The sequence below is a fragment of the Plectropomus leopardus genome, chromosome 19 (genome assembly GCF_026936395.1).
Source record: "Plectropomus leopardus strain MGB_pleo_1.0 chromosome 19, ASM2693639v1, whole genome shotgun sequence".
Classification (NCBI taxonomy): domain Eukaryota; kingdom Metazoa; phylum Chordata; class Actinopteri; order Perciformes; family Serranidae; genus Plectropomus; species Plectropomus leopardus.
In genome coordinates, this window is record NC_142194.1 from 20126791 (window position 1) to 20356119 (window position 229329).

General features: G+C 39.4%; 15 protein-coding genes and 1 long non-coding RNA gene across 27 annotated transcripts; 4 read left to right on the forward strand and 12 right to left on the reverse strand.

The window, feature by feature from the left end:
• Positions 1 to 30526: 30526 nt before the first annotated feature.
• bsk146 (brain specific kinase 146) lies at positions 30527 to 51814 on the reverse strand. Its single transcript, XM_042508666.2, has 5 exons — positions 49378 to 51814; positions 36902 to 37166; positions 36585 to 36787; positions 35796 to 35987; positions 30527 to 34257 (listed from the first exon to the last, which is right to left on the reverse strand). The coding sequence occupies exons 2-5, from the start codon at positions 37071 to 37073 to the stop codon at positions 33505 to 33507; spliced, it is 1320 nt and encodes a 439-aa protein (XP_042364600.1). The 5' UTR covers positions 37074 to 37166; positions 49378 to 51814; the 3' UTR covers positions 30527 to 33504.
• A 1914-nt stretch (positions 51815 to 53728) lies between these two features.
• rab3gap1 (RAB3 GTPase activating protein subunit 1) lies at positions 53729 to 75503 on the reverse strand. 3 transcript variants are annotated; one of them, XM_088069655.1, is made up of 25 exons: positions 75341 to 75499; positions 75179 to 75234; positions 73580 to 73658; positions 73340 to 73472; positions 72193 to 72271; positions 71058 to 71177; positions 70720 to 70885; positions 70028 to 70127; positions 69401 to 69482; positions 68852 to 68920; positions 67860 to 67933; positions 66271 to 66363; positions 65831 to 66003; positions 65236 to 65343; positions 64231 to 64403; positions 63417 to 63471; positions 62294 to 62662; positions 61160 to 61297; positions 60568 to 60795; positions 59070 to 59166; positions 58456 to 58559; positions 57763 to 57878; positions 57035 to 57137; positions 56185 to 56208; positions 53729 to 54372 (listed from the first exon to the last, which is right to left on the reverse strand). In XM_088069655.1, the coding sequence occupies exons 1-25, from the start codon at positions 75356 to 75358 to the stop codon at positions 54139 to 54141; spliced, it is 2991 nt and encodes a 996-aa protein (XP_087925781.1). In that variant the 5' UTR covers positions 75359 to 75499; the 3' UTR covers positions 53729 to 54138. The 3 variants fall into 3 exon arrangements, with proteins under 3 accessions (XP_087925781.1, XP_042363424.2, XP_087925782.1); XM_088069656.1 differs by lacking the exon at positions 53729 to 54372 and adding an exon at positions 54660 to 55797 and having other exon boundaries at positions 75341 to 75503; XM_042507490.2 differs by lacking the exon at positions 56185 to 56208 and having other exon boundaries at positions 75341 to 75493.
• Positions 75504 to 76115: 612 nt separating this feature from the next.
• On the reverse strand, positions 76116 to 81206 carry pts (6-pyruvoyltetrahydropterin synthase). Its single transcript, XM_042507491.2, has 6 exons — positions 80994 to 81206; positions 79401 to 79480; positions 79272 to 79294; positions 77487 to 77543; positions 76669 to 76739; positions 76116 to 76576 (listed from the first exon to the last, which is right to left on the reverse strand). The coding sequence occupies exons 1-6, from the start codon at positions 81083 to 81085 to the stop codon at positions 76453 to 76455; spliced, it is 447 nt and encodes a 148-aa protein (XP_042363425.1). The 5' UTR covers positions 81086 to 81206; the 3' UTR covers positions 76116 to 76452.
• Positions 81207 to 81929: 723 nt separating this feature from the next.
• glp2r (glucagon-like peptide 2 receptor) lies at positions 81930 to 94005 on the reverse strand. Its single transcript, XM_042507492.2, has 14 exons — positions 93963 to 94005; positions 92497 to 93136; positions 88314 to 88422; positions 88126 to 88230; positions 87641 to 87762; positions 87431 to 87537; positions 86356 to 86512; positions 86080 to 86239; positions 85931 to 85991; positions 85770 to 85836; positions 85374 to 85462; positions 84345 to 84483; positions 84222 to 84263; positions 81930 to 83506 (listed from the first exon to the last, which is right to left on the reverse strand). The coding sequence occupies exons 2-14, from the start codon at positions 92572 to 92574 to the stop codon at positions 83138 to 83140; spliced, it is 1605 nt and encodes a 534-aa protein (XP_042363426.2). The 5' UTR covers positions 92575 to 93136; positions 93963 to 94005; the 3' UTR covers positions 81930 to 83137.
• A 12080-nt stretch (positions 94006 to 106085) lies between these two features.
• rac1a (Rac family small GTPase 1a) lies at positions 106086 to 112361 on the reverse strand. Its single transcript, XM_042507447.2, has 6 exons — positions 112052 to 112361; positions 110953 to 111024; positions 110739 to 110856; positions 109085 to 109147; positions 108058 to 108217; positions 106086 to 107317 (listed from the first exon to the last, which is right to left on the reverse strand). The coding sequence occupies exons 1-6, from the start codon at positions 112084 to 112086 to the stop codon at positions 107187 to 107189; spliced, it is 579 nt and encodes a 192-aa protein (XP_042363381.1). The 5' UTR covers positions 112087 to 112361; the 3' UTR covers positions 106086 to 107186.
• Positions 112362 to 123026: 10665 nt separating this feature from the next.
• Positions 123027 to 154807, forward strand: cyth3a (cytohesin 3a). Of its 2 annotated transcripts, XR_015775004.1 has the most exons (14): positions 123027 to 123367; positions 137873 to 137955; positions 138889 to 138953; positions 139153 to 139219; positions 139720 to 139838; positions 142425 to 142505; positions 142604 to 142716; positions 144833 to 144981; positions 145072 to 145183; positions 149006 to 149082; positions 150764 to 150835; positions 150929 to 151083; positions 153488 to 153642; positions 153681 to 154807. XR_015775004.1 is itself a non-coding variant. In XM_042508262.2 (13 exons), the coding sequence occupies exons 1-13, from the start codon at positions 123349 to 123351 to the stop codon at positions 153558 to 153560; spliced, it is 1185 nt and encodes a 394-aa protein (XP_042364196.1). In that variant the 5' UTR covers positions 123027 to 123348; the 3' UTR covers positions 153561 to 154807. The 2 variants fall into 2 exon arrangements, 1 of the variants encoding a protein (XP_042364196.1); XM_042508262.2 differs by having other exon boundaries at positions 153488 to 154807.
• Positions 154808 to 154939: 132 nt separating this feature from the next.
• Positions 154940 to 165781, reverse strand: usp42 (ubiquitin specific peptidase 42). 5 transcript variants are annotated; one of them, XM_088070126.1, is made up of 16 exons: positions 165560 to 165781; positions 162965 to 163214; positions 162316 to 162522; positions 162103 to 162213; positions 161802 to 161901; positions 160959 to 161026; positions 160785 to 160855; positions 160609 to 160691; positions 160405 to 160516; positions 160170 to 160310; positions 159824 to 159924; positions 159576 to 159744; positions 158805 to 159470; positions 158531 to 158616; positions 157098 to 158414; positions 154940 to 156518 (listed from the first exon to the last, which is right to left on the reverse strand). In XM_088070126.1, the coding sequence occupies exons 2-16, from the start codon at positions 163203 to 163205 to the stop codon at positions 156197 to 156199; spliced, it is 3795 nt and encodes a 1264-aa protein (XP_087926252.1). In that variant the 5' UTR covers positions 163206 to 163214; positions 165560 to 165781; the 3' UTR covers positions 154940 to 156196. The 5 variants fall into 5 exon arrangements, with proteins under 5 accessions (XP_087926252.1, XP_042364194.2, XP_042364195.2 ...); XM_042508260.2 differs by having other exon boundaries at positions 158796 to 159470; XM_042508261.2 differs by having other exon boundaries at positions 157098 to 158417; positions 165560 to 165780.
• Positions 165782 to 166236: 455 nt separating this feature from the next.
• Positions 166237 to 177169, reverse strand: eif2ak1 (eukaryotic translation initiation factor 2-alpha kinase 1). Of its 3 annotated transcripts, none has more exons than XM_042508063.2 (15): positions 176720 to 177169; positions 174313 to 174480; positions 173830 to 173966; positions 173647 to 173690; positions 172886 to 172985; positions 172714 to 172794; positions 172483 to 172579; positions 172335 to 172383; positions 171709 to 172069; positions 170775 to 170877; positions 170567 to 170673; positions 167759 to 167873; positions 167589 to 167668; positions 166838 to 167071; positions 166237 to 166573 (listed from the first exon to the last, which is right to left on the reverse strand). In XM_042508063.2, exons 1-15 carry the CDS (start codon positions 176940 to 176942, stop codon positions 166454 to 166456), a joined length of 2019 nt encoding a protein of 672 aa, XP_042363997.2. In that variant the 5' UTR covers positions 176943 to 177169; the 3' UTR covers positions 166237 to 166453. The 3 variants fall into 3 exon arrangements, with proteins under 3 accessions (XP_042363997.2, XP_042363996.2, XP_042364000.2); XM_042508062.2 differs by having other exon boundaries at positions 171709 to 172072; XM_042508066.2 differs by lacking the exon at positions 176720 to 177169 and adding an exon at positions 174649 to 174806 and having other exon boundaries at positions 171709 to 172072.
• LOC121958897 (ankyrin repeat domain-containing protein 61-like) lies at positions 168295 to 172266 on the forward strand. Its single transcript, XM_042508067.2, has 5 exons — positions 168295 to 168569; positions 168882 to 168976; positions 169256 to 169427; positions 169568 to 169765; positions 169859 to 172266. The coding sequence occupies exons 1-5, from the start codon at positions 168387 to 168389 to the stop codon at positions 170483 to 170485; spliced, it is 1275 nt and encodes a 424-aa protein (XP_042364001.2). The 5' UTR covers positions 168295 to 168386; the 3' UTR covers positions 170486 to 172266.
• A 306-nt stretch (positions 177170 to 177475) lies between the features above and the next one.
• pms2 (PMS1 homolog 2, mismatch repair system component) lies at positions 177476 to 184081 on the forward strand. The gene is made up of 15 exons (XM_042507920.2): positions 177476 to 177756; positions 178603 to 178742; positions 178946 to 179032; positions 179152 to 179254; positions 179334 to 179517; positions 180551 to 180718; positions 180888 to 180985; positions 181062 to 181161; positions 181339 to 181423; positions 181503 to 181682; positions 181764 to 182616; positions 182694 to 182861; positions 182956 to 183056; positions 183140 to 183309; positions 183536 to 184081. The coding sequence occupies exons 1-15, from the start codon at positions 177743 to 177745 to the stop codon at positions 183677 to 183679; spliced, it is 2595 nt and encodes an 864-aa protein (XP_042363854.2). The 5' UTR covers positions 177476 to 177742; the 3' UTR covers positions 183680 to 184081.
• Positions 184082 to 184674: 593 nt separating this feature from the next.
• rsph10b (radial spoke head 10 homolog B) lies at positions 184675 to 191505 on the forward strand. Its single transcript, XM_042508270.2, has 19 exons — positions 184675 to 184856; positions 184940 to 185018; positions 185908 to 185976; positions 186473 to 186646; positions 186771 to 186856; positions 186951 to 187071; positions 187269 to 187445; positions 187596 to 187686; positions 187763 to 187854; positions 188140 to 188329; positions 188414 to 188522; positions 188877 to 188956; positions 189252 to 189382; positions 189550 to 189654; positions 189757 to 189930; positions 190060 to 190101; positions 190651 to 190729; positions 190810 to 191011; positions 191377 to 191505. Exons 1-19 carry the CDS (start codon positions 184681 to 184683, stop codon positions 191456 to 191458), a joined length of 2259 nt encoding a protein of 752 aa, XP_042364204.2. The 5' UTR covers positions 184675 to 184680; the 3' UTR covers positions 191459 to 191505.
• On the reverse strand, positions 188387 to 190356 carry LOC148186351 (uncharacterized). The gene is made up of 4 exons (XR_015775005.1): positions 190223 to 190356; positions 189712 to 189900; positions 189303 to 189390; positions 188387 to 188517 (listed from the first exon to the last, which is right to left on the reverse strand). It is a non-coding gene; the product is annotated as an uncharacterized LOC148186351 (long non-coding RNA).
• Positions 191506 to 191510: 5 nt separating the features above from the next.
• Positions 191511 to 199809, reverse strand: dlgap5 (discs, large (Drosophila) homolog-associated protein 5). 2 transcript variants are annotated; one of them, XM_042507793.2, is made up of 19 exons: positions 199667 to 199809; positions 198474 to 198721; positions 198203 to 198390; positions 197993 to 198070; positions 197856 to 197895; positions 197686 to 197772; positions 197462 to 197560; positions 197276 to 197341; positions 196502 to 196539; positions 196188 to 196405; positions 195893 to 196069; positions 195719 to 195807; positions 195470 to 195630; positions 195283 to 195384; positions 194171 to 194438; positions 193519 to 194069; positions 192795 to 192957; positions 191893 to 191936; positions 191520 to 191782 (listed from the first exon to the last, which is right to left on the reverse strand). In XM_042507793.2, exons 2-19 carry the CDS (start codon positions 198709 to 198711, stop codon positions 191675 to 191677), a joined length of 2715 nt encoding a protein of 904 aa, XP_042363727.2. In that variant the 5' UTR covers positions 198712 to 198721; positions 199667 to 199809; the 3' UTR covers positions 191520 to 191674. The 2 variants fall into 2 exon arrangements, with proteins under 2 accessions (XP_042363726.2, XP_042363727.2); XM_042507792.2 differs by lacking the exon at positions 191893 to 191936 and having other exon boundaries at positions 191511 to 191782.
• Positions 199810 to 200480: 671 nt separating this feature from the next.
• Positions 200481 to 214470, reverse strand: ccz1 (CCZ1 vacuolar protein trafficking and biogenesis associated). Of its 2 annotated transcripts, XM_042507923.2 has the most exons (18): positions 214312 to 214470; positions 212800 to 212871; positions 212619 to 212715; positions 212414 to 212511; positions 212030 to 212123; positions 211843 to 211923; positions 211701 to 211748; positions 209770 to 209853; positions 209363 to 209437; positions 209055 to 209230; positions 207871 to 207952; positions 206989 to 207050; positions 204997 to 205108; positions 204729 to 204762; positions 204460 to 204577; positions 202481 to 202639; positions 201055 to 201182; positions 200481 to 200961 (listed from the first exon to the last, which is right to left on the reverse strand). In XM_042507923.2, the coding sequence occupies exons 2-18, from the start codon at positions 212811 to 212813 to the stop codon at positions 200906 to 200908; spliced, it is 1518 nt and encodes a 505-aa protein (XP_042363857.1). In that variant the 5' UTR covers positions 212814 to 212871; positions 214312 to 214470; the 3' UTR covers positions 200481 to 200905. The 2 variants fall into 2 exon arrangements, with proteins under 2 accessions (XP_042363857.1, XP_042363858.1); XM_042507924.2 differs by lacking the exon at positions 209363 to 209437.
• Positions 214471 to 215411: 941 nt separating this feature from the next.
• pvalb9 (parvalbumin 9) lies at positions 215412 to 220460 on the reverse strand. The gene is made up of 5 exons (XM_042507925.2): positions 220243 to 220460; positions 218380 to 218447; positions 217773 to 217905; positions 216907 to 217016; positions 215412 to 215624 (listed from the first exon to the last, which is right to left on the reverse strand). The coding sequence occupies exons 2-5, from the start codon at positions 218438 to 218440 to the stop codon at positions 215599 to 215601; spliced, it is 330 nt and encodes a 109-aa protein (XP_042363859.1). The 5' UTR covers positions 218441 to 218447; positions 220243 to 220460; the 3' UTR covers positions 215412 to 215598.
• A 2254-nt stretch (positions 220461 to 222714) lies between these two features.
• Positions 222715 to 226015, reverse strand: LOC121958638 (parvalbumin beta-like). Its single transcript, XM_042507704.2, has 5 exons — positions 225873 to 226015; positions 225402 to 225468; positions 224299 to 224431; positions 223194 to 223303; positions 222715 to 223106 (listed from the first exon to the last, which is right to left on the reverse strand). Exons 2-5 carry the CDS (start codon positions 225460 to 225462, stop codon positions 223081 to 223083), a joined length of 330 nt encoding a protein of 109 aa, XP_042363638.1. The 5' UTR covers positions 225463 to 225468; positions 225873 to 226015; the 3' UTR covers positions 222715 to 223080.
• Positions 226016 to 229329: the final 3314 nt, after the last annotated feature.

The window sequence follows — 229329 nt, forward strand, 5'->3', positions numbered from 1 at the left end:
AAGGCTATAGTATGGCCAAAAATGTCAAAATTTGACATGTCCAAAAAACAGCTGAAAACCACTCAGTATAGGATATAGAGGTGTGTTATTGCATACAGTGTTGAAAATACTTCATAATAAGGCCCAAAAACCCATAAAATAGCATGTTGAAAAATGACCAAAAAGGCAAGGCTATAGTATGGCGAAAATGTCAAAATTTGACATGTCCAAAAACAGCTGAAAACCACTTAGTATAGCATAAAGAGGCGTGTTATTGCATATAGTGTTGAAAAAACTCCATAGTAAGGCCCAAAAACCCATAAAATAGCATGTTGAAAAAATGACCAAAAAGGCAAGGCTATAGTATGGCGAAAATGTCAAAATTTGACATGTCAGAAAAACAGCTGAAAACCAATCACTATAGCAAATAGAGGCGTGTTATTGCATACCATGCTGAAATAACTTAATAGTAAGGCCGAAAAACCCATAAAATAGCATGTTGAAAAAATGACCAAAAAGGCAAGGCTATAGTATGGCGAAAATGTCAAAATTTGACATGTCAGAAAAACAGCTTAAAACGACTTAGTATAGCATATAGAACTGTGTTATTGCATACAGTGTTGAAAAAACTTCATAGTAAGGCCCAAAAACCCATAAAATAGCATGTTGAAAAAATGACCAAAAAGGCAAGGCTATAGTATGGCGAAAATGTCAAAATTTGACATGTCCAAAAAACAGCTGAAAACCACTCAGTATAGGATATAGAGGTGTGTTATTGCATACAATGTTGAAAATACTTCATAATAAGGCCCAAAACCCATAAAATAGCATGTTGAAAAATGACCAAAAGGCAAGGCTATAGTATGGCGAAAATGTCAAAATTTGACATGTCCAAAAAACAGCTGAAAACCACTTAGTATAGCATAAAGAGGCGTGTTGTTGCATATAGTGTTGAAAAAACTTCATAGTAAGGCCCAAAAACCCATAAAATAGCATGTTGAAAAAATGACAAAAAAGGCAAGGCTATAGTATGGCAAAAATGTCAAAATTTGAAATGTCCAAAAAACAGCTGAAAACCACTCAGTATAGGATATAGAGGTGTGTTATTGCATACAATGTTGAAAAAACTTCATAATAAGGCCCAAAAACCCATAAAATAGCATGTTGAAAAAAATGACCAAAAAGGCAAGGCTATAGTATGGCGAAAATGTCAAAATTTGACATGTCCAAAAAACAGCTGAAAACCACTTAGTATAGCATAAAGAACCGTGTTATTGCATACCATGTTGAAAAAACTTCATAGTAAGGCCCAAAAACCCATAAATTGCATGTTGAAAAAATGACCAAAAAGGCAAGGCTATAGTATGGCGAAAATGTCAAAATTTGACATGTCAGAAAAATAGCTTAAAACCACTTAGTATAGCATATAGAAATGTGTTATTGCATACAGTGTTGAAAAAACTTCATAGTAAGGCCGAAAAACCCATAAAATAGCATGTTGAAAAAATGACCAAAAAGGCAAGGCTATAGTATGGCCAAAAATGTCAAAATTTGACATGTCCAAAAAACAGCTGAAAACCACTCAGTATAGGATATAGAGGTGTGTTATTGCATACAGTGTTGAAAATACTTCATAATAAGGCCCAAAAACCCATAAAATAGCATGTTGAAAAAATGACCAAAAAGGCAAGGCTATAGTATGGCGAAAATGTCAAAATTTGACATGTCCAAAAAACAGCTGAAAACCACTTAGTATAGCATAAAGAGGCGTGTTATTGCATATAGTGTTGAAAAAACTCCATAGTAAGGCCCAAAAACCCATAAAATAGCATGTTGAAAAAATGACCAAAAAGGCAAGGCTATAGTATGGCGAAAATGTCAAAATTTGACATGTCAGAAAAACAGCTGAAAACCAATCACTATAGCAAATAGAGGCGTGTTATTGCATACCATGCTGAAATAACTTAATAGTAAGGCCGAAAAACCCATAAAATAGCATGTTGAAAAAATGACCAAAAAGGCAAGGCTATAGTATGGCGAAAATGTCAAAATTTGACATGTCCAAAAAACAGCTGAAAACCACTTAGTATAGCATAAAGAGGCGTGTTATTGCATACCATGTTGGAAAAACTTCATAATAAGGCCCAAAAACCCATAAAATAGCATGTTGAAAAAATAACCAAAAAGGCAAGGCTATAGTATGGCGAAAATGTCAAAATTTGACATGTCAGAAAAACAGCTGAAAACCACTCAGTATAGGATATAGAGGTGTGTTATTGCATACAATGTTGAAAAAACTTCATAATAAGGCCCAAAAACCCATAAAATAGCATGTTGAAAAAATGACCAAAAAGGCAAGGCTATAGTATGGCGAAAATGTCAAAATTTGACATGTCCAAAAAACAGCTGAAAACCACTTAGTATAGCATAAAGAGGCGTGTTGTTGCATATAGTGTTGAAAAAACTTCATAGTAAGGCCCAAAAACCCATAAAATAGCATGTTGAAAAAATGACCAAAAAGGCAAGGCTATAGAATGGCGAAAATGTCAAAATTTGACATGTCAGAAAAATAGCTTAAAACCACTTAGTATAGCATATAGAAATGTGTTATTGCATACAGTGTTGAAAAAACTTCATAGTAAGGCCGAAAAACCCATAAAATAGCATGTTGAAAAAATGACCAAAAAGGCAAGGCTATAGTATGGCCAAAAATGTCAAAATTTGACATGTCCAAAAAACAGCTGAAAACCACTCAGTATAGGATATAGAGGTGTGTTATTGCATACAGTGTTGAAAATACTTCATAATAAGGCCCAAAAACCCATAAAATAGCATGTTGAAAAAATGACCAAAAAGGCAAGGCTATAGTATGGCGAAAATGTCAAAATTTGACATGTCCAAAAAACAGCTGAAAACCACTTAGTATAGCATAAAGAGGCGTGTTGTTGCATATAGTGTTGAAAAAACTTCATAGTAAGGCCCAAAAACCCATAAAATAGCATGTTGAAAAAATGACAAAAAAGGCAAGGCTATAGTATGGCAAAAATGTCAAAATTTGAAATGTCCAAAAAACAGCTGAAAACCACTCAGTAGAGGATATAGAGGTGTGTTATTGCATACAATGTTGAAAAAACTTCATAATAAGGCCCAAAAACCCATAAAATAGCATGTTGAAGAAATGACCAAAAAGGCAAGGCTATAGTATGGCGAAAATGTCAAAATTTGAAATGTCCAAAAAACAGCTGAAAACCACTTAGTATAGCATAAAGAACCGTGTTATTGCATATAGTGTTGAAAAAACTTCATAGTAAGGCCCAAAAACCCATAAAATAGCATGTTGAAAAAATGACAAAAAAGGCAAGGCTATAGTATGGCGAAAATGTCAAAATTTGACATGTCAGAAAAACAGCTTAAAACCACTTAGTATAGCATAAAGAAGCGTATTATTGCATACCATGTTGAAATAACTTAATAGTAAGGCCGAAAAACCCATAAATTAGCATGTTGAAAAAATGACCAAAAAGGCAAGGCTATAGTATGGCGAAAATGTCAAAATTTGAAATGTCCAAAAAACAGCTGAAAACCACTTAGTATAGCATAAAGAGGCGTGTTATTGCATACAGTGTTGAAAAAACTTCATAATAAGGCCCAAAAACCCATAAAATAGCATGTTGAAAAAATGACCAAAAAGGCAAGGCTATAGTATGGCGAAAATGTCAAAATTTGACATGTCAGAAAAACAGGTGAAAACCACTTAGTATAGCATAAAGAACCGTGTTATTGCATACCATGTTGAAAAAACTTCATAGTAAGGCCCAAAAACCCATAAAATAGCATGTTGAAAAAATGACCAAAAAGGCAAGGCTATAGTATGGCGAAAATGTCAAAATTTGACATGTCAGAAAAACAGGTGAAAACCACTTAGTATAGCATAAAGAACCGTGTTATTGCATACCATGTTGAAAAAACTTCATAGTAAGGCCCAAAAACCCATAAAATAGCATGTTGAAAAAATGACCAAAAAGGCAAGGCTATAGTATGGCGAAATTGTCAAAATTTGACATGTCCAAAAAACAGCTGAAAACCACTTAGTATAGCATAAAGAGGCGTGTTATTGCATACCATGTTGAAAAAACTTCATAGTAAGGCCCAAAAACCCATAAAATAGCATGTTGAAGAAATGACCAAAAAGGCAAGGCTATAGTATGGCGAAAATGTCAAAATTTGACATGTCAGAAAAACAGCTTAAAACCACTTAGTATAGCATATAGAAATGTGTTATTGCATACAGTGTTGAAAAAACTTCATAGTAAGGCCCAAAAACCCATAAAATAGCATGTTGAAAAAATGACAAAAAAGGCAAGGCTATAGTATGGCGAAAATGTCAAAATTTGACATGTCCAAAAAACAGCTGAAAACCACTCAGTAGAGGATATAGAGGTGTGTTATTGCATACAATGTTGAAAATACTTCATAATAAGGCCCAAAACCCCATAAAATAGCATGTTGAAAAAATGACCAAAAAGGCAAGGCTATAGTATGGCGAAAATGTCAAAATTTGACATGTCCAAAAAACAGCTGAAAACCACTTAGTATAGCATAAAGAGGCGTGTTGTTGCATACCATGTTGAAAAAAACTTCATAGTAAGGCCCAAAAACCCATAAATTAGCATGTTGAAAAAATGACCAAAAAGGCAAGGCTATAGTATGGCGAAAATGTCAAAATTTGACATGTCCAAAAAACAGCTGAAAACCACTTAGTATAGCATAAAGAGGCGTGTTATTGCATACAGTGTTGAAAAAACTTCATAATAAGGCCCAAAAACCCATAAAATAGCATGTTGAAAAAATGACCAAAAAGGCAAGGCTATAGTATGGCGAAAATGTCAAAATTTGACATGTCCAAAAAACAGCTGAAAACCACTTAGTATAGCATAAAGAGGCGTGTTATTGCATACCATGTTGGAAAAACTTCATAATAAGGCCCAAAAACCCATAAAATAGCATGTTGAAAAAATGACCAAAAAGGCAAGGCTATAGTATGGCGAAAATGTCAAAATTTGACATGTCAGAAAAACAGGTGAAAACCACTTAGTATAGCATAAAGAACCGTGTTATTGCATACCATGTTGAAAAAACTTCATAGTAAGGCCCAAAACCCCATAAAATAGCATGTTGAAAAAATGACCAAAAAGGCAAGGCTATAGTATGGCGAAAATGTCAAAATTTGACATGTCAGAAAAACAGCTTAAAACCACTTAGTATAGCATATAGAAATGTGTTATTGCATACAGTGTTGAAAAAACTTCATAGTAAGGCCCAAAAACCCATAAAATAGCATGTTGAAAAAATGACAAAAAAGGCAAGGCTATAGTATGGCGAAAATGTCAAAATTTGACATGTCAGAAAAACAGCTGAAAACCAATCACTATAGCAAATAGAGGCGTGTTATTGCATACAGTGTTGAAAAAACTTCATAATAAGGCCCAAAAACCCATAAAATAGCATGTTGAAAAAATGACCAAAAAGGCAAGGCTATAGTATGGCGAAAATGTCAAAATTTGACATGTCCAAAAAACAGCTGAAAACCACTCAGTATAGCATAAAGAGGCGTGTTGTTGCATATAGTGTTGAAAAAACTTCATAGTAAGGCCCAAAAACCCATAAAATAGCATGTTGAAAAAATGACAAAAAAGGCAAGGCTATAGTATGGCAAAAATGTCAAAATTTGAAATGTCCAAAAAACAGCTGAAAACCACTCAGTATAGGATATAGAGGTGTGTTATTGCATACAATGTTGAAAAAACTTCATAATAAGGCCCAAAAACCCATAAAATAGCATGTTGAAGAAATGACCAAAAAGGCAAGGCTATAGTATGGCGAAAATGTCAAAATTTGACATGTCCAAAAAACAGCTGAAAACCACTTAGTATAGCATAAAGAACCGTGTTATTGCATACCATGTTGAAAAAACTTCATAGTAAGGCCGAAAAACCCATAAAATAGCATGTTGAAAAAATGACAAAAAAGGCAAGGCTATAGTATGGCGAAAATGTCAAAATTTGACATGTCCAAAAAAAAGGTGAAAACCACTTAGTATAGCATAAAGAAGCATATTATTGCATACCATGTTGAAATAACTTAATAGTAAGGCCGAAAAACCCATAAATTAGCATGTTGAAAAAATGACCAAAAAGGCAAGGCTATAGTATGGCAAAAATGTCAAAATTTGACATGTCCAAAAAACAGCTAAACACCACTCAGTATAGCATATAGAGGTGTGTTATTTCATACAGTGTTGAAAAAACTTCATAGTAAGGCCCAAAAACCTTTAAAATAGCATGTTGAAAAAATGACCAAAAAGGCAAGGCTATAGTATGGCGAAAATGTCAAAATTTGACATGTCAGAAAAACAGCTGAAAACCAATCACTATAGCAAATAGAGGTGTGTTATTGCATACAGTGTTGAAAATACTTCATTATAAGGCCCAAAAACCCATAAAATAGCATGTTGAAAAAATGACCAAACAGGCAAGGCTATAGTATGGCGAAAATGTCAAAATTTGACATGTCAGAAAAACAGCTGAAAACCAATCACTATAGCAAATAGAGGCGTGTTATTGCATATAGTGTTGAAAAAACTTAATAGTAAGGCCCAAAAACCCATAAAATAGCATGTTGAAAAAATGACCAAAAAGGCAAGGCTATAGTATGGCGAAAATGTCAAAATTTGAAATGTCCAAAAAACAGCTGAAAACCACTCAGTATAGGATATAGAGGTGTGTTATTGCATACAGTGTTGAAAAAACTTCATAATAAGGCCCAAAAACGCATAAATTAGCATGTTGAAAAAATGACCAAAAAGACAAGGCTATAGTATGACGAAAATGTCAAAATTTGACATGTCAGAAAAACAGGTGAAAACCACTTAGTATAGCATAAAGAACCGTGTTATTGCATACAGTGTTGAAAAAACTTCATAATAAGGCCCAAAAACCCATAAAATAGCATCTTGAAAAAATGACCAAAAAGGCAAGGCTATAGTATGGCGAAAATGTCAAAATTTGACATGTCCAAAAAACAGCTGAAAACCACTTAGTATAGCATAAAGAGGTGTGTTATTGCATACCATGTTGAAAAAACTTCATAGTAAGGCCCAAAAACCCATGAAATAGCATGTTGAAAAAATGACCAAAAAGGCACGGCTATAGTATGGCGAAAATGTCAAAATTTGACATGTCAGAAAAACAGCTGAAAACCACTCAGTATAGGATATAGAGGTGTGTTATTGCATACAGTGTTGAAAAAACTTCATAATAAGGCCCAAAAACCCATAAAATAGCATGTTGAAAAAATGACCAAAAAGGCAAGGCTATAGTATGGCGAAAATGTCAAAATTTGACATGTCCAAAAAACAGCTGAAAACCACTCAGTATAGGATATAGAGGTGTGTTATTGCATACAGTGTTGAAAAAACTTCATAATAAGGCCCAAAAACCCATAAAATAGCATGTTGAAAAAATGACCAAAAAGGCAAGGCTATAGTATGGCGAAAATGTCAAAATTTGACATGTCCAAAAAACAGCTGAAAACCACTCAGTATAGCATAAAGAGGCGTATTATTGCATACCATGTTGAAAAAACTTCATAGTAAGGCCCAAAAACCCATAAAATAGCATGTTGAAAAAATGACCAAAAAGGCAAGGCTATAGTATGGCAAAAATGTCAAAATTTGACATGTCCAAAAAACAGCTGAAAACCACTTAGTATAGCATAAAGAACCGTGTTATTGCATATAGTGTTGAAAAAACTTCATAGTAAGGCCGAAAAACCCATAAAATAGCATGTTGAAAAAATGACAAAAAAGGCAAGGCTATAGTATGGCGAAAATGTCAAAATTTGACATGTCCAAAAAACAGCTGAAAACCACTTAGTATAGCATAAAGAAGCATATTATTGCATACCATGTTGAAATAACTTAATAGTAAGGCCGAAAAACCCATAAATTAGCATGTTGAAAAAATGACCAAAAAGGCAAGGCTATAGTATGGCGAAAATGTCAAAATTTGACATGTCCAAAAAACAGCTGAAAACCACTCAGTATAGCATAAAGAGGTGTATTATTGCATACCATGTTGAAAAAACTTCATAGTAAGGCCCAAAAACCCATAAAATAGCATGTTGAAAAAATGACCAAAAAGGCAAGGCTATAGTATGGCGAAAATGTCAAAATTTGTCATGTCAGAAAAACAGCTTTAAACCACTTAGTATAGCATAAAGAAGCGTATTATTGCATACCATGCTGAAATAACTTAATAGTAAGGCCGAAAAACCCATAAATTAGCATGTTGAAAAAATGACCAAAAAGGCAAGGCTATAGTATGGCGAAAATGTCAAAATTTGTCATGTCAGAAAAACAGCTTTAAACCACTTACTATAGCATAAAGAAGCGTATTATTGCATACCATGCTGAAATAACTTCATAGTAAGGCCCAAAAACCTATAAAATAGCATGTTGAAAAAATGACCAAAAAGGCAAGGCTATAGTATGGCGAAAATGTCAAAATTTGACATGTCCAAAAAACAGCTGAAAACCACTCAGTATAGGATATAGAGGTGTGTTATTGCATACAGTGTTGAAAAAACTTCATAGTAAGGCCCAAAAACCCATAAAATAGCATGTTGAAAAAATGACCAAAAAGGCAAGGCTATAGTATGGCGAAAATGTCAAAATTTGACATGTCCAAAAAACAGCTGAAAACCACTTAGTATAGCATAAAGAGGCGTGTTATTGCATACCATGTTGGAAATACTTCATAGTAAGGCCAAAAACCCATGAAATAGCATGTTGAAAAAATGACCAAAAAGGCAAGGCTATAGTATGGCGGAAATGTCAAAATTTGACATGTCCAAAAAAACAGCTGAAAACCACTTAGTATAGCATAAAGAGGCGTGTTATTATGCACTATGTTGAAAAAACTTCATAATAAGGCCCAAAACCCATAAAATAGCATGTTGAAAAAATGACAAAAAAGGCAAGGCTATAGTATGGCGAAAATGTCAAAATTTGACATGTCCAAAAAACAGCTGAAAACCACTCAGTAGAGGATATAGAGGTGTGTTATTGCATACAATGTTGAAAATACTTCATAATAAGGCCCAAAACCCATAAAATAGCATGTTGAAAAATGACCAAAAAGGCAAGGCTATAGTATGGCGAAAATGTCAAAATTTGACATGTCCAAAAAACAGCTGAAAACCACTTAGTATAGCATAAAGAGGCGTGTTGTTGCATACCATGTTGAAAAAAACTTCATAGTAAGGCCCAAAAACCCATAAATTAGCATGTTGAAAAAATGACCAAAAAGGCAAGGCTATAGTATGGCGAAAATGTCAAAATTTGACATGTCCAAAAAACAGCTGAAAACCACTTAGTATAGCATAAAGAACCGTGTTATTGCATACAGTGTTGAAAATACTTCATAATAAGGCCCAAAAACCCATAAAATAGCATGTTGAAAAAATGACCAAAAAGGCAAGGCTATAGTATGGCGAAAATGTCAAAATTTGACATGTCAGAAAAACAGGTGAAAACCACTTAGTATAGCATAAAGAACCGTGTTATTGCATATAGTGTTGAAAAAACTTCATAGTAAGGCCCAAAAACCCATAAAATAGCATGTTGAAAAAATGACAAAAAAGGCAAGGCTATAGTATGGCAAAAATGTCAAAATTTGAAATGTCCAAAAAACAGCTGAAAACCACTCAGTATAGGATATAGAGGTGTGTTATTGCATACAGTGTTGAAAAAACTTCATAGTAAGGCCCAAAAACCCATAAAATAGCATGTTGAAGAGATGACCAAAAAGGCAAGGCTATAGTATGGCGAAAATGTCAAAATTTGACATGTCCAAAAAACAGCTGAAAACCACTTAGTATAGCATAAAGAGGCGTGTTATTGCATACCATGTTGGAAAAACTTCATAATAAGGCCCAAAAACCCATAAAATAGCATGTTGAAAAAATGACCAAAAAGGCAAGGCTATAGTATGGCGAAAATGTCAAAATTTGACATGTCCAAAAAACAGCTGAAAACCACTCAGTATAGCATAAAGAGGCGTATTATTGCATACCATGTTGAAAAAACTTCATAGTAAGGCCCAAAAACCCATAAAATAGCATGTTGAAAAAATGACCAAAAAGGCAAGGCTATAGTATGGCAAAAATGTCAAAATTTGACATGTCCAAAAAACAGCTGAAAACCACTTAGTATAGCATAAAGAACCGTGTTATTGCATATAGTGTTGAAAAAACTTCATAGTAAGGCCGAAAAACCCATAAAATAGCATGTTGAAAAAATGACAAAAAAGGCAAGGCTATAGTATGGCGAAAATGTCAAAATTTGACATGTCCAAAAAACAGCTGAAAACCACTTAGTATAGCATAAAGAAGCATATTATTGCATACCATGTTGAAATAACTTAATAGTAAGGCCGAAAAACCCATAAATTAGCATGTTGAAAAAATGACCAAAAAGGCAAGGCTATAGTATGGCGAAAATGTCAAAATTTGACGTGTCCAAAAAACAGCTGAAAACCACTCAGTATAGCATAAAGAGGTGTATTATTGCATACCATGTTGAAAAAACTTCATAGTAAGGCCAAAAACCCATAAAATAGCATGTTGAAAAAATGACCAAAAAGGCAAGGCTATAGTATGGTGAAAATGTCAAAATTTGTCATGTCAGAAAAACAGCTTTAAACCACTTAGTATAGCATAAAGAAGCGTATTATTGCATACCATGCTGAAATAACTTAATAGTAAGGCCGAAAAACCCATAAATTAGCATGTTGAAAAAATGACCAAAAAGGCAAGGCTATAGTATGGCGAAAATGTCAAAATTTGTCATGTCAGAAAAACAGCTTTAAACCACTTACTATAGCATAAAGAAGCGTATTATTGCATACCATGCTGAAATAACTTCATAGTAAGGCCCAAAAACCTATAAAATAGCATGTTGAAAAAATGACAAAAAAGGCAAGGCTATAGTATGGCGAAAATGTCAAAATTTGACATGTCCAAAAAACAGCTGAAAACCACTCAGTATAGGATATAGAGGTGTGTTATTGCATACAGTGTTGAAAATACTTCATAGTAAGGCCCAAAAACCCATAAAATAGCATGTTGAAAAAATGACCAAAAAGGCAAGGCTATAGTATGGCGAAAATGTCAAAATTTGACATGTCCAAAAAACAGCTGAAAACCACTTAGTATAGCATAAAGAGGCGTGTTATTGCATACCATGTTGGAAATACTTCATAGTAAGGCCAAAACCCATGAAATAGCATGTTGAAAAAATGACCAAAAAGGCAAGGCTATAGTATGGCGGAAATGTCAAAATTTGACATGTCCAAAAAAACAGCTGAAAACCACTTAGTATAGCATAAAGAGGCGTGTTATTGCGTACCATGTTGAAAAAACTTCATAATAAGGCCCAAAAACCCATAAAATAGCATGTTGAAAAAATGACAAAAAAGGCAAGGCTATAGTATGGCGAAAATGTCAAAATTTGACATGTCCAAAAAACAGCTGAAAACCACTCAGTAGAGGATATAGAGGTGTGTTATTGCATACAATGTTGAAAATACTTCATAATAAGGCCCAAAACCCCATAAAATAGCATGTTGAAAAAATGACCAAAAAGGCAAGGCTATAGTATGGCGAAAATGTCAAAATTTGACATGTCCAAAAAACAGCTGAAAACCACTTAGTATAGCATAAAGAGGCGTGTTGTTGCATATCATGTTGAAAAAAACTTCATAGTAAGGCCCAAAAACCCATAAATTAGCATGTTGAAAAATGACCAAAAGGCAAGGCTATAGTATGGCGAAAATGTCAAAATTTGACATGTCCAAAAACAGCTGAAAACCACTTAGTATAGCATAAAGAACCGTGTTATTGCATACAGTGTTGAAAATACTTCATAATAAGGCCCAAAAACCCATAAAATAGCATGTTGAAAAAATGACCAAAAAGGCAAGGCTATAGTATGGCGAAAATGTCAAAATTTGACATGTCAGAAAAACAGGTGAAAACCACTTAGTATAGCATAAAGAACCGTGTTATTGCATATAGTGTTGAAAAAACTTCATAGTAAGGCCCAAAAACCCAAAAAATAGCATGTTGAAAAAATGACAAAAAAGGCAAGGCTATAGTATGGCAAAAATGTCAAAATTTGAAATGTCCAAAAAACAGCTGAAAACCACTCAGTATAGGATATAGAGGTGTGTTATTGCATACAGTGTTGAAAAAACTTCATAGTAAGGCCCAAAAACCCATAAAATAGCATGTTGAAGAAATGACCAAAAAGGCAAGGCTATAGTATGGCGAAAATGTCAAAATTTGACATGTCCAAAAAACAGCTGAAAACCACTTAGTATAGCATAAAGAGGCGTGTTATTGCATACCATGTTGAAAAAACTTCATAGTAAGGCCCAAAAACCCATAAAATAGCATGTTGAAAAAATGACCAAAAAGGCAAGGCTATAGTATGGCGAAATTGTCAAAATTTGACATGTCCAAAAAACAGCTGAAAACCACTTAGTATAGCATAAAGAGGCGTGTTATTGCATACCATGTTGAAAAAACTTCATAGTAAGGCCCAAAAACCCATAAAATAGCATGTTGAAGAAATGACCAAAAAGGCAAGGCTATAGTATGGCGAAAATGTCAAAATTTGACATGTCAGAAAAACAGGTGAAAACCACTTAGTATAGCATAAAGAACCGTGTTATTGCATATAGTGTTGAAAAAACTTCATAGTAAGGCCCAAAAACCCATAAAATAGCATGTTGAAAAAATGACAAAAAAGGCAAGGCTATAGTATGGCGAAAATGTCAAAATTTGACATGTCCAAAAAACAGCTGAAAACCACTTAGTATAGCATAAAGAGGCGTATTATTGCATACAGTGTTGGAAACACTTCATAATAAGGCCCAAAAACCCATAAAATAGCATGTTGAAAAAATGACCAAAAAGGCAAGGCTATAGTATGGCGAAAATGTCAAAATTTGACATGTCAGAAAAACAGCTGAAAACCAATCACTATAGCACATAGAGGCGTGTTATTGCATACAGTGTTGAAAAAACTTCATAATAAGGCCCAAAAACCCATAAAATAGCATGTTGAAAAAATGACCAAAAAGGCAAGGCTATAGTGTGGCGAAAATGTCAAAATTTGACATGTCCAAAAAACAGCTGAAAACCACTTAGTATAGCATAAAGAACCGTGTTATTGCATACAGTGTTGAAAAAACTTCATAGTAAGGCCCAAAACCCCATAAAATAGCATGTTGAAAAAATGACAAAAAAGGCAAGGCTATAGTATGGCAAAAATGTCAAAATTTGAAATGTCCAAAAAACAGCTGAAAACCACTCAGTATAGGATATAGAGGTGTGTTATTGCATACAGTGTTGGAAAAACTTCATAATAAGGCCCAAAAACCCATAAAATAGCATGTTGAAAAAATGACCAAAAAGGCAAGGCTATAGTATGGCGAAAATGTCAAAATTTGACATGTCCAAAAAACAGCTGAAAACCACTTAGTATAGCATAAAGAGGCGTATTATTGCATACAGTGTTGAAAAAACTTCATAGTAAGGCCCAAAAACCTTTCAAATAGCATGTTGAAAAAATGACCAAAAAGGCAAGGCTATAGTATGGCGAAAATGTCAAAATTTGACATGTCAGAAAAACAGCTGAAAACCAATCACTATAGCAAATAGAGGCGTGTTATTGCATACAGTGTTGAAAAAACTTCATAATAAGGCCCAAAAACCCATAAAATAGCATGTTGAAAAAATGACCAAAAAGGCAAGGCTATAGTATGGCGAAAATGTCAAAATTTGACATGTCAGAAAAACAGTTTAAAACCACTTAGTATAGCATATAGAAATGTGTTATTGCATACAGTGTTGAAAAAACTTCATAATAAGGCCCAAAACCCCATAAAATAGCATGTTGAAAAAATGACCAAAAAGGCAAGGCTATAGTATGGCGAAAATGTCAAAATTTGAAATGTCCAAAAAACAGCTGAAAACCACTCAGTATAGGATATAGAGGTGTGTTATTGCATACAATGTTGAAAAAACTTCATAATAAGGCCCAAAAACCCATAAAATAGCATGTTGAAGAAATGACCAAAAAGGCAAGGCTATAGTATGGCGAAAATGTCAAAATTTGACATGTCCAAAAAACAGCTGAAAACCACTTAGTATAGCATAAAGAACCGTGTTATTGCATACAGTGTTGAAAATACTTCATAATAAGGCCCAAAAACCCATAAAATAGCATGTTGAAGAAATGACCAAAAAGGAAAGGCTATAGTATGGCGAAAATGTCAAAATTTGACATGTCCAAAAAACAGCTGAAAACCACTCAGTATAGCATAAAGAGGCGTGTTGTTGCATATAGTGTTGAAAAAACTTCATAGTAAGGCCCAAAAACCCATAAAATAGCATGTTGAAAAAATGACAAAAAAGGCAAGGCTATAGTATGGCAAAAATGTCAAAATTTGAAATGTCCAAAAAACAGCTGAAAACCACTCAGTATAGGATATAGAGGTGTGTTATTGCATACAATGTTGAAAAAACTTCATAATAAGGCCCAAAAACCCATAAAATAGCATGTTGAAGAAATGACCAAAAAGGCAAGGCTATAGTATGGCGAAAATGTCAAAATTTGACATGTCCAAAAAACAGCTGAAAACCACTTAGTATAGCATAAAGAACCGTGTTATTGCATACCATGTTGAAAAAACTTCATAGTAAGGCCGAAAAACCCATAAAATAGCATGTTGAAAAAATGACAAAAAAGGCAAGGCTATAGTATGGCAAAAATGTCAAAATTTGAAATGTCCAAAAAACAGCTGAAAACCACTCAGTATAGGATATAGAGGTGTGTTATTGCATACAATGTTGAAAAAACTTCATAATAAGGCCCAAAAACCCATAAAATAGCATGTTGAAGAAATGACCAAAAAGGCAAGGCTATAGTATGGCGAAAATGTCAAAATTTGACATGTCCAAAAAACAGCTGAAAACCACTTAGTATAGCATAAAGAGGTGTGTTATTGCATACCATGTTGAAAAAACTTCATAGTAAGGCCCAAAAACCCATGAAATAGCATGTTGAAAAAATGACCAAAAAGGCAAGGCTATAGTATGGCGAAAATGTCAAAATTTGACATGTCAGAAAAACAGCTGAAAACCACTCAGTATAGGATATAGAGGTGTGTTATTGCATACAGTGTTGAAAAAACTTCATAATAAGGCCCCAAAACCCATAAAATAGCATGTTGAAAAAATGACCAAAAAGGCAAGGCTATAGTATGGCGAAAATGTCAAAATTTGACATGTCCAAAAAACAGCTGAAAACCACTCAGTATAGGATATAGAGGTGTGTTATTGCATACAGTGTTGAAAAAACTTCATAGTAAGGCCCAAAAACCCATAAAATAGCATGTTGAAAAAATGACAAAAAAGGCAAGGCTATAGTATGGCAAAAATGTCAAAATTTGAAATGTCCAAAAAACAGCTGAAAACCACTCAGTATAGGATATAGAGGTGTGTTATTGCATACAGTGTTGGAAAAACTTCATAATAAGGCCCAAAAACCCATAAAATAGCATGTTGAAAAAATGACCAAAAAGGCAAGGCTATAGTATGGCGAAAATGTCAAAATTTGACATGTCCAAAAAACAGCTGAAAACCACTTAGTATAGCATAAAGAGGCGTATTATTGCATACAGTGTTGAAAAAACTTCATAGTAAGGCCCAAAAACCTTTCAAATAGCATGTTGAAAAAATGACCAAAAAGGCAAGGCTATAGTATGGCGAAAATGTCAAAATTTGACATGTCAGAAAAACAGCTGAAAACCAATCACTATAGCAAATAGAGGCGTGTTATTGCATACAGTGTTGAAAAAACTTCATAATAAGGCCCAAAAACCCATAAAATAGCATGTTGAAAAAATGACCAAAAAGGCAAGGCTATAGTATGGCGAAAATGTCAAAATTTGACATGTCAGAAAAACAGTTTAAAACCACTTAGTATAGCATATAGAAATGTGTTATTGCATACAGTGTTGAAAAAACTTCATAATAAGGCCCAAAACCCCATAAAATAGCATGTTGAAAAAATGACCAAAAAGGCAAGGCTATAGTATGGCGAAAATGTCAAAATTTGAAATGTCCAAAAAACAGCTGAAAACCACTCAGTATAGGATATAGAGGTGTGTTATTGCATACAATGTTGAAAAAACTTCATAATAAGGCCCAAAAACCCATAAAATAGCATGTTGAAGAAATGACCAAAAAGGCAAGGCTATAGTATGGCGAAAATGTCAAAATTTGACATGTCCAAAAAACAGCTGAAAACCACTTAGTATAGCATAAAGAGGTGTGTTATTGCATACCATGTTGAAAAAACTTCATAATAAAGGCCAAAAACCCATAAAATAGCATGTTGAAGAAATGACCAAAAGGAAAGGCTATAGTATGGCGAAAATGTCAAAATTTGACATGTCAAAAAAAAGCTGAACACCACTCAGTATAGCATAAAGAGGCGTGTTATTGCATACAGTGTTGAAAAAACTTCATAGTAAGGCCCAAAAACCCATAAAATAGCATGTTGAAAAAATGACAAAAAAGGCAAGGCTATAGTATGGCAAAATGTCAAAATTTGACATGTCAGAAAAAACAGCTGAAAACCACTCAGTATAGGATATAGAGGTGTGTTATTGCATACAGTGTTGAAAAACTTCATAATAAGGCCCAAAACCCATAAAATAGCATGTTGAAAAATGACCAAAAGGCAAGGCTATAGTATGGCGAAATTGTCAAAATTTGACATGTCCAAAAAACAGCTGAAAACCACTCAGTATAGGATATAGAGGTGTGTTATTGCATACAGTGTTGAAAAAACTTCATAATAAGGCCCCAAAACCCATAAAATAGCATGTTGAAAAAATGACCAAAAAGGCAAGGCTATAGTATGGCGAAAATGTCAAAATTTGACATGTCAGAAAAACAGCTGAAAACCACTTAGTATAGCATAAAGAGGCGTGTTATTGCATACCATGTTGAAATAACTTCATAGTAAGGCCCAAAACCCATAAAATAGCATGTTGAAAAAATGACCAAAAAGGCAAGGCTATAGTATGGCGAAAATGTCAAAATTTGACATGTCCAAAAAACAGCTGAAAACCACTCAGTATAGGATATAGAGGTGTGTTATTGCATACCATGTTGAAAAAACTTCATAATAAGGCCCAAAACCCCATAAAATAGCATGTTGAAAAAATGACCAAAAAGGCAAGGCTATAGTATGGCGAAAATGTCAAAATTTGACATGTCCAAAAAACAGCTGAAAACCACTTAGTATAGCATAAAGAGGCGTGTTATTGCATACAATGTTGAAAAAACTTCATAGTAAGGCCCAAAAACCCATAAAATAGCATGTTGAAAAAATGACCAAAAAGGCAAGGCTATAGTATGGCGAAAATGTCAAAATTTGACATGTCAGAAAAACAGCTGAAAACCACTTAGTATAGCATAAAGAGGCGTGTTATTGCATACAGTGTTGAAAAAACTTCATAGTAAGGCCCAAAAACCCATAAAATAGCATGTTGAAAAAATGACCAAAAAGGCAAGGCTATAGTATGGCGAAAATGTCAAAATTTGACATGTCAGAAAAACAGCTGAAAACCACTTAGTATAGCATAAAGAAATGTGTTATTGCATACAGTGTTGAAAAAACTTCATAGTAAGGCCGAAAAACCCATAAAATAGCATGTTGAAAAAATGACAAAAAAGGCAAGGCTATAGTATGGCAAAAATGTCAAAATTTGAAATGTCCAAAAAACAGCTGAAAACCACTCAGTATAGGATATAGAGGTGTGTTATTGCATACAGTGTTGAAAAAACTTCATAGTAAGGCCCAAAAACCCATAAAATAGCATGTTGAAGAAATGACCAAAAAGGCAAGGCTATAGTATGGCTTAAAATGTCAAAATTTGACATGTCCAAAAACAGCTGAAAACCACTTAGTATAGCATAAAGAGGCGTGTTATTGCATACCATGTTGAAAATACTTCATAGTAAGGCCCAAAAACCCATAAAATAGCATGTTGAAAAAATGACCAAAAAGGCAAGGCTATAGTATGGCGAAAATGTCAAAATTTGACATGTCCAAAAAACAGCTAAACACCACTCAGTATAGCATAAAGAGGCGTGTTATTGCATACCATGTTGAAAAAACTTCATAATAAGGCCCCAAAACCCATAAAATAGCATGTTGAAAAAATGACCAAAAAGGCAAGGCTATAGTATGGCGAAAATGTCAAAATTTGACATGTCCAAAAAACAGCTGAAAACCACTTAGTATAGCATAAAGAACCGTGTTATTGCATACAGTGTTGAAAAAACTTCATAGTAAGGCCCAAAAACCCATAAAATAGCATGTTGAAAAAATGACAAAAAAGGCAAGGCTATAGTATGGCAAAAATGTCAAAATTTGAAATGTCAAAAAACAGCTGAAAACCACTCAGTATAGGATATAGAGGTGTGTTATTGCATACAGTGTTGAAAAACTTCATAATAAGGCCCAAAACCCATAAAATAGCATGTTGAAAAATGACCAAAAGGCAAGGCTATAGTATGGCGAAAATGTCAAAATTTGACATGTCCAAAAACAGCTGAAAACCACTTAGTATAGCATAAAGAGGCGTGTTATTGCATACAGTGTTGAAAAACTTCATAGTAAGGCCCAAAAACCCAAATAGCATGTTGAAAAAATGACCAAAAAGGCAAGGCTATAGTATGTATGGCGAAAATGTCAAAATTTGACATGTCAGAAAAACAGCTGAAAACCAATCACTATAGCAAATAGAGGCGTGTTATTGCATACAGTGTTGAAAAAACTTCATAATAAGGCCCAAAAACCCATAAAATAGCATGTTGAAAAAATGACCAAAAAGGCAAGGCTATAGTATGGCGAAAATGTCAAAATTTGACATGTCCAAAAAACAGCTGAATACCACTTAGTATAGCATAAAGAGGCGTGTTATTGCATACAGTGTTGAAAAAACTTCATAATAAGGCCCAAAAACCCATAAAATAGCATGTTGAAAAAATGACCAAAAAGGCAAGGCTATAGTATGGCGAAAATGTCAAAATTTGACATGTCCAAAAACAGCTGAAAACCACTTAGTATAGCATAAAGAGGCGTGTTATTGCATACAGTGTTGAAAATACTTCATAGTAAGGCCCAAAAACCCATAAAATAGCATGTTGAAAAAATGACCAAAAAGGCAAGGCTATAGTATGGCGAAAATGTCAAAATTTGACATGTCAAAAAAACAGCTGAAAACCACTTAGTATAGCATAAAGAGGCGTGTTATTGCATACAGTGTTGAAAAACTTCATAGTAAGGCCCAAAACCCATAAATTAGCATGTTGAAAAAATGACCAAAAAGGCAAGGCTATAGTATGGCGAAAATGTCAAAATTTGACATGTCAGAAAAACAGCTAAACACCACTCAGTATAGCATATAGAGGCGTGTTATTTCATACAGTGTTGAAAAAACTTCATAATAAGGCCCAAAAACCCATAAAATAGCATGTTGAAAAAATGACCAAAAAGGCAAGGCTATAGTATGGCGAAAATGTCAAAATTTGACATGTCAGAAAAACAGCTTAAAACCACTTAGTATAGCATATAGAAATGTGTTATTGCATACAGTGTTGAAAAAACTTCATAATAAGGCCCAAAAACCCATAAAATAGCATGTTGAAAAAATGACCAAAAAGGCAAGGCTATAGAATGGCGAAAAGGTAAAAATTTGAAATGTCAAAAAAACAGTTGAAAACCACTCAGTATAGGATATAGAGGTGTGTTATTGCATACAATGTTGAAAAACTTCATAATAAGGCCCAAAACCCATAAAATAGCATGTTGAAGAAATGACCAAAAGGCAAGGCTATAGTATGGCGAAAATGTCAAAATTTGACATGTCCAAAAAACAGCTGAAAACCACTTAGTATAGCATAAAGAACCGTGTTATTGCATACAGTGTTGAAAAAACTTCATAATAAGGCCCAAAAACCCATAAAATAGCATGTTGAAAAAATGACCAAAAAGGCAAGGCTATAGTATGGCGAAAATGTCAAAATTTGACATGTCCAAAAAACAGCTGAAAACCACTCAGTATAGCATAAAGAGGCGTGTTGTTGCATATAGTGTTGAAAAACTTCATAATAAGGCCCAAAACCCATAAAATAGCATGTTGAAAAATGACCAAAAAGGCAAGGCTATAGGATGGCAAAAATGTCAAAATTTGAAATGTCCAAAAAACAGCCGAAAACCACTCAGTATAGGATATAGAGGTGTGTTATTGCATACAATGTTGAAAAAACTTCATAATAAGGCCCAAAAACCCATAAAATAGCATGTTGAAGAAATGACCAAAAAGGCAAGGCTATAGTATGGCGAAAATGTCAAAATTTGACATGTCCAAAAAACAGCTGAAAACCACTTAGTATAGCATAAAGAACGTTATTGCATACCATGTTGAAAAAACTTCATAGTAAGGCCGAAAAACCCATAAAATAGCATGTTGAAAAAATGACAAAAAAGGCAAGGCTATAGTATGGCAAAAATGTCAAAATTTGAAATGTCCAAAAAACAGCTGAAAACCACTCAGTATAGGATATAGAGGTGTGTTATTGCATACAATGTTGAAAAAACTTCATAATAAGGCCCAAAAACCCATAAAATAGCATGTTGAAGAAATGACCAAAAAGGCAAGGCTATAGTATGGCGAAAATGTCAAAATTTGACATGTCCAAAAAACAGCTGAAAACCACTTAGTATAGCATAAAGAGGTGTGTTATTGCATACCATGTTGAAAAAACTTCATAGTAAGGCCCAAAAACCCATGAAATAGCATGTTGAAAAATGACCAAAAAGGCAAGGCTATAGTATGGCGAAAATGTCAAAATTTGACATGTCAGAAAAACAGCTGAAAACCACTCAGTATAGGATATAGAGGTGTGTTATTGCATACAGTGTTGAAAAAACTTCATAATAAGGCCCAAAAACCCATAAAATAGCATGTTGAAAAAATGACCAAAAAGGCAAGGCTATAGTATGGCGAAAATGTCAAAATTTGACATGTCCAAAAAACAGCTGAAAACCACTCAGTATAGGATATAGAGGTGTGTTATTGCATACAGTGTTGAAAAAACTTCATAATAAGGCCCAAAAACCCATAAAATAGCATGTTGAAAAAATGACCAAAAAGGCAAGGCTATAGTATGGCGAAAATGTCAAAATTTGACATGTCCAAAAAACAGCTGAAAACCACTCAGTATAGCATAAAGAGGCGTATTATTGCATACCATGTTGAAAAAACTTCATAGTAAGGCCCAAAACCCCATAAAATAGCATGTTGAAAAAATGACCAAAAAGGCAAGGCTATAGTATGGCAAAAATGTCAAAATTTGTCATGTCAGAAAAACAGCTTTAAACCACTTAGTATAGCATAAAGAAGCGTATTATTGCATACCATGCTGAAATAACTTAATAGTAAGGCCGAAAAACCCATAAATTAGCATATTTAAAAAATGACCAAAAAGGCAAGGCTATAGTATGGCGAAAATGTCAAAATTTGACATGTCCAAAAAACAGCTGAAAACCACTCAGTATAGGATATAGAGGTGTGTTATTGCATACAGTGTTGAAAAAACTTCATAATAAGGCCCCAAAACCCATAAAATAGCATGTTGAAAAAATGACCAAAAAGGCAAGGCTATAGTATGGCGAAAATGTCAAAATTTGACATGTCCAAAAAACAGCTTAAAACCACTTAGTATAGCATATAGAAATGTGTTATTGCATACAGTGTTGAAAAAACTTCATAGTAAGGCCCAAAAACCCATAAAATAGCATGTTGAAAAAATGACCAAAAAGGCAAGGCTATAGTATGGCGAAAATGTCAAAATTTGACATGTCCAAAAAACAGCTGAAAACCACTCAGTATAGCAAAAAGAGGCATATTATTGCATACCATGTTGAAAATACTTCATAATAAGGCCCAAAAACCCATAAAATAGCATGTTGAAAAAATGACCAAAAAGGCAAGGCTATAGTATGGCGAAAATGTCAAAATTTGACATGTCCAAAAAACAGCTGAAAACCACTTAGTATAGCATAAAGAGGTGTGTTATTGCATACCATGTTGAAAAACTTCATAGTAAGGCCCAAAACCCATAAAATAGCATGTTGAAAAAATGACAAAAAGGCAAGGCTATAGTATGGCAAAATGTCAAAATTTGAAATGTCCAAAAACAGCTGAAAACCAATCAGTATAGCATATAGAGGTGTGTTATTGCATACAATGTTGAAAAAACTTCATAGTAAGGCCCAAAAACCCATAAAATAGCACGTTGAAAAAATGACAAAAAAGGCAAGGCTATAGTATGGCGAAAATGTCAAAATTTGACATGTCAGAAAAACAGCTGAAAACCACTCAGTACAGCAAATAGAGGCGTGTTATTGCATACCATGTTGAAAAAACTTCATAATAAGGCCCAAAACCCATAAAATAGCATGTTGAAAAATGACCAAAAAGGCAAGGCTATAGTATGGCAAAATGTCAAAATTTGACATGTCCAAAAACAGCTGAAAACCACTTATTATAGGATATAGAGGTGTGTTATTGCATACAATGTTGAAAAAACTTCATAATAAGGCCCAAAAACCCATAAAATAGCATGTTGAAGAAATGACCAAAAAGGCAAGGCTATAGTATGGCGAAAATGTCAAAATTTGACATGTCCAAAAAACAGCTGAAAACCACTTAGTATAGCATAAAGAGGTGTGTTATTGCATACCATGTTGAAAAAACTTCATAGTAAGGCCGAAAAACCCATAAAATAGCATGTTGAAAAAATGACAAAAAAGGCAAGGCTATAGTATGGCGAAAATGTCAAAATTTGACATGTCAGAAAAACAGCTGAAAACCAATCACTATAGCAAATAGAGGCGTGTTATTGCATACAGTGTTGAAAAAACTTCATAATAAGGCCCAAAAACCCATAAAATAGCATGTTGAAAAAATGACCAAAAAGGCAAGGCTATAGTATGGCGAAAATGTCAAAATTTGACATGTCCAAAAAACAGCTGAAAACCACTCAGTATAGGATATAGAGGTGTGTTATTGCATACAGTGTTGAAAAACTTCATAATAAGGCCCAAACCCCATAAAATAGCATGTTGAAAAAATGACCAAAAAGGCAAGGCTATAGTATGGCGAAAATGTCAAAATTTGACATGTCCAAAAAACAGCTGAAAACCACTCAGTATAGCATAAAGAGGCGTATTATTGCATACCATGTTGAAAAAACTTCATAGTAAGGCCCAAAACCCCATAAAATAGCATGTTGAAAAAATGACCAAAAAGGCAAGGCTATAGTATGGCGAAAATGTCAAAATTTGACATGTCCAAAAAACAGCTGAAAACCACTCAGTATAGCATAAAGAAGCGTGTTATTGCATACCATGTTGAAATAACTTAATAGTAAGGCCGAAAAACGCATAAATTAGCATGTTGAAAAAATGACCAAAAAGGCAAGGCTATAGTATGGCGAAAATGTCAAAATTTGACATGTCCAAAAAACAGCTGAAAACCACTCAGTATAGGATATAGAGGTGTGTTATTGCATACAGTGTTGAAAAAACTTCATAGTAAGGCCCAAAAACCCATAAAATAGCATGTTGAAAAAATGACCAAAAAGGCAAGGCTATAGTATGGCGAAAATGTCAAAATTTGACATGTCCAAAAAACAGCTTAAAACCACTTAGTATAGCATATAGAAATGTGTTATTGCATACAGTGTTGAAAAAACTTCATAGTAAGGCCCAAAAACCCATAAAATAGCATGTTGAAAAAATGACCAAAAAGGCAAGGCTATAGTATGGCGAAAATGTCAAAATTTGACATGTCCAAAAAACAGCTGAAAACCACTCAGTATAGCAAAAAGAGGCATATTATTGCATACCATGTTGAAAATACTTCATAATAAGGCCCAAAAACCCATAAAATAGCATGTTGAAAAAATGACCAAAAAGGCAAGGCTATAGTATGGCGAAAATGTCAAAATTTGACATGTCCAAAAAACAGCTGAAAACCACTTAGTATAGCATAAAGAGGTGTGTTATTGCATACCATGTTGAAAAAACTTCATAGTAAGGCCCAAAAACCCATGAAATAGCATGTTGAAAAAATGACCAAAAAGGCAAGGCTATAGTATGGCGAAAATGTCAAAATTTGACATGTCAGAAAAACAGCTGAAAACCACTCAGTATAGGATATAGAGGTGTGTTATTGCATACAGTGTTGAAAAAACTTCATAATAAGGCCCCAAAACCCATAAAATAGCATGTTGAAAAAATGACCAAAAAGGCAAGGCTATAGTATGGCGAAAATGTCAAAATTTGACATGTCCAAAAAACAGCTGAAAACCACTCAGTATAGGATATAGAGGTGTGTTATTGCATACAGTGTTGAAAAAACTTCATAATAAGGCCCAAAAACCCATAAAATAGCATGTTGAAAAAATGACCAAAAAGGCAAGGCTATAGTATGGCGAAAATGTCAAAATTTGACATGTCCAAAAAACAGCTGAAAACCACTCAGTATAGCATAAAGAGGCGTATTATTGCATACCATGTTGAAAAAACTTCATAGTAAGGCCCAAAAACCCATAAAATAGCATGTTGAAAAAAATGACCAAAAAGGCAAGGCTATAGTATGGCAAAAATGTCAAAATTTGTCATGTCAGAAAAACAGCTTTAAACCACTTAGTATAGCATAAAGAAGCGTATTATTGCATACCATGCTGAAATAACTTAATAGTAAGGCCGAAAAACCCATAAATTAGCATGTTGAAAAAATGACCAAAAAGGCAAGGCTATAGTATGGCGAAAATGTCAAAATTTGACATGTCCAAAAAACAGCTGAAAACCACTCAGTATAGGATATAGAGGTGTGTTATTGCATACAGTGTTGAAAAAACTTCATAGTAAGGCCCAAAACCCCATAAAATAGCATGTTGAAAAAATGACCAAAAAGGCAAGGCTATAGTATGGCGAAAATGTCAAAATTTGACATGTCCAAAAAACAGCTGAAAACCACTTAGTATAGCATAAAGAGGCGTGTTGTTGCATATAGTGTTGAAAAAACTTCATAGTAAGGCCCAAAAACCCATAAAATAGCATGTTGAAAAAATGACAAAAAAGGCAAGGCTATAGTATGGCGAAAAAATCAAAATTTGACATGTCCAAAAAACAGCTGAAAACCACTCAGTTTAGGATATAGACGTGTGTTATTGCATACAGTGTTGAAAAAACTTCATAATAAGGCCCAAAAACCCATAAAATAGCATGTTGAAAAAATGACCAAAAAGGCAAGACTATAGTATGGCGAAAATGTCAAAATTTGACATGTCCAAAGAACAGCTGAAAACCACTCAGTATAGCATAAAGAAGCGTGTTATTGCATACCATGTTGAAATAACTTAATAGTAAGGCCGAAAAACGCATAAATTAGCATGTTGAAAAAATGACCAAAAAGGCAAGGCTATAGTATGGCGAAAATGTCAAAATTTGACATGTCCAAAAAACAGCTGAAAACCACTCAGTATAGCATATAGAAGTGTGTTATTGCATACAGTGTTGAAATAACTTCATAATAAGGCCCAAAACCCCATAAAATAGCATGTTGAAAAAATGACCAAAAAGGCAAGGCTATAGTATGGCGAAAATGTCAAAATTTGACGTGTCCAAAAAACAGCTGAAAACCACTCAGTATAGCATAAAGAGGTGTATTATTGCATACCATGTTGAAAAAACTTCATAGTAAGGCCCAAAAACCCATAAAATAGCATGTTGAAAAAATGACCAAAAAGGCAAGGCTATAGTATGGCGAAAATGTCAAAATTTGTCATGTCAGAAAAACAGCTTTAAACCACTTAGTATAGCATAAAGAAGCGTATTATTGCATACCATGCTGAAATAACTTAATAGTAAGGCCGAAAAACCCATAAATTAGCATGTTGAAAAAATGACCAAAAAGGCAAGGCTATAGTATGGCGAAAATGTCAAAATTTGTCATGTCAGAAAAACAGCTTTAAACCACTTAGTATAGCATAAAGAAGCGTATTATTGCATACCATGCTGAAATAACCTAATAGTAAGGCCCAAAAACCTATAAAATAGCATGTTGAAAAAATGACCAAAAAGGCAAGGCTATAGTATGGCGAAAATGTCAAAATTTGACATGTCCAAAAAACAGCTGAAAACCACTCAGTATAGGATATAGAGGTGTGTTATTGCATACAGTGTTGAAAATACTTCATAGTAAGGCCCAAAAACCCATAAAATAGCATGTTGAAAAAATGACCAAAAAGGCAAGGCTATAGTATGGCGAAAATGTCAAAATTTGACATGTCCAAAAAACAGCTGAAAACCACTTAGTATAGCATAAAGAGGCGTGTTATTGCATACCATGTTGGAAATACTTCATAGTAAGGCCAAAAACCCATGAAATAGCATGTTGAAAAAATGACCAAAAAGGCAAGGCTATAGTATGGCGGAAATGTCAAAATTTGACATGTCCAAAAAAACAGCTGAAAACCACTTAGTATAGCATAAAGAGGCGTGTTATTGCATACCATGTTGAAAAAACTTCATAATAAGGCCCAAAAACCCATAAAATAGCATGTTGAAAAAATGACCAAAAAGGCAAGGCTATAGTATGGCGAAAATGTCAAAATTTGACATGTCAGAAAAACAGCTGAAAACCACTTAGTATAGCATAAAGAGGCGTGTTATTGCATACCATGTTGGAAATACTTCATAGTAAGGCCAAAAACCCATGAAATAGCATGTTGAAAAAATGACCAAAAAGGCAAGGCTATAGTATGGCGAAAATGTCAAAATTTGACATGTCCAAAAAACAGCTAAACACCACTCAGTATAGCATATAGAGGTGTGTTATTTCATACAGTGTTGAAAAAACTTCATAATAAGGCCCAAAAACCCATAAAATAGCATGTTGAAAAAATGACCAAAAAGGCAAGGCTATAGTATGGCGAAAATGTCAAAATTTGACATGTCCAAAAAACAGGTGAAAACCACTTATTATAGCATATAGAGGTGTGTAATTTCATACAGTGTTGAAAAAACTTCATAATAAGGCCGAAAAACCCATGAAATAGCATGTTGAAAAAATGACAAAAAAGGCAAGGCTATAGTATGGCGGAAATGTCAAAATTTGACATGTCCAAAAAACAGCTGAAAACCACTTAGTATAGCATAAAGAGGCGTGTTATTGCATACCATGTTGAAAAAACTTCATAATAAGGCCCCAAAACCCATATAATAGCATGTTGTAAAAATGACCAAAAAGGCAAGGCTATAGTATGGTGGTGAAAATGTCAAAATTTGATATGTCAGAAAAACAGCTTAAAACCACTAAGTATAGCATAAAGAAGCGTATTATTGCATACCATGTTGAAATAACTTAATAGTAAGGCCGAAAAACCCATAAATTAGCATGTTGAAAAAATGACCAAAAAGGCAAGGCTATAGTATGGCGAAAATGTCAAAATTTGACATGTCCAAAAAACAGCTAAACACCACTCAGTATAGCATATAGAGGCGTGTAATTTCATACAGTGTTGAAAAAACTTCATAATAAGGCCGAAAAACCCATGAAATAGCATGTTGAAAAAATGACCAAAAAGGCAAGGCTATAGTATGGCGAAAATGTCAAAATTTGACATGTGAGAAAAACAGCTTAAAACCACTTAGTATAGCATAAAGAACCGTGTTATTGCATATAGTGTTGAAAAAACTTCATAATAAGGCCCCAAAACCCATAAAATAGCATGTTGAAAAAATGACCAAAAAGGCAAGGCTATAGTATTGCAAAAATGTCAAAATTTGACATGTCCAAAAAACAGCTGAAAACCAATCAGTATAGCATATAGAGGTGTGTTATTGCATACAGTGTTGAAAAAACTTCATAGTAAGGCCCAAAAACCCATAAAATAGCATGTTGAAAAAATGACCAAAAAGGCAAGGCTATAGTATGGCAAAAATGTCAAAATTTGACATGTCCAAAAAACAGCTTAAAACCACTCAGTATAGCATAAAGAGGCGTATTATTGCATACCATGTTGAAAAAACTTCATAATAAGGCCCAAAAACCCATAAAATAGCATGTTGAAAAAATGACCAAAAAGGCAAGGCTATAGTATGGCGAAAATGTCAAAATTTGACATGTCCAAAAAACAGCTGAAAACCAATCAGTATAGCATAAAGAAGCGTGTTATTGCATACCATGTTGAAATAACTTAATAGTAAGGCCGAAAAACGCATAAATTAGCATGTTGAAAAAATGACCAAAAAGGCAAGGCTATAGTATGGCGAAAATGTCAAAATTTGACGTGTCCAAAAAACAGCTGAAAACCACTTAGTATAGCATAAAGAGGCATGTTATTGCATACCATGTTGAAAAAACTTCATAATAAGGCCGAAAAACCCATAAAATAGCATGTTGAAAAAATGACCAAAAAGGCAAGGCTATAGTATGGCGAAAATGTCAAAATTTGACATGTCAGAAAAACAGCTGAAAACCACTTAGTATAACATAAAGAAGCGTATTATTGCATACCATGCTGAAATAACTTAATAGTAAGGCCCAAAAACCCATAAAATAGCATGTTGAAGAAATGACCAAAAAGGCAAGGCTATAGTATGGCAGAATGTCAAAATTTGACATGTCCAAAAAACAGCTAAACACCAATCAGTATAGCATATAGAGATGTGTTATTGCATACAGTGTTGAAAAAACTTCATAGTCAGGCCGAAAAACCCATGAAATAGCATGTTGAAAAAATGACCAAAAGGGCAAGGCTATAGTATGGCGAAAATGTCAGAATTTGACATGTCCAAAAAACAGCTGAAAACCACTTAGTATAGCATAAAGAGGCGTGTTATTGCATACCATGTTGAAAAAACTTCATACTAAGGCCCAAAAACCCATAAAATAGCATGTTGAAAAAATGACCAAAAAGGCAAGGCTATAGTATGGCGAAAATGTCAAAATTTGACATGTCCAGAAAACAGCTGAAAACCTCTCAGTTTAGCATATAGAAGTGTGTTATTGCATACAGTGTTGAAAATACTTCATAATGAGGCCCAAATCCATAAAATAGCATGTTGACAAAAGGACAAAAAAGGCAAGGCTATAGTATGGCGAAAATGTCAAAATTTCAAATGTCCAAAAAACAGCTGAAAACCACTTAGTATAGCATAAAGAGGTGTGTTATTGCATACAGTGTTGAAAAAACTTCATAATAAGACCCAAAAACCTATAAAATAGCATGTTGAAAAAATGACCAAAAAGGCAAGGCTATAGTATGGCGAAAATGTCAAAATTTGACATGTCCAAAAAACAGCTGAAAACCACTCAGTATAGGATATAGAGGTGTGTGATTGCATACCATGTTGAAAACACTTCATAGTAACGCCCAAAAACCTTTCAAATAGCATGTTGAAAAAATGACCAAAAAGGCAAGGCTATAGTATGGCGAAAATGTCAAAATTTGACATGTCAGAAAAACAGCTGAAAACCACTTAGTATAGCATAAAGAGGTGTTATTGCATACCATGTTGAAAACACTTCATAGTAACGCCCAAAAACCTTTCAAATAGCATGTTGAAATAATGACCAAAAAGGCAAGGCTATAGTATGGCGAAAATGTCAAAATTTGACATGTCCAAAAAACAGCTGAAAACCAATCACTATAGCATATAGAGGCGTGTTTTTGCATACAGTGTTGAAAAAACTTCATAGTAAGGCCCAAAAACCCATAAAATAGCATGTTGAAAAATTACCAAAAAGCAATATGGCAAAAAATGTCGACAAATGACAATGTTCCAAAAATAGCTGAAAACCACATAAAATGGCACGCTGAAACATGTTATACGAAAGGATGTCGCTTAATAAGTCAAAATCACCATAAGATAGCATGTTGATTAAAAAAAACAGAAAATGCCATACTAAAGTATGTAACTTCATGTAAGTTTCCAATGCCTGTTTTATTAGTAGTCACCTCAAGCAAATAAAAAGAACATAGGACTTCTACTGTGCTGTGTTAATAGTTCTACTATTAATAGTTAGTACTGGTAGTTTTCCTTACTTCAAGTTTTTGAGTAAGGCTACTTCTATCACCAGCATTACTATCACTTCCAATCACAGAAAAGGTGAGAATTAAGTAAAAAGTATTTTTTCTTGGGAAAAAATTCAAAAACATTTTTTTGTCCTGGCGACACAATGTGTACCATAAAAGTCAAATTAACTTCACTCCTGCTTTGTCCTAATGCATTATTCAGGGACAAAAAAGGTACCAAAGATCATTCCAACAGGAATTCTTCTTTTATTGACTAAATCTCAGCTTACAGGAAGACAGTTGTATTGCAAAGACAGAACCGGGTACGAGTTCTAGTGCTGTGGTCATCTACTCACTAAGACTTCACCAAAATCATGATGCTTTGAAATATGTCACTGTACAGAAAGACACTGGAACTCTGTTACAACACATTATGTGATGGATAAGGTGATGAGGCAGCAGCAACTGACTCAGACGTAGTACGGTAGAAAAGGGAAGGTGTCTTGTGACAAAAGCACAATTCCCTTCATGTCTAGTTTAGTGTGACTCATCCTTCCTCCCAGGTCAGGTTTTTAGCAAATGCTTTAAACTGGGCTATGAAGCTGCTAAAATGAAATAGGCTATGCCAAAATTAGGTATTTTTTGCTCAGCAAAAAAAGATGACCGCAACAGAATCAATGTGAAAATATATATATTGTAAGCATAACCTAAAGCAGTGGAGGCACATATCTTTATGATTACACTATGTTTTGTGTTCTTAATAATTTGAACGATTGACATGTTAATTTTCCGTTTATTTTATTTACTTATTATTATTGTTATTGCTATTTTTTTTTTTTTTCAAAAAGTCTGATTCATTTTTGTTTTTCAAAAAATGATTTTTGGAATTTCTCATTTGAATTATAATGTATCTTATGGTTTTCTGGATACGACAGGGTAGAGAGTTCTTCTAAGGAGAAAACTGCAGAAAATAAAGACCTCGTCTTCATACAGTCATGTGAGATGCCTCCCCAGTTAAATGTGATGTGCTATAAACGCTGCAGAGTAAGTGCTGCTTGCAGCTGGCCTATAGAGAGCAACCAGCTATAGAAAACACCACAGCTACAGTATCTGTATCAGGACTGTCCTTTGTTCTGAGTCAGAAGGCTGCCAATGAGGTCAGAGATTGTCACAAGATGTAGTAATTTCCATACTCGCCTGCTGATCTGGGAGCAGCAAACGGTTTCTTTAAGGGCAGAACAGAGTTTGAGCTGATCCGAGCTGGGGCTACCGACCCTCCCAAGATAAAGAAACATGTTGTTTTCAGCTACACTACATCTACACAGTACTACAGCTTGTGACAGGAGAAAAACACTAGGTTTTCACAACAGAGCTATAGCACATACAAGTTCATGCAGGCTCGTGTCTGGAAAGCAACACACAAAATGCCCATTCCTATGCATAATCCACTGCTTTTTTTCTTTTCAAATTTAGGTATAATAAAGGGTAGTAATTGGATATTTATGGAGGCAATTATTTCAGTAATGTTTAGTCAAAGAAAGTAATGGATAATTTTTTCCCTGGTGATTCTATCATAGTAAAAAAACAAAAAAAAATTTACATCACATTACTATTCTAAAGGTGGCAATTTAGAAATAAAAAATTAAATCATTTAATTCCCTACCTGTGATTTGAATTCAAGCCTCTCACTCTATGTCCTCATGCTTTGCTTTTTTTTTCTGCTCCTGAAGGTGGTGAGATGAGTACACAGCATTAATAGCAATACAAATAGCATTACAAATACAACACACAGAATATTGTTCAGATTTTTTTTTTAGCCCTAGGATGTCTCAAGAGATCATGACAGCAATATTCACTCAGGGACATAATGCAGGAAATTGTGCTACGGCAAAAAATTCACATCACGACATTATACGTTTCTTTTTATCCTTTTTTTTCTCCGTATTTTTTGTAAAGCTGGTTCAAATTCTTCATAAAGATAACTTTGAGCTACTGGTCATGCAAATTTATAAAAGGCGACTCTTCTGATATCTTCTGTGTTTTTTTTTCCTTCAGATTGAGTTGAAAATGCTAAGTGATCTCTTCTCTTTTCTTTTCAGACAATACATTTTGCTTAAGGATTCGAGGAAAACAAGCAATTACAAACAGAATTATTCTGAAAAACGTTTCAAAGAAAACAGAAGCCATACAAACAGATTTTTGAGAGTGAGTAGAAAATAGTCTTTCACCAGTGAAGTAGATATGTTTGACATGGAGAACAGAGACGTTATTTGCTTTCTCTCAGTCTGTCGCTCAGGGACGTACTGGTTTACAGACGATAGCCGTGAAATATTCCGCCGGTCAAACCTCAGACACGATATGTAGCTATTCATACCAATATGTACAGCAGCCAAGCAAATGTGTTGCACATTTGTTACAGCTGTGAGAATTTGGCACAGTGATGCCAGAACACCAAAATACAATGTAAAGTCTAATGAAAAAGAAAGAAAGCTGTGTTACAAAAAAAACAATAGAAAAAATAGAGTGTGTAGTCTTTTTAGATTCAAACGAATAATAAAATTCTCAAAGCAAAAATAAATACGCTTCTTTTGGATTTAAAACACGCACAGTGGTACACACAACAAACACACTCACGCGTTCACATTTTTTGTTACACATGATACGACACCGCGATTCAGTCGTTCTTATCTTACAAGGTATTTCCTTGAACTCTGTTTTGAGTCTTCTCCAAAAATACAAATTCTTTGTCCCTTGGCTTCATTCAAAAATGACAGCGGTCACGTCCTGAAGAGATCACACAGCACTCTCCCCCTTTGTGTCTCATTTTGCTTTTTTTTGCTTCAAGTATTGCTTTAAGAAATACATTTTGGTCTTCTTTTCAGATAGTCTCATTGACAGAATCTCTATTGGAAGCAATTTTTTTCATTTTTCCTCTGGGTTTCACGAAACTGCTTTTGCACACAACATCGGAATCAAAGTATAAATGGGGCTTCTCACGGAGTCTTTTGACTCCATTGTGACCAAAAACTCTACCTCATGATGAATGTACGCACTCTTCAAATACTTTCTGGTAAGTCTTCCGTGTCTGCCCTTCCTTTCGTTTAGAACAGGATATGTGTTAGTACTTGTTGTCAGTTTGTTTCTTTTTCCGAGCATGCACATCTATGTGGTTGGATGAGAGGTATAAAAGTGTGTACCAGTGAGTCCGTGACAACATTAATGCAGTCAAACGCAGATTTCAATAGGTGTAGCCACCAGCATGCGACCACCAGGTGAACTGTTTTCCCGTGGCATTCGATCGTAGCTGTTGGTGGACGACACAGAGCTGTTAGTGGAGACGGACACAAAATGGTGGCCGCCGCCCGGTTCCATCATCCCGCCCTTCGCGCCACCACCGCTCGCCCTCTCCACTGCCCCGGGAGACATGGGAGAGAGAGGCGACAGTGGGGAGAGAGTCTGTTGCTTCATCCTCTCCACAAGGAGTTCCTCGTCTTCCTCCCCGGACGAAGATGAAGAGATAACACCGTCCACCTCTCCCCTCACCCCTCCTCCTCCTGCTCCTCCTCCTCCTCCTCCACCGACAACCCTCTCTCCACCACCTCCACTGTTGCCATTGCAATTTTTGTTGTTGTTCTCTGCGTCCAGCATCCAAGAATGGCTGAAATAGCCAAAGACCTCTTTGACGGAGCAGCGGCGGTCCTGTTCCACAGAGAGCAGCCGGCGGAACATGCGGAGGGCCTGCTCAGTGAAGCGCCTCCACTGGGACGGCACCGTGTTCGTCCTCCTCCTCTGCCAGCGGATGAACTCCTGGTAGAAGGAGTCAGAAGGCAGTGCCTTCTCCCAGGGGAAGTTGCCAGTCAGCATGCAGAAGAGAAGCACACCGAAGGCCCAAACGTCAGTGCTGTAGTCCACAGAGAAACCCTCGTGGCGGGACACGTCACAAAGCTCTGGGGCTGTGTAGGGGATGGTGCCACTCACCTGGAGGGGAAACTCAACAGGTCAACACCATGGTTGAAACAAGACAGAATTAAGCTGCTTGTCCATTAAAAAGCTTTTTGTATAGCACCTTTGAAACACCAATGAACGGGCACCTAGACCCTAGATCTGTTCAGCGTTTCCACTGCAGACAGTGCTCTTAGGGCCTGTGTCGACGTAGCGTTTTTTCTCAGCGCCAGTGTCTTTTTTTCAAATTGTTCCCAATGAGGAACGGGTGACGTCTGCATGCAGCCGCCTGGAGAAAAGCCTGTCAATAAAAGTGCCACGCTCTGCATCTTTTTTTGAGATCTCCACCTTTTTGGTGCGATCGCTCCGAGCTCCTCTGGTTGCCCATTTGTGGGTGAAGATTGCCTGGCGGACACTTGATGTTGCTGATGTGCGTTGTCCTTTTATCAACTTTCCGTATTGAGCTTGTTGTTTACTGTGTCGTCAGCCCTCTTAATGAGGCGGCACATTAGCTTACTTGCTAATGTTAATGTTTGGTTGTAGTTGTCATAGTAACAAAACCAACATGCGGGACATCATTAAAAAAAGCTCTGGGAGCAGTTCTTTTCTTTTCTTTTTTTTTTTTTTGAAGTGCTGGATTAACGCTCCCCAGCGTTCTGCCAATGCTTTTCTGCTGAAGAAAAACACCATGTGGACACAGGCCCTTACATGTAGGCGGGGTTGTTGTCACTCACTGCTCCGTCCAGCAGCACTCTCAGCATTTCATGTTCACCAATGATACAGAGTGAAGTCTGCATCCCGTATATCGTCCATAGAATGGGCTGCACGCTGACATTTTCAAGAACAGGCTAGAGTGAGAGTCTCTCTCTATGTGACATTTTTAAAAAGCGGGTTTGTGCATTAACTCCTTGCAGGCAAGAGCAGAGTGCACTAGAATAATGGACGCTCCGCCAAGTATTTTTTTTTCTCCAAGTGAGTATTAGCATATATACAGTTCACATAATCCAGTTGCAATTAATATACATTTTTAAATGCTTAAAGTGTTAAACTCATTACTAAAAGTATATGTCATCCAAGAGAGACCATAAAAACAAATGGAAAGGTCAAAGTTGTCATCTTGAAATTTAAGGTGTTAGAATGGATTCCTGTTGTCAACTTATGCATTGAGTAACATGACAGGTAAACATACAGCCTTAAAAGTTGCCCGAACAGTTGGCACAGTGAATTAAATTATTTTCTCTCAGTCTTCAGCTGCTGCTAAAGGCTGCAAAACAGTCTTTTATCTCGTAGTTACAGTTAACTAATGCGTGAAAAATTTGTCACAGTATGTACATTCATTAAACTAGCAGATCGCTGATTCTCTACTGACCAATCAATGGACTGCTGCATTTCTAGCTCTACCTTTTAGTACCGCATCTGTGTGCTAAATAGGGACGTTTCAAAAGGTACCAAGGATACCATTCATACCTTTTCACAGTGGAAACACAAAAAAATGCATAACGAACTGCACTGAACTGAACCAACCAGCTGGTGGAAACGCACCATTATAGGTCATAGAGAAAGATGTTACTCACTCTTTTCACAGGGGAGCCAGCTCGGCGGGTCATGCCGAAATCCGACAGCTTGACCTTGCGGCACTCCCGGTCAAAGATCAGGATATTTTCAGGCTTGATATCCCTGTGGACCAGCTTCTTACAGTGCAGGTAATCCAAGGCAATGGCTACTTGGTGCACACAGCGCTTTGCAACTGCCTCAGGAAGACCAACCTGAAGGAACAGACCGAGGGAGATCAGACAGTAGCATAAAAACCAATAAAACAATACATCATTGTATTGACAGCTTTCTTCACTGATTTAACACACTCAACTTCTTAAAAAACTTGTCAGGATGAATATTTTTGTTAACTGTTGAACCCTGAAAAATCTGTTTGATTTCTCTTTAAAGGGGGGAAAGGCAATGAGCAACTAGGCAAAAAATGTCTCGAAATGTGCAATAAATTAGTAAAAGGTGACAAGAAAGCTACCAGAAAATTAGTTTTTAAAAATAACAAATTAATTAATTACATTCATAATAATTATGTATTTAGAATGATGTTACAGAAATTAAATTTTAATAATTTAATTTTCAGCACTTTGGCTTGTTTGTTTATTTTATTTTTGTGCTTATTTTCTTTCTCAATTTTATTGGTCTTTTTTTTTTACTAATTTCTTGCTACTTTTTTTGGCCATGTTGTGTTAAGTTGCTTATTGTCTCCCTATCTCTTTGAAAGTTATCAAACCATTTTGCTCAGGTTTCACAGGGTTAAAGTCCAAAAGCAACAATGCAAAGAAGCAATAACTAGAATAAAAAATCACGACGACTACCTGTGGAGGAATGATATCAAAGAGGTCTCCTGCCAGAGCATACTCTTGGGCGAACACATAGTAGTCGTCTGTCTCGAAGGCGATGCCGAACATGTTAATGATGAAAGGGCACGGAGACAGGTAGAGTGAGATGCTATATTCCCGCAAGAATGACTTCAGCTTGGTTGTCTTCTTCTTCAGGAACTTCAGTGCCATTTTTGTACCTTATATGTTGAAATGGAGGAAGATTAAGCACACAGACATTTGTGGGTTTGTTTTTTGCTTATTTAAAGCAGCAGGTTATTGGTTATGTGTATTGATGTGAATGCGTCCTTCACCTCTGATCTTATGGATGACCAGGTCCACCTTGCCGTAGGTGCCCTTGCCCAGCTCCCTGATCACCTCATAATATTTGTTGACTTCCACTCTCTCCAGATTCTGGGCTGCGATCAGCTGCAGCTCATCCAGGATGTCCACGTTGGCTCGAGACACTAGCGGAGAGGAACTCATGCTGCGGACTGTTTTTGGGGATGGACCAGGAGAAAGAACTGGGGAAAAGATGCTCAGGTGGGACAGAGCAGCAGCAGCTAACAGCTGGCGTCACTGTGAAGAAACAAGAGAGGACACACAGTTTTTATTTGGCATCTAAGGATAGTTTTTATTCTTATCTATTTTTTAAATTATTGTTAATAAATGACTTTACAGTTCATAGAAATTGCAGTATTGTTTTGGAACTGCAATAGATAAGATCATTTTACAACAGGTTAAAGATTTTTATCATCATCTTCATCCTCTGGTAGGCTTATTTAGTGTATATCCAACGAACTTACAACTATAGATGCCAGAAAATGTTTGCAAATGTGAGATTTTTATTCATCACAAAATTACTCACTAAAATTAGAAATAATCCCCATTATAATTATTTGCAAGTGGATCACAAAGGTTGCAAAAACCACAAATAAAAAGCTAATAAATAACTAAATACAGTTACATTCATTGATTTAATTTTAAATTTATAATATGTAAAAATCATTTTCACATTTATCATATGAAGTATAAGAAAGCCACAACAAATTTTTACTTCAAAATAGTTTTCCATGTGTAAAATCACATATCAAATATATTTTATATCTCATTCCCATTGAGGTGTATGTGGTTTACTGGTCATTTTGCATCCAAAAACGACTAAATACAATAATTGTTATTAAAAAATAAATAAAACAAGATATGAGATTTGTTCGAGAGGTTGGCTGTGTCATGCGTGGCCTTGTCAGTTACAATCATTTGTTGGAAAGGAAGCAGCTTCATTACATCCCCCTTTTTTATTTGATAAAAAGGGATGGACACAGAACAAACAAACAATTTACACATCTGGGTTGTAAAAAGGAGAGCGCGTTTGTGATATTTCTGTTGGTTTTCAAGGTCGAAGATAGACAACACGTCTTCACTGCTGAAGCTCGAAGTCTGCTGCTCTGATCTGCAGTGTGATAGTCACTGAAAATGCTAATTATCCGCAGTGAAGGCTTAAGTAATTCCAAATGCTATTTGCCAAGGGGAATGCCAGAGCAGAGTTGTGTCACACATGCACACAAACACACACACACGCACACAGAGTCAAACAGTCCTTTTTAGCAAATCCATTCCTTGCTGCAGTGTGATTATTTTTAGTGATTGCTTTCTTTTTTTTGTCTGAGGCGCCTGCCAAGTCCTGAACCTCACCGATGCTTGCACATGTGTAACAAATGGAGTTTGCACACACATATACATATACGTATCCATAAACACACACACACACACACACACACACACACACACACACACACAAATACACACTCGTTACATAACCCGACTCCATCCCTGAGCAGACACTTAGATTTCTGTCATCGCTTATTCTGACAAACCAGCAGCTCTTGGACTGCTGTCATTTTTACAGCACCTACTTTATGATCAACACATATCAATCATACAGAAATAACATTCATCTGATAATCTTCCCAAATCCTTCAAAGGGCGAACTCTCTTCCACCATCTAGGTGCAGAAAATAACATTGTTTTATGGGCAGAGCAGCTGTCATTACCTGCTTAATCACATATTAAGTCACCAGCTATGTGACAGAACAACACGCTAGACCTCCACAGGCCTGTGTTCCTCTGTGGGAGTGTGATCTCTTTTGTGTGAAGTGGACAGGAAGAGTAGTTGACACCAGCAGGTGAAGGGGGATGAGTCAGTTTGGGTGATAAATGGCAGTGCAGAGAGGATGTACTGTACCTCTCTCCTTCTATAAAAAAAAAAAAAAAGCTCTCAGGCACATGCAAAAATTCTCTCTCTCTCTCTCTCACACACACACACACACACACACACACACAGACAGAAGGGAGTTGTAAACAGAGAAGGCCATTTGTTTCTGCCCAGGACCAGAAGTGCTTATCGTGGCACTGCAGGATGTGTGACTGTGTGTGTGTGTGTGTGTGTGTGTGTGTGTGTTGGTTCTGTAAAATAAAACAAGTGTATAATTATCCTTATATCTTGTCTGATTTCAGAATCGTGTTTCTACATCATTACTATAACTTCGACATCAACTTATCGTCCAGGGGAATGTGAAACCTCAGAGTAAATATTTACTTGGTTGCTGTTTTCCTTTGAATTTCTCTATCTGCATTTTGATTTCATTTGCATTTACTTTTATGTGCAGTATTTTACATTATTTATTTTTTACTGGCTTGTTCAGTTTTGATACTCATACACATAAGTGCACATGTTTCTATTTTAATATAGTGGCCTTTTATACTTTATACACTATTTTATACAGATTTTCAGGGCTATGTGATGAGTGATTGCCATGCATTGTGTTTACTGTCTAGTAGCTTGTTACAACAATTGAATTACTTAGTTTAAAGTTTAGGTTACCTTGCATAACACAAACATATATATATATATATATATATATATATATATATATATATATATATATATATATATATATATATATATATTTATCATGCCTTGAGTGGGCATGTTCAGGGGCACACATGGTCATACTACATCTGTGGAATATCATGTGAATGTCATTGTAAATGCCATAAACTGGAATTATACTACACATCAAGGGGTATAGCGAACACTAACAATACAGCCTTCACATGTAACCACTGTAGCTACATCGTAGCTGACATACGTCTCCTTAAAATTGCTAAATGTAGCTAAAAGGTATCAAAGACATTGCAAGAATTGTGAATGATCTGCCTGTGGGCTCCTACAAGTCTCTGGTGCTGCTGGGATTGCTGGGATTAGTTACAGTGAAAAAAAGGAGGGATATTAACAGATTTTTTTCCTAATTTTTAGCACAAATCTCTATTTGCTGTGACTGGTTCTCCCTTTGATTAAGTGAATAAAAAAATAATAACTTTGGCAAATAATGATATCTATACTCTCCTATTCAGAAGCTACAGGTTGGACAAGGCAGACAAAGTCACATAAAAATGTAACTTTGCATTGGATAACTGTATAAACAAAGCATGATAATATATATAATATCAAAACAAAGTTAAAAAAAATATTACTACACCAGAGCAAAAAGGACATGATTGGGCATACATCTGCCACACCTGGACTCATGTAGTCAGTATGTTGACATGACGTAAGAAGAAGTTAAATTATTAAAATTGGACTTTGAAAATACATGTTAACATGTTAGTTCCAATGAAAATGTACCAAGTTAAATTTCTCAAAGTCGGACTAACACACCTCGGTAATTATGTTGGGAATCCAGCTAATATTTTATGTATATGCTTCGATCAGACTTGAAGCGGCCGAGGCATACTGCGCACGCTCCATAGTACTCGCACCAGGCGTTGACCCGAAAGTCGAAAAGCATTCATTTGTAGAAGAAATTCGGGAAAAACAAAAGAAGAAGAAGGTACCAAGTAAAGTGTAGAGTAAGTACGAAATGTGCAGTTGAAAACTTATCTATGTTATCATCGTTCAAGATGCAAACCATTTGTTGCTTGCTAACTTGTTTGGTATGTGACGTAAATGGTCAACCAAAAAAAGGCCCAATCGCAACCCACTGTGGACATACTTTCATCAATAAATCAACTCTCCCCCGGTGATTATATACTAGGGCAAGGACATTAGTCCAATTAAATGGCCTAATTGAGCTACAACCGTAGCTCGAATTTACTGTGCATGTAAACGTACGTCCCCAGTTCACTGCTATATGTCTGAGGTGGCGACACCACCCATGTTCGGGAGAGCGGGAGAACGATCATGCATGCCACAACTGGTGCAGAATATTTTTGTGCATTTTTCAGTTATATAAACATCTTGAGCAGGAGAGACGACATTGAAAATAAAAATCCACATTTCATATTTGCTGAAAATCTGTAATGAGTTCTGTAAACTACAATATTATTTAGGAAACGTTTCATCATTAAAGGGGCTCTTGGTGAAACTCAGGTCATGTGAGTTATATGGACAGCGTTAAACAATGGGACAGTGCTGACAGAACTAGTGGGGGAAACTAGAGGGCGAGTACTACGTCTCTGCAATGTCGCCGTTCCCATATCAGTGGTAACCATAGTAGGAGCACAGTGCAAAGCGCTGGCAAAGAGCTTGCCAGTGGTACACACACACACACATACACAAGCTTAGATTACGAAACACACTGAGGGAACATGACTTCATTCTCTGCTTAGTACGCCATTAATCCATTATATCTTTATATAGCATAAAATAGTTTGCTGATATAGTAATGCTCTGAATGTTGCACACAGAACCTGTTACTGTTGAGCATACAGAGCAGGTTTACAGGTTTACGTTATATGATGGTACAAGGAAGTGCGACCCCCTACAGAGGACAGAGGACTTTGTGCTGAGGTGGAGGGAAGACAAGTAGTGGTAGCGACAGCCAAGAGGAGAAAGCATCCGTAGCCACAGGACTAAAGGCAACTATGCTGATGGTTGTGTGTGTATGTCTAAAAAAGACACATAGGCGCCCTCGCTTTACCTAAGCCTCCTCTTATGCCTTCAGCTCTGATGAACTTCCATGTGTGTGGCAGCCTGTGCGAGTGTATTTGTGATTGCCACACAGAGAGCTGCACCTGTATTTTTACAGAGGCAGCATTATAGCCGAATGACTCATCAGGTCAGAACAAATGTTGACTCTCCATGTTGAGAGGAAGTCTGTTGTCTCAGCATGAGCTGTGATGGTGTAGCATCAATATGTCTATTCACGAGTGTTGCCATTTCTCTCATCACAATTTGAAATGAATACTTCAACAAAAAAGTCCCACTTCAGCTGCAGCCATCTTGGTTGTTTTCAAAAATGCCTAAACAGCACTCTAATTCACTAAACTAGGTTTAGGCTCACTGTAGTGTCCCCGGCACAAGAGTGCACAAACCAAAAATGATATCATAACATACTTTGCATAAAGAGGCTCCACACTGTTGTAAAGTTGTCAGTTGTCGTCTGAAACACGACTTACATTAGCCCTCCAGACTGGATGGAAATCTATGTGAGCAGGAGGGGGACCAGATACATCTGCCTGGGAAAATAAAACATGAACTTGCCGATTTGACTGGTTTCCAGCAAAAAAGTTTGATTCTAAAAGAAAAACATCTTTAAAAAAAATACACTCCCCCGACCCTATGCAAAACAAAGCATTTTGCCAAAAGTAACTACAAACTACTGAAACTCCCAAACAAAAGCAGACACACGAAGAATGTATGCATGCCCAATGGCCCTATAGTTAGAGTCCCCAGGGAAGCCTTCCCAAAACCAACCATGAAGACAATTTCATTCACAAATTTGGACTAGTATTAAAATCCACTTTCCATAAGCAAGCTGGCAGAATAAATTAAGACCAAACAGTCACAAACACTGGCACTGGACTGTAAATAACAGTTAAAGGCAGCAAAGAAAGACTCCCCCAAAACACAAATCAATGGTTTACAAATAAATGGATATTTGACGTTATGTTGTTGCAATAATAAATAAGTAAATAAATAAAAAGTGGCCAGGTAGTTGGTCCTGTCGTACAATTATAGGGCAGTACACAAAAACTCATTTCACAAAATAAAAAAAATAAGGTGGCAGCTGGCTGAGGAAGCTAAAGTTTCTGGTACATACTCAGTAATAATCAGCAATAACCCTGACCCATTCTACCACAAAATTATATATATATATATATTAGCAAAACATCAACAAATATAAATAAATAATATAGTTAATAATAATTATAATTATCCTGACTTACTATTATTAATGTTTACTTATTTCTCTCTCTTTATAATTTCCATATTTTTATATTAATTTTCAAGGCGTTTTTCTTTTCACCTTTTAGTAATTTCTTGCAATTTGTTAGACATGTCTTGCCAAGTTGCTTGTTGCCTTTTCAGCCATGTTTTCAAAAGAAATCAAATCAATTAGCTCAGGTTTTGCAAGGCTTAAATGCTTGTCAAAGGAATCCGAGCGCATTACAAGAAAAGTGATGCCATTCCAGGTCTTAAGGATTAAAATAGACACTGTACACATTATATATTATAACAAAATCAAAGCACACTCTATATTGTCATATCCATACAGTGGATTTGTTACAGAATGATAAATCATGGCCCCTATCCACCTCAAAGCAATCATTCTATATTTATTCCAGTACCACAAATCCAGTCCTCCCCTCCTCTCTGCCTCCTCTCTCAATACTGACACTCCATGTCACCATGTTTAACACTCTGTGGAAACAGAGCAGCGGCCAGAGGCAGCAGCTGACTAAATCCCAGGCTGCTTATGCAACCAGCGAGCAGAACTGATCGGCCGAGCACCGTCAGTGAGCCAAGGCAATGAACACAGCCATAACCTTCGATTTTCCTGAAACACGAGCCGTAAACACATCCCTGCTTCCCGTGAAGAGTAACTGAGCACAAATAATAATAAAAAAATAACCCGTTCAATTTAATATCTTATAATAGGATTTTGCGTCTGTTTAAAAAAAGACGGTATTACCACGGCCGTATTTCAAAATAACACAATAACATTCTATTCAGGGTTGTCCATTAAGTTATCATTTAGGCCTTTAAATATATTTATTAAGCTTTAATCTGACAGGGAGAAAAACACAAGGGCCAGCAAGTGAAGATGAAAAATAAGACATTTTGATTAAAGATAAAGAAATATGATCGTGAGCTCAGAATCTGATCCAATAATAATGTGGTTGATGATTTGTACTTGAACAGGCAAGGAGGTTAAAAATCAGTATTTTTAATCCTTAGACATCTATTTGGACCTCTCAACAGCACAAAGTGGCTTTATTTCACTACTTCAATGAATTTAAATTTAAAGACACTCACTAAAATGCTGCTAAAACATGTTCCAACTATACACCGATTATTTAAAAAACTCACTTTCAAACTACATTCTACAGCTGCGTCACAATCCTGCTCACCCCAAAAATATTCACATATAATATCCAATATAAAAATCATGTGACGTCAGTGCAATAACATCATGAGTGATAGAGAGAATTATTCACTGATCGTGCATATCTAAAGCTTCATACGATATTCATATATGTACTATTTAAAATGAGATCTTACATTATGTGCAATAAATATTTTAGTGGAACTGCTCTGACAAACTGACAGTTGTCAGAGCAGTTGACAGTCACAGTGTTACAAAAACAAAAAAGAATTTCCAACCAACTGGGTTATATTTAAATGTAAGGAGAAAAATCTCCTCAACGCTTTGAAACCTGAGCAAATTGGCTTGACTTGTTTCAAAACATGGGAAGAGGCCAATAAAATAACAAGAAATTTAAAAAAAAGTAAAAGAAAGCTAACTGAAAATTAGCTATAAAAAGAGTAAAACAACAAGAAAATAATCTGGAAAAGGTACTTGAAAATGATAAGAATTCTGCAATATAATCTTAAACAGGCCTATGTGATTATGATAATTATAAACAGTATTTCCTTAGTTCTTAAAAACATTCCTTAGAGATTCCTGACAGCTACAAAGCACTCCCACGCTCACTTTGGCCTGTCAGATCATATCTCTCTGCTCATTCTGCCAGGTTAAAAAAGAATGGTTATACGCACATTGTGTAGGTGCAAAGCTTTTGAAAAACTTGAATAAAGAAGAAGGTAACGCCTGCACACTTACTCCATGCCACACAAATTTATTCAAGACAACGTTTCGATCCTATTTGGAGGTTCGTCAGGTCCTGACTCTCTGCTCTCTGCTCCTTCTGTCGACATATTGTCAGCTGATAAAAAAGGGTCAAACCAACAGTTAAAACTGTTAAAGTGTGGACAGACGAAGCCACTGCAGCTCTACAGGACTGTTTTGAGCACACTGATTGGCAAATATTCAAAGATGCTGCCATTCAAGATAACAAGATCAATCTTGAAGAATATGCATCTTCTGTGACATCATATATCAGCAAATGTGTTGATGACGTGGTGATCACAAAGACGGTGAAATCATTCCCCAACCAGAAAGCCTGGATGAATGCGGAGGTGAAGACTCCTCTCAGAGCAAAAAAAGCTGCCTTTCAGTCAGGGGACAAGGAGGCATACATCATCACCAAAGCACAACTGGGAGCTGGCATCAAGGAGGCTAAGAGTGGACATCAGCAGAGACTGGAGAGAGACCTCAACAGCAACTAAAGATATGTGGCAGGGGGTTCAAAATGTCACAGGCTACAAAAGCAGGAGCGCCCCCATCATATGTGAGGCCACGCTGCCAGACAAGTTGAACACATTTTATGCTCACTTTGACCTCCTCAATAAGGACTCAGCTGTGAAGTCTACTCTACCTCCAGAGGACCGGCCACTCTCAGTGACCACAGCACATGTGACAAAACTCCTTCTGAGAGTGAATATAAACAAGTCCGCCGGCCCTGACAACATTCCTGGATGTGTACTAAAAACTTGTGCTGATCAGCTTGTTAATGTTATAACTGATATTTTTAACATCTCACTCTAACAAGAGACTGTTCTCTCCTGCCTCAAGACAGCCATCATCGCTCCTGTACCTAAAAAGGACTGCCTCCCTGTGGCTCTTACCCTCATCCTAATGAAGTGCTTTGAGAAACTGGTTCTCCAGCACATCAAAAACAACATCCCTACCTGCCTGGACCCTCACCAGTATGCTTTCAGAGCCAACAGATCCACAGAGGATGCCATACCTACTGCTCTTAATCAGTCTTCACTCACCTAAAGAGTAAGAACAGTTACATCAGGATGCTGTTTGTTGACTTTAGCTCAGCATTCAACACAACCTCTCCCATGAAGCTGATTGGAAAACGTAACACTTTGAGCTTTAGTACAACACTCTGGATACTGGACTTCCTCACATACATACCCCAGAGAGTTCAGACTGGCAGGCACACCTCCTGTACAATAGTGCTCAACATCGGAGCCCCCCAGGGCTGTGTGCTCAGCCCCCTCCAGTTCACACCGTACACCCATGACTGCACTCCCAGACATCAGGAGAACTCTCTTGTGAAGTATGCGGACCACACCACCATCATAGGCCGTATTACAAACAACAATGAGAGAACAACCTACTGCCCAAGGTCAGTAAAACCAAGGAGCTGATTTTAGAAAGACAGAGTCAAAGACACACACCTCTGTCTACATCAGTGGAGCTGAGGTGGAGCAGGTTAACAGCTATATCCTCCTTGGAATCACTATCACTGAGAACCTGTCTTGGTCATCACACATCCCCTCCCAGGTTAAAAAAAGCACAGAAAAGGCTCTACTTCCTACGGAAACTTAGGAAGGCTAAATTCCAGAGTAAGATCCTGGTTAACTTCTACAAAGGAGCAATAGAAAGCATACTAACTGGAAACATGATGAACTGGCATGGTTCGTGCACGGCCCAGGACAGAAAGGCTCTACAGCGGGTGATTAAACCTGCCCAGAACATCACTGGTTCCCATCTGCAGAGCATCAGTGACCTCGGTGAAGTGAGGTGTCTGCACAGAGCACAAAGGATACTGAAAGACAGCAGCCACCCCAGCCACAGTCTCTTCACCCTGCTGCCATCTGGAAAAAGATACACAAGTATCCGCTGCCGAACCACCAGAATACGGAGCAGCTTCTTTCCCCAGGCTGTGAGACTCCTCACCTCCTCAAAAGATGTAGCAGGATTTAGGATCAGCTTCAACTTCATTTCTTCTTACACCACATTTAAGATAAATAACAATAAATCTGCCTTGTACCTTGTAGATATTTCTCTCTTGCTTTTTTAAAATAGTTTTTAAAATCTACTAATTCATTGCTATTTGTGGAACATTTCTTACCAAGTTACTCATTGCCTTTTATCCTGTTTTTGGAAGAAATAGCACCAAGAGTTAAAAGGTTTAAATACTTGAGAAAGGCATTGAAAAAGCACAAGAAAAGTGATGTCCATCCAGGTTTCAAAGGGTTAAAGATACTACTGACAGCACATAAAAGCAGTCACTTCAGATCATCCTGAATACCCAAAATCCAAGCAGGATTTAGATTCTGACATGCAGCACTTCTCCACTTATTACTTCACCTGATAAGCTTCTTGATACCAACAGAATCAAAGTGGGGATGTAGAGAGAGACAAACTCAGGGTTTGTTGAAGAAGACCTGCCAATGAGCACGTTGGGTTCACAGAGTCAGTCACCACAGTAACTGACCGAGACTGTAAGTCATCAGGGCCTAGAGGTGACTGCTGCACACACATAATCAAAGTGTTTGTGTGTGTGGCCATGCATTGACAAGGAGTGGTTTATGGGTGAAGAAATAATGAGGAGAGAGAGGGAGAATAGCACACAATGACAAGGACCACTAAAAAACAAAGCACCAGCAAGTATTTGTTTGTGTGTGTGTGTGTGTGTGTGTGTGTGTGTGTGTGTGTGTGTGTGTGTGTTTCGTGGTGACATACCACTCAAATCCCTCATGTAGCAAATTTTTTACCACATTTGACCAAATTTGTCTAAATGTCAGGCCAATAATAATTCTTACCTCACCCCTCTGTACCTAACCTCTGACCTTATTGTAATTAAAAAGTGAGTGTTTTTGGGAGTGTCTGTACTCTACTTGAGTTTTTACATTTCTGTCAGCTTTCACTTATACTACACTACATTTCCTAAATAAAATATATATTTTTACTTTTACATCTTAAATACTAACTACAAAATAGGAAAGAAAAGGAAGAAGGAAAGAGGAAGGGACAGATGGACAAATGATGGAATGAGAGTGAAAGGACAAGTGAAAGGAAAACATAAAAATTCTTACCAAAATTAAAGAGAATGAGCATACTTCTTAAAATGTTTAGCTATTAAAGTTATACAGTGACTCACTGAAAATGTCAAGGATTATCCACATGAATTATACTTCTATAGCATTATCACAAATCACAATCATATCTAATTTAACTGATACTGGCTAGATTATTTTGATGCTCTCTAAACACGGCTCAAAATGTGACATTTGTATGTTTTGCACATAGACTGTATATGAAGATAAATGTGCAGTCTTTGGTTTTGTTTGATAAAGTTTAGATTTGGGAATTTGTTGAACTTTCATATACATTTTCAACATAAATGACTGTAACCATAATTACAACCATTTAACATAACACTACAATTTGTTAAAAAATTACAACAAATACAAATACAATACAAATTTCATTGGTGACTTACAACATTAAAAACCTATGAAGACCACTGCATTTTTTAAAATTCATTGTGCATATGCTATCTATTGTCTGGGGTCTATTTTAGCAGTGCTAACCTAAAGCAGAAAGACATTAAAACTGTATACTTTTATATTTGTTATTTTAACATGAGTCATTTATTCATCGCAATATTCAACAACACAATCACATATCGCATGCTTTCCAGATATCGTGCAGCCCTACCGGACTGTCTATGTGACCTACATTGTTATCCGTGACTCATCATGCTGGAGTGTATCTTGCGTGTGTGTTGGTGTCTGCTTTTACGTGCCGTCAAGGAGCTTAAGCCCACTTTGATCAGCTGCACTTCTGGCTCAAATCATAAACAGACACACACACATATAACCAGACATCCTCTCACAGTGACTCAGAACACGTAAAGCAACAGAATATTACTCAATAACAGGGAATTAATTACAAGTTGGTTCACTCCTACATTAATGGATGACAATAATGCAGCATAATGGGTGCAAAAACATTGTCACAACACTTAATTCTCATAAGGAAGGCTCAAAAACAAATCACGGCACTTTGGCCCAGTGAGGACTAAAACCAGCATGGGCATGGAGGCAGTCTGGATGTAAACATCATGGTCTATTCCAGACATCCTCAGCTTCAGCACTCTGTGGGGCAACATCATGTTGGTTGCCACCTGCAGTACGTCCTCAAACTACACTGACTCTGAGGAAAATCAATTTCACTTAGTGAAACAGAGCTCAGACCTGAGTGACACACACAGACACAGACACAGACAGACACACACACACAGACACTGCTGCAGATACCTGGCTGCCCCCAAAAGGTGCATGGTGGTAACATAATTATAATCCCACTTTACAGAAACATTGCATACAATCTAAAATGCAGCATTTTTGTTGTTTGCTGAAGATCATGGAATAACACTCACATATACACACACCATTAGAACCACAGCATTGTTTCCAGTGTATGCTGCTGCACAGAGCAGGCCTAATCGATGATGCAGCGAATACAAGAAAACACCGTGTACTTATCATAATGATTGCTGTATAACGTATTGAGTCAGACACGGGTTAGTTAGGGTGTAGGTGAGGACAGCGTCATTCCGGTTATATTTCGGCACTCACCCTTCAGTTGGTTCCCATATGGAGGCTGTGGAGTCTGCCCTGTCAGCCCAGGCTGCTGGTAAACACACGGGATAATCTGATCGCATAAGAGGGCCAGGTGAGCCAGGAGAAAAGCCTGATATCCTGTGAAAAGCCTCCGTGCAGCCGTGTGACGGTGGATGTGGCGCCGAGCATCCTTCAGACTCCTTCGGCTCTGCGTCCTATTGTCTCCGCATCGCTCTGTCCTCTAGGATGGGAGGAGAGGAGAGGAGAGGGGAAAGCAGCAGAAGAGGGAAACAACACCAGTAGTGAGGCGAGGAGGGGGGGAGAAAAACCCTCCCCCCTCTCCGCTCTGGCCAATCGCAGCGCTGCTCCGCAGGGAGCCGCCGCTGCTCTCTGTCTCCGTACAGACTAGGCATTCAAGGGCAGTGGGAAATATCAAAGGGATGCAGGGCCGTCAGTTCATGAAATTCTACACTGGTATAGGTCTTCTTTTCTCTCTTTTCCTGCATAACATTGAGTAACTGTGACAAATTTCTAGGGCAAAGTGACTTAAGTTAACATGGTTATAAATTCATTGTCTTTTGGTTGTTTTTTTGTCAAGTCAAGATTAACTTTAAGATTTAAGCTTGGCAACTACTACTCCTTGAAATGTTACCTATTTGACATGTTGGAAAAATACATACATACACACAAAGAAAGGAATAACTATGCATTATATTTACTAAATTTACAAGAGGGGAAAAATTACTAAGAAATTGCCATACAATAGTACTTCACAGAGTTTATTATAAGAGTACCCCAACCCAGCAACTCCAGAAACGCTGCAAATTTTAAGGGAGTCTGATACTTTCTCCCAGGGTGACAAAGGCATGTATTGTGGTTATTGTTTTCTTTAGATTGTGCCCCAAACACACCGCACTGTGTTTGCATCTATGAAGAAACATGAGTAGCTTGCTCTTCTTAGGAGATGAAATCCTCACTGAAACTGCAACATCACTGCTGCATGGAACAAAACATAATGCAAACCAGGATGGAAGGACTGTTTAAATACCAGACAGCCTACTTCAAGGTCCAATGACATGTATAATAATTACCCATGTGCTTCTGTTTGTTTTAGAAACAATGGAAGATTCAAAATCAAGAAAGGTAAAACATCTCAAAGTAGATTAATTTCATCATCAATCTGACTTGGAAATTTTGTTTAAATTTTAATATCCCATGTTTTTACTGGTTACACATGACAATGATCTGAGGGTAAAGGATTTTGTTGTTGTTGGGCTGTCTTAGCTGACAAGCTTTTTCAGTGTTGCGTTGAGATCAGGGACTGTGCCTGTGGAGTGGCAGACCAGGGTGGTGGTTCCCATTTTTAAAAAAGGGGGACCGAAGGGTATTCTCCAATTATCCAGATATAACACTGCTCAGCCTCCCTGGGAAAGTTTACTCCAGGGTGCTGGAAGAGAGATTCTGACCGACTGTCAATCCTCGGATCCAGGAGAAGCAATGTGGACTCCATCCTGGCTATGGACCAGTGGACTGGCTCCTTACTTGCAAAGCTGTTGGAGGGGTTGTAGGAGTTTGCCCATCCAGTCTAAATTAGCTTTATAAAATTAGAGAAGGCTTGTGACTGTCCTGTGGGGTGAGGGTGGGGTTAGCCATTCAGTCCCCGTACGACCTAAGTGAGAGCTGTGTCTGCATACTCGGCATATGGTCAAATACCTTTTTAAGAGGGTGTTGTCCTGTTTGTAGTATTCATGGAAAGAATCCTGAGGCGCAGCTGGGGGAGGAAGCGGTTCAGTTTGAGGACCTCAGAATTGCATATTTACTTTTTGCAGATGATGTGGCTCTGTTTGCTTCATCACACCGTGACCTTCATCATGCATTGGGGCTGTTTGCAGCTGAGTGTGAAGCAGTCGAGATGAGAGTCAGCACTTCCAAATCTAAGGCCATTGTTCTCTACTGGAAAATGGTGGATTGCCCCCTTTGGGTTGGAAGAGAGTTACTGCCCCAAGCGAAGGAGTTCAAGTATCTCAGGGTCATGGCGTCATCAGTGATGCGGTGCTCAACGGACTGTTATCGTCAAGTGGGACCTGAGACTGAAGGCAAAGCTTTCAATTTACTAGTCCATCTATGTCCTGACCCTCAACTATAGTCACAAGCTTTGGGTAGCAAGAGAAAGAATGAGATTGCGAATACAAGCAGTGGAGATGAGTTTCTTCCGTAGGGTGGCTGGGCTTAGAGACAGGGAGAGCCTTAGAGATGGGGAAATCCTGTCTCAGACATCCGGAGGGAGCTCAGAGTAGAGCTGCTGTTCCTTCATGTCAAAAGGGGCCAGCTGAGGTGGTTCAGGCTTCTGATCAAGGTGCCTACTGGGTGCTTCCCATAAGAGGTGTTTCGGGCACATTCGACTGGTAGGAGGCCCCAGGGCCAACCAAGAACATGCTAGAGGTATTATGTATCTCATTTGGCCTGGGAACACATAGGGGTCCCCTGGGAGGAGCATTAGGGAGCTAGGGAAAGGGCTGTCTGGAGTACTTTGGTGAGCCTGTTGCCCCAGCGACCAGGCCGGAATAAGCAGACACCAATTGATGGATAGACGGATGGACAAAGGATGTGATTTATTTCATTTTATTTGATTATTATAATTCCTTATTCATTTCCTTTTTCTATTTATCTCTATGGTGCACAGAGGATTTGATACCTAACAAGCCTCCTAACTGTTAACACTGTAGACTATGCCTGATGGTGCACACGGCCAAGCCAGAATGATTAATTCAGACAGGAGAACAGTGTTTATTTTTAGATTAGAGGACTTTATGGACCAGCATTGACATGTACTGTACACTGTATATTTTTCCATTATTAAGTTTGTAACTGTACTTCAGAGCAGGATCTATTCCTGTGGATTGCACTTATGTGTTATCAGCAAGTATTCCAATCTAAAATACTTGTTTTAGGTATCAGCAACTTTTTCAGCCTATAAACCTGTGCTGAAATGCCACTGGCACATAAACAAGTAGGATCAAGAAACCCTTACTGCACACAACAACACAAGGATAGAAGAATATTATGAAGTTATGCTAACCACTTGGCATGTGTTCAATAATGGGATTCCAAAACAATGCCATTTTGGAAGTTTCTTTTGCCCAGTCACATCACAACACAAGAGCAACATCTTATGTGGACAAAATGCTTACAGTATTTTGGCAAGGCCAAAGCTGAGAGAAAAAAAAAGGGGCCTGAATGTACTATTTGGGTGAGGGTGCAGTGCGTCACCAATATGGAGATGAAAAGATGTTAATCCAAACCCCCTCACTTGTAATTGCAGTACTTGCATCTTTTAGCTCAGTCTTAAGCCGCCCACTCATCTACAGATGAAATCTGGTGACACTTCATTTTAAATTCCCTCTTTATAAAAACGCTTGATATTTGAAATCATGCACAGTGAGTCTGTAGTACATGAAATCTGGATGTGCCTACTACCTGAGTGATACAGATATTTTAGTAAGTAACCACAATGTAATGCAATACCATTAGGACCAAATTGAGCAACACAAAGTGATCTCTTTGAAATTTCATTCAGCAATGCTCATCAGTTTGTTGGAGATATATAGCCAACACAGATATGTCTCTCCTGACTAAAAACTGGGGATGTCCTGATCCCATCTTGTACAATGTTATCGAGGCCAATCAAGGCATTTTTTGATTGATCGGGACCGGGAATATTTATCTTAGTCTGAGCTGATCTTTTGTTTTACGTCAGCTATCACACAGGTGTTTTACTTTCATGCACAAAAACATCGAGTGCAACCTTTGTCATCTCTCCTCTAATCAGCTGTCTCTGCCCTCTGTCAAACTCCATACGCCTCTGAAAGCAGTGGCTGAGCCCAGCCCGCCTCAAAACACCACACACCTTAAACAAAAATGCAGTAAGAGGCTGTTTATTTACATTACTTACCAAAGTTATGAGCAATTTTGAAATGTCAGCTCAGTGTCAAAGTCTAGCATTTCGCCTTCAACTGACGCATGCTGTTTCTCCATCCTGCTTCGAGGAGAGAGGAGGAGAGCAAAGCTGTGGGGAGCTTACTACAACTTCACTCACCACTGTAAGTATGCCAACACGAGCAAAAAGCCAACATGACTTATGTGTTGATGAAGCCTAATCCGCCACAAGACGTGAGGACAACAAAAATAAACATTCAAGGGAATACAGTTCAATCAGGTAACTGAGACACAAACTGCATCAAAGCAACAAACACAGGGGCATTTAGAGGGAATCTCCTCAGACAGGCCAAAAAGATTAAAGGGAAGGTTTATCATTTCATGCTTTATTTTGCGAAATAAATTAATAATAATAATGATATGGCTAATGCACTGCAGAGCTGTTCATTTATTCATACTGTCAAGCATAGGCCATACATTGGATTGATTTTAATAACTTTAAAGAAGCCTTCTTAAAGTGTGCACTGTGCAGATGTATTATCTAGAAAAACAGAAGTATCGGATCAGGACTCCGTATCAGCAGATACTAAACATTAGATGACTTGGATTGGGAATGGGGGCAAAAAAATGTTATCGGGACATCCCCAATAATAACATTCACTGAACAAGCATTTGTACCCACAAACTCATTAACCAACAGAGGACCAACAAAGAAACAACCATTTTACTATGCCATCCCTTGACATTCAACGCTCTTCCAGTTCTGGCTTCAAGGTGTTAATCATCGTGAGCTACTGGCGCAAGGTTTCAGATAAAATACTGTGTAATAGGCATTTGGTCTTAGAAGAAGGAAGTGTCTGAAGAGAAGGCCCCTGCCAGCCTAAACTCCTCCCTCAACAACACACAGAATAGCCGCTGAGGCAGAGCTTTGGAGTACGGTGCTGGCCGAGGGACACATGTACGCAACAGAATTTCCCTGCCTGCTGGAGAAGGGAAGTCAGGCACTTTATGACTTCCTCCACTCAACTTCCTGTCATGCTCCAAGTCTTCATCCAGCGGTGCCAAGAGGGCAGCCTGAGGGTGGAGAAAAGATGAGATGTTACTCACCAGCAATAAAAGGATAAAAACTACAGTCTGATACTATTGTTAAAAGGTAAAAACACAGGTGAGCTGGTTCAAATTTATATTTTCAGAATGAATAAACTTAAAGTTTCAGTAATATAGCATGTCTCTGAATACTTCCTGACTTCCCTTACCTGTCTGTGGCACTCAGCCCCAAGACTATTGGTTTCTACAAAAGGCTTAACTCAAAAAAGCTCACAAATACATAGCTTTTATACAACAAACTCAAAAAAGCTCACAAATACATAGCTTTTATACAACAAACTCAGTATAATTACGAGTATCCGATCTTTTTAAGGTAGGATAAATTAATTTCCCAGAGGAGCAGCATAGATAGAAATAAGTGCAGATAAATAGAGAAGTAAAAAATAAAAACGAGAATAAGTAGAAGCTACAAATAATTAGTATGTGAGGGGAAGTAAATACAGACAAACCAGGAAAAGCAGAAACTTCCAAGATTCTCCTTTACGTAACATACATAACATGCTGTCATTTGAAGACATTACTGTAGATGGAAGCAGGAACATAGATGGGGCATTTTTAAAGTTACTTCAGCTTAGTAATTTCATTAGAGTAACCCAACATAATGAACTAACTAAACCTGGATTGTTATTAAATTCAATGGCAACCAAATTCTCACTGAGATTATAACTTAATGCTCACAACATAAATCCCTTTTAGATATGCACCTCTTTACATTAAATAGATACCATTTTAAAAAGTATAACCAATGTTTGAATAAATTGGCAATCTAAACAGCAATCATTTTATTCTCTCTTTTCTGTTAGCATTTTCTCTTTAATTTGGCAGATGAAAGAGAGGACTGGAAACAGGTGGAGAGGGAGGGGAATGACATACAACAAAGGAGCCATTGAAGAATCAAACTTGTGAAGTTGCAGAAATGTGGCATACGCTGTGACACTGGATTTTCCCGATAAAAGCCCACAAACGGTAATGGGAGTTTTCTAGGGGGGGCTGTGCAAAACATTTCTTTTTTAGCAGTTTTGTTAATTTCAATGTCCATCTATGACAGTATAATAGTTTAGCTTCAAGCTTTTCAAGTACTTCAGTTTCCAATTCTGCCAGTACTACAACTCAGTGTTGAGATTTTTCAGCAGCAGAATGAAAAAGGGAAGCTAAATAAAATGACTCCTCAAACCTCCTAAATCTGAAGACTGTAAAGGGAGGAGAAACAATGTATAGTGACTTTAAGTGATCTGGTTCTATGTGCCCATTGGTTGATATTGGTAGTTGAGCTGGAGCTACAGGACATCAAACCACAGCTTTCTAACACTGCGACAAAGGACCAACAAGACTAAAGCTACCACAGGTATAATATTTTGATTTTCAAACCTCCATGTCATCAAATATTCCTTGCTTTAAAAGCAGGTCACATCGGAGAAATATAAAAGAAAATGAACATAAAACACATACATTTCTGTTAAGATGTACTGGTGTATTTGGGCTTTAGAAAGGTCTTGAGGGGTTTCATTTGCTCGAAGGGTTGTCATCTATGGAACTGACTGAAGCTTTGAAGGAGAGGCTGTGTGTCTGTGTCTCTGTGTGCTTGACTGTGAATTTGCAAATAAATAAATATTCAAAAACTGTATGTTTGTCTTCATGGTCAATTAACATTAGGGTCCAAAACTCTGATTCTGAACTTGTATAACTGTGTGTGTGTGTTTGCTGAAAGTTACTGAGGGACTATTTAAGGGTAGAGGTAAACTGGTATTTGGGGGGAAAAGTCTCATTGCTTGTGGTTACCTCGTCACTGGTGAAGTCAGCCAGCTTCACGTAAGCAGCGGGGGAAGAAACAACACAAAAATACAGTCGGATGGAGAAAAAGAAAATGTACAACAAAAAAGAAAAAGCACATATTTGTGTCTCAAGAGGGTCCAAGGACTGCACATTACCTCACAAGCACACACATACATATATATCGTTATGCTAAGGGGCAGCACATATAACTTGAAATGGAAATTAAAAAGCTGTGAGTTGCATCATCTACTCAGAGAGGACTTGATTCCCCTCTATTTGCTGTGTTTTGACCTTTCATGGCAACTTAAATCTGCAGATAAATAAAGGAGGTTTTTGCTTTCAACATATTTGGTTTCTTTTAGCTTTCTTCAAAACAAATGTTGTTTACTTCTGACTGAAATAATGTGCCAAGAATGAGCACAAGAACTCAGTGAGAGCTGGAATGAAAGAAAAGGATAACAATTAGGATTAGGTGACCTTTTATTTAAAAAAAGAAGACTTTTTTGTAGACAGTCTGTGGATGATACTGCCAGCAAAAAGAACTTTGAATACTTATGTTTTTTTTAAAAGCAAGAACCCCAGTACTTTAACGTAAGTAATAATTTGACTCAGCAACTTTCACTTGTATTGGAGTAATATTTGACCCAGAGTATTTATACTTTGACTCCAGTTACAGGGCAGTGAACTTTGTCCAAACACTGTTAATGTTATTAGCCTCCAATTTTGCTCCTATTTTCAAACATGAAATGAAACCCAGTTACATGAAAATCTTAACATATATTACAATAAACCATATAATGAGATAACCACCCCTGATGAACTGTGTGACAGGAAGCAGGAACGTGTGACTGCTTACCCTCTGAGAGTTGACGAACAGTCTGTGGATGATGCTGCCAGCCGGCCCCTGGCCAGCTCCAATCACAAGCACCTCTGGTTCTTCCAGCAGGGAGGTGACAAACCTGAGAAAGACATCATGATTCCAGGAGCGCTGGTGTAGTCAGTAATACTGTCCAGTGGCACTAGGCAGGTAATTGGTCACAGCTTGATTTAGCTTCGGTAACGGTTTCTCCTAATATCGCTGTTAGGCTTCGCAAATAAGTCAGTGCAACTGATGTGCATATATGGACTAAGTTATGATATAAACTCTTTCATTCACAGCTGTGCAGCTCAGCTGACTAGAAACATTCAATAATATTCATGCGGGTGCACAGCCATGATAAAACATTGTTCAAGGTCCCTCAACCACTCCACCATCGTCCTCTTGACATCTAATGTTCATGCATATATAGGGTTTTTTTTAAGGTGAAAGGTCATAGAAAATGACTTTTTAACTCCTCTTTACACAGAATTTGAATAGTCTACAGTGGACTTTATTCTTTAATACTTGTGCTTCAGTTGTGTAGCCTGTGATACAAAAGTTTTAACCTCTGCAGTGTCAGTGATATGTGCAAAATAAGTTAACGTATCTGTACCATGTACTCTATTCCCCTTCAAATCACTCCTTCAGGACAGCTGATCTACTGTAAATGATGTCGCCCTGTGTCACACTGACATGATGTTCAGACAAAGCTGTGTGGAACATACTTCTCTAGATCTTCTGTGTGCTCTCCCTTCCCGCCCTCACAAACCGCAAACTTGGCCTTGAGCGAGCGAGCTCGGGTGATGGCCGTCTCCATGGCCATCAACTGGTTGATGAAATCCTACAGAGAAAGTTCACACATACATGTAGTCAGAGCAGAAGCTGGAGGAACTTCACATGAAATAAGCTTTGAGTCAAGCACATTAACAAGTAGAGTGTGGTCCAGACATGTAAGATTGTTTTAGTTTTCTTCCACTCCTTGGATTGAAATTTAAAAACAATAGCTACAATGTTGAAATCAAGTTTTTTGGTATATTGCTCATGATCTTTCTATTGGTACTTAAAGTCAAACAAAATGCTACAATTAATTATAGTTACAACTGCATAAGTAACACCCCTCCACCACCACCACCACCACCACCACCACCATCTGCACATAAATAAATTCAAACCAATTCAATGTAACAAAAATTGTAGAGTAGACACAAAAAATGAAATAAATCATATTTTAAAAAGTGCACTTGACATTTAAAAAAAAGAGTAAAAACAAAAACAAAAAAAACAAAATGCCTTCAGCATATTTTCAGTGAGTAAAACACAATATTATTAGTGAGAAAAGACAATACTCTATTTCATCAGAGATGTGCCAGATGTGAACAGTATGTGGAGTTCATTTCAGGGCCCCGTCTGTCACTGACCTCTAACTTCTTATAGTCATGGTTGACGGGCTGCAGCAGCTTGCTGGCTTGACTTGTAGCTTGCTGAATACTTTTTCTGACTGATGGCAGGTCTTCAACCGATTCTGTTAGCAAGCGGATCAAAAGAGAGACGGGGGGGTAGAGAAGAAAACACAATGACGAGGCTGTTAAAATAGACAGCTGATTAAAGCAGAGAGAATTATGAATGAGCTGTCCGTGTGTTATATCCCACTCTAAAATATTGTTCCAGCAGAGTATACTACATTATTATAACACGATTCCCTCGCGCCTTTTTTTACATTAAATTTGACTAATTTACTTTAATGACAGATTTCTTACAGCAACCAAACACAGCTTTATTGCAAATATGAGGTCAAGCAGGAATTCTTCTCTTCTTCTCATTCTGTCTATGAAACGCAACAGCTCTGCATGCAAAGGTCTTTCTTGGTGCATGTCTACAAAGTGTTTGATTGTCCTGCCATCCTAAAGGGAATGAAAGAAATGCAAAGTGACCTTGCTTGAATCACCAATATTGTGTTAATTTGAAAGAGAGAGATTGAGGAGAAGCCATGGCCCTTTTTTAGAAAGAAAAAAACAAAACTATCTTGACTCACCTTCCTCCTTTAACTTCAAAATAGCTGCATGGAGAATGCAAGGCAGGAGGTGGCAGGTCACATCTGCAGGTTTCTGCACAGCCAAATAGTGGAGAACCTGAAAAAGACAGTAAATAAAAAACAGGTTTAGTTTTCACCATTTACGTATCTGCACTGTTTTGCTATTTGCAGCTCTCTCCCAGTTACATTTGGGGCCTGTTCCATAAAGCGTGTTTACCAAATAACCCAGACTTATTTCGGTTAGTCTGGCACATTTTCAGTTTATTTAGGTCCATAAAGCAAAATAATCATAGTTCAAGCTCAGTCATTGAGACAACTTATGACGGGACACTGACCTGATCAGGGGCAGGCTGACTGTCAGACTAAGCCTAATTCCTACAGGAATGACTCAACAAAGAGTAATGATTTTAATACAGACTATCTGTTATGCTGTCATAGGATTTATTATTTCATTTTATTTAAATTACAATATAGATCTTTATTAATCACGTTCAGTCAAAAATTAATAGGTTTATAGAGAATCAACTTCAATAAATTCAATAAATTACACATTTTGTACTTCATTATATGATACATGTTATGAAACCTGTGGGTCTATGCTCTAAATTTAATTATTACTTATGAAAAGTTAACAGTGCATTTGTAAATGTAAAATCAAACAAAAATTTGGCATCTAAATCCATGTGTGTCTATCCTATATTTTCACAATGGGAAACTATGTTTAAAAATATTATTGTGGCTTCTAAGTTTGAAATAGCGGCATACAGACGTTGAAAATGATCCAGGTGCTGTCTTTGGTATGCGATCACTGTTGTGTTTGATATGGTGGGGCTCTGGCTCAGCGTTTAATATAATGATCTCGCACCGGGCGAGTTTGGGCTTTAACTTATGCGGGTCAGGTTGGGTCGGTTCGTGTTGTAATTTCTTTGGCCCGTTGAGAACTCTACCACTGCCTGCGGGTTGTAAATTGAGTGTCACTGACCTAGGTTATCTGTTCTCACTGTTTGAATGTATTGTGCTCAATATTTAATTAAACTGTATAAAAATATTTCATTAAATTTTAACTTTGTTGCTACTTATGCATTCATCTGATCAGCAGTTTCTCACCAGCCTTTCTCTCTGGTTTATCTCTGGCAGCTGTATTACTGTAATACCTTTTTTTGGTAATAAGATGTTCTCTGTTTACCACTGCTGTGTGCCATGGAATATCAGGTTCGATTCATGTTTGACCTCCCGGGCTGTTTAAGAATAGCGTGCTCACACAATCATCTTGACTACTTGAACATGACTCCAGTCAGTCTGGCTCAGCGAACTTGAACTGACCTTTATAGAACTGCTGTAGCCTCCGGTGATTTGTTAGGTCCCTTTATTCAGGTGTTGGACTTAAATCCTCCCTTTTATGAGCATGCTTTATGAAACAGGCCTCTGGTAAACTTACTTGAGTCACTGACTTTTGATGTCAGTTGTAGGTGTACTGTGCAGCTGTACTGAAAATTACCTTTTCGGCCTCCTTAGTGTCGTCAAACAGTCTTCTCTGGCGGCGTGCAGGTGTTACCCTGGCTGCCTCCCAAGCCTCTACCCACATGTTTCCTGGAATCTTCATCCTGGCACTGAGCTCACCTTTCACCACCGTGTTACCCTTCTCATCGACCACCTCCTCCTCCACATAATCTCTGGGTGAGTACCAGCGCACAAAGTCCTCCAGAACACAACCTGGGTTGGCTGCCTTTGGAAAGCGAGGAAACAAGTTTTATTAAACTGATCTGAAATACATCCATGTCTTTGAAAAAGGTTGCTCTCTGGTGGGGAGACAAAAATGTTGCCAAAAAAGAAAAAAAAGAAAGGTTCAAGGCGGTTTACCATTTACACATACTACCCACACTGTAATGATACAAAACTGGTTGGAAATCTGCAAAGTACCCTCTGGAGGGCACTTGAGGACTTGAGGATTGAACACCCAGCCTTCTGATTAATGGACAACATGCTCTTAAACACTCAAATATAAAAATAAATTGAGTGCGCAGGACATACATGTGGACAGTAAATGTGTGTACAAGTACAGATGAATATGTGTATGTCTGCTTATTCACCTTAAAGGACTCCATGTCAGAGAGAAGACAGGCACTCTGCATCCTGGCACGAAGGTGGGTACCTTCAGCTGATGTGCCCAGTTTGGCCAGTACCTCAGACTGCTCCTCTAACAGATCCTCAGTCATGGGAGCAGGTTCCTGAAAATCCAGCACAGACACACAGCAACATCAATGTATTTCCATTCACTTAAAGCGTTGCCTCATTTGCACAAGAGTTTTTGTTCATTTGTGGTTTGAGCGCAAAACTTTAACTGATCTAAAGAATTGTTTTCCATACCTCATATGGCCGCATGTAATAGATTTACTTGATCAAATACTGAAAATGAATATCTGATATTTCTAGACTTTCAAAGGGCATTTGGCACAGTATGCAAAGATAAAATCTATTTTACTTACTGTGTGTCTTTTGTTCAAAGATTTTCTCATAAAAGAATACGTTTGCGTATCTTTAAGTCTCTCTTTAACCCTTTTGAAACTTGAGAATGACCTTGAATGAACTTGGCAATGAACAACTTAAAAAGAAATGACCCATAAAAGAGCAAGAAATGTGTGGAAAAATAAATAAATGAACAAGAATATTTACTAAAAAAATACATTAAAATTCAAACCAATTCAAAATTATACATGGTTTTTTTTTTTAAAACTTATTAATAGTGTATCTTTTTAATTGACCAGCTTCCTGTGTCTGTCTATGATCTGCAGGTTCCACTCACTGGCTGGGAAATAAAACTGATAAATCAATAAATATTAACACTCTTGATTGCTTCCCATGACATGATAACTATTTAACCCTATGACTTATTAACAAATGTAACTCATGTTACAAAAAGGTTTTCTTTCTTCTTTTATCATTATATTATTCTTTGTATAGCCCTGACCCTTTATTAACACTTCTATGTAACTAATAATTTTCTCTCAATATATATTTTATTTTGAATAAAATACAGTAATGTGATGATATGGACATAGTACAACAATTAATAAAAGTTCAAGTAAAAACAGATTAGATCAATATGATACAGAAATAATAAATAATACAATAAAATAATGACTAATACATATACATTTAAACTAAAAGACTTTGTGAATATGTATGAAAATGAGTGAAAGAGACAGAAACAGAAACATTCTGACCTGTGTGACAGGAACGTAGAGAGGCTCTGTAGAGTTGAGCAGAGTCATGTTGTTATGAGGATGTAGCCTACCCTCTGCTTTTCTTTTACTGCCATCCTTCTCTGCCTCAGCATGCGGAGCCTCCATCTCCCCCTGGTCACTCAGGCACTCAAAGAACTCGTCCTCGCTGTCGCTATACGAGTCCCAGGATTTCCCCGGAGACACCTCCCTTGCTGAGGTGGATGCAGTCACTGTTGCTGTTGCAGACTCTGGTACTGGGCGGCCGTTCTGGGAGCCAGCAGATCCCCTACCCTCTCTCCCTCTGCTGCCCTCCAGCACCTTGCGGGCTTCATCTCTGGCCCTCTTCCGCTCAATGCAGCAGTTCAGCATCTATGCAGAAACATAAAACCTTTTCAGACATGGGAGTCTTAACAACGCTGTCGTCATCTCTCTGTTAGAGCGATGGCTTGATGTCATACAGGCATTAGTGTTACTTAAAACTTTATTCAGACAGGACACAACCGTTACAGAAAGAGCAAGTGGGATTAATGAAACTGCAGAAACAGGACAATTAATTGTCCTTCTGATTTATGCTTATAAAGTTAGATTTAAAGTTAGGGAATCCTGTTCCCTCTAAATAATCCAAAATTCACCAAAAAAAAATACATGGTGTCAGTAGGACTATTACAAACAGTTCTATAACAGTCTAGCTCAGTGATACCCAATTTAAGGCCCGTCGGCTAAATCTGGCCCCTGACAGAGTGACAGAGCCCCCCAACCATTTTCTAATTAGCAATAAAAATAAAGTGATTCAGACTGAGAATTTTTTTGGGGACTTTTGGTTTAATTAAGGTGCCAGAGTGCATAAAACAGCATAATAATAGAGCTGGTTTAAAAAAAAAAAAAAATCCTAAAATCAGGCATATAATCCTAGAAATATCCTAAAATCATAGAAATGTCCACAAAATCCCAGAAACATCCTTAAATCTGAGAAATGCCCTAAAATCCAACATTCTCTCCCAGTGTCACGTCTCCTCACTGGAGATGGCAATAGCCACTGCTTAATTTGCTGTGCATTGTGAATTAATTTGATCTATCATTTTAGCTCAAAAACACACTGTATTCCTTTTATACAAATAGCTACCTGGAGCTTCTGATGCATAAGACAACAGCGAAGATCTGGAGGTCCACCAGCCAGTCTGCAGTGTAGGAAACACAGAGAAGAGAAGAAGTGAGTGCATAGCAGCAAACATGACTGTTTTAATACACTGAGCAATTACATCAACTACTTTTTTTAACTGTTTTGACTTTTTTCTTTAACAATCAGCAGTAAAATTAATGCAAAATAAAGATATTTAAAGTTGTACGCCTCTCTCCTAAAGCCACATGCTTACAAATTATTTGACATGCTGAATGGGCGCACATGAAAGGAGAGACAAAACGTGGAGAGAAAATGGAGAAACTTTTGTGTTGAACAACCAAAACGTTGTCACACTCTGACACATATTTGAGCTACGTTACATCATCAGCTACAGAAACCATTATGTTATCATTATGTTACATCAGTGTCATTTATTACATTAGATACAAAAATTTCCAAGACTTTTCCAAACTTTCAGTGATTTGAACTAGTCCCATTAATTTTCTGGGCCTGGAAAATGTGATTGTGAAATTCAATGACTTTTCTAGGTTTTCCATGTCTGTGGGCACCCTGTTAATATTGTAACAGATCATTTGCCCTGTTGATGCTTTGCCGGGAACTGCGTGTGGTTGAGGCATGACCCCTACTCTGCGCCTGATTGGATCAACTTAACCCAACCAATCTCACTCCTCACATCTAAACCTAACCAATCCAACCAACGAAGGCAACGAGTACAAGCTCAAAAAACTCAAGCATCATGCTCACGCAGGCAGTGTGTCTCAGACATGAGAGCAGCCCAGGTGTGTGTTGTACCCACCCGTAGATGAGGTAGTTGTTTTCCCAGCGGTAACGTAACTCTAAAACAAACTCCTGCCAGAGGTGAGCCACAGCACGAAGCCCGCCATGGTTATAGTTGACCAGACATGCACATAGCGCCAGCCGGTAAGTCAGACTGTCGCTTGGCGCTGATTTCAGATGGAGGAAAAGGTTCTGTACACAGAGAGATGGAAAGCATGTTAAACATGTATATTTAGCTATGAAAAATTTAATTCAGATCAGGAATTGAGTGTGGAAATTAATTTAATGTGAACTAAACACAGGGAATGCAGCTAAGGTTTGCACGGCATCTTGCTTTTTCCATTTAAGCGTTGCTTTTTTCCCCTTTTTCTTTGAAAGGCCATTTTAAAATGATAGTTATGGTTCTGCAATGATTATAGCTCTTTTCACAATTTTCCAGTGTTTAAATGTGTTTGCTACATGTACAATTTCTTATTTAAAACATGCATTAATGACCCTAAAACCTGACTTGATTTAAACCAGGGATGCACAATATTTGATTTTTATATAATATCCAATATACTGATACATAACAACTCAACAACCAATGATGACATAGATATATCCACTTTTTTTTTTCAATATAATTTTAGTGATCAAGTCTCTTCTGTATGGAATTAACATCAGATTATACATACTCTTATCATGATGCCCCACCAGCAGATGGAGACATAAAATACAATGCTTTTTGATGTATATAATATTTGTTCACTGTGCAAAATAGGAAACATACTTTAACTTAGGGTGGATGTGTTGTACATGTTCACTTTGACAATTAAAAAAAAGATAAATAAAAATATTAGTTGTGATATCAGCAGATATCAGCATGTTGGCCGATACTGATATTTCATCGTAAAACCAATATCATCCCTCACCAATGACGTGTCAATATTATCGTGCATCCCTAATTTAAACCTTACATGTCACCTGTCTGGCGCCCCACTCCTTTTTTCACAGTGTGAAAGTGTTTAAGTGTCAAACCTACATCGTCATTGTTTTTGTCTTGCTTTGCTTTCACACCGGCGTTTGACTGGGCAGTTTTGCTCTTGCTGTTCTCTGACGACTTCTCCACAGCAGCATCTGGGAAGAGATACTGAGACATGCAAGGGAAAAAAACACAAATATTTAAATAGAAAAGTGCAATTTGATATACATTACCATAAAACTGATCCCCCAGTTTCAAAGCCTATTGCCTGTCATACACGTTTGCCCAAGCCTAATCCTGTCGTTGCACTAAATTGGCATAAATGCTTCACAGTGTTCAAAGGTTACATTTCTGTATTAATTTTAGGTGTACCAAGGCACTCAAATATTGAGATGCTACTTTCATCAATTTTGCAGTTCTGAATTGTTAGACTGAATAAGATGGATAAGAGTCAAGATCTCAAGGCCCATGCTTGTTTAAATGCTTTCTTTTATTTTGTGCACACTGTGCACACTGGAATTTTCTGATTTATTTCTCCTGCACATCGTATTTTAAATCTGTGATCAGAGAATGTTTCTAAGCTGTAGTTTCTGTTGTCATGTTTGTCTTTATGAAACAATATCCATATAAAACAGTCAGCATGAATGGCTCTTACGAGAAGGATGGAATTGAGGATATCGTTGCTGAGTGGTGACTCATCAATGCGTTGGCGGCGGCGGATGTGCTTTCGGGCACTGTGCACCATATTGGAGACAGACAGCTTGGAAATTGGCACTGTTGCTGCTGGCTCTGTCAGCTTCGATAAAGCAGAGGTGATGTCACTATTTTCTGCGGGGGGGAAAAAAGGATTTAAAATCACACTGCAGTTATTATCTAATATTCAATACTGTATAAATAATGTATACTGTATAACTGAGGGAACATCAGTACTTAGAGTTGTAGAGGTGAGTAATAGAAGACTATGCAAACATTTCACAACCAGTAAATGATGCACTAGTTTCCATTATTTATACTACGGTTAGCGTAGTGACTTTATAGTGAAAAACAATTAACGAGTGTAGTTCCAGTGTTAAACAATACAGCCGGTGAGCTGACCTTTGCCCTCCTCTTCAGCCAATCCTCGTCCCAGAACATCCTCTGTAGACTCCTTTCTAGAGCAGAGCTTAAAGAACTCTGTCAGAAAGTCACCTGTGTGGGAAGAGAAAAAGAGGTTTTTTTTTCTAACACTGATTAAACTGCCCCCCCAAAATTATTTATCTTGCTGAAGTTATTGGGCTTCACCAATATCTTAAGTTTTTTCTTAAATTTGTTCTTAGGAAAAGTCTACGTCTTTTTCAGGACATGTTCTTAAAACCCAGAATTGTTCATCGCTGTGTTTTTAAATGATGAATCCCATGTCTGCAAACTATGTGTAATTATAGTAGCACAGCTGTTAGGACAGAGGACAAAGACAAATGCTGCAGCGCTGTGTAAGGAGTACATGTGCGTATTCAGAGAGAGAAAGAGAGAGCGGGACAGAGGGTGAAGAGAGACCATTTTCTGTAACTGAACGCTGCCTCTTCACTTTTTGTCCCGCCCGTCTGACCCACTTATGATATTTTCTAGCTTGATCAATGACTGTTATTTGGCATGGTTCCTATTAACATAACTGATGTGAACTGAAGTATTATTGGGAATTTTTATCTTTTTCTTAAATCATGAAAATATTGTTAAAAAATACAATAAATTATAAAAAATGTTGTTGTAATATAAATCCTAAAATATTATATAATTGTAGAATTGGAGAAAACACAATAATTCATTATTCTGTACAAACATGTCAGCACAACATGCGGGCTAAAGCTTCCCCGTGTGCTTAGATTCTGTTCCTACCTCAGAACAAATCCCAATACAAAAACATTGGTGAATGTCAGATTCTTCGTATAAACTGCTTAAGTGGGTTTTAAGAAGAAATTTCTTCTTAAGAGCTCGATGAATGATGCCCATTGTTACAAATACCGTACAAAATCATGCAATTATTTGCTTTTAAGGGTAATATGGACCCTATTAGGCATTAACAGTCTCTTGTTTTGCTTTTCAACAAAGACATATTGAACATCAATGCGCATCAATAGTTTTGGTGTCTGGTCTAGTTTTTCCGCAAGTCACGAGTGAATCTAACAGGAAAACACATTAAATACTCTCATATGAGCGATACAAAGGATATATTGGATATGATGTGAATGATTTAATCATGATAAATGATAAAATATGCATCCAGTTCTTCCACAACAATGCCTTACAGTTGTGTCTAAACAGAGGAAGAGAGACACACATGCTCACAGACACAGTTACACAGAGGCAAGCAGGGACAGAGCCCTCTGTGATTAGAAGACAGCAGAGCAGAGACGGAGAATCGCTGCTGAAAGTTGCAAAGAAATGAACTCCTGGTGTGAACGACCACGCGACTATGGACCGGAGGCTGTGTAATAATTAATCTAACAGGTCGCCTCCGCGTTAAGCTCTCAAAAGTTTGACTGTTTCAGTATTTGTGTATCAGCAAAGGTTGCACTGGAGCTATCAATGGTTTGGAGAAGTTCCTGCAAGAAGATGCGACCCACACACAGTTTGAAAAGCTCAAAAAGAAGAACTGAATTGTGGTTATGCTTTGTAATGTCCACTGGACACCAATGGATTAACCTTACCCAGTAAACACTGAGGGTTTTCAGCTGTCCTGACTCGGACTGACCAGTGAGGAGCTTGGAGAGGATCGAGGTCACTGCCGAGTCATAAAAAAAGAGAGTGTATATTTGGTTAAATCATAAAGCATGCTGCTGGTCCAAATTTCTGTTCAGATTATGGTCAACAGACTAAATCTGAGAAAACACTACTGAGGTCACAAATATTATTTATTTACTGTTATCTATTAAAAATCATGTAAATTCAGTTTCATAGCAATTTATTTATTTATTTATTTATTCATTTAAATGAAGAAAAGGTCAAATCACAAATCAAAATCTTTCAATATTCTAAGTGAAAGGGCCAGTGTTTGAGCTGGCAGGGGTACTAAGGCGCAGTGTTAACAAAACTCTGCTAATAACTGTAGCTTACCATTTCTAAACAACAATGCATCCTGACACAAATCAGCTCTTAGGTATTTTGGGGTTGTTTGCTAGCAGACGTTAATGATACGGAGTTACAAAGAGGGCCAGAGCTGACTCTACTTCCCATGGAAGTTAAGAGGCTTTGACGTCTGCAACAAGATGCTACAAAAGTTGCATTAGTCTGAGATGACCAGCGCTATCTTTTATGCTGCGGTGTGTTGGGGATGGAACAGGACGGCCATAGACATAGATTAAAAAGACCAGCTGAGGAGCTGAGCTGGACTCTCTGGAGGCTGTGATGAAGACGAGGATGCTGTTTTGCACCCTGTTAGTACCTGTGTTTGGCATTTGTTTTAGCATACATCTTTGTGCACTGCTGCTGTGTAATGGCATGAATAAGTTTCCATCTAGCTATTTTTTAAATCATGCTTTTTATTGTTTCCCTAAGAAAAATGATGTTTACAGCAACCTGTAAACATTCATATCATAAACAAAAAAGAACAAATAAAAGTTTTAAAAAATCTTAATGAGTAAACAAAATACACTGCCATCTAACCATTTATGAAAGCTCTGCAAATCCAGGAAACTCTTACCTGTAGACATCATTATCCACAACTATCCCTTCTGTCAGCTGAGGCCAAGTGGTTGCAAGATGAAGCTCACTGCAACATCCAAAAACAGACACTAAATAATTTTGCTTTCTTAAGAGATAAAAACATTCACTGTGTAACATTTTTTACAGTTTTAGCTCAACTGTTTTTATTTTTATGCAAACACAGCAAAACAGCAACAAAAAAAACCCAAACATACAAAAACAAAAGATACAATCTCCTCCCACCTCCCACCTGCCCACATGATGAAAAAAGGTTGAGAGAAACTTAAGTCTGTGGAGGACGGAGAAAATGGACCCTGAAAAGAAAAATATGTTCTGTTCTGAAGTGGAGGTATTTCTGCAGAAAGTGAATGCAACTAAAAAAACACATAAACAAACAGAAACAAAAAGATACAACCTCCCTCATGCACCAAAATATTGAGCTGGGATCTCACATACATCAGTACTAAAGACAAAACAATTTCAGCTTGGTTTGTAGTGTACTGCAAGTTTTTGAAATGTGTTGTCATCTGAGTTGCAATGCCCTTACCTGATTGGCTCCTCACAGGCTCCAAATGGAAGCTTCCCAAACTCGACTCCTCCCACCTCACCTCCAAGGAGTGTGTCAAAGTCTGCCAGAAAGCCAAACAAAATATACAAGGCGGTAAATCTGTCATCAAAAACAAAATATTTATGTACGGCATGCCCCATCCAGGAAGTCAACCAAAAGGTTATGACGCATTTACAGGAGCTACAGCATTCAATGGACGAGACAGGAGACACCCTCTACATCTGTCATCTTTCCCAATCGATACCAACTGCACATAAATTCACTTTCAGACATTTTCAGTGTCACTGGTGGAAAATATGTGAAACATGTCTGTATGTATGTATTTTGAATATTTGTACATCAATGTGTAACCACCTTTGACATAATTTAATGACATTTATTGCAAAACCCTAATGATATTGCATTTAAAACGGTTAGATTTTTTAATCACAATAATATATTATTGTACTCTGATATCAAGCAGGATTTCCCATACATGCATTTATCTGTGGCTGTCTGCAATAATATCAACACTGCTTTCCATCGATTCCCCCAGATGTGATAAAAGACATTTATTATTTAATCATAATGTGTAACTACATCAGCCTCTGTTTTGTATTTACCTACCTGGAGGTTGCTGTGGCCACGAATGCTGCTGCCAGTCCTGGAGAATGTAGGTAAAACGGATGGCAATGTTGATGGGAGGTAGAGGGGAAAGGTTACAACCCTGAGGGGAAAATAAAAACAAAAGACAAGATGATTAAGCTCTTTCTGACCAAACTGTTAAAGAAACTTTGGAACCAAAGAAACAATACACCCAGGAACCATTAGTCATCAGTATTATCCACAAAGGTCTCCTCCTCTCCAAAACAAACACAACTGGTAACTTAAACTGGTAAAAAAAAAGAAAAAAGAAAACCAAACAAAACAAAAGTTCTTGTGGTGGAACAGCTAACTACGGTGGATGAGGCAAAAACACAAATGGTCCTTTCTAAAGCCAGTGTTTGGTTTGTCCTTTTGGGGCTACTGTAGAAATATGGCGGTTAACATGACGATCTCCGTAGACGAGGACCTGCTCCCTAAATAGGCATAAATGGCTCATTCTAAGGTAACAACACAAAGATTCCTATTTTCAGGTGATATATACACAAAAAACATATTTATTAATTCAATTTCTGCTATTTTATCACCCTAAATCCTTTAAGTGATTCTGCATATGGGTGGGTGTGTGTGTGTGTGTGTGTGTGTGTGTGTGTGTGTGTGTGTGTGTGCGCGTGCGTGTGTGCGTGTGTTAATGTGTCTTATTCCTTAGCACTTACTATCTTAGACTTGAAGATGTCAAGCAGGCCAGACAGGTGGTTGTACTGGCTCGGCACCTTGCGGAGGTGGACCATTTCAAAGTCAGTGCGCACACCCGGGCCCTGGCACTCTCCAGAATACACCCGCCTCCACTTCTGCTGGATCTGCACGAACATCGGCACCTGGCTGAGTGCACAAGACAGAGAGGAGGAGGCATTACAATGAGGACGTTAATGTAATGGTATATGGTAAATGGATCTGCACACATTTACATATAATCACACAGATGAAACAGCCATCGGGAGGAATTTGGGGTTCAGAGAAAAGCCCGCTGCCTTCAGTGTGGAAAGCAACTCACCAGCCGCTGTTGGCCAGAGCGATGGAGACTGAGCTGAGGAGCAGGTTGCACTTTGACTCGCTGATGATAGCCTCGCAGTTGGCTCCAGGGTTGATGACCACAAACTCTCGTATACCGTACCTGTCGCCACAGATACAGCAGAACATTTAACATCAGCATCACATTCTCTTCCACTTCGCTCTCAATCCACACCAGTTTGCATTTCTGAGGCAGTATATTCCCAGGATTCAATGCTTTTTTTTTTCATATGCAGGGTCAGACAAGTGAGTTAGAAATCTTTGTGCCCAAAGTCAGTCAAACTTCAAACAATGCAGACTGTTTTATTGATCTGTGGCTATCAAACAACAACAAAGACTAAAGATAACTGTCACGTTCAATCGTTGATGAAGTAAATGAATCAGAACAAAGACAGTGCGTCCTAAAAGGGAAGCCAAAAACATTCTCGCATTTTGAAAGTAATATCTCCCAATTTATTTCCCAAGTCTTCTCGAGTCTTACTTAAAGGTTTGAATGAAAAAGGAGAGAATAAAATTCCTTGTGACAGCAAGAAGGGAAAAAAATATCACAGAGAAGGTAAATGAATACATCGCTTTGAACAACCAGCCCATCGCTGTGGCAGAAAATGCAGGTTTTTGCAGCCTTTGGAGCTTTTGGAGTATGACACTCAACATTTCAGAGAATGCCCTACCAGAGCTTTACAAAAAGGTAAGTGACCACCTACGTACCACTTTTGTCAGATGCAACTGCTATTGCAAACATTTGGAGTTCTGGTGTTAGCGAAATGTCACTGCTTGGCCTCACTGCACACTGGATTGACTCCACTTTTGTTTTAAAGCGTGCAGTGCAGCATGCTCATCAGTTTTGCAGATCTCACAGAGCAGAGCGTGTAAAACAGGCACTCGAGGAGATGCTGAACATTCAGGAAACGGACAAGCAATGAGTCCTCGTCACTTATTCTGAGCATGTTCCAAAAAAAGTTGGGACAGGGGCAAGAAAAGACTGCAAAAGCTGTGACATGCTCAAAAATAACACCCGGAACATTCTGCGGGTAAACAGGTAAACAAACACCTTTTCACACAGTTATCAGCACAACCTGATTTCTTTTTGCATGAAAACATAATGAATGATAACTCACCATCTGACCAGGCAGTGGGCTCGAGGAGGGAAGTCGTTGTTCATACACAGAAGGTCCTGCATTGCCACGGGGAAGGCATCTGGACACACGGAGAGTTGTGTTCAACATCAGGTAATAAAGGGCTGAATTGTACTGTCTGTGCATTCTTTCACCTGTCAAATTTTGCCTTCTTTTATTAACAAATGTCTTCAGGCAACATTCCCTATGATCTATGCATAAGGGAAATTAGAAATGAACAGGGAATGTTATGTGGAGAAAATAGGGGAAAATATAAATTGTGAATTGTGAGGACCAAGAAATAGAAAATTGTTTGGTTTTTTTTTTAATGGTAAAGGGGGAAAACTGCTGAATCTTTTGATTTCTTATTATAATCAATTATACTTATTTAACAAGCAGCAGTATTTATTGATTGAATTAAGTATTTTTTCACTTGTCTAATAACCTTTCAGTGCCATTTAAGATTTTAAGACTCAGTAAGTCTCTTTCAAAGAGAGTGACGCAGTCAGTTTCTTTAAACACAACGTTTTAGGCTTTAGGACTTTACTGTAGAAAATGAATATGCCGCAAAGCAACACATACACACAAATGTAACAAAAAAAGCACACACAAATACAATACCGTAAATATTAAGTTAATCCTTTAAAACTTACGCAAATTGGTTTGATTACTTTCAAAAACATGGATAGAATTCATTGAGCAATGAAAAGAGAAATTACCCCAAAAATAGCAAGAAATTAGCAAAACACACAAGAAAATTACATTAAAATTAGTTTTAAAATAAAAAACAAGAAAAAGAAAGCATAAAAACAAAATTACCTTGAAAGTTGCTTAAGAAATGATAATAATTATGTAACACAATTTTTAATATATAATTATAATGATTATAAATATAGTTTTTCCATAGCTTTATAAAAAGATTTTCTAAATCTATTAATTTCTTGCAATTTGTGGAACCTTTCTTACCAGGTTTCCCATTGCCTTTTTCTCATGTTTCTCAAAAGACATCATGTTAATTTGCTCAGGGTTCAAAGATTTATATACTTGTTAAAGGTGCACAGGAAAAGTGATGTTGCTCCATGTTTCAAGAGGTTAAAGTGAGACTGCTAAAATATTGCTATTAACTTAACACATGCAAACATAACTGTACCTTCCTCAGGCTTGTCCTTCCCATTGTCCTTCTCACATTCTTGTTTCAGAAAGTAATGAGTTATGTAGAACTTAAAGTCTGCAAAATTAATATCCTGAGACTTCTCCCCCCAGGTGCCGCTGGTGTATTCACCCTGTGATAAAATAATGACGCATCGTAAGAGAGTGAAGATTAATGGCAGCGCCCTGCTCACTGGTGTTATTCGGCTGAATAATTGAAGGCTTGTGAGGACACATTTACCTTCTCAGGAGGCGAAAGTCCTGCTGAGTTCCCCATCAGCTTCCAGTCATTTAGTAATTCTTCAACTCTGGACACAAACCTTCAAGTAGATCAAAGTTTAACTGTCAGCAACAGGGTTTGGCTGGATATACACAGTTCCCTAATGCATTTTCACCATTTGCCATAGTTGTTTTTAAACATCTTTGTAACGTAAAAATGCTCCCTGTGTTGTGTCGACATACATTTCCTCATTGATGAGTTTCTCTCCTGTTGATATAACGCCTCGCTCGGTGGTTAGGGGCTGTTCATTATTGAGAAGATGGCAAGGTGTGGTGCAAAACAGGTCAGGCATTTTAAAACATAAGCTTTTATTTTGACTTAGGTGAAGGACATACAATCTTAAATAGCATCATTTTGTATTTATTTTAAATAATCTCTGAACCCCAAATCCCACAAGCCGGTTTGAAAAGCATGTTTTCTATAAAAATCTGCAAAATCACACCAATTATCACAGTTGGGACACGTAAAAACGAAAGCAAAGTCTTCAACGGTCCTTTATTTTTAGGAGGATTTGCATATTGCTTAAGAAATTAAATGTTTGTTCTGATGATTGTTTGGATGCTTTTTGCACTGGCTCCTATACAACATAGATGTGGTGTGAATACAAAAAAAAGAAGTTATTTATGGTGGAAGGAGAGTGACTGATTGGGAAAAACATTAAGAGCTTTTTTTTGGGGGGGGGGGTGAAAAAAAAGTAACATCCCAGCCACTCCTCTCCTCTGATAAATAAAATACAGTCCCTTGGAGGGTCTGAGTAAGGTTGATGTAGGAGTAACACATATTGATGAGGAAAAAGTCTTCAACACTACACTGACTGCCTTAAAAACTGGAAGTAAACATAACTATTATATCTAATTCTTAACTTGACTTAAACTGTAGTTACATTTACTAGATTTTGTGCAGTTGTTGCAACTTAAAAATGAAAAGTTTAATTAAATCAGTCTTTCTAAATTTTAGCAACTTCAGTGAAGCAGGTTTACTGTGCTATATATGTGTATTCAACTGAAGGCAAAGCAGACTAACTTGGTTTACTTGAGTTTCTAGCACTTAGAAAGAACAAAATAGTTTCACTTGTCATTTTTAAATTGCGACAACGTCACAAATTTAAGTAAATGCAGCTAATCTTTGAGTAAACTTAATAGTTAGCACAAGTTTCTTGTGTTTTAGGTGAACTTTCCTTTTTCAGGGAAATCAGTTTCCAAAATTATGATTATTATAAGATCAACTTGCCAGATATCTAATACAGCAAACATGACGGTAGGAGTCATTAAACCCCAAACCAGACAGTTTCAGGTAGAAGCTGCCAGCTGGATGCTGAACACAGACACAAGAGTCGAGCACCGAGCAGGGCTGAAAATCAGCTGCAGCCACCAAACTAATGTCCGGTGCGTGTCTGCGCGGTGACGTTACAGCCGCGCTGAAGCGGACGGATCCGGGCCCGGAGAAAACCACTATGTGGACGTGTCACTGTGGCGGCGAGGCGCTGCGGTAGCTGCTGAATATGACTAATATTTACATCTCAATGTGCAGTGTTTGTCTTGAGAGAGATGCGTCTCTTACCGCTCCCACTCTGACGCGGTGGTGAAGTCGGTGATCTCAAACACCTCCGACTCTGGCTGCAAGAGACGCAAACACATTTGACATGAATTCACTTGCTGTTGTGTGACGCTCGTTTGGAAAACTGCGCTGTTCTTAACGAAGCTACTGAAAGAAGAAACTCACATCACTGTCGGCGGCCATGTCGATCTCTTGGTGTTGTTGTTTTTCTTCTTCTTCACTTGTTCTTCTGCCTCCACTTCCGACATCCGGTAGTACCTTCTTCTTCTACTGACGTTCCGGCCGGCTGTACACTGTGAAGTGTTCTGCTGCCCTCCACAGTCTGGAGTAGGTGCTTAACTCACAGCCTGGAGTACAGACCTGCGCCCGGGTATTTAAGAGGCGCCTCAGCAACAGGTTGAAAGTTTGAAACAGAGGAAAACATCGACTTAAAGGAGAAAGACGAGAGTCCCACATCCGTGGGTCTATTTTAAATCGGGATAGTTCCCGTAAAGGCTGTTGTCTTTACTTATTTGTTCCCAATTGTTGTGGACAATAGCAAGGACGCTGTCTTTCTGTTTGGTTACTTTGGTTACTAAATTTTGTGTACCTACATCCAAGAATATGAAGGATGATAAGTTTAGTGTGTTTAGTTTTGTGTATACACACACACACACACACACACATATATATATATGTACAATTTTTGTATCAACCCAAAAAATGAGACATTATTGAGTGAGGTCATTTTTAGAAAGCAAATTCATTTTTGAAAATCAATAAATTTTAGGAATGTGAAGACATTTATAGTATACCAAGTCATTTAGGACAAATGAATTCAATTTGAAAACTAAATTCTTCCTAGAAAGGGGAAATTATTCTTAAATAATTAAGATACTTTGGCAAGGCTTTTCTTTTTTTTTATTGAGGTCATTTTTGAAAAAATCTTTGGGAGGGAAAATTCTTCTTTTTGAAAATTTTTATTTTTGAAAAGTGAGGGTATTTTTCAAAAATGATGTCATTTGTCATTTTGTTTAAAAGAAAAACAAGTTGCATTTATTGTAAGAAACTATTTCATCACTGCACTGGAAAAACTACATACAATAAGGTTTGATGCATCAACCTGAAAGGTGCACACTGTAACAGCACTAGATGTCAATAACCCCCCAGCTAATAAGGTATCTGTCTCTGAGAATGACCAGTTTGCAATAAGCAACAGGAATCATGACGCTCTACCCCAAGACATTAATGCACGAAAAAGGCGAGGGGTGGACTAGGACTAAATCTATATCAACACTCTACTCTCCTCGATATATGACAACATTCTTATCAGTCTCATGAATCTTAATCTCGTAGAGCAGGCCGGGCGGCAGCACCATCAACATGTTGTCCCAGATGTAAACAGCCACATTCTCGGTTGTGCTAAATGGACAAAGACAAACAAAAAAGTAATCAGAGTAACGTGGAAACAATCTGTGGCAGCTGCTGTGAAAGCAGCTGAGAAGGAGAGTCACCTGACAACATCTGCAAAGTATGGGACGTCCTTATCCAGGTTTTTATGGTCCAGTGGAGTCATGATGACGTCCTGCACGAGACAATCAAATCAGTCATTAAATCAGTCAACAAAAAGTTGCAGACTGAAACATTAAGCTAAACAAACTCTGTTAGCGCTGATCTCCTGAAGGATATTTGATCTTGTGAAGTTATTATATTAACTTATTATTGTTTATTAATGATTGTTTGACTTTATGGTCTATGGATGCATTGCTGCATGTGTTTAACTGTCTTGCAAGGTGTCCTTGAGTGATTTAAAACGCTCATATAAATGAATTATTATTATTATTATTATTATTATTATAATATCTGAGTAGAACTTATAATGCCCCACAGTACAGTTAATTCTGACAAATAAAAAACAGAGATGTTTTTCACAGAAAATATCTATTGAGTGCATTAAAATGTCTCAGATCTTCAACTTACACCTGAGAAACATGGGAGCATGTTGCCTTTAAATTTGTGTTCAGTGTGTCTGGATACATTTTCTATGCAGTTGATTTGTATCTGTGTTCTACTTCGGCCACAGCATGTGGAAAACGTTTTGTGTAATTCAACATCTACTATTAGTGCACCTTTCACATGTCCATGGACGGATTAAATATCTTTAAGCTGCACAAAATAAAAGCTCAGCACTGTTGCTCGAGGACAATCATTGAGGAAACAGTGTACGCTGATGCATGTGTGTCGGTCCTGTTTGTGCATGGTGTATATTTCGGGTCGTTTTCCCCCCTGAGGGATTAATAAAGTAAACATCTGCTTGTTTAGATGATCTTACCTCAATGCACCTCTTCAGGTCTGTCAGGTTCATGACCATGCCGGTGAGACGGTTGATCTGTAGACAGTGACACGATGAAGGTTAAATATTAAATGTTTACTGTGTCTCGTACAGTACAGGATGTTTGTTTGTTTGTCTAGTTTTATTTTTTATTGTTTTATTCATTTGCACATTAAGATAAAGAAAATAAAACTGTTTATATGTGCAGGTGAGGTCGAAACCCACAATGAGCTTCTCTAAGGATCTCACATAAAGAGAGGAATAAAATCTACAAACATTTAAAAATACAAGACAATGCAAAGTATAATATGAATATAAATACATATCTTCCAAACCAATCATCACTAGTGAGAAGAAATAAATATAACACCAAATAAATCAGCACTGTGCAGAAACACAGCTATGATCTATACAGTTAAAATTCTTTTTGACATGAAACCACTTTTAAGTTTCTCCTTATACCCGGACAAAGACAAAGAATTGGTTAAAAAGGTCAAGTTCATGTTCCATAATTTGGCTCTGCGGTATTTCAAATAGTATCATCCTCTAGATGCACAATATACTGATAAAAGGTAAAAATATATTTATTTGTCTGGTAGGTTAACAACTAACCCTGAGAATTGTAGATTTAAAAAAATCATTAAAGTTTTATGCTAAGTCTGTTTATATACATCACTTTAAAAATAAAAATACATTTTTGGAGACTGTTAATATCATAAATGGTCAATATATTATATTTCAAGATAAGGGCGAAGTTGAAGCACATAGCTTGGAGAAAGATGTTATTCTAATCATTCTAATTTATGACCTTATGTATGTATGTATGTATGTGATCATATAGCTCTACATTTCAACACCGTCAAACAGGTTTCATCCTTTTCTGATTTAGTTTCATATTAGTAAATAATTTCAGTCCTCTGTTTTATTTTTGCACTGCTTTGAAGTACTGCTTATTATTATTATTATTATTATTATTATTATTATTATTATTATTATTATCATTTTTTTCTCTATCTACTGCACTTTTTTCTTTTCCTAAATAACAATGTAAATACATTGCACATAGAATATTGCATAGAAATTTCTTTTTGTATAAAATGGAAGCAAAGAATTTTATTTTTCAATAACTGATGGAGAAGAGGTGGGATTTAATGCGTTTTCACTTCCTCCCTATTCAGATATGTTCGTATGTTTGTGTATAACTATATTATATTCTTATTGTATTTCATTCTATTTTTTTAACATATACTAAATGAATAAAGTTCAAATCAAATCAAACATTTAAGCACCGCCCCCTCACAGTAAGAGGGTTCAGGGTTCAAACCCGCTGCCGGCTGGATCCTCTCTGTGTGGCATTAACGTGTTCTCCTTGTGTCAGCGTCAGTTCTCTTCAGGTTTTCCGACAGTCCAAACAAATGCAGGTAAACTGGTGACTCTAAATTGGCTGTAGGTGTGAATGGTTGTCTGTCTCCTCCTGCAGAACCCTCCAGGATCAGTGGTTACAGGAAACGGATAAATAAATGTAGATATAAGCCAAAAAATAATGACGTGCATACATTCTGGTCCTCCATAGTGCCTGAATTTACTCCTTGATTCTTTATCAGACACTGAGCCTAAACACATTTTCATCAGCCTATAAAAAATCATAGAAATGTATTTCAGTTCACTGAACCCCAAATTAAAAAACAAAAAGATGAAGGAAGAGCTGGTCGGTGATGAAGTGATGAAGTTTTTAAAAAAATGTCTCAGTGAGTAAAAGAACATTGTGATCAGATAGATACTGACCTTTCCACGCACTGTCACCTCCACTGTGGACAGAAATGAGAGTACTGAATAAACGAGGGACGTTTTTAAAGGTGCAGCGTTGCATGTAATGTGTTACACAACAGGAGTGTATGAGAGAGTGTGACAAACCTGTGTAGTTGTGTCCATGACCGTTGGGATTGTTGCATTTTCCATAAACTCTTTTGTTCTCTTCATCACTCAAGTGGATGCTGGAACACAGTTGGGGTAACACTTTATTAAAAACCTGCTGCGCAGATAATGATAACGTCTTTCTGTTTTCAATCATGTTTGTGTGACAAAGAAAAGGGTTTTTTGATACGTGCTGCCTCCAGGTGAAACTCATACGCTCAGACTTGTGTAGTAAGTAAGTGTAGCGTTGTTATAGCCTTAATTGTAAAAAAAAAATCTCATTCAAAAATGAATAGAGACAAAATGAGGAATCAGTTTCTCAACAGAAGCCATTAAACATTATCCTATGCGAGGAAATTATAGAGACATTTGTGTTGACTTTGCCTTTAAATTTCTCATAAAATGCTCCGTAAAATCACATGAAATTTGACAAGGACACAGTCAGTCACCCTGAACAATAATCCATTGAAGGGTTCATAGAACCCATTTAAAAAACTGTGACAGGATCAAGATGATTATTTGATGTAATTTTGACTTTGGAGCTCCCCTTAAAAAGAGAGCTGTAGAATAATTTCTAATGCTCTTATAGTTAGTTAGTTAGTTAGTTTAGTAGTTTTTATTTCTGTGTCATTCCATTTCTGGCCGATCCCACATGGGATTACAAGACACCATTACAATGCAAAGCATGTGTCATCTTCCAGTTATACAGATATCAGCAAAAAAGAAAAAGTAGGTAGTCAAAATAAATTAAGTTACAAAATAACATATGACCAATATTCTTGCAAAAAAAATGAATTGTACAGTGAATTGTACAGTGAAAAATAGATTTTAATTTTTTTTACAAATCTGGGCCCTAAAGTTTATCTTGACAAACAGCTTGTTTTCTCATCTCCCATGCTTTTTTCTCCAGATAATGAACTAATATAGATGTTTCATATGTAAATAACCACTTTAATCTTTGTGCATCATCCATATACACTAAATCAATATCTATTTTTATGTTACTAAACAAAAATTTGCACAGTTCCACATAAAAGGGCCCTAGAAAACAAAATGAAACTTGTTTTCTATATCAGCCAAACAACACATACCAAAAAGCTGCATGTCTTTCTCGAAATTCATATACGTCCAGTTTCATCCATCAGTGGTAAAATAACTGATCTAAACTGAGCACATAGGGATCTTTGCTTTTCAGTTAAATTATATAAAATATCATTCTCAATACCATATTGATAGCTGAATTTATCATCCTAAATCTTCACAGTTTTGGTTCAGTCCATATATCACCAGCCCATTTCTATTTATACTGAGTAAGAACAGAATTTACGCTTACAATTTTTTGGCAGCTCTAAGCCCCCGTACCATAATATAACTAATAGACACGCATCAAAATCAAAATCCGCGCGGCTGCTGGTTTGACTGGCTCACTTATCATCCGTAAAATAAACTGTTTCTTCACATAATAATAATCTTCACAACCTGCTCCTCCATGTGCATGAGCCAGGATCAATGTTGCAGACAGGTTTAGGAAATATTATCCATCTCTGATAATAATCTGTCGGCAGATAATAAAAAAAAAAAGACGGAGAGTACCTGTGGAGTCTGTGACAGGCGCTGAAGCTCTGGATCCGGGTGATGTATCCGACACGCTCCGCTCCGCTGCGGCTCTCCGGGATTCCGGACATGATCACTTGCTGACCGGGAGTGATGGATGATGGTCACCGGCTAGAGGAAAACCGGGGATTGATCATAGATTTATAATCTGCTGGGAGTCCCGGAAGTAGCTGTATGAGAAGCCCCAGCCCCCTGTGACTCGCGCTGCCATCCTATTGGCTCAAATCAGGGCGTAAATACGACTCACATGTCCCACATCAGGTCTGAACGGGTTTTAATAAAGACACTCTGTAACAATGATCAGTGGTTCAAGCCACAGTGAATCGGATACACTCTGTTATTTGTTTTTGTATTGTGACTTACATTTTATGTTAGGGCGCAACAGTTCTGATATACACTCAAGTATAAACCAGAAAGGTCAAAAGAGATTATAACAATCATTTATTTATTATCAAATAAATATTTGCACTTTTAAATGAAAAATGTTCAATTGTCTTTGTGTCACAAGCAGTGGTGGATAAAATACCTAAAAGCCACACTTGGGTAAAAGTACAGATATCTCTTACCATAAAATAATAAAAATACTACTACTACTACTACTACCACTACTACTAATAATAATAATAGTTTGCATTACAAAAAAGAAATTATGCACCACGTGCTTCACATGAATAGACATAGAAGTATAAAGACACAGTAAAACCCACATGTAAAAATAAGATCAGATCAGAAAATGACTTTGGTAGAAGTTTAAGTCACCTATTAGAATGTTACTCGAGTAAAGTCTTTAAGTATCTGATATTTACTGTACTTAAGTATCAACAGTAATTTATGATAATACACATGCTTCGGTACTGGAAATAAAAGTAATTGCTGTTGATTTAAAAAAAATGACAAAAAAAAAAGCAGCCAGAATTTTGAGAATTATTAGGTTTATTTCTTCATAACATACAGCACTTTAAAAATAGCACATAACTTACACTTGAAGAGAAACAGATAATATTATTGAACTGTTTATTAATTTCTTGTTAATTTTGGGGTCATTTCTTTTTTATTGCCTTCCTCCAACATTTTTGAAAGAAATCAAGCAAGTCTGCTCAGGTTTCAAAGGGTTAATATCAGTTATTAGTAATTTCCTTACAAGTTCATATGAGACTTCAGCTCCTGACTGACTGTTGGGCTGACTCTCTGTGTCTCAGTTCTACTGTCAGAAGTATTTTTTTTAGTTTCAATTCTATATTTTAATGTCATTTATTTTTTTGGTTGCAGTACAGGAATCTGCCGAAAACCAGTTTTACTGCAACAAACGATGTTTCCTTTATAAATGATAGTAAATTAAAGCCGTCAGGTCCATTTCAAACTGGAGGACAAAAGAAGACAATCTCATCAGTCTAACTGCTGTTTAATCTGTACACATTAATTGTTGTCAGACTAGAAGTACAAATAGTGTGTGATAGTTTCACCTGTACAACAAATAAAAGCATGTAATACATTTTAAGTTTCATTAGAATAGAAAACTGTAAAACCCGCTGCACAGAGTGTCTTTGAATTATTCACATTCAGAGAACAAATGGTGTTTTTACATGAATATACACATTTCAGTCCAGATTTTGTGATGTGTAGATGTTTCTGACTGGTCTGTCACAGTAAAATATTTTACATGGTAAATAAAACAGTGAAAATGTGTTTGTATAGTACAAGGTCCTCTATGAGGTTCACTATGTGTATAAATATGAAAAGCGAACATTGTAATGCATTCAATTGTCGGTAAGGGTACGTTTATTCTTTGACTGCAGAGCACTCAGAGATAAAGGTTTATAACTTCTGAATTATGCTTTTAGGTAACCAGCCTGGATTAAAATTTAAAGCTGCAGCACAGATGTAGCCTTTCTGCATGGGATGCCGGCTCTACCAGGCGAGCAACCAGGTGCCCCCCTTCAATCATAATTTCCTAAGAGCCTCTAATAAAATCTGAACCTTTAAAATGAACACAATGTTTATTTCAGATTTATGATTTAAAAAGGACACCGTTGAGCTGCTTTCTGCCTTTGAACATGGTTATATGGTGAGTCTCAGAGGGTTAAATGATGCGACATCATCCCACCAGCGACCAGTGAAAGTGCTCAGAACTCACTCTCCTCCAGAATCTCCTCCATTGTCTCTCCGTGCGTCATCTCTCCGTCACTACTGGACAGGCTCTTCCTGGTGAGAAAGTCAAGCCCTGTTGTGCCGCAGCCCTGTGACCGCTGACCTTTGACCTCGCTTCGTCCGAACCCCCCACCTTCTCCGTGTACGGCCACCTGAAGCAGGTGAGGTTGTGTTGAGAAGGTGCCGTCCTCGTCGTAGAAGTCACTCTGCCGAGAGCCGTGTGTGCGGCGCCGTCCGGTGAACTTCCACAGGTGTTTGAGGGGCGCGCTCCGGAAACAGCTCCTGACCTGGAAGTGGTTGGTGAACAGGAAGAGCTGCCAGCGCTTCTTCAGTTCAGCCTGGACCTGAGTCCAGTATAAAGACAAGTTTTACCAGTTAGCAACCTGTAGGTAATTTAACTACTTTATCAAAGTAATGTTTAAAACAAGACAGAGAAAAAAACTGTCCGTATACAAGCTGTGACAAAAGAAAACAGAGAACAAATGTTTAAATCTACGTAAACTTCTTAGCTAAAACAATATATTTAGATTTAACTCCTATGTAATCACCAACATATTATTAGTATCTGCAGTTTAATGCCTTTTTTCAGTAACTGTAACTCATTTTTATTTAATTATTTAATTAAATATTTAATTTAATTAATTTATTTGTTTATTTTTATTTAATTTAATTTAGTTTTAATCTATGGCCAGCACGCATGTTTGTTTTAGCATAATATTTTTGACTTTATTTTTCTGACTTTTAAGCTGCTAAACGCTCCACTATGTCTATCGGCTTTTGCTAACTCGGTCTGCCATCTGCTGCTGGGCAGGTGTCATTCAGATGGTTTATATGAATGTTTCTGCTAAAAACAACTAAATGCTGCCAGTTTGTGGTCTAAAAACAAAACAATGAGATAAAAGAGGCAAAAACGTTCTGGGGCTAATTATACAAGGATGGATGATATGTATTTTTGAATGACATTCAAACACCACAATCATTTGAACCATCGTTAATATAAAATATCACTTTGCACAGCTTTAAAGTAAAAATGAGAGATCACATACAGAGGAGCTTTACCTCTCCGTTAGCGAAACAGTAGAGCACAGCCACCAAGAACCCCTGAAATAGGATTCACATCAAAGATGATGGTTAATGTGGTTTTAGGACAACATGACATGTAATCACCTGTACAGGTATTACCTGAAAGGAGCTGAGGGTGAGGTTTATAAAGGTCTTTGCATAGCGACTGCTGCCCTCCACACATTCATCGACCAGCACTGTGAAGACCACCTCATGGATTCCCAGCAGAGGAATCAGAACCAGTGTGGCTCTGGCCAAACTGACGGACAGGAACAAAAACACACAGCGGAGCATCATTACACACCGTCAGGAGAGGCTAAAACATAAACATATACTGGCACAGACGGAGAGGGCAGAAAGGGGAGCTCTTTACATGTATAATTACAGTCATAACAAAATAAAGAGACCTGACACTGAAAGTTGCGCTGGTTGTTTTTCAGATTTTAAACCAGGAACCTTTTGCACTGTTTATTGTTTACTGTACTGTTTATTGTACTGTTTATTGTACTGTTCACTCTACTGTTTTTTTGTACCGTTAACTGTACTATTTATTGTACTGTTTACTATACTGTTTTTTTTTTAACTGTTAACTGTACTGTTTATTGTACTGTTTACTGTACTGTTTATTGTATTGTTTACTATACTGTTTTTTGTACTGTTGACTGTACAGTCTATTTTACTGTTTACTGTACTGCTTATTGTTTACTGTATTTATTATACTGTATACTGTACTGTTGACAGTATACTGTACTGTTTACATTTACTGTACTATTTATTGTAAGTTACTGTACTGTTTACTGTTTATTGTACTGTTCCCCATTTACTGTACTGTTTATTATACTGTGTACTGTACTGTTTACTGCACTGTTTACCATTTACTGTACTGTTTATTGTATGTTACTGTATTGTTTAATGTTTATTGTACTGCTGACCATTTACTTTACTGTTTATTATACTGTATACTGTACTGTTTCCTGTTTATTGTACTGTTTACTATTTACTATACTGTCGATTGTACTGTTTACTGTTGTGTTTACTGTTTATTATATTATTTACGATACTTTTTACTGTTTATTGTACTGTTTACTGTACTATTTAAAGAGAGCACTTGGGAATCAAACATGTTTGCTGGCAGTTGTTGAAAGTCACCTGTATCTGTAGTCTGTAAATTTCACCTGATCTGCCTTCAGTTTGGAGAGCAGCAGCATCAGGATCTTGATGAATATGAAGAAAATCACCTGAAACACAGAATCCAGACTTTGAGGAAACTGATGAGACTACATTTGTATAAGAATGTGCATGTTGTGATGTTTCTGTCAATGCGAATTTATTCACTGAGACATTAGTGATCAGTCATGCTTGTGACTACTAAACTATATAGCAGCTTCTATATCACATGTCTGCACGAGACAGGAGGCGTGAAACGCAGCATGAACTCAGGGAGACATTTACTGGACGGCCAGCAGCAGAGGGATAAGATGAACATCTGTATCATGAACGTCGGGCTCTTAGATCATCTTTCTAAGATTCAGACTCCTCACTCACCAGCACTGACAAAGTAATCGGGCCTCTTATTATCCACCAGAACCATCTGTTCACCATCAACCAGCATCTAATGACGAAAAAAGAGGTTAAAACGTCAAACAACGGGGACTGTTTGAATACATTTCGTTGACTAATTGTGAAGTCTGTAATAAAACACTCACTCTGTGTTTTCATATAAAATCTTGACCACCATCCATGGTGTTACAAATAAAACAGGCGTTCCTAAAACAGGCAACATTTTACTGTCAAAACATTATTCTTATAAAATTTAAACATATAAACAGACACACACAAAACAAAAAGGGCTTACCCCATCCCAGCAGCATGTATTTCTTGAGCAGACATCTCTTGGTCAGCACGGCTGTGAAGAGTAGCGTGTGGAGGAAGATGGCCTCCACCAGGAGCCAGAAATAGTTACAGGCCACAAAGTATTCCATGCACACTTTGGAGAATTTACACACCAACGCAATCTGCAGTCAAAGAAATACCCTCAATTAGTGTTAAAAACAGTTTGGTTCATTCACAGCTCTGCTTCAGGACTCCAGTATCAGCTAATGTGTGAATAATAAGGCAGAGCTTTCAGTACCGAAGAGCTCGAGTAGGAGTTCCATCCCGAGTCGTCTTTTGGAAGTTTAGAGTACATGATGTGTAAAATGATTTCCTTGGAGATGACGGCCACGGCTCTCAGGATGAACGACACAAACAGATTCATGTGGATGTAGTTCCTGGTGCAGTGGAGCTTCCTGGAGAACACATACAGGAAGGCACTGATCCACACTTCAAGTAAAATAATCACTGTGTGCATTATGTCAGAAGAGGTATTAAAAATGATCCTGCAGCTACATTGAAATGATTCCTGGTTTTTATACAGTAATTTATAAGGACTGCTCATCTTCATACCCCTGTAAATATCTCTCCTGCCTCCTGGGTTATCGCTTTAAATTATTAGTTAAAGTTAGTGAATCTGTGCCATATGGAGGACAGAAGCTACTGAAATAAAAAAAACCCTAACTAAATAAATACATTACATATGCCATTATACATATAAATAAATATTAAAAATAAAAGTATAATTAATTAATTGATAAAATGTGACATAAACTGATATTTTTGTTTTAAGCTTTATTTACCTTTTTTGTTTGGTGTTTGGTTTTACATTTTATCTATTTATTTATTCATTATAAAATGCATTTATTTCAATTTCTCAAATATTATTATCAATGTTAAAATCGATTTATTTATACATTTATTCATTAATTCATATATCATTTTTAGCATTTAGCATAGCATTTTTATGCACATCTTCTTGCAATGCAAAAGAGTTGAGACAGGCCCCGCCGTCTTGTGCTGTGATTGTCTAGAGCTTAAAATGTTGTTCATTCAACAAACCACTAGATGGTCTTGCATGTATGTGTGTGTGTGTGTGTGTGTGTGTGTGTGTGTGTGTGTGTGTGTGTGTGCATGTGCGTGCATACGTGGTCTATATGGCTACAGCGGTCACAGGTAATGTTGTTGTTGTTTTGTTCTCAGATCTCAGTAAAAACTTTGGTGTATCATGTTACCATCACTGTGAGATATCAGGACCAGGGCTTTGTTATTTGTTCTTTCTCCATAGAAAATGTTCCATAACCACCAGAAGTCCCATGTTCCCCTCCACTGACCTCAACATGGCCATCAGGAGCGTAGCCAGGGTGAGCGAGGTCAGGGACAGGGAATAGCCAATGACAGAGATGAGCCTGAGGGCCGTGTGGCGAAGCATTTCATCCTCCTGGACACACACACATACACAAGTAGACAACACCTCTTCAGATGCTTCCAATAAAGGGAGGGCAACAGTAAGCGGTAGCAGAAACTGTCCCCCTCATAATCACCTTGTCTTTGAAGTAATGGTCCTCCTTACATTCAGAGTCATCCCTCCACGGCTCTGAGGAATTCTCCCTCCGTCGCCATCTCCCGTTTTCTAAACATTCTCGGTGTGCCCTCCTGGAGCCGTCTGCAGGATATTTAAGACAAACTGATATCAGAATGTTTTCTTTTTGTCAATACAGACAGATGAGGAGAGTAATAATTTCTTGATTTTTGACGGTGCCCCATCGTTGCCCTTTAACCAACTGACTACTTTGTGTTTGGGGCGTAGGGAGGTGCTGTGGATCAAGAGGCAGCACAACAGGGTGACTGCGTTCGTTTTAGCTGCCCTCCCAGCCCAGCACGTTTTTGAGCCTTTTTTCACATTCAAACATTCAAGCCAAAATTAGGGGGTTTAGTGACTCTTTGAGTGGTAAAATATGGTGTGACCCTTGCTGATCCTTGGTAAGTCATACATTAGTTGTTTTTAAGTGGTAAAAGTTAACGTTACCCTCACTGATCCATGGTAAGTAAGAAGGGCAGGGGACGGACACGTTTCCAGGAGATGAATGGGGCCAACACAAAAATGTGTCAAAAGTTCCTTTACAGTAGATTCCTGTGAAAGAGCAATAATCTAGTTGTCACAAGGAAAATAATAACTGAGATAATTAACATAAGAACAGCTGACAGGAGGCTCACCAGTTTCTGAGAGAGCACTGGTTTCCAGAGTTGTGTTGCAGTTCTCCCAGTATTCAGTCCGTTTGGCAATCAGGCTCTCGAGCACTGAGGCTGTTACCTGCACATAGATCTAAACAGAGAGAGAAAGGTTATTATTTCAATAAAAAGTTACATTCAAAAAAATGCAGGTTTCAACCCTTTAACTTCCTGCTCAACCGTTCAGTAGAGCACATTTTGAGTCACTTTATCTTAATGAAAAATGTGTTGAATTCAAATCAACCTGACTGAGCCATCTCTACCACTCAGTTAGGCTAAAAAATGTACAGGATATCAACGTGTGTTTACATAGTACATCTGCAGTCCGCCTCCTAGAGTATGCTCTACCAAACGGTTCATTTGACTTTTTATGGTAAAGGTAGTGAAGTTAAGCTAATTACATTAAAATTGACTATTTGCTAATTACATTAAAATGAACTTCTGATCATTCATTGTTATTTAAAACACATTTGATGTTATCCATTATGTATAAGGTGAAAAACATTGGTGGATGGCCAATCGTTGAGTTGGCCTTTTTTTGGTAGTGATGCTAAGAGATTAATTAACATTTTTTATGAAAAAAAGGATGACTATTCACTGTTGTCAATACCATATATTTAATGTTAGATCATTATATAACTGGTGAAAGAAATTATGTCAATATGATTTTATTTTTTTTTGTATTGGTAAATATGCGTTGATATAATAGTAGTACTGGTAATAATACTAATTCCATGGTCACAAATTGATATATGTTGGTATTCTAACATATCACAAGCATTTGTGGTTGTTGTCTCCAGTGCCATCTTCTTCGCTGCTGTTTGTTGGGGTAGCAGCATCAGAGCCAGTGACACCAACAGACTTAATAAAATCATTAAGAAAGCTGGCTCTGTGGTGGGTTTCAGGCTGGAGACCGCGGAGACGGTGGTGGAGAGGAGGACACTTAAAAAAACTGCTCGCCATCATGAACAATGCTGAGCACCCCCTCCACCGCACACTGGACCGACAGCGGAGCACCTTCTCCAACAGACTGATTCAGCTTCGCTGTCGAAAGGACAGATACAGGAAATCTTTCCTGCCACAAGCCATCCACCTGTACAATAACTCACCTCTGTCTGCGCTTTAAACTCCGGTCTTAGCTCCATGTCACTCTGCACTGCTGACTTTATTTCTATTTATATTTATTCAGATACTGTTCCACATTTTACACATGTATATATGTAGATATGTACAGTCTCTTAGTTTTTTTAAGCATATTCCTTTATATTCTATTAATGATGTGTGCTCTTTATTCTCTGTTCTTACAGTATGGCGCTGCTACATCCCAATTTCTCAGTTTTGAGATCAATAAAGTATATCTATCTATCTATCTATCTATTGTAACAGTAAATGATCTGTAAATTTGATGTTTTCTTTCTTTCTGTTTTACCATTACAATGAATGGCCATCTCAATTGTTTGGTAAAGGCCTGTATTTTCAAAAATTATAGAGTATATTAAAAAAAATAATAAAAAAGATTTTTTGTGATTATAGCCCTAAGAACACAGAAAATTGCAAAGAAACATTTTTTCCAATTCTTTTTTTTCTTGGTGAGGACTTTAAGAGGTTAAATGAATTCTACAAAACAGTTATCAATCAGATAATAATTTTATTTTCCATTCCTACCCAAAGACAAATACAGCTCTGTGCTACCTGTATCATAGCTTATCATTTTTACAGTTAACCCACTGACATATTCTCAATTTATGAAGCTGTAACAGCAGACAGTTTTCTATATTCACACCCAGCTGACATGAAACCTCCCCACAAACTGAAGTGGCTAGTTGGGGAAAAAAGGATGGGAACTGGGAGGTTTGTTTGGTTCATTCAGATGCACATGAGTCATTTGAGATGCTTGTACAAAAATACACTAAAAAGCCTCCACTGAGTAAGTAAGTCATAATAATCATCATTTTAAGTGATGAGGTTGGAACTTGTGGTCCTAATTTCACAATGATTCTGTTAACAACATAATGATCGACTCGAGAATTATTAAAACTGTAATGATCTCCAATGATATGCATTGGTATTTGTAGCATCTGAAAGGATATGGTGAGCTGTGGATGATGCAATATTTGTATTCACCCACTTGGTGGGAGTAAGCACCACAGTTTCACCTGTGTGTAATCTGGAATTACAGATTCAGTCAGTCGAGTCTGAAGCAAAGCAAACAGACCTCTTTGTCCCTGATGTCAGCCTGTGAGTGTGTCCCCCACTAAAGGTTTTTATTATCATTATTAATAATAATAATAATAATAATAAATTGAAACCTGGATCACTTTTCTTATGCTGCATTCAGACACCTCTCCCAAGTATTGAAACTAGGGCTGTCAGCATTAACGTGTTAACTGCAATACGATTAAGGCCTGTAATTAATGTGTGAATTTGTTTTTTTATTATCGCATTAATCGCTGTCCTACATTCCTGTCTTTAAGAGGCTGTACCGGGCTGAGTTTTAAAGCTAGATGATACTAGAATCATATGAAACTAGAAGACTTTAGGAACTGATATTAACCATGTCATGCTAGCTTCTCAGTAAGGGGGCGGAATAATGCCCCAAAGTTAGGCAAAATGTTGGTGATGGAAAAACAGCATGGCCATTTCCCAGGGGTCCCTTGACCTCTGACCTCCAGGTATGTGTGAAAATGGGTTAAGTGGGTACCCATGAGTCTCCTCTTTACAGACATGCCCACTTTATGCTAGTCCTATGCAGTTTTTTGCTGTTATTTGATTCCTAATCAAGACAATCTGGTCAGATATGCTTTACCTCGTCAATATGGATTTCAAAACTGTTTTTAAATTTAAAATAATGGAATTGAAAAAAAATAATTAATTGCACATAACTATTGTAAGATTAATTGTGAATTTAACAAAAAATCATTTGACAGCCCTAAGTTAAACCTTTGAACCCTGAAAAAAAAAACGTGTTATTTCTCTCAAAAACAGAACAGAAAAGACAGTGAGCAAAATGGCAAGAAATGTTTCTCAAACTGCAAGAAATTGGCAGATTTAGAAAATTATTTTTCAGAAAACTAGGGAAACGTCCATAGAGCTACACTTCAAATTATCATAATTATCAATTTAAAATTATTTTACAGAATCATTTCAATAAGCAGTTTTTGTTATGTAATTCCCCTATTTTTTGTTGTTGTTTGTTTACCTTTTTGTTTGTTTGTTAATTTTCTTTTAATTTTACTAAATTCTCTACTATTTCTGGGTCATTTCCTTTTAGGTTTCTAACTGCCCTCTTCCCATATTTCTGAAAGAACAAAAGCCAATTTGTCCAGGTCTTAAAGGGTTAACTCAAATTATGATCCTCTCTTAATTTGATGTCAGCCCTGAAACAAATCAGCATTTTCTCTATGTAAGAATTAAACCTAAGATCACAGCTGCCGTCTTTGTCCATTCAGTATCAGGACAGAAGCTTCAGACTGCAGTGAGAAACAGCTCAGCTCAGTCTGCTGAGGACTCAACCATCACCTGAGACACAGCGTTCTCACCTCAGCAGGCTGACAGAAGACAATGTCCCTGTCTACAGCAGGACAACCACGGAAGGGAAGAAGACAGGAGCCGTCTTCTCTGTTGTCGCCCATGACACTAAACCTGCTTCAAATCCAGAAACTGACTCTTAATGAGAATTTACTGTGTAATAATGAAGAGGAAACTCTGTGAACTGTCTTATTTTTTACGTTTCTTTGCGTTATTTCCCTTAAATTCTCAAAGAAATCCAACTACTCATTTGATTTCCTATATACCACGTTGTTTTTACTTTCAGGCGATGATTTTAGAGGTAGATATTTCAGAGCATGTTAATGAGTATTGGGACCTCTGTGGTCTAAACGCCATGAAAAATGACTCATTAAAGAAAAATTTAAAGAATCTGCTACAGTCGTGTGTCATCAGGGTGTCTGCTGTGTTTCATGAGAAACACCATGTTCTATATTTCCTCATGCAGTACATCAGGCAGAAAAAAAATTAAATCTGATATGAAAACATTTAATATAAATATTAAAAATTTAGAGACGTAGACCACGTGGCAGCAGGTTTGATGTGACTCACTGTAAAATCACAGCTAAATATAACTAGTGCATGTGTGTGTGTAGGTGTGTATGTGTGTGTGTTCATTTACGTGGTGGGTGAAGATGACACAGAGCAGGAGTGTGTGTCTTGCTGTGGTCCTCCAGCCTGGCAGCAGCAGCGTTGGCATGGCGCCGTGTGTTTACATTGACAGCAGCAGGTTTCTGGGTTCTTTGGTGGTTTTCCACCTCAAACCTCACGAGGCTATTCACTCATCCTCCTTTTACATCACGGAGTCCAATCAACACGGCGCTCCTCGCCTCGACACACCAGGTAGATCCACAATTATCAGAATGAGTTGGATGATTTCTTTTTGTTTAAGTTAGTTGAGTGTTTTGCAACAACATGAATTCTTCCTCTCCAGTTTGTGATGCTCGTTGTTGGCTTTTCACAGGTTTCCTTTAGTTCCTCACAATTTTCATGTTTCCAACAATTTCCCAAGAATCCAAGCTACTTCCTGGTTCTTCCATTAAACTGACATTGACATGTCTTCTAATGATTTCATGAGGTGGGTTATCCTTGTAGAAGAAGTCCTCGGCTTTATTCCTCTTGTCCATGAGGACCTCTGCGGCTGTGACGGAGGTGATCAGCTTGTACTCCCCAAAGACAGAGTGCCACTGAGAGCGCCTGTGGAGCCTCACCGACTGATCGCCTCTCCCACCCCGTCCTCCCCCAACCAATCAAGATAAGACCTGTGGAGAGCCGGAGACAGAACTCAACTCACTGTGGTGTGCTTAGAAACTGATGGTCACGCTGGTTTAAAGGTACCAACAGCTATGATGACCACAGACACATAAATACAAGCTTAGACATCCAAAATCCTAAATTACACACACACACACACACACACACACACACACACACACACACACACACACACACACACACACACACACACACACACACACACACACACACACACACACACACACACACACAGCCCCCTCCCTCTCTGTTTAGTTCCCTCTCACAGTAACGGAGCATCAGTAGTGTTTCACTAATGGGGAACTAAAGTAAATGATCAGCACTGAGGACAAACAAAGAGAGCTGATGAGAGAGCAGAGAGACAAATCTGCACGATGCCTGTCTCACTACGTGTTTCAGGCAAAACTATCTCACAGAATTCAATGGACGGCATATTGGCTGATGGCTTCAATTTTTTGTTTTTAAAGCAGCAGCATCATTTTTTTGGTTGACCTTCTAAAACTGTGTGACATTTTTATTATGGCTGTACCCGACTCAGAATTATGCCAGTCGCATCAGATTTGGCTTAATACAAATACAAATACAAATTTTCGATGATTCCTTTTATTTTCCATGCAAAGTTTTAAAGTTTGAACAAGCTCCGTGGGACATTCAGTGTGACAGCAGCATTCATGTAATGGAGTATATATAAAAAAAAAAAAAGCTAACTGCACTAACCAGGGGTTATAAATTTTTATACATTTTTTGCAGACACTAGACACAAACAAAAGCCAGAGACTGTGTCGTATTAGTTGCTGCGAGTTGCAAACTCACCACTTCTAAGAAGAAAGGTCTCTCCTCCTCTGTGCCACTGCCTGCAAGTCCACTGCTACCTGTGCCAAAGAGTAGGATGAAAGTCAAGAGCACTCACTCCACAGCAAAATCTGGGAACCTAAACCTCCCCAAAATTACACAAAAAAAACCCAACTGTTTGATCGGAAGCAGTCTGACCAAAGGGTCTCCGTCTGATGATGTGAATTTCCAACTTTCAAGGGACAGCCCTACGCTTCATCATCATGCGATTGGATAGGTTGATATGTGCTGGGAAACCTTTGTGTGCTGACACACCAGCAACATCTATTGAATCTAAGTCCAATATTCTCTCTACTTTAAGCTCTTTAACTGGCTAAAATCTTCTCCACAAGGATGGGACATATCTCTTTTTACACAGAAAAAAAACAAAAAGATTTGAAGAGAAAGAAAAAAATCTAAATCATCACGCAATTTGAAGACACATCCTTTCAAACTGGAGGAGCAACCCTCAGAGATTCACTGTGTGGAATTTTTTTTTCATTAGATGGTGATTGTGGCCTCCCTCTTTGTCACATATACTGAGCCAGGTTATCACAAGATAAAGGTTTCAGTGGTATAAATGTGACAGATTTCATTTCAGTGAAAATATATAGAGCTCATAATGCACAGGCCATGCTGTTGTGTGACTGCGATGCATGAATGAACCAAAGAAATAAATCATTCCAGCTCCATAAGCATGAGAATGTGTTTCCACAACTAACAGACAGTGAGATGAGATTTTGTGCATGAAGAAAATACATTCATCAAACATTTGGATTGCACTTTAAAAAGACCTGGATGGCAGTAATGCAGTTTGAAGCAGACACGGCCTCAGGCTGTTGGTGGGATTCTCATTTAAAGCTGCACAGGAAGTGAAGAGGACGTAATGTGACAGTTCAAGTGTGTCCATTTGAAACCCACTGAATGGTTGTGATGGTTGAAACCTCTTCAACGAGAGCAAACACTGAAGCCTGCAGCTCAGTTGTCTTTACAGCTGCTCTAATCAGCATTTTTGTAATGAAACACATGACTGTGAATGAATGTGTGATTTGACTAAACCACAGAGAATTAGTTTTCTGTTTCTCAGCTCTACAGAGTGTTTTACCATCTTTTAGCTCATTATTTTGGTTCACAGTTTTGGATCTGTCAGGCAGCTCTCATCAATCATCAAGCAGCTTGTTTCAGCAGTTTTCTTTGTATCATATAGTCACTGTCAGACCCTGGCTGTATTTGAATAGCTGAAACTTTTCTTTTCCGAACAAATCTGACCTCTATATGAGGAAAGACTTTGGAAAAGACTGAGGGACTCGGACTGCACACTCGACTCTGTAATTATGACTCAGTGGATGTTATTAATGTGGTTCCACTGAAAATGGCAGCGGACCCAATCAGCATTACAATCAGCATTCACACCCAAGTGAAATGGCTCTGCAGTCACAAGTATTTATCAACTCCAATCAGCAGTGATGGAAATCTAGCGCCCAGGTGAACCGATAATTTTACCCCCTTTACTGGAACTATGTAATCACAGGAAACCACAAAGCAGCGGTTAAACAAGCGCTTGAAGGTTTAGACTTCACCACATTTGAAAGAGAGACTAAATCAGCAAGAGAAATACAGAAGAAGTAACCACTGTAACATTTTCACAGGCCTCCATGCTGCTTTTCACTGTTCACTAACTTATTTTCAGCTCATCTGTGACATTGGACGTGACATGCCAGAAAAAAATAAACAGAAAGACATGATAGTCTGCTGCAGAGCTGTGTACACAGCTCTGCTCTACTGACAATGAAAGGAGTCTGATTTTTAGTGGCTTTTAAGCTGTTGAAAAAGCACAAATGCTAATTTTGGTGGAAAGTGGGTATAAAAGAGAGGAAGGGGGTAGTCTAGTAGAAACCCAAAATATATGTACATATGAACCTGGAAATTAGCAGAAGACAGAATATATAAGTCATCCATTTGTAAAAGCTGAAACTTACAATGGACTCGGCAGGGGATTTACTGCCTGCATATGGAAGTCCACATTCAGTTTCAGTTTGTTATAAATCATCTGTGATATTCATTCCAGGGGTCAGGGTTAGGTGGATTGTGTTACCACATCTATTTCCCAGAAAGAGTTTTGACATTCCACAAACGAGGGTTAAAAACTTCTAATCAATTTTACATCAATGGACACACAGGCTCAAAAATGTAATGGCTTATTCAGCTTGTTTTTCAACACATCAATGAAATGTCATTTTTCTCTGGCTGCATTGCACTCTAGTCTGTTTGGGGATTAGTACGTGGGTTTCCATTACAGATTACATAAAACTTAAGTGATATTTTTGAAATGTCGATAAAACAACAATGCGAGATGACTGCTTTTCCACTTAGCGATGTTATGCAACTTCTCTTGCGATGTTATGCGGATTCTCATCTGGAGATAACATTCCAAGAAGCATGGTGATGGATGCTAAAACATCAGCAGTTTATTTCTATTTCAGCCGCCACACTAGCCATCATTACTTCCAATCGAACACGATGTAGGTGTGTTATGTGAGCAATAAAGGAAAGGCAAGCCCCTTACATGTGGAAGCAGCCAAGTATGGGGGATTTCTGAAAGGTGACAGAAGTTATGCGATGCAATAACACCTCTTGTTGCGCCTGCTGCATCATGTCCGAGGGAGCCAGTTCGTACCAACACTTTTTGTTGTACATCAAGGGACCTTTAAAAGTGAACAAAAGTCTTTCCATTGCAGTTTTGTGAAATACGGCTTTTTTGAATCATCAAAAATACCTCCTCACACAAGTGAAGAAAACATTTTTGCTATAAATGGGAGTTTTTTCGAAATTGACGTGTTTCCATTAGGCGTATTTTATATTCTCAACTTCAATTTGTGCAATTTGATGGTTAATGGAAACCCGCCTAGTGCCAGTGAAGGAATGGGTATCCATGCCTTCCACCTGTGTGTTTCTTGAGAGCACTGAAATATACTTGGTGTTTTAGACCACTCACAGTGAGGTGATGCTGACCTTTATGAAACAGCAGCAGGTGAAATGTTCATAAAGTTGCAGGATAAGGAATTTCTTCTCCTTCTGTTGTGAATGTGTTGGGTAAATTTCCCATCAGTCCACACAAACAGTCATCAATTCAGGAGTGAGTTTGCAGTGAAAGTTGAAAGAGGTCATCTGTATCAACGTGCCTGTGTGGATCCGTCCTCAGCTCAAGCGGCGGGTGGATTTCTTTCAGGTAAACACAACACTGCAGATGTTTACGATCTCCTGTTAATGGGTGTTTGGCGGATAGGACAGGTGCTCTGTGGAAGCTTAAACAGATTGTAGTGTCGATGTGTAAACTGTTTGGATCTCTGCTGAGTTCAGGAGCCTCGACATTTTTTAGGTGAAGAGTTCAAATATTTCTCTGTAATCTGGTGAAGGCGTTAGGTGGCTACAGATCATATGTGTGAATACAGGACAGTTACGTGAATGAATATTACATCATTACAGTCGGCCAGTGTCAGTACGGTGGAATCAGGAGATTAAACTTTAATCCAGGTGCAGAATGATTCCAATAATCCTGTTTTAAATGTTCACTTTTTCAACATCTGCTCTTGTGTGTTTAGTGTTTGTACACGTATACACAAACATGCATGCAGCACATACAGAACATGTGCATGTATCCTCATGTGTTTACATTCTTGCTGAGGCAGAGTGATGGCCGGGGGGGTGGGAGGTGGCAGCGTTCAGCCAGAAAAACAAACAGGTCGAGGACCATGGAACATCCTGTCCACCAAACACAGCTCCAGGCACCGCATCGCTCCATCACCAAATAACAACGTCAAACCAACATAAAAGTGGTGAACGACCCCTAAGGCCTCGAGGTCGTTCAAGAAGGAAATCACTTTTTTATTTTCTAAGAAAACTGAAACCGAGACATTTAAGTGTCATCATCTACTCTTCAGGTTAAGAAAAGCTCTGCGGCTGCATGAGATCCTACAGATCTTCATTTTTACAAAGTTGTTACAGTGAGCATATTTACACACTTAAGGAGCGCTCCGATGATGTAACACTGCACATTTATATAAAGTGAGGGAACACGTGAGAGGCAGAACAAAACTGAAGTTGCAAGGCCAAGATATCTGACTTTTGGTCTCTGGTGCGAGTCAAACGTCAGAACCACTGGATCCTACAATTCCCATAATGCAACTGACAGGGTTTTCTACAGATGGCCTGCTGAAACAAATTCAAGGCTGGGAATCACCTGAATCAGTGGAAAGCAGAAGTACAGCTCAGAGTTTAGAAAACTTCCCTGCACACCAGATTGTCCCACCTGCTGCAGTCGGAGCGCCGCTCAGACTAAACGATTCAGTGAACAAATCTTCTGAATGAATCTTTTTACCGAATAGATCCTAATGATTCAGTGAACAGAGCTGCACTGCCCATCATCTGTGCATCATTATCAAGGTGAAACTGCTCAGTTTCATTTCTCACTGCCTGTTGACTCCAACACTATGTTTTTCCCATGTTTTTGAAAGAACTCAAAGCAATTTTCTCATTTTTCAGAAGTTTAAATACTTGTGAAAGCTGTCAGAATGCAACGCAAAAAAAACTTTTGTCAATCCAGGTGTTAAAGGGTTAATACAGGTAAACAGATGATTTGTGATAATTAATATTTGACAGAAAGACTTTGGCACTGAGACTCTACAGGAAGGCTTAGTGATTGAGGAAAGTCTGACCTGAGCAGCAGAAGAATCCCCTCATGAAATCCTCGCCACTGGTGGAGGTGTTGGTGACTCTGCTGAGACGGATGAATCTGATGAAATGATGAAACTGTGGAGTGGAGGAGGTGATGGGGAGGTGGAGGCCGAACACAACTGCAAGATGCACGTACCAAAGGCTGAAAGAGAACCACATTTAAACGTGATCAGCTTATGTTTCAATTTGCCGAAACATTACAACTCATTTGGCTAATAACTGATATGATCATCAAGTTTCTTCTGTAGTGGAATTAACATCAGTTAACATCATATCATGTATAAATTTTATCATGATAGCCCACCAGCAGATGGAGACATGAAATACAGTGCTTTTTAACCCTTGGAACCCTGAACAAATAGGTCAGATTTTGTTTTTTAAATACACAGGAAGAAGGCAATGAGCAATCAAATGTGTAAAATAATAATACTAATACTACTTCTACTACTACTACATTTTTAAAAGTACAAGAAAGATGAACTGAAAAAATTAGTACAAAAAAAGTAATAATTTTTTTGTAATTTTAAATATGTAATTATAATAATTTTAAATATGGTTTTTCCTTCTTTCTTTTTTTTAGCTTTTTGACATTTCTCCTCGGCATTTTTTGAATAATTTTCCAAATTTTGATAATTTCTTGCAATTTGTAGGACATTTATTTCCAAATGCTCATTGCCTTTTTCTCTTTTTGAAAGAAATCACTCCAGTTTGCTCAGGGTTCGAAGGTTTTAATACTGTGAAAGGCATCTGAAAGTGCTGCAGGAAAAGTGATGTCGCTCCATGTATGTAATATATTTTTATTGTGCAAAATAAGTAAAATATTGCAACTTATGTATGATGTTTTGAACATGTTTATTTTGTCAATTAAAATAAATAAAAACATTACTTTGTCATATTGGCAGAAACCAGCATATTGGCCAATTCTGATATTTCATTTTACAATATCTGCTGATATTATTGTGCATTCCTTGTTTCAATTGACAGTCAAAGACAGCAAAAGAGTCTGTCCTCGGGTGAGAAGTGAACAGCAGATGGTGAGAAATGAATCAGAAGTATTGTCTCCCTGACTGAACGTTTCTTTCTTTAAAAAGGTGAAACAACATGAGCATCACATGGAGGAGTCCTACAGCAGAACTACAAGAACTGATGCAGTCGCCTTGAGAAGAAAGGCTAAGCAAACAGAGAAATCCTTGACGAGTAGAAGTGATGAGACATTTCCTGGTCTGACTCATTAGAGACACAGTAAATATAGAGCATACTGAGAGGAACGAGGAAGATCTAAATATACGCCGCAGATCTGTTGGTACTTTTCCTACACTGATGTAAATCATTCAGTTGCAATTTGGTGGTTAAATTTGGTTTTCTCAACAACTTATGGATTGATTCACTTAAACCTGGATCAACATCATTTTCAGGAGTATTTAAATCTTTGAACCCTGAGCAAATTTGTATAATTTTATTTTTATGGGGAAATAAGGTGCCCAGTAGCTCAGTTGGTAGAGTACAGAGGTTATGTCCTTGCTGCAGTGGCCGCAGGTTTAATTCCAGCGTTGGCCCTTTGCAGCATGTCATCTCCTCCATTTCTCTTTCCCTCTTTCATGCTTAAGCTGTCCTGTTAAATAAAGGCAAAAAGACAGAAGAAAATCATATTTAAAAAAAGGGCAATAGGCAACTTGGTAAGAAATGGCCCACAAATTGCAAGAAATTAGTACATTTTTAAACAGTTTTTTAAATTTTTTTATTAAAGATAAGGAAAAATGTCCAGGGAACTATATTTCTAATTACTATAATTACATACTTGATATTATTTGATGGAGTTATTTTAATTTTTAAGCTTTTTTTCAGTTAATTTCCCTTTTTTTATTTGTTGTTTTTTATTTTCTCATTTATCTTAAATTATTTATGGTTTGTTTGGGGTTTATTGTTTTTTGTGTGCTACTTTTAAGGTAATTTTCTTGTACCTTTTTCTAATTTCTTGCTAATTTTTGGGTCATTTCTTCTTTTCTAGTTGATCATTGCCCTTTTTACATGTCTTTGAAAGAAATCAAGCCATATTTTGAACTGACTATCTAAAGGAGCTTTACAGTGACAGCCTCAGTGGGACGTAACGTTGGACACTGAGGGCGTTAACAGGGCCGTGACACGGAGCTCAACCCTCTAATGTCCTTTAACAGCTCCACATGTCCTCGGGCTCAGAGATGCCTCTAACCCTGCGCACCATCTCAACCCACCCCCACGCCTAAACCCCGCTCTCTTCTTCAATTCTTTGTTTTTATTTTCTTTTAACCATGTTTCACTCACATGTGATGGAGCTTCATTTTATCAACACATGCGTGTTCTGTGGAGGAGGCGTGCAGCGGGAAATGGAGAGAAAGATTAGCTCTGGTATGGGAAAACAGAGAGAGAAGGGGGGAGTCCGTCAGCTCAGCACCCAAAAGATTTATCATCCATTTACACAGCAAGCAGCTCAGTCTAAACACAGAGGCTCCTCGAGAACCTCACATGGTCACATGATCACATCTCATTTTGTCACGTATGACTGAATCTGTGTAGGAAATAGAGATTTTTTATATTTATAAAGAAGTTAAAAAGGAATCTGGAAGTAAATGAAAAAAGCATTATTGATGATTTATGGCCAATGATTGTAATCTAACTTGTTTATCCAGTTTGCTAGTTTATATTTAGAAGAGGGGTCATGAAGAGTTGGTGACATGTTTTGTAGACAAAAGATAATGAGGACAAGTTAAAGCAGGTGAGAGAAAGAGGACATGTTGCGGTGAGGCTCCTCGAGGCCGTTGAGCAATCGGCAATTTCTCATCAACTTATGTGGAACTTTTAGTGAAAGTTTTCACTAAAGAAATGACATTGGTAATGATTATCTGTGCTGATGCTTTTTGTGAGACTAGTTTCTCTGGAGTCTGTCTCATCCTCCCTCTGTCAGTGAGCTTTCACATTGTTTGGCTCTGGCTGCTGATAACGATCATATAATCAATAATTCAAACGTTTATCAGCTTGTCGTGGCAGCTCTGTATACAAACACTGCGGACTGCTGGCTGCTGTTTCTTTACTAAAAATTTTGTTTGTTCTTGAAGCCAGAGATAAAAACAGTCACAGCAGAGCACGAAAAATGCAACACAACAACACAACACTGCTGCTGAATGTCAAACATCACATTAAACCATAACTGATTGTGCTGATCACTGTGGATATGATGGGCTCTATGACATATATCAGGTCTTCTATTTCTGTGAATGGAGATATTAATATGATCAGAGGTGCTGTTGGCCCCAGTTGATCACACAATATCTCCAACTCTCTGCAAGTGCATGTACTGACAACTAATTTATTTTTGCTAAATGAGCAGCCTGCTCTTCTTAAGCTCCTCTTCAGTGGCTACCAGTGGTTTTGAAAAAAATTGTGAAAGTATCAAATAATCACCAATAGCTCACTGTAGAGGAGCCGCTTAGTGTCAAATAAAGGCTCATTTACACCTGTCGGTAATGTTGAAATCAGAGCTAGGTTGTGTTACCTTCATTATGTGTCGCTGCTCGGGAAAGAGTGTTTTGGATAGTGATGGATGGGGGCTTGGCTTTGTGGCTCTGTGAGATAATACAGTATAATACAAGAGGTTGGAGATGGTTAGCCTACCTTGGCGTAAAGACCAGAATCAGGAACACAAAGCTGAGCTAGATTTGTCCAAAGTTAAACTTAACAACTTAATACATTTTTTTAATCCATACAAAAAATGAGTTATGTTTGGATCACTGGATTCATGTTTTGGCGCTGCTTAGGAGGAGATGGACGGTAATTAGTGACAGCGCATCATTGCATCTTGCCAGTTGAGGAGCTGAAATTAGGGTGTTCACCTCGGTTTTGTGTTCCCATCAATTTTAATCGGAGCTAGAGACGATAAATACCCGTGTCTACTGCAGAATCATTTGGCTCCAGTGTGAATGTCGAACGTACACATTCCCATTGCATTAAAAATCCAGATGTTAGCGAGTGTAAACAGGGTTTTTATGCATTGGGAATGAGGGTCTATAAAACTTACACCTGGCTTTTTAATGCAATGGGAATGTACAATCAGCATTCACAATTGGGTCATATGACTGCAATAGTCGTGTTTTTACCGGCTTTAATTGGGTTTAATTTCAGCTTCTTAACCTGTATGTAATAACAAACCAATATTGATTAATGTCTCCCCCTGAGCAGCACTAAAATCTTGATCAAGTCATTGTGCACCAAGTTTGAAAGAGAAACTGAATAACTCAGAGACATATTAAGAGAAGTAACCACCGTAAAGTTTTCAGACTATTATCCATGCAGCCTTCTACTGTTTACCTGTTCTCCAGTCCACCGATGGCATCTGACGGACACACAAAACACCACACACACACACATTTACACACACACTTCTTTGCTGAAAAGCCGCATATACAACTCTGCTCTACTGTCAATGGAAAAGCAGCCTATAGCCTATTTTTAGCAGGTTTACCCATGTTCAAGAAGCCCAAATGTATGTACTAATTTTGGTGGGAAAGGGGTATAAGAAAGTTACCAATTACTTTTTCACATATTGTTTTGGGTTTTTTTTAAGTGTGGAAGATAAAAATTCAGACACATAAAAATGAAACTGTCATGATGACCCAGCAAATCAATGTAGCTATGTGGGAAACAGGTTTTCTATGATAGACATGACCTGATCCTTCAATAAAGCCGCCTCTCTTTCTCAATGTCTCATGTAGTGTCATGTTATTATCTGGGTCATGTGACAGCCTCCCAAATGTAGGTGAAGCCATTGACCATTACAGCCATTACAGCCATTACAGTAATAATATTTCCTTCCTCACTGATTTAGTTCTCATTTCTTCATATATATACATATATTCATAGAGACCCTGGATCGACTTCTTGTTTATCCTGTTTTTGATCTCTGTTTGATTCCACAGAGTAACAAGACGTCTCTCTGTGATGGTGGCGGGCTTTTGGCCTCTGTGTCGGTCGCTCTCGTTTGATTAGCTTTCCAGTGGTGTCACTGAGATGGATTCAACACGCTGTGAAAAACACTTCATGACAAATGTTGATACAAATCAATACACATCCTGTGTCCTCTCTGAATTTCCCTGCCATGAATTCCTGAACATAAACACCATCAATTCTGTCTCTGGTTTCAGGCTGAGGTCCAGACCCCACGGCTGAGTTTGTCCCATCCTGCCCAGATTTGGACACAAGTGTCTCCCACTTGGAAACAGGAAGACGGCCTCTTTTTCTTTGGTTTGTCCCAGAACTTGACCCCGACTGCAGACATGACGAAGGACGTGTTTGCTCGCAGGAATCCCTCCACTAGGACGGGAGGGTGGGGACAAGCTCCAGCTGACTCCACATTCTTTCTCCTGGAGTGATTACAGATGACGGGCCTCTTCCCATTACATAAAGGAGATAAGATCCCACGGCTAAATTTACGCGTGTTCACAAAGACAATGTGCAGACCTGCAGTGTGTCAAACTGTCCCTCACTGCTGGGCTGCATCAGCCAGCATCAATGCTGAAGAGCCGCGCTGTAGGTCTCGCTGTTTGTTCTGACCTCGACCCCAAGGCTCTGAGAGTCACGCCCCCCCACTAAAGCAGAAGATTGATGTCCCTGGATTTGGAACAAGATCTTCAGCAGGATGTAATGTTCAGGTGTCCACATAGTTTTGTTGTTATAAATTTCATTGTGCAGACAACCTTTCTTCTTCTCTCGCTGTATATCTGATTCTGTCTTTCTGCACTTGTACAGCTCCTATTTTGTGTTTCGTCTTTTCAGTTTGAAGAGAGGACTATCACCTCAAAGTGTCTCCACAACATATTGATGAGAATAAACTTAATTTAGAAATAATTTTGTATGGTACGTCGCTAGATTGTGTCCAAATTACACATTGATTCCTAAAGTTCTCAAAGGAAACGTTGACACAGACTGAGTTTACTGAAGCTGGTCCACCTGCTGCTCTCATTGCAGTCATCACATTATAGTCATGATTTGCAAAAAGCTTCCTTTGAAAAACAGATCCAATGAGTCTTAACACACAGCAGGTAGAGAAGGGATGTATTTTCAAGATAAGCCGAGTGATTTGTGTGAAAGGTTTTTTTCTATTTAAAAAAAAAATCTCAGCAGGGATACTCGTCTTGCTCTGCTTAGGGGCTACTTTTGCATAATGACAGAAGGCTAAAGGACAGTCGCAGCAGCACCATACATGTTGCTAGGATTTTAGGAAATTTCTAGTACTAAAGGACATTTTAAGGATTTTAGGACATTTCAAGGATTTTTGGAGGTTTGTAGGATTTAAGGACATTTGGGGGGGGTGGGCATTTCTAGGATTGCTGGATTGTTTCAAAGAGTTCTGGACATTTCTGGGATTTTAAGACATTTCTGGGGTTGTAGGACATTTCTAGAATTTTAGGACATATCTAGGATTTTAGGACGTTTGTAGGATTTTAAGACATTTCTGGGAAATGTCGTCACTAGGAGCAACTCTTTGTACTGGAAAGCTTTGAGAAAATGACTCCAGATCTCTGGACTTCATAATTCAAACAAGGTACAATAACACCCTCTGCTGGAGACATCAGTCAACCCGCTTGGTACAAGCCTTTACCAGTTAAACCCATGTTATACCGTCTGTGGGCAAATCCACTCAGCACAAACACTGTAGTTAAAGGTGAAGCTCATTGATGATCCTGCAATCAGCAGTTCTCTCTCCTCTTACTAAATCAAACACTCGAAATACTGACATTATAGAGATATGACAATATTTAAGAGTACACTTAGCTCTCATGGTGGGTGAGACCCTCTCTGAGCTGGAGACTCTGTCCAGTTTCCCGAGGATCGGCTTCTCATCTGTCAGTGTGTCTCCAGGTGGACAGGCCACGACACGAGGAGCCTTAACTCGGCAGATCCCCCTCACACCGGAACAGCTAAAACTCTCTAAATGTTGTAGTCTTACCACAGAGCAATAAGCTGCAGTATCAACACACTCCAAACACCGACTGCTGTCTCTCAGGATTCTACTTCCTGCACCCGCGATCACACACACACCTGTTAGTTCAGGTAATCAGTCCCTCCGCCCATTTACATTTCAATCAGGCACGTGATTGGCTGATTACACCTGCACATATTTACATATGCATAGACATATTTAATTTTATAAACATACATTATTAAAGTGGATATATATATACATATATGTGTGTGTGTGTGTGTGTCTGTGTGTGCGTGTGTGTTATTGGTCTCGGAGAACTGCGATGGGTGTTTTATTATAGACTGAATTGAAAAAAAAGTAACTTTAAGTCTTACTTAAATCCAGTTGCTGAACAGAAAATATAACATACAGCCGAGCATTTTCAATGAATTTATTTTGCTTTTTAAAAAAAATCAGGACATGAATTTGTGAAAATAGAAGTCAATCCCAGTGTGCAGCTTCACTGCACCACTGAAACACTGATAACATGAGCTCAGATTTACAGCCATGCACTTTGATCTTTGCTCCTTTCAAAATAAAATGTGCTGCTGAGTGGTTCCTTCTCATTTCAAAATAAAATGTGCCGCTGAATAGTTCCTTCTCATATTTCACAACAAAAACATTAAAATCAGCTGCAACCTCTGAATGCTGATACACTGGCTCACAGACTTCATAAAAACAAAATGAGAAATGATGAAAATCGTTACAGAACATCAACAGCGGCTGCTCCGCACCTTCACGTCATCAGTCAGTCATCAAATACTGTGTTTGACACAGAGCCAGAAGAGAGCAATGAATTCATTTAAGAAGCTTTTAGGAACTAAACTTTTAGCTCAGACTGTGTCTGAAATGAGTCATTATAACACCTGTTAGAAGTCATTTAAGGGTTAAACTGTTTGACTACATATTGCTAAAACTAAATTAAAGAAAGAGACGTGTTAGTGTTCAGACTACAGAGTGAAGACGGCTGACTGAGTTTTGGCGACAGCTCAGTCGGGTCAGATGACACATGTAAACAAAACGCTCTGTCGACCACAGCTGACGACAACAGGACAAATTAGAGCTTCTAAAAACATTTGTTTCCTCATTAAAGTAAAATTTCATCAAGGCAGCAGGAATCTCTTCATGTTTCGGGGAAAGAGTGCAGAGTTACATCTATGGTCAGTTCATGATCAAATCACATTCAAGTAGTGTTTCTTCTTCACAATGTCTGCGAAATATGAAATGAATGGTTGTGTCTTCTTAATCACCCCTTTATCACCACCACCCCCCTCCCTCCCAAGGCCTTACGGAGGTCACTTCCTTCCTTTGGATCTGAAAAGACTCAACAGACGGAAGCAAACAGAAAACCTTCAGCTTCAGTCTGTGGAGTATTTTCAGACGGAGCTCTGATCAACCTCAGCTCCTACTGAAGCAAGGACACAGGGGGTGAATACAGATCATCATCTTCCTCCTAATCTACTCCCTGTGGTTCTCCATTACAATATCCTGCACTTCCTCTTCCTCTTCTTGATGGGCGGGGGGCACAGCACTGCCCTGATGGCTTCATCAAACACCGTCTTCAGGCCACGCTGCGTCAGAGCCGAGCACTCCAGATACTTCACTGCACCTGGAGACCAGAGACGAGGAGGGTGAGCAGAGCAGCTGGTTTCTGTTTGCTTCAGCATACGTTTACATATAAATGTTGTATGCAGATCAGTTTAACAGCATGACTGGACACTATAACATCCCAAATCACTCAGGCTGCAGGGGTTGTGTTTTTAACTCCCAATAAATGGATTTCCAGGGTTCTCACACAACGGCATGGACAAAACTTTTCCTCGACTTTTCAAGGGCCAAATTTTTTTTGCCCCACTTTCCCAGCATTTTTCAAATATATAACATTCAAACTCTACTCAAATGTAATTTCGGCATCCAACATGATGTGTTTAAGGATTGTCAGACATTTGAAAATCCAACAAGATTTTCTGGTTTCACAGTTTCTGGCTGTGATAAATGATGCCATTTTGCCAAATGTTTGTGTTTCTTTTTATGTTAAAAGGAAAAAAAGCAAAAACTTGTTAAGGAAAATATGCCTTCCAAACCCCTTTTCCCTTCTCCAATTTTTAATTTTTCCATTAAAAACTGTCAAAAATACAAAAAGGGAGGGGGTTCCTCATTTTACAGTTCATCAATATCAAAAGAGAAGTTTCAGTTACAAAACCTGTCCACTAGATGTCACTAAATTATCTGCACTAAACTTTTAAGAAAGATAAAAGAAAAAAAAAAGATAATCTAAGGATGAAGGATCAGTAAATATCCTGCACTAAAAAATGAGTGTGTTTGTGTGCATGTGGTGTTATAACTGACTGATTTCTTTAGCCATGGCCAGGCCCTGAGGGTAGATGATGGGGGACAGTTTCTTCTCCTTCAGTTTCTCGATGGTGTCCTTGTCGTCTCTCAGGTCCAGCTTGGTGCCCACCAGGATGATGGGCGTGTTGGGACAGTGGTGTCTCACTTCAGGGTACCACTGGGGGAGGACAAAGGAGGTGAGGACAGATGGGGGCAGTCAGGTGATCAGCATGGCAGACAAAGAAGAGATTTATTTTGGAAGGTCAACATGATGTGACCTTTAAAAAGATAAAAACATCTAACCCTAACTTCTGAAGTACTCTTGGACATGGATACACACATCATCTATATCTGATAAACATGGCTTCATATGAATTTGTTAAAGCAAGAAGTTACTCAAAGGTCACCTTAAACTTTTTCTTTAGCTTGAGTATAGATACAACTACAAGATTATTTTGTTGTGGTTTTTCCTGTTACACCTGAATGTATTCTGTAACCTGTGGGTCGGAGGTGGGGTGTGGGGCATTTGGGGGGCTTCAGGGTTATTACACATCAAAGTCAAGGACTTCTTTTAAGGATTGTCCTGGTCCTATTCCCCCCAATTCAATGACAAAACACAGCATGGTATTAGACATGGAGCAAGGATCATTACTGTTACAACACTGAAAAGTATCAGGCTTCAGTTAAAGGGAGAGGGGCGTGAACAACTGTCAGCTGTGCTGCACCTCCATTTCAATTTCTGCACAAAATATGTAAATCCAAGCCCTGTGAATGACATGTCTATTCATGTCTATTCTCAACACTTTCAAGGCCTAGATTTTTTCCCTCAAATTTACAAACTTTTAAGGATTTCAAGGACCTTCGGGAACCCTGACAGTGAAGTAAAATGTTTTGTATCTTTTACTATTTTGAGATAAAAACTTTCAAATTCCATCAGATATATTTTTCAAACCCTTGATCTGACTCTCCTGTTCCTCCGCCAGCATAGATCTGACTGTGACATTCCTGACATGACCATTATTGTTAGAGAGCAGGCGGTTCTCACCTTGGCACGGACGTTTTCAAAGGAGGCAGGACTGACAAGTGAAAAACAGATGAGGAAAACATCCTGAGGAGACATTAAAAAACATGTTTCTGTCACAACATTGGACCAGAATAAACACATCTTCACATTCAAGTTTGTTAACACTGATGCTGAAAAGAAACAGAGAGATCCCAAATGTTCTGACATTAGGGTTCAGTAATACCCCTTTTTCACCTAAATTAGTGCATGTACGCAGGTTTTTCAAACACAGGTAAACCCATTAAAAAGGGGTATACACTCCTTTCCCATTGCCAGTAGAGCAGAGCCATGCACACAGCTCCACAGCAGTTTTTTTGTTGATTTTTTGGTGTGTCACGCTCAACGTCATGGACAGAACTGAGAACAGTTTAACAGTCGTCAGCAGCATGGAGACTAAAGAAATCTTCACGGTGGTTTATTCTTTTATATCTCTTACTGATATAGTCTCTCCTTTAAACTCGGTGTGAACTACTTTGTATCGTTGTTTGAGCTGTTTGGATGGAGACAGATAGTATTTAGGGTGTGTTCTGAAACGCATATTTTTTCTTTTTACTTTTAGTAGATACTGCGGCTCCCCCTACAATTTATGTACTGCTGCATGCAGTATGCATACAATCGAGACGCACTACTTCCTCATTACTCTGAAATTTGACCCTCTTCCTCATATATTTGTTACTGTGGAGATAAAACAAAATGCTTTTCTCCTAACTCGCCAGAGGCAGTGATGTTTAACTTTTAAGTCATAACTACATACATTATGGATTCTAAGATTTTATATCCATCAAATAATCCTACATAAGCATTTCTCCAACATTATTTTCATTTTTTTTTGCTGATGATCTCTATTATTTTGTACAATTCATAATCCTAATATTACCATTCAACTAGTCATCAGTCGCTTGAATGCACTGTCATCCATCATTGTGGCTTCTGACAGCCGTCAAACAGCTGTTAAGATGTGACATATCTGCTGCTGCATAGAGTATTGTGGGTAAGAATAGCCAGAAAAGTATGATAGCTAGCTGTAAAATCTGACCAGATGTAAAAGATCATCCTGGTATTTGCACACTACATTTGACATGTTATGTATTGTTACATACAAAATCTTTTTTGCCTACTGCATTGTATAACAGTATGAGTATTGAAACGCACAGTTAGTGTCACCTCATTAATGCATCTCGCCACTGAATGTTGTATTTCCATCAATGCCGATCAGAGCTGTCGGTGATAAATACCCATAACTACTGCAAAGTCATTTGACACAGGTGTGAATGCCAATTGTAATCTTTCCTATTATATTAAAAAGCCAAATGTTAGCTTTTTGTTTATGTAGTAGAAAAGGGGCTTAAACTTAACATATAAATTGAATCCCACTGTCAGTTGCCTGTGAGTCTCTGGCTCACACTGAGGCCAGTTTATCTTCAGGACAAAGAGTGCACACAAACAACGGCTCCATTCACTTCCTACAGACTGTCTATAGGTACTGAGGATACAACGCTCCACTCTGCTGAGTAACAGCACTGCAGACTCAGTGAATAACTCCTAATCACACTGTCTGTGCACGGCTGTGGTCTGACACAAGCAGTTATTCCTGCTGTGCATGAATACATGAATGTATGAATGCATGAATACGTACAGTCTGTGGGTAGGACAGAGGCCGTAGGCGGTCGTAGTCTTCCTGTCCTGCTGTGTCCCACAGGCCCAGGTTCACTGGTTTCCCATCAACCATCACATTGGCCGAGTAGTTGTCAAAGCTGGGGGAAGCAGGTGAAAGGATTTCGTCAAGATAAACAAGGTTTCATTATATTGCTGTACAGTGAAAAGGTGTGTATCTGGTGTGTGTTACTCACACAGTGGGGATGTACTCTCCAGGGAAGGCATTGGTGGTGTAGCTGATGAGAAGACATGTTTTACCCACAGCCCTAAGATCAGATTTTAACAGAGAAAATACAAAGGTGAGAAGTGAATGCTGCAGTCTGATTTACTCTCAAAGTCTGTGGGGTTTTTTTGTTTTGTTTAAACTTTTTTTTCAGTTTTCGTGTATTCTTCAGTGGCATTAAGGTGAGAGCAGTATCCTGTTTCCTGCCTTGAAGAGCCATTGTTGTCAGAGAAGTTAAAATGAGAGTGTTTTCTTTTGCTATCATTAAATAAATATATCTGACTATGAGCAGACAGAGGATGTGCATACATATACATACACACACCCACACACAAAGTGAACATGGCATGTACAAAATAAGCCTAAATTTAGGGGTTTTTTTCTTATTTTGCACAATGAATAAATATTACATAGACCAACATTAAAAAGCATTAATTGTATTTCTCCATGATGGGCGATCACAATAACAGTATGCATACACAATAATGGTAAATCCACAACAGAAGACGCTTGATGATCATGTAAAAAGGTGGATAGGGAGAAAGTGAATATATCAACATCAATATTGCAAATAAAAAAAAACCATATCGTGCATCCTTAATAAACAGATTAGACAACCGATCCAACATTAGTTCAACATAATAAAGACAAGGAGATAAAAACTAGCTGCGTCATGTGTGACAAACGACATGCTGTGACCCGTTCAGTCCACCTAACGTTAAGCGTTAACGGAAGCCGTTAGCATATGTATAAATCTGTACCGTAAACGGGAGCCTGTATGAATATGAGCCGTTACCGGGAGCAGGTGTATAAATCTGTGTGACCCCGTCCTGTCTAACGTTAACCGGAGCATATAGACTGTGTATAAATCAGTGACCCAGCTGGACCGGAGAACAACACCAGCTGTCGCTCGGCTGTTAGCCGACAGACAACTGTTGGTAACTGGGTCACCGAGAACCTCCGTTACGGTGGCTTCTTCAAGGCGGAACCGTTGGCTTCTGTGAGGTGTATAAGTTACAATGGGACATTTTAGTTGTTCAAATAAAGATACTACCGGTGTTTAAACTTACCCATCCCCGACCACCACACACTTTATGGCCTGCATCGACCCTCTGTTAGCTTACAGCTAACGGCAGCTAACGGCGGCTAAAATTAAACCGGACCAAAGTAACGTTACACCGGGAAAAAAGTGTGAGAGTCTCGAACAAAAAGGTGATGGATGTGGTCGTTCAAACAATCCTCCGGTTTGTCTTTTCTTGTCGGTAGCAGACGGCGAAACTCCAAAGTTATTATCCCGGAATCCAAACAGGCAACACCCAGGAAAAACTCTGCAGACAAGACTGAGGGAATAAAACACGCACAGCTTCCCAGATCCATGAGAGGCACATCCGGTCAAACTCTGCCGTCTGCTGGCTGCTGGTTCATTGGAAATCTACTGGTCACACAGACTGGAAGGCTATTGGTATAAATGGACTGGTCAGAACAGAAGAACCAGTTTATCAAAGGCATTGGTGGAAGAAGTATTCACATGTCCTCACTGAAATAGATTAGCCTATATAATAATAAAACCCTCATATGTTTGCCAGATACAATGCATGAGAACAATCCTAATTTTACGTCATTTTACAATTATAAGGATGAATTTTAATGATGCAGCTGGTCGAGAAGGAGACTACAGCTGATAGATAAATACAGTAAAATATTTTGGTTTCCTCTGAAATGTGGTGGAGTGAAGCACAAGGCAGAAAAATGGAAAAAAGAAAAAAAAAAACTGATATCTTTATAAGGAAAAAGAATAGTGTCTCAAACAAATGCTCTGGTTATACCACTTCCACTCAAAAACGTTTCAGGAGGACACCACTGGATTTAAATGTTTACGACTACAGTTAGTGGTTAGCCTATTCTGTAAATTTAGATTTTAGATGAAATTATAGTAAACTACTCACAGTATATAAAGTGATTATGACAAACTGTAGCATTAACTATATATGTATTAATATATCTCAATAAAATGACGATTAAAAAAACTCTGAAAAGAGCAAATTCGTAGGTTATTTTACTTTCCATACTTTTAGTCTTTCTTGTTAAAAAAAAACAAAAAACCTTAAATGAGTAGATTTTTTTATGTACTACTTTAACTTGTCACAGAGTTTTCGTACAGTGTGGTAGCCTGCTTTTACTTCAGTCAAAGATATTAATACCATTGATATATAATGAACGGTTTCCTCTTCTTTTGACATGAAGTTCTCCAAAAACAATAAAACAATCACCCTGCGGTTTTACATAAGAACATGGGAGGGCAGCATTTTACTGTATTACTGTTGCTCTGTGAAACTGCAGCCCAAAAAAATATGAAACACACGCTCTGTATGTTTCCTCATAGTTTTTCTCCTTGTGCAACATCTCCAACTGCACACACAGTCACACAGTCACACACACACACACACACATACACACACACACACACACACACACACACATTAGGAACATTGAGCATGCAGATTAAGTTATTGGTGGATTTTTGCAGCCAGCGACACATTAACATGATCAGCAGCATTAAAAGGAGGGGGGTTAAAGTCAGAGCAAAGAGATTAATGAAGATAAACTGGAACATCAGAGAGTCCCACTGAGGGACTGAGGGACAGACTTAACCCAGAGGCAGCACTTACACGTCTACAGATAAATAAACACAAAATATTTCAGAATTTAGTATGTGTGAAACTGACCTTTTCGCAGAGCTTGCTCATATCAGCCTGCTGCACATATCGGTTGCATCCAGTTCAGCAGTAAATCCATGAACAAATCACTGCTGGTAAGTATCACTTTGTGACTAGTTCCTCGTGTCACTGCAGCATGTCTGTTTGTTGTCATTATTTTCTGTTCTGCTGACAGATTAATTCATTCAGCAGGTTTTTCTGCAGATGATTTGTTGTCTGTGGAGCTCTGTTGTTACAGTGACTGAAATCTGTTTATTGTGCATGGAAACAAACATCAGACTGCCTCTGCCAAACCACTTTTAGAACAAAATATACTACTTTAACTGACTTTAAGTAATATATTGATTTATCTGTCAATAATGAATTGTGAATTTACAGAGGCCTTTAGGTGACAAATAAACATGAATGTCCCCGACATGTTTTCATCCCAAGTTGTTTCATATCGCCGCTTTGCAGTGGACTTCCACATTTACATATTACACTCGAGGTATCCCTCTGAGTCTGCTGTTGACATTCCCGGGTGCCGCTATCAGGATGTCAACACAGGCACATGCTGGGATTAGGCTGCATGTGGTTGTGTTTAGGCAACAAAAGCACATGACAAACAATGCCAGGATGTCAACAGATGTACATGTTGCCATTAATGATTAGGATTAGGCAAGAAGGGCACAGGAGGTTAGGATTAGGTGCCCTTGCGCTCCTTTTATGATGTCGTGATCTGTAACATTTCAACCTCACACTGTTCTGTAGCATTTCAAGTGGACACGAGAGGTTCCGTCCGGCCGCGTGCTCCAGTGATGCTGCCTGTGTGAAAATCAGGCTGCCATACGGCCATCCGGCACCAAGTGATAGTACTGAAACCAATTCTGTCCAGCTGCGTTCTCAGCTGATGCTGTCCAGGAGCATGTCATATGGATGCTAAAGGTAGCTTTTGGCATCAGGATTGTACACCGAAAGCACTTTCAAAGAGGCGGTATTTGACAACTCTGGAAAGAGAATGGGCTGATGTCCCTCTCCAGAGCTAGTGATATGGAAGAAGACCCACTCCCTACTTTGGGTTGGTGATTATACACAAGTGAAAACAATATTATGAAAGCTGTATTCCATTTCTATTAATAGATCCCCCTAAATCCTACAGACTGCTCCTTTAATCTTGTTTTTTCATCTCATGTCTGTGGTTTTTCTTCAGCTGACTGAAGAACTGAGGAAGATCATATAAAACTCTCATCTGACACTCAGTGATACTGAATCACTGATAGAACAGATATTTAATGGAGTAATTTCATTAAATTACAGATGAATTTTTATGTACTTAAGAAGAACTGCTGGAGTTGTGTTTCTGTGCTCTCTTGTATAACAACAAAAGTTGGTACCAGAGCCTCACAGCATAGAACTCCTATTAAAGAGAACTTTATATTGTGCGTTGTCACACTCAGCTCTCCTCCTGTTTCCCTGCTGCTCTCAGTCTGCATGCAGAGTCATTTTATCGGATCATTATGTTCAATCATTAACTCTCTAAATAATCACCAAGGTGTAATGACCCCTGTCACGGTGCTCTCATTAGCATAGGAGTCATAGTGACTGTCTGCGGCCAATCAGAACTGAAATAGCAGAATGAGCTCTGAGTCCACGGGGCGCCTGCTGTCGCTGCTCTGTGCAGAGTCAACCTCTCTAATGGAGTGAAAAATGACAGATTTCATCATTTCAGCTGAACTGAGCGCTCAAAGCAGATGGATGAACCATTTGTGCTGCTGCTGCTACTATTTCCCGTTCCCATAGTACAGGTAAAAAGCACAGTATCTCACTCTATATTCTTGAGTAAAGAAGCAGAAAATGGAAATCCTCACGTTAAGTGCAAAACATGTCATAAATGCACTTAAGTAGATTACTAGAAGACTAATTTTCAGGTTTTTGTTTTTTTATTTATTTGGAGGCCAAATTGTGTTCAAACCAATTTGTCCCTAGATGTTTTGTTTGACTGCATGCTGAGCTGACACAGGAGGCTTCACAGTGGTGATATTTATCTTAAAGCCCATGGGCCAAAAATGGCCCCTGATAGGGTGCTGGGTGCCACCTAACCATTTTCTGATTGTCAGTAAAAACTAAAGTGATTAACACTGGGATTATGTTTGTACTTTTAGTATACATAAGGTGCCAGAGTGCATAAACAGCATTAAAACTGAGTTGATCAAAATTTTCCTAAAATCCTAAAAACGTCCCGAAATCCTATAAACGTCCTAAAATCCTAGAAACTACTTAAAATCCTAGAAATATTCTGGATCCCACAAACGTGCTAAGAATTAAAAAATGTCCCAAAATACAAGAAACGTCTTAAAACTCTGCAAACGTGTATCAGGCTGCTGTGACTGGCCCCTGGCCTACTGTCGTTTTGCAAAAGTCACCCCAAAAGCAGGATGAGTATCACTGATGTACAGTTTTGGTTTGTGCAGATTGTTTCTGATCCAGTGGCAGGCTGATTTGGGTGCTCCCTAAAAATAAACATAAGATGTGACATGCAGCATACGGCAAGCTTTAGTCATCAGATGAGAGTGGACTTCTGTGAGATGACTTGTGTCCAGTCCCATCACCTCGATAAGCTACATGCTAACAATCAGCCATGAGTCATTTCTGTGATCAGATTCAATCAGCTGGAGCAGTGAAGGACTGAATGAATCACATGCTGCTGTGCATGTGATGGGAAGTTAAAGATGTCTCTCCACGTTTCATTTGTCCTCCTCTCATTCTCTCTCTCTCTCTCCAGTTTCTTTTCCGTTCTTTATCGGCTGCTTCACTCTCTCCACCGCGGTGAGAAAGGAAATGTGTCACAGTGTGTGTTTGCATTAGCAGGAATGTGTGTAGGACGTCTGCAGATGGTTTTCACAGGATTCAGGAATTTCTCAGAAGCCAGCAGGCTGAGACAGAAATGAACTTTCCTCTGGAGAACCAGCTTTGAGTATAAAAAAATCTATTCACAGGAAACCTGAAGGTATTGCACACAATCAGATTCAACCTCAGTAGTTGACTTATTGCTGAACAGAATCCAGATAAATGCAGCATGTTATTTCAAACATCGCTACAGATTCCATTATGTGCCAAACAGACATGTCGGAGGACTGAGCTGAATAATCCAAAATAAATGCGACTCTGATGCAGATGACTGAAACTCTGCAGCCTCATTATAACAGCACGGGTCATGAAGCAAGTTAGTTGCTCGCAACATTGCTGCCGAACTACTGCAGCCCAGAGATGCTCTGGATGAATCCACTCCCACACAACACAGGGTCATTCCCTTCATGAGTGTGACTGAAGTTCAGAGCAGGAAATTTAGCCCGAGCCTGTTTGGTTTGGAGCACAAACTGCAGAGGAGGAACTGTGCAGAGACTCTCCACTGTTTTGAGTCCTTGTCTGCTTTTGTTCTTTGAGATTCCAGTTTGGATGAATTGTTGTAACTTATACTGTCTTTCAAGATTTGTGATCTCCCATAATTCCCAGAAAACCTGTCTTTAACCTCCAGAGAGATGAATTTGTTGCAGTAAAGATAAAGCAAGACTCCACATGTCTTCAGCTCTTCCCATGAGCCTCAGCTGTGGCCCAGTCAATGTTTCATCATACATCAGACTGTATGATTCCCCACAAATGACGTTACGTACTTCACATAAGGTTCATTACTGGCCAAAGTAAAAAGCCTAAAGGTGTGTAGTTGAGATTATGATGACAGCCGAGTTTGAAGATGAGTGGGGTCAGAGCGAGGGGTTTAGAAGAAGGGAAGAGGCCACTCTATGCCCCTGGCTGACATTCACTGTGATGGATCACTGCATACTGTAAAATCTGACAAGTTGATTTACTTTTAAAAAAATTCTAGGCAACACATTGCCTTGAAAAATGTAAGTAAAGACAAATATTAATCTTAATGTATGTAAACTTTATATCTAATTGTTAAGTTTACTTAAATTTACTTATATGTACTTAATGTTGTGAAGTTGTTGCAACTTAAAAATGTTTTGATCAAATCAATGTGTTTTAGCAACTTCAGTAAACCAAGTTTACTGAGCTATATATCAGTATTCTGCTGGCTGCAAACTAGTCAGTCATATTTGTATCTTCTTAAATATGTTAACGACACAGAAATTGCAAATCTTATTAGTCCATCATTGGAAAAATAACTAACTTGTTTATTGAAGTTGATAACACTTAAAAAAGAACAAGGTAATTTCCCTTCAAAAAATTAAGTAAATGCAGCTAAATTATAAGTAAACTTGAAATTTTAGATACAAAGTAAACATAAATTAAGATTTAAAGTTATATTTATTTTCCTTTTTCATGGCAGTCAGTTTCCAAGATTACTTTCAGTAAAATCAGCTTGTCAGATTATTTCAGTGCATGGTGGCAGGATGATGGTCCGGCAGTTGTCACATGTATGCATCAATTTTGTGTGTGTGCCGAGCTGTAAAGACTGCAGCACATGGTCACCCAGCAGGCTGGAGGTCAGTCCACCCACTTCCTGTTCCTGCACATCAGATGTTTTATTGTGGCTGACAGACGCTGCCTCGGAGGAACCCCATTCCAGTGAAATATGGAGTTCATCCAAAGTTTTTAAGTTTTTATCTGTTGCATTGTAAGTTGATGTCAGACTGAGGCTGAGGTTATGGGTCAAACATGAATCAGAGAAGCTGAGCAGAGCAGAGGATGACTCCTCTGACTCCTCTATTGGAACATGTGTCTGTTCATTTGGAGACAAAATGTTCCTAATCCACTAAATACTGTGCATCTTGTGACCAGCAGATATTAATGCACTCTGGCATTTCATAGATTAAAGGGAAATAATTGAATTGTGGCATGGAGTGAGGGAGAGCGAGCTCTGCTGGACTCCACCCTGTTTGGTTTCACAGAAACTGGAAATGGAGCCTCTTCCTGCTCTGCTCCAGACATCTGAACCAACACACGATCATTCCCAAATCTGACAGCCTTCACTCCCCTCACACTCTTCATGTTGAAATAATACAGAAGAGAAAAGGAGAGATGATAATGAAGATGTTTCTCAGTAAAGATGAAACTCGCTCTGTTTGGTTGGTGGCTATAGGCTGCAGCAGAAACCTCTGAGGGGGTGTGAGAAGGGATTTATGGGGAACATGCTGTAATTACTGCCAAAGCAGTGAGTATTTGTTTATGCCCGGAGCTTTTGAGTAAAAAACATGTGAAACCATTTCATTTCTATTTTAGGGACAGAACATATCATCTGACATTTAGTGTTCATGTTAACGATCCTGCAGAGAGCAGCAGCAGTTTGTATCAGTGCCATGTGATCAGATCAGAAGACTGACTGAACTAATTAATACTTTAAGGTCATTAAACCATTATGGCTCATTGGTCATTGTTACATGCTGATGAATCACTCTACTGTAGTTTACTAGTAAATATTCATAACATGTAGTGCAGCGAAACTCAGTTTACAGCTCATGAGCCAAATCTGGCGCCCAATAGGGGGCCGCATGACCACGCCATCCATTTTCTGATTCACAGTAAAAGTAAAGTGTTTCACGCTGGGAATTGTTTTTGTACTTTCAGCAAAAGTGCCAGTGGAGGATCCACGCACCCTCAGCAGAGGCCCTAGCAAAGCAACTAAAGTCCTAGAAAAATCCTAAAATCCAAGAAATGTCCTAAAATCCTAGAAAATCCAAATCCTTGAAATGCTCCTATATCCTGGAAATCCTTGATACATCCTAAAATCACAGAAATTTCCTGAAATCCTAAAAACATCCGAAAATTCTATAAGTGTCCTAAAGTCTTGGAAATGTCCTTAATTCCTATAAATGTCCTAAAATCCTAGAAATGTCTTGAAATCCTTAAAATATCCCAAAATTCTAGATATGTCCTAAAGTCCTGGAAATGTCCTCAGATCCTATAAATGTCCTCAGATCCTATAAATGTCCTAAAATCCTGGAAATATCCTATCCTATGAATGTCCTGAAAATCCCAGAAATGTTCTAGAAATGTCCTAAAATCCCCCAAATGTCCTAAAACCTAAGAAACATATCTAGGACTGACTGGTCTTTAGCCTCCTGTCATTTTGCAAAACTGTCCCCCAAGCAAAGTAAGTTGAGTGTCCCCGACACAGTCACCTGTCTCTCCAAGCAACTGTCTGCTCAAAGAGAGAAGAGAAAAGAAAATACATCACTTTTACATTTTCTCTCGTTCAAAAAAAACTTTCACATGTTCTGTACTATAACAGAAGCAAATCTGCACTGATTGGAAATGTGTGTATATTTCATTTTATTACAGTAACTCTGAGGTCAGTCCTGATGGATCAAACAATGGAGTCACATTCTGTCTGCAGGGCTGTTTACTGCCAAACAGGAGAGGTGGACTCAGATTTGTACCACTGACAGGAAAGTCAGGGTGGGACAGTCAAGTCAGGGACCAGTTTCCATACTGGTCACATCATTGTTCAGGCTTTTCATGAACCAGTTTAACACTCACTGTGTCATTCACATCTGTGATCAACCTGTCTATGTTAGGGGGTCGACAGATTATCAGCCTGGTCAATTATTGGGGCAGATATTTGGCATTTTGCCAATTATTTTGCATATTATCTATATCTATAAAAGTATTAAGTAAATAGTACAAAAAAAGGTCAGCATCAGAGAAACTTATGATGAAACTAATGTTGCAGCTCACTGAGGAGGATGTTGTTAATGCTGACTGTGAGTAGATGCAAGCTTCCTCCTGCGCTGTGATACATTTGATGGTTGTAGTTTGGTAGAAAAAAAATTGTTCCTCCATAAAACTACTTACAAAAAGGTGTGTGGATTATCTTGAGTAACTGAGTCATGATTACTGCTGTTGAGTTTTTCTTTTCTTTTTTTTTTTTGAAGTGCCATCTACTGTAGTTCCATTATATTGGAGAGAAAGCAGACATTTCTACAGTCACTTTCTTTAATACTCTGCAGCTCACGGATTAACAGACGTACAGGGGAGAGGAGACATGTTGTTTGGATTTTGGGCTGATTAACAACTTCTAATATTGTAGTATATATTGTGTTTTTCTTGATGAAGTTTGTTTGAATTAAACTCAGTGGAGTAAAAAGTGGATTATCATAGAGTGTAAGTATCAAGGAGCATTGCTGTGGAAATAGGTGAAGTGAAAGTACCTGAGTAAATGTAGTCCAGCGCTGGTGCTGAGGTGACACAGGTCAGATTTCATCATATAGTGAGGATGGAGGAAATGGATGGAGGCGGGTCAATGACATCATTTCCTGTTCTGTAACTTTCTTCCATTGTAGAGAGAGCAGCACAATGAGTCCTGAGCACAACTCCCTTCCTGAACTCTGTTGCATGCGCTGTGTCCTGTCGTCATCATCCTCCCTCCATCTTCCTCCCTGCTGCTGTGGTTTGGATCTTCCCTGGAAAAGCCGCAGTGGGGACCGAGATCTCATGGGCAGGGACAGACGGGAGATGTGTGAGCTTCCTGCGTCACTAATGAGGAAAGTTTGGTGGATGAGGTCACAATCAGAGAATCACCACTGACACATCTTTAGAGGTGTAGTTAAAACAGGGTTCCCTGCACATCATCCAACATCATGTGACTAAATCAGGTGCTTCTCAGCTCAATGACTTTCTGAGGGAGAAGAAAGAGACTGGAGCGCACTGATCAGTTTACAGCCTTTAACTGTGCATGCAGACTATACTGTGTCTTCATCCAAGTTAAAGAGGGCAAAGACAAACAGGCTCATATATAATCAACCTACACCATGTGAGCAGTTCACATCGGATAATTGATTGGTCAGGATTTCAAATCTATTGGACAATACACAAGTGGGAGTTGCAGTTGTAAATGTCACACCCCATGCACCACAAGCTCCAAAGAATAAAGAGACACAGATATCTCTAAAAGTTACAAAATACACATATAATTAGTACAAAAGGTACAGCTCCAACAATCACCTGTAACAGATCACAGGAAACATGACAAATTCAATTCCTCATTTTAGCCTAAGGGCTCACCTGTGTTCACAGTGTGAAGCCTCTCTGCAGACCAGTGAGTTCACACTCATTACATTTACATGCGCAGTTAAGTCGAGCTACGATTATAGCTTGATTAGGCTATTTAATTAAAATACTGTCTTTGTCCCGGTATACAAAGTATGAGGGGTGAATCAGTTTATTGATGGAAGTATGTCTGACTCCGCCAAGGTAGGTGGAGATATATAGATGGAGATATTTGAGTTTTTATTTACGAGTATAAGATACATTTAAGTGAAGAAAATATTCCTGAGAATTTCAAGACTTACTTTAAAAAAAATTCACAGGTTCATTCTTATTACCCAACTCAGTCTTCAAATCTTCATCATCCCAAATGATTTAAATCCAGGGGTCAATTTTCAATAAGATTCAGGGGTGCCAAATTATGGAATGGTGTTTCCTGCCTGGTGAAAAACTGTTCCTTTTTAAAAGGGTATAAAAGATGCTTAAAAGACAATTTAGCTTCTGTCTTTTATCTACTCTTCTCCTAGTATTTCTAATGTTTTCATGTTTATTTGTTTTATCTCTCAGAGACATGTAGCCGAAAACTGCTTTTGTTGAGGTCTGAGTCCATAAAACCAATGTCCTTCTCATAATGTCCTACTTATAATGCCATGCATATGCACATTAATGCAAACAGACACATTTACACACATGCTTACATAGATTTTCTTTTGCACATTACACATTTAAAGTTTCCTACATTTAATCACTTTTTTTTACCATTTATTATTGTTGTTGTTATTTTATATATAGGTTATATAAACCATTGTGAAATTTTAACCTTTTTTGGGGTGGGGGCTTCAAAAAAGCCATTTTTGCCACTCTCTGCACTGTATACTGTATACTGTGTTGTTGTTTTTTTAAAAATTTATTTATTTTGTGTATTTTTTAACTGCAAAAAAAAATCTAAATCTAAAAATCTTAATGCAGCACAAGAAAAATAATGTCAATCAAGGTGTTAAATTATGCCATTCACAGGAACAGGTGATGTCTTCTCTAATGGTCTCATTTGCTTCTGTGGCTGTAGGTCATTTAAAGACATCAGTATTAAACTGAGACTGGTTCAGAACCATTTAAAACCTCAGGTGCAAATCCTTCCTGCTGTTCCAGCAGTGTTTCTCTGACTATAATCAAACAATGTTCAAACTGAAGTCTGGTTGGTTTTTTATTATAGTGTTTTTAAATTGAACCACTTTTACTATGTGTGTGTGTGTGTGTGTGTGTGTGTGTGTGTGCGAGTGTGTAGTGTGGGGGGTGTTATTGCCAGGGGCGGGGCCTGGTGACGTCACGGCGGTTGCAGTGTATCTAATGAGCGTGCAGACGGAGCAGAGGAGGATGGAGCTCAGATCACTCATCTCACATATCATCCTCCTGTACAGATTAATTTAGAGCCAGCCTGCGGATTCTCTCTCTGTCTGTCCTTATTTCATTTCCGTTTTCTGAGATCTTCGGACGTGTCCCTCCTCTTCATCTGTCCGTCACCAGCCGCTTTCCTCTGACTGTCAGCGGGGACAGAGGAGAATAAATCCCGCTGAAAAACACTCATTTTCACCGAGCTTTGATCCGGATAGACAGAAAGACACACCTTCCCTCTGGATCACCCGGTCACTAAAGGTACTGCCGTCAACATGGATGAAGACAATCACGGTAAGACTGATTTTCTCTGTCCTCACACTGGTTTCTGTCTTCAGCCCGTGTGCATAGACGGATGGATGGATGGATGTACGGACGGACGGATGGATGGATAGAAGGATGGATGGATGGATGTGTCTGAGGAGAGGCGGATGTATTTCAGGATGCTGTGGTTTTTATTTTGCAGACCTGCCCACAATAACAACAGTCTGTTGTGATGATTTGTCACTGAGGGATCATTCCTCAGAAACACGCGGTTGATGTCCTGCACAGAAACATGTTAAAACATGGTAATAAAGACATGTTATCCTGCATGTACCTCCTCCCCGTGTGTGATGTGTCGCTGTGAGACTTTGAAGTTGCTCTCGTTATCTGGTTGCACCGTTTGAAACCTTTGAAGTGCTGGAAACTGATTAGATATCAGACTGTCAGACTTCCATCTGGATCAGAGACCTTTCTGCATCCCTTCAATACATGAATCAAGAATAACAGGTTACTACAGGAGATTGTGCAGAACAAAACAACATTATAGATGAAGAAAAAAAATCACTTTAAATGCACTGATTAGAAATGTATACACGAGTGCCTTTAAAGGGACAGTTCACTCCAAAATCAAAGTATGTTTGCGCAGGCCCTGAGGGTCAAAACAATACAACATTTCATTTTTGGTTGAAAATGTTATAGTGTTTTTGGAAATTTAGTTATTTGGAAAATGTTGCAGTGTTCTGGGAAATACTGTTTTGTTTTGGTAAATGTAAAGTGATTTGGGAAATGTAGTGTTTTCAGAAATGTTGAAGTGTTTTGACCCTCAGGGCTACTGTACTGTAGTTCTTTTTGTCAACATAGATACTTTTGGTGTGAGTTGTCAAGTATTTGAGATATCGGCTGTAGACATGTCTACCTTCTCCAAAATAATGGAACTAGATGGCACTCAATAAATAAATAAATAAAACCATTAAAAAAACTGTAACTCAGAAATCATAACCAGGTTACTCAAGATAATCCACACAGCTTGTTGGGAGCAGTTTCATGGAGGAACTATTTTCTTTCTACTGAACTACACCCACCAACTGTGTCACTGTGCAGAAGGAAGCGAGCATCTACTCATAGACGAGAGCCTTGTGACAGTCAGTACATTTAGATGCACAGTTTAGGTACGGTTATAGCTTTATTAGGCCATTTAATTAGACTGCTGTCCTTGTTCCAGTATACAAGCACCGAAGGACAGTGGATTTATTGATGGAAGTGTGTCCGACTCTGCTATGGTAGATGGTGATATATGTTGCCATTAGACCTTCTTCCTGTTGACATCTTACGTCACATACCAAACATGTTAGCAAGCGGCAAACGGGTTGCATGTCAAACGGTGGCAACATGGATAACTTTTTAGCGTTGTACATTTCGCACATACTCTTTGCTTAACTTGGTACATTCATCTTGATTTGTTTTCTCCCCTTTTTATTCTTTGGTTTTTCCTGGCTTTCCTTTATAAATTTATGATGTTCAACTTCGGGCTCAAAGCTCGATACAGGGACTAAGCATGTGCATAGCGCCTAGGCCAGTTCGGGCCCAGTTTGGACGTAGATGTGAAAAAAGTAAATTGACCCCCAGCCACATTATCGAGGCATGATAGTCCAAATTCAAGAAATTCAGCTTAGTACAATTTTCATCAGACTAACATGTCCACATGTATTTAGAAATTCCAGTTTTAGTGAAACATAGAAATGTCTGCCACGCGTCCTCGGCTGAGCTGTAATGTGGTGCTGGGTGAGCGAGCAGTAGATGCACGCTTCCTTCTGCGTGGTGATACAGTCAGCTGCCCTCTTAAGGAAAACAAGGGAATACAATAATTGAGTTGCATAGAAACGCCCACTACTGTAGGTGGAGGTGAATGTATGATAAAATCATATTAGACTCACACTAAAGCAGCGACAGAAGGAGGAGATTAACCGATATATAATGTGCATATTTGGAGCCACAGAGCTGAGCGGTGTAGTGATGAAGCTGAATGATGTCTCTGCAGGATTGCTGCTCACATGGCAGCTGCAGCTTGACGTTAGCTGTATGATATGCGTGTGTTCTGACAGAAATGTGCAGGAAGCTTGTGAGCAGATAATCCGAGCGAGGGCAGTTTGGTAAAAACAAACTCTGATAACAGTTTGTCAGTTAAACTGTGAGAGATTAGCATGAGCTGAGAGAGACACCAGCATCTGGACTTCCACTTTTCTTTCTCACGTTATTCTCATATCTGAACAGACTAAATGGACCCAGACCAGGAGGTGGGGGTCGCCCTGTTTGACCATTTTCACTGACCTTCAGTTATAATGATGCATACAGGAGCTGTGGTGTATGTGTGTCTATATAATCCTACTCTTCACCTGGGCTGGATATCCTGTTAAGGATTACAATACTTTTAACCTTTTGAAACCTGGAGTGACAACACTTTTCTTGTGCTGCTCTCAGACACCTTTTATTGTTACATAAACCTTTAAACCTTGAGCAAATTGGTGTGATTTCTTGCAAAAACATGGGGAAAGGGGCAATGAAAAACTTGGTAAGAAATGTTTCACTAATTACAATAAATGTGTACTTGGAAAAATGTCTAGGGGAAAAAAAAAAAGTTAGGGAAAAATCATCATAATTACATATTTAAAATCATTGTACAGAATTAATTATATGCTAAGCACTTTTCCAGGCCTTGTTTGCTTTTTTTTGGGCTTTGTTGTTTTTCTTTAATGTTTTTTCTTTTTCTTTCTTTATTTTCTTCAACTTATTTTCAGGTAATTTTCTTGTGCTTTGCACTAATTTGTTGCAAAGTTTTGGGTCATTTCTTCTTTCTTTACTCATTGCATTCGTCCAATGATTTTGAAAGAAACCAAGCCAATTTGCTTGGTTTCAAAGGATTTAAGGTATGGGATGCTGATACTCTTCATGTCCTTACATTATATTCTCAATATATTTGGGGGATTTTGTGTTCATGCTCCCTAGTGGTCCCAAGAATTTCCACTGCTGCCAACTTTGAGCAGACCCTGTAAAAAATGCATCTCAAAGTCTAATGAAACTATTTCACCCTATATATTTTTGAGACGTTATGAACTTTACTCCATTAAAAGTCTAACATCTCATTCATGTGTCTGCTTCAGGGGAGACATTTCAGTGTGTCACTGTGGTCTGAATGTTGTTTCAGAGGCTTTTTGAAACTAATATTATTCTGAAACCACTCTTTGTTACTTTAACCAGGCTACAGACCATCGTCTGCTGAACACTGAGTCAGTCACATGTTCCAGCAGTCATAGATGAGGTCGATGAGTCATGTGACAGGATGTCAGAGAGCACAGAGGCTCTGTGATATAACTGGAAACATACGACACGAACCAGACCAGAGAGATGATTTAAATAACTTACCTTAAATGTTGAAGTCATTAAGAGCTCTCTTCGCTGCCTCACTTAACATTGTTCACACGCACACCTCAATATGCGGCTGGTGTCGCAGCTCAAACACTCAGTGCTGCTAAATCTGACTCAGAGTTACACCTTCATCACCAGACAGAGAGTTCAAAATAACACTTTGATAAACTGTAATGACAGAAAAGATTCGAATCAGGACCTCCAGTGTTTTGACTGAGAGCTAAATCATGAGACTGTAACCATATGATGTCATTTGTAGTTTTCAGCACGGTGAATACATCTAATGTTCAATTGCTTTATATTGCATGCCAACAAATGTGCACATTACCCTCATGTGTGCATTAGTGTCTACGCCTGCATGTACGGTGTGCGTGCAAATGTCAAACTGCACAACATATGTTCATAGCCGAAGCTTTAATTTGTTCTGAACCAGTGAACAAAACAGATTCCATGATACTCTTAATATATATATATTGTGTGTGTGTCTGTTTGGTCGAAATAAATCCTTGATTCACCAAGTTAGATATAAAAATATATATATAGCTATAAAAATATTGCCATTATTTATAGTCCTGTACATTATCCTTCCATCTCCAGGTGTTACAGTGTCTTTTAGCTCAGCTGCCTGCTCCAGCAGTACAGACCGCAGACTGAGCTCTAGTGGTGCATGCTGTGCACTACATACAATGGTTTTAATAGAGAGAGGAGCACCTGTATTTATAACGGTACTGAAAAACATAGCTTCAGGATTTCTACATTCCCTGGTATACCATGACACTGTGAAACCACCTTAGCCTAGTTGGGACCAACATGCCCACAGGTCCATATTTTATCTCCACACTGAGTGAAACTGAACAGAGCCACCGTGCGTTATTGGCGGGCCTCAGCTGCAGCCCTGGTTTCATTAGTGCATGTTTACTGCGCTCACTAACCAGAGCTGGCGCTTTTCTGCTCCGTTTCTGTACCACAGAGCAGACAGACAGACAGGGCCCAGCCGCCTCAAAACTACGTGTTTTTATTACTCACGCATCTATTTTTATCCTCACGGTATAGCTGGATGGAGAAGTGGAAAGAGCTGGATGGAAGCCATGAATCCTTGTGTTTTCTCCTCTTTACAGCCGCTCTGTGACGCTGCTGCAGTTGGGGGATTAATACGGGCTGCTGAGGAGAGTTCAGGGGATTAAAACAGTGAATAGATCCACCTTTTTAAAGGGTTTCCACCTGAAGAAAAGTATCTGTGACGACTGAAGAAAATGTGTTTGCTAAAGGGGTTTCCTTGACCATATTTCCTCTGTGAGTGTCATGATAAACTCGCTGTGTCCATCAGCACTTCCCTGTCTATCTGACCGTGGGAACAGTAACATGGAAAAAGCCTTTCCTTCAATTCTTCTCTTTAGACTGACTGTGTGAAAGTTCGCTGAAATAACAAATGGTATCTGACTGTCTGCGGGGGCCTGTTTAATGGTGCACACATGGCAGCCGTGCATGATTGGAAATATCTCTGTAAGAGAGAAAAGCACTGCCTTTCTTCTCTGCACTTTTTGTAATCATCTCCTCAAACTTTTGTTTTGATGACTGTCTGCAGTTATTTCATATCACATTCAGCCCAGCAGGCTGGGAGTCAGTGGGATGGAGTTGTGGAAGTGAGGGGGGATTAGCCGGTTAGAAGTTGGTGTGATTAGGGTTTGGTCTTTGTTGTGGCTGCAGGCTGAGTGTGTGGGAGGACATCAGACAGTCAGTCGGGGCAAACTGCTCTCCAGCTAAATTTCGCCCAGAGAGGCGGGCTGGTGTATTGTAAGTGTTTGGTGCAGAACAGAGCTCAGCTGTCTCGCTGGAGATGTGCTGCAGGTGGATAATAGGTAAAATGCATCAGAGCTGAAACGAGTAGTTGATCGACAGAAAATTAATCTGAATTATTTTGCAAAAAATGATGAGGAGTTAACTTCAGCCTTCAAATGTGAATATTTCTAGGCCCATGCTACACCGCTCCACCAAGTCTCAGGAAAATTGGGCTGGACAAATTGAACCAAAAACAGAACCTGCAGTATATAGCACCAGGGATGCAAAATAATGTTGGCACATCATTGTTATCGGCAGATATTGGCTTTAAAATGAAATATCAGAACAAGCCAATATGCTGATTTCTGCCGATATTACAAACCAATATTTTTTTTAATGACAAAGTGAACGTATATGAAATATCAACTCTAAGCTGATTGTTTTTCTCATTTTGCACAATGAATGAATACAACATACACAGAAAAGCAATGTATTTTATGCTGCTGGTGGACCATCACAATAAGAGTATGTATAATATGATGTTAATTCCACTACAGCAGAGACTTTATGATCACAAAAAAAAGTTAAAATTATTAAAATGTGGATATATCATTATCAGTATCAGTTATGGACCATATGAGTTATTATATATCAGAATATTGGATATCAACAAAAAAAAATCCAGTATTGTGCATCCCTATATAGCAGCAATAGTACACGATCTTTAGCTATAAACCATTTTTAAACCCATCACATGTGTTTTATTCACCTGGCTGCAGAAAGAATTCCCCCTCCGGTCTACAAACACTGAGCTGGATTGAATTTGCCTCTTTAAATTTCCTGCAGCAGCCAAGCGGCCTGAAATGACCGTCTGCATGTTTCACACTAAACGTGTCTCCTCTGTGTGTCGATGCTGTCACCACAGAAATGTGCTAAAACGCTCTCTTTATCTTTACAGCGTCGCTGGTCGACCCGGCGGGCTGCTGTGCTGTTTAAAGGCTTAACGAGAGATTTAGAGAGAACAGAAACTCATTTGACTGCCAAGATTATTATGGTTCTGTGGGGCAACATCAGAGGATTAAACATACAGTGTATTATAGCCCATGCAACAACACAATCACAATAAGACATACACACACACACACACACACACACACACACACACACACACACACACACACACACATACTGAGCTGCAGCTTTAACAAACTGCACAACTTCAGTGTGGAGAGAAGAAGAAGAATGCATATGGACCTGATTATAAGAGAGAGGCTTCCCCTCATGTTCCCGTCACCATGGCACTGAGTGTGTGTGTGTGTGTGTGTGTGTGTGTGTGTGTGTGTGTGTGTGTGTGTGTGTGTGTGTGTGTGCGCCTGGAGTTATGGCTCGTAGCTGTGGAGCTCTTTAAGCGTCAGACAGAGAACAGATGGAGACAAAAGCAACGGCAGATTAAATGAGCCAGAGGTACACAGACGGACAGGCAAACCAATGGACATGAAGGACAGCAGAGACGGGCCATAAATGTGTTTGAGTTTTAGTGGACGGAGGGTTCTTCAGAGAACACAAGCCGACCATACAGACAGGATGAGGAGGGGCTGTTCAGAGAGAAAGGATGGAGGACGGTCGTGTGTTTTTTGGCTTCTCGGCTCGTTCTCACCTTCAGAGTGTGTTCTGGCTCTCTCTCATTTCATTTCCTGCTCCGTTTATTTCCACCATCAAGTTTATTTTCTCTTCTCTCCTGTTTCTAATAGACTTGGTGAGGACAGAGATGTCTTTGATCCAGCAGGTAGCCGAGGGACGTGGTGATTTTTAACATGATCTGTCTATAAGGAGCCAGTTATTTCAGCTTAGTGGGTGGTTTCTGTTGTTCCCATCAAAGGTTCTTCTGGTGTCACTGTGAGCAGGATCACGGCGCGCCGCCAGAGTCGGTGTTTTTGCAGGCAGGCTCACAAACATCACATGAACATCCTGAAACTCCAACACAGACACAGAGCTCCATGTCCGCCAAAAGGTCTGAAATTAGTATCAATCATCAAGTTTAACACTCTCCCTGCTGCTGTCTGCACATCATCAGCGTCACCGCAGACGTCAACACATATTTACACTATTTACACTTCATTCTTTTGTAAAGAATGAAAAGCACTCGATACAGCTTTTGATATCAGTATCTATCACAGTGATGGTGGTGAGCGTGTTCATATCAGATAAAGCGTTACATTCGTTCTGCTTCCTGTTAGCCACCTTACACTCACAGGAAGTAATAACAGTGTCTGTCAGTATAAAAAATAAATGTCGCCTATGTCACAGCCATGTCATCTGTTCCTTGTTTGTTGAGACCAGGATTAAGTCAGCTATGACCCTGTGAAGCTTAAATTTTACAATAATCAAAGCAAACTATTGACAAAACAGTCGACAGAAAGGTATGGTACAACAGCTGACATCAGGTATTGACTGAAATAACCCAGGACTGAGTGGTATGGAAACATCGCCAGTCAAATAATAACTGCATTCAAGATAGGGCTGTACCCAATTCACCCAGTCTAATCACATTTGGCTGTTCAATATGTAATAATATCTTTGATGATTTGTTTAGTTTTCCATGAAGTTTGATCGGACTCCGCGGGATGCTCAGTGTGACAGTGACATTCATGTAATATAGTAAATAAGCTAATCACGCTAATGATGGGTCATAAATGTGCAACAACATTTTGTGCTAACACAAGATATCAAACAAAAGCCAGAGACTGTATCGTAACAAGTTGCTGTGAGCAAATTGACCACTTCTAGGCACAAGGTTTCTCCTTCTCTTCTCTCCCCCCTCTGTGCCACTGCCTGCATGTCCACATCTCCCTGTACCAAAGAGTAGCCTGAAATTCAAGAGCACTCACTCCACAGCAAAATCTACACAGTTAGCCTGTCACTGTGCGTGTGTGGTCGGACACAGAGCTCACACTCCTGCAGCAGCTACAATCCAAACAGTCAGAGGTGAAGTCGAGCACTGTGAGATGGCCGAGATGCCGCCAAAATGTTTCTTCTGGGTATTCACTGAAGCGCTAATATATAACAGCAATGTTAGTATGAAGCTAATTTTAAGGTACGTTGAAGGGTGTGTTAGCATGATTGCTAATGAACCAGAAACATATAAGGAGATTCTCCAGCAGCGTGAGAGAATATCAGTGAAATATATTAACTTGGACTTTATAGGCTAAACTTTTACAGCTTTCCTCTACAGTTCTAAAACCTGGGGGATCATGTGAGATCTGAGAGTGAGCAGGGAGCCCTCATCCTGCCAAGAGAAACAGCATCCATCTGATTCACTCTGAGGCCGATCAGATCATTAGATTATGGTTACTCTGGCCTTCAGCAGCAGCATATGGTGGATGGATCCCCTCAGATTGAATCAAATATTGACACAGTGCTGCTGATGCTGAGCAGATGTGTGATAGAAGGAGGACGGGGTCTGCGGACCACCTCCAATGCATTAAATGCACTCCCAGCAGGAGGGCTCTCTCCCAAAAAACTGCAGATTAACCAGCGGAGCAATCAGCTCTACAGCCCCCCAAACCCCACATTCTTCCCTCCTCACCCCACGTGTAGTTAAAACACATAATAGCTCCCCAAATCTGTCTTCTCACGCAACCAGTAGCACTGATGATACTGATGTTAGTACTGAACAGGCTGCATCACTGTACCAACACTACAACACTAACAACCGAAGGCAGTCTACTACCTCATAATGTGCAGGAAAAGTCTCTGATGTTTCACAGTTTTGCTTTATACCTCATTGATTTATCACAATAATGACTCAGCAAACACATTAGCTCCTGTTTTCAGATTTGGTCTGACCCTCTTCTGTCTCTCTGCCCTGTGAAACACTCAAACGACTCGTCAGTTCATCAAATTTTTGATGAACAGAACAAAAATTTATTTTGAGAATCAAATATACATATTTTTTAGTTTTCTGCTGGCCAGCTGTGAGGATTTGCTATGTTTCTGTATAAGACTTGAATGTAATTTTAATATCTTTAGATCACTTTTTTATTCCAGGTCAGAGCAGGGAAACAGCAAAATGAAGAGCTCACAACCAAATTAACTGAACTGAAAACCAGGACTTAAATACAAACTAGACTGATGAGGGGATGAAGTGCAGCTGGAAAAAAAGGGCAGAGAAGCTCAGGTGAGGGGAATAAAGGTGATGAAGAAGAAGAGCAGGCAGGGAGCTGATTGGCTGGAAGAAACTGAAGGACTATGAGGCTGATGAGGACAGGTGTGTAGCTGGGCAAAACTCAGCAAACTGAAACCAAAAAAACACAATCTTCTTAATAATAAACCAACCAAGTGAAAACGCAGACGGCCTCACTAATACAGGCAGCTCAAATAAGTCTGATACACTCAGTTCAATCTTTCCTAAAGTCTGAAGGCCTCAGGACACAGCAGGCTCTGACAACTTTCTGGTATTCTGTGGACCAAACAATAAATAATCTGCAGATGACACAATTCTGAAAATAAAATGCTTTTTCAGCAGCATCAGCAGTTTGAATCAAATTGAAATCACAAAGAGAAACTGAATTATTAGGAGCTGTAGGCATCACGGCTGAAACGCAGAAACTTAAACAGTTTGCATAATAAACAAAACATTCCTCATGATGTACTCCACCAACCGGCTTCTGTATATCAGCGAAACCTCTCACTCAGCTCTTCTTTCAACTGTCTCTCTGAAAAATCAAATTTCCATTTTCCAAGATATAGACCATCTGTCGCAGCACTTGCAAAATCAAAGAGCAATGACCATTAAACAAACTACAGCTCCCATGGGCACTTGCATGTGATCAGCAAGGTTTCTTCCATGATGAGCTTTCTTAATGTTTTAGCTGTAATCTAGTTTTGTTCTGTCCTGGTTATAAAATGGACACATTGAAGCTGTTCTAATGCACCTTTCATACATACACCCACCAAAAGTGATGCAACTGAATTTTATATATGACCTATACATAATCATGAGCCACTAACTGGTGCACACGCAACACAGTCATGAAAGTTGCAGTCAGGTTACCAATGTGACTTTCACCCAGGAGATCAGTGTTTGTGTCCTGTGTGTAAGGGACATCATTGTGTTTTTTTTCCCAAACCCACCCTTCATTACTTTCCTAAATCTAACCTACATAACTTAACGTGCCTTAACCTATGTAACTTTACATTACGTACGTAACACGATGACGGCATTAGTAGGGAGGGTTTATTTGTTAGATATCATACAAACAGTTGTGTGATGGTAAGTTGACATATTCAGTGAGTAACAATAAAACACCGTATGGAAATTACAAACGTGATGGAAAAGTACTGTTTAAGTTTTATCAATAAGTAACAAATGAAAATTTTTAAAATGATGTTTTCAGTGTCATTTCCTGTCCGTTGCTACATGGCAGCATGTGTTTCGCATGTTGACTCCTGTGTGCACGCTGACCTTTCACCTTCTGCATCGTGACCTCCTTCGCCTCCTCTCATTGGCCTTTGTGCCAGCGTCCCAGAGTTCCCGCTCTGTGTCTCTGCTGCACAAACTGTCCCATCATGTCACCTCTGAGACAAAGTAGGTTAAAGGCAGCAGCAACATCTGTATGCGTTCATACATCACGCTTCCTGTCTGACACACTATCGGGTTTACAGAGCGCCGTGTGGGATCAGTGCCAGCTGGACTCAGTGTGTGTGTTCTCATGTCTGTGTGTTTGTATGACCCAGGCTTTAATGCAGAGTATGTCTTCGTCTGTCTGTGTGTATGACCCAGAGCATTCCTGTTAGAGGGATTGGGGCTGGTGTGCTTCAGATTAGGGGATGTTTCCCTCGGTGCGTGTGTCCCTGTGTGCTGCAGGGCAGAGCGGGGTAACAGGGTTATCTGTTTTTAAAGCTCATCCACTTTAAGAGACATCACAGCCGCTAAAGTCTCCAGTTTAAACACAAATCCTCTCTCTCTCAAACCACTCTGTGAAAACTGAGACCACAGACAGTGTGTGAAGCAAGCGTGGGTTTTTCACTCAGAGCGAGTCCTTGAATCACTTCTCAAGGCCTCGTTTCTTTGAAACAAACGGCTGTGACATATGAAATAAACCTGGTGAGAGTCGTGAGGGTGGGAGCAGACAGTTGTGGGTCTGTGCATTAGTGTAAATCACAGTTGGTGGTTTCAGAGGGCGGTCAGGGACAGTTGTTAGATTTGGGTGTGAACAGCAGCAGCAGGGGATTAACTCCTCAAAGTAGATTTGGAGAGATTTAGTTTTTAGGGGGGAAATGATGGAGCCTCTTGTTCTGGACTTTAAACCCTTTGGACCCTCTCAACCCATCGCTCTGTACGCTGCATCTCTGAGCTCTCACCATTTCTTTTTTTCAGAATTCAAATTTTTATTGATTTTTAAATGGGTTGGTACATGACAGGTAAACATGTCAGTTGAGACATCCCAGCTAGCAGGGAACGTTCCCACAACATCGGATAACGTTACCTACAAGTTGCAATAGTGTTTGAAAGAAATATTTTAATCTAATGTTCAAGGAATGTTTTAAGGATGTTTATCATTTCAAATAATGCCCCTACAAGGTTAAATAATGATTAAGAAGTAATGTTATATAACGGCAACATTCTGAGGATGTTTTGGTGAGGTTGAGAGGTGACAGATATAAAATGTTCCCGCAATGCTATATGAGAACAAAGGAAGAACATTTTAAAAGCAACATTCAGAACATGTTGAGGACTGAGACTATTTTTTTCTGAAAATGTAATGTAATGTGATATATTAACAATAGAAATACAAAACATTTTTAACATTTTTTTGATGTTATAACTAAAACTATATAACTAAAAGAAAACTTGCCACTGAAAACGTCACTAAAACGTTGCATTGGTTGCACTGTACCATTCTCAGAATGTTTTTAGAACCAAAAATTGCTAGCTGGGACTCCCTTGGCAACAATAAAGATAAAATGGCTACAGAATAACGGAGATCGATACAAGAGAGGGCGCAACAGAGTCAAAATCTCCCTGAAAAATAAAGGATTCAAGGATCCGTTATTTTATTCCAGCCATGCAGTACATGAAAAGAATGAAATGAAGTCCTCAGGTCTCTGTCATCATTCACTGAGTGCTGGAGAAGCTGCTGCTCTGCTGCCACTATCTTACAAACAAATCAATAACTTGAGATAAAATTAGGTAAATACAATAGAAATTAAATAATGAATAAACAGAAGAAAGCAGACGGATAGTCATATTTCACGGTTTTCAGACAGCTAACAGAGCACATTTCATTGCTGAAGGTTCATTTTCTCTCAGATAAACTGAACTCAGCGTCTCACCGGTCTGACCCTCCCAGGTCGACTGTTTACTACCAAACAGTGACTCACTCCATCAGCGATTTCAGTGGAGTACCATTGAAGAGTAGCTGTGTTATGTTTGAGTCAATGTTGAGGCAGCGAGCCCCCAACCCCCCCCCCCCCGTGTTCGCTGAAGACGCTAAACTCATTTCCTGAATGAGTCACAGAGGGTCACAGGGGAAGAGGGGGGGTGTTAATCATATAATTGGTGGACCACCTCTGCAGAACACTAAACAAGATTATATGCTGGAGCAGAGACCTCAGCCTGGGATTTATGTGACATACATCAAAGCATAGCCTATAATATACATTACATTATGATCTGTAATATATATATTACAGTATATATGTTACAGGCAGAGAGAGCTAGACCGGAGGATGATGGTCGTGCTTTTGTGAGCAGTCTGTTTTTTTCATTAGATTTGTGATGAATCCAGATTGTAATCGTTGTTTCAACCTGCAGACGGTCTCTCCGTGAGCTGATGACCGATTAAGGGCTGAAACTTCTTCCTGTTAGCAACATGTTCACAAAGGATCACAATATCAGGGTTCTCTTTTTTTGACCCCAAGAAGAAAAGCTGTGCTTCTGGGGATCCTAACAAATAAGCAAACTCAAGAAAGATCAACTGCCACGAATGAATTTACTGGAGTCTTCCTCATGTTTGGGTCCATACAGCAGACGCACAAGGCTGAGCTGCTAACTTCTGTTTTAGCACGCCGCTAACTTAAATGGGGATAAAATGATTTAATCTTGCGGCTCCTCTAGAATTTCCAAAAGTTATCAGATTGAATGCATCAGTCTCTTTCAATGTAAGTCAATTTAAAGAAAAAAGTCTTTTTGAGCTGCAAGGCATCACATGATGGACCAGGAAGTTGTCATTCCACATTTGGCCATAATGTAAAATTGGCTCCAGAGCGCAGCACACTTCCTGAGGGCTGGTTTCTATCGTGTGAACGTCTGCTGTGTTTAAGTTGTTGTGTAGGGAACATGGAATCCTCTAGCAGGAGGATAAAGATTTGTAAAAAAAAATAAAATAAAAAAAAAAAAAAAAAACTTTTCAGAGCTCTCAGTTGCAGCTAGAGGTCAACATTTTAATTTCCATCTGCTCATTCATTATGCATGTACATACCCCCCCCCAGCTTCACTGAGGAATCCCCTCAGCTGTTTACCTGACCATCATCATCATCATCATCACCATCATGCTGCTTCATGATTACATAACTAGGTTGGGAATCACCTTCTGCCTCGGTGTTGAACGCCGTCTGAAACAAAACTCTTTTACAAGCTGTTGAATCAAAGATCTTCCTGTTGAGCCCACTGACCTTGTTTAAGTTTAATTGGTGCAGCTTCCTGTCTGCCAGCAAAATAACAAGCAATGTTTTTTTTTTAATGTTTCTCCTCTGGCAACGTGTCGACACAAAGCTGTGATATGAGATGAGCCATTTTCCAGTTCAGAGATTTGTGTTTTCTGCCTCTGAGCTGGTTTAATGAAGCCACATCGCTGCAGAAAGATGAAGAAATAATACAGTGTGTGTTGGAGAGAGAGGGGGCGGGATAAAAGATAGAAAAATAAGATTGAGAAGAAGTTAAGAGGAGGGGAGAGGAAACACTGAACAGAGAGCGAGTCATCCTCCCCTCTCTCTGCCCGCAGCTCTGAACCCTCACAGCTGCTGCGTTAAATTAGCAGATTCACTCTTAATGACTGAAAACTTAATCTGGAGTGGTTTTATTAATAGAATTTCACCCCGAGGGAGGAGGAGACAGAGGGAGTGGAATAATTAAGAGCCATGGCCTCCTCTCTGTCTCTGGTTAATGAGGACCAGCAGGCAGCTTCTTCTTGATACGTGTAACTGCAGCTGAATCAGCTGTCAGCAGTGAACTCCTGCAGAACTTCTGCTCCTCTCTCTGCTGCACTGAGCTCAGGGGGTAAAGTGATGTGACATTAATGTCTGCTATGTTTTGTCCATCATGTGTTTCAGTTCCTGAGGATCTGTCTCTGGAGGAGAGGGATGAGCTGTCCAACATCCGACGCAGGAAGAGAGAGCTGCTGGACGATATCGAGGTGTGTGTGTGTGTTTGAGCATATGTGCTGCAGATATGACACAAATGTGTGAGCTGCATCTCTGCAGCTGAAGCCTCCGGGCATTGTAACATTTTATGGCTCTGTGTTGGCGATAGCATCGGAGTGGACTCAACAAAGAGCTGTTTATAATTTGGTGTTTTAAGGTTGATCTCGCTGTGACTTTGCGCTCTCAGTTTCATTAAAACAATATCTGATGAAGGCTTTGAGGGAGTTTCCTCTAATTTGGCTCAAACGTCCGCTTGACACGTTAACTTGACTTTAGCAAGTGGTTATTATTAGCAAAGTGTGTAATGTCAACAGTTGAAGTAGCATTTCAGAAATTTGTCACAAGCTGATGTACTTTCACATACTTCAGCCTCATTATTCGAAATTAATTTCTGTGTTTCTGTAAACTCATTGGTAAACTTTGATTTGATATCAATATCTGACACTGTTATGTTATATATGACCAAAAAAAAGGTTAACCCTTTGATAGCTGAGAAAATTGGCTTTATCTCTTTCAAAAACATGGGTAAAAGGCAACGTCAAGAAAATGACCCACAAAAAAAATTACTATCATTTTAAATATATAATTATGAATATAGTTTTTTGGTCATTCTTGCCTGTTTTCAAAAGAAATCAAGCCAACCTTCTCAGGGTTTAAAGGGTTAAACAGATCAGGTCCCCTTTAATGTGACACAGGAGTACAGTATGAACACTTGCCAGTTATTTGTTTCTGACCATTTAACTGTTTTTGCCTATCTGCTTCATACAGCAGGTATATTTGCATGTTGTCATAATGCAAACAGACCCACGAAGAGAGCAGCATGTTCCTCTGCTGACAGTACGGTTCAGTCGCAGTTCTCTTCATGCCTCAAAGCTTTTCTTTCTAAATACTTCATCCTGTTTCTGTCTCACCGTTTTCCTCCTCAGAGGTTAAAGTTTGAGATCGCAGAGGTGATGACGGAGATCGAGCAGCTGACGTGTGTCGGAGAAAGGTCAGTAACTCAAGTCTAGATGCTGTGTCGCACTGCAGCGTCATGGTTACATCTCTGATAGACTGATGACATTTATCAGCTATTTTTACATATATCGGCATGTGAAAGGGGAGATCAACTAAACATCATAACAGATATTGGAAATATTTGAAAGTATTAATATAAAGTGTAAGTGAGCTGATTAAATTTTGTGTTGCAGTAAAACCTCCCAGAGAAACAAACAGATCGCCATGGGCAGGAAGAAGTTCAACATGGACCCAAAAAAGGTACAAACTGTGTAAACTGAAAACTATCCTGCAGGATGGATCTCATTCACTGTCGCTGGAGCCTTGAAAGGAAGGATTTTTTTCTCTGAACAAGGTTTTGGAAAAGTCATGGGATTTTGTGGTGCGTAATGAAACTGTTAGAAAAATTTTCCGTGGATAACCGTCCACCAAATTTGAAGTAAAGACAGAGTTAATTTCTGTAGCTAATGACATTACATCGCTCTAATATGAATTGATTTGTGACGTTTTGTTTAACATCACGCACGTTTCTTCATCTTATCCTCGTGCTCTGCCTCTTCCTTCATGTATGCCAGCTGGCTGACATTATGCTTGAGTAGAGTTTGTATCTGATATGTTTAAAAAATGCCAGGCAAATGAGGCAAAAATATTTTTTTATTGTAAGTCCTTGAAAAATTATGGAAAAGTTTTGAAATTTTGAAAATGAGCAGGAACCCTGTGTGAGCCATTAAACCTTGACGTTTTCTCGTACTCCTCTGCAGGGAATCCAGTTCCTGCTGGAGAACGACCTCCTCCAGAACACCCCCGAAGACATCGCCCAGTTCCTCTACAAAGGCGAGGGCCTCAACAAGACCGTCATCGGAGACTACCTGGGCGAGCGGTGAGACAGAGTCCTTCTTACATTTAGAGATTTATGCTCCCACCGGGATTAGAGGGAGAGGTTTATTGATTAATGACGCAGAACATGATGCCCCCTCCCAACGTGAGGGGGCATCAAAGGCAATGAGTCTCTGAGTCAGTGTGTGCGTCGTCTCTGTCCACCCACGCTGACTTATAGCTGGTAATAAAAGACCATCCAGCCCCTCATGTCTGCAGTCAGACTGCTGGATAACGAAGACGAGGGGAAGAGATGGACGGTGTTCTCAAAGGTGACATTAAACTGTTAACCCTTTGAAACCTGGATTGAAGTCACTTTTCTTGTGCTGCATTGAGTAACCTTTCGCAAGTACTTAAACCTTTTAATAATGAGCACATGTTTTTTTTTTTTTTAAACATAAAGAAAAGGGCAATGAGCACCCTGGCAAGAAATGCCCAGGAAGAAATTTGTAATTTTGGAAATTATTTTTTAAAAACTTAGGGAAACATTTCTAAAACTGAACTGTATTAATAATTGTCATAGTTGTTGTATTTGACATTATTTCAGAGAATTATTCCAATTTTTTCAGGTCATTTCCTTTTTTTCTAATTTTCAGGTAATTTTTGGTACTTTTTACTAGTTTTTTGCTGATGTTTTGGTGATTTCTCCTTAAGTTGCTCATTGCCTTCTTTTCATTATTTATAAAAAATCAAGCCTATTTTCCCAGGTTTCAAAGGGTTAAACATGCGGTATGAAGCATTCAGGGATCAAAACTCGGTAAAGTCGTTCTAATCAAATATGTTTTGTGATTTCTTACATCTGCCCATTTTACTCCCTATCATCCTCAGATGATGAAACACAACAACAGCAACAGTTCAATCCAGAATCAGTTCAAACTGTTATCATTTCTTCTCACTCACTGTTCTCAACACTCACGAGCAAATTTACTAAAAGACTTTGCAACACAAATAAGACAAAAAAACACCCCCAGAGACCGAAATGCACCCTGAAATGTGCTGCCAAGCAAACACCATCACAGTGCTCCCATGCATGCACCTAAATGAGGTAATATATTCACATATTTGCAGCAAAATTGTCCCATTTCTCTGCAAACAAGCCTCACTGCCAAAAAGGCCCAGTTCACAAAGATCACTTATTACCCTCCGTTTCCACATAAGCAGCGCTAAAACATTGATCCAAATTAATCTGCTCTGAGTTTGAAAGACAGACTGAATAAGGAGGAGATATATATAGAGAAGTAAACACTGTAAAGTTTTCAAAGACTTCTGTCCCTGCTGCTGTCTATGGTTTACCTGTTCTCCGGTCGAATGGCTACACCAAAACAACCCACAGACACACCAGTCTGCTGGAGAGCCGTGTACACAGCTGTGGTCTACTGGCAATGAGAAAGCTGCCTATTTTTAGTGCTTTGGCAGAATTTGAAAGACTCAATTTTGGTGGGAAAGCAGTAATAGATGGTTGAAGATGGAGGAGATGACTCTTGAACCAGACCTTTTTCATTGTTCAGTTCTGTTTGTCATCTCGAACGCACTCACTGTTATCACTCTGAGACACATAGATGCAATTTCAATTTTTAGTTTCTCTGTAATAAATGTACCTATAGCAGTAAACTCGTATATAAAACCCCCACAGGACAGGATTCATTTGATGTGGCAGCAGATGCCTGTGTAGAGTACCTTATAGTCATCGCCCACATAATCCAGCACTGTTTTGTGTTTCCTGCGAGCAGACAGACTCTGTCGCCTCAGCATTTCCACTAAGTCTGTCCACAAAACATTCCCAGCTTCATTTGAACAATACACAACACAGGATCTTTCCAGGATCAGGATCAACAAACCTGATCATAGCAGCTGTTGACTTTTCCTCTGATTGGTCAAACAAGTCTCTGTCAAAGAGCAGTCTGTGTAGGTTTGGTTTCTGCAGCATGTCCCCCCTCAGGGTGCAGAAACTCTCAGCATCAGCCAGCTGTTTAAATTGCTTCCAGACTTCACGCTCAGCACTCTCCATGAATAACAGCACAAATATGACAGGAATGCTAAGAAACACGAGTTCAGGTGAAGGAAGATAGTTTACTGCAGACTATCTTCCCTTAGTTTTCTTATTATTATCTTCCTCTTCTTTGGTTTAACCCTTTGAAACCTGGGCAAATTGGTTTGTTTTCTTTTAAAAACATGGGGGGTGGCATTGTGCAGCTTCACAAGACATGGCCCAAAAATTAACAAGAAATTAGTAAAAGTAAAAAAGAAAGAAAATGACCTGAAATAAGCAAAAAAGAAAAGCAAAAAATTAAAACAACTTACAAAAAGGACCCAAAAAAAGTGCAGAAGATTATTCTTTTTTGTTGTTGTTTTTTTATTGTACACATTTTTCTGTGACATCATTTTAAATATAAAAATATCGTAATTATAATAAAACCAGTTTGGTCATTTTCTTGTCACATTTTACCATGTATTTTTCAAAGAAATCAAACCAATTTCAGAGGGTTAAATAGCTTGTGAAAGGCATCTTAACAGCACAAGAAAACTGATGTCGATTTAGGTTTCAAAGGGTTTAAGATATTAAACATCTGTATTTTTTTTCTACCACCAGGGACGACTTCAACATCAGGGTGCTGCAGGCATTTGTGGAGCTTCACGAGTTTGCAGACCTGAATCTGGTTCAGGCGTTACGGTCAGAAGAGTCATTAACACAAAAATATATCAGCGATGTCACATGGCCCCTGACTGTGACATCACAGTTTTAACCCCCTCTTCTCCTCTCTGCTTTAGGCAGTTTCTGTGGAGTTTCCGTCTGCCAGGTGAAGCTCAGAAAATCGACCGTATGATGGAGGCGTTTGCGTCGCGGTACTGCCAGTGTAACCCCGGAGTCTTCCAGTCCACAGGTCAGATACACAGCAGCGTATTGTTAACCAGGTGTCCCAAAAATCCCCCCACAGGCTGGTCTAATGATTTCATCCACATGCTGCGCTCACAGTGTCCATTAAACTGCAGTACTTTTTGCATGCAATTGAACATTTTATGTTTTAGTCAGTTCGGTCAAGTTAGCGTTTGTACTCCAACTGCTTTACTTTTATTATCTGTAACTTAGATACTGTATCCATAGATTATACACTATTTTAGTTATTACAACCTTTACCAAACTATTTTAGGGCTGCAACTAATGATTTTCTCAACTAATCAATTAAATGTTTTTGTCAATAAAGTGTTATGAGACTGATATTTATCGAAGAAAAGGAAGATATCTGTCGTCTGTGATTCCCCATTACATGACATGCAGACATGTGGAATTTGTTGATCTCAGAGTGCAGCCACTTGGGCACTTGGGAACAGTTGCGTGCTACCACAGAATGGCTCTCGCTTTTGGGCACTATTTCCACACAGCTTTATTAACATTAATGGATTTGAGGTGCAGAAAACATGGCATGTGTCCTTATCCAACCAACAGTCCAAACATCCAGAGCTGTTCACTTTTATGACAAATAAAACTTTTAAGGAGCATGAAACCAGCAAACATTTAGCTGTTTTACTTTTGAAAAATACTATAATGATATGGAAAATACTTGTCAATCAATATTCTGCCAATAGACTAATCCATTAATGGGCTTGTCCTTGAAGCTCTGAAGAGTTAAGACTACTACCTCGTTTTTATTTAGTCTGAGTTGCCACGTGTCAATGTCACAACTGACTCAATGCAAATAAGAGCTTCAGTTTAAAAAAAAAAATTGAAAAATTATGAGTTAAGTTAATCTTTCCACGTATCTCTTGGAAACTGCATACGAACCCGGAGGGAGGGACATGAGAGCGGAGTGTGAAATCCAAAGTCAATGCACTGATGCAGTGATTGTCAGTGGAGCCTGATGTGCCAACAGAAGTGCTGCCCCGAGGGTCCACAGTGCATTTAGCAGTGGCCCGTTTTCATTAATGCATTCCAGTCATTAAGCCATCAGAGTTACTGTAAGTAAAGCTCAGAGAGGATTAACTACACATCACCAGGTCACAGGAAACAAGCAGCATCAAACAGGAGACATCCATAATTCACAAAGAGTCAACCTGAGTGATACAGGCTCTACATGGTGATAAACAGAGCTACAACACTTACTTAATAATTCAAGACCAGCTGTTTTAGACTGTAAGGAGGGAATACTCTGAGTTTTACGTGTTGGTGGCAGCAGAACAGCAGCTTCGCTCCAAGTGAACTGAACCGAGCCCATAAACATGTGAAATGATGGAAGATCTTTAATCTCCATCTTTCTCTGAGCTTCATCCAGCTCATTTTTCTTTTGATTTCACCGACATTCATCTCTCAGTTAGCACCTCCTCCTGCCCCACATTACACGCTGTACTGAGAGAGTGTTAGTGAGCAGACAAAAGGCAGCGCAGGAGCAAAGTGTGTCAGTGAATGAGGCTGACAGACAGATAGACAGACGAGAATGAATGATTCATTTACAGGCAGCCAGTGGCCCGTGTCTGTCTGAACATTCACTCACAGTAGAGTTTTTCACTTATACCTCACACACACACACACACACACTCACACACATTTTTCAAATGCAGCACAAATTATAAAATAAAAAATCCTGTACATGACGGTCCACAGTCACAGCTCATGATGGCTCAGCTCCATCCCCTTTGCTCTCTATAATAATAATATAAAAAGCTGCTATATATGGAAGAAGAAACAGAAACACAAAATATCACTATATGCTGATGACATCCTATTGTATGTAATGAAACCTGAAAATGTTATAGCATGCATAGGCCCTTAAAACACATCACCTTATTTCAGCATATACTAAATGATTTAATAAAAAACTAAAGAATACTTAATTATTAATTTCAAGAGCATAACATTGCAGTAATCTAAGTAAATCATTTAAAATGTTTTACATTGACTTCTCTTTTGGAAAAAGGGAATAGATACCTGTTCCGGCAGGATCCTGCACAAGTTAAGCCCTGGTTATGTGCTAACCCGCGTGATTGCCTTCGTGTCTCTCTCAGATACGTGCTACGTGCTGTCCTTCGCCATCATCATGCTGAACACCAGCCTCCATAACCCTAACGTCAGAGACAAGCCTCCCGTGGAGCGCTTTATCTCCATGAACAGAGGCATCAACGAGGGAGGAGATCTGCCCGAAGAGCTACTCAGGGTGAGGACTCGTCTCTAAGAAGTTTGACTGTTCTCTTCTCCATACCACTGTTCCTCTCTCTGATGAACAATTTTCCTCTCCTGATTGCAGAACCTCTACGAAAGCATCAAAAACGAGCCCTTTAAGATCCCAGAGGATGATGGGAACGACCTGACGCACACGTTCTTCAACCCCGACAGAGAAGGCTGGCTCCTAAAGCTCGGTAAGTAACCTTTATTATGTTGATTCATCATTTTCATTTTATGTCCCTGCAGATGAGTGTTGTGTTGTTGCACTTCGCTTGTTTATGATGTAGGAGGCTGGCGGCTGACGGGAAACGAAACAGCTGATTGTGTCTTTGTTTGTCCGAGTATGCTACACTTTTACTAACAGGAAATATGCTAACACCAATTTCACCTGTAAATACTTAGCATGTAGCTTTTAAACCTATTGATCATCCCAGTTACTCCAGCATTTATAATAGTGTTCAAATATATGAAATATACAGACTTAATGTTAGGGGAACTGCAAAGGGTTCAGTGCAGGTTAACTTTGAATCATAGGTTGTAATAATGATGGACGACATGACAGCTATAATGTGAAGCCAAAACATCTGGATCGCCCCCTGGTGGCTGGCCGCAGTGCCGGTCATAAGCCCCACCCCCTCCATGTTAGTGGATGGGCCAAACTAAAAAACTCATTTGTCATTTTGGGTTGTTCTTATCACCCTGATTTTTGTTCAAACGCTTGTTTTTCTAATAAGTTTGGTTTTATTTCGTTATTTGATGCTATAAAAATGGGAGTTGACATCATGACTGACAGCTGTGTGAGCCAATCTGTGTGCTCAAACTCAATAGCGTTGCTAACGATTAGTACGACTGATTTATGTGTGGGAACTTGATATTAAAGGGATCGCTCAGCCCGTTTTCATTCGGAACTTGTCAATAGCTCCGCTCTGTCAGTGCTTTTGCTGTAAGTACGCCACGCCAAAAGGCACTTTTCGTGTGAGCATGGGACACCTTCGGAGGGCGTCAGGTAAGAACAGGGGGCGGAGTTATTATACACCAACGGATGGCTGGGTGGCAAAATCCATGCACCTGTCGCACCTCTCACATGCACCTGAAACACATCAGGACGAGCTGGTAACGACGAAATATAAGGAGCATACGGGCGTATATAGGGTGAGACGGAGGGGAAGTGGATTGGTCCCACAAACCTGGACTTTAATGTGGTAGTCCAGTGTTTGCTTCCTGTCTGAATGTGATGTTTTTTTCTACACCTAACCATGTGCCTCCTTTCCCTGATCCTAACCATCTGTGACTTTGTCGCCTGAGCCTAACCATCCGTTCTGTTGTTGCATGTGTTGTTGTTGCTTAAACACAAACACATGCCACGTCATCCCACCATGAGTATTTGTTGACATCATGGTAGCTGCATCCTGGAACGTAACAACCAACGCGGAGGGAAGCCTAACTCGAAATACGTAGACACAGAAGCCCACTGACAGAGCTGCAACATGTCACGAGTTTGGATGATGTTGAATCGCTACTGCGCAGACTCTGGCTCCAAATGATGTCACCAGAGCAAAATGGCAGTGCCATATCCAATATTTTAGCTTCACTCTTTTTCAGCCGGAGGAAGGGGAGACGCATTGTTCATTGAACCAACTGCATGCTGTCGTGATAGCGCTGACTTTTGAGGAGATGGACAAAATTTCAGAGTCTAAGATGGAGATATCTATCCGTTAGTGGCATTGCACCACTAAATCTGACTTTAACTCAGGCCTCCTGCTGGCTCATTTTTGCTCGAACCCTGTCCCTCTTCATGATGGATGAGGTTACTGCAAAGGGTTTTTTCTGTCCTCATCATTCATCTGGTGTCCTCTCCTCTTGGTTTATTCTCTCCTGTCCTTTAAAGCATGCTCCTTTTAATGATTTCTGTCCTCATCATTCATCTGCTGTCCTCTCCTCTTGGTTGTGTCTCATATTCAGAGCATGCTCTCTTCTGTGATTTTCTGTGCTGGTTCTGTGTGTTTTCTGTCCCTCAGTCGGTCTCTCTAACCCTCCAGCCTCTCGTTGTGCTCTCTCATTCTGTTCTGTGATCTCTGTGTCAGGAGGTAGGTAACGCTGCTTCCTCCTCTTCATCACACATTATGGGCCGCTCAACATGCTTATTGGCTGATTGTATCGGAGCTGTTATTGGGCGCATAAGAAAAGCATGGTGAGGTGATAATGGGTGATTTCAGCGAGCTATCATTCTGCATGGGGATTGGCTGAATTCCTCTGTGGAGGAGGCTGGATGATGCACAGGGCTCATTTCATGATGGTGCACACACAAAGCACAAACCTTTAATTCAAGTAGCCTTCGCATAAACCTCATTAAAACACAGTCATGCTTGTACTTTTTGTCTTCAAAGCTGCATTCACAACATTTTTATGAGTACCCCTAAAAAAAATCAGCGAGAATCCAAAATAAACCACTGCATGCTCTGGAATCTAAGGTGCATTGCTCTGATGTGAATGGCGGGTCAGCTGAACAAGTCACCTGATGCTCTTCACCCATCAGAGACGGCCCCGTGCGTCGCACAGCTCCTGCAACACACACTCATCTCCAGCTTCAGTGATCGAGCTGTTTCAGTCTGCTCTTTGAAGGAATTTGAAGCTGCCGCTGTGTGGCTGCTCGTGCCATGAGGAGACCCCTTTGTTCCTCGGAACCCCTCCCAAACACTTCCTGTACAGACCCCCCCCCCCCAACCAGCTGCACCCTTCACTTTATTTAAGGTCCAGTTTCTCCCCATTAGTGAATTCCGGACTAATTTTAGCTCCATCCGAGGAGTCGCTGCTTAATGAGAGAAGTTTGAATGAAGCTCTCTGGCTGTCGCGTTGATCAGTAAGACAACTTAAAGCTGCTGCTGCTGCAAAATGACACACTGCTGCTCTGAGGCTCCATAAGCACTCATTATTAACCAGGACTGAGCTGCTGCTGCTGCGCCTGAATCCATCATCATCCAGAGTCAACAGCATGTCTGAAAAAATACACTCATTTAGACTGATTTATTTCAGAAGAAAGGTCACTGAACAGCTCCTCTGTTGGTCAGCTCAGCTGGTATGGAAGCTCTGAGAGGCAAAAGAGGAAAAAAAACATTCAGGAGGTCTATTTTTCTAAATCGGATCTAAACTGTTAACTGCTAACAACAGGTGAGAAAAAAAAAATCATTTTCTAAGCGTGGTCAGCATGTAAATTCACAAACAGACCATCAGATCAATTCTGCACTCGACCAACAAATATGCCTTGGACTAAATGACACTCCTGGAAAGTACTTTTTATCCTGTTCATGTAAATCTTTAACCTCTGTGACACTGTATTTTATTTAGTGTCCAAAACAAACGGCTGATAAATCTGCATCACCAAATCGGCATCAGAATAAACGTCAGGTTCTGAAATTTAACACGTGTCAGTAATAATCTGCTCTCTACACTATTTACACTATATTTTAAATCCTCATTCCATCTAAATGATGCATCTGAAGTAAACATTTCTCATAAAAAATAGATGTTGACTGTACATGGCAATAAGGAGCGAAAATGTGGGTCAAGTGAACATTACATATTGATTACATCAGTAACGGCTGCTTCATTCTGTACAGTCAGCAGACATGGTATTACTATGGTGCACATGTTGCAGACTGACATGATGTTTTTGGGATTATATTTGGAGGCAAACTGCACCACTGATGGTGTAATGAACAGAGAATCCAATAATCCCAATAATCTACTCTGATCTGAGGACGCAGACAGATGGACACATTGTGTGTTTTATTATTATAAGGAGATATTGTCATACACCTACATTCATATATTGAACTCTTTAATAAAACAGTTTAACTTGTTGTAAATCTGCAACAGTCATCACATTCTCGACATAACAAATAATAATAATAATAATAATAATAATCACATGTTGGAGGTGCTGGAGGTTAGCCTCTGCATGCACGCTGTCAGCTGTTCAGTGTGAACTGTAATGTTTGTGGTGTTTGTGTCCGCAGGCGGCCGAGTGAAGACGTGGAAGAGACGCTGGTTCATCCTGACCGACAACTGCCTCTACTATTTTGAATACACCACGGTAAGTAGACAGACCTGTGGTTTCTTCTGCTGGACAGACTAATATTCATCTCTCTGCACATTATTAATAGAAAAGTGGTTCTTGAAGGTTCTGTGTGTGCGGTTAAGACCATTAATACAGCAGCCAAACACTGTTGTCTCTGTAAATGTAACAGTGGAGTAATGAATGAAGTATAAGATGTAGTCTGAGCTTCTCTGTGGTTTGTTGTGGTAGACGGTCTGGTGAGCTAAGTGTGAAACTGCTAACGGCTCTATAAATACTGTAGAATATAAAGAGTGGCAGGGTTATAAGAACTGTGGAAACAAAAAAATAAAGGACACAATTGTAATCACACACACACACACACACACACACACACACACACACACACACACACACACATTCACATACACAGACTCAGGGTTAAAGACAGAGGTCTTTGCTCTCTAACAGCTGCAGCCCTTTGACCTAAATGAACCTCATTCCAGCAATTAACATGTGGCATCATGGGAAACACATCTGGCCCTGCTAAGCTACAGCCCTCACGCCTGTCACCCCAACATCCTCCCCAAACACACACAAGCATAAGTACGCTGCAGCCGGGGTACACACACACACACACACACACACACACACACACACACACACACACACACACACACACACACACACACAGATACACATCCAGCTGTCCTGGTGTGCCCCCCCCCCCGCTGTGCTCCCTCATTAGGAGGAAGATGACAGGCAGGACCCCAGGCTGTTCCTCAAGCCCCCCCCCCTCCTCACATCTGGCCCCGCAGACACAAAGGATGGGGGAAGGAGGGGTTGTCTCTCCGGTCTTCTGTCCCTTACGTGACCATGATGAAAACTTACACATGTCCTTTTATCACCTCCTTCATCTGTACTGTGACGCTGTCAGACTCTGTAACATAGAGAAAGTCAAACACTGAGCTCTGCTGTGCTGCAGATTAACCCTTTAAAACCTGCAGTGACATCACTTCACTGAGCAAATTGGTGCGATTTCTTTCAGAAACATGGGACAAAAAGGCAATGAGCAACTTGGTAAGAAATGCTACACAAATTGTAAGAAATTAGTAGATTAGGAAAATTATTTTCAAAAAGATAGGGAAAATGTGTAGGGGAAAAAATGAAAGAAGAATAAAAACAATATTTATAATTATCATAATTACATATTTAAATTTCATTACATAATTATTAAATTTCTAAACATATTTTCTGGGGGGGGGTTGCTTTCTTTTACTTGTTTGTTTTTTTAAAACTAATTTTCAGGTATTTATCTATACTTTTTAATACTTTATTGCACATTTTGGGGTCATTTCTTCTTTAATTGCTCATATTTTTGAAAGAAATCACACCACTTTGCCCAGGCTTCAAAGGGTCAAAGCTGCTGCATTATTTAACTGTCCACACATCCTGATCTCATCAAGACCGCCACATGGTTGCTCCTCTTGAACACGGCAGCTCTGCAGCCACCGCTGAACAGTGTGAGGCAGCGGCTGCTGCCGGCTGCAGCCTCGTTGCCCTACACCAGACCAGTTTCACAAACTGTTGTTCCTGTCAGTCACTGAGACACAGAAACGTGAAAAACAGGGTCCAGGTTGAAAAACACTGAAGTTCAGAGCCATGCAGACACTGAGTGAGTGAGTGACGCGTTGATGACGAGTGTGTCTCCGTGTTTCAGGACAAAGAGCCTCGTGGGATCATTCCTCTGGAGAACCTCAGTATCAGAGAGGTGGACGAACCCAGGAAGCCTGTAAGACAGATAACGTCTCCGTCTCTTTGACCGTGCCCTCGTTTCTTTACATTCATGCACAGACACAAAAAAACAACTCTGTTTCCTCACTAGAACTGCTTCGAGCTGTACAACCCCAACCACAAAGGTCAGGTGATCAAGGCCTGCAAGACGGAGGCAGACGGCCGCGTCGTCGAGGGCAACCACGTGGTTTACAGGATATCAGCGCCGACGCCGGAGGAGAAGGAGGAGTGGATCAAATCCATCAAGTAAGAGATGCCGAGTGTTAGTGAGGATCCATTTACACCGAGAGGGCACTCAGATAAAAGAGGGCTGCTGCTAACCCCTGTGGGACGAAATCATGTCTGACCTTCACACACACACACACACACACACACACACACACACACACACACACACACACACACACACACACACACACACACACACACACACACACACACACACACATCACTGCACCCTAAGACAGGGATACTTGCTTTGTTCGCCAAGAGCCAGTCACAGAAGCCCTATGCATATTTTTGAGATTTCTCAGACATTTCTCAGATTTTTGGACATTTTTTAGGATTTTTAAGACATTTCAAGAATTTTAAAACGTTTTCAGGGTTTTAGGACTTTTTTTTATGGATTTGGGGAAGTTTCTAACATTTTAGGTCCTTTCTAGCATTTCAGGATGTCTCTAGATTTTCAGGACACTTCTAGATTTGATGCACATCTCAAGGAATTTAGGACATTAGGGGTTTAGCTAGGACTTTTATCAGGGGCTGAGGGGGATCGTCCACATCCTCCACAGGTACTTTTTTTTTTTTTTAATAAACAAGCACAATTTTGATGCTGTTTTATGCACTCTGACACATTATGTATACTAAAAGTACAAAACAAACCTCTGTGTGAATTACTTTTTTATTATGAATTAGAAAATGATTAGAGGGCCACCCAGCACCCTATCAGGATCCACATTTGGCCTGCAGTCCATAAGCATAGAGTGTCGCCGCCCTAAGATGTGTCTATGCAGCTCTTCTACCAGATTGGTCGACATGCTGCCGTGTTAAGCAGGAAGCAGAGATAGAGGAGCTGCAGAAGGTCATTGATCAGCCGGTTAATATCCACTCAGCTGCAGCTTCACCCACAAATCTGATCAATATCAGCACCAATCACGTTACACAGAGATTCTATACGCTTATGAGATTAAAAAACACTCAGCATCGACATGTCTGTGTTTGTTCATTAAATCACAGAGAGGGCTCTTTTACTCAGGGCTCAGTTACTGAAAATTGCACGTCTAGTTAGACGTCTCACACTCCTGCAGCAGACCTCACTCAGAGCTTTTAGCGTGAACCGGGCGTGTTTTAGTTCGGTTTCACATCATTATGTCTCTTCCACTCACTGCTGGAATACGAAGATCACACATTGGACTCTGCAGGACGGAGCCGCCTCAAACACTGTGACCTGACTCAGCTGCTGAGGAGGCAGGCTGTCCCGAGGTCAGCAGTGAGTCCGTGCTGTGTCCACACTGTCCCACCTGACTCATCTGTTCTACACACACACACACACACACACACACACACACACACACACACACACACGTATATGTGTAAATCTCAGCATGTTGTGCTGCTGGGAAGGCAGCAGGTTACTCAGTGTTATTCATGATTGCAGTTAGGCCACACTTTGAGGCTTTGATTCTCCTACAGGAAGTATGGAGCCACTTTAAAGGGTCAGTTCACCCCAAATTAAAACAGATGTCTGTCTTCTTTCTAATATCAAAATCATGACCCGGTTACTCAAGATAAATCACACAATCATGGAGGAACTAGTTTCTTTCTACCAAACCGCAACTGCCAATCATATGACTGCACAGAGGGAAGTGTGCACCAATTCCTGGATGAGAGATGGCAACAGTAATATTCTAACAGTGGGATACTGCTCGCTCACATGAGCTAGCTAACATTACAGCTCAGCTGGGGACGACGCCATTAATGTTTACATCTCTCGCTTTAACGAGCCTCTCGTTCCTTCATGAGCGTAAAAGGATGCAGCAATGCATTGCAAAAACAACGGAAAATTCAAACTCACCAGAGGTTGAATCAAGAACAGAAATCATCTGGCCTCAGCGTGATGCTGGCTCAGTCCTTCTGGTCCTTCACCCACACTGGTCTCATTGGTTTCACTGGTTTCACTCGTGCCTTCAGTCGGTCGAGGTATCACCATAAAAAAACAGTCACGTGTAGTTTTTCTTCTGCGGCAGGCTGCCCAGCTCCAAACTCTCTCCTCTAAACCTCCAAACCAAACAAAATCAAAACCTTCCTCAAACAATTCCCTCCTCCTTCGAGGCCACGCCCCCTTCACCTGTGTGGAACCACACACCTGGGGTATGTTGAAGTTGAGTATCCCTGCCCTAGAAGATTTATCTGACTATGAAACTCTCTTACAATAACACACAGGATGACACTAGTTGACATATTTTATTTTTTCATCACTTGGTGCATTTTGTTGTTAAGGCGGTCTGTCAGTTCACTGAGAAATAATCAGTGACTGTGTTTTTCTTCTTTCTCTAGTAACAGATCTGACTGGTAATAAAAGAAAACAAATCAGTCCTGTATGTGGGACTGAAATATTTGATTGTTGATTCTTCATGTGGTCTCTCCGCAGAGCGAGCATCAGCAGGGATCCTTTCTACGACATGCTGGCCACCAGAAAGCGGAGGATAGCCAATAAGAAATGATGACTGTCCACCTTCAACCACACACCTGCAGCACCACCACAACCGTGACCAGCAGAGTCCTCCTGTGTGTTTTTGTGTGTGTGTGTGTGTGTGTGTGTGTGTGTGTGTGTGTGTGTGTTAGTGTGTGTGTGTGTGAGTTTCATGAGATGGGGTTCCCGTTGGTTTGAGGAGCAGCAGACAGCCAGCTGGGAGTTTATCAGACCTGAAGATGGTCTGCACCTCAGAATCAGCTCTGGAGGCTGAAGGTCTCAGACTCAGAACAGTGATGAAGACAGACAGATGGAGGACTGCAGCCATGAGGAGGATCAGAGGAAGTGAGGACATCGTCCTCTGCTGGACGCACGAGGAATTACATCCAAGGAGGGAAACTTGTCTTTGTTTGACGAGGACCGACTCACCCGCTGTCTGCCAATAAACTCCCAGGAAACATCTGATGATCTTCACCTTGCATGTCCTTCGAACACTGCCAACACAATGTTTTTTATCCTCCTGAGATGACAGGAAGCCTCAAACTAAAGAATCAGCTGGTCTGATTGTTTCTGACTGTTTTCTGTTTATGCAAACACAACAATTTATTCCACAAACTCATTGACTTCATCCACAGCCCCTTATTTCCTCTCTGAGAAAATCAGAGCAGGTTGAGAAATAAATAGACATATATCAAGTTCTAAAAAGCTACAAATATCCCATATTAATTGTCATTTTGTATTGAAGATCAGCTGTGATCCTGTTTGTTTCTGTTGTATTTATTTTCTGAATTTGTTAAACAAAAGAGGCAGCCCCCCAGTTTTACATGATGCATGTATAGGATATGTTGTACATAATGTTTTTTTCTTCTTTGTTGTGTTTCTGTAAATCCTGATCACCTTTCAGTTCAACGGCTGACAGTTTACAGCAGAGGAGGAGGGCGTTTGTGCAGTGAAACCTCCTCACACTGTTATTATTACTGAGGATACATTATGATATTTGGGAGACATGAGTATAGGAAATCAGCGGGTTAAAAACACCAATGAAAAATAAGGTGAAACTAAAGAGAAACTGGAATTTTCACAAGTCCAGTCATGTGAATCTGAGGAAGGATTTTCCAAACTGAAATCGAGACCACATGCAGCCTCATCTGTTGTTAGTAGATGTTTGGATTTTTTAAAATATGGCTCCATCTCAGTTTGGGAAAACTGCTCCTGAACACTTTGACAAAGACTTTTGAATAAAATGGCGTGCTAATCAGAGAACAGTTTGTGTTTGTGTGCATAGGAATTCAGTGAAAACGTACCAGCTCTTTGGTTATTTCAGACACTGAATCAATCATCAGCTGAGAATTGTGTGTGTGTATTTAACTTAAGTTGAATATACATCATTAATGTAACTGGAGAAGAAAGTTTGGATACAATCAGTCTCTTCCTGCTTTATGATACAGAGACAGACGGAGCTTTTCATTCACTTCACTGCAGCTTGTTAACAAAGAGCAAGAACAGATTACGATTTGTGACATGAACGAATGTATTTTAAGGCGTTTACCTTTTACAATGTAGAAATTCTGACATGCTAAACTAAAAACGGTAAAACAGCAGTTTCTCAACTTCTGTCTAAAAATCAAACAAAAACCATACTCCTCCTTCCCACCGTGTGTCCGGAGAATATGGTTAAATTAACATGAAATCTTTTTCTAAAAACCAAACACCTATTGTAACCCTGATACAGGATCTTTACGTATAAAAGTAACTGATAGTACAGTTCAACTTAAATTCACAGTATTTTTATGACGCTAGAAGACACAAACTGTATTTTCATTAAAAAGCAAACACAAATGGTCCACAGCCGTGATGACAGAGTCTCAGTTTTTTAAAAAGAAACAGAATATGAGAGAGATAGAGAGAAAGAGAAAGAGAAAGAGAGAGATAGAGAGAGTGAGGCATGATGGATCCGTGAAAAAGTTTAAAAACGACAGAGTGAATCTTCGGCTTCAGAGCAAAAACATGGAAACTAAGAAAGAAAAGAAAGAAGCTGGGAAATGTCCTCAAGTCTGTCCAGGGTTCATGTGGAGGTATCAGTCAAGTGTTTGTCCCAGTGCTCCCAGTGGGACCACAGAAGAAGAAACTCACTGTAATGACATCTTATTAAACGACGTGATGATGCCGCCTCACTCTTCTTCTTTCCCTTTAGGTTCATTATTTGAAGCAGGTTTCAGGTCCTGAGTTCCACTGAGCAGCAGCTGAGATGTTTAAGCTCCAGGCTTTGTTTGTTTGTTTGTGTTCATACAAGTATATATATTAAGATTTTTCATCATAAACAGGAGACAGTTTGTTTATTTTTTTTTAACCATAATTAGGAGAATTAGGGCAAATAAAAAAGGTTTCGGAACATTTAAAACACTTTAGTTGTGGTAAAAATACGCTAATATATTCCCGAGGAAGAAGCACCACATCAGAAATGTCATTCCTCTGCTGTTGTTGAGTCGTGTGTAAATGTGTCTGCGGAGAAGAATTCCTCCGTGCGCTCATCTGTCCGCAGAGCCGAGAGTTCCTCCTGTGATCATCATCACTCTCAGTCAGTGTTAGAAGCCGCTGTACGCTGTTGTTGGTTTGGCTGTAACCGTTTCCTGTAAAACAGGATCCGCTCTGCAGCAGCGTCTGTTTTTAATGTGAGGAACCCGTCATACCTATGTGTCCGTTCAGATGGCGGTGAGCTGAACCGTTAGTGGCTAATGTGTGGTTGGAGGAGAGTTGATGGTAACTGCTGCCGTCAGTGTAGTCTGTGCGCCGCCGTTTCTCTGGTGAATAACCGTCGTCCTTGGTGTCGTAGTAACGGCGCTTGCGGCTCTCCCTCTCCTCGCTGCTCCTGTTCTTGTGGCTCCGTGTGGCTCCGGGGCTGTGCTGCTCCACCTCGCTGTCCCGCTGCCTCCTCTTCTTCTTCTTCTTCTTTTTTGTTTCAGCGGCTCTGTCTGAATCCATTTCAGAGCTGCAGAGGGAAAAAGACAAACTGTTATTTTTCTCAATCCATGACTTGACACAAACTGACTGAGGAGTCAGCCCTCGCTATCAGCCAAAGACAAATCATGCAGAGCTACAGCTCATCATCATTTAAGTATAGAGAATATTTTTAAAAGTCACAGCTTCACAGGGCACCAAGATGTCTTCATTTCTCTGCGAAAACCCAAAAATCAGCCCCTCCAGGACACTGCTATGAAATCAGAAATTTCAGGCCGCAACAATCCCAAAAAAAGCCCACAAAATCCTGAAGGGACTGAATATACTGACTTCACTGCAAAATGAAAAAGATCCTAACATTTGAGGGGCTTAAAAAAATAATATAACTAACATTAATGATCAAAATAGTTGAGTAGTTGAGTAGTAGTTGAGTTGAGTAGATATTGTTTCTGTGGCTTGAACAATTGATTCATTGACTTATTGCTCCAGCTCTAAAATAATAAAAACAGCAGACAGTGCAATTGATGTTGATATTACACTTGCTGGCAAAGATTAATATCCAAAACAATATTTACACATTTTAAGAAAAGTCAAAGATAGCGTGACTCACCCACTATCGCGGTGTCTGTCTTTATCCTTTGACTTTTTCTTTTTTTTGCTCTTCTTGTGTTTTTTGAAGCGGCGGGCCTCGGAGCTGTCCTCCCTCTCCTCGTTCCTCCTGTGGTTCTGGTCCTCTCTGTTAGGAGCTGATTCAGACGTGGAGAGACGAGGCCGAGGGGACGAGTCCTTTGACTTTAAGGAGATCTCTGTCTCTGCAGCAGGTGAGGACAGGTGATAGTCCCTGTCCTTGTTCCTCTTGTGGTTCTGATCTGATTCCGACGTAGAGAGACTAGGCCGAGGGGAAGAACCCTTGGACTTTGAGAAGGTCTCTATCTCAGCAGCAGGTGAGGACAGGTGATAGTCCCTGTCCTTGTTCTTCTTGTGGTTCTGATCCTCCCTGTTTGGAGCTGATTCAGATGTGGAAAGACGAGGCCGAGGGGACGAGCCCTTTGATTTTGAGGAGGTCTCTGTGGCAGGTGAGGATGTATTATAGTCCCTGCCGCTGCTCCTGTCCTTCATCACCCGGGAGTCTCTGCTGTCTTGCTGCCACCTCCCCCGACTCTGAGGCTCTGTGCAGTACGTATATCCGTATCCCCTCCGCTCGCGGCCCGAGTCCTCCCTGGACCGGTGGCGCTGGTGAAAGTGGTTGGAGCACCTGTCCCGGTCCCTCTCCCTGGGGTGTGGGGGGACCCGGTCCCAGCGCCGCTCGGAGTCCCAGTCTCTGTAGGAGCGGTCTCGAGGAGGCAGACGATCCCTGTAGGAGCGGTGGTAGTAATCTCTGTAGTCCCGTGTGTAGCGATAACGATCTCCATCACTGTCTCTCTCCCGACTCCTGTCCCTGTAGTGTCTGTCCCTGTCTCTGCTCCAGTCAGAGTACTGTCTGTCTCTGTCCCTATTCCGGGACGTTTGTCCTTCAGTGCCTCTGGAGCTGGGCTTGAACTGGTGCTTCTCCTTAGCCTCTGAGCGTCCTTCAGTCCCAGCTGACGGCTCAGCGGTCAGTGGAGGATCCTTAGCTTCACCTCTGCTGATCCTGTGAGGAGCTGCCGAGGCCTCGGTGGTGCTTTGGGAGCCGTCTGATGGAGTGGATAAGGCCGCATGGCTGCCATGCTGGGCAGAGGAGGAAGCAGATTCTCTGGATGAGACAGAATGGTTGGTGTTTGTAGCAGCAGCTGGAGGTGGAGAGCTCAGAGCAGAGGATGCTGGCTGCAGAGGTTCACACACTGTTTTAGCCCTTGTGTCAGGAGTGGAGAGGATCTGGCTCTCATTGGCTGCAGGTTGGACGCTCTGAGAACAACTGGCCTGCGACGAGGACGAACCATGAGCCTCTCTGCTGGAAAAACAGAATATACAAACACATAAATATTAACTCTGTGTCACACCTCAGGGATGCAATGACAAAATGTAAGAAAACTTATGAGAATGCCGATTTTGTGCTTATCTCACCTCGTGTTACTGTGGTCAGCGTCAAGCCCGTTAGCATTAGCAGCAGCGGCCGCAGAGGATATAGCGCTGTGGTTACTGTCGGAAATCTGTGGAGCAGAGACAAGACATAATGATGAAGTTATCAATATATTATAATTAACTGATAAATGCTTACTTTTCTACATTTAAATATGCTGTGGCACTATGAATAGTATTGTATCATGCCAATAAAGCCATATCAATTGAAAAAAATTAATTATGAAGAGATAGCAAAAACACAAAGTACATGATCTACTTTATCGAGGGTGCTGTGTCCATTCACTCTGTGGTGTCCATAGTGGTGCCCGTTCTGACTGGCTTTAGAGACGCCGTTGGTCGGTCCATTTAGTCCGTTCCCGTTGTGATGAGGCCCCGACTCTCCATTGGTGGTTTTCGTCTGAGAATTATCAAAGACGTCTCCCGTTTTGTTGTTTCCATTCAGATGAGATTTAGTTAAGCAACCATTATCCAGAGTTCCACAGTTCTCCTGATCCGACTCCTCTGAGGACTCCTGGCCGTACGGCACCAAGAATGACGCTCCATTTCCTCCTGTGTGGTGAGCCCCGTTACCGCAGGATGTGCCGTTAACGTGGTTCAGCTGACGCGGAACAAAGCGAACGTCTGAGGTAGACTGAGAGGAGGACAGTGAGCTAGAGGAGGAGCTGGCAGAGGACGGCTGGCTGTAAGAGGACGAGGAGGAGGACGAGGGGCGGCTCTGTTTGCCCTGTCCGATGAAGAATGAAAGTTTCTGGCGCTTGTCGTGGTCTGGGATCATGGTGGGGCGGCTGATGGAGTGGGAGATGGAGGATGATGAGGAGCCCAGGCCGTGGCTCGGTTTTCCCCCAACACTGCTGCTGGTGCTGGGCTTGGAGTTACTGGGATAGTCCCTCAGAGATCCATTCCCATTAACATGGAGAGAGCTCTGAGAAAGACACAAAGAGGACACAAAGAGGACATGTGTTAAATGCGGCTGTGATCAGTGTTTAGATATTGTTGATGATGCTGTTAAGATGTTAGTGTGCAGTACCTTGGTCATGTGTGGAGGCAGCTGGGGGCCAATGAAACCAATGTTGTTGTGGTGGATGGTGGTGTTGATGCGTGGAATCACCAACGGCCGTGGAGACGACTGACCGGGGACGCCCGGATTATTATGGCTCAAGTGGCTGTAGTCCCCGGCTTTCTTCATGTCACTGGACCTGGTGACACAAACCAAATGGATGTTAGCAAAAGAAGACATTTAACATGACCAGTGTTTGTATAAAAGACTTTACTCACTTGATGTAGAAGAGGACGTAGGCCTGCTGGTTGAGGACAGACCTGATGTCACTGAGAGACACAGAGGAATCATTCATCTGATACCACTGACCATTGCTCGCCTGTCAAACACAACAGAACAGTTTTTATAAAAGCTGTCAGCATTAGCGTTAAGCATGATGAGATTACGCTCCATACATATTTGGTTTCATTTGTACTAGACAAAGCTTTTTTTTTCTATTTAAGAGCTTAGGTTGTTGTACAAACTCTGCATGAAGCTGTTTAAGTAAGAAACATATGTCCACATGCACGTGGCCAAAGCAGCACCCTGACAGATCAGAGCTATGGTCCAAAGCAGAGCCAGTACCTTAATATAGCAGAAGTAGTGTCCAGCATGGCAGCTGAATCCAGAGTGGACCAGCACAGCGTACAGCCCATAGACCTGAGGCTCCCCCTGGGACTGAGACATAAAGGGCCGCAGATCCAGGTACTCTGGATATTTCACATCCTGAGGACCAGAACAGCAGCTGATTAATATCAACACACATGACATTTTAGGTGCTGTTCTGTAGCTATAGTTCTGTCCACACATATGATGGTACCTTTGTGATTTTGCCTCCACTGAAGTTTGCAAAGCGTTTGAGAGAGAGGGTGAGCACGTTGGCGCTGCGATGAATGGTGAACCTCTTTGAGGCTGTCACCATTTTTTTGCACCTGAGAAAAATAAATGTAGTGTTTGTAAGCTGGCAAACACAGATCAATAAACTAACAACGATAAGACATTTTATCTCCCAAAACAAACTGACTTGGTGCATTTGTAGGCGTTTTCTCCATCCAGCTGCTCTGGCTTGACAAACTGCTCAAGAGCCTTGGAGACACTGGGAGCCGTCTACATGGACAGAAACATGTTCTTATTTAGATCTGTGCAAAGATCTAACTTTATACATCCAGACCTAAAAGTGACAGAAGTTTTTCTGATTACCTTGATTTCCAGAGTGATATCCAGAAAAGGGTCAAATGTGTCAGAAACTGCTTTGCAGTTTAAACATTTCACTAAAAAGGAAAAATCAGCGTTTACTTATGCATCTGGTAGAAATGTAAAACAACAACAACATGACCTCATGTAGACGAAAGACAGTCAACAGTTGTAACATACCTCTGGATCTCAGGTACCCGCCAAACACTTGATGGATAAAAGTTGTTGCCTGCGTTTGCCTGTCCAATCTGTCACAGAGAGGAAACAACCAATTAAAGCAATGACATCATTGACTGATTGCCTCATTAATCCAACATGCAAATAAATATTTTTTGGCTGCACTGAGACAGAGATAAAAAGTCTCTTTACAGTATTTTACAGGATCGAGTCACAACATATTGCAGCTGAGAGAGCAGGAGTGAGAGAGGGAGGAATTAGAGCACAAGGAATTAGTTGAGAGGCCACCTGTTGCTACAAAACAAGAATGGACTCTGGATATCTTAAAATCACTTTTCAAGAGTTCCCTGAAAACCACAGGATATCTATAAAACATGCATGTTGGCTGCGCCGGTGTACAGAACCTACTCAGCTCTGCACTGATTTCATATATTTCAGCAGAAAGACTGATACTTCAACAGCTTTTATGCAAGATTTTGACTGGAGGTCCTCTTCAGAATGCCCAACGAAAGAGCACATAACAGAACCCATAGAATACAGTGATACCTTTGATACTATATGGTAAGTCTGCATGATTATGGCCAAAATCATAAATTGTTTTAAACAAAACTGAGATCATGATTTTTTCTCACATTATTTATTGTTTTTAAGGACAAAATATTTTTTATTATACTTTCAAATTTAAATGCGCAGAGCACTGCTTTCACTTCATGTTGTGCTACATTCCAACAACCATGTTCATTTACTTGTGGGAAGCCAGAATCATGATGGTGATTAAAATCTGATTATTGTGCAGGGCTAAACTGATATTGAATAACTGATAATCCTATGCTGTGTGAAACATACTTGGTTCCAGGTAAGCAGGACTTTTGCATAGCATCCACTGTGTACCGCAGGAACTCGTGGGCATCCTCTTGGCTTCCATAGCGGAAGTGCTTTGCAATCCCTGTGATGGGAAAAATTAAACAAGAAACAGTTAAATACATAAGAACATAATAAGTGATATCACATTTACACAGAGATATAAAGTTAAAACAATTACAAACTCCCATCACTAGATTTCCCTCCAAAAGTACAAAGGTAAACAGTCACACAGCGCCTCCTGTCGTTCATTGCAGCCAAACAGTTTGTCACCACAACTACTTACTTTTGAGCTCATTGAGCACACCGATGGGCTTAATGACATTCCCAGAGTTTGCAAAAACCTGAATGATGTGGTTTTGCATGGTGCACATCATACAGAAGCCTGGCTCGTGACCTGATCCAGGGATAGATGATAACAAAACACTGATGAGTAAGACATGAATCAGATGTGATGACTGAACAATTATACAAGAACCACCATGATACACTGACGTACATGTTTTGGAGTGCTCCCGTGTCAGCATGTAGTTGGTGAATGGAGGGGTGTAGGTGAGACACTGCAGGGCTGAGTTGAGAAAGCAGGTGTTCCCCATGTTCTGCAGACCTGCACCAATGCGGTGGACCTGGGTCCACTTCAGGTTGAGCCGTTCCGGAGGGAAAAGGACTTTCTGCGGCGAGTCAATGCCATCACCACTGCTTATCACTGTTCACACACAGATCAGATTCATTTAAATTAACCAGGGGTCTGTGTATGTGCTACACTGCCTCTGTAAGTACATAATGGCACAGTTATAGTTATCAACGTAAAGACTCATGTGATCCAGATTGGTAAACAAGCTGTAGGAGAAAGATAAGACAGAGTTTCACTTTTGTTTCTGCTGCTCTTTCTATCTAAACACTGATGGCATCACAGACTTGTGGGATTGATCATGCTCTCTCTTCAGAATGGGCTCTGTTATATAACTGGATGAATTAAAGGAGTGGAAGCAGCAACACAACACCCACAGAACCAGTTGTGTCACACTCTCATACACTAACAGGAGCATTAAATGTGCTGCTTGACAACACAGGTCAAGCAACTCTTCAACATGTCTACAGTGTTTAAGGCTCTAGTTCCTTCCCTGCACACAGCTGATCACTCCTACCTTGCTCCTTGGGCCGGTCCACGGAGGAGGGCGTGCTGTTGTAGACCGCCGCTCCAGGCGTCGGGCCCAGGCAACCTCCTGCAGCCTTCAGTCTGGGAGAGTCACTGGGCATACTGGGACCCATGGTCCAGCTGCTGGAACAGCTGCCGTCCATCCCCACGTCTCCGCTGGTGAAGGGAGATCGCTTACACCCGACTGACTCGTGGTCAGACTTCTCTGAAGATCTGTCAACTATGGTCATTGTTCATTGCTGTGTGACAGAAACACAGAGCAACATAACTTTATATGAGCTGCTGAAAATACAGATTGATGTTTGTGTTTTTGTATTTTTTCATATGTATAGATAAATGTGTGTCTTGCATGTCATTACAGTGACAGTACTCAAATACAACATTTCCAACACTTCTTTGAGTGTTCCAAGTTAGTAACATGCTTGTAAATTATACAAGTCTTTCTGTTCTCACAGATTATATCAGCCGCAACTAATTACAGATAACATCACAGGGCAGTATTTCATATTTATATTTATCCTTGTATATCTGCATGCTTTGTATCTACACACCTCTAACTTTGTACTGCAACTAGTGCACAGCAGTTTCCCTAAGTATAAATAGATAAAAGTTAGGGGTTGTTCAGTTACTTATTTCATTTTGATTATAAGCACTAAATGCCAGATTATCTCTATTCATTGCAAACAATCACTCTGCAGTCAGATACATTGTAATAATAAGCCAATTTCTAATGCAGAACTATCACACTCATTCAGGCAAAAATGTAACAGTAGATTGATGACTTGTTGTAGTAACTTTAACCTGTAATTGAAAAATCCAAAAAACAAGAAAGATTTATGGCTGTTCACTCTAAACAGATTATGTGACAAAGAAACCAAACTCAGTGGCAGCAGTATGAAAAAGCTATGAAATCTCTGGTTGTATTTTATTTTTTCACAGCACTGAATATATGACAAGTACACAAAAGTTCACAACAGCTGGATGTTGAAGAAAAGTTTCTAATCAACTAATCAATTAACAAAATAACAGCCAGAACTGTACATGGACACGCTGTTTCCCTAAAAAGCAAAAAATTACTGGCAGGACATTAAGTATAAAATGCTGACATGGTGACACATAAGTGACACATTACTCTACATACTGTGTTCCTATAGCTTCATGCATGACATACTGTGTTGAGGTTTGGGGGAAAAACATAACGTACACCAATTTTTATGCAACATAAGAGAGTTATAAGAATAGTCAGTCGATCAAACTATTATGATAACAGGTGAAGTAGTTGACTTTAAAACTACAAATATAATTTACAAAGCCAAAATAAATTTGCTTCTGAACTGCAGAGGCTGTTTGAAATCGGAGACTGTGAATTTTGGGGAATAAATTAGGGGCAAGGACAACATTCACATTAAATGATGTATATCTGTCAGAGAGGTAAACATGACATAAAACCCTAAACTGTGTAGTAAAAAAATGTTTTTTAGTAAATTTTATTTTTTTAAAAATAAAATTTGTATACAATATGGTGGTAGACTAATATAAATCTGGGGTATGCGTTTTAATTTGTAAGACGTTTTTTTGAATTTTATTTTTGTTTCTTGTTTCTTTCTTTCACTTTCACTTTGTAATAAATTAGTTACTTTTGTAATAAATGAATTACTCACGAGAATATGTTCTGTAAAAAGGCTTCCGCCTGAAACCATTTTGGCCTACATTGTTTAGTTCTTCCTTTTGATCACTTATGTTATCTATTGTTTATTATGTGCATTCTTCTTGAAAATTTGTTAAAATGAACCGAAAAAAATAGCACAAACATACAAACAAACAAACGTGTGTCTCCGTATTAAAGTCACTTATTGACCGTTATTGGTTGGAGTAAATGTCCCAGTTGTCAGAAGCACGTTAGACCGGCGGCTGTTCCCTCCCACCTGCCCCAGCAGACAGTGGGGCTCCTGACGGGCTGCTGTCGGGCTCAAGTCGGCTAACAAGCGGTTGTTAGGCCTCTAACACGCAGCGTCGGTAAACCTCTCTAAAACACCGATTAAAGCGGCATTTACTGACTCCGGGTGAAATCAGACCCGGTTAAAAGCTCACCTCTCAAGCCGGAGTCTGGAACAAACTGTCCGGAGAAAACCTACCGACACACGGACAAACGGACTCCATGGAAACAGAGAACCGAACACAGCTAGCTACCGACGGAGCTAATCTGGCTAACTTGGCTAACAGCGCGTGCGGCTGTGCTCGTGCGGCAGTGTTGATGCTAGCGCTGCTAGCTACCGTTAGCTCTGCTCGGTGGCGGCTGGCTGACATAGCGGAGAGAACCGTTTACTTTATATTATAACCGTCACTGGGCAGCTTACTGTCTCCTCTTCGATATTAATGTGTTTAACGGTTAACGGGGGGTCTGTTAGCGGAGAAAGGAGGGGCTGGACACCGGCGACAGTGTGCTCACTGGCGCTGCTCCCTCCGACATGACACCGGACCGGTGAACGGCTCCTACACAGACCCTCCGCGGCTCAGCTCCACTGGAATACCACAGCTGCCCCGTTAAAGACCCACTGGACCGTAAAAGCACCGACACACTCACCTGGAACCCGTTATGAAACCGTAAACAGCGGTTGTAAATCCATCCCGTATTTCCAGCGGGTGTCCGGCGGTGAACAATGACGTAGCTAATTGCCCCACGGGTACATCCGGGTACCTGCGATGAAACGAAGGCTCTGATTGGTTGGTCCGACCGTTTCTCTGAGAGAAACGTGTGTCGGGAAGATCCGTCGCATGGACGCTCCTCTGACCTCTGTGTACACAATGTACCGTCAACAAACAGAATTGTTATAATAAATCTGTCATTATTATAAATCTATAATGTTATTATACATAAATAGAATAAGTTATTACACTGTGATCACACAAAGTGTTGTGTCTCTCCCGATATGAGCTGTTACAGACTTCCTACTGTATCTACTATAAAAGTTCTATAAATAAAACAGAGTGCATCCCCTCTGACCACTGACTCAGCCTTCAAACCACATGTACTACAGGCTACCTGTCTGAACATCCATACACGGAAATAAATGTGCCGATGTCCCCGTAAAATCAGAATTAGGAGGCTGATTGTGTCCACAGTTGTTTTTCAGTTTGCTGACAATGTGCAGCTTCTTCTTCAGGTGCACAAAATCATAAAACACACTGGCAACTCTGTTTCTAGGTCACATTTTCAATTTGTTGTCAGTGTGCTTCTTTCAAATGAAAAGTAATCACATATTGCCTCTCAGAAATCCTGCAGGATGTAGCAGGTACAGGTTTTATTGAACAGCTTAATAAGATAAATAATTGCACTCTTACATCCATGTATATATACACACACGCACGCACGCACGCACACGCGCGCGCACACACACACACGCTCTATCACATGTACCACCGTACATCAATGGTAAAATAAATCAAGTTTTGTCAGTCTGTAGAGGGTATTTAAGGCTCAGCTGATGTCCGACTCAGAGAAATGAGCCTCTGCACTCTGAAGCCGACTGATCTGTCTCCTCAACTGCAGGATCTCCTCTTCTTGCTCCTCAACTCTTTTCTGCAAACCATGGATCACCTGAGGAGGAAATACAAAAATATCAAATTCAGTTGGTAATTACTATTATTATCAGGAACTGTTCTGCAGATGCACGTGTTGTTCAGTCTTAACCTTTTGGTCACACATTCAGCAGATATACACTCAAAAAAAAAAAGCTGCACATTACAAGTAATCCCAAATGTATTTACATTTGTTTCCAGATACTTCGTAGATCAGTATTTTTTTTTCATAGCACAAAAAGTCTTTGAAGATAAAAAACTATCCATTTTTATCTAAACATACAATGTCTTCACTGCAGAAGAGTTCGCTCTGTAGGAGCTGGCTGGCTGTGGGCCGCGCAGCAGGCTCTTTACTCATCAGCTTCATGATGTACTTGGTCAGGACAGGCCATTTTTGGCAGAACAAGTCAGGGATCTTCCCCTCTCTCAGGTCCCCAAGGGTCCGGACCCGCTCCATCTCAGTCCCAAAGGGCTGGAAGAGCTCCAGAGCCAGCACTCCCACACTGTACATGTCTGACTGGGAGAGGAACAACATAACAAATATGGTTTGATCAAAAAAAGGTTATAAGAGATGACGATAATAAAGATTGATGACAAAACAGGTATAGCTCTGTTGCAAAAAATCCCAAGTTACCTCTGCTCTGGTTGCATTCAAACACAGTAATTACAGTGTCAGGTCTCAGGACATCTTAACATGAGCTGTACCTCTTGTTCACACTGAACTTTAAAAACATGGCTTTAAATACTATGCAGTGTAGATATGGAATAAACTATGAAATTTACACTCTTGTATTCCATGTGAACATTTTAAAAGGTTGTACTTGAGTATCTGTCTATGTTTGAACTGTAGATGTTATTTTGTAACCAGCTCTCTTTTGAGGAAGAGATACTAATCTCAACAAGACTTCCCATTTAAATAAAGGATTAAGTAAATAACTAAATAAAATGACCAAGTTGCTAAGTTATAAAAAAACAGCAACTCCATTTAATTATATGTGGATACGTCATCATTGAGGGAGTGTGACTGTATTTACCTTTGAGTCATACTGGGAGCCCTTTAGCTGTTCTGGTGCAGCATACACAAAGGTGCCGACTCCTGTCGTGTGTGAGCAATCTGCAAAACACAACAGAGATGTGACTTTAAATCTAACAGCGCCATCAAGTGGTGATTCTGTGAGGTATGAGCAGAGCGGGAAAGTCTTACCAGAGCTGGAGGAGTTGCTGCTTTTATGGTCGTCCATTATCAGATCCCTGCAGGCCAAACCAAAGTCCCCGATCCGAACATGGCAGTCGTGACCGTGCAGGAAAATGTTCCTCGGCTGTGTGGAAAAAAAACAAAAAATCAGTTCCATATGTCAGAGGGTGTAAAGATGCAAAAGTTTAGGGTTTTTGCATGTGAGAGGAGAGCAGCTATCTTCTCATCACATAAAGTTCAAAATTGGAAATACTGAACTTTATTTGTTGAGTTTTTTTTTAAAGATGGATTGGTGAAGATCTTTATCGATCTGTAAGTTTCTCAGCAGCAGGGTGACACCATGCAGTCCCCATAAAAGGCCCCGCACCAGCAACAAGTTATCAGCAGTGACAGGAAGGCCTCACATCAAACTCAAACTCATAACTGTCAAACCACTATGATGAAATCAGGCTGAGAGAAAACACAGAAAACGGATGTAACATTTAAATGTTTCCCTCTGCGTGATGAGAGAAGTACGGCTGCGCAAACAAACCAGAAGAACCAGCTTTGAAGCAGTATCACACCTCCTGACAGACTGAACACACACACACACAAACACACACACACACACACAGCAGGGAGGCTGCGATGCTTGGCCATGTCAGAGGAGAGCGGGGAACATGAGGAAAAGAGTACTAACACCGTCAACTTTCACAACTATGACTTCTATACTGCAATCATGGACCAAGACGTGGCACGGATACAAGACATGTCCAAAAAGTATGGGAGCAACTTCCTCTTTGAGATACAAGGCGGTGCACTGCGAGAAGTCTTCTGGAAGGTAAATACAACAAAACAACTTTTCAAATGACTAGTGAGAACTGAAACTTGTCAAAAATGTAAGTTTTAAGCTATCACATGACGCAAACATGTCACATCTTTTATATTGTAATTTCACCAAACCATATAGACAGTGACAGCTACAAGAAGCTAATGGTTACTTACAGTAGTCTCATTCTATAATGCTCCGATCATTCGATTCGGGAAAATAAAAGTGTAAAAAAAAAAGGTATTCCTGCAGTGTTTGAAGGCTGCAACGTATTTGTGTTATGCAGTTTTCCAGTTTGTCCTGTCTGGTCTTGTCTTGCCTCAGGGGCACCCTAGCCGTCCCCTTCATCTGGCTGCCTCTTACAGGAGACTGAGGAGCATGCAAATCCTGCTGTCTGCAGGGGCAGACCCTGAGCTGAGGTATGCACAAACACACACCCGGACACACACATCAACACCAAACAACACGCCCATCTACACCACAGAGAGGCGGTGCTTCTATCAGAAGATCAAACATAAAAACTCAGTCTAGTGTATTTCCTCAAACAAGGAAGACCACATGCATAGTCAGAGTCGACTTCCTGTTTCAGCTGCTGTCAACTCATGCAAAGTGGCTCCCAGTTAAGTAACTCGCCTGTCACTACGTCCTCATATCTCTAATTATCTGCAGAACTGTCTCTGCCTCTGCCTGTGTCTCAGGGACCAGCTCGGACAAACTGCTCTGCACCTGGTGATCGCTGGATGGCCAAGCATCCTGGCCGCCGAGCAAAATCCACCTTCAAAGTTCCAAACAGCTGTGATGGGCATGCGTCAGCAGGCAGAGGCATGTCTACAGCTCCTCTGTGAGCGTGGCGTCAATATCAATGCAGAGGTCAAAACTTTATTACACAGAAAATCTGAGTACAGACCTTTTAATTTAAGCTCCTCTCTGTGAAACTCAACAGGGATGAGTCATCAGTGATGTCTGTAAAATATCTCTTTACCAGTCCTTGTGAAATGCTTACTGTGCAGGTGGAGGGGAGTCGGCAGACAGCTCTCCACCTGTCAATACGCCACATGGCTCCTTCAGCTGTCCAAATCCTGTCTAGTTATGGCGCTGATGTTAATGCTGTGGACAGCAGTGGGATGACACCACTGCACATGGCTGCTGGGATCCTCCATAAGGACGTGATGACCAGTCTGATCCAGGAGGGAGCAGATATCAACATGGTTTGTATTGTTTTCCACCTGCGCTTTTACTGTGTCTTCAGAGCATGTTGAAATATGAGCACTAAACTGAGGCTGATCTTGACTGATTTTCAGAGAGTGAGGCACTCTGGAAACACTCCTCTGCACCTGGCTGCCATGGCGATGGCGATGAAGACCTCTAAAACCTTGGAGAACGACATCAGCTGCATCTCTGAGCTGCTGGGGCGCGGTGCTGAGGTCGACGCAATGAACGAAGCCGGACTGACGCCTCTACAGGAGGCGTGCAGCGTTGGTAACGAGAAGCCGGTAGAGCTGTTGCTCAGGTACGGTGCCGACATCAACAAGCTGAGCGGAGCGGGGGAGAACTGTCTGTTCCTGTTCCTGAACCACAAGCCCAATGTCAAGAACAGCTCTTTGCTGCTCAAACTGCTCAGCCTCACCTCCCCGCTCACCGTCTACAACCAACAGGGCCTCCTGCCCTCCACTCTATCGCTGCCTTGTTTCTACCAACAGAGAGAGCAGCTGCTGACACTAACTCAGCAGCCGAGGAGGCTGCAGGATCTCTGCAAGAGACACATTTATCTAAAACACGTCGGAGGAAACGGAGAGGAGCTAAGAAAAGTCCTTCCTGAGAAGCTCTATGACTTTGTGTTCAACCACTGGGAGGATTTACACATTCCCTTTGTGACCGATTCTGAACAGGACTCTTTTCATGATTCAATAGATATGACTCCCATATGACACCTGTGTGACAGTACAGACTGAGCAGGACTGTTTGCTGCAGAGATAACCAAATAAAATCATCAAATAAAAGCACCTCACCTTCAGGTCTCTGTGCATGACTCCTCTGGAGTGAATGTACTCTACTCCTTCAAGGATCTTCCTCAGCAGGCTGCGTGTGTGTTCAACATCAACACATCCATAAGGACCTGAAAACAAAAAGGTACAATGTATTGATTTTATATAACTGTTTATAATCTGTGATGGAAAAACACCATATTGTAAACTAGCACATGTTTTAAAGAGTTACCTGTTGAGGTGTGTTTGGGTGTGGCGTTCCTCTCAGAGATCCAGTCCTTCAGGGAGCGCTCACACAGCTGCATCTGGATGTAGAGCATGAGGTGGAACTGCACCTGGTGAAAATTTCACACTGTTTTTTACAAATGTACATTTAAAAAGAATTAGCAACATTTTTGCTTTTAGTAAGCTGTAAAACATCTCAATCTTTATCTGTAATCATTTGTCACATGGAAATAATACATGGTACGATTCCAGGTTGAGCACTGAAGGCTTCTTTAAAGGGACATTTCATCCCAAAATCATGTCTCCTCTTCTGTGTCGGTCTGTTTATAAAAGTAGATAGTTTTAGTGTGAGCTGTTAGGTGTTAGGCCGTAGAGATGTCTGCCTTCTCTCCAATATAATGGAACTAGAGCCAAATAAAATCAATTTGAAAAATTCAGCAGGAGAAATCATGACCCGGTTACTAAAGATAACTCACATAACATGTTGGGAGCAGTTTCATGGAGGACTTTTTTTTTCTAATCAAATTACACCCGTCAAATATATCACTGCGCAGAAGGAAGTCAACGGGTTGTGCTCATGACAGCGAGCACAAACATTATCTGTAATGTAATGTTAACTAGCTCAGTGGTGCTAGGTGAGCTAGCGGTAAATGCACGTTTTCTTTTTGCGCAGCGTTAGTTTTGGTGGAAAAGAAAACAGTTCTTACATGAAACAAGGTGTGACAATTATCTTGAGTAACCTGCTCAGGATTTCTGCTTATAAGTTGTTTTTTTTTTTTTTTAATCAAGTTCTATTATATTGGAGAGAAGGCAGACATCTTTACAGCCGATTTCTCCAAAAACTCACATCAAAACTGTAAACGCTGATAAACAGCTCTACGGCAAAGAGTGAAAATATGTAGTTGAAGATTTTGGAGTGAACTGTCCCTTTGAGAACATACCTCTTTATTAATCTTTGTTGTGCGTTTGTCAGCCAACTGCTGGAAGTCCTTGTCAATGCAGGAGTTGTTGTTGAGTTCAATGCTGCTCCTGCCGGACTCGTCCTCCAGCAGCACGGAACTGTCCCACCCCATGGCGGGACATTTGGTGGTCGTCGAGGGACCTCCCTTTCCCAGGAACACGCAGGGGACGTAGTTTTTGGGAATACGACGCATGGTTTTGGGACACACCACCTGTCCCGTCTCTTGGGTTGGGACTATAGATTTGACGGGCTCGGTCTCTCTGGAGGTAGAGTCTGTCCTCTGACTGAGGCTCTCAAACACGATGGACGAGCTGCTGCTGTTGCTGTCAGGACTCTCATCACTACTGACAACAACAAAAAAAACATATTTCATTTATTTGTTAGGGACAAAGCGTGGAGACAGATTTAGTGTTGTCGGACAATATATTATCATTTTATTTGGTGGGACGCAGTGAGGTAACAGCTGTCTATGAATACTTGCACAATTAATGTACAATTAATTCCATAATAAATAAATATGCTGATTATTTCCTTTAAACACATGATGTGGTTTATACAATGACAGGCAATGGTGTTGATTTCAGATGAGCTGGACACACGTCCTACCTGTCCTGTTGTCCAGGTGACTCCAGAGCAGGCAGGAGAGGCTCTGTATCTACAAGAGAGACATGTCTCTCACATTAATCTTCTCTTGTGATAAAAGAAAGTTGCTGTTATTGAAAAACGACAAATCCAGAAACAGTTAGATACTGACGTGATGCTGCAGGCTGAACATGTTCCATCCAGGCTGTGTGGTAACCCACAACGTTTACATGCAACAGGCTGGACAACATTTTGACTTCTCTCAAGACCTGCACACAAACACATATTATTATTATTAATATTATTATTTCTCTATTATATCTTTGCATATGATTGATAAAACAATAATCATTGGTCTGTTATTTCTGGATGTCAAGAGGCTCTAACTCTGATCATGGCTCACCTTCATGCAGTCATCTGTTGAAACTTTTTTGATAAGAATTTTCTTCACAGCATAAAACTGTGCGTCCAGTTTGTTCCTGACCTATGAGAAGATGCCACAGAGAGCATGACGGTGATGATCAACGTCACTTTTTCTTTAGAGGAGGAGCACAGGACAGGAAAAAACAAAATACCTTAAAAACATTTCCATATGATCCTTTTCCCAGTCTGCACACTTCTTCAAATTCACTGAGATACCGAGATGTCTGCGCCTGAAACAGTCCCTCCTTCGATCTGAGGGAGAGCAAAAAAAATGATGTCTTTCATTTAAAGGGACTGTTGAAATCTTTTTAATAGTTTCATAAGACATACATATCCACAGTCAGTGTATTACCTGTAATAGATGACATTTGGCACACCCCAAGTTTGGAGAAGCAGACAGAAGTAATGACACAGAAGCTAAAGAGTGTACTGCTGAGTATGTGGGCAGCGATACCATATTATATTATATTAAAAAATAATGTCAAGGGAGCTTCTTAAGTCCTGAAGGTGATACTAATTTATCTTGTGTGCACAATATAATAACTTGTACCCACATATACAATAAACTATCATGTTTTGGGACTTTAGGGACTGAATAAATATTACTTTAAGTGTACACTATGTTAAGAATATTTTCAGCACTTTGCCTTGTAGTCAAAAAGCCCCTTAATAATGGCAAACTGAAGCGCCACTATATCTGTCTACGCTCTCCTAAAAGCCACCAGACTCCATTGAAGAAAAAAATCTATACGTATTTGTAGCTAACTTAAGACAGGAGCTGCTTTTCTAACATTGCCTCCATCAGTTTCCCCATTGCTGCATGTCTTCCCCTCTCTCTCCCCCCTTTCAATCTAAAGTCTGTCCTGTCCAATAAAGTTGAAAAAACCCCAAAACTGTTCAGAGTTGAGCGTACCTGTGCGCAGCACTGTGTGCGTTTGAGCCCAGACCTGGTTGACCCTGCAGAGAAACACAGAAACCCAACTGTGACCATGGTGACAATTAACACTACATTTTACCATGTTTTGATCAATACTCTTATTGACAAGTCATTTTTATAGTCCCAAACTGAAAACGCAGTGGTGTTTAGTGCACTTACCTGTGGGTACAGTGAGGAGCTGGCAGCGTGCAGCAGCTCGGTGAAGGCTCGGTTGTGCTGCAGTCTGACGGTGCTGAACTCATCACTGACGGCCAGAGGAGAGAGGAGGTTCATGGCTGCCAGACGTTGACCGATGACTGGAAGAGGAACATCAAATCAACAATAATCTCCAGATGTGGTGAAGACTATTTAGAAATATGGATTAGGTTTTTATGTTTTTTTTTATTTTATTTTTTCGTTTTGTTTGTGTTTTTTGCTTGGAATTACTTAAATAAATTACTTATATTACATTTTTTAATAATAATTATTATTATTTTATTTGGTGATTTATTATTGTTTATATATATGTATATGAGTTATTTGATTTAAGGACATAGGTGACATTTTTTGATTGCAAAAAGGTTCAATAAAATATTAATGAAAAAAAAACACAAACAATGCCTGCAGGTAGGACTGTGTACCATCACCACACTCAGTCTGTACCTTTAAAGAGCATCCGTGAGCGAGCTGGGTTGCTCTCGTAGACGAAGCAGAGGTGCTCCAACAGGGAGCCCAGCAGGAGGTGGTTGGGGATCGCAGAGGCAAACTCTTGAATGGATGGATAATGTTTACCAGCCATCAGCACCTCACGGTTATTATCTGTGTCTGAAGCTGAGCAAAAAACATAAACACAGAAACAATGAGAGAGAGGAAGCAGGGGTTCAGTTTTGTTCTAGTGGCACAACACACGTTTAGCTTCTATTAAACTTATACATCATAACAAACTCCCACTAAAATCAAATATCGCATAACCACAGTATTTCCTCTCTGCAGTCTTACCTTCTTCGATAACCTTAGCTATCATCGCAGCTATGTTTTTGTCTCCAAGGTCCATTTTGTTCTGTATATGAAAAATTGTTTTGGTCCAATATGAAGCACTCAGAGCTGATCTGATGATCAGCTCACCTCAAAATGCGCTCATCTTGTCTGTACTTGAGGGGGCGTGTATAGCAGTAATGCTTATCAGGCTGGTGCAGCAGACGGCAGCCCCCTCCGCCTACTGTGCCCACACACTGACTGTAAACACATGACCAGGCTGAAACATCTATATTTTCACACATTGACACACTCAGAATATCACACATACTTTATTTTTAAAAGGTTTAAATGTTTGCATACTAGTGCTAATTGTTTACTATTACTGTATTTCTTATTACTGTATCTCTTAATTCTCCATGTTGTAATAAAACACAGTTTACCCCGGGGAATCAATAAAGTATTTCTGATTCTTAAAGGAGCTGCCTCTTATTTCATGATACTACAGCATGTGTGGAGGAGCAGGTCTGGCCTTGTTCTGAGGCTGAACTCAAATGTGACATGATCTTGCATCATGATGACCCATGCAAACTGATTCGACAGCTGCAACTGCCAGAAAAGGACCCTGATGATGTCATCAGGGTGATCCAGAGTTTGACTCCAGATCAACTTCACAAACTGCGAGCATGCAGTCTGAAAGACATTTAACAGACACGGTGGGGGGGTCCAATGAAAGATGCTGTCAAACAGCATCATGGGACATGAAGTATTAAGACTCATACTGGAAGGAAACAACCTGGATATCCCAACATGCATTGCTTTGAGTTATATTTTTAGTCTGCATACTCTGCTCCTCCTTCTTTATAAATGCCCTGTACTGTATATCAGGTGACTGCACAGCCTCTTTAAGCCTGTTGATCAGGGCTGGTCTGTACAGAAAGACCTCCCTCTAATATTCATATACTCTGGTATATTTTTTGGTTTTGACCTCATTGTTGTTCCAACATTAAAATGCAATAGTCCTCTTGGGAGAAATCTACTTTATTTGCATTATCAGACAACTTCAGAGGCCTTACACAGGTTTTTCATGATTTCTCTTTATACAGCAGAGACAGGACTGTACTGTGTCTATTAAATATGGAGGAAAATCTTTGATCAGGCGGTTATTATGTCTATAATTGAAGAAGAGTTTACACAGAGTTTAAAGTCTGCACACTTGTAACAGTCTGTGCAACACAAGGACGTTATTGTGGCCTCAATAGGAGGACATACTGTCCAAAGTTAAGGAAAAGACTGGACACCTGAACAGAAAGTGCTGTTATTAAATGCTGGTATTAAAACTCTGAAGTCTCCAGGTGCAGATATATTTCCTGAACTGGGTGAATTATGCTTTTCTGCTGCAAGGGCTGATAGAGGATGTCTTTTTCTGTACAACTTCCTCTTTTTGGTTAACAGAGGACTGTCAGAGTTAAGAGTTTCTGTCTGAACAAAACTACAATATGTGTTGTTCTAAATTAAATAACTCTGTATGTTTCATTCTCCCACTCTACCCCATTGCAATCTGAAAAGTACAACAAGCTTTCGCATTTGTTTTATGTCTACACTGAGGACGAAACATAAAAACAGAAACAATGAGAGAGAGGAAGCAGGGGTTCAGTTTTCTTCTTGTGGCACAAAACACACATTTAGTTTCTTTTTCACCTTATATATCATATAACAAACTCCTACTAAAATCAAACATCATATAATCAGTGTTTCCTCTCTGCAGTCTTACCTTCTTAGATAACTTTGACTATCACCGCAACTATGTTTTTGTCTCTGAGGTCCATTTTGTTCTGTATATGAAAAAAATGGGTCCAACATAAAGCACTCAGAGCTGAACTGATGATGATCCTGTTCACCTCCAAAATTAGGTGTTATCCCATGGAGGGGGCTGAGAGATACTGGGGTCACTGGCCCCCTAACTTCATCTACGCCCCTGTCTGATCGTATAAATAGATTATAACTCCTTTATTCTGGTGTCATAGTGTCAGACGATGTAGATAACCAACAGTAAACATTATAATGACCCAGAAGAAGAATAAAATAATCTTACTGTCAAACTGTACTTCTTCCTCCTCCTCTTCCTCTCCGGCCACAGACAGCAGGCTCTGACTCTGGTGTAGCAGACTGAAGTTACTAACAATATCACTCTGTCCCTGTCCCTGATGTGTCCTACTGACGGGTTTAATGTCTCTGAGGACCAACAGGTTCTTGCTGCCGCTTCCAGAGCTTTCCTCCATGTTCAGTCCGCTGCTCTTACACGCTGAATTTAACATTATTACACCTATTTATGAAAACTAATGACTCGACAAAACAAAGATCAAATTTTAAGACGCTAACAGTTGGCTCATGTCTGCAGGAAGCTCCGTCACGATTAATCTCTCCTTCCCGAAGTGTTTACATCGTGTGAATCTGTCAGAGATTTGTAATAACAGCACCAGTAGCGGACATTTGTTTCCATACGGAGTCAGAAGCGGCGGCCATGATGAACAGACCTGCACAGGGACCGTCTGACAATGGAGCTACTTTAGTTACAACAATAATAAATGATGAAAATGTACCTCAAACTCACAGACTAGCACCAACACCGGTGTTGTTTTGTATTATAATGTTAGTAGCACAGATTCAAACCATTAACCCTGAAATAAAAAGCCATTTATTCGTTTGTTACTATATGAAGTAAATGCAGACGGTGCCTGGGTCCAAAGTTACGCCACAGCTTCCAGTTTGGTGATGAAATACTACGAAGTTTTTCATAAAACAAAATTTTCACACATGGATATGATTTCTGACGCTGGTATCAACACTCTGTGTGTTTTCCGGTTGTCTGTTTTACAAATTCGATGTTATTTATTATAATAATGAATCTGCGCAGTGTGGCGCGTGGCTGAAGCTCGCGAACACTCTGCGCAGTGCGCGCTACAACTTCAATGTAGTGTGTTTACAAAATGATGCTGTGAAGCGTTTTATCCCGAAAACAAACTGGCTCCATTTGTGTGAACGGTGACCTGTTAGATGTTTTTTGTTTTTACATTCAGTCACATTTTAACTTTTGGATTAATTCCTCCAGTTAAGGATGTCTGAGGCTTGGTAAGTTAACTGTTAGCCAACAGAGTAACGTTATTTGTCCACTTTCACTTGGCTGCAACGAATTTACACCATGTTATTCTCACCTTAAGACACTCATTACATATTTGGCCAAGTCCCCTCTGTTGTCATAAAGGGTTATTTAAACCCGTGCCACGCTTTACTGAAAAATCTGTACCAGTGTCTGTACTTATTATGTACACGTATTAACGTAATTCTGTGACGTCAGGCTATCAGCTCATATTCAGAGAATAAACCTGCTGACATGAATAATATGGATCCGCTCTACAGTTCGGCATCACAATCAACTCTATAACTTCAGTACAGCTTAACTTTTTAAAGGTCACCTGCTGACATTCCTACAAATCCTAATGGATTCAGTGGACTTAAAACATCTCACTTCTGTTTTCTTTTTGTCGGCTGTGCATGTATAAATCTACTGCTGCAATCAGCAGATGCCTGCGTGGAATGTCGTAAGTTCAGATTTTATTAATATAAGGCCTTCAAAGTCATAACATAGTCTACACTTCTGATGTAACACATCTATAAACCTGACACTGAACTTAAATCTGTCTTTTCACTTTATATTTGCGCAAAATGTAGTTGAACCTAACTCATAGGAATAACTATATTCCTACATAAAACCTCTATCTGCACACAACCATATATACTGACCTTTATACTGACCTACAATGCTTGAAACAGAAAAAATGGGCTTACATTTGGTTTAAAATAATCTTTAAAAAGTACTTTAAAGCATTTAAAAAGTTTCTGATAACCCAAGACACCCTGGCTTCAATATAAATGTAGCAGACGTTAAAGTCAAACATTATGTTTTCCTCTGAGCAGCAGTGAACCTGCTGGAGCCATCAGAGCCATAGACAGGCACTCGGTCCATCAGATCTGCTCCGGTCAGGTGGTGCTGACTCTGGCTACTGCTGTCAAAGAGCTGGTGGAGAACAGCATCGACGCAGGAGCCACAAACGTCGGTGAGGAGCAATGCACATTCTTTTGTCTGTCTTTTTGAAGAACTGAAACATGAGACTGGAGAGTGTTAGATAATAATCCATCTGTTACTCATGACAGCTACAAAATAATCATTTTGTCAACCTGACAAGGTGTCCATGTTTTATAGTCCAGTGCAACAGGAGACTGATTTTGCAGAAATTTCAACATGATGTTTCTGTTGCAGATGTGAGGCTGAAGGAGTGTGGAGCTGAACTGGTGGAAGTGTCAGACAACGGCAGAGGAGTTGAAGAGGCCAACTTTGAGGGACTGAGTAAGTGTCAGCTCTATAGAGTTGGCCTGATCTTTAAGTCTGTTGCTAATGTTTATATTTAATCAAAGTCTGCCTGATCTTTGAGTAAAACCTAGTCTGTGTGTGTGTCTGATCCACAGCATTGAAGCATCACACGTCGAAGCTGAGGGATTTCTCCGATCTCATCCACGTGGAAACATTTGGCTTCAGAGGTGAAGCCCTCAGCTCTCTGTGTGCTCTCAGGTAAAACACTTCAACAGCCACGTTCAGTCGGCACATAAACAGTTTTTACCTGTCACCTGATGTTCCTGCTCTGCTGCAGTGACCTGAGTGTGGTGACGTGCCATGAGTCCAGCCAGGTGGGCACCAAGCTGGTGTTTGACCAAAGAGGTCACCTGGTGCAGCGGTCGGCCCATCCCCGTCAGCAGGGCACCACGGTCAGCCTGCAGCAGCTCTTCTACACTCTGCCTGTCCGACACAAAGAGTTCCAGCGCAACATCAAGAAGGTCAGACTCTCTCTCAGGTTTCTGCATGCTTTATTCTGCTGCGGTGTCACTACAAATATCATACATTTAATGATACATTTCCTGAGCATCAAAGTTCTTTGGCTCAACATTTTTTCCTACATTTGAAGCAGCCGTTTGCGTCCATTTGAGGACTTTAAAACTGTCTTGCAATGGCTTTACTCTCTGTTAGGATTCAGTATCAAGACCCGGATGTCTGAGTTTATCAAAAGCACATCAGCACACCACCTGCAAAACTTTTAAAATGTTTTATAACAATATAAATGTTCAATGTGATGAATCATCAACACAAAGGTCCAGTCTGTAGGATTTAGTGACTTCTAAAACCTCTCCTGTGTGTCAGGATGTAGGAGAACTATATGAATGTCCCTATGTAGAGCCAGGGTTTGGTTAGTCTGCTCTGGGCTCCTGAAGAAACATGGCGGTGCAACATGGCTATCTCTGTAGACAAGGACCCGCTCCCTATGTAGATATATACAGCTTATTCCCAGATAACGAAAAAACATCGATTCTTATTTTCAGCTTATTATACACTAAGAAAACAAAAGAACACACACACTGATTATATTATATTCAATTTCTGGAATCCTACACACTGGAGCTTTAAGTGTGAAACCCAGTAAACCCAGTAAATGTGAGTGCTTATCCAGGATTTGAAACAGTGAGAGAACACCATATAACCTAACTTTTCAGAATCAGAAAAGGATTTATTGCTAAGCTGGTTTCAGCTTACAAGGAATTTTTCTTTGGTTTTTGGTGCACAGATTAAACATGCAATAAACATTTATAAGAGGAATTTTAACATGAAATATGCAAACACTGAGAAACTGAAATATGTAATTGAAAAGTTAAAATAATTCTAAAAAAAAAAGTACTATAACAAAACGCATGTTCAATGCAGCTGTTTCAGAACAAACTACAGTTTCATTTCATACTTTTGAATATTTTAGTTTAGAGCCAGTTAGTGGCTGACTAAATAAATCCCAGACGTATCCTTGTTTTTTATGTTTTTCAGGAGTACGGCAAGATGCTCCACGTGCTTCAGGCGTACTGTATCATCTCCACAGGAGTGAGAATGACCTGCTCCAATCAGAACGGGCAGGGCAAACGCAGCACGGTGCTCAGCACCAGCGGCAGCCACGGCATGAGAGACAACATTGGGGCCATATTCGGACCAAAACAGGTCCCAACATTCACTACATAGATTATTTACAATCTGACTGAATGAGTCTGATGGCATTTAAGTCACAATGGAAGAGTTGAAGGAGAAACCGTGTCAGTCACATCTTGAAGTAAAACTGACTTCTTGTGTTTGTTAAACATTCACATTGTCTCCTCTGTGTGTTGTGCAGCTGCAGAGTCTGCTGCCGTTCCAACAGGTGTCTCCTTCAGAGAACGTTCTAGAAGAATATGGACTCAAAGATGCAGATCTGCCCAAACAGCTCTTCGCGTGAGTGTCTCTGTAGTTTGGCAGTTGCGTGTTTGTCCTTTTCTTCTTTGTTTTGAGTGAAAACTGTTTTCTGCAGCATGTCAGGGTTCGTGTCCCGAGGAGACCACGGAGTTGGGAGGAGCACCACAGACAGACAGTTCTTCTTCATCAACAACCGACCCTGTGATCCACTCAAGGTCACTTAAGCATTTAGAAGCAGTCTACAAATGTTTAAAAGTGCTTTTTGACACACATTAATATGGTTTTTAGCAGATGTATTTCAAGTTTTTAACAACTTCTATTATGAAGGCATAGTCTTGATTATTACTGAAGTGGTCTTAGTCTTTTTAATCCCTTTTTGGTTTTTTTTGCAGGTGACCAAAATTGTGAATGAAGTGTATCACATGTACAACAGACATCAATATCCATTTGTGGCCCTGAACATCGCTGTGGCCTCTGGTAAGAAAAAAAAACTGCTGAATAGCTGTTTGTGAATCACACTTCCTGTTCTACATGAGCATTTCTGTTCTTATTCCAGAGTGTGTGGATGTGAACGTGACTCCGGACAAACGTCAGATTTTCCTTCAGGAGGAGAAACTCCTGTTGGCGATTCTAAAGACGTCTCTCATCAACATGTACGAGGCCGGAGTCAATAAGATCAGCTTAAACGTCACACCCATCCCCAGCAAACACACGCCCAGTGCCAGCCTCAGCACCAGTAAGATCCGAACAGACCGGTTATTTATCAGTGAGAGATTTTCCAGTGTTTTTATTCTGACTGCCGCCTGTCTGTCTGCAGAAACATCGTCAGAGTCTGAAGTCTGTCGGGTTGTCCCCTCTGCTGAGAACGTGTCAGAACCTGGAGAGGACGTGGAAGCAGTGACTCAGAGTCCAAAGTCATCTCTCAATCTAGCCGGCCTCAAAGCTGCCTTTTCAAGTCACCACAGCTCCAGTTCAGGGAACAAGTCAAGCATGGTGAAATCTGCCAGCAGCGGCCCGACTCAGAAAACACTGCAGAGTTTCTTTAAGGGAAAACCGAGTGTCACATCTCCTGTGAAACACAGCAGAGATCCAGCTAAAGGCTCCTCGGTGGGAAAGTCTGTGCTCGATGGGTTCAGGTATGGGAGGATGTCAAACAGTGATGCAGACAATGATGCAGGCAATGATGCAGACGGTGATGCAGACGGTGATGCAGACGGCTGCGATGTCATTACGACATCAGCAGATGTTCAGAGTTTTGACCCAGAGTTCAGCTCTCCTGATGGTGTGGAAAATGAAACATCAGAGAACAGTGACAGTGTTTCTGTGGACCCAGAGTCAAAGACTGAGCCATGCACGTCCACTGAGGACTGTCCTAAGAGTCCTGAAGCCAAAAGGGCCCGGACAGAGACGCCACCGACAGAACACATGTCCTCCTCCAAGGTGGACGCTCCGGTGTGTGAACAGCAGAGGACGGTGGACGCTCCAGTCTGCATACAGAAGAGGACGGTGCCTCTGCAGTTCTCTTTAGGAGAGCTGGCTGTGAAGGTAAGGAGGTTAGAGGAGCTGCAGAGACAGAGAGCTGGTGACCAGCTGTGCTACCGACGCTTCAGAGCCAAGATCAGCCCCGGAGAGAACCAGAGCGCAGAGGAGGAGCTCAGGAAGGAGATCAGGTGGGAGTTTACTCCTCTAACTCCTGCTGGACTTCCCAACCTCAAAGTGTTAATATATTCTTCTTTCTTCCCCACAGCAAAGACATGTTCAAAGAGATGGAGGTCATCGGACAGTTTAACCTCGGCTTCATCATCGCCAAACTCAACCAGGACATCTTCATGATCGACCAGCACGCCACAGACGAGAAATACAACTTTGAGATGCTGCAGCAGCACACCGTGCTCCAGGGACAGAAACTCATCGTGTAAGAGCCTGAGTCAGCCCGTGAATTTGGACTTGTGCTGATTGGAGCTGTTTTGTTGCTGACATGTTTTTGTGTTTCTTTTCTGTGTATGCAGTCCTCAGAAGCTGCAGCTGACCGCCGTCAGCGAAAACGTGTTGATAGAGAATATCGAGATCTTCAGAAAAAACGGCTTTGAGTTCGTCATTGATGAGGACGGTAGGAACATTTCGTTATGAAACAGTAAATATGAGTTAGAAGTACTACAAACACTAAACCTGCTTTGTTTCCTGTGCCTTCAGCGGCGGTGATGGAGAGGGTTAAACTGGTTTCGCTGCCCACCAGTAAGAACTGGACGTTTGGTCCTGCAGACATCGAGGAGCTGATCTTCATGCTGAGCGACAGCCCGGGGGTCATGTGTCGACCATCGCGAGTCCGGCAGATGTTTGCCTCCAGAGCCTGTCGCAAATCTGTGAGTTCACTCTGATAATAAACAGGGATGCACGATAATATTGGCACACCAACGGTATTGGCAGATATTGTGTTCAAAATGAAATAAATGTCTCTTAAATGTACTTATTAAATATCTACAATCAGGCCACATTGTTACAAACTAAAATAATACTTTCCTGACACATGATGTTATGTTTTTCCTGTGTCCATTTGTTTAGATGATTTAATGTTTTGTCTCCGTTCAGGTGATGATTGGTACTGCTCTGAGTGTCAGTGAGATGAAGAAGCTCCTGGTTCACATGGGACAGATCGAACATCCGTGGAACTGTCCTCATGGCCGTCCCACCATGAGACACCTCGCCAACCTGGACATCCTCTCACAGGACTGAATCTGACTCAACACTATGCTTTTGTTTCACTTTATTTCTGTTAAACATCTCATACGTAAAAGACTGAGAAAGACTGAAAATATAAGCTAAGTTTAATAGTATAAAAGTATAATAACTGTATGAAGATGTATGGTTTTTGTCTACATACAGACTGTGAAGGACTTTATGGTCTTCAGACATATCTAAACCACCATCATGCAGTTATTATTCATCATTCACATAACTTTCATAATCATTTCCTGTGACATGAACATATGTAAGGTATGTTTGTCTGGTTCAGATCCTTGTCAGTGACTGCTGTGTTTTTCTTAATATCTCTTTTATTTGTATTTTGTATCAGAAGGTAATATTTTTTATATGTATGTTTATATGTAACACCCAATAAAGAAACGAGAGAAGTCATTTCTGTTATGTGTTTGTTAAATCACCGTTTCTACCAAATCAGTGATAGTTTGGGGCTAGATTGGTCCACCACCCTCCCCTAAATATTTTCGAATTCAGAATGAAAATAGATTCACACTGGAATTCTTTATTCAAAAATATTAATCTAAAATTAACATTTTCCCTTTGAATTATTTTTAAGTATCAAAAAGAGCCTTTTTTAAGGTGTGTGGGGACCCACCCCCACCCCGCAGAAGTCGAGTCTGTGTGTTTCAGTTATTATAATGAATATAGCCTACCTCATATTTCAGTCCTTCTGTCAGTGTGAGGACACCATGTTCGTCCATCAGTCCTCCTGAAAACAAAAAAAAAGACTTTATCAAATAGTTCGATTCGTATAGATATGAGAGCATAACATTTTCAGAACCTAAGTGTAAGTAAATGCTGTTAGTAAAAAAAAACAATCTGTTTATTTCTTCGTAACACAACTTACTAAAAATGTACCCATGTGCTTGTTATGATTGTATCGCCTTTTTGACTGCTGACGGCTGCCGTAATTGTGAGCATCGTTTACCGTTACCATGGAGACGGTTTTATCTGACATCGTTAAACGGAGTAAAATGGCTCCGGGGACAGAGAAGAAGAAAACTAAGATAAAAACCGATAAACATGTGAAATCGGAGCAGCGTGAGACAGCGGAGGAGAGACAGTCAGCTGACCTTCATCCTGTCAGTGTTGAAGAGGAGCAGACCGACATTTATCAACTCCCATCACTCACCTGCTTCATCATACAGAGGTCAGTCAGTGTTTAGAGCTGATCAGGAGCACACAGGATGCTGCTGAGATCTGAAGTGTAACATGTGTGTGTCTTATGTCCAGGTATGAGGGAGACACCTGTGAGGGGGGCCAGCCTCACGGACAGGGGGTCGCTTATTTTAAAGGTGGACACATGTACAAGGTACTGTTCACTGCACTGTTACATATACAACACCTGTCTGAAACCACGTGTTATTTTACTGAAAATGTTGTAGAACATTTAATAGTTGTCCATTGACTGAAATTTTAAAATGATTTGGTTTTGGGGCTTTAAAAGTTTTAAAAGTATATCTGAAATATTTCAAACCACTGCAGATACATTTCAGTGGGCAATAATATTCATCCAAAATTATTAACTATTCAAATATGCGTTTAGCATTGATAATGATGTGCAAACCAACATACAGTAACAAGGAGAAATAAATACATTTAACTCATACATTTAACTCAGCCATCATCTCAGCCAAACAAGACTGAAGAGATGACCACTATTGGGCATGTGCAGTTTTCATATTCACTTTATAGAAATCATACCTGCCCACTGCACCCTTTCCTCTCTGCTGCAAATGTTTGCACAACCATGGCACTTTTGTATATATTCTTTATTCTTAGCGCTGTAAATATTTTGTATAATATTGCTTTTATTTTGTACCAAGGATTTTACATCTTAATGTTCATTATTTATCATCACTTACATATGTGTCCTTATTCAAATACATGTGAATTTTGTGTTTTCTTTTAACTAGTATACACCACCGAGAATTAATCATTTGCAATTTCATTATGCTTGCATAATGACAATAAAGTTCTTGATTGAGAGCACAAAAATGAAAAATCCTGTAAAGGGAGCCTCTTCCCCCATCTGATTTCTTTAAATTCAGTCAGTTTTGATGCTCTCTTGTGTGATGCAATGACATAAATGCAGTTTATTTAAAATGCACTCTCAGACAGATTCTGAAAATGTTCTACGCTCTAATATTGACACAGATCAATCAAACTATTTTACTATTTAAGTCTTTCTTTTTGTGAAGGGGACATTTTCCAGAGGACTGATGGATGGACATGGTGTCCTCACACTGACAGGAGGACTGAAATATGAGGTAGGCTGCATTCATTATAATACATGAAACAAACTTGTTGTGGCTTCTAAATAATGAGTTGTTAACAGCTGCCCAGAGACAGCATAATAGCATTAGACAGCATTAACTAGTTGTCTTTGGTTTGTTACTCACTGTGTGATGATCCAGGAGGGTTCAGCTGTTTCAGGAGTTACTTGATCTGCAGGATGTGTGGAGAGTTGTTGCTGGATCTCACTGCCACATCAAAAACCCCAAATAAACAGGCCTTTATGCAAAAAGTATACTTATTTTCAATTTAAGTATATGTTTTATTCAGGACATGTAGGGAAGTCAAATTAAACGTTGACAGAAACCTAAAAACTTAAGTAAAGTACAAATACTCTCAAAAACTTGAGTACTGCAACAAAGTATTACTTGTTTGTTGTAAGTACTATAATAAATAGTATCACTTTACACATTCCACCACTGATAATAAATGCTTTGATAAAGTAATAAGTGAGTTTTTCTGATGATTCAGGGAGATTTTGTGAGCAACGTGCCAATGGGTCAGGGCTCTTACAGCTGGCCGGACGGCAGCTCTTATCAGGGGGACGTGTATTATGGGATACGGCATGGGACAGGAACCTACACCTGTAGACAGACCGGAGTGTCCTACACAGGACAGTGGCATCAGGGACAGAGACATGGAAAGGTATACGATCCACTAGCTCTTAATCATTAATAACAATAACAATATATTATTTTGTGCGTAATGAGTTGTGTGTGTGTGTGTGTGTGTGTGTGTGTGCGCACGTGCGTGTACATGTGTGTGTTAGGGAACAGTGTTTTATAACCAGGAGAAGACATCCTGGTATGAAGGAGACTGGCTGAAAAACAGCAGAGAGGGATGGGGAGTCAGACGGTGGGTACATCATGAGTTAACACCTGAACTGTCAGCAGGTGATGATGTGTTTTTCTAACAGCTGCCTCTCAGGTAACATGTTTATTCCTAACAGCTACCTGTCAGGTAACATTTACTCTGGTGAATGGAAGAACAACCAGAGACATGGAGAGGGGACCATGAGCTGGATCACCCTGTCTCAACAGTTTGTGGGGACCTGGCACAACGGAGTCCAGGTACAGACAGCACAACACTGACAGCAACAACATGGGTCCATGTATCACTCTGATTCCAGGACAATAGATTTTTGTCCTCCTTTAAAAGGACAGTTCAGCACAAATCAAATGCTGCACTGATAAATGGATCTAAAGGGGAGAGGAAACACATGTGTTTATGATTTTTTGGGGTTAAACCTGTTTCTGTTCTGTGTCAGCATGGCAGAGGTACTCACAGCTGGATCCTGAGGCGAGTAGATGGATCCCAGTACTTCCGGACTAACCAGTACACAGGAGACTTTGTTGAGGGTAAGAGACATGGACTGGGAACCTTCTACTATGCTGGAGGAGCCAAATATGAACAGGAGTGGAGGAACGATAAAAAATATGGCAAGGTTAGTCACAGAATCACAGTAAATACACACATGTCCCCAGAGTCAGAAACAAATATTAAAGGTGGTAAATATTTGTTATGAAGGTGCAGAGGATGATGCTCACCTGTGATTCACATGAATGTAAATGTTCCTTTTCTGTGTGGTTCACAGGGAAGATTCACGTCTGAGGACGGGCGTGTTTTAGAAGGAGAGTGTTTGGACGATCAGATGTTGAGTGGATTTAAAGCTCCTCCTCCGTCTGGTAAAACACCTGCAGAACATCAGCTCCTCTCGGAGGAATGACATTCACAGAGTTACATTATTGTGTCTCATCGCAGGTTCGCCTGTCTTAGGACCGGACATGTCTCTGAACATCGACTGTCTTCTGGAGAAATTCCCTGAGAGGAAACGCTGCACTGAGCGCCAGCAGGTCAGGGCTCACTGTCAATATGTGATCTCTTACAGCAGGGATACCCAACTAGCTTTGTCTAAGGGCCACTTTTGCAAAATGACAGGAGGCCAGGGGCCACTTGCATTATATTCACATGGGTCAGGTGAATACAGGTGCATTTCTAGGATTTGAGGACTTTCGGGGCTTTGCCTCCCTGGGACCTCCCCTCCTCCTAGTTTTTTGATAAGTAAGCTCTATTTTAATGATTTTTAATGAAATTTTGTGCGGTGTGTGGTAGGTGAGTTTGTGTTTTGTGTGTATCAGGTGGAGTTTGTAGTGCTGAGGCAAAACAGCGAGCTGAGGTCCATCTACAGTTTTTACAGCAGACTTGGCCACACCTCCTCCCCAGATAACACCTTCCTGCTGTCCCGCCTGCAGCTGTGGCGTCTCCTCAAAGACTGTCACGTCCACCATCACGGCGTCACACTGGCAGAGATAGACCATCTGATCACAGGTACACACTGGATCCACCTCTCACACATACAGTATATATGTGTGTGAGGACAGGACATTTATGTTTGTCCTGTGTGTGTCTCAGAGGACGCCTCAGCAGCAGAGGTCCACTCTCCTTTCACCCCCATCCTCCTGAACAGACTCCTCAGCTGTCTCGTGGTCGTTGCCTTTCACATCTACCATCAGGACCTGCAGTAAGGAATCACATGATTATTACCTTTAAAGTGTCCAAGAAACGCTGTCTGTTAGCCATGGTGAAATCAGTCGGTCTGTTGGTTCACATCTTTGGTTCAGACCAAAATATCTCAACAACTATCAGATGGGCTAACAAGGTTTATAGAGACCTTTATGGTTCCCAGACGACGAATCCCACTGACTTTTTCCATAAGATTATTTGTGGTTTTGAATTAAATGATACCACTATTAAAACTTTCACATTAACTATAAATGTGGTTCATACACATTCTCACTTTACATCAGCTCCATTATCAGATCAACAGCTTATTTGTCCCAGACGTTGGTTCTTTGGTTCACTCTTTTACCTGCAGGTCTCAGAAAAACCTCCTGGCAGCCTGCCTCTCCAAACTGATGACTGACAACATCCTGCCTCACGCTAAGAATGTAAAAGGTGCTAAGAACATCGCTCTCTCTCACACACACACACACACACACACACACACACACTATATGACAGACAGAGGAACCTGCAGACTGATTAATTAGAGTGGAAGAAGAGTGACGTTTTTTTGTCTGCTTGCAGGTTCTTTCTATATTAGGTGTTTCTGTGTGTTTAGTGTGAGATAACGCGTACAGAAACCCTTGCTGAGCTTCATATGATTCACACATTCACTGTAGCTCTCTATGATGCCGTTCTAGCTGTTCACATATTAACTCTGTGTGTGTGTGTGTGTGTGTGTGCCCAGGCTTGGTGTTCAGGAGGCCCGACTGTGCAGCTGTGTCTGTGAGCTACTTACAGACGAGCTGGGAGGTTTTTGAGTCTCTCTGCAGAGAAGAACGGACCATGAGCTGCAGACAGCTGCTGTGGATGTTCAAGGTGACACACTGCAACACAGACACCACCTGCATTAAAAACTGCGTCTGATTCAGTATTCACACTGAACAGACGACATGAATGCTTGTTGGTGCTGCTCAACTTAATGAGTGACTTGATGAAAAAGTGAAATCTAGATGACGCTGTTACTGTTACACTGTACCTGCCAGGATCTCCACCTGCTGGACGATCAGCTGACCACAGGCAGACTGCTGCAGATCATGGCTGCAGAGAGCCCAGAGCCCACCAACCTGTCCTCCTGTCTGGACCTGCAGGTCTGCCCCTTGTCTTTACAGCAATCATTAGTTCTCAGCTTTCATTCATTTACTCACCATTTTCTGTGTATTTCTCTCCTCCCGCCTCCATCTCTGCTTTAGATGACCTTCCTGGAGTTTTTTGAGGTCCTCCTGGGCTCTGCTGAGGTCAAGTGTCGGCAGGTCGTGTCTGAAGGCGAGGAGAAGTCCAGCCGTGACAGTGAGGCCAGGAGGGATCTACATGAGGTCGAGGCCACAGAGAACACCCTGCAGAAGACAAAGCGCTTATCTCAGTCGGTCAGATCCTTTCTCCAGTTCATCATGACGTCTGGACTGGAGTTGTTCCAGCCTGCTGTCAAACTATAAAGTCCAGTTGCACAAGAAAACAAACTAAAGAAGGATGTTTAACTGTTTATTTCTGTCCAGGTGGCTCCAATGAATGGCATCTCCAACCCTGAGTCAGCAGAGGTTCGTCCAGCACTGAGCTCAGTATTTTTGCAGCTTCTTCAACATGTCCTGCTTTTGACAGCTTGTATTCATAGACATTTCCAGCAAATCATCTTTCAGATTATTCAGCAGCTTTACTCACAGTTGTGATGGCATGGTTTGTGTTTTCCAGCTGGCTTCATGTCCAGAGGCTCGTATGGTAATTCAAATAAATCAAGTGGTGTTCAAACACATCCAACAAAAGAAAAGGCCTTTACAATCCCAAAACCCTGCACACCTGTTAACTGGCTGGAGCACGGTGGGAACTGTAGTCAAATGTTATATGGTTTACAAAGGACACCACCAGGGGGCAATATTCCTTACTATTGTTTCACCACAGCTCTTGATGTCTTTGAAACTCCTTTGAGCTTCAAATATACTGAAAATATTAAAAGTCAAAGTACCCAATACAGAAAAATCTTAAAAACAAACAAATCACACCACAGCCTTAACATTCTTAGAAAAAAAGAATAAAAAACCTAATTTATTTATTTATTGGACAAGTTTAATAACATATAAATCTTCTCACAGACAAGTGAGCCGGCAGGATTATCCGCCGAGGGTCAACAAGATGTCCAGACGACCGTCAGAGAGAAACCTCAGTCTGCAGGTGTGTTTTTTTTGGATTATATTTTTATAAAACATCGTTAGGTCAGATATGTTTTGTATAATGTGTCATATTTCCTGCAGAGAGCAGAGGTGAAGGAGCGGGCAAACAGACCAGACAGCTCGAGGTGGAGCTGTGGAGACAGACCGTCCATCAGTTCTTAGACTTCTGCTTCTTCCCCGCTGTGGAACATCACCAGTTAGTGTCCAGAAACATGACGGAGGAGAAGCTCAGGCAGGACGCTCAGAGACGCATCGCCCTGTCCAAAGCCCAACACAGGCACAGGTAGGACAGGGTCATGCACCTTAATGTCTTAGTGTATATATTTAACAAGTTGTTTAGTTCCAACCAGACAATCTAAGAGATTTTTTTTCTGTTTGCATTGTGTGTCTCTTGTGTGTAGAAACAGTTTAAGTGTTTGTTATCAAGGCTGAACAGGAGTTTGACACTTGGATGTTTTTTTCTGATCACAATAACATCAGCTAAGACTAAATAAACTTAAGTCTAAATAACATCACTGGCTGCATATTTCTATTTATGTTGTAATAAAAACATATTGAGAAATTAAAGCCACGTTTCCCACGCAGCCACCAGATGGGGTCCTGTCACTTAGCATCTAATGTACGCTGGACTGTATTTTTGTGTTTCAGGCAGAGGGGACATACGGAGGGCAGCCACACTGTCCACAAACAAACTACATGTGTAATAGAGCCTTCTAATGAAACAGAGTGAAGTGCTGATTTGTGGTGGGTATAAATGAAGAGTCCTGAGTGTTTCCTTGTTGTAAGTAGGACTTTAATTATAAAGACAAAACTATTTTCCAGTAACCAAAAAAATAAAACTCAGAATCACTCAGATCATTTTTTTCTTTTCAAAGACAGTAACTGAAGAAGCTTATATATGTTTTAAAAAAAAAAGACTGAACAGAATAGAACTTTTTGCTACACATCAGAGGGGAGGGGTGAAGACCATCAGGTCACTTGGACAGACAGACGCGCGTATCCGGTCCTTCAGCTCCGGGGTGAACAGGAGCATGGCAGACTCAGCCGTCTGGACCTGGAACATACAGTAAAGTACATTAATTGATGAAAACAGTGCGATAGTTAATCAGTTAGTGTGGATTAAAACATCAATATTTAGAGGAAAGAAAAAGAAGGAACTTTGACCTGTGGTGAGTCAAGAGTGAACCCTGAGGACACCGCTGGATGAGCTGTGGTGACAGTGACAAGTAACAACAGTGAGTGAGAGCAGTGACATGACAACAGCCAAAAATAAACCCATCAGTGTGTTTAATCTATTATCATTTAGGACATGGTCTTTAAATGTTGCAGCATGCAGCTCTGATATTTACAGGGCACCCACACATTGTCATAGACAAAAATTTCAAATTTAAAAACTCTTCCATGACTTCTCAGGGACCCCTTTTTTTCTTCCCACTTGCCCAACATTTTTTAAACATGTAAGATTTCAGCATCCCACATGATGTGTTCAAGGACAGTTTCTTCTTTCTTGTTAATCATAAATGGTGTCATTTTGGCAATTAAAAAAAGAAGAAAATATGCCTTTCAAATCCATTTTCTTATTTTTGTAAAAGGTTTAAAAAGTTTTCTTTAAAAATTACCAAAATGTAAAACAAACCCACATTTAAAAAAAACCAAACAAAACATGCCTTTTCAAGGCATGTAAAGAAAAAACAAAGTAGTCATTTCAAGTTGTATGCCTCTTCCCTACAGCCAGGTGCTTTGTAAATTATTTGACATGCCTAGTGGGCACAAAAGAAGGGAGAGGCGGAACATGGGAGAAAATGAAGAAACAAAACTATAACCAAAATGTTGTCACACGTCCACACATAATCGAATTACATACGTTACATCGTGAGCTACAGATAATGAATTCAGCACTTTGAGAACACTAGACTCATGTAACTGTAGAGATGGTGCCTGCTGCAGCTTTAGTATCGGTTAGTGTTATTCAGGTATAAAGCCCATGTGCACACAGTGCATGTGCGAGAGCATGTGCGTGTGCATGCACAGTCAGAGCCTCCTCTCTGACAATCAATCAATTCTACCTGGTTGTTGCTGAGTAAGCAGGTCCTCTGATTGACTTCTGGGACTCTCCATCTCTACATCCACCGCCATCGGGGACAACTCCACGGCAACCGTGTCCCGCGGTGACAGACTGCATCTCTGTGATGGCTGCAGGTAACGCTCAAAGTCCAACCCAGGAAGTTCCTGAAATTATTGGCATCAAGCGTCAGAAAAATGATTTTAATGATCGACATCCTGTAACTAGGATTCCTACAGCTTACAGCAAGTGGAATTTAAGACTTTTTCAGTGCCATTCAAAATGAAATTTAAGACTGACTTTACTATAAATATAAAATAATAAGAAGACCTGACACCAATAACTTAAGTTAATAATTTAAAATTCACTTTAATGTAAAATATGACTTTTGGGTGACAGCAATGCAAGTGGTATTCTGTGATTTTTTCTTTTTTTGTCAAGTTACCTATTATTTTGAGATTTAACAATGCAATCTCAGAAAAAAATATTGAAAAAATAAAATCATACCTTTTATGTTTTGACACTGAAAAATTACTTTAGGATATTTTAAAACTAATTAAGGCTTTATTTTTAGATTGATTAATTCAATGCCTTTTAAGACTTTTTAAGAAAGTTGGACCCTGCTTGCAATGCTCAAAGTCCAACCCAGGAAGCTCCTGAAATGATTAATGTAAAGCATCAGAAAACAGATCTTAATTAATAAGCTGTGAGAATGAAAATGTGTTTACCTCCACCGCTGAGCTGTCTGGGGTGTCACACACAGCAGCAGCAGGCTGACTGGGTGTCACACAGGGGGACAACAGGAAACTCAGGGAGGACGAGGGCTCAGGGGCCGCAGGGACAGCTGCAGGTGACCTGCAAGGAGAGAGGGAAAGTCTTGGAGAGAGAGGGAGGTCAGCTGGTTCGTCTTTCTCCTGGACCACAGAGATGGATGGAGGTAAATGTTGGAGCGCGGGAACAGAAGCAGAGATGGTTTCTGACGGCTGTCCTTCAGGCTGGCTGTCCTCTGGCTGCACGTCTTTGACAGGTGAGAAACAGAGGGAGCCGTTCACAGCATCTTTCCTCTTGTGGCACGTTTGAGGAGTGCCCCGCTGAGACCTTGGTGCTGGTGTTTGGCTGAGGGTGAGACGGAGGTGAGCGGGAGAGGCAGCGGGCTCGACCGGGGTCTGAGCCAGAGCCAGGGATCGCCGGGTGACTCTTCTGGGTGAGAGGTAGTTGGAGCAGGGAGAGGCCTGAGGAAGCACCGCTGCACTCAGACGGCTCGATCTTCTCAGTGAACCTGCAGACACACGCATCGATATTGACAACGGCCATTGATCGTTAGGAATATTGCACAAACACTGACAGCACATGAAAAGCAAGTTGTTATTTTCCTCTTACCTGGTGGTTTGGCGGGACTCTCCACCTGGAAGAAGCCTCCGTCGAACACCACCGGGGCTGCTGCCGCCGCTGCTGCTGCTGCTGCTGCCTGGGGCTCTGCCTGGGGCTGTGGTTCCTGAGAGTTCAGGCTGGGGTTGTCCTCATCATTCCCAGCATCCTTTGCTGCCTTCTCCTCCAGCTGTCGGGCTTTCATGGCTGCTTTCACAGCAGCCAGGCGAGACTTGGCTGCTGCTTTGGTTCCTGTTGGCTTCGCAGTTGCAGCTGGTTTCTGTCAAAAGCACAAAAACGGGCACAATGTCTTTACTGGGGCTCCAGCTAACCTGTACTTGTGTTGTCAGTTATTTTCTCCATTAATCAATCAGTTGTTTGGTCTCTTAAATATCAGAAAACGGTGATAAAATGTCCATCTGTGTTTCTCAAAGCCCAAGATGACACCCTCTACAAAAATATTTAGTTTATTGTCACAGATGACGAAAGACACCAGGAAATATTCACAGTATTCTGACAGACTCTCTGAAAAAATTATACAAACCGTTGAATCGATTGTCAGATCACTGGGTAATTAATTCCATAATTCAATCAATGAATGTTTAAGGCTGCAGCTCTAATCTCAGGGTTTCTTCATCTTAGGGCAAATAGGATTTAAGCATTTTAAACTTTTTAAAGCCAACTGGAAAGAAATTTAAGACTAATTTTAGAGTGGCCAATATTGAATGAAAAAAACTGTGCTAACATTTATTACTTAAGCTTCGGGGGAATTTTACTTTATTTTTCAAATATTTATTGTAACATAAAACATGAGCTTTTGGTGATGCAAAAGGCATTCTGTATATTATTATTATTTTCATGCTTTTTTAATGAGATGTCATAAAAAAGATCCAGTGTCTAAGCATTTTTAAAACTTTTGGAAAATGGATTCAAGACATTTTAATGCCAATAAAGGCCTCATTTTTAAATGAATTAATCAAAATGCCTTTTTATGGATCCGTCAGATCTCTGAATCTAGTCTTTACATCCACATCCTCCTGAAACTTTCTGCCTGTCAAAACAACAAACAAATCCATTTTAAAATGTCTCCATTATTATTATTGTGAAATATCACGAACATGTACCTTGACTACTTTCCTCTGCCGTGGTGGCGGTTTGTGCTCTTCCTCCCAGCCTCGACTCTCTGCTTCTTTCAGAGCATCAAACTTCCTGTTGACGTCCTCGACCTGAAAGATGGAACAAATATAATCATCCTGCTCTTTATAGAGTCTGAAACAACATGTTGCTCCTCCTCTCCTGTGAGGCGCTCACCTGGTAATACACCATGTCCCAGAACCCCTGCAGGTCGGTGCAGGTGGTGATCTTCTCCCCTCGGCCCAGCTCGCAGTCGTCCACCAGACCGCCGAACTGTCTGAAGCGCTCCTTCATCAAAAGCCTCGCCTGGCCTACCGCCGTGCGCATACGGTCTCTCACTGAGAAGACGAGAATTAAAGCTGGTCAGTCAAAGAATAACGACATCTTTAAATCACAGTCCCATACCGAACAGCAGGACACACTCACTGTCCTCTGGAATGGACTCGTCCTCCACTTTAGACTCCCAGTGGAAACACAGAGACGTCAGTCTGTCCGTCTCAGTGGAAATTTCTGATCTGAATCATAAAACAAAAAGAAAAAATGTAAAAACTCTGGAAAATCTGAACAACACATGACTACAGAGAAAAAAGGTAAAGCCACCTGAAGTACGGTACGTCATGTTTTGACTCAAGGGGGCTGCCTGGAGTGGCAGGGCCCGCTGTGGGGAGTGTAGGAGCAGGAGAGTGACAGCGAGGGGATTTACGGGGAGAGGGTTTGCTCGTTTCAGCCTGAGGCTCAATGCTGAAGGAGGGGACCTCTGGGAGAGTGAAGCTGGAGCTACACAGGAAAAGAGAAGAATCAGACTTTTTCTACTACATTAACATTTACCATCATAGTTGGGCTTCACATGCAACAATATAAACATATTAAAGTTCCTATAAACAAAAAGACAGACCTGGGTGTGAGGAAGGCGTCTGCTGAGCGAGGAGTGAGAGGCTCAAACTTGAAGGAGGACAGACCGGTGGGAGCCTGGAACATGAAACCATCCGGAGCAAAAGAGGAGAAAGAGGATGGAGTTTCAGCAGGACCCACAGCAGGAGCTTGGTCCACCACCATGTCCTCCTCTGCTGGACGTGGCGCAGGGCCAGAGGGATGAGGATTGTCCTCTGGTTGCTACATCAGACAGAAACAGCAAACTCATAAAATTGACAAGTTACCAAAAAAAAAAAAAAAAACCCACTTGTGTGTAAAGCTGACAGAAATGCTCACCTCGGGCGCAGCCGGCTCCACAGTGCTGGTGACAGCTGCTGCATATTTAAAAAGAGACACAAAAAAACTTTATGTAGGAAAAGTCAGAACTGGTTAACAGGCTCTAAATTTGTCAGCTCTATATACAGTTGGAACAAACAAATCATCTTATTTTTATTATCCATTTATCAGTCTATTATTTTCTCCGTTAAACAATTTGCAGTTTGGTCTGTTAAATATCAGATTTTTTTTCCACAGAGGAGGACAGAAACCCGAAAATATTCATGTTTAAGAAGCTGGAGGCAGATTTCTTTTTCCTTTAAAAAACATGAATCAAAGGAATCAATTAATTATCAGATTTGTAGTTGATTAACAAGTGAAAACAAATTAATTGTTGAAGTGCCACTCTTTATCCAGGATGTTTAAAGATATCAGACACTAAAACTTAATGCTATTTAATAATGGTTCATCTACATATAACCAACAGGTAAAAAATCAAGAAAAAGGAAACTATTAGTTTCAGTGGTAGGTTTTCAGATCTATAACATCATAACAGATGAGGTTGGCTTATTTTGACAAAAAGACATTAAAAGATGAATTAATGTCATTAAATAAAATGTTTGTGCCAATCAACATAGCAAAAGGCCTAATGTCAGAGGTCCTACAGCTCAGAACAATTTTGCCCAGATGTTTATTGTAACATAAAACATAACATTTTTGATTCAGTGAAAAATCTGGGAAATACTAAGCTTTTAATAGTGATTTTGAATATGAATTCTCATCATGTAATGATACCTTTGCAGCTTGTTTCTTTGTCAGAGGAGGGGGCCACAAATGCTCTGCTCCTGGTTGCTCTGACATCTGAGGGCGAGGAGAGAGCGCGTTTAATGAACAGTCATCTGTCTACTTCAGTCACATCATTTTAAGCTCTTCTCCTGTTTTGAAGAGTGTAAATGGTGGTGGCGTTGGCTCGCTGTGTACCTGCAGACTTGCCCTTGGGTTTGTCTTTCACCAGAGGAGCTGCTGTAACAGGAGGCCTGTTGGCTGATCGGCTCGGCGGCGCTCGTGCGACAGGCTCCACTACGGCAGGATGACACAGGGACACAGATTGACATGCAAATGTGGAAACACAAGAGGCCGAAACCAACACGATAGCCTGTCTCAAGGTCCAGCTTTGTGCCAGGATTTTTCTTCTTATTACTCACCCACACAAACTTTGGTCCTGGACGCGGCTGGCGCAGGTTTGGCCGGAGCGGCTCGGCTCCTGGTTGATCTCTCCACAGCAGGTTGAGCTACAGGAGGGAGAGGGCAGATTAAAAATGTGCCAGGGTATCTGTCAGTATTTAAAATAAAAAGGGACATATGATGATTTTACCTTTCTTTGCTGCAGTATTTGGATCCTGCATCTTCAGAGGCTGTAGATATTTTGGCAAAAGGTGCATATTAGCTTTAGTAAACATATAAGATGAGCTATCTTGTGACATATGGGAGAGATATGTTTGAGAGTCATACCCTCTGAACTTGCTGCGGCTGCTGTTTCATTGAACGGGTGACTCTGATGCTCTGGGATGGAGCTGAGTTCACTTTTGTCTGAAAGACAAGCAGAGATGACATGTTGATCAAAGAGCTTTCCTTCTGTCATCATGTCCAACAGGAAAAGATGAAAACACAGAGTATCACAGTAAACAGTGAAAAGTGGTGTACTGAGGAGTCTCCCCTCACCTCCTTGGCTCTGGAGGAGGCAGCAGGGACGGGGGGCAGAGAGGAAATAATCAGAGTGTCCTTGGGATGATACATGCCGGTTTTAAACACCCCTTTGCGCTCCCTCTCTCTCTTCTCCTTCTCTTTCTCCAGAGTCTTGCGCTCTTTCCAGCGCTCCAGCTGTTTAAGCCGCTCCTCTCCGGCTGCATCTGTGGAGAAAACAGAGGGTTTTTACTGTGAACACATTGTTAGGTTTGAGTTGGATCGACAACTGGAAATATGTCCAACATACTTTTAGCAGATTTCGTCTGGTTCAGAGTCTTCTCCTGAATGATGGACATGTTGGTCACAGCCATGGAGGCGTCCAGGGAAGACATCTCCAGCTCAGGTAGTTTGTCCAGCTGCCTGCGTGTGTTCACAGCGCGTTCACGGTTCTCCTTCTGGGACTGAGATCTCCTGCGGGACATTTTGACCCTCAGCATGGACACACTGGTGTCCCGCTGACGCAGGTGAGCGAATCGAGAATCCATCTTCAGGTTTCTGGATTAATCAGGAAGAAAAACAGAGTATAATGTGTCGCTAAAGGCACTGAGGTTCATCACACTGGATGTGCTACTAGTAATGATAAAGTACAGCTTTATTATTATCATGAGTTGCAGGCATCAGATTCAGCACAAGTGCATATTTTCAGAAAACAAAGTTTATCAGTTTTAACATTAAATATCTCATCTCTCCACCGTGTCCACCTGTATAGTCAATCACTGCATTCAATTTTTATTTATATTTTACACCAACACCCACAGCTTTAACAACTAAACTAGCATCTGGTGAGAAAAACAAAAACAAACAAAAAAAATATTTATATTTAATTTACAAAATCATATTACTGACATTATGATTTAAGTTAGGTTTAATTAACACACTTCATGACATTGATGGTGTTGAAACTCGGGTTGCAAATTGTGATTACTTTTCTGAATCGATCATAGTTAAAATTAACAACTAATAAACCAATCGTTTATATGGCCATCTACGCTGTATCAACCAAACCTTGAGTTAGTATGAGGAAGAACATGAATGGTCGAAAATAGCTAAGGATGCTTGTTTCCACACGTTTTAATCTTTAGTGCCGTTACGTATGAAGAAACACCGGATAATGTCCACAGTAACGTTACCGTGCTTTAAACGGTGGTTGTGCTAACTTTTGTTTACAAAAGCTTCGAACACGGACCGGCCCTAAGCCAACGTTAACCTCAGGAGCTAGCTGTCGTCAACAGTTACATTCGTGGAAATAAGTTTAGCGCTAAATGTAACATTAACACGCAAGACACCAAAATGAGCTCAAATGTTTCCGCTAACGTTAAAGCTAACGTTTATCTCAGCACCACAGGCGGAAGCTTTAAAAAATGAAGCTAACTGTTGTTAGCGACCACAAAGCTAAACAAGCTCCCAAGATGATATTTGATAATTCAACATCAGTCTTACCTTTCTTTAAAAAAAATTAAAAATAGTTATAAAAGTTATTTAAAAACTTCCTCTTGTGACCGTCCAGTAATAAACGGACGGACTCAGACTGAGCTCAGTCTGAACAGCACAACAATCATGGCGCGTGACTTTTTGAAATTCACGCAACGTGACGCTAATTGGCTGAAAATCAGACTGACGGTGAGCGCTGATTGGCTCTTTTTTCTTCTTCTTCAGATTGATTTCTTGTGGGAACAACTGTGAAGTGTGCTGCCACCCAGCGGTCGGGGAGGTGAGAAGGGCAATTACAACTTATTTATTTGCTTAGTTTAGGATAAAAGGAGGGCATAGATGCTATTTCTTTACAGTTTATATATATAACTATTACATAAAGTCTTTGGCCTGTGGTTGAAGGTTTTATTTTGCTTTGGTATGTTATAGAACTGATTGAAGATCAGTTTGAAAACATCAGAATATTAGACTGATGCTGTTATTTGAATTCTGGGCTCCCACTAAATTATTCAATCAAATATTTCTGATCCATACCTGTTATATTTTAGGTTAACCCTTAAATGAGATATTTTGTCTGACTATTTTAGATACAGAAATTATTGCAATAAATCACAAAAAAGCACATTTCAATTAAAAAGAACCTCACATCCGTAAGTAAGTAAATAGATGCTGTCCTTTTGTTTAATAAAAACTAGCCCAGAGGTAAATGTTCAACTTTATTCTTGTGATCTGAAAATGTATCCCACAGATACACTTCAAGTCTTTTTCGCAGATAGCTTCAGCTCAATGTGCATCCAAAACTAAAAACAAAAAAGACACAGAATAAAATGACTTGTTAATTTATTTAAAGTTAACGCAGCTGTTTACAAACCACATGATGACATCATCTTCTTTTAAAAGGAACCTGGGTCAAACGTCAGTGTTTTCCATATCAATCCGAGACATTTTTGTCATGATGTGTTCATTAAAAACAAACTGTTTTGAAAGAATTCCAAAAGAAGAGTTAACAAAAAGTATGTACAAAGAAACTGACAGAAAATAAGGAACATGTACAGTAAAAATCTGGATTTACATTTAATTACATATTTTGATTAAATTAAAAAAACAGGTGAGAAAGCTTTTTTATTTTTTTTATTTTACAATGCAATTATTGCATTACACTGCTGCTGTCATGATGCTGCAGCTCTGACAGTTTTTACTGACAGTTCTTAGTGAGGTGAGACAGTCTCTGTGCACCTGTCTGCTCCGTCAGTCCAAGAAGAAGATATTATTGAACTGAGTCGCACAGAGTCTCTTCACCTCCTCTGGAGAGCCAAGAAAAACAAAAACATGACATTAAAGGTCAAGAAAGCAAAGATCAATGCAGAACAAAGACACCGATATACACTCAGACTTACCGTTGACTTCGATCAGGTTAGCGTTCTTCTGATTTAAGATCACATACAGCTCTCTCTGATCTGACTTCTTCCCGACGACCCAGTAGTCTGTCATCGCCTTCACAATGATTTCTTCATCCTCATCAACCCTGAGAGGCAGACACACAAAGAGGTTCATCAAAACAAGGACAATGGTCACATTAACAGGAAGCTGTTCTTCTTAGATTACAAAAAAGTCATTAAAAAGTCATATTATTTAATATATCTGATAGTTTGTGTAAAAATACAACACACAGGTTACTGAAATCTCGAATTTCACGTTAAAAATGTCAATATTTAATGACACAAATAAGACATCTACACATCACGTGCACCACAAGAGGAGCTGATACTGATGACTGCTGTGAATGTTAATGCCACTGTGTATCCCACAGACTGACTTTCACATGACCACAGTCTCATGACTACAGCTAAAAGTGAGCAGCAGCATCATGTTTCTGTATGAAGATGATATCCAGAGGAAAAGATTTAAGAGATGTCACCGAGTTGATCTGTGCTCAGTCTAAAAAACTCTGAAGGATCACAGAGAAATATAAATTAGGGCTGAATTGTTTTGCATTAATAACAGATCTCCTCCCTTCTTGCTGTTTGGATTGGATTGTTTGGATTGTAGGAAACTCGTCACGTTGATGCATCGAAGCAGTAAGCAGTTAGAATTACGGCAAAGAGGTCATGGTTAGGGCTAGCACTAGATAATGTGGGATATTCCCTGAGTGTAAGTGGTAAATGTAATGGCAGAAAGTCAGGTGACGTCATAGAAAGAGCGACAGTCCACGGAGTGAGGAAAACCTGGCAGATGAACAAGTTGAACCCCAGTAAACCAGAGTTTGACTCAATGTTGGCTTCTTTTTTTAGACTAAGCTGACTCATGATTTTCAGTGGTCAGGATGTATAAAGCTGCTGGATTCACACTGTGGACATAAATATAAAACAATTATTGTGTCAAATTCCATTTAACAATGATGCTCGTTTTTTTGTCTTCTTAATTTTTCTTGAACACTCTGAGCAAATCAATTTGAACTTGCAACTTGGCACGAAATGCCCCAGAAATTAATAAGACATTTGGAAAATCTTACAAGAAGTTACTTGAAAATTAGCTACAAAAAAAAAAAAAGACTTAAAGAAAGTGCAAAGAATATTTGATTTTTTTAAAAAAAATTATGTAACAAAATTTAAAATAATTTAGAGAATTAGAAATATAGTTTTCTGGACATTTTTCCCTTGTTTTGATCATATGTAATATTAATTTAAGTTCAAGACATCGTTTTTAAGGAGTCCAATAAATGCAATTTCCCAACAGGTAATTATGTTTAATATATGTGATGTCAGTATTGACCAAAATAATGGTGATTATATATCTAAAAAATGCCAGTGTTGTGTGTTGTACCTGGCAAAGTCACAGTTGATGTCTCCGAGGATCTTCATGAGGTCGGGGTGGACAGAGGTGAGACAGACACTGGCTGTCTTCCTCATGTGGATGGTGCTCTTCTCCGCCAGGTTCATGTGATTAAAGTAGATGAACTTGAACTGGGGCTCCTTCTCCGGCCTGAACGAAGGACGATTAAAAAAAAAAAAAAAATAACACCTTCGGTCACATTTGGGTCTTTAAAGCGATTTTAATCGCTGGAACAAACCATTCTGTAAACATCCATTATTAATAAGTGATACAGTGAGCCAAATCACTCAGATTATAACATCAAAACAAAGGCAGGTGGTGTGTGTCTCCACTGTCCGCCTGTGTGAAGGTGAGCTCAGGGTACAGCTATTACTCTGTGGTACAGTGTGTGTTTGGATACAAACAGGCCTGTAATTATTTACAGTTGCACAAGGGTCAAATCAGGACACGGAGCCGAGTGCCAGTGGAGGAATTTGGGACGGCATCATTAATTTAGAGGATTCTTTATGAGGGTGATTAAAAGAGAAGCCGGGGGGGCCGGGGAGTCTGGTGTCTGATTGCAGGCGAGGACGAATCTGCAGCTAACTGCGGGGGTTAAAGGATGCCACTCTGTAAAGCTTCAGTTACTCCTGAGTCTTTCCCACTGACAATATATATCCTGAGGTATCTGTCTCCTCTGTATCACTGCCAGCGGTACAGTTCATATATAAAGAGTTAATACTACTAATAGTTAATACTATTTCACATTTTCATCTGATAGGATCACCCCTCTCCAACCTGAACAACACTCAAAAACCTAAAAATATCCACTTTACCATAAAACAAGAAAAAACAGGAGAAGTGCGACTGTAGCTGCAGCTGTTATGGCTGACAAGGTGCAACGAGTGAAGGTTTCACATTTTAATAGAAAAATCGAACGATTAACCCATTAAAAAAAAACATGATGATTATTTTTCTGGTGATGAAATATTCAATTGAATTCTGAATTATGGAAGCCCGCAGAGAACTTTATGAAAATGACGATGTAAAGCTGAATTTCCACAGTAGCATTATAATTTTCCAAATATGTAAGTTTTCTTATTTGAGTAAAAATTTTGGTGAAAATGCAATAATTATTTTTTACATAATCATATGTGTGTATTATTAAAATCAAAAATGAAAAAGCTGTTTGACATTCAAAGACTGCTGAACCTGCTGTGCAACAAGCATTAATGTGGAGAAGTACGACACATATGTAGAATAACATTTGTATTTTAATTAAGTCCTCTATGGCAGTGATGGGTTATGGTCATAGAGCAGGTCATGGATCCATTCTGAAAGGACCGCAAGTGACTTGTGAACATGTCGACTTTGAAAAAAAGCACGTTATTTTGTAGTTCAGAGAAAATTCAGCAGTGAGCTTTTATTTTGAAGTGCTTTTTCTGTTTATTCTTGCAAAAATACTTCATTTCTTTGTGTTCTAAGCTGATGTGTGAAATAAATTTAAATATGTAGTCATTTATAATGTGCGGACCTTGAATTAATAACTAAGGAAAACTCTGGACCCCCGTGGCTGGACCAGTTGGGAACCACAGCTCTACAGGCTTCCATACAAACCAATATACCTGTTACAATATTTAAAAATGAAACATTGCTAATGTGTGAACATTTGATTGCCAATTTTCACATAATTGACACTTTCTAAAACTGGGGGAAAAGAACTGCTAATGCCATTTATAATTAGCTGCAGCCATAATTAGACAGTCAGCTGACACATGAGGGATGTGGGGAAAAAGACTGGAAAGACACACAATTCATTACACTGCAAAATAATCAGAATACTCATTTAATTTGTAGCATTCTGTTTTGTATTATCAATAAACCCATGACTGAAACTGACAGTATCTGCAGGATGTAATATTGGGTAGAATCTGACCGGTTAGAGACAGTCATGTTCAGCGTGTGGAGAGTTGCTGATTATGTGAACTGACCCTGATATCCTGCGGTTAACGGTGAACTGTTCACAGATGTCAGACGCCAGCAGAGTGAGCTGAGGACCCACCAGGCTGTCCAGCTGCTCACAGAAGTCCCTCGTCAGCTCTGCAGAGGCTGCAGACAGAGAGACCAGAGGAGACAGTCGGGCGTCATGGGACATGATGAAAAAAATCATATTTGAGCTTTTAAACGAGCCACCAGAAAAAAATAACAGAACTTTAACTGGTGAAAAGGGAAGTGAAGGTGTGCGATGGTGCAGACTCACCACTGATCATAAAACAGGCTGCAGCACTCATCGCCTGCAACAACACATCAGATAAAAGCAGAGTGAAGGTCACACAGGTCAGAAAAGACATAAATGTATTTCATTATTTTAAAACTGTCTAATCCCAGAGGTGCATATCTATTGATAGAGCAGTGGAATATAAACAGATTATGAAAATCATTCTACAAAATGAACAACAACTTTTAATCCATTAAAAAAAAACATCTGAATGATTAAACCTGCAAACCGTCATGAAATGACACATTACCTTATAAACAATGAGATGCAGCTCCTCGTGGCCGTCCTCTGCGCTAACAAAGATTTTGGGGAATCTGAATTTGGCCTCTGGATCTTTGAGGTTGGTCGGTCCTGTCAGAAACCTGCAGAGGACAGAGGAGAGTCACTGTAGGGTTAGTTCTCCAGAGTCAGAGAGTTAATCATCCTGAGAACACTGATGCATTCTGCAGCATATTTAATGTGAATCTGATGTTTTATTAGACGTCCTGTGTGGGACGTTAACATTAGGGACTGATGGGGGACACTAGACAAGGTTCCCAAACATTTTTATAGACAAACTTTTCCTTGACTTTTCAAGAACCCATCATTATTTTTTTTCTTGCCCTTCTTGCCCAGTGTTTTTCAAACATAATTTCAGCTAGCTAGTACGTGACGGGAAACAAAACTTTACGCATCTACGCACATTAGTGAAACATTACACTAATGTAATGAAATATATTTTCGCTCATGACAAGAACAATAATCAACGGAAGATTGCTGTAACAACTGCATTGCACAAAACAAAATCCCATGACTTTTCCAGAACTTTTAATGATTTTTAATCTTTTGAAACCCGGATGGACAATTTCCTTGTGCTGTGCAGAGACACCTTTTACAGGTGATTTGAGCGCTGCACGAAATGGTTTGATTTCTTTCGAAAACATGGGAAAAGGCAATGAGCAACTTGACAAGAAATGTCCTGCAAACTGCAAGAACTTTGCAGTTTTAGAAGATTATAATAAAAAAATGTGGGAAAATGTTGAGAAAAATAGTTGTCATAATTACATATTCAAAATAATGTTACAGAATTATTACTTTTAAAGCACTTTTTCAGGACATTCCCTTTTTTATAATTGTTTTTTAAAATTTTTTCCTACTTTTCTTGCTTTTGTTCAGGTAATTTTATTGTAATTTGTTGCAAATTTTTGTGTAATTTCCTTATATGTTGCTCGTTGCCTTCTTCCCATTTTTTTGAAAGAAATCAATCCAGTTTAGTCACGTTTCAATGGGTTAAAAATTCAATAACTTTTCCGAAACTTTCAATTATTTTTACTTAGTCCATGACTTTTTTCAGGCCTGGAAAACAAGACTGTGAAATTCCATGACTTTTTTATTTTTATGTTTTGACCGTGGGAAGCCTTGACTAGAGGAAAAAGTCAGGGGGTCGCCAAAATGTGCATGAACTGTCATCTGGGTACCATGAATATTCATACCAAATTTCCCAGCAACACATCCGGTCACTGTCTAAATATGCTGGATCAGAGTGCAGAGTGAACTGAACCTTATGGAGTTGGTAACATACGATACATACAATAATTAAAAGAGATTAATTTTATGTGAGCCCTGATGTCTGCTATGACAGATACAAAAGATTACAGAGCACAAACTCAACAATGAGTTCATTTGAAGTCTGCTGCTGTTGACATGCTGGTTTCCACAGGCGCCACTTGATATGAAGTGGAACAGTTTGCATTGGAAGGCATGTCTGTGTGTTTAACGTGTCTCTGGCTGCTTGGATCTTTAGTTGTAACTATTTCTCTGACCATCATCAGATATTGTTTATATTCAGGAGCGTTAAGAGCTCTGCAGCTTTGTTTCCTGTCTTGTGTCACCAAGAGTCAGAACCGGATTACTGCGGCAGCGTAATGTCATTATACAGACACACGTTGTAAAGTAACACATAGCTGAGCAAACTGTCTCTAATTACATATGTACACTGAAACTGAACAGAAACTGGATTTTAACCCTCTGTCCCCTGCATGCTCTATGTGTGAGTTGAGGAAGTCAGCTCCATGAATCACCTGGTTGACGGCGAGTAAAGCTAATTGCAGTCATGCATGCATATGTAAACACATCCAGAGTCTGTCTGTTGACATGTGAATTAAAGGACATTATTCTACTGACCACATTAACAGACATGTAAACTAAGCAAAACTGCTGTTTTTCTGCAGAGTTAGTGGGTTCATGGATTCAGATACTTTACCTCCCATAGTGCAACAGGTTCCCTGCAACCTCCGGCCTCAGTGGAGAGTCTCTACCAGCCAACTGCAAGGAGACAAAAGAAGGATTAGAGGGAAAATGAGTGATAAAGTCACAGTTCACATTCAGATCATTACACCCTGTCTGCATCATTAATATTAATATTTAAAAAACGATTGTATTCCTGCATCAAAGAGGAGAACACAAAGTTCCTACAGCTTCAGGCAGGTTAGATTTAAGACTTTTTTTAATGCCACTCAGACAGAAATTTAAGACCAATTTTACAATTAACAAAATTGAAGAAATCTAGAATTATCAGATGTCTCCCCACAAACCAATCAAGATGCACTTACAGTTTACATCCATGTGTGTGAAACATCTATACAATCACAATTTCAAGGTGGGCACCCGAGGTTCTTAAGTTACATTCTAATCAGTTCATTTTCGAGTTCAAGTGAACATTTGAGCCAAAATCGGGGAAAATTAAAAAAAAAAAAAAAAGATGTTATTAAATATTTTGAGATTTTACAATGCATCAGCAGAAAAGGAAAGATTAATAAATTCCTTCTTCCCATGTCTGAGCATTTCAGGACTTTTCAAGGAACAATTTAACACATTTAAATACCAATTAAGGCCTTTTTTAGAATAACGAATTCACTGTCTTTTAAGACTTTTTACAGGAGCTCTGAGTACCGGAGTGGGAGCACACAATCTCATTGCTCATATGGTGATGTCATCACAAATCTGTTGTGCAGTGGGTTTTTTTCTAGAAGTAGGTAGAGATCAGTGAGTGTCATCCCCTGCATGCTTTGTTTCTTTTATTACGTCCTCAGTTTTTTTGCCTGCTGTACAGTCCCTTAGCCCCCCACCCGTCCCTTATCCTCACCTCTGGTTCAGAGTGTCTGGGGAACAGCGAGGTGGTCAGGTACTTGTACAGAATCCTCATGTCGTCTTGTTCCAGTCCGCTCCTGCAGAACAAATCACAAACAGAATCATACCTCATGACCTTCACAACAAACACACCCTGCAAACACATGTGGCTGTGCACAGTATGATCCACTGTGTCCGGTGTCAAAACAAAAGCCACAGAGATGGCGCTATAGGGCCGTTACAAAGTCCCTTCTTTATGCCTCCGTTACAATTCTTTTTTAAAGAAAACATTTTTGAGGGGGTGGGGATTCTGTAAAAGTTTTTAGTGTTTTTTTCCTTTTCTCTGATTTTGTTTTTCAGGTTTTTTTTCTTTAATATTTTCAGGCAGGTTTTTAAAGAAGACATGCCTTCCTTCAGTAAAATTGATTTGTATTTCCTTTTTTCCTTTAAATTTTTTTTGCAGATGTTTGAAGAAAACATGTGTCATGTTTCCTTAAAAAACTGTCAAAATGACATCATTCATCATAGCCAGAAACTTTCGAAATTTTAGTTGGATTTTCAGTCTACAATTCGTGAACATTTGCGCCTGCTGTTCATCCTCTTTGATTTGGCTGCTAATTGCTGCTAGTTGCTTTTTAAATGTCCTGCGGTGGGTCACACACATAACATGTCCTCAAAATGTCACACTTGTCCCTTCAGCTGTCGTGTTTATACATGCATCGATTGGTTGCTGTTACTTCCTCCGCTGTCGGCTTAAACTGTCTCCCCATTCCACAATTGTACCTATTATTCAATGAGGTGGCATAACGGCTTGATAATTGTAAAAGGTAATTATGTTTAATGAAAACTCTAGAGCGGATAATTAAACAGCTCTTTTCTGTTTTTTTGATGAGAGATCATGCAGCTCTCGAGTCATTTCATTAGGAAATCATGTAATCCCCCCCTCCCAAACCTTAAACACACTGAGCCAGGTGGCTGTCAGTGCGATTAAAGTGACCTATCAGGGAGCACGTTAAAGAGGATTACAGCGAGCCATGATGTGTTTCATGTTGAGATTTTAATATGTTGGGTTGTATCAGATCGTGGCTAAGGGACGAAGAGTTAAAACACAGTGTTAAAGGTGTGTACCAGACAAGCTGGTCACTGTACAGGAAGGATGTGTGTATGTGTGATTTACAGCACGGGGTTAAAGGTGTGTACCAGATGAGCTGGTCGTTGTACAGGAAGGCTGTGTATTTGATGAGACTCAGGCTCTCCTCCACTCGGTTGACGAAGGACTGGATCTTCAGGTAGGTCATCTTGTCCAGGGGGAAGAAGCTGATGCCTCCGAATACGTCCAGCAGGTCGCAGGACTGCAAGTGGAGAGTCTGCAGATACTGACGCACAAACGTGCCCAAAATAAGAGGAGACGGCCCAGAGACACAGGAGAAGGACAGGAGAAAGGGATTAGTTTACCTGCCTATAAAGAGGAATAAAGTCTCTGAGTGACGCTGTGCAGAGACGCTTACATCATCCTGACCTTCATCCTCTGATACCTCAGCCTGTCTTTGGGTTACATGCTGCAGAGGGAAGCCTGGGTTAACCTAAGAAGGGTGTTCCCTAATTACAAATTAATTTTTTATACTTTTACATAAGAGTTGATGCTCAGCGCTGCATCGCTGCAGCGTGGTGACTGCAGCATCGGGCCAGGGCAAATAATGGAGTCAGATCATAATCAAGAAATGAGGCATGACTGAAAACTATCCGGCTGCTGTGAGTCCAGATCTAATCAGAGCAGATACACCGTTCTGAAAAAAAAATGATTTTTTTTGTAGATGAATGCATAAAATGAGTAATGCTGGAAAAGCACAAACAACATAGGATAGACATCTAAAGAAAGATAAATTATATAATACAGATAAGGAGACCTTTTTACCCTGTAGAAGAACTTTTCCAGCTTCTGAATGAGCAGCTCCACTCCACCGGCTTCCATCGCTCGGCCAAACGTACCATTGAAGAGCTGAACCACACACACACAAAAATTATTACTAATACGAAATAAGTCTGTTTGCATTGTAAGGGCCTTTAAAGGAAAATGTCCAATGTAGTCAACTGAAGCAATCAGAGTCAATTTTTTTTTAAATACATGCAGTAGTTTCAGTTTGAAACAGATGCACCACCACTTCCTGATGATTGTTGTGGTCAGACTTAAACTTCAGACATTTCCTATTTATTTTTATTTCAGATCATTTTGTAAGAACACAATCGTTTCAGTCTAGTTTTTAATTGTATTTCAATGAATTTAGTTTTGTATTAATTAATTATAATAACCTTGTAATAAATTCCTCAGCGCTTGCTGTAAATAAAGTTCTGCTGCTCACTGAGCCGTGCCTGCACTGCCTTCATGTCCCAGGATGCATTGCACAAAAGCTTCTGATGCCTAGAATTATTACATTGTTGGCCAAAACATGGCAACGGATAGGTTACAAAAATCTTGACTCAGTGATTATCTCCCCTCTTGGTTCTCCTGTTGTCTTTAAGCATCTTTTTCTGGTTTATTGTTGGGATCCTGTAGAAGGTCTCCAGTTTTCCTCTGTCGAAGACGAAAACTTTCAGGGAAAGTAACGTACACATGGGCCCCTGTGCTGCTGCCATTTAAAAAAAAACAAAACAAAAAAAAACCTCCCACGCTTAAATTACTGCAGCATAATGATGAGGTTTTTGTTAAGAGCAAAGGCAGCACCAGTGGGTGTAAGCAGCTCTGGTTCTGGAGGCTCCATGCTGGCCATGTCCTCTTCCATGGCTCGATGGCTCTGATACAGGAGAATTTGCCATCCAGCAACCCTCATCCATAACACCCTCTGCGCCCAGATTTTGGGATGCCATTTTGGCTTTTGGAAATATAGCCTGATAGATAGATAAATGTTCTTGATTGATCTCTATTTGAACCAAGGAAGTTGTGTTTTTGAGTGAAGTTTAGAGCCCACGCCCTAAGGGCCAACATCCACCCGAATGCCAAATCCAACCTGCAGTTTTTACTGCCTCCAGGTAATGATGCAACAAAAGATTTCAGCTTCCTCTGTCCATACAGCATGCATGAAGGAATTTATTTTTCAATCGACTACATGTGACACAATCATTGACTAGACATGAGCATAAAAGTTGGTGAATTATCCCTTTACTTTGGCCGTTTGAGTTTCTGTAGGAGTTTGTGTGCATGACTTTTAGAAGACGAACTTCTATTTCAGATGTCTGCCAGAACCAGACCGGACCCAGTCCACACCTTGAATTCGGAGTGCAATAACACAACGTAGGAGTGAATGTTTCCAACTTTGAAAAAAAAGTTTTATACGTATCAATAAATTGTTAGTTTTATAGAAAAAACTCTATTTGGATATTGTAACAGCAATCATGGCCAAAGATTAAGCCTTAAACACAATCCCTTCTTTGTCTGACATTGTTGTCATGGCAACGTTGACAGCTGGTAAACATGTGACATTTAAGTCATCATGTGTCAGAGTTCAAGGGTTTGCTAACAGTCTGCATGCATGAGAAATCGAGACTTTGCCGTCCTCTGATGGTGCGCATTATGTCGCCAATGCGGTGAGGATGTCAGTATCCAAATATGCAAAGAAAAGAAAAGTTGACCAAGAAAACCGAGTTTTCAAATATGGGTAAACAGTGCTTTCGTTTAAGTAACTCACTGCAGTCATAGAGTGGCATTTTTTCCCCTTTGCTTGAATGTTTTTTGTCTCAAACGGCCTCAAACTTAAATTTATGTTGCTTTTAAGTGGCCTTGAATGGAAATCAGATTCGGACTTTTGAATATTAAGTTTGAGAATTCTTGTTCTATGCAGTGGTGCTCACCTTATACATACTGTAGCATTCCCTCACCACAGCACCATAAACAGTGTCCTGCAGAGAAGATGCAGCAATTTAAACAATATACTGACAATGCTCAGTAAAAAAAAAACACAGAAGATGACGACATGCATCTTTCTTTACTCACAAGTATTTCCTCTTCCTGATACTCCACTGTAGGTGGTTTGCCATCTTTGTTCGGTTTCTCGATCATTGGGTTTCGAACTACCTGAGGAGGTAAATATAAAGATCAACAGAGAGAGGCAAAACAAACAAGTGACAAAGTTTGGACTCACAGAGCAAATATTGAACCAAGGATGAACATGTTAAAATACCATGACGATCCAGAAATTGTCCTCGGGCTCAAAGAAAAACTGTCTGTTCTTCTGTGTGTGCAGGGATTTAGCTGGTTTTGTTGGACAGAACGTCCTGGAAAACAAAAGACGTGACCGTGAGAAGACGGAAGACACATCCAGACAGGACTATCAAACCCTGATTCTGTCTTTTCATAGACATTAAATATCTGGCATGATTTCCCTGTTCTGTTATACTTCAGCTTTAAAGAAATTGCTCTTTCCTTTAACACAGTGAGTCAAACTGAACTATGGTCATTTTTTAAATCCATTCTAATTGTGAGATGCCAAAAGACACCTTAGGGTTAATTAAACAGTAAAATGTTGGATGCTGTTATAGCTGCAGTACAGTACTGGTGTCTTTACCTGGTGAATTGTACGATGGCCTCACAAAGGCCCACATTTCGGATCTTCTCGTTCTTTTCCACATCACTCGGGTGGTAAAACAAGATCTTCTTCTCCTCCTGAAATAAATATAAACCTTAAATTAGCACTTTTACAGGATCAACATGTTTCCTCATCACCAGAGTAAACTGACTCAGCTGCAAAATATGTGCTGAGCATTTCTCACCTCTCCTTCCCGTGGACCGAATGTCGGGTTGTAGATGAAGAAACTGAGCAGAGATGGTGTGAACTGTTTCTCTTGCATTCCCGAGGCCATCCTGGGACTGAAGACAGAGACAGAATTAAGCTGAGAGGCCTCCAGATATCAGCGTCTGTGCATCATCATCACGATCAGGAGTAAGATTTACCTAATCATCAACATCAGTGTGTCTGGATCTCCTTTGCTCCAAAGACTGTGTGGTTAGCAGCATGCCGTGAACCTGTAGGACAAGCACAGATACATGATCACACACACCAGATCTACAGATAACAATCTCTCTCTCTCTCTCACACACACACACACACACACACTAAGTACAGCTGATGACATTTATACTGGAAAAAAGAGGAAAAACACGAGAAACAGAATCGTTATCAGTGAGCATGCTTCTGTATTACTTTGTATCACACTGAAACCGAATTTCGTGGTATCGCCCACCTGTAATGAGCAGATACACTTACTACACTACATTTGAGGCGCTGATAGCGGTGTTTCAGATCAGTGCAGCCTTTTTTCATACAGTGGTGGTAGAATAAATATTTGCTTTTAATGGAGTGTTAAAGCAAACAAGTTTTTAATTAGCAATATCAATTTAGAAGTAAAACTAAAATACACACATATTTAAGAGAAAACTAGTGACTTTTGGTAATAATAAGGTAGTCTAAGACACTGAGAAGTGCTTTTAATACAGTTTATACTCATCAGGTTATTTATTCTACTCCTTTTTTATTTTGTCATTTTATTGTTTTTATTTGTACTTACTTTTATTTATGTTTTACATCTTGCATTTTGCATTGCATTTGTTTTGGTAGGAGTGTTAAGCTTTTATCGCCTTCTGAGCATCCTTTTTCTGGTTTTGCTTTGTTTGTCGAAGCACTTCGTAAAAACTGTTTTCAAAGGTACTACAGAAATGAAGTTATTATTATTGTTATTATACTCAAATATAAAAGCAGTATAAGTAAAAAGTATAAGGCAAAACATTTTATCTGCATCACATATTGTGTTCTCAAAAGGGGCAACAAAAACTGACCCTAACCCCCTGAAGGCAGTTGTTGTGTCACATTACATTAGTTCTAGCTGTTAGGTGTACCTAATAAACTGGAAACTTTATAGAAATCTTCAAGGGTAGCAGCACACACTTAAGTACTCATTCTGGATTCATGAAAGCACTAATTTATGCATAACATTTTACATCTTTGCTGATCAAACAGCTGTCAGATAATTAGGCTAAATCACAACAATCAAGTTTTAAGGGCTTATCAGGAGGTTTAATGCAGCGATACAGAGAACTAACAGTCGTTAGGTTGTCTTCATTCAGTGGAGGAAGAAGTTTAACTGTTGTGCATTTTGTCACTGTGTCCTCATATTTTACTGTACATTTCGCACCGTTAGCTGCTGTCGTTGAGCCGTTGAATTCTCCGAGAGCTGAGCTAATGTTTTTACACACTCGCTGTTATTGTAAATTATGACTTCAAGAATGAATCTCTGTAAGTGAGCCACTTCAACCACTTGGCCTGAGCAGTTATCAGAGAGCAGCCCGTGTTGTTTCAGTCTGAGCAGCTAATGTTAGCTGGTTAGCTCTGTGTGCTAAGATTAGCAGCTGAGGAGGAGAACCGGGTGAACGGTGCCGGTACCGGAGAAACACGATAGTAACACTCACCTTACAGACAGCATGAAGCCAACAGGTTCACGTGTTTGTACTCACAGAATGAGTAAATAAAAATAAAAAGAGGAAATGAGAGCAATGAGAGGAAAAGCCGCATTACATTTTACATACTTCCTGCTTCTGACAGCGCGGTGTCACCAGCTCAACTGCCCGGGTAAAAATCCACTTCAAGACAAATAAGGGTTCCGAGGTCACACAGAGAGCACGAGGCTCCTGTTGTTAACTTTAGAGAAAACCCTCTAAACGTACATTTTGATGTGCAGTTATTCAGCAATAATATCTGGTTTGAAATGTTCTCACATTTTTAAGACGCACCTGTTTGTAAATAGGTTAAAGTCCTTATCTGACATAATGGAAATTATATAATGACAATATTTGATAAAGATTTCACAAACACGTCATCTGAGTACAGTGATTTAAAACATCTGTTTGGTCTCATAACACTTTGGCTTTTGTCTGTGTATGTGTTACGACACCCTCCTGCAAGTTTTCCCTCCAAATATTTATTTTCACATCAGTCCACTTTATATTTATATATTTTCTTCATAGAAAAAAACTTTAAAAACGCTGCCTTCACTGACACTACATTCAAACTGCGGAACTGTAAATATTTGATTAAATGATCCACGAATAATACACCACATATGATACAGACAGTACAGTAATCTCTCCACCTGTGTTTGTCTTTAGATATTTTCTCTCATCCATGTTCAGTGAAGCGAAGAGCTTGTGTTTGTATCTGTAGAAAGTCATAATAAAGTGCAATATACTGTGTACTGTATGATGAATTCTGAATGGGGATAAAATCCAAAATTAATCTATATAGCAATGAGATTTTTCCGTATGGCACATTCAGATATTCAGTCGTTATTAATAATCCCATGTTGGTTTTATTTCCCACTCAGATACCATTTATTATTATTATTATTATTATTATTATTATTATTATTATTATTATTATTATTATTATTATTATTATTATTATTGCACATTTAAATGTAATATAATTTGAGGAACAGCTTGATAGCATTTCTTGACAAATTGTAATAATAGAAAAAGCATGAGACGATCTGTGTTTCCACGGCTTTATTCATCTCATTCACTGACAGAAGGGGGAGGTGGGGGGTGCACATAGCAGGAAAAAAAGTGGACACATTAACAGTCTGCTTAGTCTTTAAATGGACAAAATGTCATTCAAACACAATCAGCACACACAGAAGTCAATAGAAAACATCGGGAATCACAGGGAGAAGGAGGCTGAAGACATGAGGACCTGAAGACTCAGGACAGGACCATGGTCTGGAACTCTACAGACAGAAAAGCAGAAACAATCACTTCATGTGATGGCCAACATTTTTTTCATCTCTGATCCTGTTATGTAAGACAGCTGAGCTCAGATGTTGCCACTGGTCATGACCTCTGGTGTCAGTGCAGACGGTTTCCACGGTGATAAACCTGACTACACATATCCTCAATTTGTCGATGTCATTTCAAGGCCTACTTCTCTGCAACAAATAGACATTTTCTGATTTGGACTTTGGACATGTTATTTTTTCTGTCAGCTGTGTTGTTTGTCTGATGCATTTCTCAGACATTATAGACAAACATGACCTGACCTCAGGGAAGCACACAAACTGTTACTCTTACAGTCTCTCCTCTGTTTACTGTAGCCTGAGTAAAGATGCCCGAGGCAGAGCGCTGGGGACCAGGTGGGACCAAGTCACAGACAAGTCTCAGGTCTTTTCATCCAAATCCAAAGTCCTAAACTTTGAGTTTTTAATTCTGAACTAATCATAATGTAATGACCTTTAAACACCAGATGAATGATAAATCAAAATTACACTAATCATGAATGATTTAGAACATTTGTATTTATTTGTTAAGGTTGGAGATTGTTGTGTCTCCATCTGTAATTTTGAACCCACATGTTTTACATATTGTCATTCTGTTTGTTGACCACAACATTGTTTTTATGACTTGAACTTGATTATCTTTGGTATCCTTTTTTCCATCTGTTGCTCAGTAACAGAAGGTTAGTTCTTCATGGTTCTTTCCTGCAACCTGATAGGCTGCTGTCAGATTGAGTAAAACAAAGTGGATCATCTGGAGAATGAAATGTTGATGTTGGTTGATTGAAGTGAAATAATTTTTTTTTTTGGTGTCACATTTTTAAAATAACACATATGTGAATCGTTGGGCTTGAAGGTATCAGGTATTTTTTTTAAGTCAAAAGGCTAAAGTCCAAGTAAAGTCATGAGTCATTGGTGCTAAAGTCCAAGTCAAGTCCACAGTTTTTTGTCGAGTCTAAAGTCATCACATTTGTGAGTCGAACCCACACCTCCAGTGCACCGTGATGACATTATATACAGTATGTGTGTGTGTCTGTGTGTGTGTGTGTGTGTGTGTGTGTGTGTGTGTGTGTGTGTGTGTAAGCCTAAAATGTTATCTGAATAATTCAAGATACTCTGTATATTTTACTTACCAAAACACTGACAATGAAAAAGAATGACTCCAGGCAATGAAATCAGTTGTGATGACTTCATGAGTTTCTAGAAAGAATCTGAAGAATCAGAGAAATGAGATACTGACCCTCCACTCCAATTTTGCCGTCACTGTCATCATCAGCTGCTGAGATGAGGCTCTTGGTTTCTTTATCAGTCAGTATCCTCGCCCCGGGGACAAACCGCTGCAGGAAGTACCTGCACACACACACACACACACACACACACACACACACACACACACACACACACACACACACACACACACACACACACACAAATACACACACACACACACACACACACACACACACACACACACACACACACAGGGTGTTAAATGATTGGAGCTGACTGTTTAAGCTGACCAATTTCTAGATTGAACATGAATGATATTACACAAATACAGCAATGGCACTTTGTCCACAGCGGATTATTGGGAGAAGGCTAAATAAAACCACTGTGTGATTTATTTGCTAAATCTCTCTCTGTCAGACACGCACAGACCTCTGTGACTGCAAATCATTTGATCTGAAAATATGTCATCTGAAGTAGCTCTATTTTGTAGGAAGGGAGATACTTGATTGTTTTACTTATTACTGTTTTATTACAGTGAGTCAAGCTATTGGAATGAATAAGAATTACAGCATCAGTCCGGATCAAGGTGAATACGCAGCAAAAACAAATAAATAAATATATATGTGTGTGTGTGTGTGTGTGTGTGTGTGTGTGTGTGTTTTTATTGTATTTATTACTAACAGAAGCAAGAACTAATGAGAAATCAATACCAATAAACAATTTAACTGACAAACAATACTAATAACAAACTACCAGAGAATACCATTTGTGCAAATTTGCAAATTTTCCAATATAATGTCAATAATGCCTAGATTGAGTCATAGATATGTGATATAATATATAATAATCTATCCGAAGTGAAAGTGTTTGCCCCACTTGAGCTCGGACTCCTCGATGAAGCCACTGTTGTCCTCATCGAGGATCTGAAAGACATCTTTGACTTCCTGCGGTGTCTTTGAGGACAGACCACACAGCTGGAAGAACTTCTTATAGCTGAACGTGTCTGGAGCTGCAGAGCACAGAATGAACACAGATATGTCATAATTTTATATAAATAAGTGAGGATGAAACCAGGTTAGAGCTGCTGAGCCACGGGGTTCAGCAGGTTGGTGTGGAGATTAGAGCTGCAGCATGCGGCTGCTGTCCTGTTTTTATCTTTTAAATCCTGTCCAAACATCCTCCTCCGCTAAACACACAACATGATTGAAAACCTTTTTTAAATTCAGTTAAAATATGACTTCAGTGAAGAGGATACTGTAGTCCTAGAGGAGATTATGTTGTGTGAAGAGCGACTGAATAAAACACAGATTATAAACAGGTCGGTTTATCACCCCTGGAATGTTGTCAGATTATTTCATCATAATTAGTAGTTATAATTTAAAAAATGGATTCTGTGAAAGTATTATCATAAAGTCATGGACAGATGAATCTTGTGTAAGTGTGTGTGTGTGTGTGTGTGTGTGTGTGTGTGTACAGATGTTACCTTGACAGTCCTTGATGGCCTTGTCAATGTCGTCAGCTGACAGGATGGAGGTGAGCGACATGTTGGTCCTGAAGGGTCAAAAACACACAGACACACACACACGCACGCACGCACACACACACACACACACACACACACACACACACACACACACACACACACACACACACACACACACACACACACACACACACACACACCACCACCACCACCACAGGACATTTGTGTATCAGCAGATGTATCTGGATTACTATTGTCATCCAATCAAAACTCCTGTCAAAACTATCTGGTTAATATTGTGCTGAGAATCAGTGAAACCACAAACCAACATTTATTTGGCAAATTCAAAAAGCTAAACTGCTTTTGTGTTTTCATTTTCATATATTTCATTTTATTACATATATAATCATTATGATGTATGTGTGTTTCACCTTTGGATAGCAGCCTCTTAATTAAAGAGGCTATTTGCTGCCCTTAAGCTGCTTAATTGGACTGACTGCCAGATAACTGGCACTTAGGGACTGTACACAAGTTATTGGTGTGGAAAGGGGGTGTGAGGCTTATATCATTTAATGAAAAAAATGCAAAAGCCTCTTAAGTGTTATTAGTATTTGGTCCCTTATTTTAAAAATAAATGAAAGAATTATGAATCTATCATCAAAAAACATTGGAGCCTACTCTCCAAACAAATAAAGGCCCCCTTTGCTACCCCCCCCCCCAAAAAAAAACCCAAATATTTCTGATCCCCTGCCAATGCTCTTAGTGATCTTAGTACATTCCCTTTACGATTTAACCCTTTAAAACCTGAGAAAACTGGCTTGATTTCTACAAATTCACAATAAATTACCCACACTGCGACTTAACAAGAAATTACCCCAAATTAGCAGGAAATTGATAAAAGGTTAAAATAAAACAGCCTGAAATCTGGAGGAAAAGACAAACATAAAAAACAAGGAAATGACTTGGGGGAAAAAGAAAAACAATAATGATAAATATATAATTCTACGAATTAGATGATAAAAAATTATAGTAGTTCTTTGGCATATTTTGTGGACATTTCCCCCAAAAAAACTTTCTTATAATTTCCCTCTCCTTAAAAAAAAAAACAAAACAAAGAAATTTACTTACATAATTTTATTAATTTTCAGGTCATTTTCTTGTCACCTTTTTCTCTTGCTAAGTTGTTATTTGCCTGTTTCCCAAGTATTTGAAAGAAATCAGACCAATTGCTCAGGTTTCAAAGGTTCAAATACTTGTGAAAGGTGCCTGAATGCTGCATGAAAACGGATCTCAATCCAGGTTTCAACAGGATAAGACTTGAGGAGTTCTTGTGTGTGTGTGTGTGTGTGTGTGTGTGTGTGTGTGTGTGTGTGTGTGTTTGTTTGTTTTGTTATGTGTCTAATCTTATAAATATATTTAAAGAAAGATATGTTAAATGAGCTGACTGCCCTTACTTGAGCAAAAAAATAAAATACACAACTTTTCTGACCCCCTGCCAACACTGCAATAATTTTCATACAGTCCCTTAAAGTTTTTTTTTTCTTTGTTTTTTATGTTTTATGTTATGTTGATCATTTTATAAGAATATTTTTAAAGGAATAAATGTTTAGAAAAATGAAAACAATCTGACAGCTTAAGAAAATCTTTTATGAAATGATTAACTTTCAACTTTCAGTCGATTGTCTGGCAAAATATTCCTGTTAGTCAGCTAAGGAAGCATTTGAGACTATGCTTGAGCCCATAAACCGCTGCAGAAAATGAAAAATCAAACATAATCTCTTCTATGTTTCAACTGCTCGCTCCACTTCCAGGCAAGTATTTCCCACCTGTGCGACCCCTGTGTGCAGGTGCTGTAAGACTCACCGCTGTTGTCTGTCTGTCCTCTCCGAGTAGCTCCACAGCAGCAGCAGATAGATGAATCAGGATGAGGCTTTGCAGCTGCCTCAGTCCTCTTATATACTCCTGTGTGGACGCACCAGAGGATGCTTGAGTTTCCAACCTGTCTGAGGATCAGGTTTTCCCGCAGCAGCAGCCTCCTTCTCGGGTTCCTCACCTGCACAATTAACCTTCACTCCCTATATCAGACTGCTCTCTCGTCCCCTCTATAAAACTGAGAATTTGGTCCAATCATTCTTTTCATTTCTCTCCCTCCCCCCTCCCTCCTAATCTCTCCCCCTCCCTCCCTCTCTGCAGGTGCATGCCTCACATTTAATCAGATCTCTTTTAGTGGATAATCTCCTAAATTCAGCACGTCAAACATCATGTCAGCAGGCAGGAGGATTGGTATCCTCATGCATCGCATTGATATAACAGTTTAGGACTCCAGACCTCACTGTCTGGCTGTCAAACTGTAGTTTATTTAGCTTAACTGAGAGTCTGCTGAACAGGTTGTGAGAGAAATGTGGTTTAACTTTGACTTGAGCTGAAGTGAGACACCTGGTATCCTGTTATTCTAACAGACTGTTATAAGAGACAAAAGACACGAGACACTTTATTTGTCATTACAGATGTACAACAAAATTATGTTTGGTTACTATCAGGCTGAGAGCTGTACACAAATGAAATAAAACATAACTGCAATCCTCTGTGCAATTATTCAAATGTGCAATATTATTTTAACTCTTGAATGTGGGTTATATTTAACATGTTACACATATCGTATATATTCCATTTATAACTTTACATACTAATTTTATACATTGTATTGTAGCATAAAGCACATAGTTTCATATGTTTACACGCTTTTAAATATTCACACACACCAGTGCTGATAGTTTTTATTATTACTGCATTTCTATTTCTATTTTCACATTCCTTGTGCTTGTACTTTTTTCTACATTCTACAATTCTTTACACAGAGTGGCAGTAATGAACCACAATTTCCCCTCAGGGATCAATAAAGCATTTCTGATTATGATTAAAAGAAAGTTAAATTTAAAACATTGAGACAAGATTTAAAAAAAAAAGAAGGTAAAACACACACACAGACACAGACACACACACACACACACACACACACACACACACACACACACACACACACACACACACAGAGCTGACCTGCTGTAAGGTGAGCGTTTATTAAGGTTTGCACCTGGTCACCATGAAGTGATGAGTTTGTCTGCACACAGCAGCATCTCCTGTGAATCCAGTCAGCACTAATGGCATTATAACACAGAGAGGGGTTCTTTCTGTAACGAGAACCGAGGGAATAAATCTCATTATTCTCCTTCAAACTATCACTCTGAAGCTCTGACTGAACACTCAGCATTTTCCCTTTTTTAGACTGCTAAAAAACAAAAGACTATTGAACCCATGGAGCTCCAGAAACTAATTCATTGTGTTAACAAACCTCCATATTCATAAAACCGTGATGCATGTTACTGACAGATGAAAGGCGCCACCCTGTGGCTGCTGTCCATCACTGCACAGCCATCCTTACTGAGGACTGGACGTGTGTGCATCTGTATGAGAGGAGAGCTGGACTCATGTGAGTGTGTTCCCATCTAACAATTTTTGGTTCTAAAAAGGTTCAGAGAACTGTACAAAGCGATCAATGCAATGTTTTACTCAAGTTTTCAGCTTGATCCTTTAGTTCCCAGAATGGTCTTCTGGTAACATTCACTGCTAACCTTAAAAAAATGTTTGAAAATTGTTTTTTTTTTTTAAATCATCATTTACATATCACATTACCTTACATTGTCATTTAAAAAATGCTGTAATCTCAAGTCCTCAACATGCTCTGAATGTTGCTTTTGAAATGTTCTTCCTTTGTTCTCATGTGGCATTGTGGCAAGGTTTTATAAAAAGAACATTATGATCTGTCACCTCTCAACATCACCAAAACATCCTCAGAGTGTTGCAGTTATAACGTTAATCAGCATTTGACCTTAAAAGGAACATTATTTTAAAATTCTAAACATCCTTAAAATGTTCTTTGAACATTTGATTCAAATATTTTCTTTAAAACATTATTGCAACTTGTAGGTTATGTTAGCCAATGTTGTGGGAACGTTCCTTGTTAGCTGCGTTTTTGTCTATTGTAAGAGATTTAAGTTCCTTAGTTAATGACATCACTACATCTGGATGAGACTTCCACCAAAGGTCCTGTTTACAGTGTGAAAGGCAACATTTTGAGTATTAAAAAGATTATTTTTAGGGCTTTTTCAATTATAATTAATTAATTATTTACTTGTTTATGTAATTGTTTATTTGTTTGACTAATTTTCAGGAAATCTTGCGGAAATCTTGTTAATTTTGGGGTTATTTCTTCTTTAATTGCACATTGCCTTTCTCCCATGTTTTTTTATGTGTATAGAAGACGAGGGTCAGGTGTTATTGAAAAAGAACCTTTATTTTCTGCTCATCGTCTGTCCGTTTCCCATAAAAGTGCATCATCACTGATCTGACAGTAACACAGTAACTCACATAGTAAAACTGGGACAGAAGTGAGTGAGAGAGAGAAAGACACAAGTCAACCACGCGACACACTAAGTCAGGTACATTCATCGTGGACAACAAAGGGGTCAGAGGGGGGTCAGAGTTAGTTTAAACAGTCAGGAGGTGAAAGGTCAAGTGTATAAAAGCGTTGGAGAGAGAGAGAGTGAGTGGGAAGAGGAGAGAAAGAAGAGAGGAGGCGTATGTCATGGCTCAAGTTGTTCCTTTAGAGTAGTGAAGTAAGATGTTGGTCAGTTTCTTCATTTAACTCTTGACCAGGGTGGCGAACTCTGCAGAGAAACAGAGAACAGTGTGATTATTTCAAGATCTCTGGAGAAGATACAGAAACTCGACTAAAGCTCCTCTGGTTTTCTCACCTTCGCATCCGATCATGCCATCGCCATCAGTGTCACCAGCCTTCAGGAAAGTCTTGGTCTCAGCGTCGGTCAGAGCTCTGGCAGAGGAAGAGAAGTTCTGCAGGAACAGCCTGGACAAGACGAGCACAGAGAGACATACTGTCAGTGTTACAGGAAATATAGGCCATAAATATATATATATATATATATATATATATATATATATGAATAGATCATGAATGAATTGATGTAACAGAGGTCATCTTTCAAAAAATCTCCAAGGCCAAATCACTAGTGGTGAAGAACATTTACTCAAATACTGTACTTAAGTATAAATTTGAAATACTTGTACTTAATGTGAGTATTTTCTTATCATGCTACTTTATTCTTCCTCTCCACTACATTTTAGAGATAAATATTTTACTTTTTTATTTCACTACATTTGTCTGACAGGTTTAGTTACTTTACAAATTTAGGTTTTTGCATAAAAATCAGAAGAGAGAGAAAGAGTTGAGAAAATATGGTGTTTTGTTTATAATTAAATTACCAAACAGTATGTAGAACTACAGCCGCAATAATTAGTTGATTAATCAACCCATGGATTTACAGCTAATTGATTTCCAAGTATCTTAATAGAAATCGAAGTCTGGTTTTAAAACATATTTTTGAGGAGTTTTTTTTTTTTGCTTCTTCCTTTTTTAAGGATTTTAAGTTTTTTGGGGTGCCTTTTTAACAAAAAATGTCACCCAATGTTTTTTAACATTGGGTACTGTTACTCATAATACTTAAGTGTGTTTTTCTCATTATGCTTGCTTACTTATAATTAAGTACCATTTTCAAAGCAGGACTTTTATTTTTAAAAGAGTATTTTCACAGGGTGGTATTAGTACTTTTACTTAAGTAAAGGATCTAAAATAAATACCTCTTCAACCACTGCAAATCACTGTGTTCTTGTTGTTGAAAGTTTAAGATTTCTCAATAAAATGCTGCTCTGTTATCTCCTCTGCTATAATGTGAGACACCGGAGGAAAAGTTTACTTCTCCTCTGTGTCTCATCGTTCCATGTTTACTGTATTAATCCCTGCACTACAAGAGCTCAGAAATCTTAAGAAGAGATGGTGCCTACTTCAGCTCCTCCTCCTCAATGAAGCCACTCTTGTCCTGGTCAATGACGGCGAAGGCCTTCTTGATGTCATCGGCGCTCTTGCTGGACAGGCCGACCTTGGCAAAGAAGTCCTTGTGCTTGAAGGAGTCGGCAGCTGTGAGGAGACAGATTAGGGATTGGATCAGATGTTGTACATGTACTACACACAGAAACTGTAGTGTGTTTTGCGGCTGCAGAACCAGGTAGTTGGTTGTTACTCTGACTGTCAGTCAGCATTTTAGCTATGTTTGCAGAATTTTTTTTCTTACAGTAGCTAAACTGTTACAAATGAACTACTGATACAAATAAGAATATGACATATAGAAATGGCATGTTCTGCATGCTTACTGCTAGGAAGTAATCTGATATGTTTAACCCTTTGAAACCTGGATCACCATCAGTTTTCTTGTGCTATCTCCTTTCACAAGCACTTAAATCTTTGAAACTTTAGCAAATTGGTTTGATTTCTTTTGAAAACATGGGAAAATGGCATCAGCAATTAAAAAAAAATAGTAAAAAGTGAATTAAAAATTAGCTTAAAAAAGAGGGAAAGATATACAGTTGTAAAATTGTCAGATAACTAGGGAGAAAGATCAATAAAACTACATTTATAATTATATTAGTACAAGTGGGTTACAGAAATATGTATTATTATTTATATTGATTATTATTTATTTTATTTTAGCACATTTATCATTTTATTTATGGTTTTTGATCTTTTACTTTTCTTTTTTTTTCTTATTTTTGCAAATTTCTGGTAATTTTCCTCTCTTTTTTTATGACTAGTTTCTTACTAATTTTGGGGTATTTTCTTGCCAAGTTGCTCATTGCCTTCTATCCATGTTTTTGAAAGAAATCACGGCAATTTGCTTAGGTTTCAAAGGGTAAAAAGACTCTCCTGTAGTTTCAAATGCAGCAAAGATGCAGGACTAGCTGTGATTCTGTTTTAGCAGCTGAACTCTGCAGCTACCAATCAGTAGAGAAATAATTCTTGCGTCACAGCTGTGATAAAGTGCAGGATGTGTAGCTACCATTCGAGGCTCTGCTAAACTCTAACACTGTGTCATTGTGATGGTGGGGTTTACCTTGGCAAGCAGCGAGGGCTGCAGTGATGTCAGCGTCATTCAGAATTCCTGCGAATGCCATTTTTGACTAAAGGGAGGAGAGCAGAGGACAAGAGAGTCATCAGATCAGCTGCAGCACATCACACAGCACTTAATATTTACAGTTTCACTCTGAATTATCTAAGCATGGTAATATTTTACAACACACAGTTATTAAAGAGCTACATGTAATCTAGATCATGTTCCTCTCTGGGAGTATATTCCTCTCTGGCAGATCAAAACAGGTAGTCCAATTTCCCCAAAACCTCCAGTAAGGCAAAAGATCAAGTATCCTTTGCAGCTGTGGTGGGTTGGCAAACAGATTTTTTTTCCCATTTGGTTCCTCAGTTAGTCCAAACTCTGACCCTTGGTTTATATCCCAATGCATGAAGCTGAAGCCCTGAAAACACTCAGTCAGGCAGCAGAGGCCTGCAGCTCCTCAGTGAAACTCACTTTGGGGTTGTCTCTAAGATGAGAGTGGATTCGCTCAGATGAATCTGCTCAGTCACTGCAGTGAAGCTCCTCAGCTGCTGCTGCCAGCTTATATACCTTCACTGGGCCGAAATCTGATGCATATGCCGTGTAACAGACACGGCGTGCAGAGTACTCAAAATGTGTCCAGTAGACAGAGCTGTTCTATTTATATACACATAAATGAAGATGCTTAAATGGTAGGCTAAGTAGAGGCCTATGCAAAAGTGCTTGATATTGCATATGGCTAATAATATACGCTGCTGATTTGGGTGAAATGTACTCCATGTAGAGGCCATGATGGAGAACTGTGCACAGCTCAACATCCACCACACTGAAGAGTCAGGTAAACTTTGATATTACAAACTATCAGATGGATCAAGTGGGATCAACAGCTTCTTATTCTAAGACTGGGTCATAACAGTAGTATTTTCTCATGAGTAATGTCAAGGTTTTTTTATTAAACTTTCCAATGTGACTAAAAAAACAATGTTAATCATTGTGTTTATGAAACTATATTTTATTTTTGCCCCTTTATAATGTGCCATATTTACCAAACAAACCTTCTGTGGTCTATTACTTCCTTAATCCTTTGAAACCTGGACTGACATCAGTTTTCTTATGCTGCAGACAACTTTAACAAGTATTTAAACCTTTGAACCCTGAGCCAATTGGTTTGATTTCTTTCAAAAACATGAAAAGGCAAGGAGCAAAATCACCTTTCCAAAATCATCTTTAAAAAAGCTATGTGAACATGTTTTAGTTTTCAAAAAAATGTTTTTTAAAAAAGTAGTTTTTTTCTCCAGGCAATTTTTCTTCTTTTTTTTTCTTTCTTTTTGTTACACAACTTGTTTTTTTGTTTGTTTTTGGGCCAATTTTCAGCTAATTGTCTTCTTCTTTGTCGTCTTTTTCTTTTCTAATTTCTTTCTAATGTCTTGGTCATTTCTTCTGAAGTTGCTCATTGCCTTCCAAAAATCAAGTCAATTGAGTCCAGGTTTCAAAAGGGTAAGTAAAGACATTATTTTTGTGATTGTGTCTGATTATGTAGCTTACAGCAGCACACCGGTCAACCTGTATTTTGACACCATAATCACCTATGATGATTAGTGACCCTGATGTGCTTCTGAACTGCACAGTTTTGGTGAGTGTGTGCATAATTAGCAAGCCTAAAATGTCTGCAATGACTCTGGTTCATTCCAGTGTCAGAAAGGCTGGTTGTAGTGACTAATTATGGCACACATTAGTCATTGCCTTTATGTGTTTTTATTCAGAAAATAAAATGAATTTATCCAACAAGTAATATTTATTACTGATATGCTGAAGGCTCTGGACATCGTTAGCCTGTCTTGGCTGATATTCCTTTTCTGTGTCGAGTGGAGGTCGGGTATGATGCCTGTGGAGTGGTAGACTAGGGTGGTGGTTCCTATTCTCTACTTATCAGGGTATCATACTGCTCACCCTGCCTGAGAAAGTTTATTCCAGGGTGCTGGAAAGGAGGTTTTGACCAACAGTCAAACCTCCGATTCAGGAGGAACAATGCTGGTTCTGTCCTGGTCGTGAAACGTTGGACCAACTCTTCACCCTTGCGAGGCTGCTGGAGGGGTTGTGAGAGTTTGCTCATCCAGTCAACATGTGTTTTGTGGACTTGGAAAAGGCTTATGACTGTGTCCCTCAGGGAGTCCTGTCGGGGTACTGTCAGAATACAGGTATCAGGGTTGCTGCTATAGCCATCTGGTTCTCGTATGACCAAAGTGAAAGCTGTGTCTTGACATGATCTCAAGGCACAGCCAGTAGGAGGAAGGGGTCCGGTTTGGGTACCTCAGAATTACATCTTTGCTTTTTAAAGATGATGTGGTTCTTTTGGCGTCTTCACACCGTGACCTCCACCATGCAATGGGGTGGTTTGCAGCCCAGTATAAATCGGTCAGCACCTTCAAGTCTGAGGCCATGGTTCTCTACTGGAAAACAGTGGATTGCTCCCTCTGGGTTGGGGGGGGGGGTTACTGCCCCAAGCAGAGGAGTTCAGACATCTCGGGGTCTTGTTCACAAGTGAGGAGAGAATGGAGTGTGAGATGGACAGGTGATTTGGTGATGCAGGAACTGTGCCAGACCTTTGTGATGAAGAAGGAGCTGAGCCACAAGGCAAAGCAATCGACTTACCAGTCCATCTATGTCCCAACCCTTGCCTATGGTCATGAGCTTTGGGTAATGACAGATTGAATTAGATCACAGACACAAGCGCCCCAAAAGCCTTAGAGAAGAGGATAAACAGATCAGAAATCTGGAGGAAGCTCGGAGCCGCTGCTCCTTTGCATCAAAACAGGCCAGTTCAGGTGTTAGGGCATCTGATTATGACTTTTTTCCTGGACTCCTCCTGCATGTCCATCTGGTAGGAGGCCCTGGGGTAGACCCAGATAACGCTGGAGGGATTACATATCTCTTCTGGCCTGGGAACGCCTTGGGGTCCCCCAGGAGGAGCTGGAAAGTGCTGTTGGGGAGAGGGATGTCTGGAATACTCAGCTCAGTCTGTTGCCCCTGCAACCGAGCCTGAATAAGAAAAAAATGGATGGATGGATGGCCTATTTGTTGTAGCCGTGCTTGTTTGAACTGTTTGGTAATTTAATTTAAAAAAAACAAAACCCCAACATATTCTATAAACCCTTTTTGTATTTTTTTTAAAATTGTAAAGTAACTAAAGCTGTCAGATAAATATAGTGAAGTAAAAAGTACAATATTTCCACTCTGAAGTGGTGTGGAGTTAAAGTATAAAGTTGCATGAATAGAAATTACTTTAGTAAAGTACCTGAAATTCATACTTAAGCATAGTACTTGCATAAATGTCCATAGTTACGTTTCACCACTGGCTATTTAATCATAATAGCATCACTTTCTGACTGTTAACATAGGGTCAGAGACGGGAGGAGGAATTTGACTTGAATACTTTAACTGAGCATCACATATGATGATAATCTCCAGACATGCAGTAGAGCAGCGTGTTGCCGCCAGGTTTTATTTTTGGAGCTCATTCAGACCATTCCTCCTTATGGCAATGCAACTATTCATGGTGCTATTTTAGGAAACACCTAAATCTGATCTCATCGCCAATATGCTCATAATCATAATTCTCCTGGGACTTGGGTGTGTTGTTGCATCACGAGTTCTCATGCTGCACCAGACAATGACAGTGAATGAGGAACATGTCCAGGGGTATTTCCATGCCAAAATCTGCTCTCACTTTTGATGAGCCTGCTAGACCTCAGGGGGCAGTGTTGATATAATCCCGATAGGATGGAGAGCTCATACTGAAATATACTGTCATAGTACATAAATTCTCACTTTAACCCCTTGAAACCCTACAAAATTTGCTTGAATTCTCTCAAAAACACAGGAAGCAGGCAATTAGCGACGGGAGAAAAAATGACCTCCAAATTTGCAAGAA

Coding starts and splice junctions, on each gene's coding strand:
- bsk146 (XM_042508666.2), bottom strand. CDS start 37,073: ATGAGTTCCTCTCCGCTAGTGTCTCGAGCCAACGTGGACATCCTGGAT. Junction 36,788..36,901: donor GGTCATCCATAAGATCAGAG/GTGAAGGACGCA, acceptor TCAACATATAAG/GTACAAAAATGGCACTGAAG. Junction 34,258..35,795: donor CTGGCTCCCCTGTGAAAAGA/GTGAGTAACATC, acceptor TTTCCCCTCCAG/GTGAGTGGCACCATCCCCTA.
- rab3gap1 (XM_088069655.1), bottom strand. Junction 73,473..73,579: donor GACTTTCGCCTCCTGAGAAG/GTAAATGTGTCC, acceptor ATTTTATCACAG/GGTGAATACACCAGCGGCAC. Junction 61,298..62,293: donor TCTACGTTCCTGTCACACAG/GTCAGAATGTTT, acceptor CTGGATTTTCAG/GAACCTGCTCCCATGACTGA.
- pts (XM_042507491.2), bottom strand. CDS start 81,085: ATGTCCGGAATCCCGGAGAGCCGCAGCGGAGCGGAGCGTGTCGGATAC. Junction 79,295..79,400: donor TCATGGACACAACTACACAG/GTTTGTCACACT, acceptor TTCTGTCCACAG/TGGAGGTGACAGTGCGTGGA. Junction 76,740..77,486: donor ACCTGAAGAGGTGCATTGAG/GTAAGATCATCT, acceptor TGTCTCGTGCAG/GACGTCATCATGACTCCACT.
- glp2r (XM_042507492.2), bottom strand. CDS start 92,574: ATGCCAACGCTGCTGCTGCCAGGCTGGAGGACCACAGCAAGACACACA. Junction 85,837..85,930: donor ATTTTATATGAAAACACAGA/GTGAGTGTTTTA, acceptor TTTCGTCATTAG/ATGCTGGTTGATGGTGAACA. Junction 84,484..85,373: donor TTTACAGACTACAGATACAG/GTGACTTTCAAC, acceptor CCTGTCCGTCAG/TTTGGCCAGAGCCACACTGG.
- rac1a (XM_042507447.2), bottom strand. CDS start 112,086: ATGCAGGCCATAAAGTGTGTGGTGGTCGGGGATGG. Junction 110,857..110,952: donor GGAGAGTACATCCCCACTGT/GTGAGTAACACA, acceptor TGCTTCCCCCAG/CTTTGACAACTACTCGGCCA. Junction 109,148..110,738: donor CTCTGTCCTACCCACAGACT/GTACGTATTCAT, acceptor ATGTCTCCTCAG/GATGTTTTCCTCATCTGTTT.
- cyth3a (XM_042508262.2), top strand. Junction 137,956..138,888: donor AGCTGCTGGACGATATCGAG/GTGTGTGTGTGT, acceptor TTTCCTCCTCAG/AGGTTAAAGTTTGAGATCGC. Junction 144,982..145,071: donor TGCCCGAAGAGCTACTCAGG/GTGAGGACTCGT, acceptor TCCTGATTGCAG/AACCTCTACGAAAGCATCAA.
- usp42 (XM_042508259.2), bottom strand. CDS start 163,205: ATGACCATAGTTGACAGATCTTCAGAGAAGTCTGACCACGAGTCAGTC. Junction 161,902..162,102: donor TGTGCTCAATGAGCTCAAAA/GTAAGTAGTTGT, acceptor TTCCCATCACAG/GGATTGCAAAGCACTTCCGC. Junction 160,311..160,404: donor GTGGAGGCAAAATCACAAAG/GTACCATCATAT, acceptor TCTGGTCCTCAG/GATGTGAAATATCCAGAGTA.
- LOC121958897 (XM_042508067.2), top strand. CDS start 168,387: ATGTCAGAGGAGAGCGGGGAACATGAGGAAAAGAGTACTAACACCGTC. Junction 168,570..168,881: donor TGCGAGAAGTCTTCTGGAAG/GTAAATACAACA, acceptor GTCTTGCCTCAG/GGGCACCCTAGCCGTCCCCT. Junction 169,428..169,567: donor GCGTCAATATCAATGCAGAG/GTCAAAACTTTA, acceptor CTTACTGTGCAG/GTGGAGGGGAGTCGGCAGAC.
- eif2ak1 (XM_042508062.2), bottom strand. CDS start 176,942: ATGTTAAATTCAGCGTGTAAGAGCAGCGGACTGAACATGGAGGAAAGC. Junction 173,691..173,829: donor GCTCCTCACTGTACCCACAG/GTAAGTGCACTA, acceptor GTTTCTCTGCAG/GGTCAACCAGGTCTGGGCTC. Junction 167,874..170,566: donor TCATGCACAGAGACCTGAAG/GTGAGGTGCTTT, acceptor TTTTCCACACAG/CCGAGGAACATTTTCCTGCA.
- pms2 (XM_042507920.2), top strand. Junction 178,743..178,945: donor CGCAGGAGCCACAAACGTCG/GTGAGGAGCAAT, acceptor TTTCTGTTGCAG/ATGTGAGGCTGAAGGAGTGT. Junction 179,518..180,550: donor TCCAGCGCAACATCAAGAAG/GTCAGACTCTCT, acceptor TATGTTTTTCAG/GAGTACGGCAAGATGCTCCA.
- rsph10b (XM_042508270.2), top strand. CDS start 184,681: ATGGCTCCGGGGACAGAGAAGAAGAAAACTAAGATAAAAACCGATAAA. Junction 188,330..188,413: donor GATAGACCATCTGATCACAG/GTACACACTGGA, acceptor TGTGTGTCTCAG/AGGACGCCTCAGCAGCAGAG. Junction 191,012..191,376: donor AAAGCCCAACACAGGCACAG/GTAGGACAGGGT, acceptor TTTGTGTTTCAG/GCAGAGGGGACATACGGAGG.
- dlgap5 (XM_042507793.2), bottom strand. CDS start 198,711: ATGGATTCTCGATTCGCTCACCTGCGTCAGCGGGACACCAGTGTGTCC. Junction 195,808..195,892: donor CATGACGTACCGTACTTCAG/GTGGCTTTACCT, acceptor TTTATGATTCAG/ATCAGAAATTTCCACTGAGA. Junction 192,958..193,518: donor CAGACAGCTCAGCGGTGGAG/GTAAACACATTT, acceptor CAATAATTTCAG/GAACTTCCTGGGTTGGACTT.
- ccz1 (XM_042507923.2), bottom strand. Junction 212,124..212,413: donor GCCATCGTACAATTCACCAG/GTAAAGACACCA, acceptor TTTGTTTTCCAG/GACGTTCTGTCCAACAAAAC. Junction 201,183..202,480: donor ATCAACTGTGACTTTGCCAG/GTACAACACACA, acceptor TCTGCCTCTCAG/GGTTGATGAGGATGAAGAAA.
- pvalb9 (XM_042507925.2), bottom strand. CDS start 218,440: ATGTCGCTCACCTCCATCCTGTCAGCTGACGACATTGACAAGGCCATC. Junction 217,906..218,379: donor GGCCATCAAGGACTGTCAAG/GTAACATCTGTA, acceptor TGTGCTCTGCAG/CTCCAGACACGTTCAGCTAT. Junction 215,625..216,906: donor CGGCAAAATTGGAGTGGAGG/GTCAGTATCTCA, acceptor TTCTGTCTGTAG/AGTTCCAGACCATGGTCCTG.
- LOC121958638 (XM_042507704.2), bottom strand. CDS start 225,462: ATGGCATTCGCAGGAATTCTGAATGACGCTGACATCACTGCAGCCCTC. Junction 224,432..225,401: donor AGCCCTCGCTGCTTGCCAAG/GTAAACCCCACC, acceptor GTCTCCTCACAG/CTGCCGACTCCTTCAAGCAC. Junction 223,304..224,298: donor ATTGAGGAGGAGGAGCTGAA/GTAGGCACCATC, acceptor CGTCTTGTCCAG/GCTGTTCCTGCAGAACTTCT.